The sequence below is a fragment of the Fringilla coelebs genome (genome assembly GCF_963513975.1).
Source record: "Fringilla coelebs genome assembly, chromosome: Z".
Classification (NCBI taxonomy): Eukaryota; Metazoa; Chordata; class Aves; order Passeriformes; family Fringillidae; genus Fringilla; species Fringilla coelebs.
The window spans coordinates 42,075,390-42,363,747 of NC_140031.1; the positions used below are offsets into that span (position 1 = coordinate 42,075,390).

Below are 288,358 nucleotides of genomic sequence, written 5' to 3' on the forward strand. Positions count from 1 at the left end.
AGAGAATCACAGAATGGCTGGGGTTGGAAGGGACATTAAAGAATATCTTGTTCCACCCTCTGATATGAGCAGGGTTGCCTCTTATTAGACTAGGTTGCTCAACCTGGCTGTGAACACTTCCAGGGATGGGGCATCTACAGCTTCCCTGGACAACCACCCTCCAAGTAAAGAATTTCTTCCTAACATCTAACCTTAACCCACTCTCTTTCAGTTAGAAACCACTCCCCCTTGTCCTCTCACTATAGTTCCTGAAGAAAGATCCCTCTTTGGCTTTCTTCAGTAGACCCCCTTCAGATACTGGAATGTTGCTATGAGGTCTCCATGCGACCTTCTCTTGTCCAAGAGGAACAGCCCCAGCTTCCTCAGCCTGTCTTCATAGGGAGGGTGCCATTATCAGCTTTGTGGCCTTCACTAGACTTGTTTCAGCAGTTCCATGTCCTTCTTATCTTGGTGGCACCAGAACTGCACAGGTGGGGTCTCACCAGAGCAGAGCAGAGCAGAGCAGAGCAGAGGGGAAGAATCACCTCCCTTGACCAGCTGGTCACACCTCTTTTGACACAGTCCAGGATGAAACTGGCTTCATCAATCCACACCCCCAAATCCTTCTCCTCCAGGCTGCTCTCAATCACTTTGTTCAACCTGTAGCTGTGCCTGGTACTGCCACAACCCAGGCATAGGACCTTGCATTTTGCTTTGTTGAACTTCATGAGGTTCAGGCAGATCCAGCTCTGCAGCATGTCCAGGTCCCTGTGGATGACATTCCTTCCCCCCATGTGACTGCATCACACGGCTTGGTGTCAAACTGGCAAACTAGCTGAGGGAGCACTCAGTGCCTCAAAGTCTGTGTGAGTGCTCAGAGGCTGAAGCACTGCTCAGAGAAAGGGCAGGTGGCAGACCTGAGCGCACCAGTGTCCAGGCTAATGCTGAGAAGACTTGCAGCGCCAGGACAGGCAGACCAGGATGACCCTGGATGTGATGGGAGAGAATGCTGCACTGGTCAAGGACAGCAAAGAAGGGAACAGAGAAGAGAGACTGCAGCACGGCTCAGGAGGAACCTGAGGCAGCACAGCAAGAATTTTTAAAGGTGAGGCTGCTTTACAGAGAATACTGAGCAGGCACTAGAATAGTACATATTACATGTAGGAAGAAAACTCTTAGCACATCTTGTGTTAGGAGTTGCAGCTCTATCTCAGAATTCCAGCATCTCCATTCCAGCTCTGTGACTGCAGAAAAAGCCCCGGATGGCATCTTAGCCTCACAACTAAAAGAGCTGCCTCTTTTGTTTCACATGACACATGGGACACAAGGCCTGGTTCTGTGCCCACTGCCTGTTACTTATTCAACATGACAGACACATAGAAAACAGAACAGAGTATTTTTATAGGAAATAAAAGCTTAGACTTTATGGCCACAAGCCACAGCTCATTGGTTTTGTAAGATATCTTTAGAAAAATACCATTTTCGGTGTTGTGGTAAATTAAGAGTTTCTATTTGAAGAAAATATTGATTTTTTGAACTACAGAGTTGGCAATAAAAAAATATCTTGCTCTCTGTCACGAGAGCAATCAAAGCAACCCTGATTTTTCAGAGAGCTCATAGATAACTAGACTTCAATTTTAAACTGTTGCCAGTACATCAGCTTTGAAGTACAGGTTTCCAGCACACTGGTAACCCAAAAATCTGCCTGCACTACTTGCCTCAGCCACAGAGACAGACATCATTCAGGAACCAGTTCTGTCTGCTCTGTAAGACAGCCTAAGGCAGAATCAGCAGTTCCCCTGCCTTCAAATTAATCTCATTTAGCACTAGGAAGGCAAAGAATAACTACATTCATGGACTCCACTCTTTCCAAGATGGTTCTGGTGCTACAGCAAAATGTCCTTCAAAACTGAAAACTAGCCTAGGTTTGGCTTCGGAAAAGAGTCCCAGGTATCACACAGGTGTCAGCTGCTGCATGGTTCTGCCTTCCACTTCAAGACACTTTGGGTCTCTTCGGGGTCAAGTGGAGACAGGGGCAGTACGCCATGCTAGGCAGCAGCAACACCAAGACGGTGTCTTGCTAAAGATCTATCAGTAAAACCCTGATGAACCATATTTCAATAATAAAACCACTGCAAAATATTCCATTCTGGGGAACCAGATGAAGGCCAGTTTGTACTGCTGACTGCTTTAACATGTTTTAAGTAAGTTTTTAGAGGTATCAGAAACTTCTAGCACTGCGACACAGAGTTTTGCTTGGGTCATTTATGATACACTGTGCCACATAGACCAGGTCCAGAAATGATATAATCTTGTCAGCTACAACAAACAAGCAAACAAAAAAATCCTTCTTTTAATGGAACTTAGGTGCATAATCACAGATAAATCTAGCTTGACTGATACGAACAATACTATGGCAGAGAAAGACACAAGGAGGAGCTGAAAGAAATAAGGTGACACTAATCTAAGACCTATCCTCTAATCTTAACTCTACCCATTCTGTCCTGTCAGAAGTCATATGAATTAACTTTCAGATCTTAAGATGCTTTTTAATTCTGGGGAATTAGACAAAGCAGAAAAAAATTCTAGTCCTACCAAGTGGGTGGTTAATTTTGTTTCCATGGTTTGTCAAGTCACATAAAGTCAAATCATGCATAAGTTTTTGGATAACACAAATTTTTCAGTGTTAGCCTTTTCAGAGAAGGAAAATTTTTGAATAACTAACACAAGCCAAAATATTGTGCATTAGAATTAATACTATTTCAGTATATTTGGATTTCCATTCAACTTTTGTCTTTCAATAGTGTCACAAATAATCAAACCACTTTATTTACTTCATTCTGCCTTTCAAACATGAAAGAGGACAAAGACAAAATGCCCTGTCAGACAGGGCAAAATTCAGTTTTATAAGAATCTATTTTACTGAAATCTGCTAAATATATCCACTTGGGTTCTACAACTTCATCCTAACCAATGACAAGGAGTTCTGAATTCCAGTGGAGATGGAGAAGATTACATGCTGGTATTCCATAGTGCTCACACTGATAAATTAACTTTATTTTTAGGAAGTACAGACTCTACTTTCAGAAAGTACCACCACCACTACCCCCAGGTTCTATTTTTGGGGACAGGCAAGAATCTACAAATTCAAACCAGATAGTTATGCCACTGATTCAAGCCAAAGGTAGAGATTTTTCCCTGTGTTCTTTACCAGTTCTTCCCAACTTCCTGATCTTCCTTCCTTCTGAGCAGGAGGATAAAGAACAGGAGTTTCATTTGATTCATTGTGAGACTATATGAGTGCAAAAAAGCAATGATGGCTGAAAAAGGAAACTCACAACAACTCAGAAATTTTGTATTTTGTATTTACTGTGGACAAAAGGATGCTTTCTTTAAAAATGACAGTCCAGCTTCCAGATTATGCACTGGGGTTTTGCTGAGGCTGTAATTTGAGTAAAAATGAGCTGACATCACAATTACAAATGCTGAATGATTGGTCCAAGTCAGAAGGCAGACTCCCTAACCCTGAGAAATGTCAGTCTAAGTGAAGCCCAATAGCTGGAACTTAGTAACTCACACACACAAGGTCTCTGCCGTTCCATTCCAGCCAAATTAGGTAAATCAGTTCCTGACTGAAAAGCATTACTGCTGGGCACCCTTCTCAAGCAGACAAGCCCAAAACGATAATGATGAGAATTAAACTGTTCTTCTGGCCCCAGAGGCAGGGCTGTGCCACACGGGCAGAGCTGCTCTTCAAAACTAGCATGACTCCAGTATTGCCAGTCTTGGTGTTGATGGAAGATGTTGGGCTCAGCAGTTACACTAGACATGGTCACACCTGATGTCCAAATTCACTTCCTGCTCCTAATGAGATAGTTGAAAAGTCTGATACAAAGGCTGTTTTAGAGACATTCTAAACATATAGAAGTGTTGTAGCTTTTGCACATGTATTTCACAGAATTACATATCAATCCTTTCTGTAATCATCACCTCAGTACACACTCAGTTAATGCTCACCCAAAGAACGCTTGTGCCTGTTCTTTTGAAAATTTTAGTGCAAAATTTAAGGTGTACTTAATTTTTAATGTTAATTAAGCCATTCCAGACATTAAAGCCCTTTATATGTGCTGAAACTATCAAACACTATGTCCCACAGAGCATTTATACTATTTAAATAGACCCTTTATCTAAAAGGAAGAGGTGAGACCCATGTACCCAAGTACCCAAGTGCACTGCACAGGATACTCTTCTTCAGAGTACTGCTAGCAGTTTAAGCAATGCCACACAGAGCATTTCTTGTGGCATTGGTGAGTTGTGCAGAGAGACTGCAACCGAGGAACAATGACAACAGAGAACCCATCTATAGTTCAATAAAATTTTTTTGTGAAACAGTGTTTCCTTAGCACATAAGCACAGATGGGTCTATTTTTTCTGTGCTACCCTAAGTCAGTAATAGAAGCCTAGTAACATACAGCTACAACCTGGCACAAGAACTATTTTTACCCATTTTATAATCTGGGGAGTAAACTTTAGCTGTGAGTTCCTCATAACTCCAATAAAAAAGGACTTGGATAACAAAAGAACAGTAACAGTTTGTGGGAATTCTGAGTTTACAATTTATAGACAGAGGCATTGCCCCACAGCCAGCCAGTATATTATGCGACATTTTTTAATATACACACCTATTATAATCTCATTTTCAGGGACAAAAACTGATAATATAAACAATTGTAAGAAACGGTGTCATCTATTTGAATATGGCAACAGTTGACAAGTGCAGCCCTACAAGTCTGTTCAAAGAATACTGTAAGTGAAGCCTACTCAGAGGAATGGCAATGAAGTGGGTCTGTGCTGGCACATCATATGTGCTATGTAAGCAAGACCCCCTCTCAGCTGCTGTATCTCTAGCTCCCTTCAATCCCTCACAAATTAAGTCCAGCTGACTACCAGCTGCAGTTGCAATTGCAAGTTCTTTATAAAGACTTCTCTGTTAGTAGCTCTGGGTAACTTGACCAATCCTGGAGTTTCCTTTTCCCTCCTTTCTGCAGAGGTATGCTTGTGTTTAGGGTAAGCAAAGAAAAAAGATGTGATAGACCAGGCTTGAATGACAAACAGGTAAGGCCAAGTTACAACTTTGATCCACTTCTACCAAGTGAAAATATGTCTTGAATGGTCAGACAGATGGAAGCCTGCTGTCTTCTGAGTGGACAGACAGTCAAATATTGTGTTGCAGCTAGCTGAGATGTGAGCTCCTGGAAGGAGCTTTGGGAGGAAGGGTATATGGGGACCCACAAGGTAGCAATTGTTTTAAGATATAGGTCAGAGGTGTGGGAAATATTCAGATGGTGCTAGCTGCCACAAAATCATGCAGAACTTTTAGTTGTGCATTTCTATAATAACATCTTCTGATGTGTTTCACAAGAAGCCTGTGTTATGTGGAAACAGGTAAATGAGCACAAGCACAAACTATTTCCCAGCACAGCCCTGCTAAAGCAGTACTTACTACTATTCTTTAAATTAGAAAGCCTTAAGATGGCATACAGGAATTAAGTCCTGACATCCTGGGGTGACGTATTACTCTTTTTTTGCATATGCAATGCAACAGCAAGCTCAGAAACGCCTCGTGTATCCTGACAGCTAATACCAGTCATTAAGCTCTAGGCTGAATGTACATACCATAAAGACCCCTCTCTCAACAGACAATTCAACTGGAAGAGAAAGATGGCAGCAGAGCACATATTTGCTCCCAAGTTGCCTTATGACACTTGACCAATAAGGGACTTCCTGACCTGTGAGGGGAATTCCTCTGACTAACAGTAAACTTTCCATTCCATCAAACTAACTCGCCTGTTCCAGTTCAGCAGGTGAGAATTTAAGGCAGTGGAACCATGAAAAGGAGATTGCAAACAGCATTCTCTTGTCATCCAGAGCCTGGTTTGCCCTGTGAGAACACTCCCTCGTGCTGGTGTTCCATGAAAGGGATAGAAGGTCCCAAGAATGGTAGAGGATAAAGGGTCTCAAGGATAGAGGGATAGAAGATGCCAAGTATCACTTGTAGGGGTTACTTGGTTTGGTTTTTTGGGGTTTATTTTTTAGTTTCACTTGTATTAATGTAGAATTCTGGAGAGAAGAATAAAAAGCCCTAAAAGGTACTTAAAAAAAAAATTATCAGACCAGATGCATGTTTCAACTTAAAAATCTTGAGGGTCCATTGCGACAGTGTGCTATATCTCCCACCGGTACACCAGCCATCACTGTCGTCTTGTAGCAGAGTTCCTTGCACTTTGCGTAGTCTTTTGTATCTCATATTTAATCCCATTAGAATTACAGAATCACAAAATATGCTAAGTTGGAAGGGACCCATCAGGACTATCGAGTCCAACTCCTAGCCTGTGTAGGACAACCCAAGAATAAATAACACTATGTGCCTGAAAGCATTGTCCAAAAATTTTCTGAACTCAGATAGGCTTGACGCTGTGACCACTTCTCTGAGGAAACAGGAAATTGAGAAATAAGCTCTATTCTATAAAAGAATTAGGCCTAAGTATGTAAAAAACTCAGTATTTTGCAAATCCCATTTGTTTGAGCAAAGTCTGACTCTCAGAAACAACAAAAGAACTATGTATCCACGTTTCAATCCTCAGAACTAAAAACCCCTAAAAGCTCAGCCCTCGTCCATGAAAACACCTGAAGCTTTACAGGATTGCATTGCATTCTGCACTCCAGAATAACTTAAAACTGTCTTGATCAATTTGATTAGACACCTCATTCATGCCTAAGACCTTATCTTAACACATAGAAGCCAGGTGTTCTTCCTGTCAACCCCTGAAGAGGTTGAGTCCAACACATGTCAGTGTACATCTACTCCACTCTTGGGTCAGGCTGATGGAAAAAAATTTATAGTCACCACTTTCTTCACTTTCTTTTTCAGCATACCTGGAAGTGATATGTGTTTTACCCTGGATATGGGATAATCATAAGTCACTGCCTCTTTTCCCCAAGTGCTATACGTCTTCATTTCACAGGAAAGCATCCTGAGTGGTGCCTCAGCCTAGAGGGCCAAATTTTCAAAACAAAACTTGCACTAGTGACTAGCAAATCACTGGTGTGGTTATGGGATATGCACGAACACGTGGAAAAAAATGAGCCTAGATGGGCAGCCCACCCACCTGAGGGTGCTGAGTTCTCCATTTTGGTCACTAAATGAAGTATGGAAGCAATCATATGAGCAGGAACAAGAACACAGGTCTTCTTCTCACCAGTCATGAAAAAAAAAAAAACCACCAAAATTCTATACACTGAAAAAAATTGCCAACAAGGAAAGGCATCAGCAGTAGCCAAGTAACTGTACTATTGCCATATAGCAAGAAACAAATATGGATTTGAACAGAGGAGACAAGTAACTGAATTAATTTGTATCAGAAGTCAGCAATCTACTTGCAATTTAGAGAACGCATGATTAACACTAGTGTCTGGATTCCACTAGGGAGATCCAAATATCTGCTATTCACCAAAGTCCTCTGACTTGGTTTATGATAATCTTTCCCTCCAAAGGAACTGCTTTCCCCTTGACTTAAGTGGTCAACATCAGCCCAATAATCTCATTATAATCAACCATATTGTTACTTCCTCCGTGCCTTCTGACATTCTTGTCTGTTGAAACTCCTCTCACCTTGGGGCTGTATCCCATGGATCCTGCTTTAATCCACCCCTACATTTTTCCATAATAAGGTTCATATAGCCCCACACAACAAATACAAGCACACATACAGACAATGTTTTAAATAATTAGTAGTTTTCCCTTAAGGGTAAAAATGTTCTGTAATAGTATTTCTTTTTGTTATGAAATAATGTAAACGATCTTGGTGTGGTATTATTTTGCAATATGTCTGTGTTATGCAATTAAGGCTGTAGGATTCAGATGACTTACATGCACCTGGACATACTGACAGATAGTGGAGACTTTGAGCTGTTGAAAAGCACTTACATGTCCTTGTGTTTATATAGAATCACAGATAAACACAAAAAACAACACGCCCATCATCAGTCTACATCCTTTTACAAAAAAAATACTTGGTACAATAAGGTCTGTGTAGTTTAATTTCTGCTCATTTCCTGTTCTCTTCAAATTAAGACCCCTTTGTAAATATTAAAACCCAATATTTGTGCCTCTTTTTTTAGGGAGGTAGATCTCTTGCCTTCTCTTCTGCTAAGACATGTAAATCTTGTTGACTTCAGTTAGGCCAGGGCAACTCAATATCCTCAACTTTGATTTTGATTCTTTTCGTCAGCTTTCAAATCAGCTTGAAGAGAAAATGTAGAAACTTGCCAAATATTCATATTCGCAAAGCAAATCCTACTGGCCAAGAATATAATAGTTTGTTTAGTGACTTCTTTCCTTCTAAGAGCATAATCGGGTTAAGGTGATCTGAATAACAACATTTGTATGAAAAGCAGCTTCACACTTCATCTTCCTCTTTTCTTTAATTCCAGCAAAGACAGTGGCTGACTGCCTAACCAAAAGTTTATCTCAAAATCATCACAGACCATGTGGTCATGCCTAGGGAGGTTAACCCTTAAGCACCAGTCTGCTGCTTGCCTCAGCACAAGCATCACAGTTAATTACATGCCTGTCGTGGCAGCATCAGGCATTTTTTCACACTTTCCATCATCCCACGGATTCTCTCATTTCAGGATTGTGGGATAGAAAATCTGTGTAGGAAAGGTAGGCTTTTAATACTCACCAAAGAGTTGGTGTGAGAAAGGAATTAATTTGTTACTACAGGGAAAGGCAATAGAAATACCAGTGTTTGGAGGATAAGGAAGATGATAAGAAGGTTCAGGATCTGTCTTAGCAGATAATACTGAGACAATGATAATTGTGGCCATAAAGTATCAAGCCTGTGCAAGGTAAGAAGGTAGAGAAGGGTTTTCTTAGAACAAAATTTTACTAGTTCACCACTCTAAAAAGAAATTGGACTGTTTCCATGTGGTTTCTGTTTCCCCCCCCCAAACTCACAATCTGTCCCACTCAGTCCTAGGGTTTTGCACAGGGCCAGATCCAGGTCAGGCCACAGTGTGATTCCACAACATAAGCAAACACACAGATGTGTGGGGCACCAATTACTGCACAGTTATAAATCTGAAACACAGAGCAACAAACTGACACCAGAGTATTTATATATATATATATATATATATATATATATATATATATATATATATATACACCTCACCAGATAACACCATTCCTTGAAATGGTCTGTAATCTACAGCACTTCCACAACCCTAGATCACTTTGCTGATGTCATGCATGTATAATCTACCTGTCCTTGTAGAAAGCAACATCAGGCTCCTCTGGGTAGGATCTCAAACTGCACTGTACACTCAGTGCTGGGTAGTGTAAGATAGATCTGAAAGCTGAAGCCATAGGTTAGGGTAGAGTTCAGGGTCTTCAGCACCTACACAGGAGGGTATTCTTCAGTGCACTACAACAGAGTGCTCTGAGTGTATTAGAGGCTCTTCTCCCACCTCTCCTTTACATGACAGCCTGCATGCTCTAGAGCTTCTCTCCAGGAGTACTTCAGGGAATTTGGTTTCCAGCCCAATGGATTCCACATTGCAGTGCCATGGATGCCAGCATTACTGATAATACACCTACAGAGAGAGCTTTTCCAACTGAAACATTGCAGCTGAAGTTCAGGAGCCTTGAAGAAAGGCCTGTGATGGAGCATATGCTGAACTCTGACAAGAAGTGCCACACTGTTTGCTGTAAGCATATAACTTATGTGTGAGTGAGGACCAAACTATGGGGCCTCCTCAGGAGTCAATGGAAAGGAGCTGACACTGTCAGCAGGGATGATGCACGATTACATCTATCTGAGTACCTCCAGATAGGAAGTGAGCATTCACAGCACTGAATTAGTAAAATAAAGTATTGATCTGGGGAATTATTGATATTGCCAATCTCCAAAAGACAATAAGAAAACTTAATACTTCACAGGATTTGGCTCTAAGGAGCTGTATCTCAGAAACAAATGCTGCTAGCCAAAATATTTTGCACTAAGATCACTAACATGAAATACCTACCTTAGAGAGCTGGTTTTGGTTTTCTGCATCCATCCTTTTAGAATACATTCATGTGATCTAGACAAAACAGATACCACATTCTTTTAGCAGTACCCTTATATTTCATCCTTATGCCAAGAGTTATGCCAACATCATCTAATACGGAAAATACTTCTGAAAGTACTGTACTGTCACTCCCTTGTTATGTCAATCAACTGCACAGGGAATCCAAAAGTCTTATTCATTTCCCATTCAGTAACTTTGTCAAACCACACTTTTAATACCAGAAATGTATTAAATTATAAGGTAAACATAAGAGCCCTATTTGACTCAGATGCATTACCAGTGGTTTTTTTTTTTCTGCATGAATAACTGTCACTCTCATTTTCATTTTGGTAATTACAGAAAATGGGCTGATTTTTAATGTCTGTTCCAGCAGAGCTGAAGATGTTGATTTCAGAGTGATTCAGACTTTAAAGTCTAATTCATGCAGTTGATCCACAAAATTAACCAGAGTATAGGTTTCATCAATTTGGTAGAGTGTCTTTTATAACAACAGATGGCAATTTTTTGATATGTAAAGCATTAAATGTACTCTGTTACAAAACCACTTTAAATGATTTCTTTTTAAAAAACCACCAACCAACCAAACCAAAACCCATCAGGAAACTACAAAAATTGCTCCCCCCACAGTGCTCAGATACTTTAACCCAAAGAAATTGCTGACAGATTTGTTTTCAGCACAGTAGAGTAAAGAGCTGACAACGTCCTTTTTTCTGCTGGATATGGTAACCTAGGTCTATTTTTAGGGCTTCTTTTCTTTTTTTAAAGTACACCAAAATAGCAGTGGGCTTAAAAATCACCATCTGTTTCTAGGAATTAAATAATTCTCTGAAGAATAGATAATAGACATAAAAAGCCTACTCCCAGCTCTCAGATCTTGCACAGCAGGATTGAAAGTCACATGTTACTTGTAAACATCATTTATTTCATCAAACAATACTGCAGGGTCACAACACCCCTGTAAGTGCTCAATATACCTATTTATCAGTTATCACCAGCATAAACTGTTTACAGACAGAATCTCATGAATGACAGACTAGCAAGTGCTATTGCTATGGCTTTTATGACTTAGAATAAAGCTGCTGATATTTACAGCACAACAAAGACTCTCAACATTTCTTTTTTTAACTTTGATTTAGTTAAGTAGGGAAAGATTCTAATTTGTAGGGACTTTTTTTTTTTTTTTTTTTTTTGTAATGTCCATTAGAGCTATTCTGCAATTAGCATGTTATCATTATTTGCAAATGCTTGTAAAGAAATCTGAGCTTGTTTGCATCCAGCTAGTTTGGATCCTGCTAACAATGAATCACTACGTCAGTTCAAGATGGCTCAGGACCTGGATTCTTGCCCAATGGCTGAAGCCTGTCAGCAGTTTTCCCATCCTCAGCATTTGTGCCTCTGACAGCTTGGATGACTTACTGCTCAACAAGAGAAAACCTAGCCCCTATCTCTTATGCTCTACCCATGCATCAATAGTCTTAGAAAATAACATGGTACCATTGCTATCTGTCAGTCCTGACCCTTGTATCTTTTGAACCTTACACTATGTAAACTGAGCTTGAAAAAGGTGGAAAAAGAGGATCCATTAGTTTTCCATGAAAAATGGTTTGATGAAAGAAAAAAGGCTTATGCTGAAGTCCCTGTTCCACTTCCTTTCTGAATTAAAACTTCAGCAACTTGGTCATCACACTTTCCATGAGGGCTCCAGACACAAACAGCACATACCCAAGATTAGATGGCACATATCCCCTCTCCTCAGCAGGGAATACTGGCAAAGTGGGAGTAGGGATTGTATGAAAGAACAGTCAGAAGGTGGCAAAGGCTAAAGAGGAAGAGAAAACCAGTTTCACTAGTATGTGTGCTGGTGGGATGGTGCTCCCTAGTCCTGTGATTTCAGTAAAGATGACAACTTTTCAATTGCAGTAATTTCAGTTTAAAATATTTCCATGTTTTGAACCACAGAAGAGCATTTATCTTTTCAGTATCATTTTCAAGAAATGTAGTTTGGTTTGGGTTTTTTTCCCCACGATATTCCGTTAAAAAAATAATGTCTTTTTCAGAGAATAAGGCTAAATCTTCTAAAATAGAAAATGAGATAAGACACTGCAAGATACTTTAAGTGACACACAGGATGAGTAATAAACAAGTTTAAAAAATGAAGACATTTTGGAAGTAGTAGTATTTAACATCATTTTTCAACAGGTTTGTCTTATTGTAGTTATTTAAAATAAAAGTTCACAACAGAAACAGTTCAAAAAAGGAGATGTCCATTATTCATATTTATACTTGGTAGATTAGAATTTTTGTGAAATGAGTTGTTTAAATTTTAAAAGGCCTGCTAGTGACCACTGTAGCAATAGTATTTAGACTAACATTTTGACAAAAAGAGAGCAGAAAAATGGAAAAACATTTGCTTTGTTGGTATATTCCACTTTCACTGCTATATTCTGCAGGGAGAAGAAGTCTTTGAATGTGCAAGAATCATCTATTTCTAGTAAGCAATTAAGAAATACTTTATTTGTGAGGGAAATGCATTATTATTTTTTTTTCTGAATCAGTAATCACTAACTAAAGAAAGGAACTTTTCCAACAAAGGGAAGAAAAAAGTAATTAAGACAAGCAATGGGCTTGAAAAGTTTAGTGTTCTTTGGACATGTTCAAAAGGAACCTTCTTTACTGAAGAACAGTTGCAGAAAAAAAAAACAGATTACGAATAGCCAAGATTCCTAGTGATCTCACTGGGAATTACACATTTATTTGGAAAGCATTAAAGGAGTAAGATTACAGAAGCACAACCTGATCCAAATTCCATTATGTAAATGGAAAAAGAAATTTTGTTGTCTTAAAAGGAAATTGAATTGAGCCTTCAGTCCCCACTTAATGAGATACTAGTAAATGTTGATAATTGCAGGGGAAGTGATAAAGGAGAGATGCCATTTTGGGTTGGGTTAGTTTTTTTTTCATATGAAGTACTTATTTAGGTTGCAATTTACTCAAGACTTATCATCATAAGACTCTTCCTCCTGCTGACTATATCTATCTAACGTGCTATTCAGATACAGTGAAAATGGAGCACACCACAGATTCTAAATGTTTCATTAGAGTCTATGAGTGAGCAAAGAAAGCTATTTAACCTGAATAGGATCCAGTCCTTATTCCAGACAATTTATTCCTTTCTTCAATAGCATACAGTTATTGCTGGTTCTAATGGTATTACGGGTTTGAAACAAACACTGCATAGATTCCTCCTTCTTTTACAGTTGGGACACTTTTGTGATTTATTTAATTCCACTAAAGTTGCTTCTGTTAATGCATGGAATCACCTAAATGAGAGCCAAGGCTATAAGATCTTACAAACAGGTTTTCCTACCACTGCTAAGTAATAACACTTAGGCCAACTGGGCTCCTACTCTGCACACACATCCTAGAATCTAAACCCAACTCCAGGATAAAGAATTAACCTTTTGTGCTGCGAGGTTGTCAAAACTCTCAGCTTTTGCTGGACCCAGAATAAGTTTAAGGCACTCAGCAACTGAGTCTGCACAGCAGGATTGTTCTAGCAGCATATCAAAGGCATGAGACTGTTTGTTTCTTCTCTGAAGTTATAGGTACGCATACAAATACTGTGAATTTTAAAAGAGAAAGAGCCGTTTTGATAGATTTTTCTTTAAAATTAATAAATTCATACCATGTATAAACTATCCAGTCATATCCTGTAAAAGTTTAAACAGTGAAACCACAAGGGAAAATAAACTAACATCTCTTCCCTTTTTATCTTAAAAGTGTCTGAAATGAATTGGTTGCTAAAGAAACCTGATATAATTGTGTCAGAGTGTTTTGAAACCCTTAGTGGAGTTCATCTGAAACCTCAGCATAACAAGTGGCCTCTTATCTGCGTACTATTCCAGGAAGAAATGCATGGCATTTCGTCATCACAGCTGAAAGAGTAGCTGGCTCTGCACGTAGGCTAAGTGAGAATAAGAGCCCTCAGCTATAATGAGGGCATGCTGGTAGCTAATGCTTAGTCAGAGGCCATTTCCTTTAGCCTTTGCTACTGCTTGCAGGAGTTGGAATGCAGGAAAAGGCAAAAACTAAAGTGAACATACTGAATGTTTACCTTCTGTACTTTTTCTCAATGAAGATTAATTCTGAAGACATGGCACGTATGCATTAATGGGGTGACACCCTAAACCATCCTGCCCATTACAAGGACTTTAAGTAGCTTTATTTAATGTGGCAGTTCATGAGCAGAATTACTTAAAGGAGAGAGAATCATAAAAAAGCATATGTCTCTTTTTTTTTAGTCTGACATTTAAAGGCAAATTAGTAAGTGGGAGTTTAATATAGATATTTCCTTGTGAACACTGATCTTGAATTTCCAAGCAGGCAAACTGACTTTCTCCCTAATAAAGCTCTTGAAACATAGATAACTTGTAGCAATTACTTCAAAACCAGGGATGAATCTTCATATGTGAGGGAATATGGTAAGGAACATTTCTTTTTATAGGCTTTTCCTCTTCTGTACATCCTGAAGATAATAATATGAGTGATGTACTGTCATGATGCTTTTTAACAGAGGAATCTGCATAATTTGAACATGGAATGATTAATCATTAGAATATGGAAATGTTACATATGAATGTGTAGCAATGTTCAGACTGTAAATTTGCAAGACACTTCATTCCAGACCACATTTTGTTTTCCTACTCTGCCTGCAGGAACATCAGTAATTATTGTGAATTTAATGAGCTATCACTATGCTGATTTAAGCACACAACTGTATGTAGTGTACTACTGAACACACTGGACCAAGTCATTTTACATACATGCAGTTGCTGGTCTAAATAAGGGCTAGATTTGACTTGTTCTGTTTAACTCACTGGCTGAACTGAAAATAGTTGGCACAGATTTTTCTCAGGAAATTCAAACTTACACAAGCAGAGGAAAAACATTGCAAATGAGATGCTGCTGTGTGCAAAAATTCATCTTGGGTAAAACTTTAAACCCTAGAAATAAATCTTGTTTTCAGTTCTCACAAATAGGCTTTTCTATTCAACTCTGAAGGTTTAAAGAAGTTGTTAATCAAATACTGTACACAGTACTAAGCAGCAAAGTGTTCAGTTATTTCTGAAACACGTTATTTTGAGGCTATGTTTGAATCTTCCATATTTATGTGATGAGAGTTATGTCACAAAGTTAATCATTCCCAGGATGCTAGCATTCGGGGTAATGAAAAACTTCTTGTGCAAGCAGTCATTAATCAGTGAGTCTAACATTGCATAATGCTTTCTGAAGCATGTGTTATGTGATCAGAGTACAAGGCTGCATAATACAGCAAAGTGTTTATGCCATATGCTGACCTTTTCTAATGTAGAAATGGAGCCATGTGATGTGCTGCTCCTGCCAGCATCTGCTTATTGCCAATAATTAAGTTTGATGATATGAAGAAACACAAACTTGTATTGCTTTAGAGTTCTAAAAGGAAGAAGCTTTGAAGTTTTTGGCACTGTAAAGCACAAAGATAGCCAACTTGGCTTGGATACACTACCGTTGTCCATTATAGGCACCACCCATCAAAACTGGAATCAAGTGCCCTGCTCAAGTGGTTACTGGCATTTGTGTAAAGGAAAACATGTGCATCATTACAGGACTGCTGTACTAACCAGAAGAGCATAAAGGTCACAGGAGCAAAGCAGCCAAAAGCATGCTTGGTACCTCAAATCTCAGAACATCATTATTATATTTGATGTTCTTGTGCAATAGTGCTAGTAAGCAGCTATTACTTAATCTCCTACCAGTATTACACAAAACTATACTTGCGAAATACTTCAGATAAATATGCTGTAATTATACGAAATATAAAAACATGTATAGGGCAAAATGTTTTTGTAACTCTCAGCACACATACCTGTGGGGATGTGGTTTGAATGAACTATTTTAAAAATTAAATCCATGCTTTAAAAGCTTCTATGAATAACCTTTAAACTATGTGCTGAAAGGAATATGGACACATGGACATATATTTTATATCCATATATACACACACACACACACGTGTGCACACACACACAGACACACAGACACACACAGAGACAGAGCGCGATCAAAAGCTCTGTCCTGTATACAGCTACTTTGTGTCTGTTGGCAGAATCAGGCTACTGAGCTGGAATAACCAGCTTCATACAACTATTTTAGCACAGCCAATGTAGCTACGCCACTGTTGCTCCAACATCACTTCTCCTTTCACCTGCCAATGTTTCCTTCTCTCTCACTGTCTTTTCTGCTCTGGAGAGCTGGTAGACACGGGTAGCCAGTATCTGTGAGTATTATTACCTGTTAGCAGCAACTCAATTCCACCATGTGATCTATGATATGTCTGAAAAGTGATTTCTGATATCCCTTGCTTACACTGAGAAAGTATTTTAAAGTAAAGCACAATCACAAAACTAAGACATCTCTATACAGAGACATAGGTGTCATAGAACAAAATTCAGATTCTCAAAGTTCCTGCTGAGATTTTGCATGAGGAAGTGATGATATTAGGCAACTGCACTTAGAAAGTACTGTATCCAGGGCCTTTTGGGATTAATGAATGAAACCTTCCACGTCTAAGGAGTCTGACTCATTAAGGATCTTCATGTTTAGCAGACAGAAGTCTGTACAAAGAAGATGTTAGGGACAAGAGCAAAATGAGCAGGTCTCCCATTCTTGCTACAGCCTTTATTATGAAACCAGTGTGGTACTTGCTGCATGAAGGAACTGCAAGACAGGCCTTACCTCTATCAACTATTAGGTGGATGTCATTATCTTTACATCCCAATAAATTAACTTGTAGAATAAATAATTAAAGCAGAGAAATTTCTTCACATGTAAAGAATCCAGTAAACAGGTCACTACTGTAGGAAATTTTGGCTCAGGTCAATTAAGTGAAAGGAGAGAGCAGAAACTGAGTTCATTTCATGTTTTACGAGTCCTTCAACTACTTAGCAGCTATACAGATGGAAGCATGATAGCATATTCTCTTCACTTTTTCAAAAAAGGACTGAAAATGGAGACAGGAATTTCATTCCACCCAAAGTCGAAAGAACCCATGTCCACGTGTTATTTATGAACTAGTAACTTAAACAGAATAGTGTAACTTCTTGTTACACTATTTTTGTGGCTCCCGTCTCCTTTCATATGTTATACAGGCACTTTAGGAATCATGTTTAGAGGTTACAGTCTCTGCTAGTCTTCTGGGTACAGAAGTCAGGAGCTGTAACCAACCAACAGAAAGATCTACTTTCTGGCACTGCTCATGAAGACACTAGAAATTACTGTGTTGAAATTAACTGTGACCTAAGAATGAAGCCTGAACCCACCCTGCAAAACCTCTTTCATATACACTCTTCCAAGACTCACTGCTTCTTAGAAGCATGCTCTCTGGCTCTCTTCTCCTTATACCTCTACTTAGATGGAGTGGCCAAAAGATGATAACTATGGGACAACATGAACCATTTACCTGAGGGGTCACTAGCTGGGGATACTCACATGCATTTATAAAAATACTTCAGCTTTGAAGACAACAGCCCCAGCAGTAAAAGACTTCTTACACAAAAGATGGAGAGTCAGACTCTTCACACAAGCCTACAGATGTATTATTAAGATTTATAAGTCATTGAAAACACAACCTTCACAGCTCTATCCTCACAATTATATTTTTTAACTTTGTCTTTCTAAGCTGCATGGAAGAGACACATTTTAAAAAAATTTGTACAACTGGCATCAGAATTTTTAACATACTAAAAAGAATTGAGCCAAAGATGATATCACAAAGTCCCTTATGCTTAAGGGAAAATGTTAAATCAATTAGCAGTTGCCAGAATAAAGAAGCAACAATTTGATGTATAAGTTCCTTACAAAAATAACAAACTTTCCATGTTCTTCTGAAAGTGGTTATATTATGCAACAAGAAAACTTCACCATATTCTCAACTCTTTAATGTTACAAAAGCTTTATTAGCATACGCTTCAGAAATTATAATCAAGGGATTGTACTCACTAGCCAGAACTTTGAAGAGTTTATAAACATAAATGTACAGATTATGCCTTAGAGGGTTAATGTACTATTTTGAACTCAAGTATTGCAAATAGGAGTTAGCTTTGACACAGAATGTTCACACCCTCTGTAATAAATTCTTTTAACATACTTCATATTTCTTCCCATGTGAATGAGTGTCCTTGGAAGAATTATCTTCTAGATAAAAGGTGAAGATGAAATCTAAGTCTAGACTTATTTAAAGGGGGTAGACACTGATCTTATAATCTGTGACAGTGGCTGATTAATGAGCTGCTCATTATTGCTGCCGGCCTCTCCAAACTGCAGGAGCAAATGATATTATAGGACTGGGAGGAATGTGCTATCTGGATGCCACACCTTTGTTGAAACTTAAGAACTCATGTTGATTCTTACTACATTTATTCGAGCCTTGAACTACCATACCTACACAACCAGATACATAGTAACACACGTGCATACCCTCACTCCTTGCCTGCTGCTTCTGCAGCAGAATTACTGTGCTACAGAACACACGGTAAGCATGCCCACTTGCAGCAGTCATGGTACGTGCTGCGTGGGATCCACTGTTTTGCTGGATATGCTGTTGCAAACTAAATAAATTCAAAAATTTATTATCAAATAAAAATATTCAAAACTTCCTGAAGCAGAATAGTAATATCACATCCTGAGGGACTGATTTGGTCTTGCCTGACAGTCTGGATAATTTTATTTACATGTACACATATACATACACACATACAAATTCATGCATAAGACATGCCAGTATATACAAACATATATTATAAAGCATAATGAACACACTGTGTAAACACAGCACATTCTGCAGAACTAGAGAAATTTCTATTCAACTGTGTTCCAAGATTAAAACAGAGCATGATTTAAATCTATAATAAAAAAGGCATATTACCTAATCTTTAGTGATAACACAGTAATTTCTGATTACATCTTTCAAACAGCTTTCAGGAATTTTTTTTAACCTCTACTTATTTTGCTTATAAAATACCAATGTTTTTAAAGTGAAAACAACCCATACAAATTTTTTAAACTGTTCCCTGAACATTCATGTCCGAGACTTAGAGGAAAGAAAAGCCAACAGGAAAAAAGGGCACAAATAGGAAAAAAAGTCATTGTAATCCCACAAAGTAGACAAGAGAAATTTTATTACCTTTAGCTGAAAACAACTCTTCTTTTGGTTTATCTGCTTGCCATTTTTCTTTTTCTCATTTTCGGAGATAGTTCTCTTTCTAGAAGTGTGCAGAAAAATAACATCTTAACCACATCATCATGAACTTTATCACACCTTGAGCACACAGACTGTACCAGCCTCAGAAGACAATGAAGCTTTTCAGCAGTGCCATTAGGTTCAAGAACAAGGCTAAAATTCCATAAATGAGACATGAAAGCACACTGAAAGCTCCATGCCCACCACTCAAATGAACAATGATTTTTTTTGAAGTACATTTTTTAAAATTGTAAATAGATCTCCTCTCTAATCTCAGCAGATATCTTTTCAGGGATTTTCTTGCATGAAAAAGGTGTAAGTAAAGACTATGCAGTGATAAATTAAGATTTCAACTACTCTTTTTCACTTTGTTATGAGTTGGGTTTGGTATGTGGAGTGACACTATTGCCAAAACCCCTTACTTTACTCCCTAAGTTTCCCAAAACAGATTCCAAGTAGCATGATATTCTGGTCTTTCCTGTGGGGATCTCTTCAACAAATATGACTATGATTAAATGCATAAAAGAGCAATGACTGAGTAAAACATGAAGCAGTTGAGAATGATCCTGACGTTTACTATTCTAAATGCAGCAGGTTAAAAGCAGTTCTAGAAAAGCAGTGACAGGAACGCAGATGTAGGATTATGACTAATTTAACATAGACTGACAGAATTTCAACAATAACTGGGCACCAATGACTGCAAATGTCATAAAAAGGTTCCATAGAAAACATCTCCAAAAGCACTTAACTGTATCATTACATAATATTAGAATAAATAAAACACACCTTTTTTTCATTACAGGTGATCTACTCAAAAGCATTGAATTGACTAGAGCCAAGCAGACAATCATGAAAACTTTATCCAGAAATTTAGTAAAACTACTAAGAATGTGAGTTACTTCAGCAATGTTGAAAATATAAACAGTTTGCTACATTAAAGGCTAAAATTACATGTGTTATATAAAGTCACACATTAATTTCTGCATGAAACAGAATTTCTAGGCAATTCAGCAAAATGAACTTACAAATGTTTAGAAGTTATTAGTGGATAACTAATAATGGGTAATGGACCTACCTGTGTTATAATGTTTCAATATCCAACTCAGTGAAGTACCGAAGAACTCACTATCCACTTGAGCTCGGCAGAAGCAGTAGAAAAAGCTGCTTATGTCTAGGGACTATGTGCGATAACCTTTCAGAAAACCAGTGGAGACCAGGGCTCACTCATCCATGAGGTATTCTGGAGAAAAGCATGGCATTACCAGGAACTGAGAGAGTTGAGCCTAAGTGCTTGAAGGAGGATTCGTCAGATTACACCTTTCATAAGGAAAGGCCTTCATATGAGCATTTTTGTTATAAGTAACCCTCTCATGGAAGCAGAGTTCCAATAATACTATTAATTATGAGCACTGCACTTGTCATGTCACTTAATAAATGTAATAGTAAGTGATTAACGCATCTTTTGCTAAAATATTGTTCCTCCAGAACTACTTCAACATCACGCCAAAGTACCTTTAAAAACTGTCCTGATACTCACTTTGTAATAATATTCAAACTGTTCACTTTAAAGAAGGAACTCAAATAGCTATGATATGACACTGTCTTCTCCTAAGAAAAGGAATTCAGAGACCACTCTGACAGTAAAATTATTTTCTGAGATCAAAACTACTAGTTAAAGGCATGAATCTATACAGTCATATGCCACAGTATTTAAAGTTATTAGATGTTTTTAAATAGACATTCACAGAAGCTACTTAATCAGTGCTTGTTAGAAACAGAGGCAGCCCAATAAGCAGAATGTATATCGAAGTTATGCAACAGAAACTCATCATCAAATGCTTAATTTTTTTTCCTATTAACATAATTATTTTATAGTCAGTAAAAATGAAAATGACATGTTAGCATTTCAAAAACATGAGAAAATGACCGGCTAGGCTTTATATAACTATCAAAACAAGTACCAATACTTTATTTGCAAATTACTGCGCAAGAAATGATCAACTCAGCAAGTTTACCAGTCAACAAAGTGTGAGCTCTACCAGTTATAATCAATTTACATGTAATGATATGTCTAAATATGAATTTAAATTAGTTCTTGTCATTTCATGTTGATGAGCTGCTTTATCATCATAGATATGGACAGTGACCATAGCTAATGTTGCAGAAACAGCAAAGCATGCACAAGTTTCATGAGCCAATGGTAACCCAGCAGGAATAAATTTGTTTTCATATAAAAAGACAGCCTTAGACTGCTAAGCCATGTTTATTTTCCAGTCAAATTAACAAAAATACTTTCTACAAGGTTATTTCCAGACATTTGCTATATATGCTGCAAATACACAGTATGAATCACAAGTTTTCTTACCTTGAAACCTACTGCATTTCTCTTGCAATGCATGAAAAGAACTCTGAGGCCAACACAAAATAAAGAACCATTCACCATCATCCCTGTTGTATATAAATATACATTCATAAAACTTGCAAAAGGAATATTCTAGAGATGAAGATAATTCCAGGTTCTATTACAGCACATTGGTCATATCCCCGCACAATCATCTTTAATACAATCATAAAAAATTTAAAATAACTGGGGCAAATGAAATAAAGTTCCATTACAGTGCTGATCAGATGATATGTTGGAAAAATGCAAGACAAAGACAGGTTTAACATACAAGAATGTGTAATTAAAGGCTGGCCTCAAAAATGTCTTTATTTAATACAATTAAATTAATATAATGGCAACAACCTTATAAAAAGGACACCATTAAGTGCTAAAGTGATTTTCATTTTGCTTAGGATAGAGGAAATAAGATAAACAAAGCTTAACATTTTCTAAATTATAATCCTTTTCATCTCCCCTAGCTTTATTAATAATATAGATATTCTGATAGAATACTCAAATATAACTTTTAGTGATATACAGAATCATTTAAATGCATATTTGGTACAGTTTCTTATTTTTGGTGTTCAGTAGTTGCTTTTGTTTTGATCAAATGATATAGCAGATTTATGCTTAACATCGCAGATACATTTCGTCTATGTAAAGAATTACAGAGCTTTTTCAATTGTGGAATGGTATGTTTCATACATGTGAAATTTTAAAAATGCTGCATGAACCTGTGACTTTGCCATTACACAGATCAACCATCAGAAACTGTAATGAGCATGAGCTGACACACATTTCTATCTTGGGTTCATATGGACACATTCAAAATGTTGTAACATCTGTAAGATTTGCTGTTACTTTGGTGACTGTGATATTCCAGGTGCGGATGCAAAGTGCACCTTAATGGTCCTCATAGAAGTACTTTTATCCCCCTGTATTTTAAAGGCATCGGATTCTTTTATTCTCCCTTGTAGCGAGGAGGTCTCTTCTCCTTAAATGCAAGAAGGCCTTCAATTCTATCTTTTGTTGGGATCGTCTGCAATGAACAGAGTAACAATTCATTATTGACACCAAAAACAATACAAGAAAAATATTTTCATACAAATCCTACAAATCTTCAACGCATCCAAGATGCATCAGAAAAACTATAATACAACAGAAAAATTAAAACTATAGTCAGATATAGGAATGCATCAGACACTCCAAGGGCATGAATAATTTGGGTGAAGAAGGAATACCTTTTCTACAAATAGATGAGTTAAAAAAATTCTATAAGGTTTGAGGTTTGTTGTGTTTTGGTTTTTTTTGAGGGGGGGGGGGGGGGAGAGGGGAAAGTGGGGTTTGGTTTCTTGGAGGTTTTTTTGGTTGGATTAATTTTTGGTTTTTGGGAGGGGAAGAAGGTTAATAATCTGATTACCACATCTTAAATAAGCATGTAATGCTGATGCTTCTATTTCCATCATAAAAATCTTGTCTTGAAGTCTAAGAACATATAATCTCAAAAACATCATTCCCATGTTTCACTGGCAAAGAAGTTTGTCTCAAATTTTTATTGGTTAGCACATATGCCATTAGCACATGTGTTAACGAAGTGTCCCTTGTATTCTTTCATGTTAAACCAAAACCAAGCAAAAGCAAGGCAGTCCTTGGACTGGCATGGTAGTGTATGACTGGCTAGGTGTATGGCTGGTACTCCTTCACGACTTTCACCCTAACAGTACTGGTGCTGATGTGTCCTGAACTACACCTCCTCCCTTAAATTCCTTACAAAATCAGATGAAAGTTTAAACAAAATGCCTAAAATTTTGCAGAAGAAATCACAAAGCAATTTCTAGTTAAATTTCTGTATGTTTTCTAAAAGGCATCACAAAGCCTGTTTTCTGTGCTTTCTTCATGTAATCATATTTACATACCTGAGCATAACAAGCTTCTTCAATTGCTAAACCTGTTACTAAGTCGACCTGAGGAAAAGAATACAATGTTTTTTACAAGAATTTTAAAATTTATTATATATTATTTATAGTATATAAATTATAACTCACAGACAAGGTAAATATTGTGGTTTTATATGCCACATACCAAAATACTTGTGCAAAGTTCTTCTACACTACTTTAATATATAAATGCTACAATGACGTGGTAAGAGTGGTTAATATTTCTGTAACAGGCTCCTGATTTAGCCATATAACTAGCATGCACTACACTCAAAAAATGTCTGCTCTTTACTACAAGTCATCTGGTTAGGTAAAAACCATTAGCTACCTGCACATTTATAATAATTTCATTTACTACAGAGGAAAAGATGCACTGTATGATTATGTAAATTTTTTTCTGAAACAATGTATCTTCAAAACATCATATCATACAATAGCAAGCCACAAAATGAACACAAATTCAAGTTCAAGAGGACTTAGAACAGAAAAATAAAAAAGACTGTATCTGTCCTGCATCATCATCATCAGCAGCAGCAGCAGCAGCATCACCTATTTTTAATACATTTCGTTTCTTTGTGAGCTGTCCTGAACAGTTGAAAAAGCTGAATCTTCCATCTGTCTTAAGCACCAGATGCTACAGAATTCACTAGCTCTCCACTTGACCACTGGAAGCACTATGGCTATGCACCACAAGCAGTTTTCAAGGGGAGATAAGTTATAGCCTAAGTTATCAAAGGAAGCCATGAAATCTGTGCCATGGTAGTTTTGTAACAACAGCTTTGACAACCATTTGGCTTGATTTGTTTTGATATAGTAGATCTTATCTTGGGCCTCAAGACTGAACTAGAAATAATCATTCAGAGTCCATATAACCCTCTCATCCCTAATTCTCTAAACACCATTATTTTGACCTTTCAATCCACTATATCTGGTAGTCAGATAACTTAGCTTGTAGCATTTTGAACCTTGGGTATTGAAATCAATCTCAAATTCCACCATTACTTGCTGTGGAAACCTAACATACTCTGTGCAATGACATCTGAGTTTGATTCTCAGGCCACCACCTACTGGTGTTATGCTTTGCTGAGCTCATTGGCTGCTTTTGTGACTTTTAAGAAAAAAGGACAAATTCGTCTTGGAATCAGATACTGCACAAGGTATGATCCTCTTTCCCTTGTAACAGATTGAGCTACAAGGTATTTTGGTGCAGAGCCTAACTTTAAAAACGAGCAGACCTGCTGAACTCAGCATTAGGATATGTATGCCTAAAGTAAAACACATGTCCAGATGGGATTTTAAATGAGATCTAGAGCTAGGTCAGTAGTGTGGCAATGGAGTGGCAATCAGAATCAAACATGAAATCAGGTTCCAGGTACAATTTTAACACAAACTGCTATTAAACTATTAAAAAATTAATATGCCCTTCAGCCTTTAACTTTATTAGTTACTAAACACTGAGAGCTTGACAGATTTAACAGAGTATGGCTTTGATAATTTTTCCCACCTGAGATTTGAAACACAATTTGTTCATAGTAGTTTATGTTTACTTTCTACTATTAATAATTAGCAGAGTACACTACTCTTGAGGTTACTAAGCCTTGTTACAGAAATCAAGAGTCTGAGATTTAAAAAATTACATTTCATTCTTTGGAAAGTTTTGACCAAACAGACTTTCAAAGACTACACAATGATAAAATAAAAACAGTTCTAGAAAAAGAATTTCACTGCCATACAACTGTTGCCAACCTGACTTCCAGCCTACTCTAATGGAAAGTAAAGATCCTTACCTCCATTCCCTGATTGATAGCCAGTTTTGCAACTCTCATTGCTACTGGTCCCTAAAATGAGAGAAAAAGTTTATTTAAATGTCATCAAGACCTGCAAGATTTGTAACCAAAGAGTCTGCACATCAATAATCTTATATTAGGACCACCTAGACTTTGGACTTTTGTAAATTTACAGTATAAAAATCATCCTAGATTTTATCATTATAGTAGACGCTTCTAAACTGATAGTTTGAATGTTAAGAAAAAGTAAAAGTACACTATTTTCAAAAGAACCTAATTATTACATTCAGTTTATGTTTCAAAGGTGCTGAGTGTGTCTGCATTTGTCAAGCTTTATCAATTTCCTTCAAAACAAGGTTCAGAATGGCCACTTTGAGATACATCATTATAGGTCTTTGCAAGGTCAGTCCTATATCCCTACTATTGCGCAATGGAGACAAGTAAAAATATGTAATCATGAAATAAAATTAACTGATGCAAGCTTCAAACCTACAGTATGCTATTGCAAAAGCCTGCTCTGGTCAAGTGATGACGCTCTTCCGTGAGCAGCTGAGATCCCCAGTAAGCAGAGGGATTCCCACACTCGCCTCCAATGTGCTGCAGAACTGCAAGGTATCTTTGGGAATCATCTTAGTCCTGTGCCTATCCATCAGCATCAGCTTCTGGATATTTAGGCCTGCTGATTTGGGAAAAGCCAAATGCTTATGAGGCAGTACTAATAAGAAGTTGTAAGCATCAATCAACTTTCCAGAACTACTGTATGTTAAAATTTTTACTGTACTTTTAATTGTCTATCAAGGTGCTTAAGACACAAATAACCACCAATAAATGCCATACCTAAGCTATAACATTTTACATTTCCAATGAAAAATTTTAGCTGTTACACTTGTGATCCAATAAAGTGGTTCACTAATTATTTTCTTTTTCTGCCTCCTGAATATTCTACCAAGGACCTTTTGCCTCTCTTCTGAGGAGTTCCACAGTAACAAAGTAATCCCTTAAAATAATTGCTATACTAAAAAGTAAAACCTGTATGTTGTTTTTTTCCTTGTTTAAAACTTGAAAGCCATATATAAAGAATATATAATGATATAATAATGAAAACACAGACCAGATCATGGCAAGATGAGGATTGATGGAGGTTTTTTCCTCACTACGAAATAATTACCAAATAACACCATTAAATACAAGAGAGAAAACTTATGATTACTTGCTACATAATTAGCACAGTTTTTTGATACATAATTTTGTGACAGTTTTCTATAATAAAGCTGTTCCTTTTTCAGTGTTATTTTTTGGTAAAAACTAAAAGCCAAAATGAAAATAATTTGTTATACCTGAGGTAAGAATTCTCTCGCCAGAGCTAATGCTCTTCTGTATGCAGCATCCCCTGCTTCATTCTGTTCTACCACATGGCTAATCAATCCTATTGATTTTGCTTCCTCACCATCTACAATGCGTGCAGAGAAGATTAGTTCTTTTGCCAATGACACTCCAATTGTGCGAGGTAATCTTTGTGTCCCCCCTAGAGTTTGTAAAAAGACAAAAAAATGCAACTATTAGTTTCCCATGTATCTATACCACAAATGTAGATGGCTTGCTCATGCTAAGTATTTTCATTTTAAATTCCATTAACAATTACATGGACATACAGAAATTCAACTAGTACAAAGGCATTATTAAGTACCTTCTTCAGTTTTTTAGACTACATCTAATTTGAAATCAATTGCCCTGTTTCTTAGAAAGACATGGAAATAAATGAAAACAGGTACTATTTATAGAGATTCTGTTCTATTACAGACAAGTTACCTTACTTGTATCAGCCAAAAGCCAAACAAAAACTACTTGACAGTAATTAACCTTCTGTTTCTTTTGAACACGATGTATTCTTATGACATAAATCACCATTTCCAAAAAACAAAATTTAAAAAGAAAATATACCTTAACATGTCCATTCTAGAATTTGCACTTTAGGAACAATATCTACATGTAAGCTAAACTATAAGCATTACTAGACAAGGTCTCTAAGAAGCCACGGTTTTGCCTCGTCTTACTCCCGCATAATTGTTGCAACCTTAAAGTGTGATTACAAAAGCTAGGGAAGAACAATGACAGGTGCAGATCAGTGGAGAAAAGCATCCAACTTTTTAACAGTTAGCATTTCTTAGCACATTCAAAACTTCTTTGACTTATCAGCATTTTCAGAAGGTCAATAAGCAGTAACTACATTAACCAGAAATGAAGATTGCTTAGCTGTACTAACAATTAACTTTTGAGAACTAACAAACAATGAGAATGTGGGAACAATCGTTATCAAAATGGAAGATGTAGATTCAAATCACTCAAGCACATTTTTATGAATTAAGACAGTGGAAATGGACTTTATCCAGGAAAAAGTATTTTGAAAATCACAAGGTCTACCATTTTGACATGGATCTGAAACAAATACTCAATTTATGCAAAACGTCTGTAAGCAAAAATTTCTTTCCAAATAATTATTTCCGAAAGATCATGCTAATATATTTAAATGTAAATATATGTATATATGCAAGAGGAATATTTATAGGAGTTGCTCAAAGCCAAGTGGTATAACACTGTGCAAATGTGTGTTCAACAAAATATTTTAATTTCTACTACATAATATGGACTAAGCCACAAGTATTTTATCCAAGCCATTCAGTTCTCTTACTGATGTTTCCTGAAAATACTTTCAATATATAACGAGATAAATAAACTGACTGGAAACAAACTTTAATGGTTCAGCTTTCAACTACTATTTTTCTGAACCACAAGCTTCAGTACTACTGTATTCTTTTTCATAAAATCAGATCTGCCTTTGAACACCTTATAAAATACAAAATTGTAGATGGTTTGGAGGATTTCTGCCTTATGCCTTTCTAGAATAGTAGAATATGATGGCCTATAACAAAAACTGAGCTACATTTTCCGGGCAAAAACTGGAGGAGTGAAAAAAATTACTCTAACAATTAAAATAAAATCTGTATAACAAAAGCATTAGGAGATACAAATAATGTGATAATCTCTATGATCCTGCAGTGCTTGAGAGGATTTTAGCAAGCCAGTCCTAATGGTCAAGGGCAACAGATATTCAATAAATTCTGCTAGTTCTGCTAATTTCTAAAGCTAAGCCAGTGATAGTGCTAGGGGTAAAATTTTTCTACCAGTACAATTTAGAGACATTTTTAAGAAAGGGGCAAGGGATGCACATACATGAAAGTAACCCCACACTGGATCCCAAAAAACACTACAAGCCCTGAAGCATAAGCCTTCCCTTCAGCCTTGGCTTGCTTCACTGCTGACATTCATGGAGAATGACTAAAGCTGTATCTATCAAATTTATACCAGACCTACATGCCAGAAAAATGTGAGCAGTGTTTTCAAGAAAATCACTGCTTCTGATACTGAGCTGTTCCACCACCACCATCCCCACCAAACATTTATTGTTTTTTTTATTTAAACATTGAACATCTTTTGATTTCTCACCCAAATAAGCTGTCACACTAATCAACATCTATTCTTATACACATTCATGCTTTTAAGCACACATTGGAATATAGCAAAAGTCTACCTTATTCTCCTTAAGAATATTTTAGGCACAAATTATTCCTTTCATGGCAGCCATGGAATCTAGAAAAGCATCCAGTCTGGTTTTTGATTAAAGAAAACTATTAGTCCAAATCATAAGACCTGAAACCATATGAGGCTGCATTTACTGATTCTGCATCTTCTGCTTTTTTCTTGCACGTATTCCTAGTATTTTTCTTTACTTAATTATCTGCCCCTTCCTTTACTGTTTTATCTCTTCTATTACTGCTTTACCAGGAAATGCTGAAAACAAAGTTTCATTGAGCAACAATATTTCATAACTTTGACCAAACAATGGATATGTTGAAGCATGAAAGAGTGTTTACAGATTAAAAAAAACTGTTCTTGCCAGTGTATTACACAATAATGATTAAAGAGAAAAAAAAAAGCAGACTATAGTTGTTTGGCTGCCTCCTACACTGAAAAGCTGGTAAGCAGAGGAGCATACTCTTTGATTAATATTTACAGAACAGAAACCAACAGTCCTCAGTCATATATATTCAGTAGTAGGGGTAACAAACTTGCACACACAAAAGCTATAAGACCAAATTAATCAAATGCAAACAACACACTATAATACATCCAACACACCGAAGTTGCATCCATTTATGAAGAAAAGATGGAGTATGCCACAGATAGATGTTCTGTTTTGGTAATACACAAAGAACACATAGTGTCTGCCAACTATAATCAGAGCTAAAGGAAGTAACACCCAGTCTTCAAAGACGTTACTTAACCAAGGCATTTCATCTAAATGTAGTGCAGAATTTGATGGGAGAATAGTTGTTTCATCTTCACAAATTTAATGACATGTTATTTCAAGGACTAGTGATCTGGTATTACTCACTGTGCTGACAAAAGTATTTAACATACAGTTGCAATGTAAATGTACTCTTACCTGAAATGGTATAGAGTCGATGTTGTAATAATTGCAAATAGCATTTTTAGATACATTATTTCATATTTTAATATTATTTCATATTTTCATATGAAAAAACCCAGTAAACAAAAGACTGCTAATTTCTGGTACAAAAACTACTAAACAGTATTTTTTAAAATTTAACAAATAGTTGATTTTGTATGAATATTTATTTACTGTGAGTAATTCATCATTTACAAAATATTTACACAACTGGTTTGAATTAAGGGAATTACGTGATAAATGCCCAAGAGTATATCCAACAAGATGAAGCAACCAGCTTACTGGAAATAGATTCATCATTCTGGCAGAGAATATCTACAGTCAGTAGTTTCTCATAGCTGACGGCACTGTCAAAACATATTGGAAAAAATCATGTTCTGACAAAAAAAAATCCAAAATTTAAGTCAGTAATAATCCTCTTTATTAAATCAAGTAAAAACCAGTCTTCCTATCCTATCCTATCCTATCCTATCCTATCCTATCCTATCCTATCCTATCCTATCCTATCCTATCCTATCCTATCCTATCCTATCCTATCCTATCCTATCCTATCCTATCCTATCCTATCCTATCCTATCCTATCCTATCCTATCCTATCCTTTGATTCACAGCAGATTAATTGAACTGACAGGTTTCTAGCTCTCTTTTAAAGAGTACTGTGCCCATCTTGTATTTTATTAATAATCAGCGGTAAAACCAAAATCAGTCATTCACAAACCTTCTAATTAGAAGTAAAATGTATCCTTGTGATATTTTTTCAGAAAACTCTAAGTAGATTTTTCATTCTTCCATTGAAACTCATAAAAATATGGAAAGCAGAAAGCTACTCTTTATAATAGTGAATTGTCAACAATATAAGTCCACAAAAAAAACCCTAATATGGATAATGTTATGTTTTAGTCATGTTACGTCCTATTTTAAAAGTCTCTGTAACAAACATAGCTTCCACTTTTAAAGTATCTTCTGTCTGTTGCTAAGTTAAGAAGTGTTGAAAATACAAAACATGTTTAAAGTCTAAACACTGTACCTAGATAACATTTAACACAAATTTTCCAACAGACTATATCCAAGATTAGGTCTCCATCCTGAGAATCTGTATATGTTTTAGTTAATTTAAATCCAGGTATAAATCTTTATGAGCTCAGGCATCTCCAATTTTGTCTCAGAAGAAAACATCAAGAGACCTTCTCCAACACAAACCAGAGAACCAAAAAATAACCAAAACCAGCTTAGACTGGGAAAGACACCCATAAAGATGCAAGAAGATGACAGGGTGAAAACGTGATGGAGAAGAAAAGAAACAAAACACTATTTCTGTAAGAGGAAGAAAAGAACTGAGATGACAAAGAGCAGGCAGTAGCTAAGGCCACTCTTATATAGGGCCGCACAAGTTGCTGTTTCTAAAAAGACTGAAGATCTGAGGAAAGACTGAGACAGTGGCCTGAGGCTGACTCAGAGGCTGCTCCAGGGCCCATAATGACTGAGGAAACAAGTTTTTTTAGCAAAATTTCATAGTACGTCGCCCAAAGAGCTCACACAAGTCTGGCTTGTCAGTCAAGCCAAAGAAAGCTCCACAGGCATGCCAGACACAATCTCCCTAGTCGAGGTCCATAAGGCAGGACAACTTGCTGTATATGCCAGCCTGACTGTGGCAAACCCCATTTCCAAAACAGCCCACTTAATTTGCAAATCGGTCCTTAACTTTTACAATCCATTCTATTCATCTGCATCGGTGGATTGGTTTTTTAAAAAACTATCTGAAAAATACACCAAACTGCCATGTGTGGGTGGCTTGAAGATGACAGCTAAAATCAGAAGAATGCAGTAGTTGCCTTGAAGATGTATGAATGCTTAAGATGCATGAGAGGAAGTGTAAATACACTTTAAGAATTCACTAGCAGTTAAATAATTGCAGCTTTTGTACTGAAAGATGAAATGGTCATGTAAATTAGAAAAACTAATTTATTTTCAAAATAAGTAATTGTCTTGTAGATTGAGAAAATAGAAGATGGTTTCCTAGCAGATGGCTGTGTACGTGAAATAGATGGACCCAAATTTTATAAAATGGACTCCACTTCAAAAGGGATTCTGCACCTGGGGTAAGAAGCTCACTTCACATTTCACTCACAAACATGGTACAAACAACTCCACTGTCAGACAAAACACTGTTTGAGAAGCACAGATCTGTGTTATTCCCCATGGGCATCCAGGACTTGCAACTCCAAGCAAAGCTAATGCACACGATGAAAGTATTATTTGTTTTTAAACTGAAATTATTTGAGAAAAAAAAAAAACAGAAATGCCAAAGACTGTTCATCTACTTATTAACTTCTATTTAAGTGTACACAAGTGCAACAAGCATGAGCACACAGAGATACTCAGTAAGACACGTACCTTCCTGTTACTCCATATAGGAGCTTGGTATTTTGTTTGATGATGGAATCAGTCACCTTAAACAAAATTCAGAAGTAGATACACTTTAAAACAAGAAGTCTCCTTGCTGCAGATAGATATTAATAGCCCACAAGAAGGCATTTTCCAGTTTCAAAATTACACCCACAGATTTATGAAGTCATTACTCAGCTGTAACAACAGGTAGGAGGTTTAGACCAGTGCTGCACTGTACAATCATACTTCATAAATCATGTGGGATTTATGTGTAATATTAAGTAAGAACTTTTATTTAACTTGTACTTCAAACAAATAATTTTTTACTAGTCCATATTCTTATACTTTTCAATTGACTATGACAGCTAAATTTCATTTAATATGAAAATCAAGACAAGGAAGAAACAGGCATGAGAAAAACTTTTATCACTACCTACAGCAAGTGAAAGAGAAAAATTAATTATCATGGTAGTATCCTATTTTACTTATATTTTTAATGAGATCACAGTCTGAAGTTGGGTCAATTACTATAGTTTTCAGTGGACGGAACTGAAATGAATAAACAATAAGCAAAGCAAAAAACAGACTAATAAATCTGAAGTCTTCAGTGCTTAAAAGCAAGTGACTTGAATGTTTTCCTCACTTGAGTGTCTTCTTACAGAAATCTATCCTTTTATTCTTCCACATAGCAAAGAAGTCTGTTAAACCCCTCAACCAATTCCTATTCCTGAACTCTATTCTTTCTCCCATCCTGACTACTATCAAATTTATCTACTTTCAATTCTTCCAGAGTAATGGGTTTTTAAGAATTGATGTCTGAAATTATTAATCCCTGAAATAGTGTGACTTTAGCAGCACTAATAAAGGAGAATTGGTAGCTGGATAGAAGCTCAGGGAAAACAGCAAGTCAATGAGACAGCAAGAGGACACAATCTCATCTGGTTCAGCTACCAAATCCCAAGAAGGCAGAGCACTCTCTCTACTGATAAATATATGCCAAATTAGGTTGTACATGCAAAGCACATTTTTCATCTTAAGTAAAATGTACTCCAGGCAGAGGAACCATACACTACAGCTACACTGAAGCTAACCTAGTACTTAGGCTATAACATAATATCTACAACAATTTGGGGGTGGCACAGATTCTACAAAAAAACTGGCCAAATCCTTCAATACTGGCAAGCATTATTATAGCAATATGCAATGCAAAAAGGAAACTGTTCCATAAATTGGAACATAAGATACATTAGTATCAACATTTCAGTTTAAAGCCAGGTACTGTGCAACAGGGGACCTACTCCAATAAGCACAAACTAATATTTTAACACTTTATTGTCTGGGACTGTTCAAACACTTTCCTTAACTTCAGCTCTTCTATCACCTTATTAATATATTTTAATTTTTGAAAAAAAACCCAGAAATCAATATGTGAGAGGAAATCAATAAAGAGACTAAATAAGCAATTATTCCCAGTAGTCATCTGACAGATGACATACAACACTGCAGGAATAAAATACATTAAGAAAATACCTTTTATGTTCCTCTTGCCTGCTGCTGTGACATGGCAATACAGGACAGAAGTCACTGTTTTTAGCATGCAATGCAACATGCATTGTAAGCAATGGCAAGTCTTTTCCCCACAGATGAAGAAACTAGTGCTAATTATATTCTTCTGCCACCTAATCAAGCACACATGAGTTGGATTTAATGGACCTTCATGATTTTAAGGATCAAGAAATTAGACACTAATTTTATTTTCCTTACATCCTACATCCAAATTCCAGGAAGAAAAACATTAGGGGCTATATAGGCATGAGGTAATGAAGAAAGGAACCCATATCAACACCAAGAGCTAGAATAGCTGCCCTGCATCTGTGAGGCCCTTCACTGCACTTATTAAAAAACTTAAAAATACATTTTAATTAACATAAATTATTAAGAATAGTTTGTACAAAACCCACTAAGGTTCAACAAGATAGGGAACACCACTCATTTCTGACTAGCTTCATCCTGCTTTTCAGGCAGGACTATTCTGAAGTGAGCAGAGCCCACCGCTGAACACTTTGTGCTTCTACTTGTGGCTACAGCCCAGCTGCTGGCTCCCGGTTTCTGAATCTCTCAGGGCACTCCTACATACTCCTACATGCAGATCCTTTGACCCTTCTCTGGCAGCAATCCACCTGCTTGACTAAAGATTCAGTGCTACAGCTCTCCTAAATCCTCAGCAGGTTAGGAACATTTTACTGGAGGCTGAAGAAATCAAAAGTTCTATTACTGCCGAAGTCCTTCAGAGAACCCATGGCATTTGAGCAAGAAACTAAAATTAAAAAAAGAAATCTTTAAATAAAGGAAACTTTTCTCTTGAAATCTGAAGAGAATCATGGAAAGGGAAAAAAAGTTAAACGACAAGACTTGTAAGAGTCCATTAGCCTGTACAGCAAGAAATGTGATGAGCAAGCATGAACCTACATCACCTTCTTGGCCTCAGTCTCTTTTCTCTTTCTTTCTCAGATAAAACAGTATTTTTAAAAAGACTGACTACTTTTGTTTCATTTTAAGCCTGTGATGTGTTTCACCCTAGTTACTGCCTTCTTCCCTATCCAGACTCAGTTGTAACATTTATTCTTCTTGGAAGTAGAACCACTGAAACCGCTCAGAAATTGAAAGCATTTATCACACCTCCATTTTTAATCCTAGTCAAACAGGGTTGTATCTTACCATGAACATGTAATTGAAGGTCATACAGAGAGCTGTAGGTGTCCTATGGAGCCATCTGGTGAAATACCAAATGTAAGATAAGCTTGCAATGCCCTTACACCTTTTTAAGTTACAAAACATAACTATGATTTTGAGACAGTCTACTTTGCTCTCTCAGTCTCTCTCTATTTCCTTGTCATACATGTCTATTTCTTTAGGTGTTTTTAAGAGCCTAAAAGAAAAAAAAATCTGAAAAAAAATTAAAGTTTTACAATTTGTTTTCAGTTGATAATTAAGTGCAGGCATTGAACTGAACCCTCTGAATGTTAATAGTCCTACCTACACCTTAAAAAAACATTAAAGCAATTTTATCCCTCCCTTCTAACCTGTTGCTTGTACTCAAGCCACGTACTAATTCATACCAGTGAGACTTGCGCGAAAGAAAACCCTAGTTGTCTGAACAGACAAAAATAAAATATAATTAATAAAAATAAGACCATTAATGCAACAGTGATCTTACATGGTACTCACACTGAATATGTGGAGTATCCTTGAACAGAAGCAATTTTAATTGTTTTGCACACATAATTCCTAGCCCTGGTAATAAGTACATCCTCTCCTTATTGGTTCATAACAGAACAGAGGGCTAGGTGCAGCTGTGAGCTGAGGCTGCTAGGTTTGAATCTCACAATCTCACCCTCCTTTGATAAAACACAATCATAATCCTCTACAATACACTGGCTTGGGTCCCTAAATATGAGAGCAATGGTGTTTTCTTGCAAAGATGCTGAATGGGAAAGAAACAACTATTTCGCCCTCAAAAATTAAGAAATGTTTTCTGCAAATATAAACTACATACAGCTGATGCTCAAGGCACACAGAAAGAAAGGCAGGGTAGGGGGAGAAAGACATTTTTAAAGTGAAAAACACTGGGAAATTGAGGGCAGGGAGTAAGCCTGAAATTGCAGGGAGTTAGAACAGATGACTGTAAATGGAAGAAAAAATTTCAGTGACCCTGTACAGAGCTTCTAAATATCTCCTTTTTGTGCAAGATTGCCACTCTATTTCCTAGAAACTGGGCAAATAAGGGCTTCCTTTAGCTTGGTTGTTTTCTAGAAATGTCTAGAAAAAAATTCTTAGGACCATCCAAATTGCCTCTGGCCAATAAATGTGTTTCATCATTCTGCATAGTCAAGGAAGCCAAGAAGCTATGAGGACCACATAAAGGCCCAAGATAAGAGAATTTCACACTATTCATAATGAACTATGAAACTGTTTCTATCAGGTATTCTTTATATTAGCATGTTGAACTAAAAGGTCAAAATTAAACTAACTTTCTTCATCCTTTTTATTTAGATAAATCAAGTTTCAATGTAGTTATTCATATTTCTTGATGCTCAGATGCAAAATAATGTAAAAATATGCACCAGGGTAGGCTTCTGATAGACTGAATTCTTAAAACACTGAAGTCTATGTCAAGTACATTGCACTCTGTTCCAGTTTTCTTTACAGTTTCACAAAGCTGCCAGAGCAAGAATTAGCTTAGAATTACTCAAGAGAAAACATAGATTAACTCAGTCATCTGATTAACACTGTCTTCCCAGATCTCAAATTCTTATTAAAATAGAAACAATACTAATATAGAGTTAGTAGCATAAAGTTACAAAGGATCAACAGCTTTTGTTTTCATGATGAAAAATGGAGGTAAAGAAGAAAGGACAGGAATCTACTATTTCTGGAATTCAGAGATTTGCAATAGTTGGCTCAAACAAATCTCCAGAGCCAGAAAGGTTCTGTGAAATAATTAAGGAAACAGTACTCCATAAATCATTTTGTTCAGCTTGTTTTGTGGTGAACTAACTTGCGCAGCTGTTCTTCTGAGGCAGACTACACAACTGCCATTTCATTTGTTGAATTTTCTGTATGCGAAGAAAAATGCCAGACATAAGAGTGAATTCATTAGCAATTCATTAAGAATAGTTTGGAAACTATTTTTCTGTCTTATATGATACATAATCATAGTCATAAATTAATACAAAATGGAAATAATTAGATTCTGTACTCTTATTCAGTAATGGCAGATCTCCAAATAAATAAACTACTCAATTAAAACAGAACTACACGATTCATACTGATATAAAAGATATATTTTTAATTTCCTTCAAATTTAACATTGACCATAAGTAGACCAAATTTAGTGTTTTGTCTCACGTTGGCCTGACATATTGATGCGACTTACTTCACAGTTGTCAATCCCATAGCAGCTGAAAATGGGGCCAAAAAAACAAACTACCAAGCAGTGCTCCAGTCTTAGAGATGTCATATGTTTCATGTATCTTTACATTTCCTAGCTGAGAGATCAGGAGATGGCTTAGTCGTGTTTTCCAAGTACCCTTCGTGTTCTATAATGCCATGATGGCAATTATACAGAATAATTAAAATATTTTTGAACTTGAATTGCATTTTATCTGTTATAGGATAAATGACGCATAACTGTATTTTGTATGAGTATCCTACTGTACCTCTGAAACAAGTAAGTTTGACTATCTTCTAAGGTTAATCAGCTGGTTTTGTTTATTCTTTTTAGTCGAAACAAAAGATTATAACTTTTTATCTTCTGTTCCTAAAAACCCTTAAGTACTTAATAATGCAGTTAAAACAAAAGTTTAGCCTAATATTTTCTATCTTCTATGCCTCAAAACTCTTTAGTAGTAATGCTTCTTAAATACAGAAAATGTCCACTTGTAATATTCATAAATGAATAGTTGGGAGGGTTGCTATTTTTAGGTATTTATTGACACAAAAAAGTGCTAAAACTTGTATGCACTAACAAAAGCTTTTTTCCTCCCCATTTCCTTCCCCTCAGTAACAGCTTATACTCTTACAGCTCCCTACATGCAAAGACATAGATTTCTTTCGCTTGAAGGCTAAATTTTCAAACAAACTGCTCTAGAAGTATAAAATAGGTTTAATATTTTCAGTTTGCTCTAACACATTATATACATATCTGTGAACAAGGGAAGTGAGACACATCAGAATCTGTTTTGCAGTCTCTGTGATCATGACTAATCCAAGTCCAGTAATCACTGTGTAAAGGCTAAATTGGCTTTTCTAAAAGCAGAGGGGTGGAATCTAATATGATATGTTACAGTAGATGTGGAAGCTCTAAGTTTACAAATCTGATTATACCTGTTAAAATTTACAAACTACCCAGGAGAATACCTCAGTGTATCACAAATTGACTAATGTGAGTTTATTTAGAGAAAGTGGAGATTAGTATTTTTGTTGCCCACCTAAAATTGTATCTGAAAAGTCAGGACAATTAGGGGATGAAGGAAGATGTTCACTGGATTTTCACCTTGTTAACAAAACAAAGCTGTTTATACTTCTTCACTACACAGAAGTTTTGGAAAAAGCAAACTACTTATCATCACCACAACACAGTTTCCTCATAGATACTACTGAAATCTATTTCCATAACATTCCTGTAGGATGAAGCATTATCACCTTCATGTACTTTTTATATGGAGAAATTAGTAATTGTTTTCCCAGACCTAGGCTAAAAAATGTAAAGGAAAGAGGGAATGTTGTTAATTTTACATAAGCAGGAAACAAAATGTACAAAATACTGAGTATTAGATGATCAAAGGAGAAACATCTGCTTTATGAAGGAGGAGGTCACTGAAAAAATGTGTCATGTTTCATAATGCTTATGCACAAAGGAGATAATTTCAGTCAAAAAGCATTACAGTGACAGTTGAACTTGTTACAGTTTCTCTGACTATCATTAGAAAATGTGAATTTACCAGTAAGTGGAGTGTTCAGACTTACTTCTCTTTGAGCAGAACACAGGTGGCTTTTCTGTAAAAGCAGCTCTGCTTCCTATCAGTTAATGTGGGTAACTCATTTAAGGTTACCAGACTCTTCACTCTGAGGAAGCTTAGCCAAGATGATGGTCCAGTCCCACACTGAAGCACTGGCAAGTCTTTAGCTCTGCAGTTAACTGACCAAGATAAATATGTTAGGTTTAAGAAGAAAGAAGTATGAGGCTACCTGGACAGTTGACTGCAGTACACCAAGCTCTGGCCGAAGTGAGTGCCCAAGACCATTAGCCAAAGGTGAAAGTTGGCCAAGAAGCCTGGCAGCTCTTCAAGGTTCTCCCAGTGGAGGGCCCAGGATCTATGGTTGCTACATCAGCAGCTCCAAGGCCCCACTTAAGATAATTCTCAGGCTTTAGATGTGGCATGGAAAATCTATGTATGAGGTAGAAAGGTTGCATAAACAGCTAGCCAAAAGTCTAGAAACTCACAGACTTCATACAAATAATTTCTTACCTTTTTATTTCATTTGTGTCTTACTAATTCTTTTTTTAGCTTAATGTATCAAAAATTTTCCTACTTCCTTCTGCGATACCAGCTATCATTCTTAGGCTCTTCAGTTGTCTCTATCATTCACCACCCAAAAAAAAAAAAAATCAGTGCATTATACACAGCTTTGTTTCCCTCCTAGAATTACTGTCAATTTTGTCTCACCAATCTGATTTAATTATGAGATTAGGTTTCCCTTGTAAGTTTAGCAGGTTAAAGTTCAAGGTTAATACCTTTCCTGAGTTCGGCCGATTTCTAAGAAATGGGCTGAGGCAGCATTTCACACCCTACCGCTCAAACTCTGGAAGAGAATACAAAACCTGTATATGGGGATCAGGTAACAGTAAGAGAGTCTGCAAAAGAGTAGATGTTAATTATCTCTGGCAGGGAGAGAAATAGCTAAATGCTACTTGGTTCAATTTTCTAGTACCCCCCGCAGGTTAATACAAAGGAGTAGCATTTGGCTTCAAAGTGAATGGCATATATATCCTGCCTAATTAAAATGAAAATAAGACCAAAGGTCTTTTATGTTGTTATTAATATTTAATAAAATATTTCTAGGCTTCTGTGTGAAGAGAATACCAAAGGGAGTACTGACTGTATTTCACCCATCTCCTCAATTTCAGGAAATGATAGTATCTTTTGCACAATACCATAGTACCTACTATTATTGTTGGGATTATACTTAATAGTCTTCCTTGCTTTCAGTTTCCTTGCATACATATCAAGTCATCCAGACTACTCACACTCCTCTGGTCAAAGAGATAACATTGACAGTTCATTTGATTTAGCTACTTCAAGTGCAAACTAATCTTCCTAAGATAAATTCAGGGTTCAAAAATAAATATGGAATTTTGTGAGCTCTCTGAATTAAGGTGCTATATTTTTCATTTCTTATTGCATTGTCTAACAATCTTGCACTTTCTACTATTGTGCAGTTTTCACTTCACACCCATATTAATTTCCTTTGTATGAAACAATAGTGTAAGCAGATTATTACAGATCTAATTTCTCTTAAGTGCTTAAAAAGTTAAAGTCCATTTAAAAGTTAACACTTCATATCTTAGCGATATGATGCATTTATATTTCTATTTCAGGCAGTGCTGGTAACATCATCTGTATTATTATAATATAAAATTTCCCAATACAAAATGTTATTTTTATTTGGGCATAATCTCTCAAGTTTTTCAAAAGCTCTTCCCTTTCTAAGTATTATAAAGAGTCACCAATCAGTTCATATTGCTAGACTGTCCACAGGTTTTCCTAATTCAGCCAAAAAAGTTCAGCTGTACCTAAGAATGAAACTCATAGGAAAATGAGACTTGCTCAAAAGAGAAAGGAGAGTAAAGAAAAGGAAAGGGAAGGAAAATAAAAGGGAGGGGAAGGGAGGGGGGAGGAAGAAAAAGAAAGCCTTGTTTTGAGTCACTCTAACATTTTGACATTGGAATACAGAGTTAAATTTGGCTTGACTTTGGTAGCAGTGTCATTTGCAAGAGGCACAATATATTTGGGGAACTTTCAGTCTTCAAAAATTTCCCATTATGAACTGCATCGGTATATATGCCCATGAAACGAAAGAATATACAGAATAAAGAATGAAGAGCTGGCTTAAAACTTTACAAGCTATATTCTACAGTTTTGTGCAAAATTGCATTTAAGTAGCTAATTTTTGGGTGCTTCAATTTTCAGTCTTTGCCAAAATGGATTTTACATATGTCTGTATAATCTTCAAGGCGTTGTCCCTGTTTCTGTTTTTTCAGAATCTGTATGAGGGACCATATAAAGTAGACTTTTTGAGGAACCATATAAGGCATATTATCTTCAGCTGCAAGGTCCTGGATTTCGCTGCTGCTAAAAGAGAACAGTAAAATTTTCCTACAGCAACACTGAATGCCATGTAGAGCACAGTACATACTGCAGTTGGGACTGCTGATGACAGAAGAGTAATATAACCTGCAGGATGACTGTATGGGAGCATTCAAAAATATCAGGCTGATTTATATTGAACTAAGGAAACTCAAAGTTAATAAAATAAAGCAATTTGAGTCCATTCTAACTGAGAATCATTCGTCTCCACTCCACACAGCTTAAGTAATACTTAAAACAAATAAAATTTGAAGTGATTCCCCTCTTCCAGCATAGTGTCTTCAAAAAATACTAGCTCCATTCCCGGCTCCATAAGAGACTGTGTTTTAGCAGGAACAATCATGTCTGCTATGTTCCCATCCAAATGTTTTTGATGTACCATCTGTCCATCTGGACACTCTGTGCCCTACCCATTTCCCCATTTCCTTGCTGAGTTATCAGCCCCAGTCCCCTCCTCAGTGTTGCAGCTGTTTAACTCCCTCAGCTTTTCTCTCCCTCAGCTACTAGTTCCTTAAAACTTTATCCTTTAAGTTCCAGGATCACCTACCAATTTCCTCCTCCTAAAAAAGCTAATGTAACTCCTCCCAAAACCCCAATTCTTCTCCAATTTTGCTTCTTGCTGAAGTACAGTTTCCTGCTAAAAAGGTCCTGAGTTGCATGCTCTTGCCACACAGTCCCTATGAACTGTAAATATCCACTGGGGTGCTCTGCATCTGTCCATACACTGTAATACGGTGTGCATTGCAAAAGGGTAACCAACAGCACAGACAAAAGCCTAAGATTTCTGCCCTGGTACCTGACTTCAGCCTCTCAATACAAGGAAAATAATGCTCAGGCCTGGACAGAAACAAATAAATGTCATTGGGAAGCAGCAGACAAATAAATAGTACATGAAGACTTAATTGCTTTGCTTCAGTCTTCAGTGCCAGCCTTTCTTGTCACACCTCTGAAGTAGACACGCCACAAGACAAGGACTGGGGGACCAAAGTTCCTCCACTGTGAGAGACTGGTTCATGTGAGGAACCTGAACATACATATAAGTCTGTGGGACCTTATGACATGCTTTACAGAGTCCTGAGGCAATTTGCTGATGAGACCCTGAGATGAAATCAGTTGGTCAGAGCGTGGTGCTAGTAACACCAAGATTGTGGGTTCAATCCTCATATGGGCCATTTCACTTAAAAGTTGGTCTTGATGATCCTAGTGGGGCGTTCCAACTCAGAATATTTTGTAATTCTCTAATGATGTAGTCGCCAAACCACTCGCCATGATATTCAAAAAGTCATGTCATTCAGGTGAAGTCCCAGGTGGGTGAGAAAAGTGGAAACAACATACATATTTGGGAACTAGTGACGCAACAGCCTCACTTCTACTCCTGGGAAGGTCATGGAATGGATCCTTTTAAAAGCTCTAAAGTAAATGTGGGACTGGGAGTTGATTTGAGGGACCCAGTACAGCTTCATCAAAGGCAAGTCCTGCCTGACCAACCCAGTGGCTTTGAATGATGGAATTACTCCATGAGTGGACAAAGAAAGCAAATGTTTATCTGGACTTCTGTAAAGAATTTGACACACTCTCCCTAACATCCTTCTCCCAAAACAGAAAAGATGGATTTGATGGGTGGACTGTTTGGTGGATGAGGAATTTCTTGGACAGTCACATCCTGAGGACACTGGTTAATCGTTCAATGTCCAGATGGACATCAGTTACAAGTGATGTCCCTCAGGGTGTCTGTATTGGGACCAGTGCTGGTTATTATCTTCAGCAACAGACACAGATCAGGATCAAGTGCACTCTCAGCAAAGATGCAGATGACACCAAGCTGAGTGGTGCTGTTGACACACCTGAAGGATGGGATGTGATCCAGAGGGACCTGGACAAGCTCAAGAACTGGATTCATACAAATCTCATGAGGTCTAACAAGACCAAGTGCAAGGTGCTGCACCTGGGCTATGGAGACCCCCAGTATCAACACAGGCTGAGAGCAGCCCTGCCCCGAAGGACTTGGGGGTGCTGGTGGGTGAGAGGCTGGACATGACCCAGCCATGGGCACTGCCAGCCCAGAAAGCCAAACGTGTCCTGGGCTGCATCCAGAGCAGCGTGGGCAGCAGGGCCAGGGAGGGGATTCTGCCCCTCTGCTCTGGTCAGAGCCCACCTGGAACCTGCATCCAGCTCTGGGGTCCCAGCACAGGGAGGACATGGACTGTGGGAGTGAGTCCAGAGGAGGGACACAGGAATGATCCAAGGGTTGGAGTACCCCTCCTATGAGAAAAGGCTGAGAGAGTCAGGGTTGGAAGGCTCCAGAGTGATTTTACTGTGGCCTTTAAATACTTCAAGGGGGCTTATCAGAAAGAAAGATTTAGTAGGGCCTGTTGCAGTAGAACAAGAGTTAATGGTTTTAAACAAAAAGAGAGTAGATTTATACTAGATAAAAGGAAGAATTTTTTTTTTTTTTACAGTGAGGGTAGTGAGGTACTGGAACAGGTTGCCCAGGGAAGCTGTCAATACCCTACCACTGAAAGTGTCCAAAGCCAGGCTGGATGAAGCTCTGAGCTCCCTGTTTTAGTGGAAGGTGTCCTTGTAACCTTTCCAAGGAATCTCATGTCCTCCTCTGAATATCTTGAAGCTTTCAGAGAGAGGTAATATCCACTCAAGCTATTCTTTGTGTTTTTTCTTCCATATAGAGTAGTTCCCTATCACATATCCAGTGCTGTTTCTTGCAATAATCTGACTTCTTTAGAGATGGAACTGAACAACACAGCAATCTCTCTTCATCACACACAGCACTACAACCACAATCAGTGTAACAGACATTATTCTGTCAAACAACTCAACTCATATATATATTTATTTCATCATATCATTTTAATAGTTTCACATAGAAAAAGTTAAAACAGAGGGAATAATAACTATCTTTATTTAAGTAGGAGATTAGTCAACTTGTAGTGTACTTTTCAAAATCAATTTTGAAACACCAGTGCCATTGAAACATTGGAAAATCTACTTTGTTTTCTAACTGCATGTGTCTGTCTTTCTAAATCTAGAAAATCACAGCTGCAACAAATATATAATATATACACATTATATATATACATATATATGAGTCACTTTGAGATAGCATTACCAATTAGGTTTGTACAGAGCTCCTTCTGGCTTTCTGAAACGCTTTGTGCCAAGAAGAAAATTATAATTTTTATTGACATTCATAAACAAACAATGGCTTATGTTTAAAGCAAATTAGTGAACACTACACAGAGAAATGTAACATCATGTTTGCACTTGTTAAGAGCTATTACCCTTTGCATTTGCAAAGTACATCAGTGTTTGACACGAGATGTAGGAGATGTATAGATCTACATGTCCCGGAAATCAGTTGGTACCTTATATTCAAAACAATCACTTGCCTTAGCAATTTGTTGAATTGAAGCTTTACAGCTTTTCACCCTCAAGAGCACCACAGTGAAAGTGATGAACTGCTTCAAAATATGAACTTTTTAGACCACAAAAGTTCTCAAATGCAAAAATGAGGAAATTCCACCTGTAAAACTAAAAATATGGCAAGAAATCCTGAATATAATAAGCCATTCCTTTTCCCTCCTGAGCAGTCTCTCAGACAGTTTCTTCAAAAACCTTACTTAAGAAAGGTTCGCTCTTCACCACATTGAGATTTGTATTCACCGAAGTGTTTCACTTTCATTTCTGAAGCTGAGATATAGCAATATTCTCCAAAGTTTTGCTCTCTCAGTCAGGACAAAAATAACACATGCTAACGTCATACTTAAATATATCATGTCCCTAGTACAATCTTGACATATATTTATGTAAAAAACCCATGTACCTACTGGTATGATAACCTTTCATGCTTGCATTCCGTATGTGTCACAAAATTTGTCAGCACTGGGGGCTTTCCAGTTATTTTCTTATTAAAGTGAATGGAAACGGAAACTTAAAAGGGCAAGCTCGACATAACTGTGGGCATAGTGATGCATACGTTAACAGGAGATACTAAATATCTGCCAGAACAAGCTATACAAAGTGCATTTTCCTATTCAGTACAATCTGCAGCAACACAGTTTGATGATAAAATGTCATCCATCTGCATGCTTCTCTAAATGCTCCAATACCCTCCTGCATGTCAAACACCTTCTCTTCAAACTTTTAGCTTCTGTTGATGCTTCATTAGGGAACATTTTGAAAATCCCCTGGATTTTAAATACATGCATTTTGAAACATAGAGTCTCTGGAAGGCTTTTAGCAATTCTCTCTTGGTTTTGGATATGAAGTTTATCTTGCATCTTTTAACTCTAGTTTTTGTACACTTGAATAACACAAAAGCACTCAAATGGCAATTCAAGGAGCACTCTAGAGCCCTCCTAGTCTCCTATCAATTCATATATTGATGACAGGGCTGAACTAAGGATCTTAAGGCCTCCAAAATCCATTCCTCTGCAAAGCCTTGGCATTTGATTTTTAAGCTAAGACATCAAATTCATTCAAACTCCCTGCTGCAGAGCTAAGAAATTTTACAGACTCTATTATGAATTTAAAAAGCAGGTAGACTTCAGAAGGAAAAGATCTTTGTCAAGCAGGTAGGACACCAAAACATATAATGGTGCGTATAAACTCTGAGCAGAAAAAAAGAAAAACAAAAAAAAATTAAAAATAACCAGCATCTTTGATGGTCTGCTACATTTCCAATCCAATCCAATTCTGATTAGGATTTCATTATTTTTACTTGCATCAGCCTTACATGTCATTGCTCATCTCAGAGCTCAGTGAAGTTTTACAGGAGTACTCCCATAGCAGCACAGTGTAGGTCAGGATGCTCATACTACACAACCAAGACCCTGTTTGTCCTGATGTTCAGGCCAGGAATTGTCAGAATCCAGAACTCAGAGTTGTACTAAGATGTCTAAAATTTTGATGCATCTGGTCAAGTACTAGCTTTCAATTCTCTGATAAATTTTCTGCAGTTTTTTTAAATACCACAAATAATTTCTCAAATTCTAATTTTAATTCTGACACATCATTACTTTTGCCACAATCATTTAAGATTTTTAACAGATACACTGCACATATTCATCTACTGCCTACATAAATGTATCTCCTATAGAAAATCAACAACTGAAAGGATATTTTAGATAGCTGTATATTATTTGCATTTTCTATCTGTCCAAGATTTTTCTTCTGATCATTACTATCCTAGCTGTAGTGCATTTTAGATGCCTGAATTTAACTTCTAAAACTATTCCTACAACTCACAGATGAAACCTAAATGAAAAAGGATACACTTTTCAAAAGTGACAGGACTAAAAGTATACAAACACCAATTGGAATTCCATAGCAGAAGATGTATTTTATCATTCATTTACCTCCTAATTCAGAAGTCCCTGACCAGGTGACTGAACAGTAATATTTTCATCATCAGTTTCTTTCTTATTTCATCTCTAAAATTAACTTTCCAAAAGGAGATTTTTGTGGTACTTAAGAAAAAACTAGTAGGTGAGACTTTTGACGTACATACAAGTAATTACATCTTGGGTTCAACTAGAAGCTGAAGAATGAAACAACATACTGAAATTCTTCCTTTGCTCTTGTTACATGTCAAATGCAATTTTCTACAATTGTTACACTGTGACTGTATTTCGTTCCTCTATCACTGAAAGACCATCGGGAAGTGATTTCGACAATTAGTATAACACACCTGCGCTTTAAGTAGATTACAGAAAGAACAACTAATTTAAAAGCTTTGAAATACAATATATCTGCTTCTTTATTAAAAAAAAATTAGTTTTCAACTCTGATTAACCATTAAAACATTAATCATTTGAACTGTGAATACAACACAAAAATTGTTTAACTAATTCCTACAGCCTTCCCAACATGCAGCATCATTCACCAAGTTACTAAAATCATCATATTCTAAACCACAAGTGAGTCATCATACACATTCCATCCCGGAGGATCAAAGCTGAAATTTTACTTTGTTCAACATGAAGTCACCAGAGTTTAAAACTCATTTTAATTCACCACTTAAGCTTGAAGCTGTCACTGAATGTCCTACATGTCTGTAAACTATTAAACCATTTGAAAAGTTCCTTCTAAAATGCTTTACACCAACAGCGCAATTTGCCTTTCCAGACAAGTCATCATCTCATAAGACAATATTAGAGAACATGTTCTTTTTAGGAAGGGCATGATTAAATGGCTTTGGATGCAGTTAAACTCCTAGTTTAAAAGCCAGTAGATTTGCCCAATTTAAGGCAAGTACAAAAAAAGCTTTGTACTTCTTCATACATCATACAAAATGTAAATACACAATTATTGTACATGATAAGTGCTGCAAACACAATAACATTACAAGAAAATTATGATGAGCCCATTAAACTGGTTAGTGAGCCCTGAACTCTGTTAAATATATATCCATTACATGTACAGATTGCAGTAATTAAACCTTCTGCATTTTATTGCCATAAGATAACTCTTCATGAACAGCACTACATTTTATAAATGTCTTTCAATGAAATAAAATTAAATATACATTTGCTAATAAAGCCACTATAATAAAGATATTAAAAGCTGTCTTTGTAATTCTCTGAATTGCTGTGAAAAATAAATTTAAATTTACTCATCACAGAATGACTGACTGATTCTTTAATAAAAAAAGCTACAAAGCAGGTATTGAGAGCTGCCTATTTTTTGAGGAATGTCTCAAATACTGAAAAAAAGAAAAGAGACAGAAAACTGCTTAAATACACACTTGAAACACCTGAATGCCACTCCTCAGGTTTGAACAAGAAGACTTACCTTACAATTGCCTTTGTCCATTTTATGAGCAGACTAAACAGAAACAGCCACTCTAAAAATCAGAAAAAGGTTAATCTGATTTTACTCTTCTATGTAAATTGATAATTATTATATGGTTTTGGACTGCACCCTAGCTCTCATATTTCAGAACATACTTCTAGTATCACATTCCTATTAACTCCCATGAGTTAGCGGGAGTTGCAATTCAATTAGGGAACACAGTCAATTACTCATGAGAAGAGACTTCAGGTTATTGAACTATTTGTTCAAAGATAAGCATTTCTCCAACTGAATGCAATGAAATTTCGGCTGCAGTCATCAAGTAGAAAAACTGGGCATGCAAAAAGCCTCATGATAAATTCCCTCTGCAAATATAAATGCAGCAAATACAACTCAAAGGAAAATGACAAAAAACTCCAGAATGTCAGAAAGTGTATGTAAGGAGAAAGTGGGAACAGTCCACTTAAGAACAATACAGAAACACCAGCCATATGAGCACAAGTGGAAGTAAGAGCTGGAGTTAGAGGGAAACAACAAGGGCTTCTCTAAGCATGTTAGCACCTTAAAAAATTTAACAAATATGTGGTTCTATGGTGAATAAGGTATGAGACCAAGCAAAAAATGACAGGGGAAAAGTACAGCAAAGGTCATAGAAAGGCTTCAATATTATTCAGTGCTTTCTTAGCCTTATTTTTCATTGATCTGCTCCCTGGCCCATCAGAGCATCACAGTGGTGTCTGTGGGACTGAAGTACTGCACACAGTAGCAGATGACAGGATCATGAGCAGATGCAGAATTGGGCATTTCCAAGTCTTCAGGGACAAGACGGAATGCATCCAAGGGTGCTAAGGAAGTTGACTTATGTTGCTGTGATATGACTCTCTTCTTCCAAAGGTCACAGCAGTCAAGCAAAGTATCCTGGAAGTCATTTGTATTTCACAGGAGAGGAAGTGCCTAACCAACCTGACAGTGAGAGGGTTGACTCAAAAGATGAGGGGAGAGCAAAGACTGTAATTTACCACAAATTTAGGGAGTTTTTGGCAATCTACCACAGTGTCCTTGTTATCCTCAGCCACCTAAATGATAGTTATAAAAAAAACAGAGACCAACTCATCTCAGAGAAACAAAGCAAAAGACTCAGATGGAAAAAGCACAAATTACAGCAAATTAAATTCTAATAAAAGAGAAGGAAAAAGGTCTTCACAAGGAGGGGAATTAAACCATTAGACTACTGGTTGGCCAGAGAGGCTAAGAAATTACCTATCTTTATGATATACCAAATGGCAACACAAGGCCCTGACTAACCTGATCTAACTTCAGGGAACTGATCTAACAGGGAACTGAAGCATACCTCCTCAAAATATCTGACAACTGAAGTTACTCTATCATTCGAGAATACACAACAGAAATTCATCTTACATGGCATCAACCTTAGTCAACCTGACAGGTTCAGCTGTTCCAATAAAAGAGGTTCCTGCTTCTCTAAACGCCCATGAGGTTGCTTCTACAACTGATCCTTGGACACAGAATTAGATTCTCCAATCTGCTGCAGTCAAAATTAGCCTGGACATCTTAAATTGTAGGTCTTTTGTAGACCTTTTTTTTTTAAACTATCATAAAGAAGAATTTGAACAGGCTGTTCTACAAGTAGATCTAAATGGGTGATGACTTTGGCAGGAGGGCAAGACATGCAGCTGAGGGTATGACAGGAAGCAGTAATATCTTGACACAGCTGCTTGTAATATGCTGACACCCTTCCATGTAACTATTCAAATTGTTTAACCAACCACATCAGGAAAAAGTGCATCATGACTAGGTCACCAGAGCTAGCATTCAACAAAGCAACTGTTCTTTGTCAGGTAACACAGAGACTCAAATAAGCTAGTTTGAGTGAGGTAAGGAGCAAGCACTGAGAGAGCAGAAAATCAAAAGAATGCATCAGTTTTGTCAGCACTTCCCTTACTGCTCAGAGAATCCACAGTTGCAGGCATTGGCAATGATGTAATGGTCATTTAAAAAAAAGTGGTACTTGGATCATTCAATCACTTAACTATCAGGTCACGGTTACATTAGAATCTACAGATCCCTCTGTGCAAAATCAGCTCAGTGGTACAAGTTCTGAACAAAGCTTGTAACAAAGCCGGGGCTTAAGGGGAGGAAAGATCAGACAAATTCATGGAAGCAAAATCCCACAAGAGTTACTAAATATATATAAAACTCATCCAGCTCAGAAAACCCTGAATCAAAAAACCAGAGACTGGGAAAGTAATAAAGTGAAGTTTCATTTATAGACGCTTGCCCTGTGGGAGACAAGACATGAGACTAGTCAGACCTTTGGGGTATGCAATACAAGCTCTTTGGTTCTAAAGTCTCACTTTCTCAAATAAGCTCTATCCGTAAGTGGAGAATCATATGTGGAAAACTATAGCCTCTATTCATCCTTGTACTTGAAAGTTTAAATCTGAGCTTATAGACTTCAATAGCTTCTTAAATTTCTCTGTGGACCAATCAACTGTCGAGGAATGTTTGACTGTGTGTACGTCAGGAGACAAAATAATTAACTCCAAAACATTTAGTCTATTGCAGTTTCTTTAGCAATGCATTTTAAATTCTGTCTGATTTTAAATTGTATTCTTTTTGCAATATAAAGAAAACAAGACCAGTATACAAAATTGTAAATCTGTGTCAGAAACAAAAGTTCTAATAACGACTTCATCTATGCCCTAAGGGACTCATTAAGGGATCAGACAGAAAAAGGAGGCCATGAAGTGGTTTGCACAATCACCTCAACCAGTGGAGAGTCATAGCTCAAGCTGTATTTACTCAATCAAATGTACTCTGATTTCCTTTAGTAGTTTCCTGTAAGTCCTTTGCCAGTTCAAAACCTTTTTTCCATACTTCCACTGAGCTTCATTTGCAGCATCAAAAAACTATTCTGCAGGTCAAAAAGGTTTGTCATAAAGATAATAAGTAATTTATTGAGAGAGTATTGAATACAGTTTATTTTTTCTCCACCTAGAATATTTTGGGAGTGTCAGAGGCATTCTTTCCTTGTCCTTTTGAAAGATACAACATTTAGAGTACAGTATATACAATTATCTTTAACACCTTTGCTGATCAGTGTAGGAGGATGAAACTTCAGCAAATTCTTCATTCTCTAAATGTCAAAGACAGTCTGTCTCTGCTCTGTTTCTGGTCCCGACATTCCTCTCTTTGCACTTCTTGTTGACTCAACACTGCTTCCATTCAGTAAAAATATCAGCGTAAGGCCTTTAGGTTTTTGTTTTATCTATCCATGAAGTCTCACTCTGTACTGTGAGATTTAATCTGCTCTTTGAACAACAGGAGTAATTCCAGCCTCCACCATTCATTTCTCATGTAGTGAAACAAGCACCATTGTGCCTTCTTCCTTCATACCCCTCATGGAGAGTAGTCTTGTGGACACAGTAACTATCCTCTTCAACACGGGCCTTAAATTTTCTTTACTCTGATGTCTAAAGAAAACTGAAGACTGAAGAGACTCAAAACATTACCTATAACACATATTACAGTCTCATGGTTTCCTTATATTTTGAAACATTTTCTACATTTATAAAGTATTTTCCATCAGGAGCAACTACCTTCTTCCACTTTGCAGCTTGCCTTAAAATAGAGGCTTCTCATCTTTAACCGGGGTATTATTGTGCTACAATAGCAAAAATTAATGATACCAAGTAGTTCTAGAAGTATTCTTTGATATTACAGATTTTAGAAAATATTCGAAATTACTTAGTTCTATTCTTAGTGTGTTAGATTTACAGTTATTGGATGAAAAAATTTTTTTAATATAAAAACAATTGGAAAGTTTATTTAAATCCCTCATCTAAATACCACAGAGATAAAGTAGGACATGCAAATTATTTGGGTTTGGGTAGAATTGATTTTTTTGTTTTAAATCATATTAAAAATTGAAATGGTTTAATGAACTTAAAAGTAAATGGCAAATTAACAGATTGCAGTCATTACATTGCAGAACGATTGTCCAGGTTCAAATACATAATATTTTTCCAACATGTAACACAACAGCCTAATTCTACTGCACTGGCTTCACGGTATGAATAATATAATATCCAAACACTGATTCATATGACTATAAAACAAGAGGCTGCTGTGGATCACAGTTCAATGAGCTCTTATTCCACTGAGACAACGTGATTCATATAATAGACATTTTCTAAACTTCTGAGAAACTATGCCATATTAACTCTTCCATAAAAGAAGGATTAAACTATGATACAAAGCCTTAACTGTGCAGAAGGCTTGATATACAGGCATTTGCTAGGGTCAAAGAAGTGCTCTAACACAAAAGGTTTTTAGTAAAATCTAAATACTTCATCATTTCTCATTCTGCCAGTCATAAAAATATTTTTTAATTTTTTTGAATGGGAAGACAAAAAGAAGCAGGGATTGTAGTAACAGCTATTTGGGTTACACAGTCACAATGGCTATGTTTCACTGATGGCCACATCACTGACAAGGTTCCACTTTTCACAAGTTTTACAGAAGTTTTTCAGCTCCTCCATTTCAATATACAAGGTTCCATCTAGAAGGTCTTCTCAAATATGAGAAAATATTTCTGTTGTTTATGAGATTGCTATAAATCCCTTTGAGCTTCTTCCTTGATGGTCTTCAAAAATTCATGGTTTATCTTTCAAGTGTGATAACAGTTGTAAGGTAACTGCTGGTGCCTGTTGAGACCAGGCAATTGCTCTCCACCTTATAAAACCAAACATTGAATAAAACATCTCAATCCTGAAGCCAGTGAAAAATTTAACATCACTGGCTTAGAGTGATCAGCTCAAATGAAAACTGCATGTCATAATAATGGAAATACCACTACTAACTTCTTGCATTCAATGAAAGCAAATACGTCTACTATGATTAGTAGTCTAAAAACATAGAAAAAAAGAAAAAAACCCCAATGTTTAACGAACACTGGTATCACTTTTGTACCTATTTTAGGTTTGAAATTTTCACAAGTAAATTTCTAAAGAAATACAAATATCACATTGCACTAGTCAAAACCAGACATTTTTCTAATCTTTTTGAATGTTTAATTGTCAAGAATTTAACAAAGCCATTATTTATACTTCTTCAATGCCAGCAGAAGTTGATAATGCTTGCTACAAGCCTCTGCTGCCTAAATCTATTCTCTTTCCTAGCAAACAGATATGTTGGTATCTCTTTCCCAAAGCACTTAATAAAAATTTTGGAGTCATTTTCATTTAGAGTTTTCAAAATAGTTCCATAAACTGTTTCTAAAACAAAAAATTCAAGCTGGAATTATGTTAAATTCATCTACAAAAATAAAAGTTAAGAAAAAAAAAAGAAAGTTGTAGCTAGTGAATTAACTAGCTACATTCACCAAAAAACATGACGGTACGGATGCATGCATGGGTATACAACACTCTGACAAGGTGAAAACAGAAATTATTTTACGGTTAATTCTTACATTTACAATTAATTAAAATGTTTTGGATATAGTACCAATCCCTTCAACAGGATCCTTTCTTCACATTTAGAATATTGCATGAGCTGTTGCAGAACACTAAGTGCAAGGGACTAGCAAGACATTAACTTTATTCAGAGGCATTACAAATTTAAACTTCTATATTAAAAAAAAGAAGATTTTTTTATACACTCAGTCCTTCAAAGTGAATACTATTTCTAACTAAATCACAATATATTACACTTTCTTTTCTGCACATATCATCTTTACTACAATAAATCACTCAATTGTAAATCACCACTAGACTTGATCTTGAAAATCTTTTCCAACCTGAAGGATTCTGTATTGTAGCATTCACCAAGCATTCATTGAACTACTTTTTATCACCTCTGCTTAAAATAATTTAAAAGAGCAAGTACAATAAACAATAGTCTGTAAAATGAGCTAGGCATCCTACAGCATAATCCTAAACCACGGAACACTTGAAATTAAACTTCAGTATCCAACAACTAAAATTACTTAGATACAGTGTAATATTATGTATATATATCTTCTTTACTAAAAGTTATCTTGTAAATCTACATTTAGTTAGACTTATGAAAATACAACAACTATGGTATCAGCTTCTACCATATTAATCTAGGTTAAATAGTTCATTAGAACCTCAGTTCTATGTTAATTATTGAGTCCTTAGTTGTGTGAAATTCCATTCTAACTACTTGGAATCATTTGCACTTGCCTAGCATCACAAGGTCAGTGATACCAAGAACAAATAAACAGTATGGACTTTATAGCAGATATACATATTCTTGCTTATCTTACTTGCAAAGTTCTAGTGACAAGTTTTAATGACGCTTCAGATGTCTGGTTTCTAACCAGAATGGAAGTAAAAGACCAAAAGTACACTCAAGACTAAAAGTATATATATTTTTAATGCTGTAAACATAAACTGGAGCTAGAATAATTAAATAAGTAAATTACTTCTAGCACAGTTCTCCATTTTCTGCAAGCTGCAGAATTTTCAAACTGATGAACTATTTCATTGGTTACTTCTGCTTCTGCAGTACTAAACTACAGGTATGATGGCAAGGCATGAAATAGCCTTTGCAACAACAAAACATTACCTACTGTATGAAGACAGATTCCATCTAGTTTCATATCCAATATTTCTTCCCCAGAAAGACACAAAAAGGTGTGTGGTGCATTATTGAATCAATATGGATTTTCCTTTATCACACAGTGTAAAAGATTGACTTAGGCAGAAAGGTTTGTAACTTTTTCTAAGTATTTGGAAGTCTAGAATACAACAAATAAGTAATTTTTAAAAAAACTTCCTAACATTTTAAGGAAATAATTTTGTACATTTAAGTACCTTGCTTAATTCTGATTGTGTTTAGAAGTGGTAGATTTTAAGATTTTGACTTAATTAGACACATACTTGGTAAATCACAGTGAAAGATGACAGAGAAAACTGTCAGACTGACCATGGAAATAACTAACAAGCAAGTGCTAAAAATATTTGACTCATCATTTGATGAAATGAAAATCAGAATAAAGCTTTTTTTTTTTTTTTTTAGTGTAGAAAAACAAAAACTTAGGAGGCCAATACTCAAGAGATGGAATCAAAAGCAACTTCTCACAAAAAATGTCAATGATTACTAGAAATGAAAATATCAGTCATATGGTTGTGTGTTCTATTTAGATGAAATGATATTCAAATGCAGTTAATTCTTGAGTAAAAATTTCCTCCTACACACATTCTTAAAGCTGACTTTTTTCATTGTGATAATGATTACGACTATTACATCACTTCCATATTTCTACATTGCCATCTCAGTGATTGATGTAATTCACTTTAATAAGACATTCAAAAATCAATAAGCTACACCATGAACAGTTCATGTTCCAATATCCCAATTCTGTGGCAGTGCAGGTTAGTCTGGAGTTATTTTACATTTTCAAGAATAGACAAAAAAAATTCCTACTCATACTTTACTTCACATATAGCTGAAGACCAAAAATGAACCAGTAACATTTTTTTATGTAAAAAAAAAATTCAAGTTATTTAAAGATACTCACAACATTTTTCATAACTACAATAATTTAAAACAAAATAACTATGTTATTATACTTTGTTAAAGCTGACCTGTCATGGCTTAAGTTCTTCAAAGATGTTCATCTACTTAATCTCCATACAGAAGGGAAGCACCAGGAAGAAAAATCAACATCACCTCAACTTTTCCCCAGAAATTACTTCCATTTTAGTGGGCATCATTATATTGCAAAGGAAAGGGACAGTAAAGACCATGTATACAGCTGCAGAAACTGCCTCAATAAATGTCAAGTCATGTTTGGTCATGTAGAGTCAGCCAACCAAACTCCACACACTTGGTCTGTGCTTACAATATTATTATCTAGTCTACTAAAAATGTATCATTATTGTAACCTTACCATCTATTCAGCTGCACACTAAATATTATCTACATTCATCCTTTCAGAAACCTGTGATCTGATAATAATGTTATACAGGAATAACAGCAATATTTATTATATTATTAAGCATTCATTTCTCTCAGTGACAAAAAAATCTACATCATCACACAGAGAAATGATGGATCTATGATTTTGAAAATGCGCTTCCCCTAAGCTAAGTGCTTATTGATCTGTTTATGTAAATGCCTCACAGTAACACTGTCCCTGACTAATTAGACTATGTACATATAAATAAGAGATTATTCCTCTAAGCAAGGAAAATTTGACACTTGCATTAGTTGTGGGTTTTTTCATATCTGTTTACTTTGGCATTCTTGATGGATTTCAGTCACAATTCTTTAGCAATGCAGAACCTTACCTCTATCAATGGCTACTTCAGAGAATGATGAAAATTGTGACAGCTAAACAACATCCCTGATAAGAATAAGCAAATATAACCAAAAAAACCTTTCATTTTTCTCCTGAATATCAAAACAAAGCAATTATCTCAGTATTATTTTCAAAAGATAAGTTTTTAGTTAAGATCATTCCATATAGTCTTTGCATCTGCAAAGGCACTAGACATATGCTAGAAGAAAGACTCCTAGTTGGTGTTTGGTCCTACTTAGAAATGAATGCTAGAACAACCAACCCAATGTGACCCAGCAAAACCTGGAACAAACACCCTAAGGCAACTCAGTCAGTAATGTGAGACATGCTAGAGTATAGTTATGTTAAGTTCAGATAAACACTTCTTCAGCCACATAAAAGACCTATTACTCTAGAAATTCACCACCAATCTCAGTGTCCTTCTTAGAAAGATCTCTACAGTCTGATTATATACTTTAAAATCAACTACTAAAGTTTGGTCCTCACATACCCTCACAGACACTCAAACCAGAATAGCATAAGGTGCTGTACCAGGGTGTCTCCCTATTCCTTTTTATATCTTCTGTCCTGCTATCCTCTGGGTCAAGAATCACTGGACCTTGTGGATCTCTTGTTCCTTAAATGTGACTGTTCATAATAATCACATTTTCAGTAAGATACAGACATTTTTATGATAATCTCAAAACATATTTTACTTTTAGAGCAGGAAAAGATCTTCCATCATCATCAAATTGATCCCAACCTTAGCTGTAGCAGTACTATTACTTCACTACTCTGCGCTTATTTGTAAGGATAACTTCATTTTCCTTCCTCTTACTCAAGCTGACTTCCTGATGCAACAGGTTAAGCCCAACTCCCTTTGGCACCAACTCAGTAACTGCACTCATCTTACATACCTTATCCATGGTTATGCAGGAGTATACTAAAGATCTGCAGCAAGTCTATTACAATCAATAAAAGAACATGAAAGTGAGTTTATTGTCCACACCACACAGACTAAGAAGAAAGAAGGTAGAAATCAAAAAACAACATTGTTTCAAAGACTAAAACTCCTTTCTTTTAAAGACTAAAGTATGAATCATACATGTAATGCAACCTTTGGAGTAGGGGTTTTGTCAGAAGTGATAATATGAAGTTCTATTACATCAGGAAGCAAAAGAATGAAAAAAAATAAATCAGAAAAATAGCACGAGACTGCAATAATATTTTGTTCTTTAAATGATGTTTTCAGGAAATTCAATGATTTTTCCATTGACACATCATACTTCACCACTGTGAAGCACTACTTCCCTTTTCTATGCAAGGAGCAGGGGAAAGGAAAAAAAAACCAACCAGATTTAGATTCACATACATATTTAACATGTTACTTTATATTGTGCTGAGAAGGAAAGATGTTGATTCTGAGAAATAAAAAGATCAAAACCTGAAAGAACATGTTTTTCACAGTCTTTTGATACTTCACTGAACTGCTAAAATCACAGAATCACTGAATGCTAAGTTGGAAGGAATCTATAGTGATCACCTCGTCCAATATTCATGAAAGGTCACCTAGAAAAGGTTCAGGACCATGTCCAGATAAAGGAATTCTAAAGATCTATTTTTTCTAGTGCAGTATCTAGCTCCTGGATGACAGGATAAGCTAACAGACATCTACATAAATCCGCTAAAATACATGGCACATGAAAAACCTGAAACACATACTAGGGAATACTAGTCTAACAATTATTTTATTTGGGCCACCAGGACAAGAAATGCAAAACATAGCATTCACTGATTTTTTTTTTGTTCTTTTTTTTTAAATAAACACTTATTTTCCTGGAGGAAAAAACACTGGGGCTTGTGGGGTTCTTTTTAGGGGAGCTGGGGTGGGTTTTTTCAAAAGGAAACAACTGAGAAATTTTGTCACTATCATTTGTTCCATTATGTATCATCATTCTTCTCTAGGAATAGAAAAGTATGTGTCTTTGTAGATATTCAACCATACCAAACTAAATTCAGGTTTAAAAGTTAAAAAAAAAGGTATTGTAAAGATAAACATTTAGTAAAGGCCAAAGTAGAGTAGACCTCTCTGACTTGGAAAAAAGGCGTTGTCTAGAGACATTACATATGTATTGCAGGGAATTCCTAAATATCAGAAAATCTGTAGCTACAACAAAATCTGCAGTCACATTCCATACTTTAATTTAGGACACCACTTTTATAGAACATGGAAACAATTTACTTGGGGTTTAACCCCTTTTTAATGTAGTAGCAACAGAACTTACAACATATCAGTCTTTTTCACTATTTGGAACTTTGACATTTCCAAGACTACCTTAAATCCTTCTTAATTCACAAAGGCTTGTTTTTTTTTCATATGAACAATGAGTAAGGACAACAATAGCTGCTTCCTATGCTGCATGTACTATTATTTTTGAACTCCCAGTGTTTCTTTCTTCCTCTGTATTTCTCACTTCAAGACTGAAGAAAGCTTTTTAATGGCAACAGCGTTATGCTCTGAGTGACCTCCTATTCTGTTGAAGAGATGAATATCCAGAAATCTGGCACCTCTAAAGTGTTCAGCATGAAGACTTTTGATCATCTGTAGTAGTTTTAAAGCTGGCTAGGCAAAACACCCTTTTGAGCAACTTAATTATCAAAATTCAGACCCTCATTTCTGCCTCTAATCTTAAAGAAGCAGTAAAAAATCTTTCACTGCTATGGGTTCAGTCCTGTAGGAAGTGATAGCCCAATATAACTGGGTTAAAACGGTCCATTAATTTCCTAAGGTGAAAGAATTCAAAAGTACCTGCTAGATATTGCCTTGCTCAAACTCATGGCAATTAGTACACAAACCTAGCATCACACTTAGGAATTTCAATAAAAGATCAATAGCTACCAGCTAATTTTCAGGCAGAATTATCATAGCAGATAGCATTTGGTCTTCAAATGATCACATTCCTCTTCCATACTGGAAGCAGTCAATTCTGTATCAATTCTTTTCTTTCTGATCTTTTTTAAACTTTATGCAAAATGAAGACCGAAATGGAAAACAAAATAATAAAAATATGAACATTTACTCTATTTTTATGGCTTATTACTTATAAAAGAGTTGTTAATATATTTTATGTGAGCTTTTATATACCAAATTTCAAAGGAAATAATTGGCTACAGCCATGCAACATACACTTACTAAATATTTATTCTGAAGCACATTGTTTCCTCTAGGCTTTTATTTGGCCTGTTTACAATGGGTATGTGCAGACCTATGGTACATTTCTGTAACTGCATGAGTTTGTTATCAGAACAAATCATACACACAAAATTTTATACTGCCTATCCCTTTTAAATATAGAAAGAAATTTTTAAAAATTCCAAACACAGACACATCCATTTGAAAGAGCATAAAACCAATTTGCTCTTACATTCTATATTTTATGAGAAACTCCCCTTAAAGCCTTCTGTGCTTGAAGCCTTGTTACACTGAGATCATGCATGGGATTCAACTCAACATACCTAAAATGCTTTAAAAAGTGCTTTTGGATGTCACAGTATCTGTAAACTCCTGCACTGACACCAAGACCAGAGAAGTAATCAGAGGTCCAACCTGACATTCCAAGGCATAGGGACACCATGCTTAGGGAACTGAGTTTCACATGCTATTTTCTGCTGGTGAGAACAGGCTTTTAGGAACTGCCTGAAGGGAAAGGTTGGCTTCTACTTCAAGGCATGAAAACTCAGAAACACTTAGGTCCTTTTGCAATTGTGTACCTTTCAATCTCAATTGTCCTGACAATTAAGATTGACCTAGTTACTGGATGTCTGAATTGAGAATTGTCCAACCAGGTAGTAGGGTACATGGAAAGAAGCTTTAACTTTGGCTTGCCTATGTTTGACTCCAGGTGTGGTAACACTCTAATTCATCCAGAAAGAGGAAATTATACAGAAAAAATCAGCTTTCTAATCAAAGTAGCTACCCTTCACTGATCTTTTCTAAGAGGACAACTTCTCCCACGTTTATTGCTACACTGAGACAGACTTCCACTACAGAAAAATGGTGGTGAAGTCTGTGATCTAAGATGAATTTACAAGAAATTTTTTTTTCTAATTCTGATAATATCTACCTATCCACCTCACTAATTCATAGAGGCTAGAAGAAGTGACTTGAGAGATGTTTTAATTTTTCCTTCTGTTTAGAAGACACATGAATTCACTGAAATTTTAGGTGCAAGGCTACTGAGAACGGCTTGATGATTTTGAAGGCAGAGTTACAACAATAAAGCCTTATAGCATACATGAAAATTCAACACATAAAATGTTCAAACCTATGAAAACTTCCAGTATTTTTAATTGGTTCTAATTCATCTGCTATCTGTAAGACCTACTTTTACTCCAGCTCTGCTGGGAGAAGTATCACCCGCTGACTCTTTACAAGAAAACAGAGTTAAGACAGAGATTTTCCGGAGAATTTTCCCCAGTAAAAAAAGGTGAAAAAGGTGACCTCATGACAGAAGAGGAAAACTGCATTTATCTTATATTCTTAGCAAATGCAGACATTTGGCAAAAGTGTCACAGAAACACACTTGAAACAGTCAATAAAGAAGATGCCAAGCTCAACAAAATGAAAAAAAATCTGTCACCGTAATGACAAAAAAACCACCAAACCCTTAGCATACTGATATTTTCAAGAACAACATTCGTATATATGTTTAGATGATTAAACTCTTTTATTTTATGTATCTTACAATACAGGTGAACTAAGAATTCAGGCTGAGGGATTTTCCAAACATGCCAGTTCCAACGTGCCAAAACATCTGCGAGTTTACAAAGTCACCAAACATTAATGTATTTCTCTAGTTCTTGCAGAAACATAAAAATAAACAACCCCTCCCCCCAAAATCAATCATGTGAATCATGACCACACTATGTATTAATAATGTAATAGTATATGAGCATTATATAAACTACCAAAAGAATTTTCCTAAAAGTAATTTAAAAATTAATACAAACAAAAAGATTTCAATAGTATGTTTGTAAGAAAAACACAGGTCTCAAACACAGGAAGATGTATCCAAATAATTTTCATTTGATCTACCTAGCATAAAAAACCAAGCATTTCCTGCATCTATGTGATTTACTAGATCAGAATGTTCTTTCACGTTGTTCATCTCCAGTTTTTGTTGTATGTTTTATCACATTAGAAAATGAATCACTAATAATTTACTTTGTTTTTACTCTTTTTTATTACAAAGGCTTTGGGGAGCAGTCAGCAGATGCAGGAAATAGAGAACAGCTTAATTTACTGTCACTTGAAAGAATCTGAAAACAAAGGATACATCAAAAGATGCACTGGAACAAGTCATCAAAATTTGCTAGCATTCCATACACTTAAAGACTGGATATTATGCAAAGCATCCAGACCTTTCTTTGTTCCATGCAAGGAAATTATATAGTTAGCAGTCTGACAAGATAAAGATCACAAAACAGAGAAGTATGCAGTAGCTACTGTCCTTTATACAAGTCTCCAGTGAAAATACTGGTTTTAGCAGGAGTCAATGAGAAAGCTGCTATTATTTGCCCCATTTTGCCATGTTTTTAATTTAAAAAAATGCATTTCCTATTTAAATTACAGAAAAACAACTAGCCTTCAAATTGGATTTCATAAATTCTCTTCCAGCACTACAGAGGTGTAGGATAATACTTCAATGGATATAACAACGAGATGTTTGGCCCCTCAGCAGAGTTCAGGTACACCATATAAAGTTGGAATTTTAAAAGATACTTCCTTTTAATATAGAAGTTACTGTTAAAAAGACCTCTAGTGTTTTTCCATCCCCAAAGGCCGTTAAGACATTTAAGCAAGATTTGGAGAAAATCAGATTAGAAATAAAAATAGCTATTCACTTACACCACCTTTCCAAGGCACTATGAAGAAGGGACATGTTTTCAACTATCATTGCTCAGCCATGGAAGTTCAGGCCACAAGTTTCATCTGAAAGTAAAACTTCAGAAGAAAACCACTACTGATTATGAAACCTGTGACCAAAAAAATGGCCACTCTTTCCATGCTTGCAATGGCAGGGATAGCAGATCAGCACTATGCTCTGCTGTATGTTACATCAGAAATTTAATATCTCAAATATCACAAGAAGTACCCTAACTCAGAAACGCCTCAGCTGTATTAAATTACACCTCAAAATCCCTCAAAACCACAACCCTCCCATAACAAAAACAAACCAAAGAAACAAAAAATCAAAAAAATCCTATAAAACCCTTTTTCATTATTAAGCTTTAATCTGTGCCCAAAGATCAGTTTTGTACAAGTCTAGAAAAGCTTGCCCCCAAGAGTAGGGTTTACTACTTGCAGTGATGATGCCTGATACTTTAATCAGAGCCATCTTACTGCTATAGGCAAAATTTAATTTTACAGGACGGTGGATTAAGGGCCAGGATGCTGTGCAGCTTGTACCATGGGGAATGGTAAATGAGGAACAGGAGAAATTTTCAGATCTAAAGTAAGGTAAAAGGCTCAGAGCTATGATGCACACAGCAGGGAGGGGAGGGGGGTGGGGGGGATCCCTGTAGAGCTAGGTTTGATGCTTCTCTACAGCAGAAGCAGTAAAATTGAAGATAGCAGCAGCATTGCTAGGAGTTGCTAGCCAGCTGTGTCAGTGCACAGTAAGAACTGTTTTCTGACCATTGAACCCTTCTCCCTCACTGGCAGCATCAAGCTTGTCTCTCCAGGGCTCTGGCTCATGTGAGGTAGAAAAGGGCTAACAGCTATTTTGCTCTGCAGAGTAATCTACTGCTGTAAGTGACCGCCGCCACACCTGTGGCAAGAAACAATCCTCATATCAACAAAAACATTGTAGAGATGGGGATGAGAACAAACCTGAAACACCAGCAAATTCAAATTACGAAGCTTCTTTTTATTGACAACACTGTTACAATGTGCTTTTCCAAAGAATTATATATCATCTACAGATGCTGAATTTCTGTACTTTTTCAAAGATAACCAGAATAGTTCTCAGATACATTGTAGTTTAAGGCGGGGTAAAACCACTACTTCAATCCCTCTCCCATATTTACTAATTACATGTATTTTCCTTTTGATTAAGTCGCTGGTTCGTTTTTATTAACAGTCAGACTCTTCTGTATGATCAAAACCAAAAAAATGTTACATTGAACAGCAGTCCTGTAACTGATCACCTGGTAGAGTGACCATGACTATTTCCAGACACTTCCTCAGCCTCTGTTAAGCCAGTGACAGATTGCAGTTATTAACAGGTCAGTGAATAAATTAATTCCAGGGCACTGAAAATGATGTTCATGAAATGAAAAGTGGCCTTGCTGACATTGCATCACTATTTCTAGACAGTGTGCTTGAACACCAAATAAATCTCTCAGCTTGGATGAGTGCCAAAAACTAGTGACCTAGTTTCATTAGTGTGGGAAAAGACTAGCAATTGGACCTAAGAGAGCAGATTACCAAAATAACTTCACACAAAAACATTCCATAAAGAATTCTGTTTAAATCAGACATTTTCCAACCTAACAAGTCACTGAAAATCCTGTATCCCTTGAAATGTCAGTCTGAGATCCATTAAATTCTAAAGTTAAAATGCATTTATATTACTCATGCTGACATTCCTATACAACACTTCGATTAAACAGAATAAATATTATCTTCTTTCCATCTCATTATCTCTTTCCATCTCATTCATAATAATTTAATACTGTTTTAAATCAAAACAGATTTTGCATTTTCATTGAAAAATGTAACACTTCAGGCTTAAACAAAAAGTTTTACTAATAAAAGTAAGTCTATTTTTAAGCAACAGTAATCTGCTCAGTAATCTTCCTTGATTAAAAATTCCTTGGCTCCTCTTCAAAAAACACACTGAGCATAGATGAGCTCAACAGCTGTCAACATAATTTTTAGGAACTTACCAAGTATTGTTGCGTCTATACTAGCCCCCATTTATACACTCCAGCTGGTCCACCAGAGCCCCACTCCCAATCCTTCGCCTCCAGTAACATCTATATTGAGATGAAGACATTTGGAAGAGGGGAATCTTAATAACAATACAAAGTAAAAAGATACTTCATCTTCTTTTCATCTTTCCAACGCCTGTTGCTTTCTGTAAATTGCTTTCCATTCACTAATATAGCAAAGTGCAGAAGATAAACTGAAATACTGTAAGAAAACTATTACAGCACTGATAAAAATCCCAGAACATTCTTTCATAAGTCAGACTTGAACATGACATAAGTAATGCAATGCAATTAACTTCACCCAGCAATCCCTGCTTACAAGTTCTTACTAACACATGCCAATGACAAAACCACAACTGCTCTCTGCGTGCCATGTGCAGAGAAGGTCACTTGCGCAATGATTTACACAAGAGGTCTAGAATGTAAAAGGCTGAAAAAATCCCTGATAATTTAATCTCTTCAAAATGTTGGGTTTTCTTTTATCCTCCAGATTCCCTCTGGATTCATTGCTACTGAAAAGATCCTAAAGGATGATCATAGCTTTTGCAAGCTTTACTGTAGCAAGTACTCATGTCAATGGAAATTTTGAGCAAATAATGCTATGAAGACTGGTGTCTAAGCTTTGGAAGGACATACACATCACTTAAATTTTAAAAATGCTGTGGGAGCATTTGAGGAAAAAATAAACAGATTGAAAGCTCATACTAATAACTTTTTGCTTAATTAACCATTTATGTAAGAGTATCAATAGGAAAGTTTCAGCATCTTACTTTTTTCTCCTCAGTTATTAAAAACTTTCAAAACCCTCATGTTTGTATTCCAACCCATTTTGTTTATCTGCCAATAATTTCCTGATCAGTGTGCATATTTTTTTTACTTCTTTTTCTCTCCTTCACGTTCAGTCTCAGTGTCTGTGAGCAATATTCTTGTAGGCTATGATCCCAGCTATGCATACAGGCTGTGGCAGTATTGTAACTAGGTACTGTCAGCTGTAGACTTAAAAATTATAAAGGGAAGGCATGGGGACAGGGGGATGCACCACAGAAGCTGAGTCACTTTAAACCACTTAAAAGTGGCTAAAAAGCTGTTTGATGCCAATTTATGAAGCTTGCTTATCTCAGCTATAAAAATCATGCAAGTCTTCTACACATACTTTTTATCTCACTAAATGCACATTTGGTCACAATATACTGAAAATGACCAAGCGATATGTAGTATAACCGGCTACATGGGTTTGCATCTAATGACCCATCTTCAGCACCTTGCACTAAATTGTGTCTATTGTGGTACAGATTAACAAGCTTCTTAACACTACAAGGAGTATGTTCATCACTGCTTTTACACATCTCACTTAGTGACACACCAAGAACTAAAATCAAGAGTCTGTTTCTAGGGCTGTCAATGCAGAGAGACAGGATAGGCACTAAGCCTCCCAAAATTACCTAGATGAATAATCTTCTTTACTCCTTTTATTTTGCTGTTTTCTAATGCCCTGGTATGTTTTCATGCACATATACTGGCAATTTAGTAATAATATATATCTGCTTGATTCTATACTAAAAAGATTCTGCTTGATTCTACACTAGAAGATAAAATTGGATTTTCCCCCCATCACCTCAAGGCTTTAGAGAACGAATTCCAAACCCAGACCGAGTTGCTTATGCATTTTCATCTTTATTCTTCATTGATTCTTTAAGGTTAATAATTTTCTGTACTTCACTTGCCCCTTTTCTTTACCTCTTTTGAAACTCCTAAGGAGTTCTTTCTCCTTACAACTTTTGCTACTGTAGAGATAGGAAGAATAGAGAAAAAGCTGCTTTAGTTTTTAAAATAAAGTGAGTAAGTGAAGCTGCAGGAATAAAGAACATGATTGAGACAATATTTAATCTCTGACAACAAGCTGAAGTAGCAATGATACTCTTTATAGAGCAACTTGGAAAGGTAGACAGAAAATATAGACAACCTTAAAATTCAGAAATGCTGACTGTAGAAGAGGCTGAGCCTAGAAATCTAAACTAAAGATTTTTGGTTTAGCCTCTAGGCCACCAGAAAGGAGTCAAGTCCTTAATTTGTCCAATATTTACTTCCAAAATGCAATATTTTTTTAATCTAAAAAGAGACCAAAACAACCAAACCACCAATTTTTAATAGAAAATTTAATACAATTCTTTTTTCCATAACCAGCAAATTTTTATTTCTCTCATGCCCCATTTTTCCCCAGGAATACCAGCTACTATTACTTGGTCTTCCTTTTGTTTTTGCATAAACTTAGAAATAAGATACTGAAAGAAAATAATAAAAAAAACTTCACATGAAAGTGTGCCATTGGAAGTTTCTATTATGATTTTCAGTGGACAAGAGAACTTGAGACAAACACTAGGTTCTGGTTTTAGGACATGTTTGTGGAACAAAAGGGTGGTCTTTTACAAAGTAAAAAAGGGCGGTCTTGTACAAAGGGTTTGTACAATTTTAAAATTAAGTCCAAACTTAATGCAAGGGGAAAATTATTTTATCAAAGGCATTCATGAACTCTTATAGATGTGTATAAGTCAACAAAAAACTCATTTAACTGATTACGTGAAAGTCTGTAGACAGGTAATTTTTATATTTTAACTGGTATTGAAAAAAATATAAAGTTCCTTACCTAGCAGCATTTTATATCATTCTTTTCTCTATTTACTTTATTCTTTCTATAACCTCTTCATATGAGCATCCCAAGTGAATATAACCTACTTTGCACCTATGTTATGAAACCTAGTGTGAATTTCATTCATATTGTTACAGTTGGCCCAGACCATAATTTCCATTCAGTGTCACACTATTTTAATATATGTGGTGAGAAAAACCAAGCTGCAAAAGCAAAGTTTGGGTTTGCTTTGTTTTCAAAGCTTTACTGTGGAGTTCCCTGCAGTACAGAGATGGTCTGGAAAAGATACAGATGTGACAGTATAACCCACGCTCAGTGAAAGAGTACCTGAATGGGGCTGCAGTCTGCATTATTTAAGGAGGAAGGAAGAAAACAACTTGTTGCACTTTTTCATTTTTCTGGCTGTCATTCAAAAATTCACAATCCATTAATCTCATAAAACAATTTTCCAACTCATGAAATCTTTCTTATATACCCATGATAATTAGGAAAGTAATTGATAACATTGCTCAGGTTGTAACAACAAATTTTAGTAAAAACAGTACACCAAAATTCAATCTTGATATATGAAAAACAGCATCAAATGCTATTCCTATTATTGATAAAACTGAAATACAGAAATCTAAAGAATATCTTAGCAGTTTATTGTAATGTGCATTGGATTTCAACTTGAAGTTGACATTCAATTTAACCTTTACACTTGGCTGAATTGGACAACTACTTCTGTTAGCAAAAACATGTTCTGTGTGAGTTTTTCCCATGTAGAAATTCCCTTGGCATCTTTCTTATCCAAAATAGATTTTTTTTTTCGCTTTAAACTGCAACAGAGACTGCAGAGGGATAGAATGTAAGAAAATAAAGAGTGCAGAAGGTAGTCTCTCACCTGAGGAGTTGCAGCTGTACTAATCACCTAAGGTTAGGAACAGACCTGCCCTTAATAGGCCACAGATGTGTCCAATAAGAAGAGTGCTACCAAAGAGTGGGTTAGGTAGTTGAGAAGAGAGTTGGGTTTGTTGGCTGTGAAGAAGAGAGTCAGTGCTGTGAGGAGCCGCCCATGAGAAATCACCATGAAGGTATGGAACTTTTGAAAGAAGATGACAACAATTGGTAGACCCTGACATGATCCTATGGTGATTTGGGCAGAGAACTGTAGAGAGCACTGTAAGGAGGTGATCCTGTGGTGATTTGGGGAAAAAGGAGTTAAATATTAAGCAATGTGATCCCAAGGTGATTCAGGAAGATGACTGCAGACCTAAGAGAAATAAGACAGTGGAGCTTAGGAGCTGAGCATGCGGACCAAGAGCCTGGGAGCCTAAAAATCCAGATGAGCTGTAGCCAGGCAGACCTTAAAACCTAGAAGTTCGGACAATGTATGAGACACCACTCCCAAGAAGAAGGGTGCTGGATATGAGAGGTAGATACACACTTCACTTATTTGGCACGTTGGAGTCAGCCCTGCACCCCTCTGCCAAGGTATGGCTGCAGTCTGGCAGAGACCCAGGATGGTGCCGTGTTCCCCCAGAATGGCAATGTGGGCAACAGGACACAAGCTGTCACACAGAACTCTGAGAGTCAGAGGTGCACAGACAATATGTAAGAGAAGCCTTCTAAAACTGTATAGTGGCCATCTCCACAGTAACCTGACGTGATTCAGGGTTGGGCTGCAGGGCAAGGTGCAGCTGGGGATGGAGCCCACCGTAGCACTGAGAGCAGCAGGGGATGCTGCCTGGTCTGGACCTGATAGACTTTGAGACCTGGAGTACAGGTGAGCTGCTGGGGACACAATGAGAAATACCATATCATGAGAAGAACAGATTGTTTCATCTACGTAGAAAACAGAGCGAGGCAAGAGAAGCTTGCAGTGGTCAACTGATACAACAAAGAACTGTAAAAAGAAGAGAATTATTAAAACAGCAGCTGGAGCTGGGGACAAAGTAGCTCTATCATTCAGTATAGTCTATTTGTTTGCTGATGAAATGTGCATTTTGTTTATGAATTGCAATATTAATCTTTGATTAAGCATAAGTAGAAAGTTTATATTCCATAAGACTAAGTACACTTGACAGATACTGGATCAATGTTGTTCAAGTCATATAGCTATTGAGAAAATTATGTAATTGTTGATTTGTTACTACCCTAATATATAGCCTTTAACTTATTCTTGTGAGCTGTCTTATAAAGTTGCACAGCTATTGATATTGTCAATATTCTAGAAGTGTAAGTATAAGTTTCTGATAATATGTAATGTAAGTTTGAGTAATGAATCAAGGTGAATGCACAGACACATTCCGAAGTTAAACAGAAATTACACAAAAGATGTTTGTACTGGGTTTACTATCTTTTGCAAAGGGCCCTGCAAAAGATAGTAAACATGACATTAGTTTATGAAAAGCGTTAGGTTGATGTTCTAGACTGTGAAAAGCAAAACTAAATCAGAACTTAGAGATGTATGTTCTTGCTGTGATGTGTTGCCTGAACATTTGTATACTGTTAGTCCTATGTGAGATAGTGAATATGTTATAATATCAATAGTGAATATGTTATAATATCAATTTACTCGAACAGATCTTTCTAGAGATGCTGCAACTTTGTGATTAAAAGACAAGGGGGACTTGTGGAGGGATCGAATGTAAGAATAAAGAGTGCAGAAAGTAGTCTCACACCTGAGGAGTTGCAGCTGTACTAATCACCAAAGGTTAGGAACAGGACTGCTCTCAATAGGCCACAGCTGTGTCCAATAAGAAGAGCGCTACCAAAGAGTGGGTTAGCAGATTGAGAAGAGAGTTGGGGTTTGTTGGCTGTGAAGAAGAGAGTCAGTGCTGTGAGGAGCTGCCCATGAGAAATCACCAAGAAGGTATGGAACTTTTGAAATAAGATGACAACAAGAGACAATAAGGATGTTTTTGAAAGCAAAGAATTAAGGAAAATATACTATGATTACCTAAATTTACTGTTCATTCTTAAACTGGTATTCTTCCTATGCAAAAAAAGCATAACATTTCAATGTTTCTACCTCTTATTTTATAGTCTTATAATCTGCAAGCTCTATAAGTCGCCAAATACAATTTAAAGTCCAGAAAAACAGCCAAAACAATATTGTTACAAAAGTAAGGGGAGAACAGAGAACTGCTGTAATTTAATCTCTCCCTTGTTCTTTATTTTAAAGACAAAACAAATCCCATCTCCTACAGCTTGAAGCTTCAGTTTCACCTTTGGAAAATAGGGTTCAAAGCAACTTTTAGATACAAAGAATATATAGCTTATTTACAAAGACCTTCTTAGAGAGTTTCTTTCTGTTTCCTTCCTTTTTTTAAAAAAAGTTTTCATAAAATATGCTTTTCATCTGAATGCTCTCAAGGAAAGCTTGGTTGGTTTTTATTTTAATATTAAACAGCGGAAGACAGCTTGGTAATGAAGTAGAGGGATTTCTGGGAGGAGCATGGAATAATAAAGGCAAAATGATGATGAAAGGAACTTAGCCTTGCTAATTGAAATGCCTTTATAAACACAACAAACAAAAAAGTGACAGCTGTAAGTATTCAGGCCAATAGCCAGTTTTTATCTAGCAATGTCAAATTACCTGCTTACACAAGTGTATCAATTTCAATGGAGGTACTTTTTTTTTTTGGTGGAAACAAAATTGTTTATGTATGCCAATACATCATTTAGATTACACCTAAATCTTTTGTGTAAATAAACTGCATAAAGACACAAAGAAAATAAAAATTATATTTTATATATATGTCTTTTCTACTTCTTGCTATCACAGAATACTTCCCCTTGTGAAACTGATGTATCTTGTTCTATTAATAGAGTAGGAAGTTTATGTATGTTCTTTACAAGCCCTTTTATCTTCACAATAACACATCTAATTCTGAGTGATATATAAATACAATACTAATAAACAAAAGTAGACCTGCCTGAAAGGCATCATCTATCAATTGCAGGCATAGTATGACATCCACTGTGAGAATCTAGAGATAAACAACCGAATTACATCATGAATTGAGACAGTTTTAAAAAGTTACAAAGCAGAAAAACAAAGGACTTCAACAAAAAAAAAAAATGCTCCAAAAGACAATTTTTGGCTGAGGAGAAAGTTGTCACTAAAAAACACTTCCTTTGCAAGCTGAGAGACATCAAAAACTACATTCAATTAATGACAGATATTTGCACTTTTTAAAATGTCAGTTTGGGGAGCAAAACAAAGAGAATGAACACAATTTTCTTGTGTAAAAAGACTCTTCCCACACTACTTTGTGTTCTGTACAGACACAGGATTACACAGAAAATAAGCTGTTTATACAGCTTTTAACTAAAAGATAACTAAATAGCAACTCCTTTTAGCAATTAATAGCTTTGACAAAAGTCACTCTGACTGAAAACAAGCATCTCCTTAAACTGAAAAGCTAATGGAGTCTGGTTTCTCATGAAATCCTGTCTCATACAAACTGCTTGCTGTCCACAGCAATGAGTATTCTGACTGAAACATAATCCACTAAGCTAAAACACACACAACAACTTCCTCCTGTGCCCTTTCTTGCATGCCAAAGAACAGGTTAGTTCATGCTGAAATCTTTTCATCTGAGGCAAATACAATTTTTCCTTCATCTGGCCACCTATTTTTAATAAAATTCTGGGGATTGTTTGTTTTTGCAACCTCTACCCTGTAAACCACAAATTATACCACAACAGGCTAACAGACACTGAGTTCACAGGGAAGAAACCTGAGGAAGAGAGGGGATGAACAAACCCATACAGACTCTGAAATACAATACAGCACAGAAGAAACAGTCTAAGAGATTCTTGGCTTATATGGAAGATAATTTCCTGACAGAGTTGGTGAGCGAGCCAAGAGGCCAGGTGCCCTACTGCTATTTATGAACAGAGAAGGATGATTTGCTGCTTGGAGGCCACCTAGGGCACAGGCAACTATGAAATGATAGTTTTCAGTTCTCAGAGCAGTAAGGAAGAGAGTCAGCCTACTTGCCTACTCAGACTTACACAAGACAGACTTTTGCTTGTTTAGGAGACTAGTTGATAGAGTCCCTTGGGAGGCAGTCAGGAAGGGCTAAGACTTTCAGGAAAGCTGGACATTCTTCAAGAAGAAAATCCTAAAGGCAGAGGAGCAAAACATCCGTATGTGGCAAAAGAAGAGTCGGTGGGAAGGAAGACCAGCATGACTGAACAGAAAGATTTGCTGGAACTCCATTAAAAAAAAATGACACTTGGGAGTCAACTCCTTGCAATGCCTCAGGCTTGAGGCAGAGCAGCTGGAAAGCTGCCTGACAGAACAGGACCTGGGCTGCTGGTTGGCAGCAGCTGAACATGAGCCAGTTGTGCTCAGGTGACCAAGAAGACCAATGGCATCCTGACCTGTGGCAGCAATAGTGTGGCCAGTAGTACCAAGGCAGTGATTGTCACCCTGAATATGGCACTGGTGAGGCCATACCTTGAATCGTGTGTCCAGTTCTGGATTCCTACAGAAAAAATATTAAGGTGCTGGAGCATGTCAAAAGAAGGGCAATAGAGCCAGTGAAGGGAGCATGAGAAAGTGCTGAGGATTGTTAAGCCTGGAGTAAATGAGGCTCAAGGGAGACCTTATCACTCTCTGCAATGACCTGAAAGGAGGATGAGTTCAATCTCTTCCACCAAGTAACAAATGCTTCAAGTTCTACCGAGGGAGGTTTACACTGGATATCAGGAAAAATTTCTTCACTGAAGGGTTGTCAAGCACTGGACAGGCTGTCCAGGGAAGTGGCTGAGTCACTTGAGTGGTGTAGATGTAGCACTTACCAACATGGTGTAGTGGTGAATTTGGCAGTGTTATTTGACAGTTGGACTTCATGAGCTTAAAGATTTTTTCCAACCTAAATGATTCTATGACATGTTTTTTGTGTTGGCATAAGACCACTTTTGCAATGATGATTGGCAGACTCTCCTTAGAAAACAAAAACCTTCCATATTCATTCTCAGGTAAGTTTCCCATCACCAAGTTACCAAGCTTTTCTTTCTGTTACATATTTCAACTAGTTCTTGGAATCTTACCTTCCCTACTAGAAAGTAGGATGTACTCAAGAGGAAAAACAGAAAGTTTTTCTGCTTTTCCTAGTTCATGTTCTGGCAGTTTAAGCTTTTCCCATAGTGCAGAAAAACTGGGTTTAGATTTCCAAATGCAAAAGGATAATCCTGCTCTCTCACAATGTGAACAGCAGGTCTGTGAACGTAGCTATTGCATAAAAGGAGGCACTGCTGTCATCCCACTTGGTCTTGCAATATTGTCTGTCATGGTGAATTTTCTGAGGAGATTCAACCTGCTACAATACAACATACTCTATAAATGCCTACCTGGTCAAGACCCTCAGCAGACTTAGAAGGAACAATTCATTTTGGTTAACTCTACTAAATGCTGCTCAAACGTAGCCTTTAGAAAGTTGCAGTACATCTGTGCATATTCAAAAGAAAAACTTTTTGCACCTGGGAAATCTGTGTTGGTCAATAGACAGCACCTCGCTGTGTGTGACAACCACATTTTATTAAGAATGGAATACACCATAATATACAACAAGGTGGAAAACGTAACAGCTGATATGCCCTGGATCTATATTTTAATTCTGCTGAATTCTAGTAACAATCTTCCAACACAGTTCTTTGATTATAAATTACTGGGGTATTAAAAAAGCAAACCTTCACAGTATAAACATGTTTTCCATATAGCTTCAAACACCCACGTTAATTATCACCCGACTTAAAGTTACATCACATACACCTGGCAGCTGACAAAACAGAATAAAAACAGTAGCTTGCCATAGTACAGGGAACTTAGTTCAAAGATGCAAGTCAGTTTGGCAGCAGATTTCAGGTGTACTAGATGGCAGCAGAAATTTATGTAGGCTTCTTAAGAGCTACAGCTCACTTTTCAGCTCCACTCTGCAGTTCTGTTTTGGCTCAGAGCAGCTTGAAATAAACACTCTCAGAAAATATTCCATTAACCCATGAAGCCTATGGTTCAAATGTGTATATCTGGCTTCTCTACCTAAATGATATATCCAGAATTCCTTCACTCACTATTCATTTTCTTTCTTGTGTCTTTCACAAAAGGCACAATCAGTTACTATTTGAATGACAAGAAGCAAAAAGGATTGAAACAGGACTGGTGTAAGCACAGGCTGATCAGGAAAAAGTTGTGATTAGCTCAAATGTATTCAACAAAAATAGTTGTCAGAAAGGCTGATAGAGATAGGGGGAAAAAATTCATCGCTGAACATACCCCAAAATGTTGTAAGTTGAAACGTCAATGTAACAAGATTAAATCTCTCATATTTTCAAGGACATACACCTGAAGACATACACCTGAATCATTGTTTTAGGATGAGGGGAGGAAAAAAAAGATTTTTCAAAGCTCAGTCTTTGAACAGCAGTTAAATATTCTGAATGAAACTTATAATGAATCAGTTAACTAGTATTTTAAGGTAAGAGCACAGAAGTTTGAAACAACTATAATTAACTGAAGACAAGGAAATGAGACAACCTCAAAAAGTTGAATACAGAGAATATATGGAGAATTTGAGCTGAATTTCTTAAGCTGGAGAGTATGTTTCCAATACTGTCCAATACAGAATTACTTAGGAAAGGAGGGAGTGGGAGGACAAAGAGCAAAAACTGACAGCAAAGGTAAACAACATAAACTTTTGTCTTTTTCTTTACTAGGGCTTATTTCCTTTTGTTGTCATGACTTATTTCATGACAACACCACTACTAGTAAATACATCTTTAAAATCATCTGCATTATTATCTTTATCCTCCACAAAAAAGAAACCAGACATCAATCATAACTGTTTTCCTCATGTAAAACACTCTCTGACCACAGAAAGTGTTGATTGTGAATCTCAACAATAACCAAAATAATACAGCAATTGAAATTGTACAATAATTGTCCAGATTAGTCATAGGATGGGACAGTTTTATACCCAAAGTTCATACCACTACTGCCATTATGGTTGATTTTACTGCTTTTTTAAGTGACCTGCAATGGTATCCACTAAAATTGAATATAGTGCTTTCAAAATAGGTTCCACCCACTAGAAAGAAAATGGGAGCAAAGAAACAGTGTAATGTTCCCAAGAACTCCCAGAAATGAAGGCAAAAAAATCACAGGGATGCACTTTTTTCCCAGGTACTGCTCTTTTCCCAGAGCAGTATTTTTATTTATACATAAAATAAAAACATAAGGTTTTCTAACAACTTCTTGAAAATTATTTATTCTGTAACTTTCACTCACCTTGACTCTGAGAAAAGCAGGTCAATTGGCCTTCCAAATAGAAAGGAAGTTTTTGACTCAAAAAATCTTGGCAAGGTAACAGATTTATCCAGAGCTACACTTTCAATTCTTAAACTCTTTACAACCAATATACAAGAAGCTTGAAAAGAGAGTTTGAATCCTAAAGTACCAAATGTTATGTGAAAGTGGATCTTAATTCAAATAATTGTTTTTGTACCCTGACAGCTAATCCTTCTTCCTTGCTTGATCCTTTGCAGAATTATTCAAACTTCAGATCAAGACATTAAATGTCATTTACAGAATCACTCAATGTTGACTTAGTTAATGAGGACTTTGCTTAAAAACATAATATGCAGGTGGACTGTCCCTGAAGATAAGAAATACACTTTTTTATTAATTTTGGTAAATAATACAAGCAATAAGCTGTAACACATGCTATAATAATTAATAGAAATATAAGAATAAGCATCATAAACAATTCAAAATCTAATACTGGGTACATATGTTATTTAGTTATCTGCAGTAGGAAAAGCAAAACATTCATACCTGCACCTGGAATGATCGCCAACTTTGTTTCAACTAGGCCCATTTTAGCAGAAGATGCTAAAAAATAGAGTGTAAAGGAGTTCTTACTCAAATGTAGAAGGAAAAAAATCTACAGAAAATACATAATGATGACCTAGAAGTTTGCTTAGTTTTCTTCAAAAAGAAATATAAATCTCTTTTTAAAGAATTTTTTTATTTAAAAAAAACTTCAAATAGATTAATATGATCTGCTTGTAGTGAAAAATCCAACTAGTTCCATCAAGGCAAAGTCAGTACTTTAGTCATTTTCACATAGCAAGTAAGCAATAACAGTGAGTAACAGAGACTTTCTTTCAAATGGAAAGTACTCAAAGAAAATGGATGTTATTGCTTAACATCTAAGAATGGGGTAGAATTCTGTACCTAATTATTTGAATTCTTTAGGTGACAGAATTCTCTACACTCAAACAACTTTATAAATCCGAACTTACTGCTCAGAACCAAGTATCCATTTACTTTCCATCAATAGGCTTTACAGCTCTGACAGCTTATTAGCTCAAGGTTCCTCTTTTCGAGAGTGGTTGTCACTTTTATAATTTAATTTAAGTAATAGTACACTTACTAGCAACTTTTTTTTTCCCTGCACCCTGTTAATCAAGTCTCCATCTAGAGCACTTCAAATGCACAAGAATCATTTAAAAAAAAAAAAAAAAAAAAAAAAAGAAAATAATTGCATGACCCTTTTGGCTAGACTGTTAAAATTAGGGTCAGAAGAATCACATAAATGTTTAACAAAACCAATCCAGCTAACAGAGTCAAGTTGTTATAAATGAAACATTAGCAAGTACTTAGAGAGGTTTCTGCTAAAGGCCTTTAAAATAATGGGTTATAAACAACGTCAAATACAAATACAAAGTAAGTTTTATAAGACTGTTGCCAACAGACAGATTAGTCAAGCCAGCTATAGCACTAATAACTCTATATTCCATAGCAGTATTCAGACCTACCTGCCACCCGTATATCACAGGCTAACGCAAGTTCTAGGCCACCACCTAAGGCAGTTCCATCTATTGCAGCAATAGTAGGTACAGGCAGATTAGCTGAAAAAGAAAGTACCAATTAAGACCAACCTCATAAAGAACACTTCTGGAAAGTGATTTCAGTAGTTTTGCTCATTCTATTGTCATACGTTTCAAAGCTAGAAGCTGTGTCTTGACATTCCCAGACCACCACTGGCCATAATGGCCACCACCATTGCCCCTTTTCTCCTGCAAAGCAGCAGCTAACAGCTTAATAGAGGTGGGAAACACTTCAGTTTGACAAAAATATGCACACACTGCCAGCACACATGACAGGTAAGCAGGGCTCCAGAGGCCTGTGCAACCATGGCATGGTTTGTATGTAATTTATCATAAGTGTTCTGACATAAGAAAGTCATTTAAACACTCAGCCTAAAGTACTGCTTTTCACCTTCTGCAAATTCAAGTTCTCTTCATCTCTATTCACCCCAAACTCAAAGTTTGATGAAAAATGCATTTTAATTTTAGAAATACACTACATATTACAGGTTTAATTATATTTAATGTAAGAATTAACACAAGCTATCAATTTTAAAATATACTCACACAGTAGTCCAGTAGTACGTTGTTGCTACTAAAGTTTCAAAGATAGCCCATAGCAATTCATTAGCTGGACACTGGGTGTACAGCTTGTTGAAATGTTAAATCAGCTCCTGACAACAGGTTTTTTTTGCAGATGTTAAAAAATATTTTCTTTGTTTTAATGTTTCAGCTAATTTAATTCAATGACCAGTTCGTTCAGTTTCATTAGCCAGAAACAGAAGAGGAAAAAACTCTTCTGCCAACATATAAATGAAAATGATGCAGGAAGGACTTTAATTAATTAGAATTTTTCCTAGTGAACTAGCTAGTTCTAAATTTAGAAATTGTGCTACCTAGCTTACCTTTTTGCTCTCTGACAAATAAACTTCAGATAACTTCATACAACAAGAGTCAATGAAATATTGGTATACATCAGCATGACAATTATTATACAAGGCAGTAGTCTCTCACTGGGTAACAAACAAAATACGTAATTAAACAAAGGTTATTTTAGCTGCAAATTGACCTGCTTTTATGATTAACAGCTAATGAAAATCCAATTTTCTTTTAAAAAAAGAACAAAAACTTAGCAATACTTTTCAAGATTCTAACAGATGCTTTAAAACAAAGTCCCTGGGTTACTGATTTAGATCATGATTAATAGTGATTATCTGAATCAATTTCAGTGCCAAAAGAGGCTACTCATTACTGTTTGCAAGAACTCTTTCAATGACTTAAAAGAACTCAAGGTATCCATTATACCTGCCATCTCCCACAGAAGGCATAGGAGACAGAGGAATAGTAGAAAAATCTGCTCTTTCTCTATTTACTTCTTAGTTATATGGAAAGGCAACTCTCATTTCCAACTGGGCATGGTTGCTGACAGAAACTTATAACCCTGTCAACACAACCAATTTGCCAAACAGTCCTGCAATTTTGCTAGCTGACACAGCTAGCCTTTCTCTTAAAGAAATATGCCTTTGCCTTGGGTAAATAAAAAATAGTTTGCCTGAACATGAAGGCAGGGTCATTGTTAACTGCAGTTTCCAGCAGTTACTGCTTGTATGAATGTTCCATTTATCAGAGACTAGCAAACACTATCTTGAGCACTGTTTGCATGGCTTTTGCAGTACTCCAAGGCAGAATACTTTCCTAAGATAAGTAATTTCTGGAATTAGCTATGGTGCAATTCAAGTAGACTATTACACGTGGAAATGGAAGTTACAGAATGAGTATAATAAAACAGCTTGGTTTCAAGAATTACAGCCAACTCCTATCATGAAATACTAAAAAATCATAATTCAAGGAGATAAAAAGCAGTTTGACAATGTTAGAATCATCACTTCCCAATGATACTAATTTGAAAGGATCACCTAAGAGTTGACAATGAATGAAAGGCAAAAGAAAAATTCCCTGTAATAGCCTTGTGTATATCTATTAATCGAATTTAAGAAATTGATCCTTTGAACATGTTCTTGTGAAGCATCAGAAAAACTAGCATAGAAAGAAGTTAGTAATCACTTGGGATTGTAAACTGAGTTTCCAGGCTACTAGAACTTTTTAACAAGGGTGAAGTTTCCTGGAGTGTGAGTATTTTGTAGCATAAGAAACACACGATCACATTTATCTGTATGATTTTAATGTACAGCTGCCAAAACTGTCAAGCCCATAACAAACGCAGAGATGATGTTCGACAAATAATGCCCTGTAGGCTTAATTGAGTTGTATGCACTCAAACTTTAGGAACAATAAATTACACATATAGACAGGTCAATCTCCACAATAATTCTACATGATAAGGCTCATTTGCTATGAGTGATAAAAAAATATTTAAAGTTTTGCCAAGTGGCCTAATGGTTTTATACTTTAACATTTCACATTTTTGTCACAGTTCAAATAACAAGATATAAATTTTAGACAATTGTTGTACTACTACTCCTTAGTCCTAAATTCTAGATGTGATACAAGTTTATCAGGGTGCAAGCATGAGCTGCATAGTGAAATAAAAAAGGAGTTTAAGGTATATATAAAAGAAACAGATTAGCAAAACTAAATGAGAGAGTACAACACAGAGACAAGAGTAGACCATGTATATATAAAGATTAAAGTTGTTAGAAGTAGTTAAAAAGACAAAGTAATGAGCAGCATTAAGCTCTATTTAGAGAATTTCACTAGGTTACCATAGTACATCAAAGTGTGGACTATGAACTACTAAATAAAGTTGTTCACACAATTAATTCAAAAAGGATTGCTTCACACTTCTATTCTAATGTAAAACATGCTGCTTATTCTGTAAATACAATTCTATTCTGCACATAAAACACGCCCCAAGCAAATGCCAATAGTCACATCCTAATGTAACATCAGTGCTTAATTATAGTACAGAAAAGTAAGGTTCTAAGAACCTTAGAATTAGAAGGGTCCAATTCAGTTTATGTTATGTCAGCAACAGAGCCAGACATAAGACAAAAACACACCCCTATATTCAAGATCACAAGAGCAGAGACTTCTAGTTGGAGAGAAGACAAAGGTGAACAAGCAAATCAAAATAAATTTTATGTATAAGTTGTTTAAATAATCTCTTAGCACAGAAGCTGACAAAGCTTCTGTGCTAAGGAAACAAAGGATGTTTACTGGCCATTCAAGACATGATACAGGTAGAGTGAGTAGCGGGTAAACTGAAGAACTTCAATAAGAGAAAATAAACTTAGTAATATTAGATACCATGACTAAACCCATAAACAGCTCAAACAGAATAGAAAATATGACATCCAGCAATATAAAGAAATGAACCTGCTTTCTACTCTGTGCTAACGCTGAACTTTCAGCTCAACTTCAGAAATTCATCCCTGGTAAACATACATGTTACATGTAGTTTTAGATTAGGTGGACTGGCATCATCTTATAGTCTTGGGATACCTCCTCCTTTCCTGTGACTCTTCTGAAAGGTGTAGCATTACTGAAAGGCGTAGAATAGAGTAAGTAAACTCTCCCACAGTTTTGCCATGAGTACAGAATGTCACAGGGGGAGCACTTTGCAATTAAGCATATAAAAACATGTAATGTGCTGGAATTAATTTCAAAGAATCACAGTTGTTCTGAGGCAGGTAGTTGTTATTTCACCTTCAAGTGACTTTCCACATGATGCTTACAGCCACTGACTAACAAGGGATTTCCTTTCTGCTTAGAGACAATGATATGACAAACAACAGGCCAGCATATGAATAGAGGCACCTGGTCTGGAGGATTTGACCACTAAATAGTTTCTCAGATGCGTGCCATAACACCCACACAGCTGAGTCATACTACTGCAGATACTGACATTCTCCAAATAGAAAGCAGAAAATGCCTGGATTCTACTGACCTGAATCATAAATGACTGTTTAGTCTTCTCACTAATTTATTAAGGAAGTTCTTATAAAATTACAGATATTCAAGATAATAGCTGGGAGGAAACAGGATTACATGTGACACTTTCTTAGTAACTCTCACGTAGCCTTTTTTAATTCCTACACAATCTCAGTTTCTCATTACTGACAAAAAAATAAATGGCCTGATAAACAAGGAAAACCTACGTTCCAAGTTAGTAAGGATGAAGGAAGTATGAAGGATGAATACATACAGTAAAACCAAAATGGCAACAATTCACATATGAAAGTAGCCTTGTTTTTATGAAACATTATATACAGTAGATTTCACATCACAGGCAAGAAATAATTTTCTTTAGCTGGTGTTCCATTGCTCAAAGGAAGAACCTATTACTAATTGATCCCTTACTGTGAATTTCTGAAACAGGCAGAAGAAGAATAATATGAAGAATTCCAGACTTTGTGATTTGTGTTCCTGGTCAACCTGCATGAACTTGTCACAGCTGATTAACTTACAATATTTAGCACCTAGGAAAAATAATTACAAATTCAGAATATATCAAATTCAAAAAGACCAAGCTCCTAGGAATGTCCTCCTCACTTGCTAAACAAATTTATACATGTAAGATTTTCTGTAAGCAACTGTACCACACACTCGTTTAAACTGAAAAAAAAAAAAAAAACCATTCCTGAGCTAGAAACAAGATTTTGAGATTTAGACTATTCAAGTGCCAATGAAGTGTATGAGAATCACCCATTTGTAGACTGGCAGCTGTTGTGATCAACCTGAAGAATACCTGCAGTACTCCCTTCCTTTAGCTAAGATGTAAGAGTAATCATTAAAGAAATAAAATCTAATAGACATAGAATTCTGCTTTTCTAAAAGTAAAAGGTCTGCAGTGTTACTGCAGTACCATTTCATGATTCCCATGAATCAGAAAATTCCAATAAAGTCCACTCAAGCCCTAACAATGCAAAAATTCTATATAGATATAATTAGATATAATGAGATATAGATATAATTAACTTCTTATACCTTAGTTAACTTAGATACAATTAATTTCTATTTTTGAACTAGTTTTTACAAATTAGGGCAAATATTTTCAATTACACTAACTATAGCAGTCAGAATTTGGTATCTACAAATATTCAAACGAAGCCCCAGTTTAAAGCCTGCCTTTTTATGCATTTGATACAAGATAATAATGAAACAAAAGACAGTCACCTTAAATTCCCTTGCTATTCCTGTGTTGTCCTGTACATGGACAATGTTCATAAAAGGTCCTTATTGTTCCTTTCTCATCGTATTTCAGTGACCTCTGGCAACCAACCTTCAGAAAGAACAGCTACTTAGATATAAACCAGAAGCTTGTCACTACCTCTAGTACCTACCAAACCAGATTCAAAACCCTGACTTGTCTTTAATTATGAACAGAAGAATTCCTGTTACCCATAATGAAACTGAAAGTAGTGAGCATACTCTACTTGCCTCAAAACACAGACGTAGCTACAAAATTTTAAATAACAATGCAACTGAATTGCCACAGAACAAAGAATAAGATTATCCAAGCTATCTATTCCATGTGTGCACTTCTGATTATTTGACAAATAAGGTTGATTAGTGAACAGCTTACTAGGACAAGCAATTTCAGGGGGCATTTCCAGCAAGTAATTTTTCCTTTTAAATCATGGATTTAATAAATCATAAAGCCAGGAGGATGAATTGTATAAAAGTATCTTGCATACTGTCAGTATTTAGGGAAAGTATGCTATAAATTAATGAAGACATTAACAATTCCACAATTTGTTATTTAACTCTAGCAAATTAAGTGTGGCAAACATCTGCCTACGTATGTCTACAGCACATGGGAAACCCTTAAATCACAGAATAGCTGAAGCTGAAAGAGACTTCTGGAGCTCACCTTGTCCAGCCTGCCTGCTCAACCAGCATCACCTTGAACAGGTTGCTCAAGCTCATGTCCAGGTGATTTTGGAAGATGTCTAAAGAGGGAGACTTCAGAACCTCCTGGGTAACCTGAATCAATGCTCAGGCCCTTCACAGTGAATAAGGACTTCCTGATCCCAGGGAGAATCTCTTCTGTTCTGGTTTGTGCCCATCACCTCTGGTTGTGTCAATAAACACCACCAGAGATAGCCTAGCAACATTTTCTAACACCCTCCTATGTTGCTGAGATCACCTCGTGAGCCATCTCTTCTCTGGTCCTATCTTGCTCAACCTTTTCTCACTGAAGAGATGCTCTGGAGCATTCATCACCATCAGGGACTTTCACTGAAGTTTCCAGTAGCCCTGCCTGTTACTTAGGAGCCTAGAACTGGCCATAGTACTCCAGCAGTGGCCTCACCTGTGCTGATGAGAGGAAAAGGATCAACTCCCTCAACTCTTGGTAGCACTGATCCTAATACATCCCAGGATACCACGGTCCTTCCTGGCCACAGTGGCACACTGCGCTATCTCACATTCAACTTGCTGTCCCACCCAGACCTGCAGGGCTTTTTTGTGCTGCTGCTTTTCCTATCATTACCTCCATAATGTACCCAGTGCATGAGATTGTCTGCTTTTTCCTTTGTAGGAATTATTGAGGTTCTCGTTAGTCTATTTCTCCAGCTTGCTGAGTTCCCTCTGAATGGTAGCACAACCCACTCCTTACAATTTTACATCATCAGCAAACTTCTGAGTCTACATTCTATCCCATCATCCAGACCATAAAAGATGTCGAACAGAACTGAATCCGGCCCTGTCCCTGGGATACAGACTGGCTAGGGGCCTCCAAGCAGACTTCATGCTGCAGATGCACAGCCTGGACCTATTCATTTAGCCAATTTTCAATCAATTTCACTGCCTTTTCATCCAATCCATACTCACCAGATACTCAACAAAAATTTTACAAGCGGTACTGTCAAAAGCCTTACTGAAATCAAAGTAGACAATATCCATGTTTCTCAATCTAACAAACAATGAGAAACAATGTTTCTCAGCTAACAAACTTCTCATTTCATCATAGGTTGTCAGACTGGTTAAGCAACATTTCCTTCCTCTGACTCCACCTTATGACTTCACATTATGACTTTCTTATCCCTTGTGTGCCCAGCAGTAGTTTAGTTTCCACATTTAGTTGTTCAAGAACCTCTCCAAGGACAAATTTCCATCTACAGATTAGAAAGCTTCCTCCACATTTCTTAGTACATTTATTTAAATGTAGTAACAATGGAGACCTCAAATTAATAAAAGGAATGGCCCCATGCTCTCAAAATGTTTAAATACCACTAAGTGCATATATGTAGATAGAATCCATGATTGAAGGTCACCCATTAGAAAAGCAAGAAAGAGGGGAAAAGAGTCATATCTTAAGACTGTCAAATAAAGAATTACAAATTTTAGTCTTGTTATTACAAAGCAATGCACTTATTTACATGCCATTTATCTTTAGTTTATATTTCAACTAAAAATAGCTTAAATCCATAAAATACTGCAAGTCTATGGGCTAATTCCTACACTAGCACTGAAAGGTTTGAGATTTTTTTTTTTACAGAATTTCTTTATGAACCCAAGAAATTCTTTACAGAATTTCTTTATGAACCCAAAGTCTCCAAGCTGTCTGGTTACAAGTCATAAAAGAATTTTCAGAAGGTCACAGACATAAATAGGAATTTTGAATCAGCAGTAATGATTATTTGAAACTACATCCTAGCTTGCATAATAACTGGGAATGGATTTTTACTTTGTTTTTTAAAAAATTAAGTTTATACCTAAATATTCTTATTTTGTAACTCAGAATAAATTTCTCTTCCACTTCTTCACTACCCAGATTCTTGATGTCTCTTGGTGATGTGGCTCTTGATTATAAAAACTAAGATGTTTGACCTTAAAAAAAATAAAGGGATGGGGCATATAAAGGGCATAAGCTATGCCCCTTGATTGGCAATTGGAGACGGTCCATGTGCAGTTCTAATAACTGGAATATTCTTTATAGTAGGAACATTATTATCACAAAATTACATGTAACATACTAAATAATTTATGTCACAAGAAATCTGAAAAAAAATTACAACACAGCACAGTATCTTTATTTCATTTTTGGGGACCTTTTCCTGAAGACCAACATTGTGATGGCATATAACCTTTGCAATGAGTTTTGTTCCAGGCAGTTGCGTTGCCTTGCAAAATCTGTAATCAAATCAGCAACTACAAGAGTTTCCTTTCATTTTCAGTTGCAAGCACTACTGTGAAAACATATTCTTCTATGGGGAAAAAGCTAACAGAAACAAAGTACTTCAACAAGTACTTTCACCCATTCTGTTACACTAAGAAATCCAACCAATGTATGCAGCAACATTTGAAAATGGCTGAGAGAGACTATCAAGGTAAAGAAGATTGGTCAAACCATTCTTGCAAATGGCAAGTAACCAAATGTTACAAAGCTTTACTCCTCATAAGTGCAAAAACAATGACAAAGTGATTATTGAATTTATTTCTATATCTCTGTATGTTTCAAAAATATATTCATCTGCAAAAACAACCGCACTTTAAAGTCTGAATATAGAATTCTGTGCCATACATTTGCTTGTCACAACTGTGAAAGGCTTTTTGGTACCCTTTAATTACTGAGCTTTTGATAAGAAGCTTCATAAACTACAATTCTTCATAGACTTGAACATTGCTGTCTTTGCTTTAATACCTTCAAAGTTCAGGCAGACAATCAATAACAGTAAAGAGGTGCTCAAGAAAACCCCATATATTTTAGTATTTGTAAAGAAATGTTGCTTTTTAATGAAAATGGTTACTGCACATTACAGCTGATTATTAAGCAAAAGATATTAATGAAGTTTTTCTTCCATTTACTTTGACAACGGCTAAAGCACCTCACTCAATCCTATTAATTTCCCAGTTTCCTCCATTAATCATTCACTCTCATATATGACACAGAAACACTGGCTTTTTGAATTGAAAAAAGTTTCAACTTTAATAGAGGAATATTACATTCTTTATTTTAAAATTTTCTATTTGGTACTTTATTATGGACAGGTAAGAGAGACGGTGTGTTCCCCGTTCTTGATAAAAGAAACAGAAACTGGGAAACTAATGAGAATGAAAGAGGGGGTTTAATTAAACCCTTGAGCTACCATTTTCTGTATCCAACTCTTCTATGATTTTTTGTACTATAGAAAATAATTTGGATATTTCAATCATCTCTCAGTCTGATAAACAGATTCTTCAGTTTCTTCATATTTACTAACATTTCATCTTGTAGTCTCATTCTGCCCTCAAAAAGACAATAATGAAGTAAAACCTAGATAACAGAATTCACTTTCTGTACAAAAGAGTGAAAGCTTTGGATAAAAGAAAAATGAAAATTATTTATTTTTTACTCTTACTAAATACATTTAAGGACTTATTACTCACACAAAAACAGCACAGCATGTAATCAAGCAGTGGATTTATGAAACACAGAGAAGTTAAATTAATTCAGTTATATTTTTACATTCTACTTCTATGTAAGGTTTTTTTTCCTTTCTTAAAGAGCATATCAGAAATCAAGGCAACCCCTGTGGCAGGGAGAAATGATGCATCTGACTCCACGGCATGAGAAGGCTAATTAATTACTTTATTATACTATATTATTCTATACTATATTACACTATATCTAAACTGAATCTGCCAAGCACCCAACTCAACTCAAGTGCCCAGAATTTTGTGACTGTCTCCTGACCGACAGTCTGCATATGTGCTTGGCCCTGATAGGCCAAGGAAACAAAACACCATCACTTTGGGTAAACAATCTCCATATTGCATTCTGCTTTGGCACAACACAGGAGTAGCAAATGAGATAAGAATTGTTTTGATCATTCTTTTCTCTGCTTCTCTTACTGCTTCTCTCAGGTTCAGAGAATGTGAATCGCACAAGAGCACACAAAATAAAACTCAAACTATTGTCTATAAAATATATACATACAACTACAGTCTCTAACATAATCCCTAGTTGTTAGGAGAATCAAATTAGATACAGTTTTCATATTTTTATTGTCTATTTGTCTGATTTACAGTATGAAGATAAAACATACTCTATTATTACTACCAGTCTTGTTTGATACAATACATTCCCCAGTCTAGTACTAAAATATTTTATTTCTAAATTGGCATAATTTACCAAGTAATAGTTTCAAACCACTTCATTTACAGAACACTGCAGAAGAAACATTCCCTAAGATTTCACAGGTTGTTTTGTTTTTACAAGCTAGCTTAGTAATATCATCAAGTCAGAGCCTACCTAGAAGTCAAAGCCTCATGCTTGGCCCAGTCAGTGAACTCAGGACTTCTTCAATAGAAGAGCAACATTATGCTTTCACTACCATATCAGGAGCTGCTACCCTTTGAATATCAATTTGTTCAAGGAACAGAGCCAGAGACCAAGACAGGAAAAGCAAAGAGCTAACAACATTTTCTTTCTCATTCAGCAATTGAAATATGCAGTTTCAAACCTGAACAGGGTGAGAAGAGGATAGTGTTCCCAACATATCAAACATGCACAGCGTGGCTCCTGGGAGAGGGAATGGAAGCCCTGGACAGCAAGTGATACTGGAGGCCTGTTTTAACACAGTGCAAACTGGCTATGCTGATCTCAATGAAGCATTTGAGAGAATAGCATCCTATTTGTGGTACAGTTACCTTTGTGGAAGAAAACTTAAATAGCCATGTCCAGAGCATAGCCTCTTGTCCTCCAGAACAACATTAGGAATTACTACCAGAAGAAAAAGTAAACTACTGCTGAGGTTATATTGATTTTTGTCATGGCTGTACAGCAGCACCAGCATCAGACAACATTTAGTCAAAGGCTATCTTAAATTAGTTCAATATCAAGAGAAGAAATAAATCTACCATTGGAAAACAACCAAGAGCCTAGCAACACACTCAGAATACTGGCACTCAAGGACTGTATTATGCTACACACTTAATCAAACAGGCAACATCATAGCACAGCAAGCAAAATATTGTGCTAAAGTCTACATTTCACAGTGTCAGCAACACAGAAAGAGCATGATACCTGAGGCCAGCTGTTAAATATGGCTCTGCTAGCTGTAATTTGTCCTTTTTCAAATTTGATAGCTATCTGAAATTTCATTCAGCTTCCCAAAAACACAACTCACAGCCTGTATCTCTCTTCCCTAAGACAGAAATCCACAGTTCTTATCACAGGATTTCCAAACTAGAGTACTACATTTTTGATGGCCAGAAATACTTCCAGCAAACACAGGTGGATTTGGTGAATTTGGTAAATTTTGAGTGTTCACGCCTAAACCAGGATTTAAAATGCTAACCAAACCTCCACAGAAGCCTCACAGATTCAAACAGAAAAACAAGCCAACTTCATCAATGTGCCAACCTCATCAATGATAATTCTTGATTATTTTTAAGCCCTCTCAGTGGGAAGGTGGGGTAACAGACTGGGGTTAGCAGACTAGCAACCAAGCAAAATTTTTTAAAATCTTGATACCATTCTTGGGACCTCTGAAACAAATTTCTGACAGCCTGCATTCAAAACCAAACTGTAGCATATAATGTGGCAGCAAAAAATACATGTATGCACCATCTTCAATAGTCAAACCAGGAACTTTTTCAAGAAGAGGATGTTTATCTAAAGGATGAACAACTGCTTTCTTTTAGGTAAATTAAAAGTTTGGTGATGACTGAAAGGCAGAAAAACAGAAGAAATGTTAAAGAAGGGGAAAAAAAATCTGTAAATATAGAACTGTATCTGCTCTGAATAAAATAAAAAGCACATAATAAAAAACAAGCAACTGACCACAAGGTGCTTTCATTCCAGATAATCTCATTCAAAGTGGAGTATGTTAAAACTAACCATATCTGACAGAACTATGTATAAACAAAGTTACTAAATATCGCCATTTATTAAACTTGTATTAAAAACTAATCAAATGTTTTCAACAAAGACCTGTAAGATTTGTTATAATGCAACAAATAAAAAACAACTAACCATAGTATTTTATTAAAAAATTCATTCTTAACTTAGATCTAGGCTCCATCAGGCCATGAGTAAGGTGTTTTGTCTCCAAATAGGAAAACAAAACACAAGTCTGGCTACATGTTAATTTTAAGAGGTAACCAAGAAATTCAGTTTCCAATTTTTATTCCCTGTTTATGGGATTTGGGAACTTACATCTACATTCTTTGGAAAAGCTTTTCTAGTCAATGACATTTCTCACTTAATAGAGACTGGAACTAAATGTCAATTTGAGTAATTGCATGTATTTGCTGAATTAAAATTCTTTCTACAGCTTCAGTTTTTATTTTTATTAAATAAGGTGTTTTTATTGAGGAGTGCGGCTATTGCATTCAGCTCCACACATAGCCTCAGTCTGTTTTGCAACTGAAATCCCCAAATATAACATGTACACACTATCACACTTCTGACCACACAGCCAGTATAAAGAACAACATGGATTTAGAGGCATAACATAAAATACATACTGAAGATCTGACCCACAATGATGGGGTTTTTCCCTCCCCAAAGCCTCAAAAACAGTGCTTCTGGAAATCACTGTCATTTGATTTAATTTAGCTAGGCCTGTCTTGTTGCGCATAGTTACAAGAGATCTATTAAGGCTTTTCCCTCCCTTATTGTGCATAGTTACAAGAGATCTATTAAGGCGTTTTTCTTTAGGGTAAAGACGGCCTTACATCAGTAACAAAGTGCTTCAAGGCAGAATATAGTAACGGGCAAGTAATCTTATAATTCTTACTATTAAAAGAAACAACAACAAATAAAAAAGTAGAAAAAACCCCCCACACACACAAACCCAAACCCCAGACAAACCTCCACAATTCTGGTATAAGTTTAGCAAAAGCAACCACTGCTAAAAATAGAGACTGTTTTCATTTCCTCCTCCCCAACTTAAAGTTCCAAGTGCCGCAACTAATGGGGGAGGGCCGTTCAATTTTTTCAGCTCTTTTTTTAAGCATTTATTTATAAACAAAATCATATTTACCGCAGTCTTACTTCTTCACCCAAATTTAGTAAGAAGTTATAAATTATTCCCATATAAATAAGTGCAGTATGCTTTTAATTTCCAGAAAATTCTGTCCTGAAGCTGTATTCCAAAATGATAGTACAGCTTTTTAAGAAACAACCAGTGTAAGGATTTTAAATGTAATGACATTGACAGAAACTAAAGCAAGCCAAAGGATGTTAATTCTAAAAAGTTAAGTTTATCTAGTTGTTCAAGACATAATTAACCTTTACTGTCATTTGTCTATAAAGGTAACTTAATGGTCTTCTTTCTGAAAATATAGCTAAAAAGACATTAACTTCTTACTAGGTCACACATCTGAATACAAATGCAATTATCAAAACATGACCTAGTTCTGAAAAGCTGTAACTAGAATACATTTTAAATGAGATTACAGTATTAAACTCGGATAGAAAAAAGAACAAAATAGGAGATTGGAAATACTGTTCCCTAGCTACATAACATTCTGCAGTGGTAAATATTAATCGGAAAATTGTTTCCCCTCTTTAACTATCTCACAGCATCCTAGTTGTTGCTGGGCAAGAAAAATACCATTATTATTTTCAACTTACAGACTAATTGCAGTGACCAAATGCAAATACAATGTCCCTATATTTTGTAATGACTTGCTGTAAATTTAGTATCCACTTCTACTCATCAGGGCATGACACAATTGGACATCATATGCACCCAATCAATCTAACCTCCTGTATATATTTTTCCGACACTGTCTACCATTTCATGATGTAGAGAATGGCATAATGAGACCCCACCTGGGGTAATGTATTCAGCTGTAGGGTCCTCATCACAGGATGGACATTGACCTGCTGGTGTGAGTGTATTCTGGAGTCAGCCCAGAGGAGGGACACCAAGTTGATCAGAGGGATGGAGCACCTCTCCTATGAAGGCTAAGAGAATTGTGATTGTTCAGCCTGGAAAAGAGAAGGCTTTGGAGTGATACAAATGCAGCCTTCCAGTACCTGAAGGGAGCCTAGAAGAAAGATGGAGAGGGATTCTTTACAAGAGTCTGCAGCAACAGGACAAGATTAATGGATTCAAACTGGAAGAGAGCAGGTTTTAGGAAGAAATTCTTCTCTGTGAGGGTGGTGAGTACTGGAACAGGTTGCCCAGAGAAGCTGTGTATAATTTCATCCCCGAAAGCATTCAAGGCCAGTCTGGATGGGGCTCTGAGAGTGGTCTAGTGAAACTGACTGAGGCAAGTAATTCACTGCAAGCCTTTAACATAACACTGAAAATTTGCTTACATATTCATTAGTTAAAAACTCTCACAAGAACTTTAATGAAGATGAAAACAAACATTTTTCTCAGGGGTTTTTCAACCCTGAGGCAAAACAAAGCATCAAATAACTGAATATTTTCCAGTCATTCAGTGAAGATTGCCAAATCCAAATATTTCTTCAGACTTTAGAAATATTCTCACTTAAGAATTTAAAAATAATTGATTAAAAAAAACTATTTACTAATCATAGGAAAATCTTGAAACCAGTTGCTCATATTTAAACACTAATAGCAGCTTAAAGTATTTCCAGTAACTTCAAGCTAAGGAAGGCTGAAAAACTATTACTTAATGATAAGAAAGCCTCCCAAAATTCTTATGAAGAGAATGAATGGAACAACTTGTTGCCACTTGCTTGGCATTCCAATAAAAGGACAAGTACTAGTATGACATATAGTATCAGCTGCAGGAAATTAATGATCTCTTCACGTTATCTAGGTATTTTACAGATTTCACTTATTTAAATAGCCTTGAGTGTCTACTTCAAAGACATGACAGCCATTTCAAAACATAAGTATCTGCATGAATTACCTAATCAAAGTTTCGTTCTTCAGCAGGTTGTTATTTACCTAAAAAAACCTCACTATCCATTCACAACATTCTGCCAAATCAAAATGTTACATAGCGTTCTTAAGAAAATGTATCTAAATGAATTTTAGAAGTTAAATGTAGAAAGTTATTTCCTTAAAACATGGTACACTTCACTTCTTTTTCAACTGATCATACTGGCAATAACCTGTTGAAAAGTAATTATATTTGAACTGATCGGCAGAGATGTAGAAATAAAATTACTTGTTGGTGAATTCCTAAACTAAAACGTACAGAGAAATTACTATCCTTAAGAATTGGTACAAGCTGATTAAAATCCAAAACTATTATCAGGTTTTACTACACCAAAACATATTAAACAAAATTTTAAAAGATCTTAGTAGCTAAATTTATATTAGCAGCTGATGTTTAACATGTTTCTAAAATATATCAGACTTTACTAATTATAGAAAACACAAGAATGCAACAGTAAAAACTAAATTCTAAAGTACTTTGATGTCACTGAACAATCTACCCTTTATGAAAACAACAGGGCAAATCGCCTCTATTTCAGTGGAGATTTAGCTTCTCTAGCATTCTTTTAAAAAGTCTAACTCAAATTGGAACATTTTAAAGGAATAAATACACCATGATTCATATTTATCAATCTACTCCATAATCCTTATGGATTCTTTTCAATTCAAGATTTGGGATTTGATGCTACACAGTTAGGGCTACTCTACTACTCTACTACTCTGCTACACAGTTAGGGTTACTCTACTACCTAGAATTAACTATGCATGTTTATATCATTCCTCTGATCTAACATTCTCAGGTTAAAGTTACAATAACATTTCTCAAGGCAGGGTTTACTTACCCAATTCATTAATAGTTGCTCTTGCTCTGGAGACAAAAGAACTAACTTCACTTGAGTGCATTTTTGCCCTTTCCTTAAGGTCAGCACCTGTAAGTGACATTTCATACATATTTAGCAAACTATAAACAGTATTGTAGATACATTTTAAAAAGTAAAATATTTCTTGATTTATAAAAATTTTAAGTCTACTTCTAAACAAGAAGTTTTAATTGGTCATATAAATTTTTCACAGATTTCAAGGAAAATATGAACTATTTATCAAGGAAAGACAAAATCAAAACCAAAAAGCCCCAAACAAACAAAAATGAAATTATCCATAAAAATATTTTCAGTAAGTATATTTTTCCCAGTGACATTTCTTTTTCTCTTATTAAAATAGTTTATGAACAGTAGCATTTATGCTTATAGTTCATCTTTCATACTATTTTATTTTCCCAACTGTGTCACAAAGTCTGATAAATACATGTTTTTCATATTGTACTCTTGTTATTCTCTTACTGGTAGATTTTACAATACATACATTGCATGGTTTTACATTAACAGACTATATAACTAAATATAAATGCTACAGTGGATCAACTTTTCAGTTCCCTTTCCACTCATTCACTTATATTTATTTTGGAACAAGTTACATACCATCATTTTTTGTTTGTCAAAAAACCCCCACATCTTGAAAATTTTTACCAATTTTTTCATTAGAATATAAAAATTAAGTTTGTTTAATAAGCATAGATATGGACATAAAAGTGTTTTTAAAATCTCACTTATAGGAAAAGCTGATATATATTTTCTCTCATGAGTGGGAAAAAAAAAGAAAACTAACAGTAATAGTAATAGCTAAATATAAAAGTCTATCTTTCTTATAGATGAACAATACATTGAAAAGGCAAAACCTGCATAGACATATTTATCCTCTAAAGAAGTGAAAGAGTCACAAGGCAACTTAGTGTGCATTTGTTCCTATTGGTAAAAATTAACCTATTGAGCTAGTCTCTTTGCATGCCTGAAAAGTCTAAAAAAGACAATAAAATAAAAATAAATTTTTTTTAAAAAATGTTTATGTTTCTCTACCCTGAGAATACTATCCATTCAGGAAAATGCACTGAACCCAGATTAAGTGAAGACTGTAGCTCAGAATTTTGAATTATGCAGTCATAGGTTTCATTTCACCTTCTAACTTTCTGGACTCATGATAAGCCATTCTGACCCACTTCATCGAACATAATTTTAGACATACTTTTGTTGACAGCATTAGTTGTAATGCTAAACAACTCTAGGCTAGCTCAGTGAAAATCAGTATCTCAACCTGACATTTTCTGATGGACATCCAGTTGTTGCGTTAAAGTACCATGTCTAATAATGCAGCTCTACGTCTTTCCTTCTTCTTCTGTCATAGCAAAGCTCCTCATTTAATTATGACTTTTGTACTCCTTCTATATATGTCAGTATAAAAACAATCAAGCATCAGTCCTGGCTGCATTTGCATATTTCCTGCTAAGTAATGTTAAGCCTAATTTACACTACCAGGCACTTCGCCAAAAACTTCCAAACAACCTCCTAGAATGTGCCCCAACTGAGACAGTTGGGCACAGTTGACCAGACAGTACAAAACAGGAATTATTACAGTCAAGCCTGCACTGCAGAAAAATTGCAACTACTACCTTAGTAATTCACAATCAATGTATGAAGAAATCTTGCCAGGAACCCAAAAAGCAAACAAAATTTGCACCCATAAATCTGGATAGAACTCCAAATCAAATAAAACTTTCCCAAATCCATTCACACATAGAGTTCTGGAGCTAAAGGGAGCTTTTGAAATGTCGTGTTTAAGAAGCTAAATGGTAAATTACTTTAGAAGTCACAACAGCGAGGATGTGAATGAAAAAGTATCATTTATTTGATATCAGTTAAAGTCTGAATCTAGCTTCTTCAGCTCTGTTCAAATCACTGCCTATGTAAGAAACTTTGCTTTCTATGTACAAAAACCTCTTTGGCTGTGCAATCTGACTCAAACCTTCCACACACTGAAATCCTACTCACTGGGCATTCCCTTGAAAAACATTTTAAAGAAAATATCTAGCATTACTGCAAAGAATATCTTCTGTCAATATAAGATTAAAGCCATTTTTAGGGTTTGATATATTCAGACTAGAATATATGCACAGAAAAATGGACTTGACCAAAAGAAACCAACTCCTTTAAAACAAAAAATACACTGTAGACTTCTTCCATCAGTTAGAATATATATTTCCTTGAAGACATTTACATAAATTGATGAAATATTTAACAAAAACCTTGTTTAGGAATGGATTAAAATACAGCTGCTAATTTAAAATTAACAATATGGACTACTGTAAAGAAATTTCAAGTACGTAGCTGATCTTAGTGCCTTAATCAACTTTTGTAAACTAACACTTCCTTTTTTTATATGTTTCTCCCTCACAAATGGAAAGTGCCCTTTTGGTAGCCCTTTTTCTATTTTAGCTCTCGAAAGAATAGTAATAGTAACTGAAGCTTTTTCAGAGGGAAGAATTTCAGTCAGAAGCCATTCACTGCACTCCAAAAGAACATATGCTTTGGCATCCTCTGGGTCACAGGAGATGGAACTGCCACCAACTTAACACTTTTGTTCCTGTTATAAGATTTGACTGCTGAAAGAATTATTGATGAATTCTGACCCACATAGCAAAGAACTGTTCACATATTTCTTCAAAATCTGTTCTTAAGTCAGAAGTAGAAAAGGTTTTGTTTCTGAAGCCAGCCATGAAGGAGAATGCAAGTTGAACCAGAGAGTTCTGCTCTCTCAGCTACTAAAACCAAAGACCCCCCTCACCCCAGGTTTTCTACTTCAAAGTAGCTGAAAATAGTCTTTGCTTAACTGCTGAGAGTAACAAAGTAGCTAAGGTTTTCAAACCACAAAAAGCCTGACACAACAAAACTGTGATTTTTCTATGGGTCACAGCTGAAATCTGTGGACAGTTTGACCTATCTGCTCCCCCACATCCACTCCCAACAGACTCCAGTGACTCTACTGTGGGTCCATTCCTTCCCACCACACTGAACACAGAACACTCTAAGTCCTCCTACACAAGAAGGAAAATAGCAAACCCAAGCTATCAGGGAGCGGAGGCATATGAACTGTTGCAGTTTTGATGGTACGCTGTAATTATGTCCCCATATCCATCCAGTTTGTACTGGAGCATGAATCATTGTTTTCTCCATATTAAGCTTCCTGGTATCTAGATGCTTTGCCACACTAATTGATTTTCATCCAGTCAGAACAATAACAGAAGCTGTGATTTTAGGAGTTATGCTCCCCAGTTCTCACCTCACTGCTCCCAACATTTTATGAACCATATTTTAAAGTTTGTGAAATGCCATTTTCAAATTATGAGCTGCTACTGCAGGATAAAGGAGAAGTGCCACAGTGAAAGACTATATTGACAGTACCATCAACCACTCCTTCCTACAGCTATATTAGCATTCGGTCAGGTACTTGCCACTTGTGAATACACTCTTCTTGAATCAACTTAATTCACAGAAGTATCACTTCAAAATTTACACAGCAAACTGGTAGAAGAGAACTTTCCTGACTTCCAATGAAAATCTATGTTTGAAAAATACCAGTACAAACAGCAGTTGTTTAGCAATCAGCTGTGATCTGCTCTTTCCAGATTAATTCTTGAAACTGATGTAAGGAAGATGTGTGCTGTTTTGTACACTCGTATTGAGGATGCTACCTACACTTGTACTGAGGTTGGTCAATCCAAAAGAAAATCTCTGTTGGATTTTGATCCATCCCTTTCTCATTTTCCTCCTCCTATACTGGAAGAAAATAGGAAGATTAGTTTGTTTGCCTTTTTTACCTTACTTTCCCTAAATATGAAAACCCCGTCGTAGTAACTCACTTTTGCATGGTTTCAAATATTCAACTATTCAATGGTTGGCTGTAGTACACTGTCAGTTGAGAGAATTATTGCAGTGCCTGACTTCCACTTCGCAATGATGTTAGGGAAAATGTTTATTTAAGAAAGCCAAGGGCAGTCCAGCAAGATAGGGATATTGTTGTTATTCACCAGAATTTTCCACCTACAAATATGTATGACAAGGATGGCTTTTAACTCAGAGAACACACCAAAGGAAACCAACTTTTACAGCGATTACTCTGACCCCATGCCTCCTGCCTTATTTGGATATTTTTACAAACTTGCTAATCAGAATTTATATACTGTTGAAAAGCTCTATATTGTGTTTGTAAAATACATTCCAACCATAAGCCTCACTTTCCAAATAATATAAATGCCTAGAAATCTTCTTTTACACACTATTCTATGCAACTTACAAAACACATCCCAAAATCTCTAAATGAAAAAGGCATAAAATGTAATGGTTTATATGTGATACTTAAAGAATTTCCCTTTATTCAATAAATACTTTGTATTAAAAACTAGGGTCTTTTAGAAAGCTGGCACACCAAAATTAAACAGTGAAGTTATTCTATCAAGTGTCTAAAGGTGCTTGAATTGTCTTTTGCCTGAGAAGAGGAAAGGAAGTGGCACACACAGAGGCATTTTAGGCAGAATAAAGCATTAAATTCTTAGCGCAAGTGTTATTGTGTGCTTGCCCTTTGATCTTACCAAACACAGATCAATCAGTTCCGTCAATATACCAAAATTTCAATAAGGAGGTGACACTGGGGAGTATCTGAAAATACTATCTTGCATACTATATCCTATTATTCTGTATCTTCTCAGCAGAGCTAAGAACACTGTAAACAGCAAAACACAAAGGCAGCACCAATCCACTCAAACAAACTGAGGAATTTATGAAGGAAACTTACAATGCTTTCAGGTAGAAGTACAAAACATGCGCTACCTCACCGATTAAAATGCTATGAATTCCTACGAACCCACATCTTATTCCCACACAATGCATTTAAGCAGAATGGGAATTCGTCCTTCTCCACACATACTGAACTACATAAAATACTGAGGGCAAAGGGTCAACTCCGACATACATAATAGATTAACTTCAAATCACTGAAAAACAAATCTATTAAGGTACATGGAAATATCTTTATTTAAAAGCAGATGTGTGCAATCTTCTAGAGAAGCCATTCCAAGAAATCCAAGAAATCACTAGCAGAACACCAATAAACTTCTATGAGGTTAAGAATTCCTCAAGAGGAAGCTGTACATACATATGTGAGGACAACATTATAGTCAACTTACATGCAAAGGCAGAAAGATTTATCTACATTTCTTTTTCTCCAAATTTCAAAGAACTTCAGAAATTAAGGTTTTAAGCCCTGAAGCCTATTTAGGACAATTTAGCTCCCAATTTTAAAACTACAGTACCTCATGAAATGTCGCAGTTGAGATGGACACACAACACTCAAGGCTCACGTGACAACAGCCAACTTTTATTGAGCTCCCTTTATATAGCTTTCATAAACACAGTTGCTCCTGACTGAATTTAGTTGCCACTAGGCTGAATTTAGTTGCTGCTCAGCTTACTGGTCAATATCTGCCTGTGTCCGCAACGGCCTAAACTGGCTCCCTAATGGCCTAGACTGGTCAAGTTACATAAAAAGGGTTATCTGTAACTGTGACGCCTCCAGGCTAGCCACCACAGTTACCCCTTTTTTTTTTTTAAATACAAAGGCAGCATCTGTCTTCCTCTGCAGGGCCCTTGCAGACAGGATGACAAACAGGCCACAATGTAGAGAATAATGATGATGACACAAATAATAAGCCTAGGTTGAATGAAGATCTTTACCCAACAGGACAAGTCTAACCTTACCAGCCACTGGTTTATCCCACATACCTTCAAGAGATTTTACAAGCTCAGCTGGGAGTCATCAAGCACAGCTTTGCAGTGTAGCATGCCACAGGCTATTTACATCTATGGCCTAATTACACAAACTTAAGAAAGCTACAAACAAGTCCACTCAAACAACTGTCAGAGATAACATTCAAAAAACTGTTAAGAGATAACATTTCAGTAACTGTCGGGGTAACGAGTTTCTTATTTCCACTATAAAATACATATCCTTCTACGCAGTCCCGTCTTTTAAATGTCTGATTCTTGAAGTTAAAGGCAAATTGTCAAATCAAGGGTATATATCCTCCTACTTAGTCTTGTCCTTAAACAGTTTGAGTCTTCAGGTTCAAGTGAAGCAATGGGCAACCTTTCCCACAATTGCTGACAACGTCCTACATCTGATGACAGTCAGTTTGTTAGGCCACGATAAAGAATTTTAAGAACATCCAAGGCTTTCATGGGAGTATATACCATCCCCACACACCCCCTTCTCTGATTTTTAAATATGCATTTTGAACTGCCATGGGCATGCTCAACAATGTCTTCCTTTTAGTTACTACTGTAATTACATTTTCTTGTATTCTTTCCAGCAGCTCATACAAGAAATCACTAGATGTTCTCATGCTACTCCATTTTTTACATAAACAATTCTATAGCTGCTGTTTAGTAAAGCCCGTTTTCTTTTAAACATGCATTGTGACATTGTTCAGCTGTCTCTAGCACTCATTTGTGGTACATAAATCAAGCTGGACTGAATTAAGTTCAGGTAAAAGACCCTATCTGTAGTGGAAAGGCACATTAATTTACTGCCATAGTTTTCCCAATAAAATTTGTGGCTCTCCCAAAAAGAAGGGAGTTATATGTTAAGAACATTAGGGCAGATACTAAAATGAATTTAAATTCAGAGACAATTTTGTTACTTTCTCAATTACCTTTTGCAGATGCATTTAATAGATGCTCTACAACTGCACATCTGATACATGCAGACCATTAGTACATGTTCAAATTTAACCAGAAGTATTACAATTTAGTGGTTTTCAGTGAACTTCTACTAATTAAGTTTGAGGGGCTGCCCACTGTAAACTTTGCCAAACAATTTATTTGACATTTGGATCTGATCTGAACTTGATAAGGCTGAGAGATTCACTGCTGATGGCATGGATTGTGATGGACAGTCTACCAAGTAGAAGAAATAGTTAATGCTGTCCATTGCAATCAAGGAGAAAATAGTCCACATATCAAGAACTCCACTGATATTTTAGTTCTTTGACAATTAAGGCAATTACTGTAAAAATTCAGTTCAGCTTTAGTGTTATAGGTAAGGAGATTCTCCTCACAGGTAACAGTGTCAGGGCAGCTGTTTCATTCATGTTCAGCTGCATAGTCTGGTCCAGGTGAGTTAGTGATAGGAGCTTACAATAAATAGTTTGGGCTACCGAGATTAGTACATGTGACTTTCAGGTAAAATTTTGTTAGTCAGCCTCACTGATAAAAAATTCACTGGATTATGGTATCTTTCTATAATCCTTTAAGAAGTCTTAGACTTACATCCAACATGAATGCTGGCTGTCAGGCTGGAGTACAATAGTTTTTTTAATAGAGTCATTTAAAAGGTTTCAATGCTCATGCAGGCCTTGACCTGGTGAGGACTAATCAATCATAATACATTTTTGTATATAGTGCCACTTAAATGGTTTCAGGTTATCAGTATCCACTTTTGTTCTCAGCCTTATTAATTTAATATTAATAACTAATATAATAATAATAATAATAATAATAATAATAATAATAATAATAATAATAATAATAATAATAATAATAATAATAATAATAATAATAATAATAATAATAATAATATCTTTAATAAGAAATATTAATAATATCAACAGAATTCAACCTATTAAATTCAGAAGGGTGTTCAGGACAATAAGCACCTATCCCATTATAAACAGTAAAACAACACTTTCAACAAAATAATAAGCACCACTGAACAAAAATACCTAAAACTGCCTAAATGCTGACATCCCCCAGGGTCTGCCATAGCTGGGGAGCCCCTTCTCCTAGCAAGGACTTAAAAAGCCCCTCCTGGGAAAGGTTTCCAAGCCTACCTCGAGAAAGGGGGTCCAGTTTTTATAAGACCAAATTTACAATTCAAAATTACTTCATTTCATTTTTAGGACAGAAACTGCTGGGTTTCTTCCCCTGCCAGCCAGGGCCATGGTTTGGCCAGAGCCAAGACCTTGGCCAGGAGTTTTTCCCTAACATATCTTAAAAACAAACCTCTATTAATATCTACTGAAAAAGTTTCTTAACATAAGTAACTTATGAATAATCAAAGGAATGCACACAAGTAACATTAAATATTATGTTATGGCAGGATCCCTGTGTGTGCCAGGCATTGAGCTTAAAGCTTAGTAAAAATACACACTTAAGAGACAAGGTGACAGATTTTAATTTCAATTTTGTCAGATGTTACTAAATTTTGCAAATGCGTCATCAGTATAGTTAACAACACCCCTCCACGGAATCTGTAGCTGAAGTGATCTTACACCAATTCCAAAAAGGCACCCTTAAAAACCTTTAGCTTATTTCTAAGTGGGTACATATTAAAACTAATTAGAATGAAACACCAGAATCTTCAGAAGTCATTCCCATGCATAGTTAAATGCTGCAAGATAATTTCACATTTAATAAAGCAGGTTTTCATTAGAGTTGTGTAAGTCATAATCAAATCTAGGTAGTTTTTGTTAATTCAAACTTTATAGCAATATCAAAGAATACATGGCAAACAGCAACAGTATTTAACAACTCACATACATGGTCCTTAAATTCCATAAAACCAGGCATTTCAAAATTTAGCTGAGCAAGCTGTTGGTTGTTGTTGTGTGTTTCTAAGGCTGGAAACTTCCTGGCTATGAATTTTTATGGTAATCACTTGCCTTGCCATGTCCGATTATTCATTCTTTGGAAGACCTCACCAAAGAAGCCTTCCTCAATGCATCCCAGCTCCGTAAGTAATTCCAGGTCTGCCCTGCATTTTGGGCACCTGCACCACCACACGCAAGCAGGCTACAACAGGCTGCAGTGGCCGGGAAGGCACTGCCCACCACTTCCCACAGCCTGCCCATGCCGCACTCCCCAGTCCCAGGGCGCAGCTGGCTGCTTGGGGCCCTCCCAGGATGGTGGCTCTCAGCGCGGCCATGGTTGGTTCAGAGCTCTGTGTTGGGTTCCAGCTGTAGACAGCGGTTAGGTTGCTAGGTGATGTGACTCATTGCCTGTTCAGGGGTGGCTCTTGGCGGTACACAGCTCCACTCCAGGATGACTCTTGGTGGCATGCAGCTCCACTCTGCCGGTCCCTGGGGCTGCTTGCAGCCAGCAGGGTTCCCCAGCCCCTCGGGCACTGACAGCAGTGCTGGCTGCCTCAGTGTTCTCTAGGCTTCCCAAGCCCTGACTGTGGACACGACGGAATGTGGTGTTCCACTGTTCTGGGTGCCAGCAACCTCCCACCAGCACTTCAGGGTTTGGGCACACGCAGCTCCATGTCAGCACTTCCAGCGCTCGGTGCCACTTGATTTCTAGTTCCACCTGCGCGCCAAAGCTGTAGGTGGGCGTGCCAAGTGGTGACTGGGGTGCCCAATCAGCCACAGGAAGGGGCATGGTGAGCAGATTGACGGTGACATGGGGTGTAAAGCAAGGCTCATATGGCTCCACCGGCCACAACACAGGTGAGCCTGAGCACTGTGCCTGCACACTTGATGCCAATGGCAGCAGTCAGGCAGTCACAGCATAGACGAACCTGTGCACGATGCAGATGTTGCCGATAGCGGCAGTGGCGGGCGACCTTCAGCGGCACAGCAAGGCAGCGCCACAGGGACACGGAGCTGCCTGCACATCTGAGATGGCATTCACTCTTGCTGCCATTCCACCCCACTCTCCATCCCTGCTGGATGTTTCGGCAGGCAGTGCCCGTGGCAGCTCAGCTGCAGATCTCATCTGTTTTGAGGCATCGGGCACCAGCCAATAGGTCATTAAAAAGTCTTTCTCAGTTGTGTCCACTCCATGGCTCACAACAGCAAGGCTCACGACAGCAAGGCTTGCAGAGCCTGTTCGTATACGTATCTTATCCCCTGTTCACATAAAAAGAGGTTCCATACCTGTACAACAGCATTTTCTTCAGTAGAAACTTGTGTCCCCATGTCCCCAGAGGCTTTTCTATTTACATGGTCTGGACCTTTGCTGCTGCTGGCAACTCTCCCAGGCTGCCCTCCTCCACTGGGGTTCCATCTCCAGCACTATCCCCATGGCCTGGCTATTACTGATCACGTTGGGGTCAGCACTTAGTGCAGTAGAGACGGACACATGACACAACACTCGAGGTTCATGCGACAACTTTTATTGAGTGCAGTTCCCTTTATATATTTTTTGAAAGCCCACACAGTTATCCCTCATTGGCTGAATTTAGTTGCTACTCGGCTTACTGGGATGCATCTGTCTGCATCCCCAATGGCCTAAACCAGCTCCCTAATGGCTTAGACTGGTTGAGTTACATAATTAGGGTTATCTATAACTGTGAGGCCTCCAGGCCAGCTGTTAGCCACCACAATGAGACAAATATATCTATTTAAAAATAGTGTCAAGTCTAACACAAGTTGAACTTTGTTAATGCAGTAGTAAGTCATGAGTATTATTCTGTTGATACATCCTTCCAAATTATATCCTTAAAATCTTTTTAAAAACACACAAATGCATAATATAAAATTGATCATAATAATGTTGCCATATAGATTAATGACTTTTACTTTGCTTTCAACTAACATTTTTCTGTGCGCAAAGCTACTTGCTTGACAAATCACAGACAAAACAATGTCAGTCAATACTGAAATCTCTTGCCCACGTAAAACATTCTATGCTTTGCCAACAATATATGCATGCATACCAGTAATAATTCCATTGTACCTCCAGCTCAGCCAAACCCAGGATACTCAGACCATTAATCTGTAACCATTAGAGCTATTACTGACTGTAACCCTGAACACAAATGAGTTCAGGCTGCTCAATCAAGGATAACTATTGACACTCTGGAACACATTCCATGAAGTAACAAAAGAAAATCACCTATTTGATAGAATAATAGACAAGTCTTGCATGGAGGTTTTATTTTTATCTTCTCATATAAAATCTCTAGAAATGACCTGGCCCAAATTTCTATCAAATGCACAGCCCTGGATTAGTTCCCCGGGGTCCTTCCAAGTCTCTAATACTCTTGGCAAGGGAGATTCAACCATTTCTCTGTGAAAGTTATTCATATGATTAACTCTTAATTAATCTTATCACACTGATTTTTTTTTTTTTTAATTTGCATGGTATTCCCCTAGAGCAACCTGCGCCCACTGCCTTTTCTGTCATTGTACAAACCCTTGTAAATACATTATTTTTCTTTGAATCTACCTGGCATAGGAAGACCAGTTATCTCTCCCCTCTCAGCAACCTCCAAGCCTCTAATCATGTTATGCTGGCCTATGAAGTGCTGAGCAGAATAAGCACATGCCTCAATCCGCTGATGATTCTCTTCCTGAGGCAGTCCATGACACTGTTTGCCTTCTTTACACCATATTATACTACTAGCTCATATTAAGTTTGCTGTTCCCTAGAACCCACAAGTGCTTTGCAGCAGAGCTATACCTCAGCCAGTGTGTTCCAGCCTGTTCTGCTACTTAAGCTTATTCCATTCCAGATGCAGTTTCTATTTATTTTTGTTAAAACTCATTTTTGTTTTGTAATTTTGTAATTTTTGTTGGTCCAATTTTTTAGCCTCTCAAGGCTTTTCAGAGCGAATGGTTCCTCTTCCTTCCCAGACATCTCCTCTCCTTCCATTTTGAAGTCATCTGCAAACTAAGGGATGGTTCAGTCCTATCATTAAAATATTTACAAATAGCACTATGCGACCCAGCATCAATGTTCAAGGAACTCCATTCCAAGGACCACTAACACTTTGACTTTGAGCCACTAACATCACGCTGCCCTTTGATCTCTAGAGATGAGACGCCTTTCACAGTCTTTATGTCTAAATTGTAATTCACCAACTTGTCTACAGGAACACTAAGGGCCAACATGTCAAGTGCCTTTTTAAAGTCAAGGTACAGAGCATCTTTAACTCTTCTTTCATCCACAGAATAATTGGTTCCATAACAGAAAGGATCATATTGGTAAAGCACAATTCATTCTTGGTAAATCTGAGCTGGGTTTCCCCAGCCATTTCCTTTCTTGTCTTTCACATTCTTGGAAAAAAAACTTCCATAAACACTTGTTCCACAACTTCCCCCAAAAATGTAGTGAGACTGACAGTTCTGCATTTTCCCAAATTTTCATTTCTGTAGATGGGTATAATGTTTGACTTCCCAGTCACTTAGGCCTTCAATGACCTTTCAAATAAGACAGATTGTGGACCAATTCAGATGCATCCCACCAAATCCTGTTCATGTGAATGTGTCCACCTGCTACAGCTGTATCTTAACTCAGTCCTACTCTAACACTGTTTTGCTGTTAACTCTGCTGTTGTTTCTGGGCATAGAAACCTGGAACCTGAACCTTCCCACGCAGACCAAGGCAAAGAGAAAATGGAATTACTACTACCTTTACTGTGCTGTCCATAATTAAGCAGACCCGTGCAGCAGCAGACCTACATTTTCCTTGACCTTATGTTTGGTACTAACATACCTACAGGAGGTTTTTTTGTTACTCTTGCCACCTGCCAGTTTAAACTCCAGCTGAACTTCTTCCATCCTAAACATATTTCTGCATAACTGAGTGCTTTGGAAGTCTGTCCCATTTTCCAAGGGATAAACAACTTCTCCAAAAATATAAAAAGGATATTCAAGTGATTAAAAGACAGGATTCTTTCTTCACAATAAAAATGAATATTCAAATCTAAATGTTTAAAAGGTAAAGAATACACAAAATAAACTTAGAATGTACTAAACATTCTATATTGTATTTCTAAATATTTTCAAGATTTTAGATTCAAACTGACTCTATCAATACTCCTAAATCAGTTACAAACTCAGAACATTAAGAAATGAAACATCATTTCAGAGAGAGATCTGAAAGTTAAGGACAAAAAGTGAAAAAACATACCAAAATATCTACTAAACAAAGAACTGCTAGCACCTTGCTTCTGAGGATCATCTTCTTTTAGAAGTATTACTGAAAAGGAAGATCTCACAAAGCAGTACAACTTACTCTATATTTTCTGTGCTCTGAGATTTTATATTTAGATTTGAAATCAAATGTGCACGTAACAGGTAAAATTTATATTGAAAGATCATTTCCTCAAAGAACAATCTGTAAAAGAATAATGTATTGTTGTTAAGACCTGGCTTTGCATAACTTTTTGTTTGTTTGCTTTTGTTTTGTTTTCTAATTCCTTAAGGATTGAAAAAAAAAATAACATTCACATTAAGTTTGCCCATGCTGCAGAGTACCTTGAAACTTTGCAATGAGGAAAGAATCTCACATTTATTCTAAGTTTCTTCAAACTCTCACATGTTTTCATATTTAATTTTTCCTTTATATTTATGTCTTAATTTGAAGTTAAACAGACATGAACACCACATCTATGTAGCAAAAATGACTTGGATCTCTACATTCTAGTGCATTTCTGTTGTGGTTTAACTCAAGTTAGCACCTAAGTGTACCACACAGCCACTCACTCACTCCACCTTGCTTGCCAGTGGGATGGGAATGAAAATCAGGAAAAGAGTTGAGATAAGGACAATTAAATAATGAGAGTAAAATAAGAATAATTGTCTTCATAATGACAATAACAATAGCAACTGATCTAACTAAAAAGAGAGAGAAAATGAAGGCCAAGGTGAAAAACCACATGATGTACAATGGCTCACCACTCACCCTGCCTGTCTCCCAGCAGCAGTCAGCAGCCCTCAGCTGACTGCCCCCAGTTTATGAACTGGGCATGATATTCCAGGGTAGGAAATATTCCTTTGGCCAGTTTGGGTCAGCTGTCCGGGCTGTGATCCCTCTCAGCTTCTTGTGCACCTGCAAAGCCTTTGGCTTAGGGTAGCACTACTTAGCAACAACCAAAACATCAGTGTGTGGTCAACATTATTCTCATACTGAATCCAAACAACAGCATTGCAACAGCTACTGGGAGGAAAAATAACTCTGTCCAAAAGAAAACCCAGGCAATGGCTTCAACAAAGGTAGGAAACAAAAAATACAATGGTAAAGAAATCAGTAATATACCACAAAATATTAAGTGCTTAAAATCTCACATAAAATGGAATGGAGAACTTAAAAAGTTACATAAAAGTACGCAGAACTCAATTTTCCACATGCACAAAATTCTTAGAAAGTCAGTAACTTGTAAAGACCCGAAATTATTTGAAGTTAATATAAGTCAGGGCACATATGTTCATGGGCATTAGGAAGATATTTGAGTATTCAACACATAAGGACCCAAAAAAGTAAAACCAGAGCACTAACACAAGATTCAGCTTTAACAGTGAATTAATATACTAAGATCAGGCTCTGAAGTGCCAAAGAGCTATAAACAGTCACTGGCTGAAAACACAGACCTTGGCCCTATGCCTATCTAACTGGGTTATCTCTCAGCCTTTGGTACTGTTACACAAACATACTAAGGAGTTTATAACATATTTTTCATAATTGCCTGTTAAATATCACTTTATCTAAGAAATTAGTTCACAATATATAGTTAAAGCATCTTTCATAACTTAAGAGAAAGCACCTTTCATGACTTAAGAGTAACCATCCACTTTCAGTTATAGCCATTTGCTTTACTTAAGAGCAACCATCAATCCCGTTGCACACCTGTACAGACACAAATCTTTGCAAACACCACTTGAACTGAGTACAAAGGAAAATGCATTTACATATGATGATGATAATAAAGAGCAAATATTCTAAATTTCAAAGCAAAATGGGAAAGGTGCTAACTGCAGTATTTTAGTGGACGGAAAAACAGTTCAGCATGAAGGCTGCCACGTGTATTTCCTACATAAGAAAGTAATTAAATTAATAAAGCCATTTTTTTCATGTATATTCCTGAAGTTATCCAAATGTGGATATATGATTTTTAAGCCAGAATGGATATTGATATTCTTCATGTAAGATTGGCTATCATAATTTATTAGCATGACTTGATATCTGCAGTTTTTGCACATATGCCCTCTGTGTCACAGAAACACTCCTAAGAACCATTCAACTGTGAAAAACAAACAAAATGTCTGCAATTCCTATATAGTTAAGCCTGTGGCAAGATGCCAGTCCTAAACATTCCCTGTGGTAAAATGGCAGCATTATGGCTCCATTTATGTAAGTTACCTTACATATCTGGCAATAATTTACACGGAGATCAGCATACTTAAAGCACAATCTGCTATCACAGTTCTCCTAAATAGGATATTTCAAAGGTACAACTTCAGGGATAGAGGGGAAGGGGCTGCCTAATTTTTTTTCCTTTAAGATTTTGAATTTTGAGACTTTCTGAAAGGTCCAGGTGCTGTTTCACACAGGTTTCCACCTAAAATCCAGGAATCCTGAATATAAACAACTAACTTCATATTTAAAGGGTTGAAAATCTTCTTCCAATGCCTATGAAAATTCAGACCAGTCATAGATTAAAGTCAGATGGCTCTTTTTCCATCCTGTGTGTCCAGCTCTAAATTTAGACACATATAGCAATATTCCTCCTGCTAACTTCTTCAGCTGAAAAAGAAAAAAAAAAAAGACAGTTTACACCTCACACGTGTTTCCTGAACTCATCTTCACTTGCAGAAGTAGGGAAAAAAAAAGAATCATTATAAAGATACAAACCTCATCTCTTAAAGTAATTTTTTCCCAAATAACAACCAGCTTTCTTTGTGAAATTTCTATCATCCAGTCACTCCCCAGTCCCTGTTCTCTCACAACTCCTATTACAACAGGACTACCTAAAGTTTTCTCCATGAAACATGAAATAGACCAGTTGTCCTGGTTTGGGCTGGGGTAGAGTTAATTTTTTTTCTTTTCAGCTGGAAGGGGGCTGTGTTTCAGATTTGCACTGAGCACAGAGCTGGTAACATTCGTATGTTCCTGTTATTGCTGAGTAGGATTTACACAGACCCAAGGCGTTTTCTGCTTTTTGTACTGCTAGGCTGGAGAGAAGACTGAGGGTGCATCGGAAACTGGGATAGGACACAGACAGGACAGGTGACTACAACTGACCAAAGGGATATTCCATGATGCCATATGGCATCATGCTCAGGATATATAGTGTGGTGGAAGAAGGAGGAAAGGAAGAACATCTGGAGTGATGCTATTTTTCTTTCCAAGTCACTGTCACACTTGATGTGGCCCTGCTCTCCTGACAAAGGCTGAACACCTGCCTGCCCATAGGAAGTGGTGAATGAATGCCTTGTTTTAGTTTTCTTACGTTTCTTTTGATTTCCAACCTAAACTGTCAGTCCATAGGTTTTCTACCCTTTACTCTTCCAATTTACTCTTTAATCCACTGGTGAGGACATGAGCAAGCAGTTCTGTGCTTAGCTTTCAACTGGGGTTAAACCACTGCACCAGTACTCGTGGAAAAGTACGACTATAGGACAATTATATGTTCTCAAATAATAAATTAAGACATTATTTTTGATTCTATACTATGTCTCAGTTCTACTAATTTCTGCCAGGCTAACAAATCAGGACTACCAGAGGACCAGCACAAAGGCTGTATAATTTTTGACTCTGGGATACAGAATCAACAAGGAAAATCCACAAAGAGAAAATGGTGGTAGCAGTAGTGAACATCAGCTGGTAAGTTACTAGGACCCCCAACCATGGACCTTTAAAAGAACCAGATCATGACAGACTTGTATGCTCCAAGCTTAGAGTAATGTCTTATGAAATATCCCAGCTAAGGACAAGATTGTGAGTTTACAACTCATATCATAGTAAAGATAAATATCAGCATTTAATTTAAAAAAATGCATGCGGCAATCACTATTCAACACAGAGCCTTTTCTTTTAAAAAAAAAGTAAAGCTTTTCCTATAACATTTGTATTTCTATGTTATTTCCACAACAAGCATTAAAGAAGTACTGAATACTTTAGTCATTGTGGTAGTATGAAAACTCAACTTCAACTTCCCCAAAGAACTTTTCATTTTCAAATTCAGCCTTCCCTAGGCAAACTTCTACATTAAACATAAGTGAATTCTTATACAGAATAGCAAAGTTCAAGCTAGACAACCACAACAGCTGTATTTTTACCCTACTCTTTACCTCAAAACTAATGGTTCAATTATTACTTGTGATTTTTATTAATACTACATCTTCCAAAACAAAATCCTCTGAAGAGATCAGCACCAAAGCTGGTTTTGTAAACAAAAATTTTGAACTAATTTACTTAATAGAATGATCATATATGGCTATTCTAACAACATTACCACTGAAAAAATACAGCATTAATGTAGCACCATATCTCATTTATATAAATTGCAACAGCTTTGCAGTAAAATCTGCTAACATCTGACACATAGTTTTCTATCTTCTGATTCACAAGAAAACATTCCCAAAACTTGCTAATGGTGAGACTCTTCATCTTTCTTCTCAAACATTAAATGAATATTCAGACCAAATATTCTTAGTAAATACAAGTAAGTCTTTCAATTCAAAAAAACCCCTATGAACACACCCAAAATTTTCAGCCAACTGTTTGGTCCACTTCAATTTCTAATAAATTCAGTAAGCAACAAAAAGACATTTCATCGCACTATCACAGATGACTGACTCAAATATTTTGCATATACTGTGCATCTGAGCATTGCAGATATGGGGTTTGAACACTAAAAGGAATCGATACTGCTTTTTATGATTAGCAATACTTTCAAAAATAGTTTACTGACAGCACACCCAGTTTTATGAGCTGTAAACAGAAAAGGAGGAAGTGTGCTGAGTGGAAGAGAAAGAAGTCCTGAAGTCAGTATTCTAGCATAAATGCTATTTAACCAAGGATTTTTTCCTGATAAAAAGCATGGTTCGAACTGCTAGATCACTTGAATGCAGACAAAGACATAAGTTAAATTCTTTTTCTTCTTTTTCACTACTTTTCATTCCTTCCCTTGATTTCGTAGACATCACCCTGTATCTCTTTTTTTTTTCCCCACAATGATCTGTATTTGTCATGATGGTATATTAGCTGTAAACTTCCCAAAGGTCATGATATGACACTGAATTCTGTGCTGCTATGCAGCAAGTGATATTTTCAGTGGAACATTTAAAGAAGCTGGTAAATAATACACACACTAAACAAAAATACAGACACCTTCTGAAGAATATCTGCAACAATAATCACATTCTGTCGTCTTCAAACTGTTGTCCCCAAATTACAAAGTAACTGTTCTCAGCATACATTAACAAACTTGAAGACTTGAAGTAAAGGCCTTAGACTGCAAGAGGTGAAAACTGAGTGTGACTAGAAAAATTTTCAAGCTACACCAGGTAAGAAGAACACGGATTTTTGTGGGAAAACCCAAATGAGAGAAGAAGCACCTTCTGGGTTAAAGATATAGAGCTCAGCTTTGGCCACTCTAGGTCTATTCAGAAAACTTAAATCTTGGATTTAAAAAAAAAAACGCTAAAAAACATTAAAATGGCTGGCATTCCTGCAGAAACTTCTCTGGCTCAAATTAATACTGGGGCAGCACTTAAGGAAAAAGTCTTCCCATTCTACACAGTAAAATGTGTTCTTCTGCCTGAAACTAAGGACAAGTAAGTATTTGAGCCATGAACAGGAACATCTTTTAATTATCCTTTGTTCACACAGAACTCAAGACATGAAAACAGCAGCTGCAATTCTATTTGTCAGTATACCAAGTTAAGCAGTTCACAATCAGTACTTCCCCTTACTCCCAGTGTCCTCAAAGGCTTTAAATTGACTCATAAAATAAATCAAAGAGCTTGCAAATAGCAAAATTTCCCATCTACTGAATATGTTTTCAGCACCAATATTGCAAACTGAATTCTAGTTTCTAAGGACTTGTTATTTTAAAGTACTTCAGAGATATTAGATCTCTTCTATTTATGAAAGACCATCCAATAGACTTGTCAGCAAATTACTTAAGAGAAAGAAAGGAAAAGAAAAGGAGATCCAACATGGGAGTATTACCCGCTATCTGAAGGGATTTAAGAAATTATACATATAGGTGATATTTGCACCCAGAACTCAATCACTTAAAAACTATATTCATCCCTATGCATTCAGTAAGTTCCGGCTGGTGACAAGAAGCCCACAAAGAAATCTTAAAATATCAAAAAAATATTCTTTTAGATTTAATTTTCTTATATCTTACAAAACTTTGATGCCTCACAATTAATATGAACTACATACATTAGATTGGAAGATGCTGAGAGAAATTCTAGACAGCTAATTATCTACCTGCTGATAGACAACAGAGAATAGAAATCTTCAGTTCCTGGAAGTTGCAAAGTAAAGCTCAAAATTCTAACTAGGAAATTAGACAAAAGAATGTAAAAGCAGACATACAGGATGCTAAACTAGTAGCTGAAACCCAGTGGATAAACAGATAATGAGGAACAGAAGTGGTTTTTGTGGCAAAGTTATGCAACAAGAAACAACTGCGCATGACCTAAGAGAAGTACAAGACAAAGGCATTACAACATTGGGGGCACCCAGCGACTACGAGGACCACAGACCCCCATGGACAAGCCTCTAGGATCATAAAAGGACTTCCAGTAGGAGGCAAATGCATGCAAGTTAGTTCTAGGAAAAGTGATGTTTATGTTTTACCTAGGAAGTATGCTGTAATGAATATGTATGATCACGATGGAATAAATACCCTGTTGTAAAGTTTCATGACACACATTCAATTAGAGGAAAAATCCTCCAAATGTGTCCAGACCTGCAATAAAGAATGCCTGCTTTCTAATACCTCAAATTGTGTTAGAAGTTCATTCTTAGACAACTTCAGTACCAATGCAGCTTTTTTATCATTAAATATATTTGGGGGAACTGCATTCTGCTACAACAGGCAGGATCTGACCAGAAGTCACAGCATTTCTTTTACTTGTCTTATAAATTTGGTGCAAGACAACAAAAGAGTCACCTGATCTGTATAAAGACAAGCATGCATGTATTCCTATTAATCACATACATGGAATCAGTGCTTAACTGCGAAAAAAAGTAAAAATTTTACGAGGAGAAAATCAAAATAGAAACGTCATAATTTCTTCATTTTCATACTGCCTGTACTACTTAAAAAAAAAATTAATGTTTTAATAAATTTTTAAATGTTCAAAACAAATGTCCACAGATTGCACATTAAAAAAAAATCTACATACAAAATTCAAACCATTTTCTCTTTGGACAGGTCTCTACATTTTCCTGCATAACTCCATGAACATATTATAACGGTGATGTTACACATGCACATATATAAGCAACTCAGTACTCCATTTATGTATATCCAGTTGTTTTTTTCTCCTTCAGCTTTCAAGAGCTACACATTCAATTTAGATGCTACCAAAAAAAAATCTTTTACTGCAGTAAATATACAACCAAGGAATTCTTAAAGTAAACAAATGTCAACTGCGGGCCAAGACAAGAGAAGAGAGAAAAAAAATTCAATTATTGGAAGTTTTTCTTCATATTTGTGGCAATTAACACACATACATATGCTGCATTGTGTCTCATTCTGTGTCATTTATAAAAGCAGATGTGAAACTGACTGTTGCAAACTGTCTTAAGATGAAAATGTTAGATACAGGTATGTCTAAGTACCTCTGCTACATGCCACTTTTATTCACTCTTTTCAAAAGCAAATGGGAAGGAATTCTTTACCATGTAATAACTATTTTCGCCATGTGTTGCGCACATGTATTCTATTTCCAGCACACTACCACCGAGCACATGAGATCAGATTATTTTTGCCAGCAGGTTTTCTCTGCCAAGGATATAAACGGCTAAGCAGGCTGAGTTCCCTCACCAATAAAGAAATCAGGTGCTACAGGCACTTAGTACTCCAGAAAAAAGGCGTTACTTAACTCATACTGTGACAATCTGCCTCAGAAAACTGTGAAGAAAACTAGCATGCTTTCTTCACAAATCAACATAACAAATACCCACAGATGTGAAATGAGCATTTCAAATGGAAGTGACTACTCAATTTGACTTAATATTTATGGAAGAGATCTGGACCTTAGTCACTGCAGTGGAAAGTCAAATATTCAGGAGTACATAATAGAAACAAAGAGGAATTAAGCTCCTCATGTAAGAACAAATGCATTTACCAGGGCCTCGCCAAATTTATCTTATCAATCTAGTATGATCAGGGCTAATCAATAATCTGTAACTTCCAGTTAAAATTATCTTCTCATGGTTTTAGTCCCTTTAAAACCACAAAGTTTCAAACCATTGTAAATGGATGATAGATGACTGAGTTTAAGATCTGAAAAAAAAATGATCCTTGAGCATGCCACTGCTCTCTTTTTAACTAAGATTTGAACAGTGAAAATTACATTAACTAAAGTAGCTAGCCTCCAACATAATCATATCAAAATGGCTCTTGTACCATGAAACCAGAGCACTGTTTAGGCTGAAAAAGACCTTCAAGATCTTCAAGTCCAATCATTTACCTTGCCCATGTCCCTAACTACCACATCTACACATCTTTTAAATATCTCCTGCTGGAGACTCAGTCAATCGTTCAACACCCCTACTAACTTGTTACAACCATTGTCAAACCATTAACAACATGCTATTACAAAAATATAGAATTCTACCTAATACAAATTACCTGTGTTTTCCAGGCAATTATATAAAACTCTATTTCAAAATATACTAAGTTTTCTTGGAAATCTAAAAATGTATTTATTACAGAAAGTGCAAGTAATTTGCAAAGATAAAGTTTCTGGATTGTCTTAATGTCAGTTATGATACTAACCCAGTTTTCAAGAGATACGATAAAAAGAAAAAAAAAAGTGAAAAATTAAATATTTTCCATCTTAAATATAAACAATTTTTCTCTATTCCAAGATGTGAAATGAAAGGCCTAAAGCAAAACCACTGATGAAGGTCTACAAAGAAAGACAGTCAAACAAATTTTTGTGATTCAGGAATATATCTCAAATTCATAACCCAGTACCTAATATTCTAAGGTGCTACAATTTCAGACTCCAAGAAAAAATGGAATATGTGAAGCAGAGAGAATAAAAATACCCAAAAAACATCTCTCAGAATTTCTCTAACTGCTAACCATGAAGGGCCAGAAGTACAGAAAGAATCTTTTTCCAAAACCCAGGTTTCTACCAGAAGAGTGCTAATGGTACTTTTAGATTAAAATTAGCTAAGGAGCATGTCCCTAAATACTAAGTTCATAATTAAGAATTCACCACTGTATTCTGAAAATAGAATGGGGAAAAATAATAACCCTCTTGGGCTGTAACACCTGTCAGAACTGGCTTAAAGTGACTTCAAGCATCCCTCTAGCAAAACTAAAACAAGTACAGTAGCATCAAAGCAATGTTGGTATTCATAACTATACAGGACATTTTTGGAACTAATCCAGCTAATGACTCCAGATTTCATTTTTCACGTCATACAAAGCCATAGTTATGTACTGCTTGACTCTGGATAGCAGGTAAGCCCCACTCGTTTGCTTTCCCACTACACAGCACTATGGAGAAATAACAAGAACCACAAAAGCTGGGGGGGGAGAGGGGGACCCACCTTGCAGGTTGACATAAAGGCAGTTTAATCAGTAGAAGGGGAAAAAAGAAGAAAACAAATTATGCAAAAGTCTTTCCCCACCAGCAGACCAATGTCTCTCCAGTCCTGAGCAAGGTCTACTTTGGAAAAACAACTACCCAATTTTATTGCTGAGTACGAGCTCATATGTTATGGAATATCCTCTGCTCAATTCACATCATCTGTGCCAGCTGTGCCCCACCCCAGCCTCCTGCTTACCCTCAGCTGACAGACTGGCACAGTGATTAAGCATAGGGGACCTTGATGTTGTGCAAGAATTATTCACTGTGTCACTCTAATGATAACTATAAAACACTAGTGTCTCTTCAACACTGTTCTGGTCACCAATCTATAACACAGCACCATATGGGCTGCTGTATGGAAGTGAACTCTAAACCAGACATGCCCAGTATTAAGTTTTAAAGACAAGACCACTAGTAATTAATGCATTTGTTAGTACACAGGTCAACCAGAGGGGAAAAAACTCACATACTTCAAAATAGCTGCAGAGAGATACAGAAATCTGAAAGTTGATATATACAAGGATATCATCTGAAGAGGACTCATCTGAACTGCCTTGTGACTTCAAAGATCTTAAAGATACCAACAATGACTACACAGTTATTCCTGTAGGTTTAGATATCAAATCAACAATATTTAATACACCTGCAGGATACAGACTATAGCTTGCTTAAAGATGATAAATTATACCATACCAAGAATTTTTCTGAACCGGAGAATCTCAAGAAGACTTTGCTCACTTCCATAGAAACAAAACTGTTCAGATACAGCATCCTGTACACTAGTCTACCCTACCAAATCAAAGACTTCAGCAGCACTGAATTCCACAGTCCTCTCTCTTTGATCCACACACAAACATCAGAAGTGGTCTGGTGATAGTTATGCAGGTTTCCAGTTAAGTCTTTATGACAGTCAAGTTCATCTACAGATCTCTAACATGTAAGCAATTACAGGAATTTCTTACATGGTGTCATGTATGCCAATAGTCTTCTAACTACACGCTTCAATGATACACGATAAAAAAGAAGGAGGAAAAAAAGTGTGATGCATGTGAGTACCTATACATGAAATTCAAGGTGACTCCCAAGCAATCGCAAGGACTATATTCCAAAAGTCAAACCTAACTGTAACAAATACATGAAATATAGGAATTCATTAACTTATGCAAGCTAGGAAATCTGGGCTTGGATAAACCTCATAGAAATAGTATAGAAAAACATTTTTTAATCAAAAATTAAAGGCATTATACTTGCAGCACATACACAGCCATTAAAAATACATTCCCAAGCAGCAAAAACTGCAACATGCCAGTGACATCACCAAAGACATCAGAGGAGCAAACCCTTGAGAAGCATACTTTTAAAAAAGACAAAGAAATACAAAGGAAAATAATTTCTGATTATTCTCAAAATATTACATAAAATACTTTAAATATTTTATATCCAGAAAGCACAGCCTCTTTATAAGAGCAAATGGGAAAACAAGTTGTCCAACCATCTAGGAATACTGCAGAACACAGTTTTCCTAATATAAAATCTTCTGCATCATCTGATATATTTTCCATTTTAATTTAGTCTGTTCTGGTATATCCACTCCAGAAAATATTTCATTGTTTGAAAACTCATTATAGCATTATAAGTAAGGTCGGTGTGTTTCTCTGTTGTAGGTAGTCAGGTGAGGTAGCTTTCATTGCTTCATCAAGACGTCACTTTTATTTAAATTCTGGAATATGCTGAAGTTGCATATCCCAGATATTCACCATTCCTGCCTGTGTGAAGTTTGGACAACAAGTCACAACAAATGTCTACTCCGGAGACTTCTTTATTATTTCTGTAACAATCCAAAAGATCTAGAACATTGCATCAATTTTGAGCATCTCAAGAAACTTTAGAAGTTCTCCAGCTGTTCATGGTCATACTTGATTTACATATTTGTAAGCTATATGGTTATACTTATTTTCATTCATTAAATGACTTTCAGTCATTTGGTTATAAGAGTCTTAGCTCTAAAGTTAAGACTCCAATCCTCAATTTAACATTATAAAAAGAAAGCTACACCTCCAAAATTCTTAGTCAACATAATATAAACAAGATATAGGAAGGCAACCTAAAACAGCCAACTGTTTCCTTCAGACATTTGTCTCCTTAGGTTTCCTGTACAGCTACTCAGAGGATACCCTGAGCATGATTCTGACTGCCATAGAAAGAGTCCAAACAAATAAATTTCTTTATCACCATTATGTTTATTTGTAACTACTTCTCCAGACATAACAAATTACTTTGTACCAAATATTTCAATTTAACAATTTTAGGCATTCCACTTGATCAATTTTTCCCATGCTTTTATAATTTTTGATAGCTTTTGGAAAATCACTCCCTTTCTTGTTCTCCTTTTCCCTCTGGAAAAAGAACTAACCAAATAACACTACCTCAGAAAAATATCTTTTACCTAAAACTTAATATTTTTAGTATTTTACATGGCTTTCACTGGAAAAAACATTTCCATAAAATACCACATTAATTGTGTGCATTTCTTTTAATGGACTAAAAGCCCAAGGCAATTTGTTAAACTACTAAAGCAGAAAAATTTTTTAAAATATATTTTTAAATCAGCAGGTATATCACCCTTACTCTGTTCTCCAACAGCCAAAGATACACTTTAATCCTGCTTGTATACTTCCCAGAACACATAAGCCAGCTGAATGATACCAAATATTACTGTATTTGTTATAATCTTCTGTTGCTCAAAATAGGTTTCAAAGACAGATATCCATCACATAAAATAATCCCATATTTCCAGTGACTGAAGGAGGTGCTGTATTTCCACATAACTGTATTACAGAACCCAGCCTTTGGAAAATATTATACCAGTAAAGCACTAGCTTGATCAATCAAATTAGGTAACTCTACAAAATGTTGATTCAGTTTGGCAAAGCTCACCACACAACCAGAGAACCAACTCAGACAGATGTGGATCTTTTTAGTCAATTTTAAGCAATAGCATGGATCTTAAGTTCAAGATGGCTTCAATCCTACTGAGGAAGGCAAAAGAAGAATGCTTGTATCATTGGAATAAATAAACTTTTACATTTCCATTTTTTATCAGATGTCACAAGCCACAGAAGAGACTGAATGGTCAGATGTTGTTTCACCAGCTTGAAAAAGCAAATCTCAAAACTGCATCAATCAAGGAAAAATACTGCTAAAAAGATGACTCTCTAGGTGAAGCTCACAATTTAGCTTTCACTAATAGCCTGATCTTAATTTTTTTTTTCATTTGTGTGCACAAATCACAGTAAGATATGGTCTACAGCTCATTCAAGACCAAGAAAGTAAGAAAAATGGCATAGAAATATCCACAACTAGCATTACAGCTGAATATATCCAATTACCAGAAGCTTTATTTCAAAAAAAAGCTTTATGCTATGGTAATATTAGCTATTAATTAAGTTGCCTTTACTTTCACTAGATCCTTAGAAATCTTTGACACAGGAGGTAAGTACACACTGGTTGAAAGTACCTTCAATTCAAACTGTATTTAGCGAAACAATGGAATCCCTCCCAGACAGAAATACAGTATTTTTATAAATTGCTCCTGATACTAAAGGAGTAACTGAACTCAAGGTGTCATTAGAGAACTTCAAACCTGGAGAAGGACACACAATATTTCAAACACAAGTCTTCAGAGCACACAAGGTAGGAAGAGTGAATCATCTAAACAGAAGCCATACACAAGCCTAAAGAAAAAATATCCTGCCCCTCAAGTAAGGGATAGAAGAAAGAACCAAGTAGTTACAGATTTTCCTGTTGGAAGTTATTCCACTTTAACTTCTATACCATATTTATTACACATCTCTGATCACTATTCGCTCAAGTGGAGAAAAATCTTCCTGACTACTTCTATTTTAGACTATTTTTTACACAAGTTCCTCTGAGACTTTATATAACTAATCCACTCTCAATTCATAGCTCTTCAAGAATAAAGGTCTTCCCTCAATCTTACTTTGAAAAATCTGCAATAACTGGATTTGTAGGTTAATTTAGGCTCTCTGCCAGTTCCCCTCCTCAGTAAGATAGTGAAGAAAATACAATTAAAGCTCGCGGATCAAGATAGACAGGGAGATCACTCATTTGCTACCATCATGCACAAAACAGACTGGACGTAGGAAAAATAAATTTAATTTATTGGCAATAAAAGGTAGACAGTGAGAAACCAAAATAAATCCATCTTCCCCCCACCATTCTTTCTTTTTTCCTGGTTTAACTTTGTTACTAACTCCTCCACCCCTCCCTGTGGAGGAGCAAAAGGGAGGGGGAATGGGTTTGCAATTCAACCATAACACTTCATCACTGCCACTCTTTCCTCCTCACTCTTCTTCCCCGCCCCACCATAGAATCTCTCCCACACAATACAGTCTTTCCCAGGACTTCCCACGGGAGACACAGTTCTTCAGGAACTGCTTCAGCATAGTCCTTTTCACAGGGCACAGTCCTTTAGAAACAGACTTCTCCAGCATTGGTCCCCCATGGGCCACAACTGCCAGAGCATCTGCTCCTTTATAGGCTGCTCTCCCACAGGTCACAACTCTGCCAGGACCCTGCTCCTGACTGGGCTGTTCATGGGCTGCAGCTTCCATCAGGGTGTGTCCACCTGCTTCAGCATGGGGGTTCCTCATGGCCTGCAGTGTGGATATCTGCTCCAGATTGGTCCTCCATGAGCTCAGGATATCAACCTGTTTTGACGTGGTCTTGTTTTGGCTGCAAGGGAATCTCTTTTGGCACTTAAGCACCTCCTCCCCTTCCTTGCTTCTGATCTGGTGGTCTGCAGGGCTGTTCCTATTCCATTTTTTTCTCACTCCTCTCTCATGGCTGCTGCACATGGTTCTTTACAATTTCTAATATATATGTTATCACAGAGGTGCCACCAGCATCTCTTAAAGACTCAGCATTGAGCAGTCACAGGTTTGTTTTGGAACTGGATGCAGCTTGCTCTATCAAGTACCAGGACAGCTCCTGGTCTTTTCTCAGAGAGGCCCATGTCAACTAAATACATTAGTTTAGAAGCTCTATTCCCATCTGGAGAATAACTTTCAGAAAGCTGAACAAATGAAAACCAAATTCTATCATTTTCTCAAGTAAGACATTGCACCAACCAATGAGAAGACAAGTGATTATTAGCTTAAAATTTCCTAGTTGATTAGATGCTGATTTGAAGACTGCACTCTTGCATACAGTCTCACCCAATTTCCTATAATATTCTTTGTGCCTGCTTCCTCATCAGGAATGGATCAGTCTTCTGCAAATCAAAAAAAAATGAACATTGTTAGATTTTCATATTCTTACTGAAAAACCTGGAAAACTCCTTTTTGCATTTTTTAGCTCTGAAAAATCCACCGTCATTCCAATTACTTCTGAAATTTAGTATGTGTTGTTGGTAGCAGAGGAGCATTTGGAGTTAGATGACTAAGGTACTTCCAAAAGAAAGATACTTAAACCAGTTTTTCTTACTGGGATTTTTTTCTGCATATAGACTAGAGGATCAAACCACAATCCTAACTGCACTCTCTATTGGCTAAGTCGTTCAACAGGTGCTCTAGAAAATAATGACAGGAATTAATCATTCCAGAAAGACAACATCAAAATTAAGAAGAAAAATCATCTACATAGGACAAAGCAAGCTGTAGAGCCCAAATGTAACAGATAACTGCGCACACTCACAAGACAGAGCTGCCACATGGCTGACCAACCTAACGCATTTACTGCCACTGATGTTGACCTAGGAGAACTGCAACTGTTGTTGAGTCTAATAGTCAACAAGTAGCTAACAGCATTCGACATCTGAACACTGGTGAAAGCTTGGAATGAGAAAGAGGGAAGAACCTAGCTACAGTCTACATCATAAGGCATTTATTTGGGGAAATGAAAGGTACATGCTGCAACAGAAATATTCAGAAGACACTAAAACATTTTCATGTGTGATCTGAATGCTTAAGAGGGAAGAGTGGAGTAATACACAAAATCTCTTCTCAGTTTCTGGTGCAGGAGCTGAAATCTGGAGAACCAAATATGGTCTGGGAAAGTATTCACTCCTCCTTGCTTGCATAACAGAGACTGCAAGAAAAAAAAGGAGATTACATCCCCAGTAATACCTCCCTACTACTCCTGCTAGTTCTATAAAAATAAGAGTAGGTCAAGTATTTGAGAGCTATTATGAAACTCCTCTACTCCTCCATACCAAAACCTCATAAACAAAGAAGTCTTCAAGGATCTGGTCTACCAAGCTTGTCTGCTTCATAAACTTCTGCCAGAAAAACTGTACCAGCTGGAAGTGGCAGCCGGGAATTAAACTCCATATAGCCAATTCAACTCTGACAGAAACAAAATTTTGATGCAGACAAATTATGCCAACAGGAAAAGCATTTGGGCTGGCTTTACTCATACCACAGATTCAAATAGTGAATTTTTCTGGCACAGAGATTTCTGCTTTTCCAAGAAGGGACTTTATTGGCCAAGCTGCAGTAACTTTTAGGTCAAAGTGGTTTAAAGAGCTCAAATACCAAAATTTTTCAAACTCTCTTGAAAGCCTGTTACAACAACAGCAAAAAGTTAACTGTCTGTATTCTGATATGTCTCAAAGATTTTTGAAATAAGGTCTCCAAAGAACAGTAAAAATTGTTCCAAAGCTTGCTCTCTTTGCATGCACACATATACAAAGCAAATAACCCATCAACCTCACAACACCTATCATACAGTCCAGCTCACTCCGAAAAAACAGTCCTGAAGAGAGACAGTTCTAAATACCCTCTACACACAGTCACCACAAAAGTCTCAAGAAGTTATAAGTTACAACAGAAAGCTCTCCTAACTCTCCCAGGCAAATCAAAATCAAGAAGCAGTGTGTTCCTCTAGTCCTTTTCTCCTTTAGGAGATAGTAGGATTTTTTTCTGCCTATCAACAGAGAACAGAGGGATGCAGGGAAACTGACAACTCACATGTGGATTTTTAAGAGAAATGATCTCTGACCAGACTTGGACAGTAAGAGCTAAGGAATTGTCCTGGTTGTTTAGGCACCAGAGGGTAAGCAAGAGGTTTTATTTATTAGCATGACCTGTAAATTGAACCAATGGACTATGGCCCAGTAAGTTACTACCTGAGACAAATACATGAAGAATATAGTTTTTTAATGCTGTCTTGACTGGACATGAAAAGAAGGGCGGAGGAACATGACATAACAAGGAAAACCAACAATACAACGAACAGCAAGCAAAAAGGTAGAAGGAAAGAATATAATCAGAATCTGTTTCTTTAATCACTAAACATCAACCCATAAAACTTTTTAAAAGGAAATATTATAACTTGTTCCTATTGTTTTCAATTGCAAAATATAGCATAATCCCTATTTCACATAATCAAACATACTGACGAGTGGGTAAGATGGCAAAAAAATAAAGGAAAGCAGGAGACCTAGAATCATGCAGCAGTCTTCAGCTTCAGCCAAAATATATCCAAAAGTAAAATTCTATAATAACTAGAAGTTCTATAAATATTATCTCAGCTTCTATTCAAAGCCTTAGAAAATTGAACAACAAAAGCTTTAAGGTGGAATATTAGCTTGTTCAAGTCTTCAGATGAAAGCCATACTCAAGTACTATCTGAAAACTGAAAAAACTGCTCTTAAACAAATATTTTACTTGTACTTTTTTTTTTGACCTCATGTAGTTAAAATTAGAAGAAGCTCTAAGACCGTCTCCAGAATTACTCTGATTGAGCAGTGAGGTTGGACCAGCTGACATCACTGAAGTCTCTTCCAACCTTATCCATTCTGCAGACACGCTGACACAAAATTAGATTTTGCAAAAACTTGTGGGTACTGCCTCCTCTCTTCCTCACAGTACTGTATCACTCAACACTATTATGCAGACTTACCTCCAGAAATATCTTGAAGATGAAAAAAGCCTAAAAATCTCCTCACAAAAAGTATCTCAGCAGTATCAATAATATACATATGTTAAAATTATATTAATAATGAAAAATCAAGCTATTCAAACTGCCTATGTGAATGTAATTTGGACCCTTGTGTGAACACAGCACAGCCCGTGATTACTTGATCACAGACATTTTACCCATGGGACACCTGCCTTATTCCATGCATGAGCCTATGCCTTCCTCAAGAATGGAACACTGTCCAAAAATAAATAGATTCCTTTATAGACTCACCTACTTTGGCTGCAGAATAGTGCTAGTACACAGCCTCAGCTTACATAGGCCAGGACTGGTCATACATGCTCACTCCAGAAAGACCAATACTTAACTTATTTGATTTCAGATGTAGAAAGTAAGGAGCCAAGAAGTGACTCAGCGCCAGAGCATTTCTAATGGAAGCACAAGCAGCCCTTACAGATGTAATTACTGAAAGACATAGCCTATGCATAATCACAGACACCCTTAACCCCAGACATGCAAGGCTTTGCTTTCTGGGCGTCCCTTTTGATCAGCACTAGAGCATTAATGAGGAGCTTTCTGCACCCATGGATGTATAAAGTATTAAAAAGGAGACACAAAGAAAAGAGTAGGTAAAGACTCAAAGTGAATTTTTACGCAGAAATGAAAATATATGATTTCTGGCACATCTCTACATTCTTTTATACAATTCCATTTTTGTCCCTCTCCGATTTCACTGTGTGAAAATACCATAATTTGAAATCATACCCAAATCTACATCAGTCATCAAAAGAGTTTAAATATTTTAATCATCCACACTGCTACTTTGAGAAAATTGACTGGATGTCATGTTTTGTGGACTAGGCCTTAGAAGGAAACAAGACACTCGGCTTGTGGCTTTCACAGATACGTGTTGATAGCTAAGGAATGGCAGGATTTAATGATCTTGGACTGCGTTCCACACATAAAAGGAAACTACATTCTAGGACAAAGTTTCCCAATATGTGGTCTGTAAAACATCAGATGGTGGTCCAAAAAATAATCATAAAAGTGTATTTTTAAAAACATACATTCCCACACATGTTAGCAAGAAAACATTATTAAGGAAATACAAAAAAATAAAAACATTCCATGTTTAGCCTAACTAAATAGCACTATAAGGCACAAGAAAATGTGACATTTCACAAGATGATCCTTGCATTTTTTAAGGAAATTAAATGTTCTTGAAGTAACATATTCTCCTTTAACATTTAAGTTTGAAAACACTTTCTTCTGTTCTACTGAATTTCCTGAGTCCTCTCCAGAAACTGCCTTCTTACATCCAGTATGTTCCTCTCCTCATCTTACTTCCCTAAGCTGTCAACCTGTTTTTTCCAAATCTCACTATGCATCCTATATTATCGTTCTCTTTAGCAACACCCATTAAAGTCACCTACTGAAGCAATCCATCCATCCACTGTACAATTTTCATCTATTTACATTAACAAATTTTGCCTTGGGTATTCTGTTTCATTCTAAATTTCCACTGTTGGAACATCATTTATTTCCCTTGTTCAGCTACAGGAATCTCCTTTCTTAGGACACTTGTTTTACCCATCATTTTTTTTTAAATTATAGCCGGCTAGTTCACACCCTGTCTCTACTCTCCGGGTAAAGATGCTGACATAGCCACCCAGCCCTTGTCTTTTACAGCCTTCTTTTCAGGACTGATTTTCTTTCCTAATGTCATGGTATCTTCTCTGTTGTTATGTCTTAATACATACTCTGAATTGCTTTGTTTTCTAAGCCAGACAAAGAAGCAGCAATGAGTATGTTAAATCTTTATACCAAAACAGCTCGGAAAAGACAGCTAACAAAGAATACTGAAGACATACTTGGAGCTCATAAGTACAATAATAGTGGCATACCTGACATACTCTCCCTCAAAATCAGTATTTCTGCTCTCCTATTTCAAATATACCACTATTACAAAATTCAAGAATGTCAAATAAAAAAGATAGTTAAAAAAGCTCAACAGCCATCTTTTTATTTCAAGTTTATAATATTTAACTTGAAATACCATTTGCATGTGCTGCTCTGATGCTTTGTTCTTCAGCAGTTTAAAAAGTGCAGGTTTTTTTCTGAGATTAGTAAAACTTAAAACTTCTTGATTTAAAACAAGATACAACCTTCAAATTAAATATGCTGATTAATACATATATATTTTACCTATTTATATGTATTACTAAGCACTAAATTGATTATTCCCTTTTTTCCAAAACAATTATTTTCACAAGTCTTCTAAGTGCAAACTGTATCAGCATGAGAACAGGCTTACTAAAAGCCAGAAGAAGAATTTTAAACTTAACTAAAAGTGCTTAGGTACATTACGTATTTAAAAATTGGAAAAACTATTTTGCATTTAAAACTAAACTAATTATGTTATTTGGGGCAATCAGGAATAACAGCTACATAAATGATCAGAAAAATAAAATTTCAGAACTGATCTCTTTCTTGACAGTTACATTAATGTATTAGAAAGAAAAAACTCTTTACTTCTGTTTTCTGTTTCAAATGGATGTAAATTAAATTTGAATAAAGTAAGAACTGGTTGAAACATTTTTAAATAAGAAGACTATTCACTTGATATTCATAAAAGATACTGCTGTATGAATTGATCTGGACATGTCAGCAAATTCTGTTTCCCAGCATCTGGTAGCTGAAGGCTCTTGCTTTTCTGAACACTTTGGCAAGATGCATGTAGGGCTGGGGTGTGTGCTTTTTGTTTTGATTTGTTTTAAATTTGAGAATACATTCAGCCTGCAGTAACATGCATATTCATAATGAAATTTTAAGTTTACATATGTTTCTTTAATTAAAAGTTCAAGTTAATGCATTTAAAAGAAAGGTTTGATACAGCTTTTTACACAGCCTCTTTATATGGTCTCAAATTATTTGCACCTTATTCTGACATACTTGCAAGAGTGTCTAGATCAATTAAATGATTTTACACTATAATGATTTAACTATTATATATTTTGAAATACTTTATGACACAGAACAAACCCAATATTTGATTTGTGTTAGCAATTAAGGAAAATAATTTTAAAATATTTTCTTTGTTACTGAGATTAATATATGAAAAATACATGTTTCCTTGGAATCTAGGCCTTTTTTTTTTTTTTTTTTTTTTTTTTTAGTGCAATAAGAGAATACAGATTTCCAGCTTTTTAGGAAAATTAAGTTTGCATACCAGCACAGAATATCCCCGGGACTTCACTCCGGAATACAACAGTTCGTACTTTCTTATCAGATTTCAAAGCATCCACAGCTTTTGACATCTACAGAGAAAAGGAGGAAGGGGAATCACCAAATACTTTTTAAAGTGCTTCATTCCAATACTTCCCCTTTATAGTAAAAACTATTCTTTTCACTTACCATTTTTACAAGATTTTTGCTAAGTGCATTCTTGGCATGAGATCTGTTTAATCCAAGCACCACAATTCCTGGAGAGGAAGAAAGATCACATCATTGTTACAATGGAGTGAAATATGTATCATCTATGTAAATTATTATTATTTTGAAATTATACAAAAGGCATCGAGGACTGAAAAAAAATGCTAGTGTAATCACTACTGGCTTTCTGAAAGAAAATAAAATTATTTATTCTTTTCAATACTCAACAGAAATTACACTAACTGTAAGAACAAAAAATAGGGCCCTAACATCATCATGTGGAAATAGTGCTTACAAAGGTTGAATGTAGAGCTACACAACTGCATGCACAAATTTCATGTTTGTGCATTAAGTGCTGACACACCATCAGGAAAGATGCTTAATTGTAAAGCACACATTTCCATATTTAGAGAGACTATCTCCAGAGACTTTTTAAAGCATGAAGTGCTATCAGAGCAAAGACCAGCAACTCAATACAGGTAAAAGGAAGTCATAAACACAGAAAGAATGCCACCAAAAAAAAAAGGGAAAAATTGGTATTTTTGTTTAAAAAGGAACAAAATCAAACAAAAAATTCTCCCTGAAACACAAAAATCAAGCTCAGTGCTTGGTACATCGCTCCAAGGACACATTCACAGCTCCCTTAGTCCAGTTACAGATCAATTGTCTAACTGACTTATTACCTGTGCATTGGTTTGAATGTTGTAGCAGAAACAAAAATTTTCTTTATTATGCCCTCCTCACCTTAACAGGCATGAATATCAAAGAGGAAAACTCTGAAAAGTCTATTTTCGCAATGCCTATGTTTACCACAATTATAGCAATCTTTTAGACAATTACTGCCGGAATTACTACCCACACAACTGCCTGAGTTCAAAACACCAGCATACAGTCCTGATCCTGCCCAGATAACATTTTATCAGCCAGGACCTTTTATGCAGAAAATGCAAGGATAAGGGGGAAGAAAGGACTAGGGCAGGACCAAGAATGAAAGGCAGAAAGAAAGCTCTGCCTTAAACAAAAATGCCCACAGTATTGCCACCAACCTATGATATGAAAAAACAGAATTCCAGAAACTCAGTGTTTGTCCAGGTGATTACTACTTCACCACTCAGCTTTGAATGTACAATCTATACATAATTATGCTCTTGTAGCCTTCCTTGTCATCTCAGGTCAAACTGCTTCTTCTGTTTCTGGAAAACCCGTTCTCCCTTAGGTCAGATACATTAGTGTCTGAGCTCCCTTCCTCTCCTTCCTCCTGCGTGTATGTTGCACACACATGCAAGACAAGACAAGATTTAAAAGAGCTCCCGCTCCTTCTGCAATAACTGATTTGAAGACAAAGTCTTCTATTTGTCAGCTACCACTGTCAAGATTCAAATAAAAATCGTGTCAAATGCAGTAATAAAGCACACATGCCTTTCTTGCTCTTAAGGTACAGTCAATTGTTAAGTATAGATACCTCCTAAAAGGGGAGTGGAGCCAGGTCAACCCAAATGACCTTCATCCCCTTGTTCTACAAGCCTGAATTGCCACACTTATTACCTATGGCTGGAGATACTCATACAGGACCACCTGCAAAGCTTGTTACTCAGCACTTGCATAGGAATCTGTTTACATTCGGCTAAGCAAAAAAGAGTGGTGCTGTAGCACTTTTCTTCAGCTGTTACAACTTCTTCTCCAGGAGGAGAATCACTCCAAATTCAAATATTCCATATGTTCAACACAAGTAGATTCGGCAAAAGCATCATCCTACATTAAAGCAACAAAAAGACCCTTCACCCTGACTTCACTTTGATTTTCAGGCACTACAAATCCCATGCTTGAATAAACTAGAGAAACTATTACCTCAAACCATACTTCAGTCACAAAATAGCATCCTTTTCAGAAGCAAGTTATACTTAATGGCAATAACACTTAATGACACTTGAATTTTTCTTCTCCTCGCTGGAGCCGAAAGACTGCTACTCCACCACCAACCATAGTGTATTCAGGAGGAAGCTCCACTTAACACTGAAGCACTTTAAAGATTTTTTTTCATACCAAGGAATTATCCTTGAAGACAAATCATAGAAGTCAATTTTTGCCTAGCTGTGTCGTATCAAGTCATAAAACTACCACTTCTGCTTCCTTCTACAAAAGTAAAAGATAAAGATGGCACACACGCATTTGTTTTCATTTAAGTATGAAAAAAATATGAAGCAAGAATTAATTGCATGAGGAAAAGTATAAAAGGTTTGCAAGGGGTACCTATGTATTGCAGAGATATACATACAAAAGACATGCCTTACAGTCACATTTGAATCGTTATTGTTCTGATATGCCATTACTACAAGATCTTAGCATCCTGAGGATGGAAGGGACCTTGAAGATCATTTAGTTCCAAGCCTCCTGCAGGGACACCTTGGACTAGACCAGGGTGTCCAGAGGCCCATCCAACACCGCCTTGAACACCTCCAGGGATGGGGTATCCACAGCTTCTCTGGGCAATCACTTTCAGTCCCTAAAAGTAAAGAATTTCTTCCTAATATCTAAACTAAACCTGCTCTCTTTCAGTTTAAAGTCCCTCTCTCTGTTTCTTACAGGCTCCCTTCAGAAAACGTAATGTCACAGTAGGCCATCCCAAAGGATGAGTAGCTCCAATTCCCTCAGACTTTTTTCACAGGAAAGGTACTCCATCCCTCTAATCATATTCATGGCTCTTCTGGACTCTATCCTTCCTGCGCTGGGACGCCAGAGCTGGATGCAGGTTCTAGGTGGGCTCTGACCAGAGCAGAGCAGAGGGGCAGAATCCCCTCCCTGGCCCTGCTGCCCACGCTGCTCTGGATGCAGCCCAGGACACGTTTGGCTTTCTGGGCTGGCAGTGCCCATGGCTGGGTCATGTCCAGCCTCTCACCCACCAGCACCTCCAAATCCTTCTGGGCAGGGCTGCTCTCCATCTGTTCATCCCCCAGCCTGGGCTGATACCAGAGGTTACTCTGACCCAATGGTGCAGCACCTTGCACTTAGTCTTTTTAAATTTCACGAGATTCCCATGGACCCACTTCCCAAGATTGTCCAGATCCCTCTGGATAGCATCCCATCCTTCAGGTGTGTCAACTGCACCACTCAGCTTGGTATCATCTAAAAGTTTGCTGAAGGTGAACTCAATCCCCCCATCTATGTCATCAATGAAGATATTAAATCACAGTGGTCCCAGTATAGCCTTGAGGCACACTGCTTGTCACTGATGTCCATCAGAACCCTAAGCCATTGACCACTACACTCTGGATGCCACCATCCAACCAACCATCCATCAAACAGTCCATCCATCAAATCCATCTCTCTCCACTTTAGAAAGAAGGGTGTTGTTGGGAACTCCGCAAAAGGCTTTCCAGAAGTCCAGATAAATGTCATCTGTAGCCATTCCCCTGACCAGGGATGGAGTGAACTCCATCATTCAAGGCCACTGAGTTGCTCAGGTAGGACATGCCCTTGGTGAAGCCATTCTGGCCGTCTTGAATCACCTCCCTGTCCGCCATGTGCCTCAGCCCAGCTTCCAGAACAATCTGTTCCTCACAGAGGGGAAGCACAGAGGTGAGGCTCACAGGTCACTAGTTCCCAGACTTCAGCTTTCTGTCCCTTTTAAAGATGGGTACAGCGTTTCCCCTTTTCCAGTCACGGGGGACTTGACCTGAGGGCAGTGACTTTTCAATAATACCTGTTACATTGTCATCTGAAGCATTTAGTGATGGTTCATTCTTCCTAAAGCACACACACAAATATATATATATATGTGCTTTCCAGAATCTTTTAAAATAAACTGTTTGAAAACTCTACTTGTGAAAGAAAATGTATTAAAAAATAATCACTAATAAATAGAAGTAGAAATTAGTAGTAGTAGTCTTTGCTTCATTGGTGTACAGTATCAAAAACGTGACATCTACTCAGAAGGAATAAGCATTCACATAATGCTAAACCAAATATTAATGTCACAGTTTTTCCTTGGAGTCATTCCCACATTATTTCTGGGACACACTTCAGCACATAATGTGCATCTATTAAAAATACATCTGCATACTGAAAACTAACTTCATCTTAACTGGCTAGGCTCTCCAAGAGACAATGATTCCCAGTGTTGTCTAATATAAGCAGCAATATTCCTGTATACTACTCTCCTAGCCAACCATTAGAGGTAAAGCATACATAAATGAACAATATGTTCTCTACTTACAAGTTGCTCCTGTCAAAAGAGAAAGCTGCTTGTGGTATAATTATCAGTGTTAAAGATAAAAAGGAAATGAAACTTATAAAAGTTATATGATAAAAATGAAAGTTATATTATAAAATGAAAGCATAGTAAAAGCAAGAAATGCCTTTCACTGAAATAAGGATATATACATATCTGGAAGATAGTTTTAAAATAGCTGTGAATTCCCAGAAACATCCTGGTTTCAAAGCATACACTAAATTTAATACTTGAATAAAGTGAAGAGATTAGATCATGGTTTAACTACTGTTTATATCAGCACACAGGAGATCTTACTTTTAATAATGTCTTTTATCTCTTTTATCTTGCACATTTTAAAGATCAAAAAATTCTGTGTTTGGTAGAAACATATTTAAATGGTTACTTAAAAATTAATCTTGTCTTTAAACCAATATTAGACATTTTGCCAGAGTTTGAAAGATACAATATATCTGCATATAAGGTACTTGCAGAATTCTTTTTATTTGTATTTATTTTATTATTTATTTGGATTACATACGATAATTTTCCATAATTAAAAAATATAGTTTAAACAGTCTGAATTATACTTTGTAAAGTGGAAGTGGGATCAAAGTAAGTTATTTTTAAGCTTGTTTCACTTAACTACTCAGATACACCAAGGCAGAGAAGTGGACTTAAATGTTTATTATTCTTAACTAGTTTCTCAACCAAAACAGGAACATACACTGAATATATCATGCACATTTCTGGTGGCTTTCATTAATCATCTTATCAAGAAGTATTGAAATGAAAAATCATACAGACATGTACTAATCAGCACTTTTTAAAAGCACCAAAGCACTCATCAAAATCCCCTATCTGAGCATGTTTCATTTCTAAATTCTGATCCCTTTTCCACACTTCTTAAGTTAGTAGATCTCACCTGCTCAGCCTTGCTTGAAACATGGCAAAGGAATGGGAAGTTTTTCCAATTTATAAGCTAGCTATCAGTTTCCAACCTCTGAGCAAACAACTTCAACCAAGACTGTATTTGTTTTTGCACATTCCATTTCATTAAAATTCTAAGTGATGAAGATCAAAAGCCGTCTGATTCTAAACTGAACCAAAACCAGCTCCGAAATTTGACCATAAGAAGTCATTCTAGTGTAAAATCTAAATTTTAAAAATATTTATATCACTTTCCAGCAAGTGACACTGCCACAATGGAGTCAAGACTAAAAAGATATTTCTCCCAATTGCACCTAAATCTTAAAAATCCAAAGCACTAGGGCCATTTAAATTTGTAATGGGATCACTAATGCAATTTGGCAAAGTTCTGAAATGTCAATAGCTGTAATACATTTCAGCCCTAGTGATGATCAAATAGAATCTCAAAGTAAAAGATATACACTTAATTTAAAAAAACTAATACACTGACAGTCATCTTTACTCACAGAAAACTGACACTAAGAGCTTCACAAGTTGCAACATGGGCAGAATATACAGATATTTTTCAATCACATTCTTCAAAAATCTCACACCTTTCTGGTAAAATTTCAAATTTGGAAGCTGGAAAGCCTTGAGTTAAAATTTCAATAACTAGCATTTGCAAACATAGTCTCATTTTACTTCATGTTTAACAACTTCTCAGGACCTGGGGCATGCAAATCACATGGAAGTGATATGAAGCAGAGCAGTTCGCTACTTTGCTGACAGGCAAAGATTTGCCTAGTGCTGCAAGACATGTGCCTGTACGTGAGGCAGGTACAGCCAGTTTTCCTTCCTCCCCAGTATTCACAGTCCTCTCTGAGCAACGTGGAAATGCTAGGCACATGCAAGACCACAACCACAGCATCAACAAGCATGCGTGTGCCATAAAAGGCAGTCAGAGAAGAGGGTCTGATTGTGTGTGAAGTCAGTAAGCAAGTAAGGGGGTGGTGTGAAAAGGGCACAGGGGCACCAGAGTACCATTTGGGAAAGTCAAGAAGATGAAATAGTAGATCAAGGAATGGCAGGGTAGAAAAGAGCAAGAAAGACCACAGCGGTGTTTACAGAGCTGGTGTCCTCATTAAGCAGAGATATTACAGGCTGTAAGCAGATAAATATAGATGAACTTGGTATATAAGGTGAGGAGGATGGTGTGTGCTAGCACTAAAGGGAGGAAGTAGAGCCATGTTTCTTTTGTAGAAATGTTGCCTGCTCTTTCTGCTGCAGAAGAAGGCATATGAAGTTAATGTTTCCTTCTGGCCTATTTCTACATCTTTGTTCTTATCTTTTTCTAAAAAACAGTGTTGGTTTCTATGTCCTTCTGAAAGACCAAAGAAGGTTCCTTCCACTTAACAGAATTGTTTAATTAAAAATACACCGATTGAATCCTTCCTTATGATATCAACAGCTGCTTTAATATTCCAAATACTATCTCCAAGTTTTGGAGCTTTAGGCTACATATTCAGTATGAAACACCTTCATAACATTAAAAAAACAATGATTCCTAGCTGATTGAACAGCTGGAACACACTGCCTAATTCTATGTTTGTTATGTAATAGAAATTAAAGCTGATTACTATGTAAGATTGTGATATTTTCTACCACTTCTTGGTAAAGCACAAAATAAGCAAGGAAAAATACTCTTTTAACAATTTACAAACTCTTCTTTGCTCCTGTCTTGTCTCTTCCTTAACCTAAAATAAAAAAAAAAAATCTGAATAGATGTTTTAAACTAATTCTAAGTTCCACAGTCAGCTGGAAAAACTGGACTAAAGTAATACATTTTAAAGGATGTGGAAAGAGTTGGGAGCAGAACTACAAGACAGAAGATAATTTTAGGATCAGATTATATCATCTGTACATCAATCCTAAATAATGACAAAAACCTGCCCTCTTTTGAAAGCACAACAACAGTTTTCCCTTGAAAAAGAAAGAATAATCTTCTAAGCTCATACTGAAATTCAAAGTTTTAGACTTACCTCTCTGTATATATATACACATATCTATGTACAGGCAACTCAACTCACGGGCATTTTCCTTAATTGGCAGCAGGTGTGAAATAGCTGAGTTACGTCTCAAAGACGTAAACTAAACTGTACATCTCAACACATGGTGGTTCCAAGATGTATTCTCCATGTAAAGAGATTCACGTGCTGCAGATACCAAGACCCTACGCTATGGCCCTCTCCATAAAAACAAGCGTAACACCATGGCTAGAGAAATAAATCATCAGGAACAGATGCACTTACTTCTCCACCATTCCTAGCCCTGCTGCATCCACAGGGGGAGGAAGTGAAAACACCAAAGTAGAACACTTTCAAAATCCAGAGAGCACCAAATCAGAAGAGGAAGTGCAAAGTATCTGTGCTGTGATGCAATGGCTGCACATCAGTAAGGAGCACAGATTTTCTTTCTTTTTTTAACCAGGTGAGTTAAAATAAGACTCTTGGTATAGTTGAGCAGAAAAAAGTGATGAGATTATTATTAAGGAGAATGGCATGAGATGAGAGAATACTGAAACCCTACCTTCCACCACTGAAAACACAGATATCAGTTTTATGCCCTCTTTGCCCCCTGCACAGAAGCACAAAACTGATGTCTGAAGCAGCATGACTCTAGACATTTGCTGCTAAACTTCATTTTCTCACAATTAGAGTGGCAAACAGATGCCAGTTCACAGAGGTGTACCTCACAAACACAGTACGTATGATGCAGTATTCTGGAAGATGATGCTGTTGACACACCTCAAGGACAAGATGACATCCACAGCAACCTAGACAAGCTCATGAAGTCGGCCCATGGGAATCTCATTAAGTTTAACAAGTGCAAGGTGCTGCACCATTGGGTCAGGAAAATCCCCAGTACCAGCCCAGGCTGGGGGATGAACAGACGGACAGCAGCCCTTGGGAGAAGGATTTGGGGGTGCTGGTGGATGAGAGGCTGGAGATGACCCAACCTTGGGCACTGCCAGCCCAGAAAGCCAAACGTGTCCTGGGCTGCATCCAGAGCAGCGTGGGCAGCAGGGCCAGGGAGGGGATTCTGCCCCTCTGCTCTGCTCTGGTCAGAGCCCACCTGGAACCTGCATCCAGCTCTGGGCTCCCAGCACAGGGAGGACATGGAACTGGAGTGAGTCCAGAGGAGGCCACCAAGATGATAAGAATGGGACACCTCTCCTATAAAAAAAGGCTAACAGAATTGGAACTGTTCAGTGTAGAAATGAGAAGGCTTTGAAGTAACCTAGCCACAGCCTTCCAGTACCTGAAGGGAATCTGCATGAAAGATGAGGCAAGACTATTTACAAGAGCATGTAGCAACAGGACAAGGTGGAATTGGTTCAAATTGAAAGAAAATACATCTAGATTAGTTAATAGGAGGAAAATCTTTACTGGGAGGGTGGTGAGGCACTGAAAGAGGTTGCCCGCCGAAGCTGTGGATGCCCCATTCCTGGAGGTGTTCAAGGCCCAGCTGGATGGGGCTCTAAGCACATCTGGTCTAGTACAGGGGTCCCTGCCCACGACGGTGAAGTTCGAACCAGATAGTAATCAAGGTCCTTTCTAGCCCGAACCGTTCTACAATGCAGTGAAGCGCCAAGAAGGACCAAGCTGACCCAGTTCTGCCACTGCCATGCCGGCAGCTCCCAGCACTCTGCGACGCATCCCCGGCCGCGGTGACAAGGAGAAGGAGGAGCCACCGCTCTCTTCCCGCCCCTCGCCGCGGGTCAGCTCCCCCAGGGCCGCCCTCTCTCTGCCCGCAGGGGTCACCCGGCCAGGCCGGGACAGCAGGTGCCGAGCCGCGTTTCCCTCGTTACCTTTGTGCTCATCATCCAGGTACCGGACGCGCAGCTCCTCCTCTTCCTTCGCCTGAGAGCCGTAGCTCCTCCCGGCCGAGGGGAGACAAGCGGCGGCGATGCCTCCGCGCAGCGGGGGCGCGGGGTGGCCGGTTCGGCCGAGGGCGGCGGAGGTCGCATTGCCTGCGGCTGCGAGCCTGAGCCGGGCGCGCAGGAGGCCGAGCCCGCCCAGCGCCGCCGCCGCCGCCATCGCTGCTGCCGGCGCCGCCTCAGCCTCTCGCGGCCCCGGCCCCGGTCCCGCCGCCCACGTGACCGGCTGCGGCACGCACGGGGCGCCGCTCCCCCTTCCCCTCCCCTCACCGCGCCGCCGCCGCCGCCCGGGGCCGCGGGGAGGGGGCGGCTCGGGCCGGCCGGGCCTGGCTCCTCAGTCAGGGGAGATCTGAAACTTGACGGAAAACCAGCCCCATCCTGGCCGCGTCAAAAACAGCGTGGGCAGCAGGGTGGTATCCTGCCCCTCTGCTCCGCCCTGGTCAGACCCTGTCTGGAACACTGCATCCAACTCTGGGGTCCCCAAGGGTGGAAAGCCAGGAAACTGATTAAGTCCTCCTCCAGAGGAGGCCAGGAAGGTTTAAGGGGTCTGGAACACCTCTTCTACAAAGACAGGCAGAGGGAGTTGTGGCTGGTGAAGCCTGGTGAAGAGATGGAGAAGAGAAGGCTGTGTGGACACCCCATAGCAACCTTCTGAAGGGAAGTTCATCAGGATCTGTAGGGGTAGGACAAGCAGTAATGGGTACAAATGAAGAGAGGAAATTTAAATGAGATTTTGGGAAGAAATCCTTCACTGTGACAATGGATGAGATACTGGAATAGGTTGCCCGAAGAAGCTGTGGGTGCCTCAGCCCGTGCAGCATTGAAATTGAATAAGGCCTTGAGCAACATGGTCTAGTGGGAGGTTTCTCTGCCTATGGCATGGGAAGGGGGTTGGGACAGGATGATTACTTTAAAGTCCATTCCAACCTCTTGACATTCTGTGTTTCTGTGATTCTCACACAGACCTTGAAATATGCAAGTGCATAGACAAATTGCTCATCAGTAAAAGCAGATGTTTAGTTTCATCAGGGCTATACCCATGATGCTGCTGGAAGTTTTACAGCTCATTTATTTGCAGTGAACTTGAGAACATCCCACCTTAAAGGCAACGTGCTCAGGCTCTGTTGTGCTGTGTGTGGTGGCATAAGAATGAGCACTCATGGACTCTGCAGCACTTGCTTCTTCCCCCACATCAGCCATGGCATCAGCACTGAACAAAGAAAGGAACTGTGGTCAATAACAGAAACCAGGTAGCACATGGTTCTTTAGGCTGCGATAAAAGACTGCTTGGGCTGTCCTGTTTTGGGGCTCTCAGAATTACCATTGTGTTGCAGAACTAAGGATCAAGTAAATACGCCTTGGTGTTTAGAGTTGAGTTTAGGTCTCTAAGCAACGCTGCCAGGGTGTCTGCTTTGCCCTCTGTGCACACCAGCAGACATACCAGCATGAAACAAGTCAAACAATAAAAGCAGTAGCAATGGAGGTAGGAGGTAATTGCTGTGTTTTGTTGTAAATTCACATGATTCAAGACTGCTATGACCTGTTTCAAAATGGTTGAAATTTCAGCAATCTATGTGTTAATACCATAACAATTTAGTTGAGCCAGAACATGCATTAGCTGTAAAAGAAGTTGACTTGTTTCCTTATACAGGACCTGGCAAAGGTTGTTATAACTGTAGTTGATGCAGGTGAGTAAAGAGGCTCTTAAAAGCTGTGAAGTTTGTCCTCTTCAAGTTTATTTTCTTCAAATTAGGCCTTGAGAAGTGAAAACATGCTTTTGAGTCACCCCCTGCCATTTTCATAATTCAGTGTTACTTAATCAGGGGAGTAAAGCTGTACTGCTTCTGAGCCTAGGCTCAGATGGAGCCATTTTGGTGCTTGTTTTGGAGAGCTAGCTACTGCATTCCTTTGTGCAGTTGCTCAGCAGCTCCTCCATGCCTTCCTTCTGGAGAAGCAAAAGTCTAAAAATAATCTCCTATTTGTTCATGTGGAGCACCATGAAGGGCAAATGTGCATGTGGGGGGAGGAATAGGAAGGCTATCACCTTGCATTTATTATGTTTTACTATTTAAACAGGGCAATAGCTTGTGTTTCACAGCCCTTTCCAGTAGAGTCCGCACTATGCCAAAGACTTACAGTAGAAAGAAATAAAAAAATTTTGTTTGTAGTTGAAGAACATTTTAGTTTATGAGAAAGAATTTTGAAACATCGTATTGAATTACATCAATAGAAACAGAGAGACAGCACTATTCTAAAAGATGCAGTAGATAAAAAGGCATTAAAAGTAGAACTAAATTCACTGCCACGTTATAATGTTGTCTTGAAGGTGATGGCAGACATTTAGTCATATGCAGTGGCTCCCAGATTGAAGAACTAGTGAACATATTTCTGAGCAAAGGTCAATAAGTGCAGTCAAGCCAACAGATTCATCTCTGTTGTAGAAACACCCAGTCATTTTTAAGATGAAGAATTTTGGAAATGCAATTTTCTTTTACATGCCACTGTCTTGTTTTACTTTCTTTGTGTAAGAAGTGAAAATAAAATTTAATTTCTGTTTATTTTTTCTCTATTAATGGGTAAAACTGCATGATATGGTATGCATATATGTGTGGTTTATTGCAGTCATTTAATACTACGCTGCATTTTGTAATACTGTGTATTCAATTCCTCCCATTCTGTGACATGCAAGCATAAATCAGGACTCAAAGTTTTCCATATTCTCTTGTTCCCTGATTTTTTCACTGTAGTTGGCTTCTAAAACACAGCTTTGGGATCATAACAGTACAGGAAAGTTAAAGTTTGTTGACATGGAAATTATTATTTAAAGATATATCCTAATTTTTAAAAACGGAGCAACTGGAAAACAATTGTAAGTAACTACCTGAATAACATAGCATGCTTGGTAGCCTGATTGCTGCTACACGCAGATATCCAAGTATTGATCCTTGGTGATGGGTGAAATAAATTTATTATAATAAATCTAGATTCAGCCTCCCTTATGTCCACAGAAGCAGTGAATGAAAGTAGAGCCAGTGTTGATGGAGACTAGCTCATCATATTCTCTGTACTCAGCTGCTACTTCTAGTACGGTCCCTCAGTCATCGTCTAATCCAAGTGGAAAAACTTGAAGGTCCTTCACCCAATTATGTTACATTTGAAGTTGCCTTGGAAAGCTTATTTACACCAGGTTACAGGTTCTCACACTGTACAGGACTGAAACTGGCAGGTGAAATGTGCAGCCCCTTTTGTAGCTTGATTATGGCCTTTGTTTGATAATATAGTCTGGAGGGGGGTGGTTGGGGCTTGGTGTCAGGACAGTACCGTTGCAATTTACACAGCACGGGACAGAGGTACAGAAATTGGGAGACTGTTTATGTGGTTTGTGGAGAAAAGTTTCTTCATCATACTATTCTCAGTGTGTTGGTGCATGGCACCTGCCATGGTTCATTTTCTAGAGGAACAATCTCACTGTTAATTAGGTATGACAGAAGCATGTGGTCTCTAAACTTCAGATCTAAATTAAGTGCCTAAAACCAAATAGTGTGAAACTACTTGTAGATGTTCAGTTGGGGATCTAGTGCTATTAAAAATGGTAATAAATTATTTGAAATGAGACAGAAAAATAATTGCATATGTAATTATATAATATGCAGCTTTAATGTGAACAATGAAAGGTATCAGACAGTATGTACAATGGAGCAGGAATATGGGAAAGGAATCTCACCTAGTTCTAAGTTGTTCTAATTTCCTTATGTTGATGCATGTAGATGAGGTGTAACAAATGCTTTCATTTTCTGTGGATGAGCATAGCAGTGTCAATGGGTAAAGTAAAAAGGAAGCACTTTTTAGAGGAAAAATGTAGCACCCAATTTTAGCTTTTCAAACTAAGTCCTTTGAGTGTCTTGCAAATTGAAAAGTAATTGTGTCTGTAAAGGGGCTGTGATATTTGAGAATGAGATCCATCAGCTATCCGTCTTCTAAAGTTGGTTTGCAAAGGTTGTTTCAATTTCACACCACCCACCAGAAGCATTTGTCTCTTCTAGATTTCACATATTTGCTTTTTATCAACAGCAGGATTTTTCTGATTATTTTGTTATGCAGTTAGTACACTTGCCTTTCAAATCTTGATTTTTAACTTTTTGTAAAACCTTTTTGATATTTTGAAACTGATAATGAGAAAGACATAACCCTTGTTATGTATTATTATTAGTAAGCATATAGCACACACAGCATGTTCCCTTTTTGGCACTAAGCCTATTCAATATGTTTTGCAGGCAGCTGTTTCCTTAGATTGTCTATTTTCTTTCTTCTCAGTGCAGCTTTAAGACTGTAATGCCAAGATATAAGATGTTCTTACAACTCATTTTTCTCTTCAGGAATTTCTCTTACTAAACTTAACCTACTTGGGTATCCTTACAAGCTTGCTTACTCAAAACTTGTTACCCAGCTCCAGCACATGTTATTAAGAGCTCTACCTAGGTGTCACTCATGTCTTGGAGCACGGAGCAGATTTTGGCTTTGAATAATGTCAGCCCCAGTTATTTGGGGACATACTCCTTCGTCTTGAAAATAGAGACAACTGCATAGGATTAATATAGTGGAAAAGCGCATGGCATATGTGAGCCAATTACAGGGACTTCTTGAAACCCTACTTCCCAAAATTGTCTGCCCATTCTCTTCAGATCACAAACAAGATATAATGCTAAAACAATTACAGGAACACAAACATGCTGAGCAAGGCCTCTTCCATGAGTAAATAGGCACTAGGAGCCACAGGGCTACAGCTCTGTAATAGTGAGAGATCAGAGCCTAAGGAGGCCCTCCTTAGGTGCTTGAAACTGGAATTGAGCAGATATTTATTAAATAAAATTTATAGAATGCTTTACTTTAAAGCAGGGTGCACAATTTATCTCTGAAGGGCATCAAATAAAGATATTTGTTTTTATGAAGTTAGACATAAACACAGATACTGAAAAGAAAGAATTTACAGACAGTGAAGATTCTTAAAAAATTATATATTTATGTGTAGGTACAACTCCCAAATATGTGCCTGCTGATGCATCTTCCACCAAAGCTTTTAAAAAGCTTTCTTGTGTCTTTAAAATAGTTTAACATATCAGAAAAATTACTGAACCAGCTAAATAACTATGCATTCCGGCAAACTGCAAACCAACTCTAACGCCATTGAATACTTTTCTTACAGTGAATGTACCCCATTCTATTAAGATTGTTAAAATAATTTCTTTTCTTCATGATCAGGCAAATCTTTGTCTGAAGCAATACTTCCTTTTCTTGTCTGTGTTCTTCTGAAGAACTCCAGATCCAACAGTGACGTTAGCTGTGCTGAGTCTTTGCTTTGGCAACAGGCAGGACAAGCTCTCCTGTAGTATAGATGGGTCAGTGAAAGCTGCACAAGAAGCACAGAAACCAGGGAGAACACGACTACAGTAATCAGCATTTGATTTAAGGTATTTGACATAAAATTCTAGTAAAAAATGGATTTCCCAATTGTATCAGGGTACTTTTAAGTGTGGTGAAATGCTATCAGGGCTGCTGCTGAGGAGGCAGTCAATATTTTCAAATCTGTGATGTCAAAAAAGATAAAATAGAACTAGGTGTTAGCCCACAGAAGGAAGCATTTTGCAACAAACAAATACTATCTTCTTCAAAACAGTACCATCAACATTATCTAAATGCAATTCAACTACGCGAGCGTTTGGTGAAACAAAAAGGGAAATTCATCTGAATTACATTTTGTTTAAATGCTTTTTAATTAAGTAATAAAGAACATTTGAGTACAACTCTCAATTAAACAAAAATTTCTATCACCATTACAATGAGGAGATTAAAAATATTTTAATACTTCTGTCCTCATGTAGTGAAGTTATCAAGAAACTCTGCTCTGTTTGAAGGCAATACATTTGTCATGAAAGCCAGCTCACTATGAGAAGCTAAGAAAAGCCTGGTCTTTTATGCTCAAGTAATGTAAAAAAATGTAACAGAAAAATGAAAAACACTAGATTGCCTGTTTTTGTTAGTTGTAATTCGTTTTTACTCTCCATGAGCAGGCCAAGAGTTAAGATGTATGATACATCATAGTACTTTGTTATATCATATAATTTCTTTTCCTTTCTGCTTAGCTAATTCTTTTTTTTCAATTCTTTTTGGGGGAGGGTGTTTAAAAACAAAACTCAGCTTACAGTCATTGTACTATAGATAATACATGAAGTTTAAGCTATTGTTCACTTTTTTGCTAAAAACTGCAGCATTTTTAAAGAAGATAATTACATAGTTACTGTTTGAAAAATACGATGCATTATGTACAAATAATTCTAAAAAACGTAAGCTTACATTTTATTATATAAGCTTACATTTTACTATATAAAATGTGTTTGTGTTTGTTACCTTTCCCTTTTAGTCTTTTATGATTAACAGTATATCATAATGAATATATTGTGTTCTTTCTAAGGAATGCCTCACATGGATTTTCACACCATATGGGGAAAACATTGGAATCTTTTTTGATCTTCTCTTCATTTTCATTAGACTAAATTACCTTTTACATTCTAGCCTTAACTATATTTTTATGCATTCTTTATTCTTTACATACTGATACAATTAAGATACTCTGGTAAGCTGAATAAGCATTTTCAATGAAAGTATATTCACTCCTATATTGAATTTTTCTAATGTCACAAAGAATCTGCATGACTTTATTCCAGAAATTTCCAGGACAGAGCAAAGGTTAAATAATTACTTTCTTCACGTCTCACATGGATTCAAGAATAGATGAGTTGAGAAACTACATGAGCAAAGGACTCTGCTTTGTCAAAATGGATTCATCATAATCTTTCTTCTATTTAATCACCTTATTGTAAGTCACTTGTCTAATCAAGAAAGCAGGATCCTCAAGATCAAGAACAATGAACCTAGCAATTGGTATATGAAAAACAAAGAAAAATATGTACTAGGTGGCTAGCATGCACTTATGTGCCTGGTCACAGAATCAATGCAGAGTTATTTACCAATGCCAGTGAACAGCCAATTTCAACACAGCATTTTTCAGACTTCTAATTTCTTAGCATTCTGTTGCATGTAGGTAAAGACTTATAAAATAAGGGCCTTGTTACCCTTGTAAGATCACAGCTCAGGCCTGTTACTTAGGCTAAGTAGAAGGGAACTGTGGGGGAGTGACTCAGCTGGAATAGCGGTAGAGAGACGTGAGAGACAGGCTGGGTGACTGCCCTGTGTCTTCATCGTGGTGTATGGTGGTTGGTTGTGCCTTAAAACTATGTAAACTGATAACCAGCTAACTGCTTAAAAAGGCCTGGTTTTTGCAGCAAAGCAGATCTCCTTTGCACCTGCCTGGGGACTCTGTGTCACTTTGCTTCATACAGCATTCCATAAGGAATTTGTTTTTGTACATCTGCAAATAATAGGATCTCACTAGGAATCAATTTTTGCAAATTTTTTAAATTAAACATCAATTAAAGAAAACATATTAAAAAAAAAACCAACACCTGTTTGCAAAGTCATAGTTAGCATTTTCTTTCTAGATGTGTATCGTTTTATGTCTGGGAGGTGAAATTATAATCCTGTTCCTTTATGTGTGGTGAAGTATGTTTTACTGAGTTCCACAGTCAGTATGTTAAACTAATATTGCCCACAGCCTTCTGTTTCAAAAATGACCCCTAACTTTCAGAAACTTTGCAGCATATGTGCTGTTTCAACATTGTACCTGAAAAAAAAGTTATGTATAAGGTTTTCCTCTTCATTGAAGTCTTTCAGACATGCCAGTATCCTGTGGAAGATGCAGTCTACCAATAGGTGAAAGAAATGGAAGTATGAACAAGAATGGGGCATTTCCATATTCTGAAACAGTATTTTAAAACTAATGAGTGAAAAAAAGGTTCCCAAGATGTTCAGAAGAGCTAGTGAACTGGAATATATATTTAATACAATTGGGAATATCGGCACAGTTCTACATATTATTCTTAATCCATGTTTTAATCAGGGTGTAATCATGACTTGATATTTTTTGCAATGGAGGTATTGAATATCCTCGGCATCTTTCTACTATCTCATCTGGGCACCTTCTGCCAGCGAAACTCACAAGGAATATGTTATACTTGTCTGAATTCATGCATCTTGAGCAGAGCAAGACTACACAATTCTTCCAGTAGCCACTGCACAGAAACTTAAATAGAATACAGAATAAAATTTCTGTAGTTTTCTTTGTAGTTTTGATATCAGCACAGCTTCTGGTTCCTCAGTGTTACTATGAGCCTAGTCAGTATGGCTTCAATCGTATGCAGTGTTGGATGAGGCTGGAACAAGATGGAACCACCGAAGTCTGCTTTGACTCTTGTATGAGATTTTTACTTAAATTTCTTACGCAGTTTGTAGCTCTTTAGTCTGGAAAACAAAGAGTAGGAATTTGACCCAACGGAAATCTACATCCATGTGTTTGTCTGCATTATACTCAAGGTGCTTCATAACACCAGAATTCAGCTACAGAGAGCGCCATTTACAGAAGACTGACCTTTTTTGTTTCCTCACTATGTAAATTGGATTGTGCTGAACTAAAAAGTTTTTTTTAAATAAGTGCATTTTTGATTCATTATGTTAAGCATGTAGAATTTCTTAACAAGAACTTACTAAGACAAATTAATCTACAGCCATATTTCTAAACAGTTGCCTGTGTTCCAGTTTTTCAAAGTTAAGCCTGAAATGTTCCCAGCATGACTTTTCAGAGGAGATGAGAGCGTACTACCTCTTACTACCTCTACTGAGCCTATGGAGCACTGTGACAAGTTGTGAAAACCACCATGTTTTAAGTATGCACAAGTAAGACTAATGAATGTGTCTGAAATTTTTGGCAATGTCTGAGTTCCACAGAGGTTATGTCAAATATTATAAGCCTCTGAAATAAATAACCACTGTATGGTCCATCACAGAGAATTTTAATGCTAAAAAGTGGAAGTATACTCAGCATTTATATTCCTTTTTCCACTTTTATAACAGTCTAATGAAATCTAGACTCTGATGAGTCTAATGAAATCTTGCTTCTCATGGTCTTGTTCCCCTTTTACTCAATCCTGTGTTGGATTCATCATAACCCTGTGTTTAAAGCATAAGTGTTTTCATGAAAGTGATTGATGGCACAAATTCACTTAGAGCTTCATAAGACAATCAAATATTTTTAAAAAACTGGCTAGAGAAGAAGAAAATTGTTGTTCAAATAGTAAAGCTTTGATAACCAGCTAAAAGGGAAAAGTACACAGGGATATACAAAGAGTAGGTGTTTTATTACTGAAGTCTGTTGGAGGAAATTTCTCTTTCAGGTACCATGTTGTTTTTGGAGTTGTATGTAAAATACATGTACAAGTGTATCATGTAACGAACCTTGAACTATTACATATACCAAAACATAAGTACACATAATATACACAATAGTGAACATGTGAAGATGCTACGTGGGTTTTTTTAATGTTAATGATTAGAAAATAAATACATTTTAATTAAGAGTTGGTATATATACTCTTTATTCATTATTGGAAAAGTTAATTGAGTACCATTTAAAGATTTATTCAAATTAATGTTGGTATGTTCACAAAATGACATTTCTCTAAGATCAGATTTTGCATGTCTTTTTAGTCATTTTTACTGTATCCAAGTCTTCAATTACATGTGTTGGCTGAAACTTCTTGCTAGTTATATTATGTGGTCTGTCAGACTTGTCAGATACAGTATGTCTTTGAGTAAAAATGAGCTTACAAGATGCTCAGTGGCACCAAGTGAGCTACATTCTCATTCCCACCATAGAATGTAACCAGCTGTTACACTTTTACTAATAGAAAACTAACAACAAAGGTAATAAACAGATAATTGCAACAATTTGAAGACAGCAATTAAAAAAAAAAATTAAGGAGTTGCTGCAGCCTTCTGAATATATTTGTTCAAATCCCAGTAAGTGGCAAAGCAATTTGTTTCTTCATAACAAGACTAAACACCTTTGTGGATGGAATAAAGTATTGAAAATATATTTCATCAGTATTTCCCTAATGGCTAACTTAGATTGTTTGCTGCTTACATTGTTTTTTTGGCTATCCCAGTCTTAAGATGCCCACCTTTCCTCATGGAGGTTCCAAAAGCCTGTGGGGCCCAGCAGTGCAACTAGGTGTCCTAAAAATTGTGTGTTGAAATATTCTCTATCATGATACCTCTATCATGTTTGTACAGAGTAACAAAGGCCAAAGTGCTTGCATTAAAGATATGTCATACAGGCAGGCCTCATAAAGGGTGCAGGTGGAGATGTAGAATGTAGAACCTTTTTGTTTTGTACCTTTTCCAAAAAAGGTACAACTGCCCACATCTTGCCTAATCTTGGAGCCAGGAGATAGGTGGAATGTGCAATTTGATCTGAATAGGTGGAGAACCACCAGCTACATATGACCTGGGAGATCTAAGAAAAAGGTCTAGTTGTCCTCTTGTTTCTGTTCTACCACCAGGTTAGATTTTTGTACTAGATAAATTTGTAAACCACTTCTGGTGCTGGTTTTGTGTGGTATTTGAGTACTTACCCTGTAATACCAACAGCTGCGCGTCAAAGACACCAATCTAAACCTCACTGGAATAAATGGAGGGTCCCACTGAAAAAAAAAAAATTGGCAATGTTTTAAAGTTGGGAGGTCAGAGGTTGCTGATAGTTAACATAATCCATCTTCATAATAACAAGGAGTTCATGCTGCCTAAGCTTATCTTATTAGTATTTAATTGGAAGCCAGGCATAAACTTCTTTCAGTCAGCACTTCATTAAATTCACAAGCATTCCCACATACACTAGTGTGTGGGATGCAGAGTAGATGAGAGACATTTGACTACTTGGAGGCTGACTTTGGCACGGAGCTATTCATACAGACACACTGTTTCTTTTCCATATTTGAAGGGAAAAAGCAGAAAACTATTTCATGCTATACACCAATGCTGCCTACATTTGTCCCCCTGTATACACTATGAAACAGTTTACTTTTGTATAAATGTAGCCATTCAAACTAAGATTTGGAATGGTGAATACCTGCCACAGGCTTTGTCTAATTTTAAACCCAAATGGCCCATTAATTTCTGATTTTTGCAGGAAATTAATTATCTTGAAAGATATGCCAGCTAGGTCTTTTATCATCTCCATGTCTTGTTACAGAGTCTTACACTTCATCAGTGACATCATTGGAGTGCCAAGGATATGCCTTTTGCAGACTTTTCATCCTTCTGTCCAAAGTCATGGAAACGGGCTAAGTTGTAGCATTTCCATCTTGAAGGACCTAAAATTTAGAAATAAGCCATGTTAAAACACAAGTGTGTCTTAAAGAAAAGTGGTGCCATATGGTAATATTGAGGCAGTATCATAGAAGTAATTAAATCCATGCTAATAACTGCTAAATATGTTTGAAAGCACTTTTAAAGCTACATTTTCTATATATTGACTATAAGAACCAAAACAAGGTACAGACTGTGCACATTTATGGTTTTTTTCCCCTTGGTGGAACAAAGAACTGCTCTAAGGTAAGAAGTTATGCATTCATGCAAGATTATCAAAATAATATGAATAACATTGTATGATCTATTAGCATCAGTTCTGGCCATGTTCTCACATAGAAAGGTTGCCTGAGCTTAGACTTAAAAGGGGAAAAAACCTTTTGCTTCAAGGTGGCATAGCCATATGAGAGACATCAAGGATGGAGGAAAAATAATTAGCAAACTCACTCTGACTCTCAATTTCTGTTGTCTAAATGCACACATAAAAGTTTTCAAGCAATACGGTGGAAGATCAATTAATTTTCTGGGGTACTGGGCTAGTCAGTCATAAAGGACCTGTAAAATTTCTCAGGTAATTTTTAGGTGACCTTTCTTTATTCTGCCTAAGAATACCTTGTATGCAAGAATTGCAGTAGAAAGGTTTCCATGAGGCCAGGTAGAAAGTAAATAGAGTCTTGATCTCAACAACTCCCAAAACTGCTGCAAGACACTTGCTACAAAGGGAGAGGAAATTTTTCACCCTCTCCCAGAAAAATGCCAAAACTGACTGTAAGACCTGCAGTTTTCCTTCCTAAAAAGCACTGAAAATACGGGAACAACTTTTCATAAAATTGAACTTTCACTTCTGACCTATTTGTTTTTCTCTTCTTAACGACAAATTACTCAAGCAAAATTATATGTATTTTGCTAATGCTTTTTTCTCCTAAATGGTTTCATAGCGTGCTCAGATTCAATTCCCCAGTTATGCCCTAACATTGCTGGCTATAACTTTTGTTATGCTATAATGCTACTGAATTATTTTCTTTTATACATGTAGGAGTTTCCAAAGATTTCCAAAGAAAGTAATTCCTTTTACAAGACTTGGCAGTCAAACAACAAAACATTATTGGAAGAGAAGGGAAAAACAGAAAAAAGAAAAAAATAGAGAGCGCTCTTTTAACTGATTAAACAGAAAGAATATACATTCAGTTTTTAAATACATCAGAAACTTTTATTAGAAAAGACTAACTTTTTTAACTTGGGGGTTTAAATTAATCAGACAAGTGAAACTGGGTTATTGTTGGATAATTCATAAAAGATAGCATTTTTATTCATTCAGGTATCTGAAAAATAATTGTAGAAAACCTCCACAGTGTTTTCAGCTGAAATTAGAAGTATGTAATATGTTTCAAATATTAACACAGTAAAAATCCTGGTACCACTGAACTGAATGGCTTTATCCCATATGACTACATTATGGACAAGATTTTACTTTATTTCACCCTGGAAAAAAGTTTTCTCAGTTTTTTGTGTATCATTTTAATCTGAATTATGAATATTTCTTCTGCATCCCCTGCCTTGAAGTTAATTTAGATGTATTTTCCTATTAACTGTGTTACAAGAAAGACATAGTACAATACCAATCACCTGCATTTGGTAGTGACTGTGGATTTTAACAACTTTTATCTGAGTACATAAAAAGGTCTTAATTTTAGAAATTTTTAGTTCCTCACTCTAAGAAGCCCAAGTTCCTTAAAAAATAAGGTAACTGAGAAGGAGGGACTCATAAAAGCAAGGAAGGATACTGAGTCTAGGTAGATCTGTGTTTACAGTGGCACATGGCACCGTCAGAAATAGAAAATTTGTATTTAAATTGTGTTAAGAGAAATCAGATTCATGTCAATGAAAACAAGTAAGGATATTTCTACAATATATACAGTGCAATAATTTGACAATTTTTAGATTGTCCTGGAAACATAGTGAAGCGTATATCCTTTTGCATTGGAGGTAGAGGTGACTTTACTGGATTTTTCCAATGCTGGTGTCTGTGATCCATTATCTGAAATCAAAGTAAGGAGAAGAGTCGTAAATAAAAAATTAATGTCTAGTCAAAAGTATTACAAATGCCTTGTCTTAACAATGGTATTTTCTGAAGTAATTCCTATGTATTTCTACTACTACAGCCTAACTAATGTTTCAAAAACACCTTCATTGGACTGTACAGTTTTTTCCCATCATAAATGTGAGTTATCGCAGCTTTCTGTTTATCTGCATTTTTTAAGTAAATCAAGTTCCTTCTTAGATTTGTAGGCAAATTTTCATCCAATGAACTAAAGTTTTTTAAAGAGATTGGGTTTTCTTACTAATATAATTCTTATTGTTCTGTGATAAAAAAATAGCAATTATTTGACCCTTCAAACAGGAGTTGATGAGGTGAGATAAGTGTTTTATTGGGAAGGAGTCAGATACACTGTAATAACAAGTCTTAATGAAAATTATTATAAATCAAATATTCCCTTCAAAAAGTGTGATTTTTATAAATATCACACAATCATTATAAAAAACATGTATTTCTAGAATAGAGCTACAATTCAGAAAGCATTCAGAGAGCAGAGATAGCTGAAATACTGTTTGACATTTTCTTGTATTGTAAGGGAGCAGTAAATTTTCAGTAGTGCCCAAAATCAGACCCAGAGCAAATCATAATGGCTCTATATGTATTTTTACATGCTATAAAAAAATAACATGCCATTCCATTATACTAAATTTCAGTCTGTAAGTTTTTATTTATAACAGTAGTGATAAACTGCAAAAAAAAAAAAATTTATGAACAGGAGGTAGGGATAAAAGTAAAATGCTAACACTTAGTGTAAGACAGTCAACAACACAACCATCTTCCCCTCTTAGTAAGGACTGGGAATATTCCTTTTTCTACATACCACTGACTTCCGTGGCATCTCCACCACTACATATAATTTGGTCATACATATATTTTTATGTAACTCTATGTTGAACAGGGAGTTGGGCTCCATGATCCTTATGTGTCTCTTCCAGCTTGAGACATCCAGTGATTCTGTGAGTCTATGACATTGCTGGCAGTGGTAAATCCAAGTACAGCTGAACCTATTTTCCCAAGTAGGGTCACACAAAGTTTGTATAGCTGTAGATAACTGCATGAGTTCCTTGAAAATTATCTAAATATTGATTCTTTATTGTACTTATAAACAGCAATCTGATTAGCACTGTTCCCAAGTACATTGCAAATACTGATTTTTATACATTCATTCTGAGGCAGAGAAAATTAGTTGAGATAAGCAACTAGGGCAAAGACAGATTACAGAACTGTACAAAGGTTGGTCTAAAGGAGATTCAAGAAACAGACTATTTATCCCCCTTTCCAAAAAACTAACATCCTGACACCTAAAGGTGTCTTTAAATATGTCCAGCAAGGGAGACTTCATAGCCCTCACAAATAATCTGGTCCAGTACTTTTCAACACATTCTTAACGTGAGTTGTTCTTATTGAGCAGTTCTAACTTTTCTTGCTTTTGTTGAAGCCCACTGCTTCCCATCTTATCACCATTGAATAGCCACTGATTATCTTTGCAGCAACATTTTGTGTACATGAAGATTCTTGTCTGTATTACTCCTTAGTATTTTTTTTCTATGTTAATTAACCTTAGTTTTCCCAGCTTTTTGTGTAGGTCCTGCATTTGGTGAGCTTTTCATGGCCCTATTCTGGGTTCTCTGCTATTGTTTGGATTTTGCTTTGTTTTCTTCTTGAAAGTACTGTCCAAAACTGAAAAACCCCAAAGCCATAATAATGCAGAATTTTTTTCTACATCTTTTTAACTGTTCCTCTCTTCATATGTCCCAATACACTTTTCTTCCAACATCATGAACTTAATAACTCATGATCAACTGGTAAGCCAAGTCACAGGTCACAGCCATGGACGCTTGTTGTGAGGCTGTTTATGCTTATCACACAATTGTGTAACTGAACATACTCATTTGAATAAAGTGTCTTGTGTCTTGTGTATCCATACACTTGCATATCCTTTTCCAATTTTGACAACTTCATTTTCAGTCTTCAACCTCTTTCCCTTTACACAGTCTCTTACAGCTTCAGATTGTCTCCAAATGTTATAAGTGCATTATTACAATTGGTAATTTTACTGAAAATGTTTGACATAGGAAACTAGGTGCAGGCTACTGAAAAATACCATATGCTACACATTTTGTTTCGATTAAAAAACTGGTAACTCACCATGAGTTTCCATATACATGCTTTTACCATCCCCATCTTAGCAATTTCATCTTGCGCACACATCCCTAGCCTAGAATGCATCTGTCATGTGAGAAAAGAGACTCTTACAATAGTCAAAATATATACTATCTATTTATTCTTCCCTTCTCCATAGCCATCAGGGGCTGTAGTAGAGTAAGAGAGATTCGTGTGTTCATTATGAACTCTTGCGTATTTTCACCCATTTCCTCACTAACGTGGTAGTGTTGGCAAATAGATTGATTCATAATTTTTCAGTGTACCTCCCATTTTTAAAAGAAGCAATCTATTTTTTTTTCTCCCTAGGGTTTCACCCATTTCTCAAGAATAGCTACTACAAATTCTGAGATATCTGCAGATGATTGTTTGAGCAAGGATGTCATCAATAATTAGTTTTAAGTTGTGTTAATGAGTTTTAACAGGTGAAATACTGTCTGGTTGCCAATTCGGAAGTATCAAGCTCAGTGAATTATTCTCATGCTGTCCTGTACAGATATGTCTTGACCTCATGCTTATCTTAATGTTGTCAGAGAATACTAATCAAAAAATATGAAACCCATTAATTTTGTGCATTATCTGTCATTATTTTCTCTTCTTTTTCTTGCAACAAAGCAGCAATTCTCAGCCTTACAGTGCTGATGTTCTTGTTCCTGGTGATGTATTTAACTAGTTTTCTACCTCAGATCTCTATAAGTGTTTACATACCCGAACCTAGTTTCCACCTTTGGTATGGTTTGCTTATGTTTGATGCCGGTGAAATCCGTCATTATGCAAATTGCTCCCTTCCTGCATTTGCCTACTTTCTGTTCTTAGTATCGCTGCCTTACCAGTCTTACTAAAACTTCTACTTCTTTGACTTAATGTCCTGATTTCTGCAATTTTTTTTCCAGTTTGCTGATTTCATGTTACATTGCACCATCTTTTTTAAAAGTAAATCAGCCCTCATGTCATGGTCCACAGTCCCTTTACTTTGCACTCTCAACATTCTCAAATTCCTTGGTGAGATTGAAGCTTTAAATCTCTTTCACTACTGCATATGTCACTCTCTGCACCAAAACATTATTACTAACGCATTCCAAGAACTTGCTGAGCAGTCTGCATACTGTTTTGTTACTTCCCCAAAGTCACACCAAATTTCTGCAGAATTTAGCTGATGTTACCTCTGTTAACCACAGAACATCTTTGTTGTGTGAAAACCCAAATAAAGATAACCATGCGTTCCTTGATCTAATATGCACCACACGCACCTACATTGCCATCCCCCCCTCCCCACAATTTGGAGGGTTACAAGTAGAACCATTCTTCACATGTTTGGAATTATTTTTGCTTCTTCTATACTATCAGCCCTTCAAGATGAAAGGTAAGGGAATGTGATTAAGAGAACTTTTGTCAAGCCTAGAAGGCACAGAGGTTGTTTGGCCTCATTTCCTTCCCAAGACATTTTGGATACAAAAAGGAGAGTACAGTGCAAAGTTTAGGAAAAAAACCCTTAGCTCTACGTCCATATCATATCTTTGGTAACAGCAATATGAGACTGAGAACACAGTGTTCAGTGTACATTCATAGGTCTGATCCACATGTTGTAAAGATGGCATAGAAAATTAGACCAGTTGGTTTTCCTTACAGCTGGAATGTCCCTTACTTTGTAATTTTCATAAAGAAAATAATGAGATGACAGACCCTACTAGATTATTTTCTCTAGACCCTATCTAGACCCCTAGATTATTTTCTTAAGTATACATATCATTTTATCTCATTTTATTCAGTAAGACAAGATTTTTAACCTGGGGTCTGAAAGATTAAGTGGGCAAAATCCCTAGTAAAAATGTACTCTTATTTATAAAGTCCTCATAATATTCCCTAATTCTTTAGCTGATGATTGAAATGTTTTTTGGATAATAATATGTGCTATTTTTTCTAATTTAGGGTCTTTTTCTCTGTAAACATCTGTGAAAGAGAAGGGATGAGTCTTCTCGTAAAAATTGTGGGAACAAATAAAATATACAGTACACTTCCTGTTATAGAAGGCTATTTATTAGTCTAAATACTTGTGCAATATTTGGCAGATGATCAAAACTAGTTTCCCCTAGTGTGTTTACAATGTTCCAAATTAAAAGCAAAGCCCATGTTCAAGAGACATTTGTCATAGAAACTGAAATGTTTCTCTCATGCTGCATGTCATTGTACTTTCTACTTGACAGGATAAGCTCCAAATGTTGAGCACAAAAATTGCAGCAAAGTTAGTAACAAAGTTCTTGAGAGAATTAGACTTGCCATCTAGCAATTTTTTTTATAAGAACCAAAGGAGTCTTTTCCCCAGTGTAGGATCTTTTTTTTTCTCAGACTGTTTACTTAACTTTCTGCCTGATGCTGTACTTAATCAGCTATACTAAGGGAAATTCTTTTGATTTCATTGCAAATTCAGTTGCTCTTTATCCCGTTTTAATGTTCTTTCCCATAACCTTTGAGTGGTAAAATGGTCACAGACAAGAACATCAGAGCTCCCATTTCTCTAGTGAATGCTTCAGAAATGTACTAAGACATAAATTTAGCAAAAGTTTTGAGCAGACACTGCTTCTGCATCAAACTCTGAAAAAATAGCTTGGAGAGCTACAGAAATGCACTTTCAGTGAAACAAAAATCACTCCCCACCATTCTATTTCCAACTCAGGTTCAGAACCTGATGGAACAATGAACTGGTTTATTAATGACCATTATTGTTACTCAAAGGGTTTTGACAAGTTTGAGAGAAAACTGGGTCAGTTCATAATAGCAGCTTTTGAGTGTATTTCACCATTACCAAAGTATTCAAAAGCCGTGCAACACTTAATAAAATGTTGCACAGGAAAAATGTGCTTGGGTCATGTTTCATGTTATAAATAGACAGGCAAACACATACACTGTACCATTTCCAAGAAAAACACCTCCTATTCCAGTAACCTGTCTCTCTTCATATCTCAGATTTAGTAATCTTTTTACTGAATTGCAGATTGCCCTTGGACTTTCAGTCATCGTTGAATTTAAATAAAAACTGTTGGCATCTGTAGTTATATTTCTTTTTTCCTTTACTTAAGTACTTTAATAACCATGAATAGTCCTGACTGAAATTCCAATGAGACACTCTACTGCACTTCAGGAAAACTACCATTTGCCATATGCAGTCAACTGGACTATGGATATTTTAGGACTGTGGCTTCAGCTGAATAAGAGGAACTTGAAAAGAGAATGAGTAAAAAAATGTACATGTGCAGCCTTCTAAAAACAAATGTGCCTTTTGTCCAAACACATGAGTACCTTTCTAAGGAGCTCCTGCCTCTCAAAGGAGCATATTTTGCTTCATGATCTAAATGATTCAATTGGATAAAAAAAAGAAGATATAGATGGAAAGCACTCCTTGTAACACACCATAATTCTCAGCTTGATATAGTCAAGATATTGAGAGATATAGTCTGTAGAACAAGAATAAACAAGGAGGTCAGCTCTCTTTAGGATCAACCCTAAACATTTTAATTTTTTAATTTAACTGGGATTATTCATTTGTGCTTAGAACCCATAAATGCTTTTTGAGGAGAGGCTGATAAGGACCATAAAGATAGCTGAAGAAAGAAACATTTCAAACTGAGCAAGGATGCTGAAATCAAGACAATAGGCTAAACTGAGATTTTAGTCAGCAGTTACTTGTGGGACTGAACTAATGACTGTGATTTCCTTATTTCAGGAGATAGCTTCAGCAACTTATATAAAAATTTAACATATAGCTAACTACAATGGATGGGAAAGTGAAACAGCTTCAGGCAGTTCATTACTGCTACAGACAGAAACTCAGCTCTGCCTGTGGGAATTGACAGGAGAGAAACACCTCTTAGTCAGCAATTGTGGGACATGTGGAAATCCCTCTGGAGTGGCAGCAGTGTGTCTAAGTCTATTGTTACCCAGCTAGACTCCAATGCTCTTCTAAGAAAGAAGGCCACTTCCAGTCAATTTTGAAGACATAGTATGTGCAACTGAAGAAGAGAGAGAAGACTAGTGTGTAGTCTCTGGAGTGTTTCTGTAATCTCTTGAGGCCACACTTGAACAAAAAAGAGAATAATTTCTTTAAGAAGCATTATCACATGGATTTAAGGTGAGCAGGATTATCAGAAGAAAAATAAAATAAACAAAAGCATGAAGCAAGCTAGTGAGTGAAAACATCAGATTCACAAATGTCACATCAACAGATTGAAACAGATAGTGATAACATGGAACCAGGAGGCTCTTAGGCTTTTCTTACTACTTGATTCATTATATGACATCATACTTATAATCTTCTGAGAGCAACCTGACTTTTTGTTCAATCTGACATGGTACTTAACTGTTTATTCACATCAAACAAAACACATGAAAGTGAGAAGTTTGTAGCGTTTTTAACTAGGGCATTTTCCTTCTCAACCTGCACTTGTTAAGAAGATGAGAGACATGAAAAAACCAGAGTGGTTTCTAAAGAATTCAGACTGCAGAAGCGGTTTCCCTCCCTCTGAATGTCATCTACAGGCCACACTTTTGGTTTTTTAATATGTGGAGAGACTAGTGCAGAGATAATACATGAATTGTATACAAGTATAGATCATGTCATATTCTCAGTATAGAAGGAGAAAATTCTCTAGTGGACTCTCAGATACAAACCATTCTTTTTGATTTCCATGTATATATCACTGCGTTGCTAGGACTTACAGTAAAATCTATTGTTGATACAGAAATTCATATGGATTAATATATAAACCAAAAGACTGTACCTCCCTTCCATACCCTTTTTAACACAAGGACTGATGAGTTGTTCTATAGGCAATTAAGAGAAGTTTCTGGATTGTTAGCCCTTGTCCTTGTGGAAGACTTCAAATTCACAGACATTTACTGGAAATACCATACTGAGGTTAGAAGTAAGTCTGGACAATTCCTGGAGCTGCTTCAAGATAATTTCTTGCCACAAATCCTCCAACTAGAAAAGATGCCTTCTATATATGTTGTTTATAGAGAAGTACTCATGCATGTGATGGTAGGTGTTTGTCTTGACCACAGTGATGATGAAATGGTTTGAGTTCAAAATTTTTATTGTAATGAGAAAAAAAAGTTCAACAGTGTTTCTACTGTGAGTTTCAAGAGAGCAAATTCTCAGCTACCCAAGCAGCTACTTTGCAGTGTCCCCTAGGGATGTGTTTTGGAGGCCTGTATGGGTGCTGGTCAGTCTTAAAGGACCACTGTTGATAAATGTGGAAGCAGGCCATCCTATTGTGTCACAGGTCAAGCAAGGAGGACAGGAGACCAGCTTGGCTTAACAGGGAACTCCTCTTGGAACTCAAGAAGAAAAAAGATTGGATGGTGTCTAGAAGTAAGATCAGAACTTGCAGGAAGATCATATATGTTCACAAACACAGGAGATGGCATGCAAGGCCACAACTCAATAAAAGTTGAAAATGGCCAGTGTTGTGCTCAACAACAAGAAAGGACTTGTAAAACATGTTAGTAGCAAGAGGAGGCTCAAAGAAAACAATGGACCAGTTCTTGTTGAAGATGGTCCTGTGACAAATAGAAATAAAGAAAAACTGGAGGTATTCAGTGCTTTTTTTTTTTGTCCCTCAGCCCTTAGTAATGCTGGTAGGACCTCAGAGTCAAAGGACCACAACTGCAGGAGCAGTGATTCTCTGTTTGTGCACAGAAATTGTAAGGGACCAGCTATATCACCTGACTGTTCATAACATTATAAGATCTGTGAGGTTCATCCCAGAGTACGGCAGGAGCTGTAGGAGGTGACAGCAGGACAACATTCAAAGGTCATGGGTGTCCGCCGAGGTCCCTCCTGACTGGAAGTTGGCCAGTCATTGCAATTTAGAAAGGTATGCTGGAAGATGCAGGAAACTACAGATCTGTGAGTCTAACCTCAGCACCCAGAAAAATTATGGAGAAGATACTGCAGGTCATGCAAGGCTTTACAGGGAAACACAAATATCAGGCATAGCACAGGTTCACAAAGGGAAGCCCTGTATGACTCATCTGAGTTGTTTCTACAATTAGGTCACCTGCCTAGTGGGTAAAGAGACAGAGATAGATGTGGTTTTCCTGAATTTTCATAATGTTTTTGATACTGTCCCTTAGAGCATCCTTTTGGACAAGTTGTCCAGCTGTGAGATGAACAGGTGCCCACTGTGCTGAGTGAAGAACTGGCCTGCTGACATTCAGAAGCATTTCCTTACTGAGAGGGTGGTTGCACACTGGGAAAGACTCCCGAAAAAGATGGTTATGTCCTATACCTGGTGATGCTTTAAAAGGAGGCATTTGGACAACACCTCAATAGCAGGCTTTAACTGTTGGTCAGGCAATGGGCCTAGATGAGTCTTGTACGACCCTGCCAACTGGAACTATTCTATTATTTCCTAATTAAAAATTTGTGAAAGCTGCTCAACCAACTGCAACTAGAAAGTAAAAAACTTCTCAAAGCTGTTGCTCCTTTGCTGTGTTTCCTACTGTCAATGCTTTCTCTTCCAGACTTCTGCCAGCATCTCTTCATGGGCTTGTGACTCTTGTGCTGTGGGTTATGGCCACTCATGATTTGATGACCTGGGCAACTCACTTCAGTGCTTCGTGATTCTTACAGCAATTTTGGTTTTATTCCTTATTCCTTTGTTTTTATTCCAGTTTGAAACTCTCTAGTCTCAGTAGATGCCACCATCTCTCACTCTCCCATGAATCTGTTCCCACCCTTTTGATGCGGGATGTCTCCATCCTTAGAAACACTGGGTTGTGCTGTGAGATGTCCCAACACCTTGTCTGCTCCATGTTGAACCAGCCCCAGCTTCACAGAGCATCCTTACTTTAAAGGATGGAGCCTATCTTATTTGTCAATCTGACTCCAGGACCCCGAAGAGGATGCAGTGCCTGAATGAGGTCTTACACATGCTGGGCAGAGGGAATCCCCCCAGTTCCTTCCAGTTGGAGAACAAAGATAGAAGAATACATCCCGGAGCTGCCTGTGACACATTGTGGGAGAAAGCAGGAGAGACCCAAGCGGTGGCCAGTAGTGTGGAGTGTGTGGAGAGCCTGTGGGACTTTGTCCTGCAGCCTCCCAGGGAGGCACAAGTTGTTGCTAAGTGATGAGCCTGGAGATGTCTGTCATGGCCAGAGCAAACTGGCATGAATCAGGGGAGGCACGGCCAAGGCCTCAGTGACTGTCTTGTAACACCAACGTGAGTATAAAATGACAAGATGGGAAATGGAGTTGACATTGGTGCAGAGGTAACCCCAGATGCATGTACTGAGATAGTGTAACATGGGTGTTGATGGGTCATTGTGATATCACCTAGAGTTGGATTGTGATGCCCTTGAGGGATGGATTGTGACCCAGCATCCCTCACTGCTTACAGCCGAGCACCAAGTTTCACCCAGCCAGCTCATGCCCAGACACATCTGAAGGACAGGATGCCATCCAGAGGGACCTAGACAGGCTCATGAAGTGGGCCATGGGAAACTCATGAGGTTTAACAAGACCAAGTGCAAGGTGCTTCAACTGGGTCAGGAAAATCCCCAGTATCAGCACAGGCTGGGGGATGAGCAGGTGGAGAGCAGCCTTGGGGAGAAGGACTTGGGGGTGCTGGTGGGTGAGAGGCTGGACATGACCCAGCCATGGGCACTGCCAGCCCAGAAAGCCAAACGTGTCCTGGGCTGCATCCAGAGCAGCGTGGGCAGCAGGGCCAGGGAGGGGATTCTGCCCCTCTGCTCTGCTCTGGTCAGAGCCCACCTGGAACCTGATTCCAGCTCTGGGGTCCCAGCACAGGGAGGACATGGAACTGCTGGAGTGAGTCCAGAGGAGGCCACCAGGATGATTTGAGGGATGGAGCACTTCACCTATGAGGAAAGGCTGAGGGAATTGGGGTAGATTAGCCTAGGAAAGAGATGGCTTTGGAGTGACCATCACAGCCTTTCAGTACCTGAAGGGAACCTACATGAAAGATGAGGAAAGACAATTTATAAGGACATATAGCAACAGGACAAGGTGGAATGGGTTCAAATTGAAAGAGAGTAGGTTTAGATTAGATATTAGGAAGGAATTATTTACTGTGAGGGTGGTGAGGCACTGGAACAGGTTACCTAGGAAAGTTGTGAATGCTGTGGATGTTGTCCCTGGAGCTACTCAAGACCAGGTTGGATGGGGCTCTGTGTAAGCTGTTCTAATTGAAGGTACCCTGACCATGGCAGGAGGGCTGGAACTGGATGATCATGAAGGTCCCTGTGCAGCCCAAATCATTCTATCAATCTGTGACTCCTGCTGAGCATTTGGCAGGGCTTGGAGTGTTGAGTGAGGCCTTTGATGTTGTCATTGTGCAAGGAGAGTTGTTTGTTGCAGCTCTCTGTGTTCAACTCCAGAGCCATTGAAGGATTTCCCCCCTCCCTGCCAGGTTCAGGCATCAGGGACATCTGCAGCCAGGAGGTGCACTTGCAGCAGCAGAGGTAAGCTGGAAGGTGAAACCCACTGGGGAGCTGAGGTGGTTTCCTTCCTGGTGGACCAGGGCATTTCTATCACTCTTTCTGGGTCCAGGCAATGGCCATAGTGCTTCTTCCCCTTCTAGAGTAAAACCTGCTGATACGATGCTGGTAAAAGGGAGGAACTCATAACCCCAGCTCCCCTCAGACCACTGCAGAGAAGAGCATGGCCACAGAGATGGACACCTGCTGTCCCATCTGCCTGGACAGCTTGAAGGAGATCAGTTACATATTTCCATGCCTGCACCAGTTCTGTTACGCCTGCATCCTGCAGTGGGCAGAGAACACACCCAAGTGCCCCCTCTGCAAGAGGAGGATTCTATCCATCCTGCACTCGATGAAGACAGAAAATGACTATGTGGAGCATGTAATTGCACTATCTGAGACACCATCCATCATTGTCCACCAGACGAGAGGAGACCCCAGACACCTTGACCTCCATTTCTCTGGAGCATCCCAAACATGGGCTGCAGAAGGAGTACCCAGGCATCCTGGGGGCAGCCTCCAGCCTGGGGAATGGATGGTACTTTTCCGGGACCACCCATGCCTCCTAGAAACCCTGGTGCTCTGGGTCCGACCGAGGCTGAGGCAGATCTTCAGGAACAACTGGATGGAGGCAGACCTCGTGGAGGGCACTGTCCTGGACATCCTGACCAACCATGGAATTGATGAAGACCAGCTGGTCCAGATGCTGGGGGTCTCCCTCCAAAACCATGCAGCAACATTTGTGCAACAGCTTATCCGTGTTGCTGTGCGGCAGTGCAGCAGGGAGGCCTGTCGTCTGCTCACCCACCAGCCCTATGTCCCTGCCCAGGTCCCAGCCCTCCTGACAGCCCTGCAGGATGCACCATGGATGAGGTGCCCAACACCGCCTCCTCTGCCATGGATGGGGATTTCAGAAGCTACCCCTCTGTACCCATTACCATCACTGTTGGAGCAAGAAGAGCCCCAGGAGGAGTCAGAGGGGTCTGTTCCTGGGTCCTCCACTTCCAGACGGGGCAATGATCCCTCTCCTGAGGGGCCTTGGATGACCTCTGAAGAGGCAAGCAAGTGACCCTGGGGACTCTTCAGCCATGCCTGCATCCATGACTTTGGAGGATGCCTCAGGGGTTAGTGAAATTGGGACTGGGCCACCAGCTGGGGCATGCACCAACCCTCTAGGGCTTCCAGCCCCCCATATGCAGCTATCCAAATAAAATCAATACATGGAAACTTAAAAAAGTCTCAAAGTTACAAAGAAGACAGGTGGCATTTCTGTCCTGGTTATTCTCCCATCAGACATGCAATGGCCAGCTACAGGCCCATTCCTGCAGCCAGCCCCAGGGCAGATATTTCCAGCAGAGGGGTCTCCAGGCCCAGATTGTGCCCCACAGCCCATCGCCCCAGGCCACTCATGACTCTTCAGTGCCAGCCCCTGCCCCCCCATGCTGGCTCTCTGCTCTCCCACCAGCCTGTGCTGCCCGCAGCAGCCTCGCTACAGCTGTGACCAATTCCCTCCCGGCCTGGAGTCACGACCTGGTGCTGCTCTCTGTGTCACCCTGGGTCACACCCTGCCAAGGTAGGAGCCCCCAGAAGTTCATGAAGGAGAAGTGTAAAGTCTGGCCCCTGGGAAGGGACAATGCCAGACTGGCACATGCATGAGGCTGCACAGCTGGTGAGCAGCCGGGACAAGGCAACCCTACTGCCCTTAAGCACAGATCTTCCACCTGCTGGTCCAATCCAGCCTTGGTTCTGGTATTTCTGCTCTGCTTAGAGAGCCTGCCTGTGCTAGATGGATGCCAAGCAGCTGAAAGCTTTGTGTTTGTCTAGTTTGGAGAGAACAAGGCTGAGGGGTGACTTCACTGCTCTCTACAGCTTCCTGAGGAGGGAAAGTGGAGAGGGGTTTCCTGATCTTTTCTCCCTGGGATCCAATGACAGGACATGAAACAAAGCTACATCATGAGAGATTCAGACTGGACACAAGAAAATATTTCTTTACTGAGAGTGTGGTCAGACACTGAAATGAGCTCCCTGTCTGCCAGTGCCTTAAAAGGAGGCGTTTGGACAATGCCCTACATGATGGGCTTTATCTTCTGGTCAGCGCTGAAATGGTGAGGCAGTGGGACTAGATTATCATTGTAGGTTCCTGACAACTTGAAATATCCCATTCTGATACCTGTCAATACTATCAAATAAGTGGTGTTTTCCTTCTTCCTGTTTATTTTCAGTGATATAAATATTATTTAAAGAAAAAGCTAAGTTATTGCTTTAAGTAATCTCATTACAGAAAATGAGAAAATGTAAACAATTCCTTCCAGTCCCATGAAATACTGATAGTTCATATATGTTTTCTGTTATTGTCACTTGTCCAATATAGTTTTGCTTACACAAATATTTATGTTTGCTTGTTCACATTTTTAGCCATGAGGCTCTTATAGAACATATGTCACCAAGTCTTTTATTGAGGACATGTATTATCTATTCATGTCTATAGTGTCAAGGACACAGAGAAAGGAAAACAGTGTTCTGCTACAAAGACTGTTACTGCATTTTATCATCTTTTCAGCTCTTAGGTGTGATTCAATATTATGCTTCGATATTTTCTGATTTTTGCACAAAGCATTAATGTCTCAGCTTTCAGAGTTTCATAACAGAACTGCCATGGAAATGAATGCATTATGTTCTCAGTATATTTATATACCAAATTTAAGAGAATTTTTGGAGGTCCAGTTGGTAGGAACTTGTTTAGCATCATGCGTCAGAATGTAGACATACTGGATACTGATGCTGACACACACAGACAGCAGGGTAGCCTGATTGCCTTATATGTGTAAATCATTAAGTGAGATGCCCACTTGCACATCTAAGAATCTGAATAACATGGAAATGTCTAACAGCTGGCTAATGTTTTGAGTTGTGCATTGACTTGTCGGGGGAGTGAGGGATGGTGGAGGAAATATTGACCTTGTTATCTGAATGTTGGTAGTATTAGACGGCCATTTGGCTCCCTCAGAATGTTTGGACTGATGCAGACTTCTTCAGATAAGGTCTCTTTCAGATGCACTAGAAGCAGGGAGGATGCTTGCATGCAGGAGACAAATCCACATCAAGTCATGGCCAAGTCCCATGCCTTGTGCTCTTTCCAGGCACTTCGGTTTGTAATCCTGTATAGCTCCATAGTGTTTCAGAGGGAATTACTATAACTGAGAGCATTGTGATCAGTGCATGGTCAACTCATAAAAAGCATAGAAGCATTCCCACTATTTTTTGAAATCCTGAAACCAAATGTTTTGACAATTTCTCTTCCAAGCAAATAAGTACTGTGCTTCTACTCTGACCTTTTGCTCCTAATTCACCAAGACCTTCTATAACTGTCACTGAATAAATAATAGTTGAGTATCTGGCTACTTTCTGTTTCGTAGTGAGGAAGTTCTCTACAGTTCCAGTGATTTGTATAAAGTGACACTGTTTTGTCATGAGAGGTACTTAGAGATAGAACAATCAGTAGGAGTTTGTGCCAGGAGGGAACTGTAAAGTATCTATCCTGGCGATGTTACTTCTCTTGAGTGAATCCCTTATTGTACACAAAAAAAGTCTATTTCCTCAAGGGAAGTAGAACTTAATGCTGAGTTAAAAGCCCTAGGATTCTGCCTGGTGTTTTTAACTTTTGATTTGGCACTGAAATGGAACAATATGTTACTTGTTCTTATGCAAGAAATACCAAAAATTCTTGTGTTGCATTCTTGCATTTACCAATCTTGTATTGTGTAATAAGCTATCAAAGTATTTTTCAAACAATATGGTAATAATAAAGGCCATATTAATTAGATTCTCAGAGTTTCTTGCTAAATTCACGGTATAAAATTTTCAACAGCACATTCATGTACTAGCAAGTAGAAAAGATTTTTAGCGGTTGTTTTAACCAAACTTCAAAAATGTATTTATAGCACAATTTTGCATTTATGTTGCACAGATGTGGTTTGGTCTCATAAACTACTCATACAGACTTTAGGGAGAAAATAACAAGAGAAGAATGAGGAATTATCAGTTACCTGTCTCCTATTCTTGAACAAGGGCATATTGGGCTCTACAGAATATTAATAACATTTAAATATATCCCATGCAATACATAAGTTTTACTGAAGACAGAAATTTGAGAGTGTTCAGAAAATCATAACATTTGGGCTCAGTATATGTATGGGTCCACAATACACCTCTCTATTAAAATATTGGCATTGATAGAACATGGGGCTATGTTACTGTTTTTATACCCAATTAAGTTAGGCAAATTTAATGAACATGCTCTATTCACACTTTGCATTGGTGATTAGCCACCAGTCGATATCACTAGGAAAGAATTTACCTTGCTGATCAACAGTCATTTTTCAGACTTCTCTTACTTTCCATGAAGCCCTTCACACTAACAATCATCATGAAAGAGAATTTATACTCATAAGTCTGAGAATGACTAGTTTCTGTATGTGGCCTTCCTTAACATTGGTAATTGAAGACACTAAAATGAGAAAGATTCCCCTTTTGCCATGTTTCATGTTGTTTTGTCAACTGCTGAGTTTACAACAATTTTGTAAGCTAGAGGATTTATACCAGTTTATTCACACTTAGATAAAGCCCCTTTTGTGCTCAAAACCAACTTTCTGATGTCCCATTGAGAGACTAGATGACCAGCCAGGGATACTTTTTGCATGGAAGCTGCAGTGCAAGGAATGCAAGTTGGAAGAGCACAGCTGTCTGGTCCTACAGTCACATGACGGTGTACCAGCTGAAGGCTGGAGCAGGGCAGTCCCACTGCACTCTCTCCCTCCCCACCCCACAGAGTGACATTCCATCTTTCCCATTTCACATCCCAAGGGGAAGCAGGCTAAAGATGGGCAAGCAGGGTGAGGGCTCTGCATGAGGAGGCCATCTAGACAACAGTTACTGCATTTGAGCAGTTCAGAGTCAGCAGCTGTAGGCAATAATGGGGCTTTGCAGGTACCACCCACACTCTTGCAGTTTGTACCTTTAATAGGTATGTGAAAGATATTCCAAGTATAAGATGGAGAAACAATGACTTCAGCTTGGGAAGACTGGTCAACAACCAAAATTAATGCTCCTGTGTTGGACTATGATGATGAACATAATAGAAAAGCATGTGGTAGGTTAGATCTGGTTTTGAACAAAAGACAAATTATTTATTTCTTTCTTCAAATGAAGCATAACACTAAGGTATAAAGGGAGTATAAATAACATCTGATTGTGCTCCTAAGCTCCATGCTATAACTTTCTTGCAATGACATCCTTCAACAAATTAACTACATCATTACTGTTAAGTATTAATTGCACAAAACAGATACACAAAATATATAATGAGCTAGAAAGAGGACAACATTCTTCCATTATGACAAACAATTCTAACAAGAAATGGAAAAAAACCCAATAGATCTAGGCTTACACTGATGGCAACACTGAGAGTTTTAAGTCCTCTCCTTGAACACATTACATGTGATAAATAATATGCAAAATATTTAAAGAATTTTATTGTTGCTTACAGAAGATACTTAGCAAGCAAGGAGACAGTAGCCATAACTGCCTCATGTCTCATATCCCCATCATTCAATGCAAATTTTTACATTTCATGCAATAATCCTGAGCTTATTTTCAGTAACATTGAAATGTCATCTATGTTAATTACCAAATACATACAGAGCCCAGCTATGGGGTCTATTGTATTATTAAGGCATGAAAAAAGAATAGCAGTTTATCAACTCTGAATGCCACAAATACAGCACAGCAGTTAGAAGGCTCAAAAAAGCTCAGAAAGTACCAGTGATTTCTGTGCGAAGGTCCTCCCAGAACACAACTGAATCATCAGTTCCTGAAAAGGCACAGAATCAAATCCTGTCCTCACTGACATCAGGGAGTTCTGCCATTGCCTTGACTGCTGGACCAAGCTTCAGAGCTATCAGGAGTGACTCAGACTCCTTTTCATATCCCCAAAAAATTGACAAACTTCCTCTCACTCAAGTCAAGTATTAATTTAAAAAAACAATACCTACATATTGTTTTGTTAATTAGTATTTTAAGCCTATGGAAAGGTTCAATTCATTATACAGTATGGCAATTAATAAGAAGCCTTTTCAGAAAAAGCTTATTTGTTAGTCTGATTTATTAGTACGTTAAAAGAAGGGGGAAGTATCATGAAAAGAACCTCTGCCAAGTTTATGCTCTGTTTATGAATTAATTTTAGTTTTAAAATGAAAGCTTTTGGTAAGCCAAACCAAGGATATGTGATACAATTCTAGACTCCATGGTTCAATGGCTCTTCTGAAAGACAAAGAGCACCACAGACCTGTCCAGTCATCAAGTGAAGAACTCGTCATCTGCATAAGTTGTAAGGGGCTAGCAGTGTCTAGATTGTGCAGTTCTTCACACAGCCTCTATTTTACATCTGAGAAGCTCTTGCAAAATGCCCTTTAGCAAGCCAAGGTATTCCAGTTCAGTTAATTAAGCCATTGAAACCAGGGACAAATTGCTGGCAAGACTTACTTCATGCATAATTGCATTATGTCCCATTCTGGGAACTAAAATAGCAGATGATCTTTAACTCTGCAACTGCTATTGCCTAGCCTTTGTGTAAGTATTTACCTAGCTGAGCTCAGAGTTTACAAATCCAGTAGCCTTATACTTCATGTACAGGTGGCCCATGGTCTGCCATGGACAGAATGCTGGTATGCAAGAGGGGTTGACTTTCCATGCCTGCACCTCTTACAGATGCAAGCCACCCCTTGGAAGAGATGGTGCTGTCCAATTGTGTCTGCAAGGCTCTGAAAACTTTGCAGATGCACAAATCTGACTTAACTAATTTCACCTAAAACACCAAGTTATAATATTGAAAAATTGTTTGTCACACTAAAACATTCAGGAAACTCATTACTGTCTTGTTTGAGATTGAAGGAGAAAAAAAAAAAGGTTGTTGATATTAGTTACTGGGTTAGAATTTGCAGGGCTTTTGGTTAATTTCTACTAAGAAATAAGTTAAAGAAGGCTAAGGCTATAAATTGGTACTGTTTCATTTATAAATATTAACTTTACTTCTCTTCTAAAAAAACATGTTAAGGAAAAAGGTGGCCAGAAGGATCACACTTTGTAAATTGTAATTTGGTTGTTAGGCTGCAAAAACCAAAAATGTAAGTGAAGTTGAGCACAGTGTAAGAAAAAACCCAGTTTTTAATTAACAACTTATTTACAAGTTCATAAAATCAACTGAACTGGAGTAGATGTTCTATGTTTGTCACCAATATTTTATTGTAACTGGTAACTTGCACGCTTGTAGTAGAAGGTAAAGAAATTAAAGTCCACTATATACAGCCTTTGTACAGGCTACTTGACTATACTCAAGGCATAGTGATCATAGCACAACCTAGTCTTCATAATAATTTGTGCACAAAAAGACACCAATCAGACATTATGTGAACATTACAGTGAAATGACATCACAAGTCCAGTGAAAATTCAGCATTATACAAAACATATTGATCTACTGCAAATGACATCCTTTGAAACAATAAGCCTTTTTTCAGTAGTAAATTAACCAGAGTCTGATGCAGAGATTTGTGTAGTTATAAGTCTTTTCAGTGAAGCAACCTCTGCAGATAAGTTTGCTATGCCCTGCTTCAAATAGAGATTCTCTGACTCAGAGACATTGTAGATATTGTCTTTTATTTCAACAACTCCAGTTTTGCAACCACTCTGAATTTTAACGTTGAGTTCCTTCTGATGCCAGAGTTCGGGTTTAAGTGACCAGTCTTGGATATTAGTCACTTGAACCGAGAAAGGAGTGTGAGAAGAATGCACCAAGTTTTGCGCACCATGTTTTTCAAGCTCAAAATGTCTTTTTGAGGACATGTCAATGGGTGACGACAACTTCTGCGTTGCATCATAGTCATTATCCATTGCTTCCACTTTAACTTGCATGGCTTTGGCTTTGATTCGAAGCTTGTGAGGCAAAGCTGAAGAGTTCACTTCTGGAACTTTAACTGTTGCATGAACATTTTTATGTTCAACTGGGGAATGAATTGGACCCTTAGGAACCTGCTGTTCATCTTCTCCATCAGATGACTTTCCAACTACACCATCATCAGTTTCTGACGTTCTCGGAGAATTACTGGAGGACCTATTAACTTGCAAGAGAGGAGGAGAATGTGAGTACACATTAAATGTAGCTCCCATGTAGTTTGGATATATGGACGCTTTATATGAACCTCTGTCATCTCTTGGCTCTCTCTCTAATTCCATGGGCTCTTGCTTTATAATCTGGAACTTATTTTCAGGACTTCTGCAGTTGCTTTGTATACGACTTGGTTGGGTATGCTCTACAGTTGATGTTTCAGATACATCAGACATTGAACTTTGAGGAGAATGTTTAATGACAGAAATACAACTGCTACCAACTATAGATGGCTCATGTTCATCTACAAATGAGTTAAGATTTGATTTGGAACTCTGATAATCTTGAAAATACACAGTTGTTGAGCTACTGAGTTTCTGTATCTCTTGGGCATAGGCCGCAGAACTAATTAAACCAAACTTTAACTTCAATGAAAGCAGCTCTGCCTTCAAAGTGGCATTCTCTTCTCCCAGTGCAATTAGTTTGTTCTCTAAGACAAGGTCATTCAGTCGTCGCTTTTCACGAGATCTTTTGGCAGCTTCATTATTTTTCCGCCTTTTCTCCCAATACATAGCATCTTTCTTTTCATCTGGAATGAATTCTCGCTTCCTCCGGCAAGCTGAAGATTTGCTCTTTCCACTACTTGCTTCAGTAAGTAGTATATCTTCATTTGTAGACAATTCTTCAGATACTTCTGCTAAGGTCGACTTAAGCACCATGATTTTGTCCACATTGCTACTTGTGTCAACAGGTCCGTGCTCCTTTTTAAGGGTCTGCATTTTTCTCAGCTGCATCAGAAACAATTTGTAGAAGATCTACAATAAGCAACAGAGCAAGCTTTCTTCCCAGTACTTCTCACTCCACGACTTGATAAATACAGTAATTTTAAATCCACACACATTCTTCCTTTTCTTTCATAATCTCAGACAGAAATGTCTGTCTAGAACCAATTTTGTTAGCAGATTCAATGGGAATCTTCTTAAAAACCTGAAATAAATAGAGAATTGTTATTACTATTTAGGAACTACTGGATCAAAACACACAAAAGTAGCTATTGACAAATATTTTAGACAAGAATTTGGTTCATTAAATCTGCTGTGACATGAAGACAGCTCAACACTGAAACTACTGATATTCTAAATTTCATGACACCTAGAGGTAGCAGATTTGCTTCCAAAACAAGTATTATATGATCCAAGGAAGAATCAATTAAAAAATATTTGAGTTTTGACCCTACAGTAATGCTGTCACAGAACCTTCCATAACATCACTGGCCAAACTAAAACCTTCCAACACTTTAAACTGCAGGACACAAAGCATGTTGATGAGCAGTATTGCAAAGTACCCTGTTCCACATTAAAGCATCTCTTCTGAAAACAGCTGTGGTGTATGACTTAGAAATGCAATATATTTGGGTGCTTCAAGGATTAAAAATAACATAAGCTGATTTAGGGAAGAAGGAGTGCTTTCTATTGTCTTAAAATACCACCATCATCCAATGCTTATCTATTAAGCATTTAATTGCTGCTTTTGATTCCTGTAAAAAAAAAAAATCTATAAATACATGTGTGTTTGTATCCATCGTATTAATTCAAACTAGCAAGTTCGCACTCATAATTTGGGCAAGTACCTAACTAAAAAATACTGAAAAAAAATTATGTAATTTTTTTAGTATCTTACAAAGAAAGTGTTAAAATCCATATTGAAAAATACAATAGAGAAATAACATTTAATTAAAAAATTGCATTTGACAAATAGTTGTATTATGTCAAAGTAAAGTTTAATACTTTAATACTTAATTGAGGCATGTGCACCTCCAGGAAACAGTATGTGCATTGAAGTAAAAGTTTAGAACCATAAGTGTTATCATTAACAAATAAAAATTAGCTTAACCTTTAGCTTCAGATATTTAAAACATTAAATTTGAACTTAAGAGTTTATATTGGCCTTTGTTTTATTTAGTGCCTCTAAGATCACTTGGTCTTGATCTTAGGCCTCAGTATATAATTTTCTACAGTCAATCATGAAGTACTTCTCAGTATATAATTTTCTACAGTCAATCATGTTTCTGGTGAAAAGAATGTAGCATGCCAAATGCTTTTACAGAACTGACTATCGAGTCAGCATTCTTGCCTGTACGACCAGAAAACAAACAAAAAAAAAAATTAAATAATCAGCCACTTCAGATTAATGTCTCTATTCACTGGGAATATTTTTACAATGACTAATGAAACTAATTTTAACATTATCAGTCAAGAAAGTTATAAAAGAATTAATTAATTGTATTCTGCCAGTTTCTCTTGTCTTTTCCAGAAGGCAAAATGGAATGAGTGATGCAGTAACAATTAAGTAGGGTCATAAAGACTAAGGTTTCAAGCTGGGTTCTGTTCCATCAAACCATGCCAATTCTTCTGTCATGAAAAAATTAACACATTTAACAGAACAACTAAGTAGAATTTCCTAAAATCCTTGGTTAATTACTGACATGTAGCTATTTGTCTTTGATAATACAGCCCTAATGAAAAATAGTTAGACACCAAGCACCCCAAATGCAGCATCTAATATTTTAGTGCAAAAGCAGTACCAGAAATTGTCATGTTTGAAAAGAAGAAATGTACCTCTAATACACAAACAATTACATAATTAGACTGATCCAAAATTTCAAGTGGAGTCATAAAGAAGCTTTCTGTCAAGATTGAAGGAGCTGGATCAGGTTTAAAAATAAAAATGAACCCTACAGCAAAGCAACATCTATTTCTCCAAATTTTCAATACAATTTGATTTGCTGAAGTAGGTGTATAGACATTTTGTCCAATTCACTGATTCAGAGAATCAATTATTTAATTAATATGTATATAATTTTAAACCTAGTGTAACTCAACACTTAAAAAAATAATTGCTGAAACTTTAAAACAAAAAAAAAAAAAAAGAGAGAAGACAAGGCCACTTGACCTTTTGCCATGTTTGTAGAATATTCAGTCTCTGTAGCATCATTTTACACTAATAGAATACTGGGATATCATTTCATTATCCTGTAGAACTGGGAGTACACAGTAACTGATCCGTAATTGTCTTGATCCACTACTATCACTGTATTCACCTGTACCTGTTAGTAACAGACACACACACACAATGGCATGCAGCAGGAAATTGTATCATGTACTCAATAGCTATGAAATCATTACTTGTCTCTTAGTATGTATCTCAGCCAACTCTCACCTAAGCAAAAAGTGCTCAAAAGAACTTTTGTGAATTTCATATCCTTATCAGTTCACAGCTCTTACTGCATTTAACAATACCAGAGAGCTACACTAAAATCAAAATATTTGTTCTCCCAGAAAACACACACTAATATGCAAATATCATCACTATTATTACTATATACATATATATATATACATATATGTGCCATATAGCCTAAAACATCTACACTTACTTGAAGTGGTAGCATAAGCAAGGAAGTACTTATGGAATCATTGGATGTTTTAGAAGAACAAAACCATACCAGATTAAGTACTTTTTTCCCTCTCTATAATATTCCCATCTTTTATTTCCATGTGATATAAAAACAATGTTTAGTCTTTAACAAGACCGTATCAGGATAAGAATTTGGACCTTGCCTATCAGTATGGTCTCCAGCTCAAAGCTATTCCACTTCAGGGTTTTTCCAACACTGTGGTCTAGGAAAAATACTAATAATGGTAATGAGAATTAGCAAAAAAAGTTTCTGGATTGTGGGTTATTTTTTTCCTAAATTAATGTAGACTAATGACAGAGTTCATCAATATGACCATATTGATAGATAAAAATTCAGCTGCATGTCCAAATATTCTCCTGCAAGCCTAAGACTGGCACTGAGCTGAACTTTACCCAACCAGCTGCAGAGTTCATGTCCCTTTTTCCATGGGATATCTGCAGATTGTACACTGGAATGGCCCAATCTGCTCACTGTAGCACTGTTAACTCCTGTTTTGGCCACTCTCCCTCCTGCACACTTTGTTCCTGGCACAAACAGACAGAATGTAAGTACGCATGCAATCCACAGCAAATATTAAGCATGTATCAAAATGACCATGTTTTTGCATGCAATATTCAACTTTGCTCTCTGCCAGAGTCCATCAGTAAAGCTGTCAAGACAGACATGTAACACACTGACATAATCATACAGGTTTGCTATCTATGCAATTATACCTAATGCCATGAATTTTGTGAATGAACAAAATAACAAAAGATCTTTAACTATTTCTGTATTTCTGGAGCACTTTTATTATGGTGACTGGAACTGTGGCTTTACAAACAGGAGTCAAAACCCTTGTTTAGTAATACTTCTGAATGTGGATCAGCCCAATGCTGAGTCTGTAAACAAATTAAATTCCATCTGATGATAATGGCAACAAGCCTTTAATGGAACCAGCCATTTCACTTCACTTCACTTGCATTTTATAATTCCACTGGAAAACATGAGTATTTAAACATAAATTAATGAACTCTAATGATTCCTCTGACTACATTTCAAATTCCAATATTTTCCCTTATGATTAATTTTTCAATTGCTTTATCACTCCCTCATAAAGTGTTATAAAACCAACATTTGGTTGGTTGGTGTTTTAATGGCATTGAGTGCCAATTCTACAATGTAATAACACTCGACCCTATTAACTTAATTACAAAGCCAGTTTTGCTCCCCCAGCAATTTTGCCATTGACTTCAGCAGAAGCAGAATACAATCCCAGATCCAAGTGTTAATGAGACTGTTGTATAGGACTCATGCTATTGAAGTAAAAAATTATGCATGCAGAAATCACAAAAATTAATTTATCCAAGGGACTTCAAAAAATACTGACGTGATAACATGGCACATTCAAGATCTGATCCTGGGGATTTACGTATTCACACTGTAATAATTGGAAGGTCTCAAAGTTTGGAGGACAAGGCCACAAGCTTGCTCTCCTCTGTAATTTAGTTACATAAATAATTTTTGTTTTGGAGAATGTATGGGAGCCTCCTCATGTACCTAAGCTTCTCCATAGAGTAACTGCATGCTTTCATTTATATTTAGCAAAATAATAAATGCCATTTCCAAGCATAATTTTTCAAATATATCCTAGGATAAAATGACTTTAATTCTACAGGTCTAGCATTTTGATAGTGATTCTATCACCCTAAATGAAATCCAATTTCTAGCATTGTACGCTCAAACACAATTCAGTTTTGTATCATTGTGTCTACAAAAGGAATATATATCAGTCCTTAAAAATGGAAGAAAATAAGTTACGGACAGCTTCTTTCGTTCTAGAAAATAAACAGGCCTCTATCATCACCACCACTATATGGCACTCTCTAGAAAAACAATTGCACTCATCTTAATGTCTCTGCTTATTTTTAGTTGATGTTTTCCATGTTTTGGATAAGTATTTTTAATTATATTACTGCCACCATTCTGCCCCAGTTCATAATTTAGAAAATCTGGCTACGTACCAGATAAGCTGCTACAGAAATTGTTCATAGATTCAAAAGTTACCAGTTTGCAATCCAAATTTTGGAAAACTGAACGATATATTTTGCACTTTATCTTTTAAGTATTCCAAAATTAGATGCTATCTATCTCAATACTTTTATGAGGTACAGAAAAAATATCATTCTCATCACACACATGGGACAGGAAGCTGAGTTTAAGCTCAGGTGGTGCATGCACAGCCTCCCTAAACACTGCTGAAAAATTCTGGAGATTCTCTACCTCTCCTGCTTTCCACAGAAAAAAAACTCTGCAGCTATCATTATCACTATCACAATGCAGAAATCCAGGCTATTTCCAATCTCCACTGAAATCCTTCAACATACTTCTTCTTGCCCTTTACCTATAACAGTTTGTGAGTTCATGTTCCTGTTGAAGAAGAACTTTAATGCTGGATACACTGAAATAGTGATATCCCTGGGACAGATTTGTGGGCCAGAGGGCCTAGACAACATAGAAAAAATGAAGTCAAAACTTTGATAAAACCTAGGTGACTGCATTTTATGCTATGATGGACAGGTTCTCTGCAGTCACAAAGGGGAAAAGCCTTTACAGTACAAATATTGCCACCAACTTCTGCTGTTACGTAGTAATGTGCATAAAGACCATGAATATGTTACAACAGCATGAAGCAATGCAGAAGTATTGCTCCTGTACACAGTTTCCTTTTTCTACAACTTCATGGACATCCTAAGTGCTTACTGTTTCAGGACCAATGTGTAATTAGGTCAGTGGAACACTGATGATGATAACTTTGTACAAGATGACCCACTTTTGCTAAAATGTTGATCGTGTTATTGAAGGAAAAAAATGGAATATGTCCACAAAATTTATTCCATCGGGCACATCAGAAATCATTTATTATGACACTGTTCAATCAAGTTTAAGGAAAAAATAAGCAAGATTATCATGGAATTTGAAATACTGTCGCAAATTCATATTACCCAACTCCACGTACCCAGAAAGCTGATGTCATATGTAATTTTTACAAAAGGCTTTCTTAGTTAGAAAAATTACTTAAGTTACAGTTTATCTTAAGAACTACAAATTAACTCATTAAAGTATGCCCTGCTTACCAAAGGTAAATTACAGAAATAAAATTTCTATTTGGAAAGCACAAAACAAATGTTAAGGGTAGCTGTTGTTCAGAAAAGGTCAGTGAAGCTTAATAAATGCCAATTTGCCCCACATTTTCTTTCATTTCCTTGTGAAGACAGTATGATTCTCCTAGATCTGTTAATGTTTCCCAAAACAAGCTATTTATTACTCTGGTTCAAATGGTGAAAATATCTAAGAATATTACTGATAGCACCAGGTAAAAATTTAAAACTGAGGAGGAAATAAATATATCTTGTGTAAATATTTAATTCCACATATATAATATATACAGTATACACATGTAAATATGCAATTTAATAAAACCATATCACTTTCCAGTATTTTAATAAAGCCTCAGTAGAAACAACTGTTACTGAAGTTACAGTACTATGACAGTATGTTTCTCGTTTCAATAGCTACTTGACAGGAAGAACTAGACTGTGAAAAGCTATAACTTAATAGCAACCGTGTTCTGGAAATACAATCTCAGGTTTCCCTTAGTTACAAACCATTAAAAAATGCCCAGAAAATCAAATATTAATTATTCTGACAACAAATAGCTTTCTATTATTGAACTGTGTTCTTAAAATGCCAACCATGGACCAGACCTTCAGCTGACCTAAATTTATATCGCTCTATTTAAAGGCAGCAGAATTATGTCAATTAATCCCAGCTGATGCTCTAAACATGCATCTTGTTATATAACAACTGAAGTAAATATATAAAATAAATGCTGGCTGTAAATTGCTGTTATCTACCACTCACAGCAGACAGAGCAGAGAAATAGCAATCTTTAGAGCTCCAATTCTGTGAGATGGTCCAGACCACTACCCATGCTGAGCATTTCTTTGTTGGGTTGCATTCCACTTGCAAAGAGAAGTCTTGCAGCACCGGCATCTATATTGTCAGCTGTTGTGCAGACACCTCTGTAGCAAAAACTGGTTAATTATTCAAATACTGCAGGACAGACTGAAAATTACACCAAGGTGGAGCAACTCAGGAAAGGAAAAAAAGCCATGTCTTAAACAAGGCATTTTTTCCAATAGAATATATATCTAATACATGTCACAAAATTCAACCTCATAGTATGCTATTTAGGACATGGACCAATTCAACAAGTGAATTAGGAAAAAACACAAGCTATCTAAGATGGCTTTAGATATATTTCAATCTACCTTATAATACAAATTTTTAATAACATTGTTTCTATCACATTTTTAGTCAAGACCAAGTATTCCCTTGTTTACACAATGTTGTTTTTGACAGTCATGCTTATCATGAGTATTAGACAGTTACATTATCTTGTAGCTACGAAAAAAATATTTTCAAAAACTGTAAGGTAATACTTTAATACGTAAAATACTAACACGGAAATCAATTGTCATTTTCTTTTAGATTGGACTGCAGGAATTGGCCATCTATTTGCATTTTTTTTCTATTACATAGCCTAAGCACATTTATATCTCATAACTGGCTGTAATGATCATGGCAAGGTCACCTAGAAGAGTCAATTAAGCTGATGAGTCAGATACATTGCTTAACAGTGTGTAATAAGACTCAAACAGAGGATTTTATTGTTCATATTATTGCATCACAGTGATGTTATAACAGCAGTGAGATTGCCGTCTGGAAAAAAACTATTGCATAAGCCTAGTTTGCATAACTATTTGTTAAAATAAGTCAATTTAAAATGAGTTAAAGGTTTATTTTATTTAAGAGTTTTATTCAAAGATGAAGGATTGGAAAAAGAAGCATGGTGCTGAGATCTTTCTCAGGTCTCTTTTGACTCTATTGCAATAGATAGAACGTCTGTATGTTCTCTAAATTTCATCCAAAGCAAGGCAAATACTGTTCCTTCTTAAGATGAGATAAGCTGTTTGGAGGTCATGTAAGTTCATACTGCCCATGGGAAGATTCTTAGCTTCTTGACACCTTCACATCAATTTCTCAAAAACAAAAACAAAAACAAAAAAATCCCCTCCCCAAATCTCAAAACAAAATGCAAAACAACCCCCACCAAAACGGCAGATTTGAGGCTTTGGATGCAAATTCAGGAAGCTGGATATTTTGAAAGTTAGTCAAGAGTCCTTTGGAGCACGAGTTAAAAATATAAAGTAAATGAAAGTGGGGAGGCAGAATAGTCTAAAGCTTATTAGCATTTTAACAGTCAAAGACATCTACAATGTGAATACATTCGTAACAATAACTGTTAGTTATTAACAATCCTTATTCAGTAGTCCTTGAACTTGTTGGTTTAAATCAGGCTTTTGGGCCAAAACACCAAATCCTTATTCATTAGAGTTTCCCATCAAAGTCAACGTTTTGATTAAATAAGGACCATAAAAGCAATGCACATAGCAATATTTCAAACGAGGCTCTGGATTTAATTAATTACTGAAGAGGGCAAAGATAACTCAAAGTAGGTTACATACACAACGAACAACACAGCAACGAGCAAACACAACGAAACTAAGTGCAATCATTCAAGTTACAAGGACAACAAAAAAAAAAAAAAAAAAAAAAAAAAAAAAACACCACCACCAGGGTTGTTTCTAACACAACAGTAACTCCAAAAGAGCCTCACTGTCAAGGTTGTACTTGGCCCCAACATTCAAGTAGCAGAAAAGTTTATGCAGTTACCGAGAATATTACATTTTTTAAATACTTTGCTGCTACTTCCTACAGCAGGTCCAACGGACATAAAGCCTGTGGCTGGGGTACACAGTTGGGAGGTTTTTGGTCAGTAGCACAGTGATGCTCGTTTCACGTACTGGAGAAACGTTTTAGTAATTAAAACAAAAATAAAAATAAAAAAAAAACATCACCTCATTTTGAAAGGCAAGTTTTCGTCAGCAACTTTCAAGCTATGCTCCTATCGAGGACACAGCACAAGCTGGCCGCAGAGCACAAAACATACAGCCACTGCGACGCCAAACTGACTTGGGAAAAAAATTACAGAATTGGGCAATGATGATTTTTTTCCCCTTTTATGATGTTGTTGTCCTTCGTTACATAAGAAACGAAGGAAAACGCTCAGCTCGTGCCTACCTGCGAGGGCCTTTGTCTGGCGATCCCTGCCTGCAGGCGACGGTGGGACTAGGGGGGTGATGGGCAGCGGGGTGGGGACGCTCCGCGGGGCGCGGTGCGGGGCCGATCTGCGGAGAGACGGCGTCCGCCGCCTCTGCGCCCCTCTGCGCCGCTCGGCCCCGCACCGCGCCCGCCACAAAGGCTGCCCGGCTCGGCCCCCGGCCCCCTACGTGACCGGCGGCGCATGGCCCCGGCCCGCTCGGCCCCGCGCTATCAGCCCGCCGCCCCCCCGCCGCCGCCGCCGCCCCAGCCCAGAACAAAGGGCTGAGGGGGAGCGCCAGCGCCCCCAGCCCTCGCTCGCCCGCCGCCGCCGCGCCCCGTCGGCCGCCGGGGAAGGGAGGCAGCGGCGACCCCGGCAAGCCTCAGGGAGGAGAAGGTGGACGCGGAGGACTCGTCGGGCTCCGTGCACCAGCTCCGCTCCACCGCCCCTCGGGTCTGTCACACTGACCTACTACCGGCGGCCGCCCCCGGAGCCCGGCTCCACTGCTGCCCCACGGGGCCCGGCGGCACCTGGCCCCCAGCCCTCCGCGGCCGTCAAGGCACGGCCGGGACGGATCTTCCTCTCCCCTCAGGCGCGGCTGAGATCTCCCGTAAACGCCTTTCTTCCTTAAATTAAGCCATTCCCGTTTGGTTTATTTTGGTCTGTTATTTTGTTTGGTTGGTTTTTTTAAAATTATTTTTCATTATTTTTTTTCCACTGAAAGCTCGTACCGGAGAGCCTAGAGCCACGGCGTCTAGGCGAAACGCCTTCCCTAAAAAATAAATACAGCCCGATCTAAAACGCCTCCGAAGGCGTAGAGTTAAAAATCCGAGCAAATGCCTCGAACGTCTTACACACGCACGGCTCGGGAGAAAAGACCAGAAATAGCACATGAAGCCACAATTGCTAAAACGCGAAGGGGCTAAATATAGACCCAACACAAATCTCGTTTTAAGGCACCCGGCACGCAGCCGGCGAGCGCGCCTCTCCTCCCCACTTACCCAGTTGTCTACTTCCCTTAATAAACACACTTTAACAAAACCTGTTACAGTTACGGGTTTGGGGGGGCTTTTTTTTTTTCGGGGCGAGATTGTCCTAGTTTCTTTGAAGGGAGATTATAAAATCGCATAATTAGCTCCCTCTTCCCAGCCCTGCTGCCAGCATATTTTGTGGTTACATAATGCAACATTTCCAGGAACTATTATGCGATCGGTCCCGCAGCGCCTAAAAAACAGCGACAAAAAGTGACGGAAAGGGCTGGCTGAGACAAGCGCAGCCCCGGTCCCGGGCCGCTGCCATTGATCCCGACTGCCCGCGGGCAACATGCCCCTATGCCGCCCGAGAGAGGACTGGGGCTGGCCGGCGGGCTCCGGCAGCAGCTCCCGGTGGTTTTGTGGCCGAGGCACGGCTGGCGCTGCCCGGGACCCAGCCCTCCGCCCAGCACGTCGTCCGCCGCGGCAGCTTCGCTCCCCACCGGCACATTATGCAACGCGGGAGAGCCGCTCCGGCGGCGCTGCCCGGAGCTCGCTGCGAGGACACGCGGGGGGCAGCGCGGCACGCCAGGAACCAGCACGCCCCGACAGCGAGAGCCGTCGGCCGGCGTCGGCCGGCATCTCCCGGGCTTCCACCCGGGCCACCACCCCTCCGCCGAGCCGCCCGCCGCCGTGCAGAGCGGGGGTGCCGACGGACCCTTCCCCGCCCGGCGGCGGCCGGAGCTGGCTGGGCTCCCCATAAGCAACAGCCGATCCCCGCCCAAAGCTAGAGCGAAGCATCGGGCGGGCACCCCAACTTTGTACGCGCGCCTTCCTTCCTACCTGCAGCGCACCACGGAGCGCCGAGCATTCCTCGCCCCGCGCCGGTCCTTGGGCTAGGCGGGCGGGCGGCGGAGCGGGGCGGGCGGCGGAGCGGAGCGGGCGCGGTGCGGTGCCGCGCCGTGCAGGCGGCGGCGGAGCGGCGGGCGGGAGCGCGCGGCGGCGGCGCGGAGGGATGTGTGTTAGTAGGTCAGGGCTGCGCGGCGCGGGGCTCATAGCCCGCATGCCGGCCGCGCCGCGCCGTGACTGGCGGCCGCGACCAGCCAATCGGCGCCGGGCGCCGCCGGGAGCCGACCAATGGAAGCGCTCGGGGGCGGGGCGGGGCGGTGCGCGGGGCGGCGCGCGGTACAGTAGGTCTGTGTGCTGCGATTGCATAACCGCCGGCGGGGGCGGGGGGGCGGCGCGGGGGGTGCCCGCGCTTACGTAACCGGCGCGGCGGCAGCGCGCTGGGGGGCGCTCGCCCCGCGCAGCCTCCGCCCGCTGGGGCGCGGCGCCTCCGTTCCGGCGCGGCGGGGCCCGAGCGCCGCCTCCCCGCCCCGCGCTGCCGCCTCGGCTCCCGCCGCGGTGCCGGGGTGCGCGGCGTTACGGAGGTGTGTCTGCGCGGCGTGCGGGAACCGAGCCCTCGCACCCGCCGTCTCCGCGCCATCGACCAAGGACGCGGGAGCCGCGCTCCCGAGGCGCGTACCCGCCGCCTCGCCACGCGCACGGGCGATCCGCCGGCGGATCGCGCTGCGGCTGCTGTCACTCGCGGAAAGCGGGGGTGATAATCGTAAAAGGACGAGCAGCAGAGAAATGGCAGGGGGAAAGGAGCCCGCTGGCCGCCCTGCCGGGGCGCCGCCTGGCCCTGGGCTCCGCGGGCACCAAGGTTTGTCCGCCGGCCTTCGAGGCCGGTCAAGGCTGAAGGATTTCGGTGGCGTGGCTTCATCTCCGCCCTCGCCTCTGAGCCGACAGCGCTGAAGTGCTGCGCAGAAGCGGGGACGCAATTTGGAAAAGCTCGGTCCCGCTGGCCCGCCCGGGACAGTCCCCGCCAAGAGCCCCCCGTGTCCTCAGCCCGAGCCTTGCCTCCCCAGCGAGCGGAGATGTCGTGGAGAGCCTGGTGCTGGTTTGCCCCCTGTTTAACCTCCGTTTTAGAAAGTGACACATGGCCAGCAAGAAACCTAGAATGGGTTTGAATGCACACGTTTGATTAGGTGTGAGATACGTATCTTTTTTTTATCCTCACAGAAGGTTTGTATCTTCATCTCGGTTTTTTTTCTTTCAGAAGTAAAATTTATGGAGACAACAGAAAATTTTATTTATTTAGTCCTAGTTCCAGATTTAATGATTCCCAATTTCATTCAGTTAAACACTTACTAAGTAGTATAGATGTCACCAACATTATCCGGGTACATTACTCTGTCATCCTGTATTTATATATCAACAGAGATAGCCCTCTGGAGTAAAGCAAATCTAACAGAAAGCAAATTTAGAGTATTTTTTTTGTTTATCTCAGCCCTCAGTGTTTTATCACATGTACCCATAATATCCCTCCACAATAAAATCTTCCCTCCACAATAAAATCTTCCCTCCACAATAAAATCTAAGTGCCTTGAATCAATTTCTATCTATTTCCCTGGATTATTTAATATGAAAGGTCTAATAACCTTTACTTACATCAGTTTACCCCTCTTTCCTATTTCTAATATCTAGCATATGCAGCCTTGTTAAAGGTAACAGACTGTGGAGCCCACTGTGACAGAAGTGGGGATTCAAAAGCAGCTCGATTCCAAGATCAACCACTGCCTCCACCTGGAGACTGCACAATCAGGGTTTTTTTTCCCCATGGTTCCACTTGCCAGTGGATAACAGACATGCAGGGACAGTTGGCATGCTACTGGAAATGTCAGACATGAGATCCAGCAATGAGCTTGAAGACCTGCTTGCTCATAAATATTGGTGGCTTACTTAAGGTCTTAGGCACACTGAAGAACCTATGTGAGGAATCTTGTGCAGCACACATGTCCCACACATACTGTACCAATCTAGTGCACTGAGTTCTCAGGACTGTCAAAAACCAAGGTAAATCCTTAAACTTCAGGCAGCTTTTTAAATTAAATGGTACATGTTTTTTTCACCGTGATAAATGGTTTCTTATGAATCCTGGGCATACAGTTTTAACAACTTTAACTCTCACATCTAGAAGGAAAAAAAAAAAAACAGTAGTTAAAATTTGCCTTCATGACTCAGGTTCTTGAAATTCTAGAATTCTAGAAAGAAGTCTCCAAGGCAAATAATATCCTTCCTATGTGGGTGGACAGTCTTGGAAATAATATTCCAGATGGAGTTTGGTCACCTATTTGCTTATATGTTTGTAACTAATTATAATCAGCCATAAAAACAGACCTGATCTTCCTCCCAGATTAGTAGCAAAGATATTTTCTATATTTTACGTTACTTCTATTTGGTGAAGGTCAGGAAAGTCAAAACCTTTTGCAGCAAAATCTGGTCTTACTCTCCAGATCTTACAGTGGGCACTTGACAGATTCAGGGATGAGTTGGGATGCAGGGCTGAATGCTTATGTGGTTAAAGGAAATATTCACCACTTTTCCACCTCTCCTGAGATACAGAAAAAAATAGCATGGATGAAAGACATAGCTTTGTGTATTCTGCACAAAAGGAGTCTAAGGCTTTTGGGAAAACTGTAAAAAAGAGAATCATTCTATGATTATCCATCTCCGCTGATTTTCCTGTTGGAGGGATGAAGTAGGTCATGAAGATCTTCAGCTAAATTCTCAGCTGACTCTAGCATGGTATGATTTATACTTGCTTTTGGACAGCACAATATTAACTTCAACTCCTTTAGATTCATTGGTATTTATTGCTACATGACTTAAACTCTCTTAACACTACCTCTGATTTTGCCTTAATGAGAATTTCTAAGGCTACGCTGAGTCATAGTACTACATGCAAGTCTAGAAAGGCATTTGAGAAGCAACTAACATAATGCCTGTCATCTCAAACATTGCTTAACACCTTGGCATTCCATTTGTGTCCATGCCTCTTGGGCTTCCCATAATATCAGCTTTGAATATGACCCAACTTGAAATTTAGAATCAGATGAAAATAAAAAAGAAAAAAGGCTTTCGTTCCTCACTTTTATTATAGTCCACGTACAGTACAATATAGTAATTGAAATAAATGTGGAGCAAAATAAGAATAAAATGTTTCTTAAGATAATGCTCTACTAAACATATTTAAATGATTTATTTATATGTGTATACACATACACTCTCTCTCTCTGAAATTAACTGAAGAGATGGTGACTTCTGCTGCTATCCTTGGTTCTCTTGTATTGCTTTCTTTATATCTGTAGGAGGTTTACTACATAGCAATGCAATCACAGAAAACTATATTCACCAATCTTTTTATATATTTAATGTGATCAGTGCTCAAAAATGTTTAAAACTAACTGACTCCTCCAGGGCTTCCTTCTCAAGAAGAGCAGTAGTGAAAAGTCCATAAAATAGATGAGATTGTGATTTTATAAAGATCAAAGACAGGAATAAAATGCACTAAAGAAAAAGGCAAGTCATTTGACTTCAGTTGAAAGTATTAATCAAAATATTTCCATGCATCTGGGAACATTTGTGGAAACTGTTCTGGAAAAATATTTGTGCTGTAATGTACTCTTGCTAAAAGCAAACCCGAGAGAAATAGATGTTCACATTGTAACTTAGGCAGACATAAGTGAGGCAATGTTTACTGGAACTGTTAAGTGTGAAGAAACACCAAAAATTTCACAATAAGAGCATGGACTAATAAAGAAAATTTACATGATACTTTTGCACTGTGACAGCCTACTTAAGGCTTCATGGCTATTCATATGACAAATTAAGAAGGTTATGGGGTTCAGGTATTTTAGATGAGTTTAAGAGCAAACAAAAATATCCTGTTTCTTATGTCACAAATGCCAGTTCTGCCCATAGAGCATGTTACCCACTTAGATTGAGAGACAATATCAGAAACAGCAATATCTCCAGGACTGATGGAAGTATCTGATTTCACCTAAATATTTTAAACACAAAAAGAAGTATTTTCAAATGTTCTTTTCATTAATGAACACACATTCTACTAATGTGTATAACTGCCGTTACTGAGGCTCTCAAGATAATGCTGCCAATGTTGTGGAAAGTAGAAACATGTAACACCATTCATTTTCAATATTGGACTGGAAAAAAAAATCACTGGAAAGCTCTCAAGAATGTGAAAATGGGCCATTTTATGAAGTGTATAGGATGCATATAGAAAGTGGGAAATGCTAGAATTATCACTGAAGAGAAAAATAATTTAAAAAAAGAGATGATTCCTAGCTTCCCTCTTCCAGTGATTGAGTAGCAGACATGATCAGTAGGAAATCAGGAGTGCACCACATAAAAACACAGGAGAAGGAAAGACAGCAGGCACTCTGACTGAGATGGCAAGGCACACCTTACACACAGTTAGGAAGATCACCAATATCTCATGGCCAATAGCACAGGAGGGAGACAAGTGACAAGCCATTGCCATTGGGAACTGTTTCAGTATGGTGAAACAACCTCTCCACACTCGGTTCTACTTTGTGGCACATTGCTCAGAAATTGCCAGGACCAGTGGGGTTTCACATGTGTACTTTACTCACAGCCGCCTCGCTGTTGACTTTTGAATCACTCTGATTAAACGAGACAGGCCAATAATTTGGAGGATTTTGCTGTGAAGTGAGGATTTCTTGAGAAGTAAGATCAGTTCTACTAGAAGGGACCAAAGATCCTTCATGTCCACAGGCTCTCCTGGTCTGCAGCAACTGAAGCAACTGCTGGTAGGATCTTGTCTAAAGCCCCAGCAGATGAAATTTTGTGACAGAAGCAAACAAACAACTCCCTCCAACACCTTTTCACACTTTCCCTTTAAACAGTTTTCTGTCCATGTGGATATGAGCAATCTTACCTCCAAAACAAAATAAAAGTGCCTTGCGTAAAAGTTTCCCAAATAACAGAATTAACACAAACCTCATTCAGTTAGTCATCTAAATGCGATTACTCAAAAATGTTGATAATAAAAGTCAGAAAATTCACTGCCTGGTCTCCAGCAGAGCCAAGACAAGGGAAAGTCAAAATTCTTAGTCAGAATCTTTTCAATATGACCTAACACTATTCACTGCTACTTTTCTAGTCATCTACTTTTCTGCTTCATTTGTCATACTCCAAGGTGAGAAATGTGTAAAGAAACCAGTGGGAAGGGGGTTTTTGGCAGTCATTTCTTAAACGCAGTTGCAGCTTGGTCTTGCCATTTAATCTTTGTTCACATTAGTCATCCCACTGACTTTGATGATTTACATTTGTGATTAATCCTGACTTCAATTTCAGCACTAAATCTTTAAGAAATATACCTCACTTGGTTTACCAAAATGTTTGGAAATCAGTGTGCTTGACCACTGCAGGCAGAAAAACATTGGGGACAGATATTTTTCTATGATGTTTTGTTTTGAGATAGGATGCTGAGAGCAAACATCTCACATGGGTTTTTACAGCCACCATAACAACTAAGAATAGTAAAATGCATATTAACATACTGAGCAGTTGGCTCTCCTATCACAGTAATTATCAGTGAATCATTTCATGAAGCCGCCACACTTAGCAAAATAGTTGGAAATGTGTTCTACTGAATAAAAATTTGAATAGTAAACTTATAGACAAGAACTACTATAAAAAGTTTGGCACACAGCTATGATTATCAGAAGGACAAGAAGAAGCCTTTGTTCTGTGCAGGGAAAGATTCTGCTACTGTTTTATGGTTATTGTACACTAAAGCTGTGCAGGCACTGAACAGGTTAATTATAGCCTTGTTGAGAGAATGGAGTATAATTCTTAGTCCTAGACCTTTTCTCTCAAGAACTGTAAAGAGTCTGCAAAACACCCCTAGCAGAGATCGCTGAGAAGCATGGTCTTGGCTGTTCAACAACTGTTGTTGCATGGTCTTTACCATTTAAAGGCTAGCAGATAGCTTAATTTGAAGTTTTGTTCCTGAAATTCTCTGCTCTGATGCTTGGTAACATAGAGGATGAGACATTACATTGCTGTAATTCCTTTCCATCCTCAACATGCTCAGGTGACTGAAGTTTTTCCTTCTATGAATGCAGAAGGGAAGTATCTTTCTTGTCAATGAGTCCAACTGGGACCTAGAGATGTGGGAAACTGGGAATGCTACAACTCAAGTCCAGAGCAGGGCTTTGTCTGACAGACTTTTGGAGAAGCATCTACCAGCCACTGCTGGTAAAAACCTCTTTTGCACCAGTGACTTCCTACCTTTTGAGCTGCAGAGTTATAAATCCAGCATCCAGAAGGGTGGGTAGAAAGTGGCCTAATATGCAAGAAAAGACACAAAGTGCTAACGTGAGCTTGCCTTTTGTGGCATAGCCATCAAGACACTCACCATGGGAGAAGGGTATCTGTGTTCATTACTTACAGGACAGTTAATGTGTTGAGCTGGATGGACCCTAACCTGAAGAATGTTCTGTGTTAATAAATGTACCTGTGGTAATAAACAGTCAGTTATCATGGATATTGAACCATGGATTCATACAATGGTATTGTGGATGCCAGGCACACACTGAAGCCCCCTCTGCCTCTATCCCTCCCCTCTACAACTGGGCATGGGAAAGGAAGTATAGCAAAGGATTCATAGGGTTAGATAAGAATCAGGTGAGATCACTCGCCATCATGCACAAAACTCAAAACTCACATTGGGGATAGTAATTGAATTTACTGCTAACAAAGTCAGAGCAGGACAATGATAAGTAAAATATATTTTAAAGACACCTTCCCTCCCCTCTTCCTCATTCCCAGCTCTACCTCCTCCCTCCCAGTGAGAGAGAGGACAGAGAGATGGGGAACGGGAGTTACCGTCAGTACATCACATGATGTTCCTACTGCTGTTGAGGGAAAAGTCTTCCTCTTGCTCTTGGGTGGGATCCCTCCCTCAGGAGATAGTCCTCCATCAGCTTCTCCTGTGTGAGTCCATCCCATGGAAACAGTTCTCCACAAACTGCTCCAACATGGATCACTGTTCCACAGGGTGCAGTCCTTCAAGCACACCTGCTCCAGTATGGGTCCCCCACAGGATCACAAGTCCTGCCAGGAGATCTGTTCCAGCCTGGGCTCCTCTGTCCGGTGGTCTGCAGGACCCTGACAGGAGCCTGTTCCAGCACGGGCCTCCCACGGGCTCACAGCCTCCTCTCAGGCATCCACCTGCTCCAGCCTGGGGCTCCTCCAAGGGCTGCAGGAGGATCTCAGCATCCCATGGACCTCCATGGGCTGCAGGGCCACAGCTGCTTCACCATGGGCTGCACCAGGGGCTGCAGGGGAATCTCAGCTCCAGCCCCTGGAAGACCCCCTGCCCTCATTTTCCACTGACCTCAGTGTCTGCAAAGTTGTCCCTCGCATGTGTTCTTGGGCACCAATTACAATCTGCCCATTAAGGGTTTTTTTTGCATCTTAAATATGCTATCACAGAGGCCTTACCATCGCTCCTGACTGTCTTGGCCCTGACCAGCAGCTGGTCTGTCCTGGGGCTGGCTGGCACTGGCTCTGTCTGACATGGGAGAAGCTTCTGGCAGCTTCTCACAGAAACCACCCCTGTAGCCCCAAAACCTGGCCACACAAACCCAATACACATGGTTTGAGTTGGAAGGGACCTTAAGGATCATCTAGCACCTACTTCCTAGTGGGCTAAAATGTAGTTCTCTAAAAATAAGTATGATAGAGACTTACATAATAATGTATACACGGTTTTCTTCATTGTGTTTCATGCAAGAAACAAATGTCAAATGCAAAAAATACTTAAATGTAGTAAGAGCAGGTTTGGAGCATATGTGGTCCAATGAAGCCATTCAGACTCAGAAGTCTTTAAACAAAGCTATTTCAGGGGTACCTTATGTCTCAATGCCTATGTATGCCTTTAGATAGGAAATGGAAGAATAGTTTGTTTATCTATTTCAACAGTCATACTCTCATTCTTCATGCATAAACACCAGCACATCAAGAATATTCAGTACAAATCTCTTATGTTAGAACAGATAGACATGGATAAAATTTATTAAAAAATTAAAATGGAACCAGAGAAAAGGAAATCCTGATTTAGTGTTGCATATACCTATCTGGCTGCAAACTTCAAAGCTAAAAGTATCTTCTCTACAGAAAAAAATTAATTCATTTATGACTTCAGACCTGCTGCTAACAAGTGTAATATGTGAAAAGAAAACACACAAGAAAACATTAAGCTTGACTGTAATCTTGCTTTTACATTGAGCTGTCTTCAATGCAGGACAAAGATTGGAAATAATGCAGTAAGATGAGTAGTGTTTCAAGATGTCTGTAGTGTTAGTGGCAAGCTAGGCTTACCTAGTATTGTTAGTGAAATAGTTTTATGTTAAAGCAACTAGAAAAGTCCTTTGAATTAGCTCTAAAAGCTGAGCTGTGGCACACCACGAAGGAATGAGGCACAAACTGAAGGGATGGAAGTTTTTTTCCCTGCTATCCCATTATTGTTGCCTGCACATGGCACACACCCTTGCAATCCACCCAACCTCCCTTCAGAACTTGGCAGAATCTGTTTCTTATGTCTGCTAGTGATGACACATCCTGGAGGAAAATTTTCTTGAGATTTGTTAAGTTAGCTTCTGAGGTGCCTTTCCTCATGTTCAAACAGAGGAGAAACCAGAAGGGGAGAATGACAGAGCTGGGAAGTGTTGATGTTTGTCCAGGGGCAAAAGCAGTTGTAGCCACATTGGTTTGAGCTGAAGTGTGAAATATTATCTGTGAACTTCTTACTGAGCAGTGAGAGAGCCATGGTCTAGAATTAAGTCAAGGCAACCAGACTTCCACTTCTGGTGGTGATGAGTACAAAAAGATCCATAAACTAAATATTCTCTCAAATGTCCCCAGAAAACAGTCTGAGGAAAATAAGGGATCAGCAGAGCAAGACTTCCTGAAAATATTTAACAGCAAGCAAACATGGAAAGAGTAAGAGATTATTCCTTTATCTAGGCCAAGTCTCAAGTGCTGTCCATGCAATTTGTGAAAATAAGCATAGAATTTACCTCCATAACCTACAAGTTCTAAGGACAATGATTCTGCTTGCATTTGGTTCCAAACACATTTGAGAAGTAAAATGTTATTTCCTTGGTACTAATAGTCTTCTGAACCATGAGCCTTTTCTCTTTTAAAATGAGTATATTTCTAGAAGGCACAACACACACCACCTTAATCTGTGGGAGCTTAGAAACACACTTTCATTAATAACGTCAACTAAATGGCATTTGATGCAGCTGTACTCCTGCCCTATGTACCTGAGCTAAATTCTGCTTGGGCTAATTAGCCGTGAAAGAACGTCGTCAAGTCTCAGAAGAATAAACATGGACAATTCCTTCCAGACTGACATATTATTCTCTAACACAAAGCTGTTTTAGTTTTCTGTCAACAATTCTCATGGAGATGAATTGGTGTTAGTTAAGCCCAGGGCCCAGTAACAGCAATGCAATAAAATGGTCAAGAACACTTGTCACCCACAGCCTCAATTTGTTATTTTGTTTACTGTTCCTCAGCTATTATTCTTAGAAAAGAATATATTGCCTCATAAACAGAAAGAAAACAATAATACCTACTAAAAAGGATTATTTAAAGAAGTGTTTAGCAAGACCATTTTCTCAGCCGCAGGGTGTCAGCCTTCATTCCTGTCCCGGGCTATAGGTAACATGCTCACACAGTTTGTGGACTGGTTTGCTACAGAAAACTTGAGATCAAGCAAGCAGCAGATGATGGGGAAATCTGTAGTTTGAGACCTGATGGAAGTGCACTGATACTCACCAGCCTTTGTAGAGGTCCTTTGCACTCGCTTCCATTGCAGGACAAGAGCACATCCTTAAAAGGATGAAGAGAACAGTGAGAGATTCCAAAGTTGCAAGTAAAGATAGACTACTGCTATGATTACCACTATCAGAATGCCTTACCAAATGTACTTCCTGTTCCCTTTTGGATTTCTGAGCTCTTCTTGAGAAAAAAGAATACAGAACAAAAAACAAAACACAATGTTAAAAAAAAAAACAAACTCTGAAGAACAACAAAACCAAACAAGAAAAAAAAACCAAAACACAATAACAACAAGAAACAACCAAACAAAAAATCTTCACAGAACAAAACAAATTAAGACAGCTTGCTTGAATTTCTGCTGGCTTTCTAGATGGTTCTTGTGGCAATCACAGATCTGTGGACATGGTGAATCCTCTGTGCTGGAAAGAACTTGGTCTACCATCCAGATGTATGAAGTCACTCTGCAGTACACATCAGTAAGCTGGGCTTGGTGCAAGCACACCACATGACAAAAAAGGGACTCTGCCACTCCATCCACCCCAACAAAGGAAAGAGTTAAACTGAACGTAGAGAGAAGAAAAGGTCAAGACACTTATTTACATGCACAGACAGTTTAATTGATAGGGGTCTTCTAGTAATTGAGCCAATTTATTGCTCACCTTCTCAATGAGTGTTGGATACAGAGCAGACACTCCCCCAAAATGGGGTCAATTACAGGTCTGATCACTAGTTAGAGTGGAAGGAAGTGGATGTTTCACTGTCCTTCATGCAGCCTGACTTCTCCTCACCCTTCATTTACTTCTTCCATTTCAGAACTCTTAGGCAAAATCCTTTCTTGCCCTTCTCGAGGCAGGCAGCTCTGGTCTTGCCTGCCTTTAAGGCTGATGGCCATTCTAGCTGTGTGATGAACAGCCTGCAAGCCCAGGGTCACCCAACACTGAGGTACTTAATTCAATGGCCTGCCCTAGGACTGGGAAATCTGAAGGCCTGGCATTTTTTCTCCCCAGCAGACTGCTGGGCAGACTGCTAAGGAGCTGGGTTGGCAAGCTGGCATGAAACTGGGCAGGCTTTTGACTGAAACCTGCCTGGCAGGCGAGTTTGGAAATGTGCCCGTGTTTTGTCAGAAGGTTTGTTAAAACAGACACATTCCCACAGAATGTTCTGATTTTGATTAATCAGCATTTCAGGGTGAGTAAAGTGTTCCCCTGGAAGATTTCTGACTATCTTTGTAGGCAATATGCTGCACATTTACAGCATTCCCAATTGCAATGATCCTTCAGTGTCTTCCACTCAAAATGCTCATGCTGATGATAGTCTAAGTGCTTCCCTCCAGGAATGCTAAGCTCCACCATGTCTGTCATGACCAAGGGCAGGGTGTGACACAGGCAAGGACTTCAGGCTTGGGCTGTTTGGTATTAGAGCAATATTTTGCAGGCAAACAGAGAGAAAATGTCCATCTCATAACTCAAGTACCTCACAAATATTCATACATATTAATTGCATTGCTTGGGTTAGTTCATTGTACACATACCTGCTCCCAGTTTATAATTTAATATTAGGAGTTACAGGCACTAGAACTGCTGAATTAGAAAAACAAAGCAAGCATGCTGGTTAAAGAAAAGAAACTCATACCATTCTCTGCTCTTCCTTCTGTGTTCTTGCTTCACATTACCACCCTGCCTTTCCACCCACCACCTGCCTCCCTCACCCTGTGTGCCTGGTATACATTTTAAAAGCCAATGTTATTTGTTTTCATCCCCGTCTTTTTGAGAGTAACAACAAGGTTCTGCTTGCTCTGACAAACTGAACTTGTTCTCAGGCCCTGCATTTCAAAGTGGGATTTGACACACAGGAAACCCAGAGGAGAATAAGCCCATCACTCTTGGGTTTGGTTTAACTGATTCATATTTTTTAAGATAGTATAGAGCATGTAATGATTCTACTGCCCTTTTGTGCATCTGTGAGTCATGAGATAGACTGGGTCTAAGAGAGGGCCAAGTTACAAAGTTCACATACAGATTTTGTTTTTCTGAAATCTGAAGAAGTTCAGATTTGAGGGTTTGGGTTTGGACCATCTCAGGAGCATCCAAGAATTCAAGGATTCCTATCCAATTAGCTGTAGAACATTTATTTTTCCTTTCCCTTCCATTCCTACCACTTTGGATTTTACTTCAGTGATTGTGTTTGCCATGATTGGAAAAGTTACAAAAAAGTCATCACTATTACATTATCTTTCTGCTGCGATTAGAAGGAAGAAGGAACAGAAATGTCCCACTGAATGATAATAATATTTCCCACATTTGCAGTCACCTATGGCTAACTAGTTGTCAGTAATTACCTCTGAATTACTCAGAGGTAATAGCAATAGCAGTAACTGACGCCCTAATGTATTTCATGACCAAGGATTTTCAGGCTCTAATTTTTGAGGTCAAATATCTCGTTCTCGGGAAAGTGAGGAAGCTATTAGTTTGACAATTAAAATATATATCTGAAAGGAAACATTTATGTTGTAAAGGCTTTCTTAATGTAGAGAGTTGCTCCTGTTTCTGAAGACTATCAGTCTCAGGGCTTTCTCATCTTCTCTACTGATATTAATTAATGGGTGATATTTTGTCCCGGGTTCATCAGTGCTTATCTTGTACTTCAAATTCATCAAAGACCAATTTTTTGATGCAGAGGTAATTTTTCTCTGGTTTTCTCTCATTTTTGTTTTCTTCAGCTCTTGCTAAATCTCTTGTTGCAGAATCCAAATTTACCGTACCATACAACAAGAGTTGCTAGTTCTTTTACCTTTCTATTTCATTTTCTGCATGTTGCTATGTAATACTCTGCAGTCCTCTCTCTAAAAAAATCAGACATTTGCCTGCACACTTTTAAAATATGGAATGAACATCTTCAGATGCAAAACTTTCTTCATTTGTTCTTTCACAAGTTGGTGGAAAATACATTTTAAAGCAATATAAACCTTGCCCCTACTACATAAGAAGGAAAACGGTGGTAAATGGAAGTTTAAGAGAGAAGAAGTAGAACTGTGTGGAATAACATTTTGAAACACACTTGGAAGTTAAAATCAAGAGAATAGTTGATTCTGATAACTCAAAAGAAATTTAGTTAACTAAAGGGCTAAATAAAATGTTATGCTTGATATTTAGCATTAATAGAAAAATACCAACTTGCTTTTTTTGACTAATGGTAGCAGCATAAAGTTGCTAGATATATGAGAAACTATAAGCATAAAGATTGATGTCTCTAGTAAATGCATGGTATCAATGTGCAGATTTGTAACTCTAACATACTTTGAAGTAAACAATCGTACTAGGGACTAATATGATCAGTGGGTTGATGGCCTGCATCAAGAACCTAATGGGAAAAGGAGGCAGGAAATCCTGCACATAGATGACACAGCCAAGAGGTAATCTTACAAAAATAAAAATATAAAAATAAAAGTGAAAATAAAAATAAAAATTATAATAATAAAATAAGAAATTAGAGGAAGATTGTGGTAAAACAAGGAAGGAGGCATAGGAGGAGAATGAGTAAACAGAGGTTAGGGCAGTCAGTAAAGATTTAAGAAGCAAACTGGATGCACAGATTAATGGGGCTGGTCTGAATGACACTGACTAATGCCACTACTTTGAGAAAGCTACAGAAGACAGAGTCTGACTGTGAGAACCAGTCCAGTCTTCAGAGTGCAGGAGGAACCTGGCATAAAAATATCAAAGACATGTACAGGAGAACCATATGCCCCCAAAGAGTGGCCAAGCATGAACTGCGGGTGATTTTTGCTAACACCTAACCTCAGATAATGAGACACAATAATCTAGTTTTCAGTTAAAGTTTCTTAGTATGGAACTGAGATATTCTTTACATGTTCTCTCTTCGCAGATGTGTTTCATGACTTAAATTGACCCAGTTTATTCCAACCATAAATGCTGCCTAGATATCCTTCTGTAATTTGAAAAGAATTAGCCACAGTCATTCTGAAAAGAATAAAAACCCCAAACTTTAGTAATAAACCACATCACTGGATGTAGAAATACCATTTGTTATATTATTATTTTATTTCAGTTTGAAGATTAACAGAAGCATAAAATCTCAATTTTTCTGCCATTCTGTTCAACCTCCTTCCTTCTTTCTGTATTTGCAGATAGAAATATTTATTTCTATTTATAAGTAGAAATAAATCTATTTTCATCAATAAGCCCCAGATGTTTCTCACACAGTTTTCTGCAACAAACTAAACAACCTAGCAGTGTTGACACTCCTGCCCTCACTGACTCGACTAACCAAGCAAATATTTAACTGACTGTTCCTATGGAACCTTTTTTCTGAACCTTATTCTACACAGGATGCAGCAGTTAGAGAGAAAGAAATACCTTATGTTCCTCTTCACAGAACCTGATGGCTCAGAAGTACACATTAGAGAAATCTTCCTTTTTGCAGAAGATACAAATCTTTTTGACAAGGGTATGCCCAGGTACCCGAGATTGATTTGTCATCTGTTTCCAGGAACATGCTCTGCTACTCTTCAGTTCACTATCACCCTTTCTGAGTGCAGAAGAACACCTCTCATGCTTGTCAGTAATTTTGCTTTAATTCCTGGCCTCTACAGAGCCTCACCTCACCTTCTCAGTGGAAGAAATGAGGGCAGGCTCCTCTATATAACAGCATGTGTAAAGGTTTAACTCCAAGAACACCTCACAGCTAAAGAGTAAAAATGAGGGGTTTTGAGATTTGCACACTTGTCAGTAGATAATGATGAAATAAAGCCCATGAAAGCTAATTTTATGTGCATTGGATGGGGCTTTAACTGCACTCTACATGCCTACCTTCAGACAGATTTTGTCCATGTAATACTGTCAGTTTTCATGCTTTTACTGCTGATGGGTATTTATGCAGTGGCCGCTGCACCAGCACAGTGTTTTCTATTCCCCCAAACTTGGCTAAAAGCAAGCAGCTGCGCTCCATGTTACTGCTTGAAATGGCTACACTCTGCACACAGAATCATGTCTCTCCCAGCCAAAAATTATGTGTGTTCACTGCTGGCTATGTACTGAGCAGGTAGGTGTTTCACAGCAGAGCAGAGTGAGCTCAAATTTCCCATTGTGAAGCACCAAGGCTTTTATTACAGGCTCACTTGAGCAAATGCTTTGTGGGTTGCACAGCCATAAAATAGTTCTTGATTCGTGTTACTTCGCTGCTAGTAAGTTGTTGGTGTTTTTACGGCAGGTGGACTTTGCAACAGAGCCGATTTGGTGTTAGTACTTTCTTTTTAGGAAACAAGTTTTCTTGCTTCTTTCTTTTTCTATCCAATACCCTGTATCCTAAATTCAATGCCTACTTATCCTTTTGATGAGTAGAAGGTGATCTATGTTTATAGTCATAGCTCACCAGCAGCATTTTCAGGGAAAGGGGCCGTCAAGAAACACGAAGCTCATCCAGTCATCATATAAATATCTGTATGCTGCTCCAAATTTAAGACAGCTACTAGTATCCAGCTTCCTATCAGGTTCACAGTGTCTGGAAATCCAGTCCTTGGCTTGAGGAGTGAAGCATATTAGCCTCTTACAGCTAGAAAAACCTCCATTGTACTTAGGGCCAGCAACATGCATTCCCTGGCACATTCTTTGTCTGCCATACTTCTATATCCTGTCTCTTCACAGAGTACATGCATAGTTTGGAGTAACACGGGTTTAAGACCATTTCAAAAATTTTATTTGCTCTCTAGAGTAATATCAGGTGTGTATTTCCCTTTCCAGGCTCTGTTTAAGTATCTGATCCTCACCCATGCACAGATACCAAGAGTTTCTATTTCCTTTTGCAAGATGCTAACACAAGTCAGGTCATTACCAGCCGTCTGTGTTTGCTGCTGAAGCTGCAGTAACACAAATGAACATTATTGGCAAAAAATCTCCAAGAAAAAGGTTTATCTTTGTCAAGGACTGACATATGCTTCTTAAAATCATACAGGATTCACTTTCAAAGCATTTTGCTACTGTTACTGAGCAGTATCTGAGTTGCTATTGCACTGACAAAGCTTAACATTGTGCTGGGCTCAGTTTTATGAGGGTACCTACACTGACATGTGCAAGGAGAGCCAACCAGAAGAATTGCATTACCTGAAGCCCAAGGTGCATGCAGAGCCTGGCTGGTGTGCAGGGCTGGGATCAAATGGCATCCTGCCCAGTACCACACTGTGGGTAGGATGTGGCATGTCAGGCACCCAACAAGATGGGATGTTGCAGGCAGATGCCTTAACAGGAACCTGTATTTTAATAAGGCACATCCCAGGCAGTATTAAGCACTGCAAGGAAATGCCCAGCTAGGAAAAGCCAATCTGTGGTGCTCACCACTGAGGTGGTATTATTGAATCCTGAAGGGTGACTTACGCCACTCTCTCCACTTTGCCTCTTCATCAGTTTGCTCAGCTTCTTCACTCTTCCAGTTAGACTTCCTCCTTGAGCTTCAGCAAAGTGTCTGAAGAATAAGGATTATTACACTGGTTTTACATTAAAAACTTTATTTTACATTGTAAAAATTGTGTGTTTGATATGTTTAAATAAAGAGTCTAATTAGATTGTTGAAAAAAACTGAAAAGCAGTAGCATGAAGGAGAGAAAAATAAGGAAAAAGGTGGAGTCAAGAAACAACTGTGAGGGTGTAAAGAGATCTCTACATCTGGTTGCACAGGTGACACACCCTGCCCAAACCAAGCCTTTCTTAGGCCAAGCATGCATACACAAACTTCACTGGTTCTGTTTGGCCTACAACAAACTTGCAAAGTAATTGATATCTGTACAGAGGAGCTCCAAGCGTATGCAGCCCATTTCAGCTGAGTGTGCTTTCTACAAACTTTACCTGGCTGGGAGGAGTATCCTAGAGCCAGTTTCAGTGGGAGGACGCTGGTGTAAGGGTGTGCATGATTCAGGAACCCTCTGCAATGACAAACTGCCATTTTTACACGCTGCTGTTTCGACTCTAGTTGGGGAAAGCACCATGAGATGACAGAGGTTAGGTTTGAAACTTGAAAAATATTTCTATAAATTGTGTTGTGTGATAGCCCAATATCACAACATACCAGACACAGTGTGTTCTCCCGCCTCTGTAACAAGGGGTCTGCTAGTAGCTTTGACCTTCACACCACAAGCAGCTTAATCTTTCTAGATGTCTGTGTCTCAAATATAACCATATTGCTGATGGTGATTTTTGTGGACCAAGTGGTATTAATATTAGTTCTGTGGCTAGATTAGATGCAAAGAGCTGTTGAAGCTGCTTAAGATAGTGACAGCTAAGCAAGTAACTCCTACTCTTCTCTTTAGACCAAACAAAAGCTTTGAGTAGTCTTGCAAGTTCTGTAGTTTAAGCACATATAAAGTGCAAGGCTCAGAAATTACTTCAAAATAGAGGTAAATTTAAGGAAATGAATTGGATTTTCTTTTACCATTTTCTGTGTTCATAAAAATAAAATTGCCATAATATGAACAGCAGGGGGAAAATAAGCAGTGAAAGAACATCACCATTAAAGCACTCATCGTGAAGCTGACAAATGTATTTTCATAGTATTATTTGAGTTCCAAAGATAGCTCTGGAAAAGGAGGTCAGCTTGGAATTGGGGCATTAAAAAAATGTTGGCTAAAGACGGGAAAGGTCATGACTGTTTGCACAGTGCTCTACTTTCTCTAGTAAAAAAACCCTACCAACAATAAAAAACAGTTAAGGAGAGATGATGATTCAGTGCTGGAGGAAAAAAAAAGCAGTGTGTGTGATTGGTGAGCACACTCGCCCCATCTATGAAATCATCTACATGCGTGGCTAGATGAACATCTGCTGCATAAAGTCAGCACTGGTTTCAGTATGCCACAAAACAATTTGGCTTTTGCTTATTTTCTGAGGAATGGTACAGGAAGAATATATACTATACCCAAGTAGCTAATAATGTAGCATTTAATAATGACATCAGTGAGCAAGCAATGCTAATAAAATTCAGCATCTTTGTCTCAAATGTGTTGTTAATCCAACATGATTCAGAAATGGATGAACGGGGGTGGGAAAGTAATCAAGCATACTTGTTTATGTTATTTCCTCTATTCTTTATCAAGAAAACGAAATGCCAGCATGTGATCAGCTCTGATTCCAGCACACAGTCATTTGCAATGAGTGTTTTAATGGACTGCTCAAACTGATGGCAGAAATGAGAAAGATCATGCCACAAATTCAGCATATACATACAATATAAATCTGGCCTGTATTTATCAGTGATTAAGTATGACAGGGAGTAGTAGCTTATCCAGGAAATTCCATATGCTATGTGGGCCAGATCCTCAGCTGGTACAAACCAGTTTAGCACCAGTGAAGTACTAGCAGTACAGTAAGGATGATTGTAGCTGCCAAGTTTGATGCTGCACCATGTGTGATATTCTATGCCAATTATTTAACAAGCTTATTAGGTATTTGCATGTAATTTGCATATAACCAACTTCCTTTTTTGAAAGCCTGCACTCTAGTACTGTGGGGGTGGAAAGCAGCCTTGCTGCACAAAACCCTCAGCTTAACTACTAAGCATGTAAAAATTGGTGGGGGTTTTTATAGCCACACGTGTTCTGCAGTTCCTTACCTATGACTGACAAACTTATGCGGCATCTTCTAGTAGCTAAAAATGGGGCAAGAAACTTGTTTCTAAGAACTGCCATTGACAGTCCTGCCCCAAAATCTTGTGCCTTAGAGCAGCCACAAAACATCAGTTACATATGAGCATGTTTAATTCTACAGATCCAGCTAAGATTTGTGCTGGTAAACTTCAGTCAAAAGATTATAATCAACCATGCTTTCAGGTATTTTGTCTTCTAATACAATGCTAGTAATTCTCTTTCACAAGAGAATTCTAGGGGGTGCTTGGAAGTTACCTCTGTGAAAGTGATGGCTGAGATATGGTAGCCACCAGTAGGCAGGCACATGTTATTTCAGTTGTTCTACCCCACCCAGTTCCTAAAAAGTCAGCTCTCATCACCTCAGTGTTAGTAGACTTCACATGCAAATTCACTTCTCTAATGCAATATTTACATCAGAGGAGTGTATGTCGTGATGCTGACATTTACACTTTTTTCTTTGACGTGGCTTTTGATTGGTAAACTAAGAAGGCGTTGCACAGTCCTCTTGTATTTTTTCTGCAGAGGAAAGGGTGGAGAAAGTCATGCCATTGTCTGGTGGAGAATGGCCTTCTGTGTGTGACAATGTTTAGGAGTGCAAAACTTGGACTCAGGATTTTCTGGGTTCTTCCTTTACTGCCAGAGTACATTGTAAGGAGTTAAGAGTCAGAGACTCTTTGAGGCTTGGGTTGACTGCAAGAAACTAAATTCAGGACAATTCCCTTTAATCCATAGATTTCATTGCTTGGAAAGATCATGTATATTAAAATGGAACCTTACGAAAAGCTATGCATCATCTAACCTGCTCAAGGATAAAGTCATGTCCTGCACCATGAGCTTGGTTCCTTACTCTGAGAGGCAGCATGACAAAGCAGGGGAGAATGAAGCCTAAAATGCTTGAAAAGTAACTTTTTAAGCCCCTCTGTAATCTAACTGTAAAATAGATGAACAGCTGCTGGTTTTCTGTTTCGGAGCAGGATCCACTGATTGGAAAGATCATTAATTGTCCAGGAACACAAGAAGCTCCTTAAAAGCTGCAGTTTCCTGACTTGTGTTTCATTATACTTTCTCCCTTAAGTAAGAGGAAGAACTGAAAAGTAGAGGTCAGCTGAAGTGAGTGGCTGAGCACCTGTTGCATATGAGCTAAGGCACACTTGTAAAATGGGAATGTCATTTTGGGCTTCCAACCGCTAGCAGGTTGGATGAGGGACGAGGCTCTGATACACTTGCTCAGTGAGCAAGGGCATCGCACCCTGACCTAGATGGGAGCTTGTCTGAGAGGATACCAGAGTGACAATATTGTAATAATTTGTAATGGGATAACACCCCAGTACAAATTATTACTGGCAGCATGAACTGAATGTCTTACAACACATTCTCTAGAATAATGAAATAAAGTAGGAGGAATGCAGCACAGATTTTCTTCAACTAGTGCGGAGACTGTCTGCTACTTCAGTTGCTCCCCTTGGTGCTCTCTAGAACTTCCCACAAGGCCTAGGTCTCAGGCAATGCTCTTTCTCTTCATCTTAATACTTTTTCCTTTGCTGTGGTAATTTTTACTGTGTTCCTTCTTCTGGCTTTTCATTAATTTGAAAGGCCAATATCAACACATTTTGGTACTTGCTGTGCAAATACATACCCAAGGTGTGCTCAGTGTGATATTAACAATTCCAGCTCCAGTGCTGCCATTAGCTCTCTCAGTGCAGACATCAAACAACAATATATAATCTTAATGCAAAGCTGTCAACTGCTTACTACATTATACCTACTGTATAGTATTCCCAGGCCAAGACTATATTAACAGCAGAGTTAGGACAGAGGGCATAGATTAAAAATGTGGACAAAATAACCATTGCAAGAATACTGTAATTATTCCCAAAACAAACATTAAAACCCCTTACAATTCAAAGTTCCATTTATACTAATAGAAATTCACAGTAAGGTCATCAAAACTACTTCAACCGTGACAAGTAGTGACAAGTAGTGACAGACTGCAATAAACAAGCATGTTAGTATTACAACACCAACAGCTGCAGTAGCATCAAATTTTTCCACAGTTTAAAAGTAATTCTTTCTTATTCATATGCTGGTTTTGCAGTGAACTCATATATGGATGGCAAATACATGCCTTTTTTTGTAGCATGTGGAATAGCCTTGTAGAATAGAGTGGAAAACACAGGAAAAATGTATTTATGTTGGACATAGAAACAGCCTTTATCAAAACCCATGTGTCTTAATGCTAAGAGTCTCCAGAAAGAGTCTTAGCTCTAATGTAAATTGGATCACCTGCTTTTATAATGTATATTTTGACTTGCATCCACAGAGTTCATGACAGCAAAATAGCACACATCCTTAGCATGTAATTACATGTTCAGCTGCCTACAGTGTAAATCATATGCCCTTTAAAAACAGTTACTGGCATATAACTAATTAATGAAATTATTCAGGGTTTTTGCCCACATACCAGCAATATTCGTTAGAGAAAGTTTACATTCAGGTTTAACCAGTTTGCAGCCCTGCTGGCTTACCACATTATTTTCCATGATAATGGTTTTATCTGGCTTACAAAAACCACGTTTTAGGGAAAAAAAAGCTGTGGTTTAAAATAAGGCTGGAAATAAACAGCATTGAGGGCAGTGGTATTGTGCAGCAGCACACAGCTACAAGGGAAGAGCCTGTAGCCCATCAGACTCAGGCAGAAAGGGTGACAGCAGCTATTTGTGGAGAAGGAGGCCTAGAGGTCACTTATGCTTGGCACTTATGTTTTGAGAAGTTGCGTGTGATCACCCTCCTGTCTCCTACTGGGAGAGGGAACCAGGAGCTGAAAGGAACCAGGAGCTTCCCCCATAACCTAGACTTTGGCTTGGAAAAGGGCCCCATTCTACATTGTGTGTGTTGCTCTGACCTTTCTTTCTTGTTTGGAGTCTAGCCTGACAAATTTTGTCCCTTAACACCCAAGCTCCAGCGAGGAGAGTTAAAACTTTGCCACTGGCCCTAGAACTGTATTTCCTTTGTTTGCAGCTGTTTAAGCGAATTCCTCTTAATCACTTGATGTAATTTATACTTATAATTGTGGGCCACATGAATATAAAGAGGTAGGCATGGGACCAGAAATGTTCGTGGAACCGCTTTTGCTTACACCAAAGGCTGAATTTGGTCCAGTATTTTTGCACAGAAAGGCAATGTGTAATGTTACTGCAACACATTTGCTCTGGCACTGTCTCGCTGCTGCTGGCACAGACACAACTCTTTGATATTGAGTAGGTAAATGATTTTCCTTGCCAGCTTTCTATCTGTAACTTTGACTACCAGTAATATTTGCTAGCTACCATCAGTATGGCAGCTTTTAAGTTTTGTTTCAGTTGTAGCTCAGACATTAAAACAAAGCTAGAGGCAATGCCTGTCCTAACAAGTCACGATATTCTGTGATGATGCACTTCTGCGTCATCTCAAAATGACAGTATGTTCCATGAAAAAGAAAAGGAAGGGGGTGTAGACTTATGTCTGCATTTATCAGAAAGCACAAAAACACATTTCTGTCTTCATTCCTGTGAACAAAATTCATCCACAACTCTCCATCAAAGAACAGACTGCAACATTGTAAAACAGTCAGTAAAACCTGGGTAAGGCTGGGTTTTTGGATGGGAAAGGAAAAAGGTGAATAGCTATTAATACCAGATTTTAACTCCTAAATCTTAAGATTTTAAGATGTTAAAGTAGGATAGTTTCTTACCAACGGCTACCCAGAAACCAGAGAGACCAACTTGTACTTTAATGATACTTTAATTTATATTTTAACTTTATATCAAAGCATCAAAAAATGTAATGCAACTTATAGGGATGACTGGACAAATCCTACATAATTTATTGTCTTCTTTCTTCTATGCTGGCATATCAGTCTACTGAGTAACAGCAAATACACTGTCTTTTTCAGTGTGCAATAACAGAAATAACAACCTCGAACAATTAGAAATAATATTCTACTCAAAACATGGGCTCTAGATTAGAAAGGTGCAGCGCTCCTACCTATAGATAAGAGTATGCCTCACAAATGGGAAGGGGTTTGAGCAGGGAGGATATTTGGCTCCACATGCTTTGCTCGATGTGCAGTTTCACACCACAGCCAGCTGAATGCAATGGGGAGATTACTTCAAATTATCTCCTACTTCTTGTCCTCTCTCCAGCATTTTTCACTTGCTCCTGCTCATATCCCATTTTGCTCTCAGGACCTGCAGGGCTGGCCTGGTGAGCAGCTCAGACAGATGGTGGATTAGCCCCTGTGCTGGTTCAGTGAGCTGATCCAATGCTCCCTTCAGCAGAGAGATCACTGGGTCTGCTGTATTCATGCCAGTGTTTGCACCAGAGCTGTAGCCATCTCTGGCTGGATCTCAGACCCAGCATATGAAGCAACTCATAATCCTGTGACTTGAATCTGTGGGGCTGACAATCAATCAGCTATTCCCAGCCTCTGCTAAATTAAGTTAAACAATGACAGCTAATTTTGTAATTTAAAGTACGGTATTTAAATTTAAAGATGGTATTGACGTTACACCCAGTGCATACTTTGAATGCTGCCCACCAGACTGCCCTATTTTCTGAAGGTTTTGAGGGTGCTGTAATGAAAGGGATGCAAATGTTTCATAATACCAGCAGAACTTCATAAAGACACTGTTTCTGAAAATTACCAATCATCAGTTGTGTCCTGTTATTGCTGGCAGCACTTGGGGCTCACAGCCTGAAGAGCACCGCTGCTGCCTCTGCTCCTTTGCATGACTTGTTTGTCTCGTATCCTCCACTGACAGGTCAGATTGTAATCTCGGGTGAATTGTAAGCAGCACCATGTATCTGGAAATGTCTGCTGAGGTACATGTTTATGTATGCTGTGTGCCCAAGATTAGTGCTTGGCCCAGCACCAGGAGTTAGGAAACCAGACCCTACCCAGGAGTTAAGAAACTTGCTTACATTTGTTGTGTACTATTTAAAACATAAGAACAAAGAGGAAAACACTCTGCACTAATCCTTGCTGATGTGGAAAGTCAGACTAAGACACCTATTTAAGTTTCACAACGTTGAGGAATATCTATTACTTCAGGATGACAGTCGTGCTGAGCTTGTTGTGCAATAGGGATTTACAAGAACTTCTGCAAACTTACCCTCTTAGGTACCAAACGAACTTAAGCCTCCCCATGTTTGCTACACAAAGTTCATTTTAGTGCTGAAATAGTTCATGGCACTCTTTGTCCCATACTTGCTTCACACCCTTCAGCAGGCAGCATGTCATGCAGACCTGGAGGCTGATCCTGCTGCCACACAGGAGATGGTCTTGCAGTCAAGAGCAGGGTCTTTTTCTGAGGAATTTTTCCACAGTTTTTTTTTCTTTTTACTTTTCTTTAGGGAACAGAATATAGCCAATAAAGACTTTGAATTTCCAGGACTACTCTTTAAATGAGGCAAACACTTTAAAGGGTCCCTTCTCTCATGTCAGAGGTTCAGTGGGGCTCTGAAACTGAAATCTGGTGGTCCCTGGTCTCTCAGATGCAGTCAGTGAGGTCTAGGGAGCTGGCCTAGGTTCAGGCAGCTCCCAGTGTGCTCACTGCAGCCTGGAGGAGCCACTGCCTCCTAATCACAGAGAGCAGTTGTAAACCCACAGCCCCAGATTGCTCACCTCCCCAAGACATATTAAAAAGGCAGAGGAGATGAACCCCAGACTGCCAGAGGACCTTTGCTGGTAAGTAAACAGCAGATAGGGCTCCACTCAGGTCAGCAGTGAGTGCAAGACAGATGCCCAATTTTGAAAGGTGTCCAGGCAAAGCAACATTGAGCCCTTGTAAAACTAGGTGCTGAAGTTGGGCTCTTACCGCAACAATTAGTTGCTTACATAAGTGACCTGATTTTTCAAATGTGCTGAATATCCAACAGTTCCCATGGACTCCAATTAGGGCTGCTGGCTGCTCAGCAGTTTTGGAAATCAGACCATTTCTTTGGATGCCTTAATATGGGCTTGGGGTTGCTGGCTCTAGCCACGCCAACTTACAAATTCTGGTCATGCTATTTCTGCAGCAGAGGCAACCTCAATTAGGCTGAGCAGAGCTAGAAGTCATTCTAGAAAAGGAACATGACAGCACTTGGAAAATCTTTCTAGTCTGCTGACATGAAGAAATGAAGTTGAAATTCCTGTGTTATTTATTGATAATCATCTGTAAGATAAAATAAGGATGCACATATCCTTCATACTTCACTATTTGCCATTTTGCTTCCACTTTGAGAGAAGTTGCAGAACACCAGGAACTGATTTTGAAAAACTGTTAATTTAGTATACATTCCACTTGCCCATCCCAAAACACAATGTACTTTACCACAGGGAAAGACTTGGACTTCTTTTCATAACAAAGAAAAGAAAACAGAAATAAATAAAAGAACTAGGAGGCAACGGTCAGTGTTGAAACTTGTTCTCAGGTTGTTCTGCAAGACTTCCTTCTGTCTACCCCCTCCTTCTAACCCTCCATAGGGAGAAAGGCATGGGGTGACAGGTAGCAACGGGCTTCAGAAACATTGTGATAATAATGAAAGTTTTGCATTCCCCTTCAAATTCCATCCAATCGAATGGAAGCTCTTGTTAGCCATTGATGACACTTAACAGTTGTCCAACAGTCAGAAGTGATAGTCCAATAGTCAGCAGTGAAAGTATACAGCACAACCTGAGTTTGCTCAGGTCCTTGCAGCATGGTATGAATGAGACAAGCTCTGTTAGAGATATTCATAACTCTGTACCTTAAGCAAGCTCTTTCTAAATACCTCCTGACATCCCAGTCGCTCTGCAATCTCTTTCACCACTCTGTTTAATGTGCCCCCATGCTAATCTGGAAATGTGAAAACAATGTTGAGAGCCAACACAGGTTGTCTGAGCAGTGATGAAAAAAGGTGCTTTTGTTAGGTATTCAGTTTAAGCTTCTGTATTTGGCTTCCCAAAATAGTCATGCTTGGCAAATCTGATGTTAAATGAATTACTAATACTGGCTTTCAGCAAATTTTCTGTAAGTTTTTACACTGATTTATTCTCCTGGCAAGCATTTTCTAAGTTCTGAAAACATATTTAGATATTATCGCTAACTTATGTAACACTTACAGAAAGCATGGCAAGTAGTATGGAAAGGGAGCTAATTTTCATTTGTATAGCTGATAGAATCATGTAATTATATGTTTGCCTGTGGCCTGTTTGCATGCTGATTCCTGTCCCCATAATGTTAATGTAATTATGTAAAGTCTTCACCATGAGTCACATAGGAAACTTCAAAGACAATGAAGTTCATTCATTTGTACACTATGTATTTCCCAAATTTAAACAGGAAAGTTATCATCACAGCATCCCCCAAGGGGTCAGCCCAAGTGATAACATTCCCCTTCCCTCTCCTTTGTAAGTATTGCTCAGAGTATTAAGTAACTTTCTCATGGACATTCCAGAAAGGGTAATGTGTATTCTATGACTTCACATAAGACCAAGATATCCCTGCTCTTCTCCTGTAACAGATCTCCACCAAATAAAGACAATTCATTCTTAAACATATTTGCTTTGATGTTACAGGGGCATTTCATAGCTGTGATAGCAGTTTTGTAAAAGTGTCCATTTACTCAGGAGAGCTTTTGCTGCAGTACTGGAGGTAATGATTCTTGTGACACCATTTCTCTTTCTCTTCTGTTTTCACTCCACCCTAAATGCCTAAACACTGATTGCCCATCTTCTGGAAGGTGTTTCTTCTAAATAAATAGAAGAAGGAATATTAGTCTGCGGTTGGCTGGCATAAGGCTGTGTCCTTTGAGAAAAATCCTGGCATCCATTTTTAAGATACAATGGTTGAAGGGACCTGGACATACCATAGAAAAACTGTCTGTATGGGCTGTCCAGGAGCTCCATTGCTGTAGTTTCAAATCAATCTCTGCCTGAACACTTAAAAAAAAAAAATAAAAAGGAAAGAGTTTTGTTATAGTGAGGAGTGAATCTTACTACTCAGAACAAGAAATTAATGTATTTTTTCGTTTCTGTCCCATCAGAGCACTACAGAGTCATATTTAGGATTTGATTTGTCATTCATCATTACTGACAGGAAGGGAAGTTTTCATTTGTTAGTTGTAAGAAGAATAGAGGATGATGGACTTCACAAGATATCAAAAAATTTGGTTGCAAATCCAGAAGGTTCTATCAATGCTACACAAATACTCATAAGTCATCAGTGATGTGATTTTCTCAGATGGGTGTCAAACTTTAGAGACTGAGCCACTGATTCCTGAATTTATATGGCACCTTCACTTCCTGGACTACCCTTGCCTCTTTCTCATCTGTCTCAACCCTGAATTCCACTGCAGCTTTGTAGGTTCAAAGCAAGCCACAGCTGGTGAGAATTTTCATCAAGCAGGTAATAGACAGTCATTGTAGCTAGGTAAGGACTATGTTTGCATATAAGATCTTAACTTGATTGGGAACCTGGAAAACAGCAATTAAAAACTATTTTTTTCTCCAACTCCTGCATAGATCAATGTACTTAACTTCAAAAAGCATACTAATGAAATGTAATTCCAGTTACTATTCATAAATAACAAGGTCAACCAAACTCATCCCAGTAAAATCTTTCAGTCAAACATTTGCTATGTATTTTCTCTATGGATTATATATCTGTTACATTAAAGCCCACCTTGATACTGTTCTTCTAAAAGACAACAATGTTAAGCATTTGGGATTTAGGAAATCCTGGCAATTAAGGCTCCCTGTGCAACCTTAATTCAACCTCTCTGGCACATACGTATTGTCATCATGTATGGTGAGCCAGTCACATAGTGGTTTCTTTTTACAAGACCTCTGCCTCTTTCAATTACTTAGGAAGGACGGTGCCCTGTAGGTTTTTAATATTTAATTCTTTCCTCATGCAGTACACTGTTGCCTAATGCGTTATTTATTTAGCACTATTCAAGCCTACTCTGAAAAAAACCACATAAAATTTCCTCAAGGGCTTTTCTGTGGTGCTTACCATAACAGTGCTGCACACAATGATACACAAATGTTAATGAATCATTTCACAGGTTAAGAAGTGAGGCAGAGACATTAAAACGTGGTAAGCAATTTCAAATGTCTGCAAATTTTCCAATGATTATTTAGCATTGTATTTTCAAAGCTCATCTTCCACTAACTACAGCTATAGCTGTGAGCATTCGGCATTTCTGCAGCACAGTCTTACAGCCTTCAAGTCAGAAGATCAAAAAATATGAGGGGAAAAAATAATTGCCAGGCCTGGGAAGTGACTAAGATGTTGCCTAGGTAGGGCTTCCTTCTGGAATAATCCAGGTTTACAAAACTGGTCTGAACCAACCATAAATTGAATTGCTAATCTTAAACCTTCCAGTCTGGACTTTAGAAAAGTTATGTCAAAACTGGAATGTGTCCATGAGTGTCTTTGTTTTGATAGACTGGAGTTTTGTGACAAAAGCATTGTGTAGAAAAATTCCCAAACAGCTCCCTTTGCAGTAAGGACATGTCAAGAAACCAAATTAAGGTTGTTCCAACATTCATTTTCTGGTATTTTTTAGCTTTTTAAGTGCTTTAGAGTGTGTCCATAATAATAATATAAATCATCTACCAGTGTGTGTGGGCACTCTGGATCCATATCAGTGAATGCAGATGTGTTCATACTGACCACTGCACATAGACACGGATGTGCTGGGATATGGGACTGCATTAACTGTCAGCATTCTTACTTTCATTTGTGTACTGCAATTAAGCAAGATAGAAACAGTATATAAACCAAAGATAGTCTGCTGCTTCTGACATCTTTTATAAGCAATGGCAGACATGTCACTTAGGAATATGATTTAGTGGCAGACTTGGCTGTGCTGGGCTAATAATTGCACTCAATGATCTGAAAGGTCTTTCCCAACTTAAATAATTCTATGTTTCCCTGAAGGTGACTCAAGCATTAGCTTACACTGTAGAATCAGGGTTTTAGCAATTTTCACATCTATGAACAACTATACACAGAAAATTAATAATTTTCAAAATATTGCTGTATTCATTATTATTGTATTATTTACTTCTCTAGACAGGTTTCTAATTCATTCGGGAAGGAGATTACAGGGGAGGGTTAGGAGATGGGGAGGACTTTGAATGGGAATAGGCTATACTTCTATGCTAGATGTTATACAGAAAGAATTTTAATAATACAACCAATTGTATTACATCAGTGCATCCTCTTAAGTCCCATTGAGATTTTCCTAAAGAGAGCTAAGCCATTTGCTTCAAATATCTTATCTATTTCTGTCACTGCACAAATCCCCTAAATATTTCAGTCACTGCAAGGCCAACTGAAATGGTAAATTACCTCGTATACTAGAGGGAAAAGTGTTGAATAGCACTAGGTTTGGATCCTGCTGAAAATGAGGCAGCTGGGATTGAAGACAACTGCAGGAAAATCAGAATTATAAGTAGTATCATCCCTGTCCAACTATTACACTAGTGCCTATTGGTAACATTCCTTTACCCTTCTCCTTGCTTTTATTTTGTCTGATGAGACATTGCTATTTTTCTAAGCACATGTTGAAAGAGAACGGACAAAGGATGGCCTCACCTATTATTCTTTGCAGTGGAACTCTTTGCAGACAGGTCATCAGAGGCTATTGCAGCTTTGGAAAAGCTGACGATAATACAATGAAAGCATTTCTGAAACCTAAGGCTGCCTCTGCTGGACTTTTCCTTCTTTATTTTACAGTGTCAAATGCTTTTCTTAGTGCCCTTTAGCTAATTTTAGAAGCAGGGACTTTTATTAGATGGATGGTTTTAACCTGGGAATAAAGCTAGCAACACCAGGGCACAAACCCAACTGACTCAGATATCTAAGGTTCAAATTCACTTACAAACTTATTCATAAAATTCTACAATGAAGGACAAATCCAAAGAACAATTAGCTTCTGCCACTACACGAATTATCTTTCTAACAAAACCACCAGAGCGTTAACTGTAATCCCAGGAACTGACAATTCATAATGATGACATCAGTCTACAAAGGGAAAGCAGAAAGAAATGCATGGAAAGTATTATTATCCTCCCTTATTCTCTGGGATTATTATTTGTGGTTTGTGGCACCATCTCACTTGGGACACAACTTTTCAATTGTAAGCTTTGACACTGGATTTTTTTTTAGGATGTCCTTATCAGGAAAAGACATAAGGATTCTATTTTCAGCAAAGATCCTGAGTTTTGAGGCTTTTCCACCCCCTTTATAAATGATTCTGAAGTGTAAAGGCAAATCAGGAAGTAAATGACATCTTTACTAAAGGCGAGCAAACCCAAGAACACATGCCTGTAATTCTCCTGTACTATTAAGGCACCTAATGTTGGATATTATTAAATAGAGCAGAGATAATTGAGCCACAGAATTTTGATTGATCCTTCAAAATTTGACCTTATTTACACTGGTAAACAACTTGCTGGCAACTCTAGTGTAAAATGAGCTCTGCTGTCAAATCATGGAGGAGACCTTAAGGAAAGGGCTGGTCACAGACTTTGCTGTATGCCAGCAGATACACTTCATCAGTACAACCCCATCCCAAGGCCATGGAGGAGGTCCCAGTGTTTTGGACTCTGCCTCAATACCATACTGTTTCTGGCATGGACATCTTTTGTCCCTGACCACCTCTCAAGACAACAGCAAGTCACAGTGGCACATTAGACACATGGTATCTGTGTGAAGAAACACACTGTTTTGCATTAAAAATTCCTGCTCTTCTTCTCATTTCTCTAGCCTGCTCCTTGCCCCACTGGTGCTGGCCTCTGCATTGCCTTGCTCCTCTGTAACTTAGGAAATTTGGCATCTTTGTGTTAGATACCAGAGGCTTCTCCTCCTGTCCCAAACAGCCCCCCTCACCTGAGTTGCTGCACTGCCCCTCCAGGAGACAAATGCATGCCTTAGGGCTGTTTTGCTTGGTCTTGTAACAAAACTGCTCACTGTTTGCCAAGGATTGGTCTTAAGATCTTGGAGTGTTGCCATCCTGCTGTCAACCTCACCCCCCTGTCCCCAACACCACCTCTGTCTTTGTTTTCACTGATGTCCAGTAGTTTTAAGCATTAGGTCTGCCTGGGTATGTATCAGATGTCAAGTGGGATGACAGTGTAGCAGTGCTGTCACAAAGGAAAATTAACAGCATATTTCTATTTTGGCAGAAACTGGTTGCTCACGTGGGACTGGAGTACCTTAAGAGCAAGCAGCACAGACAAGATGCCTGGTGGAACACACATGCCTGCTTAGCATCTGGATTTTAAAGTACAGCTATGGGTGCATTAGAAGAAATACAGGTTTTCCTGCAAATTATCTGTGGTGTTCGGATTCAGAAAATTCCCTGCTGGGCTTTTTAAAATAGGCCGTCATATTTACAAACCTCCAAGAAGGAACTTCAAAAAATTAAAAATAGTTCTTTCTCATGTGATGATGACACAATGATAACAGCTTTCTTTTCCTGTTCTGAAATGAAACCCATGCTTATAGGGAAGTGGAAGGGAATCTTCATGTCTCTTTTTTTTAACTTTCTTGAAGACTGACACCAAAATGTATTTATACGGGTTGGGCACATTTTTTCCTTGAAAGAGGTCGGAGAGGTGAAATCCCAGTTTCCTCTGACTTCACTGTGGAAAGAGGCCACAGCATATTTCTGCTGAATGTTTATACTTTTCTTGGGAAATTTCTTTCTTTCTCCTCTTTAAACAATTTATGACATTTTCTGGAAATCAAGGGCAACAGCAGCATGCTCAGACCAACTTAAAAAGACAACAGATTCACACAGATGTTAGAACAAAAGCTTTCCATTTCATTATTTTGAAACAAAATCAGAGAGAGAGGTCTAATGTCATGCTTGGTTTTGTTTGGTTTGTAATTATTTGAAACACAGTGGCAGCCTCTCCTGAAGCGGAACCTGAGCAGAAAATGAGGATGAGGAAAGATTGTAATTTCCATATGATCTCTGTGCACCTGCATGCATGCATGCACAAGCTGTGTTTACAGATGTGTGGCTCCAACTGCAGTGCCCCAGGTAGAGCACCCAAGGACTGTCACTGATCTGTGCAGGTCAAGAGAAGTGAAGAAGAAGGTTTGGTGCTGCAGTGAGCACACACTCTCCAAGCTGGTGGGCATTGCCCAGTGAACTCCTTTCTCCTTCTGGCACAGCTGGAATGTTTAGCCTTCCTACCATGGGGCTCTTTGTAAATGCTGTAGTCCAACCACAAGCCAGGAAAGCAATGCTAGAACTATTATAAGAGGCAAAAGTGTTGTTGCAGTTACTGCTCAAAGCCAATTCAATCCACGATTAAAAACACTGCTGTTTGAACAAAAAGCTCCCTGTGCCTGTATGTAAAGAGATAACTGAAGTCAGCCATAAAAGAAAGATTAGCCAACCTGTGAAGCATTTACTGAATTCTCCCAGCTACAGAATCTAGTTTTCTTCCATTTAATACCTTAATTGCATCCACAATTCTTTGGACACAAAAGGTTAATGAAAGAATGCTATACCCCCTGGTGTGCAGGCTGTTAGTTCCATCTCTTCATCTAACCTTCTAAGTACAAATCAGTTCTTAGATATGGAAGAAATGAAGATCTGATTAACACTTGAAGCTGTTCTCTAGTTTTTGTTCTCTTGGCAGAGTCCGGAGCAGCAATAATCAGATCAGTGCCAGCCTTCCTGCATCACACTTTGCACAATAAAAATCCCCAAAGATTTGGTGCAATCCGCAAAAATCCTGGAAGACTGTATTTAAATCACTGATTTTTGATGTTGCCTTTCGCCTTTCAGAGTTCAGCATTTATGTTTATTTTCCATAAGATCACTATGAGTTAATCCAACTGTTCTCTCAGTATAGGATGTGCAAACACTGGAACCAAAACTCGTCCTGAATAGTTTTCATTCTAGTGCCACCTTCTAGTGAAAGATTTCAAACCACCTTGCTAACCACTTATGGAATAGCCAAGACTCACAGGACTCCTTGGAGCTTAATAAGATTCACTCTAACTTTTTCTGATCCCTCCTTTCCTCATGAAGCAGATGAAACACTGTAGTTACAAGCAATTTGGCCAGCTTTTGCTGTCCAGAGCAGTGGAATGCTGTCTATGAAGAAACACTGCCCAAAATGGCAATAGAGACCTATGCTCCAGATACCACAGCTCACACTGACTTGTCCATGAATTAATTTTCACTTATTCCTGATAGTTACCACTTGCATGCAGGTTGTAAACTAGACTTGTAAAACTAGATATGACTTCATTTAGGTTTATCCATGCTTGGTTTCTCTCTACTTCTAAATAAAGCCTGTGATGTTATTTTTAGACACCAAGGAATGTGTTTGCATCACAGTATTCCATCACAACCATCATTTAAAATGGCTGTTTACTATTTGACTAGTTAATCTAAAAAAAGAGAGCAAAACTGATCAGCAACGTCAAAAAATATTGAAAGCAAGCTTTCAATATTCATTCTATTCACATGGAGACATCTCTTAGGACATTTCTTATGACCTTAGGAAAAGTAATAAAGCAGGTTTTACAGATTAGAAATAAACTATTGCAGTCAAGAACTTTAAAATGAAACTTAAGTAAAAGTCCAGCACAAGAAAAAATTGGGCTAATGTTGAGGCCATCTGACTAAACTTACAACTTGTACAAAGATTACTTTTTTTTTCCACTAGTAGAAATACCTGTCTGGTGCACTCCTGATGGGAGAATCCCATCCAAGTTAGATGTAGCAGCTTAGACAGGAGACAGAAATTCTGCATCATGAAATTAGCCAGTTAATTAAGTATTTGTCAACAGGAAAAAACCTACAGGCACAGACAGATTCCCAACTGAGATTTTTAAGCTTTTGGAAGTAATATCATCTTCTAAGCTGTTTAGAATCTTTAATGATGTTTTTGAAGTCAAGGGCAGTTAAAACTGAATGAATTTGATGGAAATACTGTCACCTTTAATGAAGATAAACCAGTGAGCCTGTTGCCATTCGCCAAGTTAGTTCAAAATAAAAAATACCTGCAGATAATTTGGCAAACAGATTGGAAAATTGCATAAAGCACTTGATTGGCAGAGATCAGCTTAGTTTAAGTTCTGGAAGGTGGATAACATCTGGCAGCTTATGGATTGAGTTGTTAAATGGATGAAGGTGATAGAATTAAATGCTGTAAAAGTTTTTGTTACAGTCTACGAGGATAATTATTATAAGCATGACAGATAATGGAGAAAGAGCAGACCTGAACAGCTAGACAGCAGTAAGATGAGGCTAACTATTTTGCATGAAGGAAGAATTGTACACTTTGGAAAGAACGTGTAAGCAACATTGACCTCTCCCTCACACCTCTGATTTTCAATCTATTAGAAAAGGACAAGTGCAGAAGATCCAGAGAGCAATAAATAAGGAAACAGTAATAATTAGCTAACCTAGATTAATGGATTACTGCACCAATACAAGTGTAACAGGTGTGTCATATTAATGCTTTGAAAAATCTACTGACAAATATCTACTGATAGCTGACTGATAGACTGATAGCTGGTTAACACTGAAGAATAAGCAAGCTGCCTTTTTTAGAGTACTGGCAAAGGACGCAAGTGTGTCCATAACCCTAATACCTGACATGGCTGAACTGCTCCAAATTGTTTTAGGCTGATGTTATCTAAGATACAGAACTGCGCTAGTGACTAACTTATTGACTCTCTGGCAAGTACATCTTGGCTGCATGCAGCCAGTGTTGTCTCCATGATCATATCTTTCTCACATTCCCAAGTATTTTTAAGCAGCAAAAATAAGTGCAGAGTTGGTCAAAGAAAATGCTGGACACTTGCTAAGATACTAAGGAGTTTTTGATTTCCTTGCTTTAAGAAACAAGAGAATCCACCCTATGGCATTTTCAAGATGTCCCCAGAATCTGTTAGAGGGAGAGAGGTGGGCTGAGATACCAATTGAACTCATACCAGACAAAATAGTGCAGCTCTGCTATTCTGGTAGAGAAAATCCTTAAATATTTCATACAGGATAAACAGTACTAACTGGCATTTTCAGAGGAGCCAAATAAATTAAAGTGTCCAGCTCCCATTAAATTTTTTGCCTAACTCCATTAGGCTCTAAAAATTCCATTATTTTGTACAGAGAGATAAAAGTTACTCTGTTTTTCCAATTTCATTTAAAATCCCATTGCATTTCAATTGAAATTCTTGTCAAAGTTAAGAACTTTGCTGAAAGTCATGCATTAAAAATTTAATTTTCACCAAGATTTAAAGTTAAAACACAAGCATATTAGTTACACTTTAGTCCTTTCCTAAAGAAAAGTACTAGCACCAATATAATGAAGATACCCGGGATTTTTTGCTAAAAAAATGAGAAGAAAAACCTTAGAGTAAAATATTTTGCCTTATTTTTTTTAAGGTTATGGTTGGAAGGATTGTTTTGTGTTGTTCTTCATATTAAAAAACAAAACAAAACAAAAAAACACAAACAAACAAAAAACCACACAGAAAAAACTCAACCAAACATATTTTGAGGACCAAGAATAATGAGACAAATACAGAATCCAAATTGTAATAAAAATTCTTCCTTTTTACTTTAGCCCCAGGATCCAGCAACCTCTTGAACAACTCCCAGTTCCCAAACAACAATATGCCTTCTTTTTTTTCTTAAATGGGAAAAAGCAGGACTCCAAAGTGCAAGAGAATTAACTAAGGGAAGGTTGGATTTTGAGATATCACAAAAGCATTTATATTAAATTAATTTTTAAATGCTGTTATTTCAAACCTCAGAGAAAGGGTAGAGTTTGCAGACCACACACAGAGGCAAAGAGGTGATAATTAATTCTGTGAAAGGACCACGGACATAATTTCAAAACACAGCAGTGAACCTAATAAGCCTGATACAGGAGATGAAAGTTAATTATAGGGGTAAGTAGGGGAAAGGCTTCTGATAAGAAAATTCCCATTGTGTTTTGGACCCCTAAAGTGAAGAATGTTGGCTTTCTCTACAAGATTTTTTTCCTAGCAGTGAAAGAAAATAATTAAAAGTTATTAATTCAGAAGCACCAAAAAAATTTCTTCAAATATGTGTATCACTGCCTATCAGGGAGAGAGTAGGCTGAAAGGCAGGTAAATTTCATGCAGATTCTACCAGGCCATATGGACTTTAATTGGATGATAAAATGATGCAATATTGGATAAAAGGTAAAATTATCACTTCCTGAATTTAATGCTATAATAAGACTTATGAGTATATGCCACAAAAAGAAATGCCTTTAGCAACAAAATGTGAGTAATAAGCCAAATTTTATTAATTCTGGACATTTAGCACGCATGTTGAAAACGTGGATACATAGACGGCAATTCAAAACTCTCTTCTAGAGAAGGAAAAATATCAGAGCATGGCAGTCCTCCTCTGGTATTTTGATGAGATGGTAGCAAAAGGGGTTTTGTTGTGGGCATATGGAATCAGTTTGCGTTAACAGAAGAAATATGTGCAGTACACTGAGAACTGATTTACCCTTCAGTGCACATAAACACATGGGATATCATGATGACATCCACACTACGCAAAGCCTAAGCAAGTATTGAGACACAGATTGAGCTGACTCAGAGCAGAGCAAAGATAGTAAACCAGAGCTATGTTAAAATATCCTAAACTCAATTAAAATTGGCTGCCAAGAAGATACCAAACAGAGAAACAAAATCTTAGAATTTGGTGCACGCTACAAATAAAAAATATTATTAATGTCACAAGCAGTACTATCTTTCTATCTTATTTCATTAATGAAAATTGAAATGTGCAGGGAAAAGAATAAAAGAAGTTAAATATGGAACAGACACCTGTTTTAAAAATATCTATTGGTCTTGCAAGATAGTTACTTTTTTTCCTCTGTGGTTCACACCTTTGTCTTCCAAATAAGATTATTGGTGTTTCACTTCTGAGAGCCAATTTGGAGGGCACTCAAAGAACTCCAGTGCAGTCACCAGGCATGTCTGCAGCTTGTACTTTTTCCACTGAAATATTTTGAAGTGCTCACACCCTAGGCCTTATTCAATGTTTTCATCCTCCTAAGCTCACAAAATATTTTTAAATGTTGTAGAAGGCAGCATGAAAAGCAGAAGCAGATCTGAAGGAATTTTTTTGGTCACTCTGTCATCTGTATAGCCTAGTATTTTCCCAGGAAATGCAAGCTTCCATTTGTGAGAGTGATATGCAAGATACTTTTTACAGATTTTTTTTTTTTTTGTTATTTTCGTGCTCCATTAGGAAGAGCGGGTTTGAAGGACAGGAGCATACAGGCAGCCAGCACTGTGGCCATGCAGGTTTGCTCTCAGTACACTAGGAATGCGCACAACCAGTAATCAACTTTACAATCCACGATACCAACTGCACCAGTTCGTCTTTTCAACTTTTTTTATAAGTATTGTAGCCCTTGGAGTACAAGAAGAGGCTCTGGATACTAAGCATCCCATTATCCTAATCCACCTGCCCCCCCACCCTTCCCCTTTAAACTTTCCCTTTACCGTGCTTGCACTGCTCAGCTTGTAGAAATAAATACTCCGTATCATACTGTTCAGTTCTGCCTTGCACCTCCCTGATCTCTAGTCCCAGTCCTCTGTACACACCTAAAGGCCCTGGCTGCTGTTGGTATTTCTGGTTCATTGGGTGATTTCCAGTGGTTAAAGTGACTCCAGATTGTGGCTGACTCCACAGACTGAGACTACTCGGCCCATTTTGTTTTGTCTGCCTGGCTACTAGAATGTCTAAACCTCAGTTAATGAAGACATACTGATAATGGTCTTGCCTTATCAACAAGTCTAACGCAAAGTTATTTTTCTTCAGCTGATAAACACTGCTTACAGATTAGCAATTTATTCAAAGGAGCCAGTCCATTCCTTTTTTTGCTCTTCTCTTCTCTCCTCTCCTCTCCTCTCCTCTCCTCTCCTCTCCTCTCCTCTCCTCTCCTCTCCTCTCCTCTCCTCTCCTCTCCTCTCCTCTCCTCTCCTCTCCTCTCCTCTCCTCTCCTCTCCTCTCCTCTCCTCTCCTCTCCTCTCCTCTCCTCTCCTCTCCTCTCCTCTCCTCTCCTCTCCTCTCCTCTCCTCTCCTCTCCTCTCCTCTCCTCTCCTCTCCTCTCCTCTCCTCTCCTCTCCTCTCCTCTCCTCTCCTCTCCTCTCCTCTCCTCTCCTCTCCTCTCCTCTCCTCTCCTCTCCTCTCCTCTCCTCTCCTCTCCTCTCCTCTCCTCTCCTCTCCTCTCCTCTCCTCTCCTCTCCTCTCCTCTCCTCTCCTCTCCTCTCCTCTCCTCTCCTCTCCTCTCCTCTCCTTTCTCTCTCCTTTTTGTAGTGGATCCCATTTTGCTGGGTACTTCCTTCTGATTTTCCATAAGATGTCCAGCAGAAACATGTGAAACAATGTTTTTGTATTTCAAGGTTAAATTGTTCCTCCTGTCTCTTAAAGCACTGCCTGACAAGTAAGTCTCTAAATAGCAAAAATGAAGCTGTTTGTTCTGGAGGGAAATGAAGGCCAAGCTGATCTGTCCTCTAGGGTTCTTCTTGTCTCTTCCCAAGCAGCTGAATTGGGTCTTCATAACAAGCACAGGCAGCAGGACTTTTTTTCCAGACCAGAAATACCCCAAGAAAATATCTGAATTGTGGAGGGAGCTTTCTAGTGGGTGGTTCGTGTTCTGCAGTTTCTTTCCATGATCATAAATGCCAGAAAAACCTTGGGTCACTTGCTAGAGGTCAAGACAACTTTCCTCCTCCCTTACAACACGTGAAGGACATTAGCACTCTGCAAGACTGTGTGATTGTCTATTTCCGTCTTCAATTCCTGAACTTGAACAGGAGCTGAGCAGGAAGGAGATACTTGCACACATGAACAATGAAATTCCCATGGCCCGCAGTCCACATTTCAGTCCCTTACCAAAAAGAGAGCCTCACATGTGAAAGATGAAGGTGTATCCAGAAAAACAAACAAGGGCCCTAAATAAGAATTTTGTTGCACATAATGCTTATATTCTTTAACTTTTTATATTTCTTTGCAGTCTCCTGCACATAAACACATGGCATTGTAAATAAGCTTGAGATATTTGTAAAGTGCCTTCACTATCCAGGCTGTAAAGGAATTCAGTGGGGTAACAGACAGTAGCTAACCTTGAAGAGAAATTCTTTTAAGTCTCTGTGCTATTCACCACCTTTCATATTTGCTTGTAATACCCCAGAATCTGTCACAAGTTGTCATAGCTACCGAGGGGGTAGATTTTCAAAGTTAAGTGCGTGCCAACATCCATCTAAGAGAAAGACATAGTACATTTTAAATCTGCAGTTCTTTTCACCAGAAGTTAATGATGCAGCCAATTTGAGTATCACAAGGCACACAGACCTTAAAAATGTAATGATTTAAAGAAAATAAGTTATGACAGGGCAATTTTAAAAATGTACTTACAATCACCAATCCAACCCAAAGTAAACAAAACCAATCATTTCACAAAACTGAAGCATGCGCCACAAGTATGTTCTGCTGGCTGGTGTGTTCAAAAGAGTTCTATTGTTCAAAGTAGCTGACACTGCCAAAAGATACAATAATTTTATTACATTTTCTTAGTGAACAGTAAACTTCTCTGTGTACTACAAAATGGAGGAACTGCAGGGTTTTGAAAGGAAGAAAAATCTGCATGCTAAAACATCTTTGTTGCAGGCCTCTGCCTTGAAACAGTTCAAAGAAAATACAAAATACAGAAATAAATTACCCAAATTTTACTAAAGGATCGACACCTAACTGTTTGTTTCTCTGATTAATTACCTATAGACAGCTACAAGAGCAGAAGTTTGTAGGTCTGTGCCTAAAGTAATTGCAAAAAGCATGTAAATTTAGACAGCTAGTCAGTGGAAAAAAAGGGACACGTGACTAATCAACAGGATTAGACAGAAAATTTCTTTGCATATAAATGTAAGGAGCAACTGTGCTTTAATTGTAGCATTGAGAAAATATGTCTTTCAAATGTTAAATTATTCATCGTATTACATACTTGAATGATCTTTTCTTAAATGTTCATGTAGGAGGTAAAAATTCTACAGACAATACTTTAAGGAAGATACTGTAGGAAAATTTATATAATAATTTTAGGAGTAGCTTATCTGCCTAGACTGATAAATAGTAAATATGAAAGGATAAAAAAAATAAAAAGAATTAAAAAGAACTTTGAGAGACATCATTTGAGAAGCCCGTTTCTTAGAACAACAAATAGTGAGTCATCACAATAGAGAAAGAATTAGTCATTCTTTGCAATGCTACAGTACATCCTCTGCATGACTTATGCAGAAGATATGCAGAATATGGACTAGACTCTAAATCAGGACTGATTTTTAACAAAGGTTCATAAAACAATCAACCAAAGGATGAAATCCTGTGCTTTATAGTGTTCTGAAGCTGCAGCATTAAGCCAACAATGGAATATAAACTGGATTCAGATAGGCAGCTTGGAGATGCAGTTGATAACAGAATCAAATCCTGATATGTCACACAGGTAAAGCTACCCTGGGTTATACCAAGAGATCTTTTCGGAATGAGGATGACATGAACAGAATTAGGCATGCCTTGCAGAAACCAGTGTACTAGCAGAGAGATGTCATCTATCAGGATTACACAAGTAATTTGGCTTCCTGACGCCATTTCATAGGGAAATGGGGCAAAATTGAGCCAAACTATCAGTTTATTTTTTTTTTAATGTGAAAACCAGTCTAGATTAAAATATGGAAACCAGAATATTTTATTCCACCCTAAAATATCATTCCACATAAAGTCAGAACAAGGGCCACCAAAAAACCACAGAGGGTATTAGTTATTGTTGACTGACAGGCATGGGAGTGGCCATTTTTCACCTGTATAACCTCTCTAGAGCAGTTTGCTGCCTACAGAACGCAGTTGAGCTGGCATTTGGGATGTCATAAAGAGGATAGCAAGCCTGCTAAAAGCTGAGGACTATCATTCACTCCTACTCTTTCATGAAGGATCAAATGATGCCATGACAGAGATTCCAAAATATCAAAGGTCCTTCATGTATCTCAGAAAGAAGCTGAAGGAATCGGGAGCACAGGTAGTATTACCTTCCATCTTCCCAGGTGGGGGCCTAGGACCCAGGCAGTTAGATAAATGGATAGGGTGGATGACAAGACCAGTACTGTTCAGGAATTCAGATTCTTTGATCTGGGACATGCCTTCAAGAGACCAGAGATGTTAGCAGACGGGAACACCTGAACAAGTGAGGCACGAGTGTTCTGAGGGGCAAGCTGGCAGGACTGATTAACAGGGCCTTAAACTAGATTTAGCAGGAAAAGGGTGGGTGTCTGTGAGGTGACAGAAAACAACAGCATGTTAGGGAACAGCAGGGAAATACTTGTAGAACAATCCAAAGGAATTAGAAAGGGCTCCTCCCAAAAGATGAAGAGGTTGCCATCCCAGATGAAGTGCCTTATCACCAATGAGCATGGGTCTCAAGCAGGAGGAATTGGAAACTGTGGTACAATTAAAAAATTATGACCTAATTGCTGTCACAGAAACATGGTGCAAAGAGCTACAGGACTGTAGACTGTTACAAACTTTTCACAAGAGGTAGGCTAGGAAGGAGATGCAGGGTTATTGCACCCTAAGTTTAGGAAGGGATAAATTGTGAAGAGCTGCCTCTACAAACCAGACAGGAGCAGGTTCAGAGCCTGCAGATGACAACCAAGGACACGACCAAAAATGGACAACCTTGTGGTGGGGATCTACTACAGGCTGCCTGACTAGGGGGACCCTCCTGAAGAGACCTTTTGCTCTGGATACAAGAGCCATTGCATTCCCAAGTTTCATCCCAATTTCAGTTGGGTTTTGATCACCCAGACATTTGCTAAGAAAGCAATAACAGCCGGCTGCAAGTGATCTAGGAGACTCTTGGAGGAAAACTTCCTGGTCCAGGTATTAGAGAAACAACCAAATGTGAGGTGATACTGGACTTGCTGCTGGGATTGAGCTCATTAAAGGAGTTGAGACAGCCTAGACTGTAGTGACTAAGCCCTGGTTGAGTCTGGGATCTCAAAGAGCAGGAGCCTGGAGAGGAGCAAAGCCAGAATCCTGAACTCAGAAAAGTGAAATTTCAGTAATTTAATGAGTTGGCAAATGACATCCCCTGGGAAATTGTCCTCAGGGACAGAGAGACTGACCAGAGCTGGCAGCTCTTTAGGGACAGTTAGAGCACAGGAGCCCTCTCTCTAATCCAGTGTCCAGGAAACAGAGCAAAGCAGGCTGGCAACTGGCATGGTGGAGCAAGGATCTGCTTCTCACACTGAGGAGTAAGAAAGGAATGCACAGCCAGTGGAGGCAGAGAAAGTGACCTAAGGAGAGTACAGGAACAGAGTTTGAATGTGTCAGGAAAGACAAGACAAAGGTGGATAGGACTTGGAAAGGGACTTGCAGAAAGAATAATACGGGTTTCTGTGAATGCTCAGGTGACAAAAGAGAGGCCAAGGAGCATGTGCCCCTCTGATAAGCTTGAAGGATCAATGGCTGGCAACTGAGATGGAAAAAGTTGAGGTACTCAATGGGTTCCTTCCCTCACTCATTACCAGCAGTCACCCTTCCCATTTGTCTCAAGTCCTTGATCCTTTGTGTGGGTATGGGAGAGTGAAATCGCTCCCACTAAGTGAAGAGCAGGTTTGGGATCACTTGTTGAGGCTGAATAGCCCCAAGTCTACGGCACCTGAGGAGATATGTTCCAGAGTCCTGAGGGAACTGGCGGGTGTTGTTGCCAAGACAATCTCATAAAATTAGAAAAGTCAAGGGAGTCATGTGAACTCACTAGTAACTGGGCAAAAGAAAACATCACTGCCATTTTTAAAAAGTGGAGAAAGGAAGACTGTGGAATCACAGACCAGTGAGTCTCTCCTCTGTGCCTGGGAAGATCATGGAGCAGACCATCCTAGAAGATACACTATGGCACATAAAGGACAAGGAAATGTTCTGAGGCAGCCAGTGTGGCTTTACTAAGGGCAAATTGTGCCTGACCAATCTGGTGACCTTCTACAATCGAGTGATGGCAACAGTCAACATGGAAAGGCCAACGAATATCTTCTATCTAGAATTCCGTAATGCCTTCAATATGGCCGTGTTTTCCTGGCTGGAAGCCACACCGTTGTTTCCAGAACACAAATAGTACCTTCTGCCCACCCTCAGCAATGACCTTATGTGGTATTAAATAACATCTGGCTTCTAGCCATGCCTCCTCCCAGCTACTGCAAAAAAATAACCCCGTTCTTGACTGAAAACAGGACAATAGGGAACGTGTTTTACCAGCTCAATCCTCCACTCTCTGGCCCATGGGCTCCTTTTGAAATTAGTCCCATTAGTCCAACTCAGCTCTTTATGGGGTGCCATGTTGCTGCAGAAGTTGCATCTCAAGGCCCATGATGGTGTTTTGGGCCTTGGTGTGAGGCACAGGGTTCATTTCCAGACACACAGTGGTTGTTTCCACCATTGTAAGCACTTGTGTCGCTTGCCTTGGTGGGTTTGCAGCAGTGTGATGTAACCAATTTACCAGGCTGCTCCATATCTGTGTTTCAACCATCTGTACCCACCGTACCAGAGAGCCCTGACCTGCTTGACCTGCTCCATCCCAGCACGTGTTTCACAGTTATGGTAACTGAGAGACGTCGTCCATGGTTAAGTCTGCCCCTTGATCACAAGCCCACATGTGTGTTGTGTCTCTTCTCTGATGACCTGAGGCATCTTGAGCCCACTGAGCTAGAATTAATTGGCTCTTACATTGCCAGTCCAGATTAACCCAAGCCGCTTTAATCTTGGTGGCCTGACCTACCTCTCCATTGTTGTGATGCTCTTCAGCAGCCTGACTCTTGGGCAGATGTGCATCTCATGATGTTCTTCTAGAGCCAGCTTCTCTACCAGGGCAGTGATTTCTTGCCAGGATTCATCAGCCCAGATGGGTTTCCATCTGTACTGCCCATTGCCCTTTTTCTGTCAGTCCTGCCACCCCAACACAGCATTTGCCACTAGCCATGAGTCAGTGTAGAGGTAGATTGCTGGCCATTTCTCTTGTTCAGTAATACCTAAAGCCAGCTGGAAAGCTTTCAGCTCTGTGACCTGACTACTTGATCCAATATACAGTAAGCAGGGCACAGCATGTTGCATAACTTTGCCCCTCTCTGGAGCTACCACAGCATTTTTCTTTCCCATTTTTTATCAGTTCAACAGGATGCAACGCCCCAAATGACTCACTGAAAAGGTGTTCATAGTGGTTCCTGTACTCTGGGTTAAACACACAGGAGAAATATTGACTTGGTGTTCTCAAGAGAAGTGTACTGACAAACTATAGAAAAATCAAGGAACTTTGGCAAAAGGTTTACTGCAACATCCAATCAACATAAAACATTTCTCACAGCATTATTTTGCCCCATTCAACTTAGCAAACTTTTAAACTGTTCAATGTTAAGGTACTCAAAATGTTTCAAGAAGAGGGAATTAGAAGAAGAGAAAGACACAAAGACATAGGAAAGCACACATATAGCTACCAGTGTGCGGGTACCAGCAGTGCTCAGAGACAAACTCCAAGAGGAAGGTGAGTTCAAGATGTGCTGGCCTCGTGTTCAGCCTTAAATACCCCTGGGACCTTATGGCCCTTCCTCCAGGTGGGACTTCCAGTCATTTGGCCCCTCAGGAGCTGGGTCAGGGAAGAGTGGAGCCCCGACTCCAGTGTGCCAGTGATTGGCAGCTCTGCTGGGCTGAGATACAGGCTCTGGGATGTGGGGTGTGGGGCAGTTCACTATCTAACCAGAGGAAGGCCTGACCTGCCCCGTCCCGCCGACACAGGCATCCCAAAATATATTGAGACATCAGTCTCTCCAGGCTCTGACACAGGATCCTGTAGATTTTCAGGGGTGAATTCCAAACCACTGGAGAAAAATATTCCAAATACTGCCCCCTGTCCTCTCACATTCCATGCCACTCATGACTACCAACTCTCAAGGCAGATCTCTGAAAGGCTTCCCTAAAAATCTCTTCTGTAACTCTAAACATGGTGTGGACTGCACTAAGGAGACCTGGCAGACCTCGCAACAGGAACATGCTTTCCTTAACATCCAAGGGAAATGTTCTTAACAGGTGTTGCAACAGGTCTGAGGGAGAAAAAGGGAGTGAGAAGCTGGGGGAAATAATCCTCCCCTGTTCCCCCTACAGACTGAGCATAGTCTGGACTCACAAAGGTAATACCTGAGTTAAAGGTACAGCGAACAACACTGAATACACATCCCAAATAACCCTCATTACCCTTGATATTATCATGTTATAAGCTGATATCACACACAGTACAGCAACAAAGCAATCCTGATCCCTCTCCCTGCTCTGAAAAAGAACAGCACAAGAAGCATGAACAGGAATATATCCAGGGTTGGGTAGAGCATCCACATGAACAGACCAAGCAACACTGTGACCAGTGGCACCCCATCTAATGCAACAAATGCTTAGCTGAAAGCCACCAGATGTATTGGTATCTTAAGCCTTTGTGCCACGCATTGTGTGAAAAATAATCTTGTAGTAGTTTAGAAATGGTATTCAACTCAGTACTCCCACTAAAACCACGCATTACTTGCTGTACCCTCCGCTTCACCTGCAGCACCCTGGAGAGGGGAATTGGGAGCACAGAAGGCAAGGAGAGAAGGAAGAGATAAGAGCAATTTACTGGAAACAGCAATGAGATAAGAAAATTAACAGTAACAGAAACAATACTAATGACAAAGGGTACAAGAAAAGGAACAATTCACAGGAACCACCTGACAACAGAAAATACTGGATGGCTCAATCCACCACTTTTACTTGCCCAGACTAGAACCCCTACTCCCCTTCTCCTTGGCCCCCAGCAAAGACATGAAGTGGTAAAGAATAATCTTCAGGTCATAGACAAGCCCCTCCTGGCAAAAAATTACCCCTGTCTTAGCTGGAAGCAGGACAGATGAGTATGATAAAGACACAGAAAAGTTTTGAGGCAGTATATTGACCCATTAATGTATTCCTTAACTTCCACATGCTACCTGCATTAATTCTGTAAATAAGGGCATTTAAACACATTTGTAACAACAGTATCAGAAAAGCATGATAAAAAACACAGGATAAAAATTACCCCAACAAAAAACAGCAACAAACCCCACCCCCCCCCAAAAAAAAACCCAAAAAAACAACCCCCCACAAAGAAAACCTCAAAAAAACCCACCAAAAAAACAAAACATGCTTAAAGAAGAAGTGATTCACTGCCCTGTTACTGAACAAAAACAGGTTTGTCTAGCTGTGGAACACAGGTTATATCTTGCACTGCAGACATGAACTCAGTAAAATACAATTCAAGTGAATCTATAACAGACAAAGGACATCCCAGAGCCCCCAGTCTTCTCCATGGAAGAGGGACACTTGCCTTTTAGGAATTTATTGAAAGATTCTTGCCTTACTTTACTTTCACTACCACTTGATTATTCCTTCTTGTCACACAGATTGTTTCTTCTCATCGCTCTATGTTAGCATGCCAATGTCTTCTGCTTGTTTCCACTAGAACTAACAGAGTCAACAAACTAAAAGGCAGCTGACTCAGTCTGACATGGGGTGCCTTTCATAAATTACACTTATATTTATGACATGCTCACATTTTTGTTGTGCTCAATATCTGTTCCAAAATATTTCTGTTGTTAAAGAACCAAGTTTGCCAAAAGAACAGTTTCTCTACACAAAGAAATGATACCTGGAAATCCTGCCAAGTGAGAAAAAGGTCATCCATTTAAGCAAAGAGTGAAGTTGACAAGTAGCCCCCCCATCGCACAGGCCTGTTCAGATCTATGGTGTGTGAACTGTTCATCTGATGAGGCACAAGCTAGCATTACCCTTGACTGTGTAACATGACCATTTCACACCTGACTTTTTTGTTTTTAATGGGGGCTCATTGTAGACTAGATATCTTTTTTTCTTATTTCCAAGTCATTTTGTATTCTAACTTAGCTTTTTCTGCACACAAAATGGTTTGAATACAAGGGAGGCGAAGTGCCCTTTCTTTAAAATACATCTTTACTTAAATGACTTCATAATCAAACAACTTTGTGAAAACTAGACTACTGGAGAACACCCTCAGGATTTAGGCAGAGCATCCAAGACGCCAGAGCTTGGAGCTCCAGCTCTGAATCCCTCAAGTCAGGCGTCAGCAAAGCTTGGAGCTGCTTAGTGAACTCTCTGATTCCTACATTTCCAGGTACCTACAGCAGTAACACTATGGATGGCCAAAACTACCCATGGTTTTTGTGCCAAATTCAGCTGCTGACCAAAGTAATAAGAAATCAAGAATAAGCTCTGCTTCTACCCAAGCCTTCTGTGAGATGTACCTTACAGCAGGCATTCCTGGAGCTCACCTAACCTTTGGCAACAAGTCAGACTACAGTATCCTCTTACAGTGTTTCTCTTGTTCCTAATGCTTCTTGTATTTCTTGTTTTGCAGGAGAAAAGCTTACACAAGAAGGGTGTGGATTGCCTCTAGCCAACTTCAGAGCTAGTCTGGTGCTGACAGCACTTTCACAGAAGAGAGGTAGGAGATAAGGTTTTTGGCAGCCTCAGGCTAAGTAGGGTAAGTACAAACATTCTCCTGTTTCCTAAGAGAACATTCCAAGCACTTGACTGCTATGCTTAAGGCAAGCCCAGCTACCATCTTCCTTCTTCTCTGTCCAAGTTTCAAGTCCTTCTAAACAGCCACTTTTCTCTGAAGAGAGCTCTAACCTGTGAATCTGAGGGGAACTGAAAAAGTAGGTGCTTGAATATCATGCCTTTGCTCCCTGCCTGGCTAGGATTTCCAGCATCTTGATATCTGTGAACATTTCTGGTAGTTTTAGCAGGCAAGCTGACCAGTAGGAAGGCTACAATTTTGCCCATGTAGTTCTTCCAAATGCCTGTTTCTCAGTATGAAGGCCTTAGAGAGCTTATATGCATTATATGAAGTCCTGGGTAGTTTTTCCCAGACCAGACAACCTTCACTGCTGGCTGGATAAGAGATCACCATGCCATGTCTCTTCCATCTCCACCCATTTGACTGGCTGCCATTGTGCGTTTTTCCACACCAAGTCATGCAGTTAGAGCTGTGCATCCTTCTCCGTTAGAACTGCAGCTGTGTCAATCTCTACATTGCTCAGCTAAAAAGAGAGGTTCATCCTCAAGGCATTTGTGAATTTCATTATTAGGAAAGTTCAAAATACATTCTTGAGATCAAGGCTAAAAATGACACACAGAAAAATCCTTAACAAATTAAACTTCTCCTCAGAATGAATTTGATATGTCATACAATTAAAACCACCACCCTAAAATAGGGATTAGACCAAATTGCAGTGATTTGATAGATTTCAGTGGACTTAAAAATGGTAAATACTAGTTCAGGTTTTACCCTAAACAGCATAAAATATTAGGCAAACCACTGTGTTGAAAGCAGCTAAACTCTGTGTGTGTGCATGTGTGTGTGTGTGTGTGTGAGAGAGAGAGAGAGAGAGAAACAGGAAACATTAATAAGAGTTTGGTAATTAGAGAATTCGATTAAATTAAATCCCTCATTGAAATGTTAGTGCCCACTATGGTCAGGGTTGTGTTTCAGATTAATTATCAAATTTAGTATTTTGTACTGACTCCCAAAAGAGGATGGCTGATAACTAGAATCAAAATAATAATAAAGGAGCTGTTCACTTGCGGTCTGATTGGGACTCCAAATTCTCATCAAATCAGGAGCAAATACAAAAAGTGAATTTGATCGCTTCTATTTTAGGAGTTTTTTTGATTTGTATTCAACAAGCAGATATGGAAAGATGTTGTTTTCTTTTTCAAAAACATGACTCGATTTTGTTGATTGTTGAAAATTAGCTTCATGAATATTTCAGTATGGAAAAAGCATTTCATCAAGTATTCACTGACTTCATAGAGCTAATACACAACTGACTTAAAATAACTTCTGTTTACAAGGCTGTATTACATGGAAAATGTGCAATCTACTTGGTCTAAGATAGGCATTATTCAACCCAGATATCAAATCGAAAGATCTCTGACCATTTTGAGGCCAGTCAGTAAAAAAAATACTGCAAAGGGTACTCCTTACCAGCCCAGATATTTTTAAGAGTATTGCATCTGAGACAGGTCCAGCCCTTCTGTACTGAGTTTGTCTTTTTTGACTTCTGAATGCATTTCAGTATTTCAGTGAAAGAACTAGACAAACTCAGGTAAAATGCTGAGAATTTTTAAAGATTTAATTTTAAACATTTAATATTAGAAATAAAAATCACATATTTCTAATGATACATAGACTGTAGTAGGATTTCCTTGGGAAATCACAACTTTATGGCAGAGAACCACAACAAATTAGGCTAAAAGGGATGATAAGTAAGTAGGTAAACATTGCTGTATGGCAAACTGTCTGGAAGCCCATTTACTAAAAGCTCCTACCATCTTTATGTTGATTTACTAAAGACAAGTTTACAAAAATTCACTTGCATGGGTTTGAATTCATACATTAAATCTAGAAGGCACAGAGATTCCAAATACAAAGTGCTTGTGTCATGTACGTACCGTTATTTTGAAGACACATATAATAGAATTCATTAGTATCTTGTTTACTAGGGTTTTTTTATAAAAGGAAGCCACCATCAACTCTACTGCTATAATGGGATTGTTCTGAGTCTAGTTATAAAAGAATAATAGAAAATATGAAATTCCCCTTTTTTACCTTGCATTTTGTCAGTGGTTATAGACAGTAAAGTTGCAATGAACAGCAGCAATTTTAGCTGCTTACTTTAACAATTTTCGCTTGTTACTTGCTACCTCTTAGAATTCAAAAAAAAAAGGATGTGCAAGGAACATTTTGTGTGCATATAATACATTAAGGAAGGCCAGGGCAGACTCCAGAGATCTGATTAACTAGTGCAGAAGTAGCATTTAGACTCGGGTTTTTGGATTTTTGCTGCTGAAACCAAACATAAATATACATAATTTCACTTTTATAATGTAGATCAAATTTCTTGAAGTGTGGCAATCTCATAAAACCAAATGACCTTACAACTTTTCCCATCTTTTGAAAAAAGATCAGTCTGGAAAGATATCCCACTGCAGATAAGAGCAAGTATTTTGGTTCTTACCAGAATTTGCTCTAGCTTAAGTGAATAGCAGAGAAAAAATCTTCCATTGCACATAAAACTCCAACTCTTTGGATAAAAAAAAATCAGATTAAACCCAAGAATTATTTTAATTTGAAGACACTTCTCCTAGAACAGCCTTAAGGTTCGGAAAAATGTCAGTTCTTATCAAAAGAAAGGTTACATTGATAACTACAGTATGTGTCATATTTGTGTGATACTACTAGGGGCCTCTCTAAACTGAAGGCCAACATGCCAATTACTAATAGTTCATACAGCGTAGCCATAAGTGCTAAATTTGTCTAATGGAGTCTTTCTTTTTTTATAATGAAGTGCATACCATACAGACATTTACACAAATTTCCAAGTAGACATTTTAGCCAGTTGATTTTATCTGCAGAATGATTTTAGATGATTTCCATATCAAAGCCCTGCAAAAGCTCACTGATTGGTTATCATTGCTGTGCTTGACAATTTCTATATATAAATTCTTGTATATTTGAAATTATACTATGCCAAATTTTTTAAATTTTTGTCTTTGATTAAAGCATATGATTTTTTGGTTCTAATTAAATTTTAGAAAGATTTTGGAGAAATATCATTATTCTCAGTGCATATTTGGCAGAATGACAAAGAAAATACCAGGTTCAAATATACTTCACAACTAGCATTCAGTTGTGTCACATGGGATCAGCTGGGCTTAGCCTCAGAGACAAGTGGTTGTGTCCTTTCTTCACCCACTGCTCCTCAAAAATGAGGGACAGTTGATGCAATCAGCAGTGACAATATACAGCAGAGTTCCAGGTCTATATGCATGCTACCTGAAAAATCACACCACTGCTATGTGAGAGCATAGGTTTGCTATTAATGCGAACATGAAGGGTTTTGAACGAAAAGAAGGCTATTAAACACTAAAACAGTGCTGATTTGCAATACCATTGAATAGTTTGTGTCACAAAAGTCTTTAATGAAAATCAGTTTCTTTCACAGTGAGCCCTAAATGTTATCAACCAATATCCAGTTTCCTATGGATGTGGACACCCTTTGAAATTATATGCTATCAGGATAAATAGAGACAATTCCATTTCTCAGCATCAATGGAAAAGTGCTCAAAGCTTTTGGCTGTCTGTTTATGAATTTTAATGAGGCCTGGATTTGTCTCAGAAGGAGGCAGCCCTAATTTTCAAAGTGATTCAGACAAGTCAGTACAATATTAGAAAACAGCACAAAAAAGCATGAGCGATAATATAATAAAGCACTTTGATGAAGCTATGTTGAGGAGTGGAAGGCGGCTTATATAAAAATCACCCCCACTGTTTCTCCTCCTAAACTACAAAATTACCAACTTTAGATCTCAGTTTCCAATGTCATTTTCACTCTTTTTTTTTTTTTTCTGCTAAATAGTCTGTGGTATGAAATGAACAGTAAAAATAGAGGCTCATTGTTATATTTTAGTCTCAGACAGAGGATGATTTGACATTTCTCAGACATCAATTACAGGACAGACACAAGTTAATTTTGGTTTTAGAAAATGTTTGCCTATATGAATTAATTTACCAGGATATTTACATGCAGAAATTGATTAATCCTTAGCAGAAGCTACTCCATTATTACCAAGGCCTTCAAAGTTCCTGGTCCAAACTCTGCTCTTACATCTCCCAGACAGCAGCCTGGCTGTGCCCTGTGGCAACATGTGAAGGGCAAAGCTGCTCTGGCAGGGTCCAGGATCCTATTCCAGCCTCCCTCTTCACTGTATTTCTTACATTTCCTACGTGTCCTAGCTGTAGGGAGGTGTATACATTGTTTTCATACCTGCAAAATGGAGAGCATCACTGCCCTATGCTGCAATACCAGCAGGAGTCTCATTTATGCATCATCCTTGATCTCTTCAATAAACCAGCTTTCAGCGCTCTGTGAAAACCTGTACTCTGTTTGTGTGGGCTTAGAAAGAAGCAATAGATGAGAAGAGTCAATATTTACCACACAGAAAAGACCAGCTCCTGCATAAGTTCTCCACATCCTAGTGGGCCATGTGGAGTGAGAAAGGTCACTCAATTTATTACGAACTGATGGGTTTAGGTGAAGGCTGTGGTGGCTAAAAAAGATTAGTGTATAGAGCAAAGAGCCACCTCCTAGGTGATCACTCCCTAAGCTGTGGATGAGTTACCAAATTCCGGGGAGATGGAGGAAGGAAGGGTATGTTTCATGTTCTTGTAAGAAAGAGGCAGCCCAGGACCTCCATGAGTTGGAAGAACAAACTGATTTCTTGAACTTCCCTGGTTCTATCACCTCAACTTTCAGCACAAGCAACATGGTCCTATCACTTCTGCTGGAAAAATGTGGGATGGGAGGGTCCCTCACTCAGACATCTTTCTGCATTCTTCCTGCTGGATAAATAGCACTTCTGTAAGACATAGCAGGTGAGCAGAAATGAAACAACCTAACAATTTCCATCAGCGGTAGGGACTAGAGCACGGGGCTATTCAAAGTTTCTCATGGAAGACTTCCCTTTTCTCTCTCATCTGAGCTACTTAGAATTTGCTGTACTTATCTTCAGGATCTACACTTGCATTCTGAAGCCAGACCCTTAAATGCAACAGCAGATGGAAGTCCCAGGTCTTTGGGAGCCTACGTGAGTTTTCATGCGTTCAGATAAAATTGTCTTGGTTCTTCTGTTGACCTTACTGCCATTAACTTTTAAAAACATTTAACATTCTATAGAAAGGAATTAAGTCACACTAACTCAACGCTGTTGTTTTTCTCATATTTTTCCCCCCCATGTTGTTATGTTCAGTTTCTTCCATCTCCCTGTTTTATTCTCATCCTTACCTACTGGAATGCTTTGTTTTCCAACTTTTTTCCACCTTATCATAGTATTTGGTTTTTTTCTTATGTAGCTCTTCAAAGTGGTATCTATTCTTCTAATATCTATTAGCTTTCATTTCCATTCTGCTCCCATTTACTTCAAATTGCTTGCTTATACTGAGGCCTAGCTTTCAAATTCTTTTTAATTCCCCTACACCTATGTTTAGAGCTAGCCCCTCAGTTTATCTATTTCATCTTATTGCATTTCCCTCCTCCCTCCTATATTTCATACATTTGCTGAGAAAGATAAGGGAGACTATTCCTAAGATGGCAAAGACATGAGCAAAACAACTGCCCATTTGCAAAAAACTCTGTTCTTTTAGCCAGAAATGGCAGACTCTAAGCCAGGTATTGTCATAATATCCTTCAAAAAAAGGTGAGAAGTAGGTGGGGAAAATTTGATTTACTCCTATGTTAAGCACTGGTTCCTACTGCATAAGACCACATGATATGTTATATTCATCACATTCAGATACTGAGAGCAGTTAATAGTAAAAACAACATTTAGGAAGTGTACAATTACGCAATATATAAAATGCTTCATTTTGGCGTTGAAACACTACCATACCCAGAAAAAAAGGCTTTCTGCTTTTCTGCCTGACAATACATTAACTATCAGCCCAATACCAGAGTGTTTGTTATCTGACTCCATTTACTAAATAGGCAGGTAATCACCACACCTATTGATGATGAGAGTCCTTAACATCTCCCTGGAAGGAGCATAAAATAGTTTGGATTTCTGACACTTTTACCTTTTACCTTCTTATTTTTACCTAGGGATTTTTTACAAGCACATAGCATACTTTCAGATCACTACCAAAAAACTGTAATCTCCAGTACATGGAAAATAGATTAACTGGCCTCAGAACCACGGAATAAGTTGTGCAAGTGCAAAGCATCATAACCAACAATTGGTCAGACAATACCAAGTAAAGGACACTTTTGGATCTAATTTAGTAGTAAGTCGATTTCATCCTCCTTTTGCTCACTTGCTTCTGTAGCCATTAGCATTTCATGACCTATGTTTGGATTCTGCCTGACAAACTATTTTACATTCTTTTAACTTAGTTTTTCTTACAGCAGTTATAGGATAAATTGCATATGTGAAGGTCTTAGTAGGCTTTGCAACAGTAAGTTTTGAAACACACAGCAGTGTTTCAGTTTTTCAGACAGATCACAAACCTAGGACATTTCTACAGGACATCGCTACAGGATATCTAAAGAGCAAGCCTTAATTTCTTAAATTTGTGGTGTTCAGACTGTAGCTAATAGTCAGGTCCCTTTCATGTTTTTTAATTCCCACTATTTTTTGCATTGTCCTAAAAGTCACAGTCATGGATTTTTGTTCCCTATGTGCTGGCTTGGGAAACACCCTGGAAGATAATTAATCATTGACTCTGAAACGTGAATATAAGGAAACATGTTCTGCCCCAGCCTCCCAGTGATACTTTTTGTTGTCTAGGAACGTATACCACAAAGCCTCATCTGCCAAGAGAAGTGTGTAGATGATATAGATATAGATATAGATATAGACATAGATATAGATATAGATATAGATATAGATATAGATATAGATATAGATATAGATGATATAAAGATATAGATAGATATATCTAAGATCAGAAAGTTCCCTCACTAAGTAGGTCATACAGCTAAGCCACACAAAAAGGCTACAGGGGACAATTAAGAGAATTTCTGTTTATGTGAGATCCTTTTGGTCAGGATTACTAATCTACTAACAAAAGGGCTGCTTAAGAATGCAGTAAAGATTACAAAATCAGATAAGAATGCACAAAGATTTCAGGCAAGGTTATAAAGATAGAAATATATTAAAAGACACATTCTCATGCATCTCTGGGCAACCCATCCAAGGAAAAGAATCAAAATATTCAACAAGCATGTGAATTTGAAGCTCAGAGTCTGATGCTATCTCAATATAAAAGTGATATTTATTGTCCAGCAGATGAAAAAAGCATTTTATATCCAAAAATGGCAAATCGGATCATCAAAATACTCATGAGGTTCAATGCCTATTTTACTAAGAAGGAAATGGTGGGGGTAGAATTTCTACAATAACATGACATTTCAAGCCTAAACCATGGATAACATTGATGGTACCTGAGATTATACATTAGGCATTCTTGGTTCCCAGTCCCACAACAGCATTTGGAAACTTGTGTCCATACCCTGAAGAGTAAGCAGTAACTATAAGCCTTTGCCAGAAAATTCTTGAATATCAAAACAACTGTCAAGCTCTAGCCTCATCATGTGGGAATGAAGTTCAAAACAGGAAAGTATTAAGAAGAACAAACCCTAAAGCCACATTCTCTGTCTTGAGATCCATAACACGAACCACAGAAATCCTGTGTCATCAAATCTCAAATCATGTCAGGCATGCAGGGAATAAAGAGATTATCAAAACTAGGGTGAACTAAGCCCATGATGTACAACCCTGCAAACAATATGCTATTCAACAGGTGCCAGCACAGAGCTTTCAACACTGGGGACAGATGTTTGAAATGCTTAATGGGAGCAAGAAGCCCTGCCTCTGCATGTTGAACTTGCTCCTGGAGCATCCACAAGTGCTTGGCCAGACAATGTCAGCAGCAGTTTAATTTTCCATTCCCAGAATTATGATTTCCTACACAAGACTTCCTGCTTGATCTAGGAGAAATGTTCAGGCTTTATGCTTTTGAATAAGCAAATCTCTGTCAGCTGCATGAAATTTGACTGTTTTTCGTATATACAAAACCAGCAACTTTAAGCATTGCAGCTAAAAGAAATCATGAAAATTTGTTACAGGGGATGTGTATTCACAGACTAGTGGCTACTTATAAATTAAGTCTTATAGTATATTAGGAGAAAATAATGTGTTTATTCAAGGGATCTATATCTTAATAAAAATACAGTGGTACATATTTCTAGCACTGCAAACAAAAAAAAATCTTTAAAATATCCTCTTAGGTATTGAGGAATGGTGCTTTTTTCATCATCCCATTTTGCTGATGAAAAAATCAAGACAACAGCTTCTTACAGGAGGAACTTGTCATAATTTAAATCCAAGAAAAAACCCTTTCCAGCTGTAACTTGAATTATCTTTGTTCCCGTTTTGGGTGTGCATGATTCTTTCAGGACCTTGAAATGGGAACAGGATTATTTGAGCTAGAGTTCAAATTATCAATTAGCATAAATAACCATACTTTCCTCTGTTTGACTGAACCAATGAAAATGTATGCAACCATATGATTGTACTCTTTTATTTTATGGGAATCTGAAAGTATTAAACACTTCTGATCTGCCTTTCTTAATAATTATCATTAGGAGAACTTCTTTAAATAAATAACAATATCAAAAAGTTAACTTTAGTAGCCTATATAGTCTGTCTTTGATGCCAACAGGTTTTTTTTGTCATATGCATTGCTGGGTTTTTTAAGGATTAATTTTTCTAGATAATGTCCTGTGCTGAGGTTTTCTTCTTTGCCCCATAAGTTCTGCCCCTACAAATTTTTCCTCTTTATTTGGAAAGGTTTAATTTGATCTCAGAATTAAATACAAAATAGGAAATGGAGAGAACATACAAGTACTGCCCTTCTCTCTACATTATATCTTGAACTGTCTGTAAAGCTGCCTTGTGGGCACTATAGTTTATGGTACATATGCTTGTACCATAGCATTCTTGTACCAGAATAGACAAATCAGGAAAATATTTCCATTTTCAGAAGATTTTCTACTTTGTACTTATAAGGCCAGGCTTCCCATCAAAGGAATCTTTGGTCACCTTTTCCCCATCATGGTAAGTACTAAATGAAAAGAATTCATCATAAAAGGAAAATGAACAGGTTGATATTCTCCATATCTGTGTACTGAACTTCACTTACAGAAAGCCTTTAACAGTGTTTAGAAAGAGAGAACACCATTAATTCTTTTTGGAGCTTGTCTCCCACAGAAAAGGGCTGTTTGAAAAGCATTCCTACTGAACTTTCTATGACCTGCCTATTTTAAAATGTCACCAAAGCTGCAAACTGCCTTGGCTATTCACAGAAATGTCCAAAAATTCTTACTCTGGATATTTGACTAGAGGTGCCTAGAGATTTTGAAATTTATGTAGAGACATTAATGTCTGCACAATGAAAATAATTTTTCAAGCTTCCAAATGTTTTTTCTAGCTTCTCACATTTCTCCAGACCTGTGATTCCAGACTTCACTCATTCTTTCCCCACCTCTTAAAAGCTACCATATTAGACTGCATCACATTCTTTATTCTTTGTTACAGGAAAAAAAGTACAATTGGTCCTGCCTGAAATATTCTTTTTCCCAGTAAGCCACTCCTCCTCCCTGTCCAACACTGAATTTAGATCTGATAAACATGGTGAAGAATAATGCATTTTGTGGGATCCCAAGTCATTAGGGAATCAGCAAGTACTCTTCTTGTATTTTGCAGCAGTGCTAACAAAATACATAATTGCTAGAGTTATTTTTTTCTTCTTTGTAATCAAAGGCAATTAAACATTATTTACTGTGTGGTCAGTATGAGCCTGAATAATATGAATTATAATCACAAAAGAGCTTTTAGGTGAGTGGAAAATAGCAGCCATGATTTTTTTCTCTCTGAAAAAAAAACCTAACAAGCAAACCCAGGAACACAACAAACACAATGCCATTTCAGAGCATTTCTGGGAATATTTAATTAGAACTACACAGCACAAGTCAATATTAGAGCTCCATAACAAATTTATACCTTTTAAAAATTCGCTGGGTTTCAAATCCAAACAAAAGCTGCTAAGTGACAGAGAAATAATAGAATTACAGCTGTATGCTAGGATACTGGCTGTAACAAAGGATCATGCCATTCCCTGTTACCAGTCCCACAGAGGTTCCAGTAAAACTGATTCCTCTTGTGCTCCAGAAGAGAAAAACAAAAATACAGATATTTTCAAACTTGTTCCAGCTGAACAGGTGTTACATACTTTCTAAATGAAGTGCTAGTCATACAGGTTGGGAGGAGCAGATCCTATACTGCAAAATATCAATACTTTGAACTAATTTCTCTTTTTAAAAATAGAGGGGGGACGTCGTATGGTGTAAAAATGGCAAATACCTTGCTGAAGTATACATTTAAACTGTTAAAAGACAAAAATTTTAAGACTTCTTTGAGTTTTTGCGCACCACAGCCTCATGAGAAGCAACACCCCTTCTACGGACATCTTCATTTTCATAATAATTGTTCCCTTTTGTTTCAATACAGAAACATATTCAAATTCTGTGAGCTTCATGTGGAGACAACCTAGCACTGGTATTACAAAGTGAAATGACCAGCAAGAAATCTGGTCCCAGTTAATAATATCTACAGTTTGGCTTCAGTTTTTTTACCTTATATTATTATTACATAGAAACATTTTCTCCTACCCATTCAGTCTTAAAAATTATGTCTGGCCTATTTTTTGCAGCTCAGCCACTGTCAGATTTTGCTTGTGGCCCTTGACAAATCTTGTAACATCGTCCCTGTACATTCACAGCTGTTCCTTCTGACCTCCCTATTTTTCCCCACTGACTGTCTTTCACATCTGCTGCAGCTTTTCTTCTTCCCATACATCAGCCTAAGATGAGCTCCCTGGCTTACCTACAGTCCATCCTCTCCTCATCCCTCCCTTTTCTGACTCCTCCCTACACACAGCCAGCTACACCAGGCATTACTTTTCCAGCCAGTGCCAGCCAACCAGGTTCTCCTCTGATAGATAGAAGGAGTGCACAGAGAAGGGGCAGCAGCTTGGTCCTTTGTGAGGATGCTTGGCAAAAGGCTTGTCATGCTTGTCAGCATTGTCTCATCAGTATTTCTTCTCCAGATACTGCTGACTTGCAAGAGAGACCTAGTCTTTGATGTTGCAAGGCCCTGCCAACTGACCTCTGTGTTGCACCATTCAGTGATTTTTGGCTGGTGGTTGTCTCCAGCCCCCTGGGACCCACGATGTTAGCTGGCATTACTTTATTGACAAAGAACCCAGAGCAAGGGTAACAGCAACACAAAGAATTCAGACCTGATTTTTTTTTTTTTTTAATTCCACACAATTTTTTATTTCCTTTGGTCTTATTAACTTTATAGCATAAAATAAAGCTCGTTTTTAAACCTGATGATTTTACAGGGCTGTGAGACAGAACTTATGAAAGTCACTGTTGGCTTGCCACAGGGCGCACCAAGTACTTTAGGCATGATGTTTGCACAATTCTTCCACAGTGGCTGGTTGAGCGAAAGCATGACATAAAAGCTATGTTTTTAAAATGTCACATAACCAAAAATTTTGCTCAAGGAATTAGATGGCAGAAGCATGAAACAGTTCTCATATAAAACAAAGAAATCCTGACTTTGATTAGTGCTTAAAAGTGAAAGCTATCCCTAGGCCTCTTCTTTGAAACACAGACATCAGGAGAGCAGAACAGCATCTTGTTAGAGACAGACTAGGCAAAGAAGGTGCTAAATGAGGAAGACCTTTACAGATCCTTAGTACCCAGCGCTTACTAGAAACCCAGTAAGTGATTCAATCAGCCTACCTCCATGGAGAAAAAACATTTCATAGTCCAGTGTTAACTATTCCTTCTTTTATATTAAATTCTACATCAGTGACCTTGCTGGTTTTCAAAGGAAATGTGAATAAGAAAAGGTTTTGCATTCTTGCTAGCATTCATATTTCATACACGCCCTGAAGTCTGAACATGTTTTTAAAAATTCAAGTATAACCAAGATGTGGCAAAGCAGATCATACATATTAAAGTGCGCTGTGGATTGCATATACTGAAGTCTATGTGTCTATCTAGGCACATAGCTGGAAACCAGCCTCTTGTAAGAGATGCTTTGACTAAGCACATGATATTTGAACATTCTGTGGTGTAGATTTTCACCCTTTAGGTTTTGGTGTGTGAATTTAATTTTCAAAATAAATGTTTGTGGATTAGCTTTGGTCTGCAGACTACAATTTAGCACATGGATGAAAATGAGACAGACTCAATTCTAATTCACACTATAAAATGCAGCTGGATGTACTGAAGTACAGCTGGGATGCACAGGCATGGAGTTTTTTGATAGTTACAAATATTGTGAAGTACATGAACATTTCCAAAAGCAGTAGATATCATGAAATCACATTTTATATTTTCAGCATTCTGCGTTGAAGAATGAAAGGTAGAAATGCAGTGTGTTTTGTCTTTCCCAGAAAAATATTTCTTCCCTTTTCTATAGAATTTATGCTGAAAAGAAATTATCAACATGATTTGATTTACTTTTTTTACACAATCCTGAGCTGAATTTTATGTTTCATAATCCTCTCAAGAAATGTTTTTATCATGACAAAATAACTGCCTTCTTGAAATTCAAATCTATAGCACATCACTGAGATATTAACTCTAGAATTGTAAGAGGATATGTGGAACTATTTTCAGCTGCTATCAATTGTACATGACCATGCTTCTGAAGCACTTAGAACATGGGGATTGCTGAAACATTTTGTGAAGGGGATAGGTTTTGTAAAATGATTATTTCCATAAAGAGATACATTGAAGGCTTTTGCCTTCACTTTCCACGACATGAACAGTAATGCTTGGGAAAATTAAACACATTTTAAAGAAGGCAGACCATGCAAAAAAAATTGGAACTGAATTTTAAACCTGTTTTACACTGTCAGTGACATTGCTTTATATATCAAGACCACAGGATGGGCAAATATTTTCTCATCTGGCTCCTAAGCTGAAGATGACATGACTGGAAAAAAATTGCTTATACAACTCAAATTTCGTCTGAATAATTGTGAGTGTGATTCATGCCAAAAGTATAATTTTAGACTCCTTTCATTTGCCCTTGAAAAGCTTTTCAGGAAAACCTTAAGAAAGTCTAAAAGGGAAGGAAAAGACAGGAATGTAGAAAAATATAATCATCTTTGTTCTTTCTGTATTTAAAGATCACCAAAAGAGCTTATTGTGATTATAGGCCTTATCCAGTAAGAGATGAACTATACAGTAATTTAGCCACAGATTAGGTGTCTAAATAGTACTCCCAAGAGACTTTCCTGCCCAGCTCCATTATGTCTTCATTAAACACTCTAATGTTTTGTGTGCAAACCATCAGGCTTGTCTTGTGAGCTGTGGTGCAGGACGTGACCTGTCCACAGCAGCAGAGGAGATGCTCAGGGTAGTACCAGGCTTGGCTGCTCTTTCACATAACATCAATCCACAATTCAAGGAAAGTAGTGTAGGTGTTTGGATGGAATATCTTTTAAAATAGTTATTTTCCTAGCAAAATGTGGTTTTATGGCTATTGCTCTGCAGAGGAAATATTAGATTTCATATATATTCAGCATATTGCTGCAGATCAGTTTAGTGAACTTACTTTGCTGAACAGCAGAAATTTTTGTAATGTAGTTTGATGTTTACAAAACACGCACCTTTGACTTTGTAAAAATAGTTATGAATTCTGTAGCATGGGCACATTCAGTATGTGGAACACAAATATTGTCATTCTCTTCATTAAAACAGTTTTTTCTCTTGAGATGCTCCACCAGAATTCTCCTACAGGTTTACCTGATGATGCAGGTGGGTTTTCTTGTTATTCAGTTTTTGTTGTTGGGATTTTTCTAACATTTCTTCTTTCCATGTCTCACAATGACCTTTACAACATAGCCATTAGGCTCTTAAAGTTGTTAATCAATAGAAGGAATAAAATCCAGCTCACCAAAACCAGCCAAAATTTAGAACCTGCTACAGACTTTTCTTCCATTCTACTCTCCTTCATCTCTTCTAATGGGCCACAGACGGGGCATATTGCAACCCCTCAGGTGTGCTCATGGTACCAGTCCACCTACATGAGCACCTGGATTGGCTGGACCACTTCTGCCAAATATCTTGCATCCTTGTAGGGAAAACTCACCTATTACAGGGACTCGAGTCTTTTCTTACCTTCCTCCTATGTTGTTTCAGACACTAATTTCAACAGAGAGTAAAGGAAAAGTCCTTTGAGATGTCTACTCCAAAGCCGATAAAAATTGGTCAACAGATTCAACTTTCTTAAGCAAAAAAGAAAGACAGACAAGTAGAGATTGCATAATGATAATTTCATCAGGAAACTATGTTAAAAACAAGTTCCTGAGTCCTTAGATGTAATAATTACTGTTATTACTGCATAATACACATTTCTATTAGCATTAACTCACTAAATACAAATAACCTTTGGAACTTTCAGGGGATCACACCCCTTTTAGGTCACTTAAAAAAGAACTAAATTTGAGGCAATTGCAAAATCACTAAACATGGAGATCCAGTTTCCAAATTGAAAGCAGAACTTAGCAAATCCTCTGTATTAAAGTCTTTAACCAATGTGCTAGATGGTGTTTGTCACATACCCAGGTATTCTGGCAGAAATTTCAAATTCCAGATATGCTCTTGGTCTCCTTAATTCACAGAAAGATACTTGTATAGCAAAGATATATGAAATCTGTGTTGATTATACAGATTGCTTCACAGATTCTCAATTTAAGGGTCTTATATTTGTCCAGGTATTAAAAACAATACTGCCTGCTTATGATAAAGATCAGATAGGGCGCATCATAATTTTATATGATCACAAGCAGTGGAAATGTATTGAATTTCCTTGTTTAAAAACAGGCAAACTTCATATAAAGTCAGTAGGTGGCAATTTCAAAGCAAACAAGAGAAGATGCTTCTTCATCCAGCAAGTATGAGTTCAGTGGAAGAATTTCTTCTCTCTGGGGATGATCGAAGATGCTATCAGACAGACTGACAAAACCGCTAATAATCTGCAAGTCACAAATTATTCTAGAAAAGTATCTACTTCTTGGGCATTTGCTGCTGGCCAGCATTTACTCCGTTTCTTTGTTTTGTGAAGAAACAAGATTTTATTCAAGCAAGTATCCATGCATTTGCATGGATCTGTCAAGGATCCCAGACCCCAGACACAGCAGCAGCATCCTCTCTGCTCCAATGTCTTACGGTCAAAACCACACCCTGGTAGCTACTTGTTACTACAGCATGGAAAATATCCAGCCCATCTTGGCTATCCAGATGTCAAATTTTAGCAAGCAAGCAGAACTGGGGTGAAAGACACCAAAACAAGGTTCAAAACAGTTCTCAGATTCTTGTAAGCTGAGTTTTCAGTCTATTGATAGAGAGGTCCCAGTCCTCATGCAGTACTGGGACCTGGTGCACGCTGATAGCAAACCACAGTGTACTTTGACATCACTTTTAATTAGTTATTTTATATTAAAGGAGTATTTTATCTTGTTATTAATTTTCGTGCTAATTATTTTCACATATTTCTGTTCTTCAGAAGTCCTACTTCATAAGGTATTATGTGTATTTCCTTATGAAAGTTAGCACTTCTGTAACTGCTGAAAACATTGCAGTCCGAAGGCACAAAAGCATTTTTTCATCAGAACATATTTCATTCCTTAAATACGGCTTTGCATAGCCCTTTCACACTAATGCTTTGTAAATTAATCATCATGAGAGGATGCCAAGTAGGTTATATATTTTCTTGGTAAAGGGGAAACGCAAAAGGCCAGTCTTCTATTTGCTCTAAAACAGAGGCCTCCTGTTTATCTTGTTGAAGAAAGTTCCCATGCTATTCCTATGTTGCAAAAATGAGAAAAAATTTCCAAATTAAATGCACTTAGGTAGTCCTTAAATGGAAGCATGCTTGTTAAGTGTGCATCTAAAATTACAAAGAATATCCCATGCCCATAGTTTGTTTGCACAAAGTAAACTATCTTTGGGCAAATAAATGTAGAGCAATACAGTGCACTTCACAGGAAGAAACTGGAAGTGTTTTTTAGATTTCTTTTTTTTTTAAATGCCATTGCATAATGTTTATGAGTGTGGAAATGATCTCCAGCATAAGAAATACCAAATACCAAAGGGATTTTGAAAATTTTTAAATTAATGCAACATTTCATTATTTTATCTGGATTTAAAAAAACGGATTTTTTTATTTCAATTACATTTTTTAAAAATTATTCTCACAAAGAATATTTCAGTTTAATAAGAATCAATGTTATTAACTTGTCCGGACATAAAATCGACTCAATAATTATCTGTAGAGTTTGGCTTACAGGCAAAGTTGAAAGGAGCCATTTGCATACAACTACATAGAACTGACTTCATCACAACCTGAATATTACCAAGATAAACTTCTAAGGCCACACCTACACAAAAATACTCAGAATTTACTTCTGTAAAAGCCTAAATCTTATTTAATGTTCATTGATTTACTTAAAAGTGAATGATATGAATGCCTAGAGAAGGTACTTATACTTGTCAAAAAATGTATGCAACTTCATTATTTTCTCAGGTCTCTCTAATTTTAGTGATTTTTAAGTTCATGAAACCCAGAGCATATGAAATAATTTTTAACTTTGCTTATACAGATTACCCTCAATTTTACATTAGATAAAATTAATTTCTTACATGTCTATATTCAGAAAGGTAGCTTTTTGTATTTTTTATGTATTGCGAAATTAAAATTACATAAGACAATATCAGAATTGTGTGGACATCCTACAAAGACCTGCAAATTGAAATGCAAAACCTTTAAGCTCACTAAATTTCCTTTCTCAAGTAAGAAAGAGGACCTGTTTTCCACCAAGGTTTTAAAAACCAAATTGGAGAGCCAGGCAGCTCCCCTAGTAATGCTGGGATGGTGAGAAATTTTTCTTCCATTAAAGAGAGAACATCATATTCAGTTTATCCAACTAATTCAGACCAATGCACAATACTACTGATAGCCTGAATGAGATATTAAGAAAAAAAGCAACACCACAATCTAGAACTTTTTCAGTTTATACAAAAATAGGCTGTTGAACTTCAGATCTTCTAGTAGTAGGTCTTGGTGATGAGAACAATTCTTCCGTTTTCATTGCTGTACACACTGCTTAGTTGCTTGACTATATACATTCATTTAGTGTCTAAATAACATTTTAACTTTAGAAAATGCTTTACATAGCCACTAAATTTATGATAGTGCTATTACTTAGTAGAAATACTTTTTCAAGCACCATTTGTATTCATTTTAAGTTAATTCCTGCTCTATTCAAAAGCAATTTGGCATCAGCCATAAAAAAAGAATAATCACAGAGTAACTTAGAAACGCATCATTGATTGTTTTTAACAACAGTAGCTACAAGCTGTTTAATAAATATGCACAGGTACATAATTAGGTTTTTGTTAGCCTTATATATAAATCTCAAAACTAAGTTCATTAATTTGATAATCAAAATGTTTAGGGTCTTACCAAACAATAATCATTTAATATTCTTGAAGAAATTAATATTACTATTTTAAAAAACACAAGCAAAAGCAAAGAAACCCAAATCCACAAAACAAAATAAATCCTCAAAAACCACAAAAAAGCTACTTACATCAAGTGTGCTTGCTTATTGATCTAAATCAACCTATCTGCAAAATAATTGGTTTGGACTGCCTTAATGTCTTGTGAGCTGATCCCTTTCCTTCTGCAAAGGAAGATACTAATTTTCAGAGAAGCCACAACCATGCAGATTTGTTGTTCGGTAGGTATAACAAAATGGTGTTGACTCTTCTGTGTTTTAAAATATTATTTGGAATGCTTTCTGATAACTGAATCCTTACAGATCATCATAACATGATGCAGGAATTGAAAATTACATCAATGATTCTGCACCACGCATTGTACATGACCTGCATACTGAGGGAGAAGGAGGAAGGAATGCTTTTTGCACTTGCTGAAACCCACCTCATCTCACTACATCCGCTGCGTTCAGTCTAAGTCACTTTGAAGACAGATGTGAAATCCACATTCTATATGCTGTTCCTGCTTATGTTCTCAAGAAATGCAGAAGTAATGATGAAATAACCTGAGATATACTGCTGAAAATCTCCAGAAAAAATATTCTGACACAGATTCAGGTTTGTATAAATGCTCTCAAAATATTTAAGATTCAAGCTAAAGTTTCAATGGTGAAACAATGCAAGTGAATTACTTAAGTAAAATTGGCATGATTTTCAGAGACATTCAGCAGTTTCAGCTCCCATTTAGTTCACCTCTAAAATTACATAAAACAATCTATTTGTGTAATCTACAGCCTTGGAAAAAAAGGTCTCCTGTGATCTCTCATAAAAGATTCTTGGCAGATAAATGTGAGCAACAGAAGAGACATTGTCTCTTTTCTGAAAGTGAGTGCTGAAAGTCCAATAGCTTTTCCAAACACATTGTTATAAGCATTTTATCCAAAGAGGATGGAACTATAACACTTTAAATGTTCTCTTTTCCTCAAAGTGTGTTTCTGTTTGGTGGCTTTCTTCGAAGTTTTTCCAAGTTGTGTTGTGATGAGGAATGCTTGATGGAAATAGGAATAGCAAATACTACACAGAAAAGACAGCAATGATTCTGAAGTGATTGATAAGAGAAGTCAAATCTGTTCCAAAATAGAATTTTGGGGTTTTTTTCTAGTTAAAAGAGCAACGTTGTGCTTCAGAATGTTTTGTCTAAAAAGGACACACTATATCTTCTGGGTGAACAATTGGCTGACTTGAAATACCTAACTATACAAGTGTGTATTTTTATGCATACACGTCAACAGACGTACACACATGTATGTACCATATATTAGTGTGTATTTAACTGCTTCCCACTGAATGCATGAACAGTTTACTGCTTCACAATTTTTTTATTTTCACTCCTACTTCTGCATTTTCATTTAACAGAAACAGAAGCCGTGGTCTTTGAGCGCAGAGTACACTGCAGATTCTGAAACTCAAGAGTATGTTTCCTCTTGCCATCATTAAATGACCTGTCACTAATTAAAGGACAAGGAAATCATGACATTGCCTACTAGCACATAGACCCTGGGTAGCAGTGGGCTTCCTCACTTCCAAATGATCTTCCCTTGGAGTATTTCCGTGGAGGGGAACAGCAAATTGGAAATGGAAGTGCGCAGTATCTCACCAGAGGAAGACCTCTTGTCAGTACAACAGGCAAGTCCTGGGACGCCCTCCCAGGGCATTGCAACATTATGCAGGGCTCGGGAACAGCAAAAGAGCTTGGACAATGCTCAGGGTGCAAGGTTGTAGCATGGGTGCCAGAGATCATGAGCTAATGTGCTTGTAACATCTCTTCCCACACAATGCCCTGGGCTATGGGTTTACCTCGGTCTTGTGATGTGCCATGGAGATTACAAACAGGGAGCGTTGGAGAGTCACCTGGGCAGTAACCAGGTCAGACCACAGCTTGTCATCACCACAATTATGGTCTCCTTCTCATAGGATGGGCCAACATTCCCACCAAAGCTGTTCCCAAAGATCTAATCTTCATTCTGCTAGATAAAATTAAAAGAGAAGTGTAAAGGAATTTGCCTAACAGATCTTCAACGTGTTTTAACACAAAGTGGCCAAGAATATTTAACTATTGATTGAAATCCTTCCTGCAGCATCTGGAGAAAAAATCAGTTCAGGGTAGACCTTAGTGAGAGCTCCCTGCTGGACTGTGGGAGTCTGTGGATGTGGGAGTCTGAATGTCAGTCTGTGGATCACAACAGGCAGAGGAGCAGCAACTTGATCCTAGGTGGAGCAGGTCTCATTATTCCTGTCCTTTGTAATGGAAAGGGAAGGAGCACAAAAGAATTCAGTTTTGTCATAATGCAGAGGGGAAAGTCCAGAGGAGAGCAAACCCTTGCTTCCTTTCACCCTGCTAAGGTCATTCCCATCGGTGCATGCACTAACACACAGCGCTTCCTTCCTGCCAGTTCTGCTCTCAGACTTTGGAATGTAACACAAGCAACCAATTTCATATTAATCTGTATTGGAGCATAGTAGCACGTTAGTCTCATTTACTTTTTATAAACCCTTAATATGGGCATATAGGAAGACTGGATGAAAGGTTAGTGTTCACAACTGCCCTGAGACAGGATATTCTGTGCCCAGCCAGAACAACACCCAGCTTGCATGATCTACACCTTTGAAATACAGGCGGAATTAACTAAGCTTGTGTGTTCTTATTCACATAGTCACTTCAGAAGAAAATACTTTTAATGGAATGAATCCCAAGTACAAGTTAAGATTTCCCCAATGACTACCTTCAATCTTTGTTTACGACATCACCAAAAAAAGCCCCAAAAACATATGACTCAATTATTTATCTACCCATTATTTATTCATTTTCCTAGTAGTATCTCAGTAAACTAGCATGCGGTTTGGCTGCTCAGTTATCCCCCAAGGATTCTGGCCAAACACTCCTGCACAAAGGAAAACTGGAGAGTATTTTCATTTGAAAACACAAAGAACACAGACATATCTTTTCTAATCTCTTTCACTAAAGCTTTAACTGGTCGTAGACATATTCCAGACAGTCTGGTTCAATCTTGGGTAAAGTCTTCAAATATTTGGAGTCTTCTGAAGTACCCTTGTGCTCTATTGTGCCCCTGAAAGCAAGTCCTAGAAAAACTCCTTATCTCTGGAGCTCACTGAAAGGGTATATTTGGTTACACATTCCAAATACAAAGAAGAAGAAATGAATGTGGGTTTACACACACACACACACACACACACACACACACACACACACACACCCTTGTTCATGTAAGCTGAACTGGTTAATTTGAGGATATTTTTATTCTCAGAAAGTGTAACTTACAACTCCAGCAGGCTTGCTCTGTCTCACTTTGAGTTCCCCTTTTCTGATTTTTGCCTGACAAACATAGCTCCTACCCTAACTATGCAAAACCTGCTGCTTTCACTTCACATCATTTCCTCAAAATTCATTTCTCTCTATATATTATTTCTCTTAGTGAAGAGGAAAAAGATCTGTCACAATAAACGAAGCGTCAGGTTTTGTATCTCAACATTGTCAAAAAAAGGCAAAATCTGTGGGGAAGGATTTGGATAAAATTTGGTCAGGTTCCAGCAATGAAAAATATTCAGAGATGTGGTGAAATCCTTCCATAAGCTGGGCCAGTCTTCACTATTAAAGGATCTCACATCTATAGTCTAACTACACCCTCTTGTAAACAAACCCCTTATAAGCAGAGTTCAGCATGAATGCACCGAAGCTCAGCCACCACAGCAACTCCCTATTAGAGTGAACAAAGAGGGGAAAAAACACCCCACCACCAGCCCCACACACATTTTCAAACTAAAAGAAGTCAGAAGCTGGTGGCTGGAGAAAAGCAGCTTTCAGTGTAATAAATGTAGTGGGGAAGGTCTGAAGGGCTGTGACATGCCCTCCATACTAAAGAGTGGAGTTGGTAAAAGGAAGAAAAATCTAAATAACCTGAGAAAGCATAGCAAAAAACAATTCGGTGGAAGAATGAGGTCTGGGGTGGGTCTGACCTGTATTCAACCACTAACTTAAGTAATCTGTATTTTAAACACAATTGGTATGTTCTGAGAATAACCATGGCTCACTATATTATTTGGGTATCTAGAGGCTCTGAAGTATCAGAAAATTCTGTCGGTCACTTAAGTATGCAATAAATGTTATCTGTTTAATGGGTTATAAAAATCCTGATTAAAAAAATTGTATTTAGAAATTAAAATTTTAAAACAAATTGTATTTAGAAATCAAAATCTTCACAACACTGGAATAAAGAGTAAGACAGCTAACTATGACTCTGTAGAGTATGGCTTAAAAAAAATGGTGCTTTTCAAGTCATCACCTTCACAGGAGGAGACAGCAAATATTGTGGGAAGGCACACAGAGATGTTTTCATTTCTAGCAAGGCAAATTAATCCATCTATATTTATTGTGACTCTTGACACTTCTCTTCCCAATCCCAAGGTTTAAATTGTAAAGTTCCTTGGGATCCCAAGAGATAGTGTAAGGCACCCAAGTCCAAAACACTACAGTATTATAAAACTGCAGTGAAAATGAATTTCACTACAATGATAATTTAAATTAAATTTAAGCACTGAATGCCATTCTTGTGGCAAGATGGTTTTGTCTTGGCTTTTTGTCCAGTGCTGATATTTACTTACTGTAAATTTGTCAGAACAAAAAGACTATGTCTAAAAAACTGAAAGAATTTCAGGATTTGTAATAAAACAAAATTTTTCTAATGACTCTGTAATTCATGTAATGTAATTCAGGAATTCAAAAGATCTAGAGATTTTAATAAACTGAAACACTTCACTGCATTTGCTTTTGTTCAGGCATGTCCTGCATTTACTTTCTCATAAATCCTCTTTAGACCAGCAATTTACCAAAAGCTAGCATAATTGAGTATATTTGTAATAATACACATGGTAATGCTTCTCACTAGGAGACTAAAGTCTAAATTTTCTTGTTTCAAAAAAGGGATAGTAAGGGAATTATTGCACTTCAGAGGATGAAGCTTTTAAATTTTACTCATGCACCTCAAAATATGGCACCATAGTGGCCAGATATAAGCCATGACAAAATTAATTTCTAGAGAGACATGCATTTTTAGTATGCACTGGTATGGTATGGGCTTGTGCCCACTCAGACTCTGCAAACAGACCAGCAATACCAGCAGGACTGGAAAAGAACAAAATCGCTTGCTCCTGGATCACAGAACAAAGGCGAGGCGGATTTGTTCCCTTGCCAATACGACAAATTTTTTTAGTTAGAACAGTTACAATAAAATTTTGATGTTCTAGTGTTTCCTGTAAAAAAAACCAAAAAGTCCTTTCACAGCCTGGAATATGCAGGGGTGAAAACCAGCATGTGAGGCACCGATATACCAGCAAATAGCCCAGTGACTTTCTATCCCTGAAGAGAAGGCCCAGATTGTCCACTTCAGAAAGACTGGACAAAGCTTGATCACAACCCCCTGTGATTTCTCATAGATGTCATTTGGGCCATGCTTGCAGTTTTCCAGTTGTAAATTGTACTCTTACCCTATTTGTTATTATTCCTTCAAGCCTTATCTGACAAGGAAAACCAAGAAATTTCATCATAGCCAGTCAAGAAAGTATCTTTCAGTGGGACTTACAAAGAATTCAGATTGAAAATGGTACTACCTATCCCCTAATTTTTTTATTCCCTCATAAACTTATGATACATAAACTTATTATGCTTAATATTTCAGAGGACTCCACTAGGGATTTATTACAAATTTTAGTATCTTAGCCACATGAAGAGGGATTGGTTAGAGAGGGTTTTTTAAGATGTCATTTTCTAATTGAGCATTAAGTGCCCATTGTAGCACTAAGTCCCTCATGGTGTAACAGATGCCTTTGTGTTTTAATTCATGTAAGTTCCATGAATATTTATGTATATTAGTTAAAAACAATTCAGCTACAGCAATACTATTCTGTGTTCCCTCATCAACAAATAAGAAGTGCTCCCCTTGCCACATGCTTATCTCTCAGTTATTAATGTACAATAACAAATTCCAAGCTCTCAGCTGGGAACATTATATTGTAATTGCTTAGTAGGCTATTAGGGCATACCTGTCTGTCAGAATCAAAATACAGGAATTAACTCTCCTAGTATAGGTAGAGAAAGATTGATTTCTTGTGCCATCTCGTGGAAAAGTTATTAATTGCAAGACAATCTTAAATATTTCACACGGTTCTGTATATGAAGAAATCTGAGGAAAATGGCTCAAGACAGTTTTGTTTCCTACACCAAAAAATCTGTTGCTTATGAAGCAGTAATCTCATTCAGTAATGTCTTATAGTCAAATATTTTCAATTAGTCAACCTAAACTCAGTGGCTGATCTTTCTGTATGCTGTGTGGACTGTACATACAAACTATTTTTAGATCTTCCTTCATGTTCACATCTACACAGAAAGATACTGTGCTTCTTTCAAAATGCATTGCACAAGAGAAGCATTTATTTTCACCTGGACTGCTCGCTGGAATCTGGGGGTTTTTTCCCCCAGTAATTTTTTGAAAATCACAAACTGATTGCTCTGAAAATAAATATTCACTCATTGCTTAATTAAACTTATTAAAATGCAAATTAAAATCCCAAACTAATGACAATAATTAAAAAAGAACACATTACCACAATGATGAAAGATCAGATTTAACTTTTTCCATTATCCAATACAATGCCAGTTAAGTATAATTGGAAAATGAGAAAGCACAAAAGAAGTCTGAGAACAGCTTTTGCCACAGAAACTTAGTCAGGAATGAGTTACCTCATACATAGCTCAGAAGAAGATGATAGTGTGTTATTCTGCAAGGGGGTTTGGATACTTTTGGGTTCTTAAGTCCACTTGCAGTCCAAGAGAGTTTGAAACACAGGGTGAATCTCCTTTCTGTCCTCTCCCCTCCAGCCATAATATTTTGGCTGTAGGAAACTGAAGCAGTTTTCTAGACCCCATATCTTTGATCTATAACCACTCGTTAAACTACATTCACAGAAGAATACAGGTGATAAGCTCCAGGAAACCCCAGTGTGTGTGTGTGGTGGAATAACAGTAATACTTGAGGATTTAACCATGCAGCTCTTTTTAGCATTAATGTGAGTCAATAAAGTTAATTTTTATATCCACTTTGAAACTACGCGTGCAAGGGTTTAAATTATTTCCTTTTTTTTTTTTATGGTTATCCTTTGATATCCTTCAGCATGTGAATGCTAGCAAACAAGATGACAGTGGAGTTCAGCACCATTTACTCATTGCAAAAGAAATGAAATAGAATTGCCTGGGAGCAATCTAATCCAGCAAACATTTCAGTAACTGCTCCATCTCACTCTCAGAATGAACAGGCCATTTTGTACATTTCTGATTCTTTCTAGAGTAGATATTGCTCTCTTACACTTCTGCATTCTATTTCAATTGGTTAAGAATCCTCTACAGACAATGTCAAGACCAACGAATTGAGTGATTATCTAAATAAAAGCCCCTTGACGTGCAAGCTACTGCTAAGATATTGCTGCATGGACCTCCTTCAAACTGTACTATTTAGATTCCTCTGGCCTCTTAAACGCTGTTTTGTGCTTTGATGCTGCTGCAATACCTCTGCTATAAAGCACAGTGGACTCTTCAGAGGGACTTTGGAAGAGTTCTTGTGGAAGAGAGAAGTTATTTTGATTGCGTTAAGCTCTCATTTAATGTAGGTCAATCACAATAGGAAGAAACACAGAAGCATCAACAGTTAACCCACTGCTGGGAGTGTCAGACAAGAAACAAGGTGGTGTCCTAGCCCCTGTTATTGTGGTCTCAAGCATGTGGTACCTTAGAGACTATACAGCCCCAAGTTCCTACCCGAGTGCTCTCACCACCTTTATTGCATGCTGCTATCCCAGAGAGTTTGTGATCTCAATCACAAGGTTGCAAACAGCAAAGTGTTGAATTATAAACTGTCTGTACTGACCTAGTGCAAGTCACGCTAATTCAAGAGCTGATATGAGTCAGTTTTACTCTGACACAAATAATTTGCTTCTTAACATGGGTCACAGCTTACATACTGTTCTCCATACCATAAGCCTATGGAAATATTTGCTCCAGTACCATCTTTCACGTCACTATCGAAATTGGACCTGTTGTAGGTGGTTATTGTTGACTTCTCTCCTAATAGGAGGAGAAGTGAAGTCATATTCCAGTCACATAAAAATTAATGAGACTATAAAAATAAGTGCTGACAAAGTGCAAAAGATTATGCTCTCTTCTTTTCAGAATGTGTAATGTATATTCCTTTGTAGTAAGGGTTTACATAAACATGCTTCTTATTTGTATATTTTGCTGCTACTGTACATCCGTTGCAAATAACATCGCTTTCTGGTCAAAATCTCTCACCCATTATTCAATTACTATAAGTAAAACCTGTCGTCAAAACATTATTCTGGTATCTCCTGAAGAAAGTCTCCTTCCTTGCCTCAGATGTGGCTCCAGATCTATACATGCTGAGGATTCCTACAGCACTCAGCATAGTTTCCAGACATTGGATCCATTCTGTTCACCACACGGACTCAGATGGCTTATGGATTGGGTAAGAGAACTGGCTACCTGGAGTTTCTTGTGTTGATAGCCCTAAACATACAGAAACACTAACCACTGAAAAGTGCTAGAGTTGAAAAAATGAAGTTGATTCAAGGGAACTTTCTTGGGTCTGAGTATGAGAATCCTGTTAAATCTTGTTTTCCAAGCTGTCTTTGAAGGATTAAGTACTGATAGTTTCTTTTCTTCAGGTTTCAGAATTCTGCCAGATATTATGTGTGAGACTTGGTAAAACTGTAGCTCCCACAACACATTAAAAATTAAATCGAAGTACCCTTAACATAGCGAAGTCAATGAAGCTTTCCGAGGTCAGCTTGAGTCAAAGGACAATTTGGTAGCTATGTTAATGGACTCATATTCAAGGGACTCAAGTACATAATCAGCAGTAATAACAATTCTGCAAGACAAATTAGATGGTTAATAACATGCAAATGGAACCACAGTATTCACATTACATCATTAGTAGTAGCTGTGCAACTGCAATGTCGTCAGAGGGAGTACACACACCTAAATGGAAATTGCCAAAGTGTTTTGTTGATAGGGAAGAAAGGGAGGAAAGCTGGATTCCACTCTCCCAGCCGTGTTGGTTGTATAAGGTTAACAGAGCGGAAAGTACTACAAATTTAATTTTGCCTTGGAAAGCCTGCCAATTTTCCATATTCACACTTCTTTTATAGACAATGCCTCACTCTTCCTCTGTAGTGACTCTCTTACTTGCTGTCAGGCATTTCCTTTTCAATTTATTATTGCACTTCTTCTTGGCATGTTTTGTTTCTTCTGTTTAATCTCATTGTAAATAAAGCTATGGTGGCATGCAAAACGTCATCACTTGCCTCAGAGAGGACACGGAAGTGACATACAGCTCCTCCATAGCTCCTTCCACAAGGAACCACAACTCCCTTTGGTGTCTAACCTGTGTGACTAAAGAAGAGGATATGACCACCTATGTTCCCATGGATATGACATTGGCCACAACGTCCTTATCTGTTGCAGTGGAAATGGTGTCAGCTTCGAAGTCAAACATTCTTGTTATTGTAAGCCTATGCAAAGACAGGACAGTAATGCATATTTACTCAGTGTTTTGGTGATCCTTTCTCAGACAGTTATAAATTATTTCCTAGATGAGAGCTTTTTATACTTGATGAATAGCAGATGATTGTCACTACTTTACTGTTTAATTTTTAAATTAATTTGAAGTATAATTCTCCAACTATAAAGTGTTCTGAGACTACTAAGAAATTAATCACATTAAATGAACTTCATTATAAATCATCATCCTTCCATGACTCTCAAAATCAGGCACTGGAAGAAATTAATGCATCAAAGCAGGACTTTCAAGGTTTCATTTAAACAGAAAATGCATTTCAGAATTGAGAAAACTCTAGGTATGTATTGAAATTGTGGAATTGTATGGAACTCCTCTATCAAAGTTATGTAAAACCCAAGTTTATACATAGTGAGAGCATACAAGTTTGTAACACCTTTAAAATTTAAACTTATGCATTAAGCTCATATTATAAAAAAATTTAAATCATTATAGATCTGAGCAGTGACCTACACTCTCAGTCTTATACCACTGAAAAACTTCCAGTAATGACATTTAAGAAGACAAAAAGCCAGTCATGAATAGAAGCAAACATGTTGCACTTTCTGTGAGAAACCATGACATCTTCATATTGAAAAGAAAAACACCAAACACACAAAATATAGCTATTAAACTTGTAAAAAAAAAAAATGAACCATGTTTAAAAAGACATTGGAATATAAAATATGAAGCACATATCAGAAGTTACAGTTTGTATAGTTTGCTTTTCTGACCAAATCCAATCCTTTGAAATGAGAAAGAAAAAGGAATAAACTACTTCTGAATATGGGACTGCCGATTTTTATAACCACATGAATATTTGCAAGTCTTAAGTGCAATGTCAGAAAGGAAAGGCAACAGCCTAAATATCCGAGCTATTCAGCTGGGGCAGCCATGCAGAAAATTCAAGCTGATACAGGAAATTACAAATTATGAAAAAATAACTTTCTTTTTTCAAATAAATTATATTTAAACAAAGTTCAGAGGATTTGAACTTGAGTAGGAGGCTTCTTGTGTTAGTCTTCCTGCTAAATGCTCAACTATATAGAGGAACTATCCAGTGGCCTACACTAAACTCTGGAGAGCATTATTATGATTAGTTTAGGAACTTGCCTCTGCTCAACTCATCGATTTTTTTCTAGCACGTGCTAGGCTGGTTTTTTTTTATTTTACCACACAGAATATGAAAGGAAAATATAAGCCTGAAAAGCTAAGTTTGTAAAAAATTTGTAAAATTTTGTCAGAACAACAAATAATTGCTGAGAATCAAATGCTACAGTAAAATGTTGGAAAGGACACAAATTAAATTTTAGATACTTCTCAGCTCTTCAGAATTATTTTAAAGACTGATATATGATACACAGTTTCAAACCTGCAACTGCAAATTTAAGCATTTTTTTGCATGGAGCGTCAATGTCTTAATTGTAAAAGATATGCTAAGGCTAACCAAAGGGGATCTATTGAACATATAGAAAACAGAATGCAAAACAAAAATTATCTAGATCCACACTAACTGGATTTAAATTTAACATGCAAGATAATTCTTAGACTTCAATAAGGTTTTATACTCCATAGAGTTTAAAATTTTTATCCAGCTGGTTTTTGAAATTTCAGGGAAGTTTTGGAATTTCTGACAGACTTTCCGTGAAAAGCCAAAAAGTTTCCTCAGTTTGAGTGAACTCCCTAAAGTATTCTCATTTTTAAAAGGCTTGGGGAAGAGGGGAGTTAATTCTTCTGCACCCTTATTTTTCTACACATGAGCAGACATTTCATAGTCAACAGCTGAAAGCACAAAATTCTAATGCACAGCACAGACAGCGTACTCTTAAAAGGTTTGTTTTTCTTAGCTGGTTTATGCCTACTTGATGAGGCAAAGGTCTACAAAATGAGTATTTTACGACCCCAGACCAAAAATCAAAATGCAACTTTGCTGCCCCTGACCCTATGCACCAGAAAAATAGAAATAAAAAAAAAGAAAAAATGTGGTAGAGGGGCTGCCTTCATTTTGCTCCAAAATAAACATTTACTTGCTTTTTAAAGGAGGGGGGGAGGAGGGAAGGAAAACATTGACTTAATGGAGCATAAAAGAAAACAAAGTTTGTTAAGTTCCTTTGTCCCTCTCTAGAGAATTACCTCATTTAAATGCAAGACCCATTTATGGATAATGGGAAAAATAAAAGCTTTGTGAATGTAGGCATGAAAAATTCTTATACTTGCAGAAAACATTGATGAGTCAATATCTGTTTATTTGGAAGATTTATTTAGTGTAACAGATAAGTACTTTAATTAAAGCTTCCATCTGTGGAAGCTGACAAACTCTGCACCTTTACTGTTTCTGACTGCAATAATGCTGAAAGGGAATGTTTCTGCGCAATAGTGTCACCAAGGTCATTATATGGTATTTAATGACTATGTTGAAATAAAGGGAGCATCACACACTTATCTCTGATGTGAATTTAAATGTGACCTTTTCTAAAACTAAAAGGACGTGAATATAAAGAAGGAGCAGCATATTCCATTTACTTCACAGTACTTCAGCAAGAAGGCAGATCTAAACCAAGAGTTACAAGTGAATATGACACTTCTGTAAGTGTACTTCAATTTATAAAAAATAAAAACTGCAGATATTAATTGTACTGGTATATCAGTATTGATACCTCTGTGTGTTCTTTTGGATTATACTTTAGTTATTTAGTTGAGTTTAGTTTAGCATTTTAGTTATATTTGCTATGTGTACTGAAACTGCTTAACAGAATGTTCCTTTGCCACCAGAGAAGTGTATCATGAAGATGTAGAAACACAAATTCTTTAATTAAACCAAAGTAAATGGTAAAAAAAATACCTTATAGGTAAACCTAATTGAGATACAAGGAAAACTGCAGAAGAAACATCAGGTATAATAGATTATATGTGGGTTGTAAAATGTGTAGATGAAAACGAAATTTATGGACTAGCAATAAAGCTGAACAGATACCAAAGTGTCATCTGCAATAACATAGCGCTGCCACTAGCATGAGAGACAAGGTATAGAGGTGGAAGATTGGAAGCCTGGTGTACAGGTAAATCAAAATTACTTCTGAAGCAACTGTATTACCAAAGAAAAGAGTTTCATTATAGAGGAGATAAGCAAGGCAGTAAACAATCAACACAATTACATAAGGTTGTCATACAATTGTCAACACAAGATGTTTTGTTACATAACAAAGGATTCCAAATAAAGTCATAGTTACAGTGCCATCATGGGTAACACATCTTAATACTCCGCTGTTGGCAATGCTAAGCTCATACAACACTTTACCCAAATCAATAAAAATCATTGAGAAAGTGTGAAATGAAACATATGGCCAAATCTGTCTTACTATCACAACTTTGGGATATTCCAAAAAGCATCTGCCTTGTTCAGTGCCCTTCATTTTATTAAATCCTAGAGGTTCCAAGTGTTCTTTTTTATAATGACCGTTAAATCAATTGAAAACATATAAATATTTATTTAATTGTTTTTACCAACAGTGTCTAGTTTCAGGATTACTGATAATAGAGTTAAGCTTCTGAAGAAAATGCATGAACTTTGGTCTGTTAGAAAAATTACTAAGAATCTGCTGGTAGATCAAGGCACAATGATGCACAATTATATAAGTGGTTTCATCCCATTATGGAACACCGTACTGCATAAGTTTTAAGTTCTCAATTATATGTGCCAACTGAATTTCAAAAGTACAACCATGAAACATATCACAATGTATCTTGTTTATCTTATCTCGCACTTGCAAAAAGAGCTGGTATATTTCTTAGAAGTGTTTTTGTGATTTATGATTTCTAGAATCACATCTTCTTCATTGCTCCTACAGTTACTTAAACTGTCCTATTGCAAGCACACTTGCAAAATCTGCCCTGCAGACATAGAACAATGTTCAAACCATGTCTGTATTTCCATGAAAACTAGTTTTAGTGAAACTTTTCCCTTGTTGCTACAACTGCATCTTCACATTTCAGAAGTAATTAGAGACACCCACATTCCTACTTCATTTGACAAGCAATAAATGCTTATCCTCTCCAGCAAAAAAAAATCACAGGTCAAATCTGCACTTATGATTGCAATAACATCCTCTAGTGATGCCAGCAGAAAAATAACATGTTGCTGCAAAAGCTGTTACTGTTGCTAGCTACACATCTCTTTCTCCGTGTTTGTTTATGTGACCAATGGCCCATGTTGCCACCTGTGATGCAGTAAACAGGGAAGGCCAAGAAAGCATGGCCATTACCTTTTTTGAGATGTAATATCTGCACTGGCAGCAGTATTCAGTAATGCTCAGTAACATTCCAAGGTAATGGAGAAAATTATGTTTTTAAACATGACTCTTAGGACATTGTCCCCTCTCATTTCATCACAGGTCTCAATTTTGAAGATTGTGTTTAGAATTTGTGGCAAGAATTGGCAGCAATAACTAATTTTTTGTCCTATGTTAAACATATACTTACAAGTCTTACCAGATGCAGACTCATATGGAAAAGAATAGCAAAGAGTGAATGTCAAACATAACAAGGAATCTCTTTCTCCTAATATCTTTTCTTGAAAAATGAGACATACACTTGGTTTTGGTGGAGCACAAAGGTTAACTCTTTAAAGAGTCTTTTATCACATCTTTACCTCTTTTAGTGTTATTTTAGTTCTTACATGCCAATTTTTTTTCTGTTTAGCGTAAACTGAAAATCTCACTGCTCTTACCTAACAAGACTTTTATAGGACCTGGGCATCTGTAGGCCTGAAATGTAAGATGTCTTAATAACTGTGGGCCCTTAGAAAAGATGCATTCTGAAGTACTGCTGTAGCCAAGACAAAGAAGAGAGCAAGGTCAGAGTCCAAGACCAAACCAAGTTTTACACTGATTTTCCCTTATTTGATTTTCACTGTCAGCTGGAAATTGAACTGCAATAAAGTTAACCAGCATAGTTTATTTCTACTATGTTTTCTTGGAAAGGAAAGTCAGCTGCCAAAATCAGAAGATTTTCAAATTATATCTGATTGACCAGAAATGCCAAATCTTGTGACAGTCAGGATTCACTATAAAGAACTGGTGGTAGAGCATCTCTCCCTGAATTCAACAAAACCAGAACAGTTCTGGCAAAGTTTATCAGCACAGTTCACTGCTGCTTCTCACTTGCTTTGTCAAATGTGACTGGCATCTCCTTGCAGGGATGAGACGATGGCATGAGCAAAACAACGCAATACAAAAGAAAATTATTCTTGAGGTTGGTTCCTAAATTATTCTGGAAGTTGGTTCCTAAATATGATTTTTTTATCTTCTAATCAATATCAGTGTGGAAAACTACACCGAAAAGAGACGTTAGGATATATAAAAACAAAAGGCCATGTTTAAAATTTAAAATTTAAAATTTCCATAATTCATATGAATTTATAAGGCCAGGTGAAATGTCAATATACTGCTCAAACCACAAGAAATTCTTTGCCAATAGCTCACTGGATTCCTTTCTTGAAAGTTACAGCTCACTCTTTTCCTTGAAACTTTTCCAGGGACATTGTTTAATTTTTATATAAATTTTAAAAAGCATTAGTTTTAAAATCCCTTTTTAAAAGCGCTGAAAAGTGCATCTTTTACCAAAACAGAATTGTCTTGGACTGTGTTTTGTGAGAATTGCATTCAGCTTTTTAATACAGCTTCTGAAACAGTTAGAAATATTGGCCAGTTTTGCAAGTATGTATTTATTCAACCCTGTGAGAGTACACAGGTATGTGCATGCATATGTGTAAGGCAGGAATCTAAATAAGTAAGAATTTAATGTATGGGTAATTAATTTCAAGGTCATGCTTAAAATTATCCTGGCTTTAGCAAAATTTCTGTGAAAAAGTATTGAAGAGGGTTAGTATTCCCTCAAAAGCTTAGCAGAAATATAAAATCTTGACTTGCAACCCAGCAAAACCAATCTAGAAGAAACACTAGGTGAATGTGTGCCCACACATTGGTAACAGTGTCTTGGAAAACTGGAAGTCATATTAGGCATATTAGTGGGATGTAAGGTCCACATTAAGCACTAGCCTAAGAACCTTGTGTATTAAACCCCCAAAAAGATCATGTAAGCCGATTTTTGTTTAAAAATCATCAATTCGTCTAAACCCCGCATTTTACTTGCACAAAATGCCTTCTGGGAGCCCAGAAAGTGTCTTCTGCGCCCACTGTGGCATGTTTCCCTGCTTTCAGGAGCCATCCAGAAGCAGAAGTGCTGGAGCAGCAGGAGTGGGTTGGCAGGACTGTACTTCTGTCCTGGAGGGAGGAAGCACCAGAAGCCCTGCCTGAAGCTTGTTGGCAGAGCAGATTCCTGACAGGATGAAGACAAGCAGATTGAAGACAGTGAGATGAAGATTGAAGACAATCTTCTTACTGTGGGTGCATTTTCTGGTGAAATCTCAGGAGCCTCTGAGACGGGGTCTGTATCCCCACCCAGCTGCAGGCTGGGCAGCTGCCAGCATCCACCACAGCATTCCCTGGAGCCACACAAATGCGGTGGCCTGGCAGCACTCAGCTCTCAGTGCCACGGGACACACACCAGGTATCAGGCCCTTGGAAGAAAGGAAAAATCTCTAGAGCCTCCCCCCTCCAGCAGGGGAGGGCCAAAGCTGGCAGGAGATACTTGGGTGGGATGTGGCCACTGTTTTATCCCTCAGGCTCCCTGGCCCACAGACTCTCCTGTGATGTTGTCTGTTTTCAATAAATGCTGCCATGGGACAAAATAAAACCTTACTATCTCCGTTGCTTGGGCATAATCTGTCAGAGCTGCACCTCAGAGTGGAGGTGGACTTCTTCCAAAGAGGCAGAATTCCAACTCTCCCTCCCCCTCCTCCAAAAGGCCCTCCTATGTTAGCACACTTTAATATGCATGAAAAAGGCAGGTATATTAACTCCCACTTATTAAAATCAGGTAATTGCAAATATGTATGTGGGTTTGTGGGTTTCCAAGCAAAGCTGGAAAAAAAGAGGTTTTCATTAATGTTATTTTGGCAAATATTTTTCCCAAGGGCATAGCTAGTGAACAAAATGATTACAAGAAATTACAGTATGTACCATGAGTACTTTTTGGTATGCACAGAACAATTTAAGGCATTATAGCGTCACATTGCCACATGAAAAAAAACCCCAACAAAAAAAACCAAACCCCCCCCCAAAAACCCCCCAAACCCCAGACTTTTTTATTTATTCAGAAAATTATGCTCTCTTTACTGTCTGATATAGAAAATTTAAAAGCAAAATAAGATTTTTAATACTATGCTTTGAGCGCAATGTCAATTACAAGTTGGAGAGTGTTTATTTAAAAAAACGAAGTGAAAATTTCTTATGGCTTTAATCCAAATCCCTTTGAAGCTGCAGAGTTTTTCCCAATGACTTCAACTGGCTTTGGTTCAGGCCTCAAAACCATTTGTCATTATAAGATGCAACCCCTCATTTCAGACCAGTGCACCCCAGAGGAAGTGCTACACCTACACATGATGCAGCCACAGCCAGGCAGCCCGCACCAAGCCCAGGGGTGCCAGCAGCCTCTTAATCCACTGATCTCCTGGGGAACAGAGGATGCCTTTCACAATGCCTTTGTGCCCTGTCTTGCATGAAGCCTCACCCACCATCAGGGTGCTCATCTTGCCTGCAGTAAGAATTCCCTTGTATCCCTGAAGGAGTTTCCCTTCACAATGCCTGTAGAAGCACCCACAGTTTTGCTGTTCATAGGAGAAGCAACAGAAACCTAAACAACTTAAATGGGGTCCCACATGATGCCAAGTGACAGACATGGGCATTCAGTCCAGAATTAACCCCATTCCTCGAACAAACATGATTAGAAAATACTCAGTCCCAGCCCCCTGCCCTCATGCAGCACTATCTCAGTGTCCCAGCACCTCCAACACAGTCAGCCAAAACGACTGGCTTGAGGCTGAGGAGAATAAGGAGTATTCACACCATTCCCTGCTGAGGCTTTTGCTGGGCATCCCAGAGCAGGAGGAGCCCAGAGCTCAAAGCATGCCATCTGTTTTGGAGGTGAACACCTCACTGCTTTGGTTGGATTTGCTTCTTTTAAACTGGGGAAGCTGTCTCCACAAAAGTAGCAGACATCAACAGCAAGGACTGCTACAGAAGATACCTGGTTAAAACAACAGGTAAAGAAATCACAAAAATAGTCACTAATTATTAAGGAAAGACATAGAAAAATATCAATGAACATCCAGCATTTACATTTAATAGGATACAGAATTGCAGGACACAGCAAAGTCAGGACCAAACTTGTGCTGAAAACCAAAGATCCACACACCCATTCAATTGGGAAGGTTTGAGCCTGCAAGTTAGTGAACAACAAAATTCTTACTCCACTGGCTTTTCAAAATGTCAGGACTGAGTCCATTCATAAGCATATCTATTTATAAATATATAAATTTTGTCTTTTAGACTGCCTTAAGAAAATAGTATTTCCAAGTAGAGGAGATGTTATAGTGAATAGTGCTGTGGTTGTCCTCTGAGAAATATCTAAGAGAGGACAAGGGAGAGTGATATAATAAAGGCATAATGAACAGAGGAAACAAAGACATATGCTTCCCTTCATAAAGAAACAAATTTTTTATTCCTAGTGCTCTCAATGTTAGCAGTAAACAATCTGAAAGGTTTCCTCAGTATTTTGTTGTAAAAATTATCAGCTGAGCTGGGAAGAGAAGAACTCACTGAGGAGACGCATTTGGTGTGGACACATGATGATGTAACAAAAATGGAGCAGAACATCCCTTCCTTGGTAAGAAAAGCATATGGCTGCTAGCATTATGCAAGGTATTTCTCCCACCACTTCAGGTCAATTCTCATAAAAATATTTAAATCTGATATGAAAGTAATTAAATGGAAAACTACATCAAGTTTTGAAAATGTACCCATAGGATTAACAACAGAGCAAGGCAATGATCTTTATCATAACTGTAAAGCCTCACACTACATTTGAGAATAATCAGCCTCAGCTGAAGTAATATTATATCTAAATTAAATTATTGTACCTTAAATGTTTCTTGTTTAAGTTACTTAGATATTCACTTCTTTAGTTCGCTGTTTTCCTATCCACTACCCTATCTGTTAATTATTTTTTCATTCTGGAAGGAATTTCTTCTGTTTCATAGTGCTGGTAGTTATCAAATAGCTACTTCTAAAGTACACTAAGAATTAAATTTCTTGATAAGATTTTAAAAACTGATTGTTATGAATCAAAACTACAACAGCTCCAAACATCTCCAGTGACTAGTTTAGAAGTTTGAAGAGAAATATGCAAGAAGTCTGTGTGGAGAGTGTTTCCTACAAAAAAATTATTCTTCAGTAACAGATATGAAATACGGAGCAACAAGAACACTTTCCGTAATTCTCCATGACGGTTTTTATTACTTGGTGTATGGAATAAGCATTCAATTAAATGAATGTAGCAATTTTAATTTAAATTCCCTCCTCTAATTCCACTGCTTTTAGATTTAACCTACTGAACAGATGGATTATTTCAGTTTAAGACAGAGGTTTTAAAAAGGACAGTTAAACCATCAGGTACACTGTAATCAAGATAAAGTAAAGTTCCTCTTTTAGATCAATAGAAATGAGAAGTAGCTACATGGGATTCTGCGTTCCCTCAGTATTTTATTATTTTAAATTCCGACTCTCCTGAAGATTTACAGCCCTCAGAACCCCATACTATTTCCAGCTCCTGCCATAACCTCTGTTACATTACTTCCCCCTGCTTGTGCAATCTTGAGGCATGCAGCTAAGATTTAGAACCATCTCCTTTTTAAATTTTAATTTAAAATGGTGTCTGGATAGGACAAGAGGGACACAGTGATGGTGAAAACTCTCTTGGCAGTTCTACGTGGAGGCAGCTCTCCATAGGTGCTGATACGGGATTCCTCACTAGAGTTTGTCCAGGGAGTCTGCTCTTGCCACAGCCCCAAGGAGTTGACTGAATGGAAGCTGCGCCCAGTACACACCAGGAGAAATTGGATTTGGATTCAGAGCTGCACAAGATCTCACACGGCCCTGGGACAACAGCACATCACGTGCAAATGTGTTTGTTCATTTCATTTGACTCTGAACACAATGCTGTGGCCTTATAGTCCAGATATTTTTTCTTGCAAAATTGGGCATGTCTGCATACAAACACATGCAGGGGTTGCCTTTTATTTGAGGTCACAAAGCAAGTCAGGTGGCCCAGTCTTCTGCAGGGGCAACCCAGTGCTAGGACACACTGTATGAGGGTTTAAGGAGAAATTGTTAGAGAGTCCAGATACTACAACTTTACAACATCAATCATAGCACAAGCCAGGAACAGGAGGTGCAAAAGGTTTTTACAGCATTTTTCTGGAAAGGAAATCCTGCTGGACCAATTTTCCTGTATTTTATCACAGTAGACCTGGTACATTTTGATCTAGAGAAAGATCTGACTGACCCAGATAATACAAACTTGGCTAATCTTGGCATGTGAACACATTTAGATTTCTTAGCAGTCCTTAGATGGTTTCGAATTCATACTGGTGATTGAGGGAGACCAAACTTGTCATATCTGGAAACTGTGCAAAACAAAGACTATACAAGGTCCCTTTTGAAAAACAAGAAACAAAATTCAGTTTTCTGGTAAGGTGGAACTAAAACTCATACACTGAGCCATTTCATTGCTTGTGTCATAGGCTACTATTATTTTTATGCTGATATTCAGTTTTCCGTTGTTTGAGCAAATCCCCAAAACTTGATTATAGTAATGGATTCCACTAAGATTTATAGATTTATTCATAGAACAGGAACATACATTGCATACCATATGAATTTAGACCCTTTCCTCAAAAAGACGATGGTTTGCCAGTTGGTTATTTTTTTCTTCATATTTTGTGTAACTGAAATGCTGTTTTGGAGTAAAGTTTGCAGTAGCATTTGCCTGTCTAGAAACAGAATAGCTTTCTACTCATGGTGAAACAGTGACTTAGGGTTTATTTGAAGATACTACTCTCCATGCATCTGGATGTTTCTCTCCTTACATCTGTTCTGTCAAACACCTCAAGGTCTGACATCATTTGAGATTCTCCAACTCAGCCTGAGCTCTCTTCCAGAAAGTGTCAGACCTTTTCCCTTTACTCCCACATAGGTGAAATGAGATGATTCCTCTGAACACAAAACCAGTGACATCTGATTAACTCCTTAGACAGTGAGAAAAAAAAAATCAAATTCATCTCTCTAATAAAAGTTTGAGGCACTGTTACCATGAAGAAAATTTCCTATGACTCACTGTGATGTTCACAGACATGGCAGATACAAAAGCAAAGGATTCGTGTCTCAGCAGGGAGCTTGTTCCTGTGGATGAATCTTTAGGGAAATCACTAGATGAAACTAGGAGTAGCGACATTTAGATGAAGGAATGAACCTGCCTATCAAAGTTTACAGTAATGTCTGTTTGTAGTTAGCGCTGTGGGTGAGTCCTCAGTTTTTATACAGCTGCCTATACTGCACTCTTTATAGCTTTGTCTTCCTTATAGTCTCAATGGGTAAAACAGAAGAAAAGACCCTGCAATAATATATCTTGGACAATATCAGAACAGAAGTCAAACTGGAGCTAGTGACACATCTATAGTCAGTTTCACCACTCAGACTAGGAGCCATTACTCAGTTTTCCTGCCCTGTGATTGCAAATCCATTCTCCATCTGCCCTATATGCTTTTCCAAACAGGGACCTTCCTGCCTTACTAGTGGACTGCTGTGCACAGTATCAATGCCCAACCCACTTTTTCTAAGGTCAGACCCAGTCTTTATATGAAAATTACATAGACAGAGTAGGATACTAGAAGCAAAAGAAAACTTTTGAAGCAACCTCACAGTCTTCTCACCTTGCCCTCACCCTCCAGACAAGTATTTGCTGCTAGAAAATTTGTTCTGCCTTCAGGAAAAATTCCAGCTTTGCTACTCCTGCCAGGAAGTACATTTACAAGCCCAAGTGAGCAGTATTGTGCTGGTTTTGTTTGGACCCAGACCCAACCTTTTTCTCACTTATAGCCATCCTACCATCCTGTCCCATCCACTCACATCTTCATCCCTTTCCTAATCTCCCTTGGCCTTGCTTCCAAGTCCTGGGGAGGAAAGGCAGACTCTGACACTGGCTGGGACTGTGCAGCAGACATCACTAGTCTGGGAAGTTGCAGAACAAGATGTTACTGCCAATCTATATGACTTAGGAGTAGCCAATAACATGCTGCTGGTGGCACCTGCGCAGAGGTGCTCACCCGGAGCGCACAGAAGGTGTTTGTATGTCATCATGGCTCCGGTCTTGGCAGCTCAGATGAGCCCACCCACATCAACAGAGGGAATACTCCTGTGCTCCAGTACTGTGTGCATTGCCAAGGCTGGCCAAGAAAATTATGTATTACTCCTCGACCATTTCTTTGAGAGCACATCCGCATTAAATAGGGATGGGAAAATCAGTATAGAAATCTGACCATTTTTTCTGTCTGTAGTGAATTCATGAGGCTTAAAAGAGAGAATTAGGAGTTTCCCAAACCATATTGAAAACACACAAAGTCATAATTCTCTTTGACTACCAGAAATAGGCTGAACTTCAGACAGCACTGTACAGAAGCCTCCACTGACTGCCATTTATTTGATTACTTATCTTTTCTCTCAGTGACAAATTTGTGGTATAATGGAACCCTTTGCTCCCCACTTACTCTGAAATAAGTTAGCAAAGGAACAAAGAAAGACAGTGTAGTTGATTAATCAAGTTCATTTATCTGAGATAAGGAAACCTAGAAAAAAATAAAGAACATCATGTAAATAAATGTCACCTTTTTTTCTTTTTTATTTATCCTTTATTTAGTAAAAGCACCCAAAGCTGCATTGTATTAACACAAGTAATAAAGCTTTCATATTTATTCCTACCAGTGCATTTCCAAGTCCAGGTGAAATGCCAGAAATAAGTAATGCTGTCATACCTTGAACACAGGGTGTAGATCACAATGATACATGACTTACAAGTGAAACCCAATGTAATAAAATGAAAACTTGTCGTTTAAAGTGTGAAACCTGTAACTTAAGCAATTGAGGCCATTTCTATTTCCACAAAGTACCATAACAAAAACAGTGCCCGTAGGATAACATACTTCATCATACCTTTTGCTTCACTTTATTGAATACTCCATGTTGGATGTAGAAATTATGGCTAAAAGTGTGTGTTGGCTACAATGCTACAATGAGAATGTGTACCGCTTGTATTACAGAAAGGGGTCATGAAATGTATGGACCTGTCTGCATGTTTAACAAAATGGAACAGCAATACCATAAAACTGTACCACGTGTGAATATTGTAAATGGTTAAGTTATAAAGGCATTCATTCAAAAATCCAAATATTTCAATGAAAAAATGTATATAAAATGTAGTAAAACATAAATTACATTTAAAGGTCTGTACATGATTCATCTCGCAAATAGAAGCACAAAAACAGCACCTTGTACATTATTGCTTATTTTGGTCTTCTAAAGTTCAAAGATCATTTTTACTAAAATGTCGGGAAGAAAACATGGTATCACATGCAATCCAGCAGTAACTGTGGTAAATCAAGTAAGTCTGTAACCCCGCACAAAACCCAACACTTTTAAAATGTAGGAACACACATGTGGAGCCCTTTTCTATACTTGATAACCAATTAAAGATGGATTTATTAAGTTAGTGCACACCTATAATATCCCCTACAATATCCCCATTTTTGGTTAACAGTGTATTAAGGCTGTTTGCTGTTGAAAATACACAGCAGAGAAGGAATACTTTCATCCACAAATGCAGTCAGATGATCTCATTTGGAAGCTTCTGTCAGTCATTCACCCAAACTGATGAAAGAAAACCATCCTTTCTCCTCTCATGTTACTCCACAAGCTGTTGTGGATACTCTAGCTCTATGTGAGTTAAAAATCATTTGGATAAATTCATGGTAGAAAATTCCATCAAAAGCTATTTAACAGAAAAAAATTCCACGTCTGTCTTGGGAAGGCCCTTAGCCACGAATTGCTGGAGGCTGGGGCAATACCCTGGGAAATTTCTGCGAGGGAAATTGCCCTTGCAGTCTGTCCCTTGGCAGGCATTATCGATGGTCTTTCAAGACATGCTACTGGGCTGGACAGACCCATGGTCTGACAGCACAGACAATTTTATGTTCGGTTTCCCCCTTTTCTTCTTATTGTAATACAAACACAGATCATTATTGTCAACTTAGATCTTCAGACTCAAAAAGTAAACAACAATCTTGTGTCCATTACGTCAAAGAGATAAATACTACAAACTAAACTGTCCATCACATCCAGAGCACTTCTTTATGCTTAGAGCAATTCTGCAACCATAGCTGGATTCCTTTTTGTGGTATTGGTTTAAGCATAATTCACTAACATTACACTCATATATCATGATATACATGATGTGCAATGCTACTCTGCAACATGTTGCACAGCAACAGTACATATTTAAAAAGCAGCTTCTCTCAAGAACTGTAGGACAATAAAAAAAATTAAACCCAGCAAGTCTGTACCACCATATTTGAAAAATCTGCTGGTGTCAACGCTCATTAGACCTGGCATGTCATTACTGCTGCACTTTTAAATGGATGTTGCTTTTTTTTTAGTTTTGTTTCTTTGAGTCAGACCAAAATCACTCTATTAAGCCTAAGGATCTACTGTGTCCATACATGGAAGCGACGTGGAATTCTTAGCAATGAGGCCAAATTCCTTATGCTTCTGATTGAATTTCTGCTTCATCCATCTGAAGTGTGTCATTATCACCCAGCAATTCTGTTTCAGGCACAGAGCCCTCTTCCTCCTCCTCCTCCTCCTGGACAGGGTTCTGGGCAATATCTTCCGTTCCATTGTGTGTGTCATCTGTGCCTTCTGACAGCAGAGCAGCCCTGTCAGCCACTGATGCGTTGGAAGGTGCAGTTGTTACATAGCCTGTGCTGGTAGATCCACTCCCGCTGTGGTGGGAGCCTGGTTTGGGAATGATCTGGGGAGGTATTTGCTGAGGAGCCATTTGCATTGGAATTTGGACAGGATAAAAATTTGGCAAGTAAGCACCATAGGCAGGCATTGGCTGGTAACCATTGACAGGAATGTACAGCTGAGGAGGTGGGACCATTGGTCTCATCTGGCCTTTCATTTGTATGAACTGAGGTTGAGGGAAGGCTGGAGTTTTCTGCTTTGGTCCAATGTATCTAGCATTGCTGACATTGCTAACAGGGCTTGTGCTGAGAGAACTTGTTTGTGTGGTGTTGCTTGCCCCAGAAGTTTGCGCTGAGCTGTTGTAATTAGAAAGGTTCCCCCATGTTCTTAGTCTGTTATGTATATCTTTAAATCTTGGTCTTCTGTTGGGAAATTCATTCCAGCACTCCAACATCAAAGTGTATATCCATGTGGGGCAGTCATCGGGACATGGCAAAACTTGTCGGTTCCTGATCATCTCAATGACATCCTGGTTGGAATAACCACAGTAAGGCTGCAGGCCATAGCTGAAAACTTCCCACAACACAACTCCGTATGACCATATATCCGAATCAATAGAAAACTTGCCATACATAATAGCCTCAGGGGACATCCACCGGATAGGAAGAAGGGAATTTCCCATCAGTTTGTAGTAATCAGCAGCATAAACTTCCCTGAAAAGGCCCAAATCAGATATTTTCACATTCAGTTTATCGAACACCAGTATATTTCTAGTGGCCAAGTCCTTGTGAACAACATGGTGGCTAGAAAGATATTCCATTCCTGCAGCTATCTGAGTCACAATGTGAAAAAAGTCTGCTGGTTCCAGGGTGGATTTTACTGTCTTGTCATCATCAGTGCTGCCCACATCCGAATGGGGAGATCTCATCACCAAGAACTCATGGAGATCACTGTGGGAACAATAACTAAATATCATACTTACAGGTTGTTCCTTTGTCACTATTCCCAGCAAACAAACTATGTTTGGGTGCTGTAATCGTGATCTCATCATTGCCTCATGTTTAAATTCTTCCCGAAGAGCCAGTTCTGCTTTGTCTTTAAGTGTCTTAATGGCAACGGCTTGTGTTTGTTCACCTGGTGCTGTACCAAAGAGATGTCCCTTGTAGACTTTTCCAAACCTCTCCTCTCCTAGTTCTTCCATAAATCTCACAGTGGACAGATTAATTTCTTTAAGCTTAGCCTGAAATGAAGAAAAGACAGTCAGTAAAAAAATCACAACGTTTTCTGAGCAACAGGATTTCTTATTAAATAAAATCTCCCAGTGGTTAGATCTCAAAATGGAAGATAAATTGGGCCAAAAGGATTTTTCTGGTTTTTTGTGTATTCACATTAGTATATTGATTTCACAATTAACCTTGACATGAGTTACACTATTATCAGAAGTATAAATTGAATTATACTGCAGGATAATGGATATAATCATTTTTATAAAGGAGTGGCCACACTTCCTGCAAGCTAAATGAATACTGGGTTCAGAGTAAATCTTGCAAGCAATGACATCTATTAACTGCAGCTGTACTTTCCCTGTAGACCAGCCCCGAGCTGTCCAGCGGACGTCTGTCAGAAAAGCAAGGAGGCTGAGGAGGTGGCAGTCTCAGAGTGAACTGAAACATCCTTTCCAGCAGAAAAAGGAACAAAATCTCTCTCCTTCAGCTCTGCTGTAGCAGATAATGCCCTTTCTTCTCTGTTTCACTATAGGAATGGCCCCTGTCCATGGGTAGCAGTGTACAGTACCACTACTGAGGAACCTTGAGCTAGCTTCAATAAAGATGGGGGTGGAATTGAAGAAGACATGAGAAAGAATTTCTCCCTGGTACTTGAAGAAAAAGGTTGCAAACCCAAGAGTGGGAAATCCCAGAGCCCTCCCTCTGCAGCTGGAAGGGAAAGCAAGGCAGTTTGTGATGGTGATGTAATGCGTCTGTCCTGACCAGCATGGGATGGAGGAGTCCCTGAACAATTGAGGTGCAGCTGGCACAGCTCCACACACAGGGCAGCACAGCATGAGGGAGCAGCGGAGGCTGGGAAGATGTCTTAGGTGATTTGGGAACAATTTCTGATTTTAGTGTCCAACAGCCTATAGATTGGGCTGGAAAATTTCCTTCAAATATTCCAATTAACTCACAAAATCATCTCAGTTAGTTACAATTGGTAATATTCATCAAATACTCTTTAGTTTCCTGAACAGATGTTGCCAGCTTCCAAAGTAAGCGTTGTTTTTTAGAGCTAGCATCTTGTAAATGCTGTGATTAAAAATTCAACTTTAGCTCCAAACAGGATTTTAGTGCAGAGATCAATTAGCTGACCCAGAAAATCCTATGCAGGAGCTGACATATGTAGACATGAGTTTGAAGCCATTTTCCTTTCACCATCCTTTGTGATTCACAGCCTTGGAAAGGTGTTGCATGCCACCTCAGCGCCCAACTCACTAATGGAGCAGAACACCGGAGGTCTTGTGCTGAAGGATTAGAACAAGAAACCCTAGGGTGCATCATGATTTAAACAGGCAAACAGGTCGCATCATTACCAGGAGCAAAAATGAGCTGCAACCTGAAGATTGGACCAGAAATAACCACTTTTCCATCCACTGAGACAACAGGCAGAATGGTGATTGATGGGCAAGGACAAATGCCATTAAATACTGTGTACTGAAAGCTGTTGTCCAAGATCAGGATTTCTAGAGACACCTACAAAGTGCAAGACCTGGTTTTCCTTGAAGTAGATGGCCTGCATCCTATGAAAATTAGGTGCCCAACAACATGGCTCAATTTGAACACAGACAACCTGAGATGATGAAAATCATTGCACTTTGAAAACGTGTGGGTCTAAGCAAATTGTGTAACACCTGTTTGTGTTGATTAATGAGTGGCATTTCCATGTCTTGGCTGGGAGATGCCATCAGCTGGCGGCGCTGTGGTGTAGCAGCAGATGCCTTCTGCTTGTTTCTGCACATGCAGACCAGGAAGAAAAGGCAGGCTATCACCAGAGGGATGGCTATGCTGGGAACAAGGATGTAGAGGATTCCCATTTTGCTGTTGTCACGTGGACCTGTCAAGCACAGAAATGTTTACAGTGAGTATACTTACGCTATTTTATAGTAACACAAATGATTATTAATACTATATTTTCAACCAAAGTAGACTATGCCCTGAAAACAGAAGTCACATTACTTTCTCCCCTTTCTTCATAATTTTCCATTACATATTTCAAAAAAGCTTGAATGGACATAGCAATTGGCTGTATGAAGATAACATAAACTAATGAGGATAACATTTAATGCGTGGCCATAACAGCATGGGATTAATTTTACTTTATTTTTGAGACTTCCAGTTGAGGAAACCATAGAATACAGACCAGGGTATCACTGCATTATCCTGTTCAGGGTATAAAAAACAAGTGAGCAGTCTCTATCAAAATATATAAATCAGTGAACTCAATGTGACCCAGAACAACAACGCAGTCTGACCCACTCTCATAGATTCAGCCATTTCATCAACACTTGGCCCATTCTTTACCTCCACTGGTGCTGCTTCTGCCCAGAATACAATAAGTTGCACTTCTCATTGGTAGAAACATTATTTGTTCAGTACTTAATAGAATTGCAGGGCTTTTATGTTAGAGTGAGAATGACATGAAAGAGCCAACAATTCACTTAGGTCTGGAACCTTCCTAAAATATTTTTTCACCTAATTCTTAGAGACTTTAGGAAAGCCTAGTGATGTCAAAAATGTTTGCTGGAACTGCCTGGGATGTTTTCTGTAGTAGTTTTGCTATTTGTGGCAACTGCTTTCATCACAACCACATCCCAGTGTTATCTTTACCCTATGGTACGTGCAATGTAGAAATTTATTATAAATGTCGCAGCAAAAAAGTGAAGTAACTAAAAAATTTCATATTGGTTCTGAGCAGTTTTAGAGATCCATGTAATCCACTTTTATGGCTTCCATGATGTATCTGTATCTTGCTGCAGGAAACATGCTTTTCTTCCTAACAAAGCACAGTATTAACTGTCATATTCAAAGACACTGTCATATCCAAATACCATTACCAACATGTGAATTCTACTATACATGTATACCAACACCAGGGAAATGAGCAGAACAGTACCAATCTATGAGAGCTGTACTTTTCATTTTTACAAAGAGTTGCGCTGTACAGAGGCACTAGCAGCTAGTGTAGGACTTTTCTGATAAGATCATCTGCTTTATGCACTTCAAGCTGCTCTGTTTCTGCACTTGAAATGGTTTCTTTCTAACCAGGCATGGTGCTCTATCTCCCTCTATAGGATCTGAAAATCCTTGCTGCCTGCAAGACGACATACAGAGCAAGAGAATGTACCCTTGAGCAGCATGAGCAAACCAAGCACACACTGGTGATTCCCATGCACAATCTGTCATCTGACAAGTCAAAATACCAACTGCAGCATCATCATTAATTATTACCTCAGACTAAGCCTGCAGTATATAATAAAAAATGTCAGAATATCTTACAAATTCTGTTCTCCAGAAAACATTAAACAATTACAACACAAAACAAAGTTGCTGCAAGTTAAACATATCAAAGTGTAACCCTTCCAAATGAATTGTACTTGTAATAACCAGGAACATTCAAAATTGCACAAGATTCAGAACAGTAGTAGGAGAAAAAAGAAAGAGAATACATACTACAAGAAGGTATGTCACACAGTTCCATGCGTACGTTTTTATTCTTTGTAAAACACCAGGGACCATCCATTTGACCTCCTGGATTTCGACAATATGCATGTCCTCCACCTAGCTCTGGAAACTGTGTGCTTGTCAGATCATGGTTGTGGGGACTCTGTGAGTCCCAGAGTTGGCAAGTGTGGCCTGACTTGGTAACACTGACGGTCCCTCTGTAGTCAGCTCCAGAGCCATTGTAGCACTGATGATCTAAAACACAGGGTTGGGGAAAATGTTAGAAAAATCAAAACAATCAAGGGACACCACGACCAAAACAGTTGCAGTACACAGAACATGTATGCAAACAAGTACTTAAATTTAGGTATCTTGAGATCTAATGAAAGGTATTCACTTTGAAATTTCAGTTCTGTGTATATCTGTACTTTTACATCCAGTTATTTCTGGATTGTGTCCTGGAATGTCTCAGCTCTATGGTACACACATGAGTACTCTCAATTCTGATGGAGATTAAGAAGCATGTATGGACCTTTAGATACAGAACATGATATGTTAAAGTAAATCAGAGATATGAGTTTCCCTTCAGGAAAAGTCCCCAGATATCAAAAATGAAAACTTTTGCTTCTCATAGTCTTCCCATTTTCTTCACACTGCTCACTTGCCATAAAACCACAGAACTAATCTTTTATGTCCACGATTATGCCATGGCTCCTGCTGCTAACTGTGGATTCAGACAATGGATAGTCAGAATAATCTTATTACACATTGTACTTTAGACATCTTTGGTCTCTTCAGGTTTTCCTATTGAACTATGTAGGGGGTTGTGATTAATCGCTATGAAACGGAGCAGTCAGAAACACTGTGTTAATTAGTGACCACAGAACAGCCCTTCTACTTTTGGGTGTAAATACAAATTCATGGATGCAAGATCAGTGTTTTCACTCATCCCATGTGGGCAAAGGAAGATAATTGCACCCCATGTTCAATTTACAGGACTAATATTCCTGGGGGTTCCCATATAGAAAGAATGAACACTGGGTGGTTAGTTCCCTGACAAATCTTCCAGTGATGCTTCAACAAACCATATGAAGTTAATCAATAGGTAAACCAAACTCTTAAATAGGTGTATGGGGAGGCTCACCCAAAAATGCAAGGACTGAGCCACTGGTGGAGGCAACACTCTGAAAATTTGCATCAAATCAGCCAGGTGAACACAAAGTTTTATAGCCCTGGGTGGTTGATATAACACATTCTGCTGCACAAGCAGCATCCTTTAGGCTTCCTTACCATCCTAACTCTATCTTACAACAATGGAAGATTATGGTCAGTATTAACAAGACAAAAGTTCAGCGCTTTCTTTACAAAAAGAATGGCTGATAAAGTATTATCCCTCAGACTCAATCAGAAGAAGCATCAGGCTGTACTTTTTCCCAGTGATGAAACACATAGACTTACATCGGCTCAGTCTCTCCACGGGGATCCCAATTCTTATGCAGTTGGCGGCTTCCAAGGTGTCCGGTCGTGGCAGGTCCTCACACTTAGGCAACTGTAGCTGCATCAAGATGAGGGGGTTTGACCGAGCAATGTTGTACTCCTGCCTACAGAGATCATTCTCCAGAACTTCACATTCATCCCGGCACAGCTCCCGTGGCTTAGGGGTCCGAGAGCGCTCATCACACAGGGGAAACACAAAGTGGCAGAAGGAAGGAATAGCAAACTGCGAGCATTGGTCAGACAAGTGTGTCGAAGTGCCAATCATGGTAAACGCAGCTGCAGAGGAACAAAAATATAGATAAGTATTGATTCATAGCATGAGAAAAAACTTGATTTCATGTCATTTGCCTTGAACATCTTTATTCTTTCTTTAAGGGTCTGGAAGCCCCCTGTGCAACGGGTAAATGAGGTAATTTCTCCTGCAAAGGGGAGTTGACAAACGCAGGAAGAAAACCCGGCATCGCAGTGTCCCTCTGACATCTGCACAGAGCTTGTAGGCCTCAGTTCCCAGAAATTAACCCAATGATTACCATTGCTCAGACTGCAGGCAACTGGCTAATTTTAACTTAAAAGCATCAAAAGCAAAGGCAAGATACACCTGCCAGGTACTGGTATGTATTTCCAAAGTTCCTAATTACATAAAATCTGAACAAGGATTCTTCCTGACTTCTTCTTTCTCAAGACATTTTCATAAATAAATAAGTGTTTTTCAAGTCTTGTCAGGAAAAAGAAGTGTATCATTGATATTTGGGAAGACATGGTTTTAAACAGACATGAGAAGCCTAATAGGCAGCAGCTTTGTGGAAAATTAATGTAATCAGTCTCAGCATGCTGATCACATTAAGATGAATGTCATAATGAGTTAGGAGTGTAATTCTTCCCTTCAGATCTCAGCACCTACACACTAACATTTAGCTCAAAATTTTCTTGCACATTGCAAAGGAAAGACACGTATGTGCGCATCATACATCTGGTGCTGAATCAACCTTTAAAAATGTAGGAACATTCACTCCCTCAGTAAAGCATCACTTATGAGTGAGAGTTGCTAGACTGCATGTTCCACCAACTCACACTGTAAAAAGAGAGGAAATGTCATTCAGCATTCTATTTACAACCTACAAATAAAGTCTTTCTCTCTTGTCTAGGTCTCTCCTTTCAATCGTCTATTTCCTGTGGACACATGTACCACAGTCTCTTCCTGAACACCAAACATGTAACAAGCAGCTGCAATTCTAGCTTTTTAGACTGTTTACACCTTTGCTTATTTTTATTCAAAAATATTGATGCAGGAATACAACTATTTATCAATCACACTGGGAACACTGCATGCAAGCAGACATCAGGCCTCAAAGGATAGTTGTAACATATGCTTGTCAAAAAGACTAAAATGGAAAAAATAAAACTGAAGGACTGAAGTAGTCACTGTCAGTTGTTTGAAACCCCACACTAAGTTTTGTGAAGGCATTGCATTACAGAATCTAGACCATGATGAGAGAAGAGTGCACAATTTACAATTTTATCTTTATTTTGATGGAAGGTTCAAAAGCCAGCATCTCAGGGATTTATATTCTATTTTTTAAACAGATGTTAAACAGCACAGCTGAGACCTTGCTAGCCAAACACATATCCACAGGTCAGGCATCAGGTCTGTGCTCTATTCATTGTTGGCTTCCAGTCTTCCAAGCCACAACTAACAATTTTCTCCAGAAATGTAATTATTTTTTAACCAAATGTTGCTGTTCTCACCCAGTCACATGGCCAGGACCAAAAATTACAAGGGACCATGGAGACAAAGAATATATATTTCTCAGAAGAGTACAGCAGGGAAAAGAAACTCCAGAATGAAAATTCCCCACAGATGTAACCTGGCTAAATGCTCCTGGAGTTGGACAGTAGGTGTCCCCACTTCCCATGCACATTGGAACACACCATCAAAAATTGCAGTTAGGAAGCATGGGCAAAACTATCAGCAAAATCTCAGCAGCAGCTATTCAGCATTTTTCAACTATTTCCTTTACCTGATAAGTTACTGCAATTTCGAAAGTACCTTGTCATATGGGTATAGAACACCCAGTCTTACAATACTTGCTTTATATATAATATGGCTTACAAGAACCAATAATGCAATGAAATCCTCAGGGTACTTTTGCATAGATGTCTGGTACGACCTTCAAAAGTATATAGTTTGAAAATGCTGTGTTTTTAACAGACTGTCATAACTGCCTAGCTAGGCACTGGGCAGCTCTATATGGTAGTTCTCAGCATCTTCCTGAAAGAGAACATTTCCACAGGAATTCTCCTCAACTGCAGAACAGAGAGTTCCAGCACCCTAACTTTGGAAATCTAACAGATATTTGGTAATATCAGGAAACCAGCAGCCAGGTCATCAGTGCCCATGTTGCATATCCCAGAAACAAGTACAGTTCAATCAATAAACATTTTCTGGATAATATCACCGTTTTTTGTTGTTGGGTTTGGTTTTGGTTTTTAGATAACATTACAAAGCTAATTCAGAGAATTACAGATTTAGTCATTTCAGACAGTCAAACGCTTCCATATTGCTGAAAAACATCCAAACAGCATAGAGACTATGTAGCTGGTGAAAAAAGAAAAAAAAAAGTATCAATATGTAATAATAAATAACATAATGGTTAAAGAAGCTGAAGTTACAACAGCGTACAGGAGAAGGGTGGGAGGAGAATGTGTTGTAACAGCACAAGTAAATGTCAGCTCCTGGATTTTACCAGTCCCAGAATCAGGTCACCATTTCAAGAACAGGAAAAAAAAAAGTCTTGGATTTCTGGATTAACAAGGAGTCTTTAAGGTAATGTCTTTAGGGAGTTAGAGCTGAAATGTGAAGTTAAAAATCTTTTTGGCAATTAGTTATGCTGAAGTTGGAGAGTCCATTAGTGAGCTGTATCTGGCCAGATGCAAATCAGCTCCTGCTGGACGGACTTAATTTGCTATACATTATGACAAACAGTCTGCTCTATTCCATGGGTTCATTTTGCTTGCTCTACTTTGTGTACATCAGAGTCACAGCTGCTAAAATCAGCTAGCTGATATCCAGTGAAGAAAACCCATGTTGACATACAGCCCATTAAAAATAATTAAGGTTTTGGATGCATGTTCGCAATTCTGTTCAAAAATTATGTTCAGAGAAAGATTAAACATAGGCAAAGCACAGGAAGGTCAACTCTTGTTTTATATAAATCAATGTGAAATCCAGACTCTGCCAGAATTATGCAAAAAGGAAAGAAGCCCAAGGGAAAGGCCACCATACACTTTTTCAAGAAAATGAAAGATCAGTACTTTTTCACTATATCACAAATCCACTTAAAAAACTCAAAATCTTCTTTTTGAATCCATCATGCAAAAAGCTCCAGTATAAACCAGAAGCTGCTTAAAATTCAGTACTTGGGCATTTTACTTAAGGACATGAAAGAAGCTTTACATATTACCACAGATACTCATCTTCCTTGCTCCAAATTTTACTAGCTGCTCAAGTGGGAAACAGGCTCACTCCCTTGAAACCTTAATATAAAGATGTCTTCACCACTGGTTGACAAAACTAGAAGGATGATAACACTGTTTTTACCAGAATTGCATACTTTTATGAATGTTTCTTTCTCCCTGCTAAAGAGATGTGTAAGCTTACCAGTAATTCGGTTTTCAATTTCCCCTTGCATCTGGAGGGAGTCCACATAAATGGTTCTGTTTCCAATGATTCGTGCACACGCAATTCCCCTATATGGCTGACAGAACCCATCTTCATGGTAATCTTCTCTGCAAAAGACATGTTAGGATTTCATATGCAGATGTCTCTCTGCTGCCAATGGATTTTTACAAAACATATTCTTATAAAAGTGGAAAAACTCAAAATACTGTAAACCTGAAATTGTCCCATTCCCAAGGTGCAGCTTTTTCCTCCAATTCTCTCTTACCTTGGAAGTCTTAATGAGGGACCCTGTATAGAGCTCATTACAGAAAGAAGAAAACAAAATCCAACATTAATTTTAAAAGAATAAACTAATAATGGAATTTGACAGACGAATCTCCTAAAAAAGCCTTTAGACTGAGACAGCAACATAGATCTAGTTACGCATCCCCATGCATTTTTGGCATCCAGCCATACTCCATAAAATTAGGCAGTTTGTTCTCTTCTCCCACTTCTCTTTCCCTCTCTTCATTTCCTGTAGTGGATAGCAGAAGAGATCTTGCCAAGCTTGAATTAAAACATGGAATAAGACTAATCAAGGCTATAATCTCTTTTCATCTTTTCTCTAGTGAAAAACCATGCCAAATTTCTCTTTCAACCTGTATTTCAGTATAGTTTTCAATTCAATGAAGATTTGGGCCTTTCACTCCCTTACACCAACATAAATATTTTGGCACAAAAGCCCTGGCCTAAAGGCTGAGTGGTTCAACACTTCATCCCCAAAGCCCCTGTAAATAATACAGAGCCAATCTGCAGATATAACTCAGAGCACTGAAAAGGGACTTCAGAGTGAGAGCACTCTCAGAGAAAATATCCAGTATGTCATGTGTTTCCTCCAGCATGGCATTGCCTCTGTGCTAGGATTCACTAACCCAATGGATTCACATCATGCCATATACTGCATGATGGACCAAAATAGGTTAAAAAAATCTAAAAAAAATGTGTCTCTAGAGTAGGGCATCTAAAAACTTGATTAGCCTTTGTAACTAAATGGTTCAAAAGTCTGAGATACCTCTCCAACGCCAGCAACGTTTGAAGTATTACTTCAGTGCTCCTCTGCACTTTGTACTTTACTATCTTTGGATATTAACACCTGTTCTGGTCATGTATTTTCCCCATTTCCTTACAAATACCTCCACCCTTTCTTCAGACACCACATGAGCAGGACAAAACTGTCAGCGACTACATGTAAAATTTCATAACTTTAGCTGTGAGAAATCAGCATGAAAACCCTCTGTCTGACAACAGCTAGCTAAAATTGCCTGTGCCTACTGCAGCCCCTCTCACTGACGCCTTACTCTGGTTTAGGAATCTTCTCATTTTTCCTCTGCGGTGTGTCCCTGATAAAGCCACCTCTTCAGGGAAGTGTTACCAACATTTCTTACTCTAAGGCCGTGGAAAATTGGGCAGGACTGTCTGTGCATGTAGCCAAAAGGTGGAATCGGCAATCACCACTTGAGCTGCATCTCTTCCTTGCCTCCCAAAAAGACAACGACTTAACAGGATTCTTGAGAAGTCATGGTTGTAAAGCATATCATGCAGCTGTTATCCAGATATGGCCTTTATTTCCCATCACACTATTATTGTTAAATATTCATAAAGCAACATTTTGTCTACAAACTCTGAAACAAGTTCTACTTCCTCAAAGATACGTAAGCTTCTGATTAGGGTGGGTGAAGTAAAGGAGAAGTCATAGGATCAACTACTCCCTGCAGTGACATTCTTTCATTCTTACAACAAAACCTGTAATTTTGCAACAATTGCATCATGCCTGAAGGGACAAAAATATCAAAGCATTTTGTCTGTGCCTGTTTTATGATCCTTAGCCACCTCAGTAGGAAGCCAGCAATTCCCAAAAGAAGCTGAATGAATATGAAACCTCTATTTGACCTCTTTCTAAAGAGTAAATTCATGCCCCTATCCTGCAGAACAAAGTCTGCAATGTATCTTACTGAAACTGTATCTCACACTTCAGGTCTCAGTTCAGGGTGCTCTTGCCAGTACCAAAATGGAAAAAAAAAAAGCATACTCCAATCAGCATGGGTTTGGTGACAAAAGCAGTGTGATATCTTACTTAGCTCCGTTTATTTATTTCTGTCAAGGACTTTTAAACACAGCTTAGATATTATACATACACACATATGCTCCCCTCTTCCATGTTATAGTCAACTGCTGATTATACTAAACTAGATATGACCATTACCATGGACACAAGCAAAAGTAAACAGTAACCTGATGTCAGTTAACTCTGACAGAAGCACGGCTGTTATTCTACATGCATCTTTGTCAGGTCAGGAAACTCAGTGAATGCGGTTTCACTAGTAGTGGTATTGAGAGAAAAAATTTACATTAGTATTCTTAGGAAAAAAACTGATTTCAGCTGTGGAATTGGCAGCAGTGAGAGTCTCCTGATAGATTATTCTGTCCTTCAGCTATACGTACCCTTGGGACATGGCAAAAAATCTGCAACAAAAAGCAACCTGGGGAGAGTCTGATAGGACAACATAAGAGTGGTATAATATTCAGTTCAAACAGGGGCCCTTGGAACCATGTGTGGCTTTGAATCATGCTCCAAACAACATGCCAGCAATTTAGTTGCTGATCAGAGCATTAATTAAAAGCTGCTGAAAACAGACAGAAATTCTGACTCTTCAATTTCCTGCTGCTTGAGCTGCAACGTCTGCTCTGACCAACAACCCTGGTGAAAGAGAAATCTGACTCCACAAAAGGAACCCAGAAGAGTTCAATTTGTTCCACTTGCAGAAATCTTACAAGCTATCCACCACAAGTACTTTTTTACCTTTGCTCTTTAGTTTGTGCATGTTTCAAGACAGCATTAACGTTTCTCTCCAGTAATTTTCTTCCATTTTTTTAGTATTAATTTTTTTTTTTTACAAAAAGTGTCAAGCATATGCTAAGTGTTGGTCTTTTTTGCACCTTTGCTAGAAGGCTGAATCAAAGCGCACCTGGAAACTGAATTTTCTCAGCACTCAGTTAGAATGGAGGTGAGGTATTCTCTTACTGAGTGAACTCTCCTCCCTGTTACTCGACACATGTTTGACCAGAGTTTGGATTTAAAAATAAAATTGTAAAGAATATGATTAAACAGACCTTCTGTTGACAAAACCCCTATTTCCATACTTCAGGTTCAATGTTATCAGTTTTCCAGACCCACAAGGTGACCCTCTGCCAGAACAATTCAGTTAAGAACTAGGGTTTCTAATCAAAAGCAAAATCAGAAGAACCTACTACCTCAGTCACACATAAATAAAACCAAAATATCGATACTATTTTTATGTACAACATGGAATTTGTACGAGGTCTGGAAACATCTTGACAAACCAAGCACTGATAAGCATTTACAAGTTCTTTATCAGACATGCACTGCAACACTTCATAAAACACAGCCTGCCTTCAGGTTTGTGGGCAGAAGTCCATATGAAATGGAGAATTAACCAAGCAAGCAGTGTAGAAGAAAGATGCAGGTTCAATCATACAGTGCTACTCCTCCCATTGTCAGAAATCATAACTTCCAGGAACATCTGGGTCTATAAAGGTAGAACTGGATGAACCAGGTGCCTCTCAAGAGGAATAAAACCCAGTATGATGAACAGAAATCTCTCTAGAGGGAGGTCATGCAACCCTTCCATAAGATAGCTATCTGCTCTGAAATAAATAAAGAGATTTCTAGATGTCCTGGAAAAAAACATAGTGGACATCACTACCCCCACCCTCTCATTAAGCATTACTTTAATTTCACATATGACACAGAAAGGACACCTAACAAAACGCTACAGAAGGAAACACACTGGCAACAAAGACGCTTTTCTTCATGGAAAATTTTAAATGCAGGAAGAATACGTCTGGGCACAATACACTGCATGCTATCTCTGTAACACCACCTATTGTTTGCCACTGTCACAGCTGAACAGACCAGAGGGCATATGAAACAAAAAAGTCACATTAAAAAATAAAACAACCATGGAAACTCTGCTTAGTACTTAAATCATCTTTGGAAGCACCTGAATTTGATGCGTGTTTTCAGTATGCATTTAGTGCCCTTGAAAGCACAGTAAATGCAGACCTTGTGGTTTTCCTTAGAAATAGAGAAAACACATGAAGCTCTAACTATTTTTAGCAAGGATTCACAAAGGGAATTATGAGAGCAGAACTGAGAGGTACCAGATATTAATTTGCTAGTGAGACACCTTTATTCTGATTGCATACCACAAGTATTACTTGCAAAGACAGCAGAAACTTCTAAGTTAAAACTATTTTTCTGAAAATAGAAGAGGCAAAGCACCATGCACCAGCCATAGAAAGAAACTCAGAAGTTCTTGAGAAAACTCAGAGAGAGTAAGTTTTTCAATTTAATGCATTGAAAAAAAAATCTCATTTAATAACACCCTACCAACCTACCCTAGCAGTCATATGGACAGACATATTCTCAGCCTACACTTTACCAAAGTAAACAACATAAACCAGTTTATAGATTATAATAGGATATTCCAAAGGTTAGCTTTCAAAAAAGTAGTAGCAACTTTGTTAAAGAAAGTTTCCCACAAGCAAACTAAATGGAATTAAAATTTCCTATAAATTTTTCCACAACAAATAAACCTGAAGCTTTGACCCTTTTCCATGCTGTCCAGGGATTAAGCAGCTTTTAATCAAGAACTGTTAAATACTGAGACCTCCCACTAATGTTCCATTACAAACAGAATGGCAAAGCAAGGACAAATGCACAGAAAACCACAGATTATGATAGATGAAGGAAAAGACAAATTATATATGTCAGCCCCATTTGCTATTTTTAGAGAAATAGAACATTTGGTATACAGTTGCTCATTTTGTCAGGATGTCTCAGGATTTCTGATAGTTATAACTTGTAATGTCAGAAGCTGTGTAAAGAGAATGATCATGATGGACAGCAAGATCAGAGGAAAAAGGACAGGCATCATATTTCAGATTATGAGTTCACTTAGCCCAGTGTGTAGCTACTTCATAAATATAAATCACAGAAATTACATGACCTGCAAAACTAAAAGGCAGAACCAAATAAGGGATCTATGTTTAATCAAAGAGAGGCAAATCTCTCTGACTGGGAAGGGCCTTATAAAGGGCTGCAGTAAAAAAAAAAAAGATTTCTGGTTTTTTACAATTTATATATATATATATATTCATGGTTTATTTATACTGAATCCCAAAATCAGAGCACCTTATAATGTTGAGCTACAGTCTTCATAATTCGTTACCCTTACTCTTGATGTGTATCATATCATATCATATCATATCATATCGTTGGGAAGCAAAGCCTACTCACAAGAGGATCACTTTTCAATGGCTAAAATGATTTTACATCCCCAAATACTCCCTCCCCCAACAGGCCACAGATGAGATTTGAGAGAAAAGAAACATACTACCCTTGTTATGTGCCATATCACATCTATAAGATTTGCCTCCTTTCAAAAACAGTGACTATACCTTAATGTTACCATAAAAAAATATTTGGTACCTTCTGGCCAGATTTGTATATTTGCCTTCAAGAAAATATCAAATATAGTACTCAATTTCTTGTTTCACCATGAAGTAAAATATTTCAAGAAATGCTGTCTTTTAAGCAATGGGCTTTAAAATTGCTCATTCTCATAGGCCTCTTATTGTCACAGATCATCAATGGAAATTTTACTACTGACATTCAAGGCAATAGAATTGAGGTGTAAATATTTGAGGGAGAAAAAGAACATAATTTTTCTAGAAAATATGGTTTGAACTATTACTATCCATTGAAGGGCTGTGCTAATGCCAGGTGCTTCTGACATCAGCCATAACACAGGCCAGAAATTCAGTAACACACACAAAGAGGTTTTTGGTTTTAGTGTAGTTTCAAAAACCCAGGTGTACAGGAAAACCTCAAAAAAATCCCAAACCCACAAACCATAAAACACCCAAACTCCACACATGCACATTTGTGCCCTTCCTGCTGCAGCCAAGAAACTAATGGGTGGCAGGGACAACTCAACTGCTGCCCTGGGCCCTTGCCTGAATGGAGGCTACCCTGCACCCACATCATGGGAGAAGGGCACAGGCTTGCTGCCCTACCTGTATCCATCCTCTGAACAAACAGTTTCATCCTCTGACCAAAGGTTTCTGCAAATAACCCACCTTTCCGGCACTTAAAATAATTGTTTGCACATCTTCGCCTGCGTCTAAAGATCAGTGCTCCTGGGATATCAGGAAATCCATACCGATGTACTTAACTCCTCAAAGAGGAGCTTAGAATACAAAATACTTTAGAACACAGTAAAACTTTTCCTTTGCACTAAAGGAATGTAAGAAATACTATCAGAAAAGAAGGGGAGCTAAATGTTAAAAGTAAAAAGCTACAGGCAGAGGAATTTGTATAAATAGTCATAGCTCAGTTGAAGTCAATGGACCTAAGACAATTTACACTCACAATGGATATGGCCCATGACTTCTGTTACCAGATGCTTATTGAGTGCAACAACAGACCCAAAAAGAAAGATTCCCTTTACATTTAGCATACAACATGGACAAACATTTTGTCCTTTTTATCTGAAAAGTAATACATCACAGAATCCCTTAAAGAATTTACTGAAAGTTCCAATTAGTGAACAGAACAATTGTGTTGCATTTGATTTGGATTTTTATCTAATAGTTATTAAAAAATACAGTGTGAACTGAAACTTCATATTCAATGCTTAAAATCAGTAAAAAATAACAGTTGATTTTTATACTACTGGTTCTATTAGATTATGGATTTTTTCATATTAATCATAGGACCCGAGAGAGCATTTTAAGCCAATTTATAGCTACTTAAAGCTACTAATTGAAATGTCATCAGTAAAAACACAGCTACAAATGAAACTAGTGTTTGTGACAAACTGAAGAGAAGATGTTTGTCAAAGACCAACTTGTAAACTTTTAAACAACCTAATATGTAGGCCACTGAAAATATTGCCAAAATGGATTATGAACTCAATATTTTTAAAGACAAAACTCAGATTCCAAGGTCTGTCTCTAAAATATAGTCCAAATAATGTTTTAAACATATATTCTAATGTTACTATGGAAGGAGGAGTCTTTTGCTGCTAAATATTTAAAAATCATTTAAAGACAAGAAAGGGAGAGAATGTCAATAGGGTTTAATCACAGGCCTTCACTGACTCATGACCCAAATTGGTGTCCTTAGCAGGCATTGCCTTAAGTGAGTGTCAGCACTCTTAGCTGAGCTGTGTCCTTGATAAAAGATACTATGATCAATTATTTAAGTGGATAAAACCAAAGGAAAATGGTGTTGCCTTCCTTTCTTTCACACACTCATCCACTATTTTTCCTACAACATGAAAAACAGCCCTCACAGGCAAACAAATACAAGAGAAAGAAACACATGAAACGGTGGCAGGTTACTCATTAGATAACTCTGCATGCTGCTGTGGTTTCTTGGTATCATTATCTACAGGTATTTATTATTGCTTTCCATCTTTAGAAAAGTTTTCAGTGTACCAAAAAATGTTGTAGTTCCCGAGTACAGCACATACAGAAGTATAGACATAGATGGCAGGGTTGCTTTTACTACAATAACCTGGATAAAACAGTCAAGGAAGCAAAACTAAACAAGGACATCAATGTTCTGAATTTCTGTAAGAAATAGAGGATTGTCCTTGGCTGTATAACCAGCCACAATCCTCTTGATTATCACATGGAACTTCAAACAGATGATCTAATATTCTGCCAGCAACATTCTTCCTTCTGCCTACAAACTCTCTCTTTTAGTTAACTCAAAGGACATTTTTGTGAATTCTCCCTCTGCTTTCATAGGTGTTAGCATGTTGGGATGAAATTTTGAAATCACACGAGTCAGCTGGCAATCCAGGGAAGGCTGCAGATCTGTTTTGCTGAGTGTCAGGTACTTTTAACAGAAACATTTCTGTTACAACCACGGTTAGTAAAAATTTGAAAAGAAAAACCTTCAGAAAACTAATTTCAACACATGGGAACACGAACCTGGCCATGCAGCATTCCACCTTCTCACTCACCAAAGAAGCCATTATGAGACTTCTTCCCCACCCCTTTTTTTCAAGGCATGTTATCCCCCTCAATGTGTTATGACTGTCTAATAAATTGTCTTTCTCTGACATCTGCAAGGAAGGTGAGCAGGGCCAACAGACCCTCTCTGAAGAGCCTCTAACAAGCAGCTCCCTCTTCCCTCTGCTGACAGAGGAAATCAAAATTCTTAGCTGTTATCCATCTGCATCCTGCCATGCTACCCTGAGCGAGCGAGTACACATAGGTAAGCACCTAAAAGGTCTTAGAAAAGTCCACCAGCTGAAAATGTCCTAAGTGCTGCTGTATCAGGCAGCAAAAAAAAAAACCCAGCAGGACCATCCTGGGCAGCTCAGAGAGGGCTCCAGCAACGGGGCTGCTCATGCCTTGGGGCCAGTGCAGGGGACCAGGCAGCTCCACCTGGGCTTCAGCAAAGGATGGATGTGACTGGGGAGGCAGAGCTAACAGATCATGTCAGCTATGAGGGAAGATGGGAAAACCATGCAGGAGAAGGAGAAAAGAACTTTGATGTCTGTGGTGCTGAGAGAGTGGGGGAAGGGATATCTGACCACACCAAATGGGGGTGGTCTGGGAGTTGGGGTCCCTTCTCACACTGTGAATGAGTGAGAGAAGGGCAGCCCACCCGCCACCAGGACACTCTGACCTTGTCTGGCGTGATTCTCACCCCACTCTCTAAATGCCACCAGAGATAAGCTCAATATGGTAATTTTTTTCTTTTAAAAACTCATTTACATTTTCAGGTGGACCTTAATGCATTGTGATTTACGTACAGAAGCAGATTTTATGCACAAACAAGAATTTTTTACTATACTATAGTTCAGTTGATTTACATCCACTGATACACATATATATTGAGAGAGATATATATATTGAGATATAGATATAGATATAAATTATATATATAAAGAAGACAGATAGGAAGTAGAAAGTCTTGGGAGAAAAGATTGTGCAAGCATGACTGAAAATTTCAAGTTATAAAAATCCAAAGAAGAGGCAAGGTTAAAAGAAGGACAAAGGAATAATTTAAAAAATAATAAAAAACTAAATATAATGGAAATGTCTTAAAGCTTTTCATTTTGGTTGTTTTTTTCTTTTTCTGTTATAATTTTGAATGATGAGGAATATAAGCTTTCTACAAAGTACTTCCTGCCTTTTTATAAGAGGGTAAAAAGTTAGAACATTTTTGTAAAAAGAAAAAAAGTCAAAAGTCATTATTAAATGTTTTAAGTGTCCATGCCATTAAAAATGTGATCATTTCTGGAAGAATATGAGCACATGAAAAAGTGAAAATAACTGTACTGTCATAATTTTTTTCTTCTTTCTTCTGTTTTTTTTTTAAACAGAACA

The 288,358-nt window shown here is 38.0% G+C and overlaps 3 protein-coding genes across 10 annotated transcripts in view; all 3 read right to left on the reverse strand.

The window, feature by feature from the left end:
• Positions 1-21,390: 21,390 nt before the first annotated feature.
• Positions 21,391-135,920, reverse strand: AUH (AU RNA binding methylglutaconyl-CoA hydratase). Of its 5 annotated transcripts, none has more exons than XM_084224659.1 (10): positions 135,623-135,920; positions 126,621-126,688; positions 126,436-126,523; positions 92,644-92,730; positions 76,935-77,027; positions 75,949-76,005; positions 26,945-27,022; positions 25,498-25,548; positions 23,690-23,737; positions 21,391-22,812 (listed from the first exon to the last, which is right to left on the reverse strand). In XM_084224659.1, the coding sequence occupies exons 1-9, from the start codon at positions 135,849-135,851 to the stop codon at positions 23,709-23,711; spliced, it is 780 nt and encodes a 259-aa protein (XP_084080785.1). In that variant the 5' UTR covers positions 135,852-135,920; the 3' UTR covers positions 21,391-22,812; positions 23,690-23,708. The 5 variants fall into 5 exon arrangements, with proteins under 5 accessions (XP_084080785.1, XP_084080784.1, XP_084080786.1 ...); XM_084224658.1 differs by having other exon boundaries at positions 21,392-22,812; positions 26,835-27,022; positions 135,623-135,919; XM_084224660.1 differs by lacking the exons at positions 21,391-22,812; positions 23,690-23,737; positions 25,498-25,548 and adding an exon at positions 64,430-64,519 and having other exon boundaries at positions 26,884-27,022.
• A 29,006-nt stretch (positions 135,921-164,926) lies between these two features.
• Positions 164,927-179,581, reverse strand: NFIL3 (nuclear factor, interleukin 3 regulated). Of its 4 annotated transcripts, none has more exons than XM_084224573.1 (2): positions 179,422-179,581; positions 164,927-168,914 (listed from the first exon to the last, which is right to left on the reverse strand). In XM_084224573.1, exon 2 carries the CDS (start codon positions 168,719-168,721, stop codon positions 167,348-167,350), a length of 1,374 nt encoding a protein of 457 aa, XP_084080699.1. In that variant the 5' UTR covers positions 168,722-168,914; positions 179,422-179,581; the 3' UTR covers positions 164,927-167,347. The 4 variants fall into 4 exon arrangements, with proteins under 4 accessions (XP_084080699.1, XP_084080701.1, XP_084080702.1 ...); XM_084224575.1 differs by lacking the exon at positions 179,422-179,581 and adding an exon at positions 178,339-178,579; XM_084224576.1 differs by lacking the exon at positions 179,422-179,581 and adding an exon at positions 178,076-178,329.
• An 87,365-nt stretch (positions 179,582-266,946) lies between these two features.
• Positions 266,947-288,358, reverse strand: part of ROR2 (receptor tyrosine kinase like orphan receptor 2) — a 139,084-nt gene continuing 117,672 nt past the window's right edge. The window contains exons 5-9 of the mRNA XM_084224912.1: positions 278,867-278,994; positions 275,170-275,484; positions 273,721-273,966; positions 271,902-272,104; positions 266,947-270,239 (exon numbers count right to left, since the gene is read on the reverse strand). Of these exons, the coding sequence (XP_084081038.1) occupies positions 268,794-270,239; positions 271,902-272,104; positions 273,721-273,966; positions 275,170-275,484; positions 278,867-278,994 (2,338 nt within the window). The 3' untranslated portion in view covers positions 266,947-268,793. The remainder of the gene's footprint in view (positions 270,240-271,901; positions 272,105-273,720; positions 273,967-275,169; positions 275,485-278,866; positions 278,995-288,358) is intronic.

What these genes read in the sequence shown, in the direction of transcription:
- AUH (XM_084224658.1), bottom strand. Translation starts at nt 135,851, where the DNA reads ATGGCGGCGGCGGCGGCGCTGGGCGGGCTCGGCCTCCTGCGCGCCCGG. An exon ending in AGCAACTATTAATGAATTGG is followed by an intron (nt 77,028 to 92,643) that starts GTAAGTAAACCC and finishes TTTCTTTTTCAG; the next exon opens with CTAATCTGCCTGTACCTACT. An exon ending in GGCGATCATTCCAGGTGCAG is followed by an intron (nt 27,023 to 75,948) that starts GTATGAATGTTT and finishes TACAAACTCTAG; the next exon opens with GGGGGACACAAAGATTACCT.
- NFIL3 (XM_084224573.1), bottom strand. Translation starts at nt 168,721, where the DNA reads ATGCAGCTGAGAAAAATGCAGACCCTTAAAAAGGAGCACGGACCTGTT.